This window comes from Natrix helvetica (assembly GCF_964273705.1).
Source record: "Natrix helvetica genome assembly, chromosome: 3".
Lineage (NCBI taxonomy): Eukaryota > Metazoa > Chordata > Lepidosauria > Squamata > Natricidae > Natrix > Natrix helvetica.
In genome coordinates this window covers 105,076,135-105,364,492 of record NC_138549.1, presented here as the reverse complement: position 1 = coordinate 105,364,492, position 288,358 = coordinate 105,076,135, and the positions used below count along the sequence as shown (strand labels likewise).

At 39.0% G+C, this 288,358-nt stretch overlaps 3 protein-coding genes and 1 long non-coding RNA gene across 4 annotated transcripts in view; 3 read left to right on the top strand and 1 right to left on the bottom strand.

The window, feature by feature from the left end:
- Positions 1–12,746, top strand: part of NFIA (nuclear factor I A) — a 328,546-nt gene extending 315,800 nt beyond the window's left edge. Inside the window, exon 11 of the mRNA XM_081949314.1 lies at positions 4,841–12,746. Coding sequence (XP_081805440.1) covers positions 4,841–4,858 — 18 coding nt within the window. The 3' untranslated portion in view covers positions 4,859–12,746. The remainder of the gene's footprint in view (positions 1–4,840) is intronic.
- A 58,482-nt stretch (positions 12,747–71,228) lies between these two features.
- On the bottom strand, positions 71,229–92,565 carry TM2D1 (TM2 domain containing 1). Its single transcript, XM_081948006.1, has 7 exons — positions 92,185–92,565; positions 90,722–90,795; positions 90,028–90,136; positions 86,427–86,518; positions 82,377–82,450; positions 80,997–81,115; positions 71,229–71,973 (listed from the first exon to the last, which is right to left on the bottom strand). Exons 1-6 carry the CDS (start codon positions 92,505–92,507, stop codon positions 81,005–81,007), a joined length of 783 nt encoding a protein of 260 aa, XP_081804132.1. The 5' UTR covers positions 92,508–92,565; the 3' UTR covers positions 71,229–71,973; positions 80,997–81,004.
- Positions 92,566–101,915: 9,350 nt separating this feature from the next.
- LOC309390150 lies at positions 101,916–105,409 on the top strand. Its single transcript, XR_014175076.1, has 3 exons — positions 101,916–102,253; positions 103,849–103,960; positions 105,350–105,409. It is a non-coding gene; the product is annotated as an uncharacterized lncRNA (long non-coding RNA).
- A 63-nt stretch (positions 105,410–105,472) lies between these two features.
- Positions 105,473–272,623, top strand: PATJ (PATJ crumbs cell polarity complex component; the record flags this gene model as incomplete). The annotated part of the gene is made up of 42 exons (XM_081949161.1): positions 105,473–105,673; positions 109,322–109,504; positions 110,302–110,441; positions 112,707–112,902; positions 117,709–117,837; positions 118,847–119,068; positions 121,150–121,240; positions 124,835–124,926; positions 126,368–126,497; positions 127,661–127,774; positions 132,476–132,552; positions 133,052–133,108; positions 134,731–134,865; positions 138,052–138,219; positions 141,655–141,789; positions 159,100–159,309; positions 162,958–163,074; positions 163,550–163,918; positions 164,252–164,327; positions 166,373–166,505; positions 167,315–167,386; positions 169,315–169,492; positions 171,252–171,362; positions 171,577–171,645; positions 180,637–180,754; positions 200,810–201,006; positions 215,181–215,272; positions 222,771–222,843; positions 227,864–227,932; positions 228,278–228,398; positions 229,633–229,763; positions 237,329–237,412; positions 239,716–239,909; positions 240,488–240,635; positions 244,030–244,116; positions 247,393–247,510; positions 252,720–252,760; positions 253,469–253,591; positions 256,897–257,001; positions 263,956–264,059; positions 268,013–268,136; positions 270,548–272,623. The coding sequence occupies 42 exons, from the start codon at positions 105,473–105,475 to the stop codon at positions 270,692–270,694; spliced, it is 5,481 nt and encodes a 1,826-aa protein (XP_081805287.1). The 3' UTR covers positions 270,695–272,623.
- Between the last annotated feature and the right edge of the window lie 15,735 nt (positions 272,624–288,358).

Genomic DNA, 288,358 nt, shown 5'->3' with positions numbered 1-288,358 from the left:
TTGACATGTTGCTTGCCAAGAACACAATAGCACCCTGTCTGCAAATCTCCGCTAAAAATCATCTTTCAAAAAAGAAAAAAGAAAGAGAGAGAGAGTGAAAAAGTTTGAAAGCCTTAAGGCTTTGACAAAGGCACAAAGAGCTGCAGTGCGCGGCTCAAAACTCCCGAGTCAGCAACTTCTATTGATTAAAAACTAACCTTTAAAGTAACTCTCGGAGTGTGTGGTTAGCATTTAAATTTAAACATGTCAGGAGTTGATTTGTGTTACTGAATACCAACTCTGAAGGAGCTACATTCACATCAGGGCTTCCTCCTCCTCTTCCTCCTCCCCCAATTCCCTGAAGCAGCTAAGTATTTCATGAAGTGTCAGTGGGGCAAACAAGAGGGAGAAAGGTGTTTATGGGGAGACCATTCGATTGGCATGAGCCTTCTAAGTTTTCTTTCCCATGCAAATAGTCAACTCCTCCCCCCCACCAAACCCTTTCCCCCCCTGCCAAAGGAAAGTGTGGGGAGTGCAACACAATAATTAGCCCTTTGTCTAACTTTCCCAAGTGCCAGAGAGGCCGATTAATTAAATATACAACAGCATTGGGTTTTGGAGTGGGGGTCTTGCTTTCTGGGTAGGTCATAAATTAGGCTGAATAAATACTTCAATGTGTTTGCAGTGGGCCTGCTACGTCAGAGCCCCTGGAAGGTTGGTGGGAGGAGAGCCGTGTGTTTCTTGCTAATGATAGTCACGTCTGGGTCTGTCTGGTTGCTCCTAGCAACCAGACATGATGTAACACCAGGATGAACTTGAACTTGGGGACTTGAAAAGGGAACAATAGACCAGAGCAATCAATAAAGCCTATTTCAGTGAAGGATTACAGAACTGCTCTGGGGTAACCTTGTCTGCAAGGCACACACTGAATAGTAAGATGGGCAAAGAAAGTTTTACCCTCTTTTTTTTTTAGGAGGGCAGAAGCACTGCAGAACTCTTTTTTAAAAAAGTTATGCAGTGTGTAGCAGAGGAGAAAAATGTGGCATGGAAAAGGGCACCTCCTGCTGTCCAAAATGTGGATTGTGTATCATTAAAAAAAGAGAGGCTATGTATACAGGCTGCCTTCGGCAATAGTGTAAATTAAGTTTAAGTCTTTTACCGCATGTTCCTAAGTGATCCCATATTGATGTCCAGATTCAGAATCAAATCACTATACTACTAAGTACTCAGACCAAATTTAAGTAGCCCTATCAATTATTTAAAGCTTCTAAAGTAAACATTATATCAGATCCATAAGCAAGCCGGATGGCAGGGTTTAGACTCTTGATAGGAAAGTTTGGACTATAGTTTGCCTAACAATTAGAAAGTTGTCCAACTTTTTGCATCTTGATTCTAAACTGGGGCATTGATAGAAATGCCTGTTCTGCTGCAATAAGACAGTTCTTGCAGGTGGTACAGACACATACTATGGAAACATTTATGTATTGAAACAAACCTTGGGTTTGTTTAGGAAGGACCCTTATTTGAAGATGAAGGTAATTTAAATTAAAATATATTTCGTACCAAAGTACTTAAGTGTAACATTCTACTGATGGCAACAGCATAAACCATAATTCATACAGATCATATTTATGAAACTAGGCATTTATTTATTCCTCTTTACTGATTGAATTAATTTTCTCAAAATATGTTCACACTAATCTGGCGGGTAACATCTGCGTCAAAATAATGAATACAGGTTCCTTAGTCACCCAAGGAAATTTTTGTGTAAAGAGTTCCAAAAGAAATAGATTTCTATTTAATCTCAGCCAATTTCAATCTGATTTACAAGGAATGCTGTGAAACAATAGCAGATGCAAACATATTAACTTTGTAAATGTCCAGAGAACTAGGTAGTAAAGTAAAAAAAGGACACTAAAGTATACATATTGACAGAAGTTTCTCTTTCACAGTTAAATATTTTAAATAAAACAATACTTGTTTAACATATCTTCATGACTTTCTGCCAACACTTAATTCATGTAACCTTTAAGCTAGCCATCTTTTCCCATTTTTTGTCATGTACAATTTAAATATAAGCACTTGGTTACTTGGTGGATTCAGTAACAATTGAAAATCAGCTTTCATCTCTAGAAAGTATTGTCTCCTTCATAGGAAGCATGAGTATTACATTATTAATAATACATCAGTATAAATTATTGTTGTTCTTAAAATGAACTGGTACAAGTACAGTGTGTTTTGTGTTTGCGATGTGTCATCGTTGTTCAGAAATTCAAGAAATGTAAAATGGGCATTAGGTGAAAAAAAGCCGTGTTAAGGAATAGGGAGGTCTATGTACAGTTGATGATCTTAGACTATAATTCAGTTCAGTCTTACCCACTGGAGTAGAATCTTATAAAATCCTATGTCAGCTATTTGGGACTTAATGTGGTGAAAAAGACAATTGAAAACTGTAATCATCCAGACCTCTGTTCCAGTAATAAGGCTTCCCCTTTTTCTCCCCCATTTACAACTCCAAATCTGCTTTAAAGAAAAAAGGAATCTGTTTCAGTGTGAGATGCCAGCCTAATACCATAGACCCATTTGGATGCCATCAGTGAATTCAATGAAATATATGGAAAATGATTTTTCAGAAAGCCATTTCCATATAGAGATGCTATCATTGTGTAGACTTGCAACATTAGACTGGCTAACAACTTGACACCAGCGCCAATTTTTAAATACCATGTTATTTAATAGTTTACATGTTACATCGCTATTCTCCACAAGTGAGCTGTTTTCTCAATCTTGGTCAGAAAAAAAAAAGAATATTTCTAGGAATGTTCCACTTCTAGAATGCTCTCTGAAGAAAATGTCCTTTGGTTTTTGCACATTTTTCCTGTCAATCAGTGCTGTTCTAAAGGGCCAAGACTTCAAAGAAGTTCAGTATCAGCTTTGGATTTGTCTGATGTCAGTTGATGTTTGAAACTGATTCAATTTATTTTTGATTATATGCCAGTTTATTTGAAACCAGAATAAAGCTGTTCCCCCCGCCCCCTTTTTGAATCCATGAAGTTCTGCAGAAGTTAACAGTGGTTTATTTTCCCATCGGTTAAAAAAAAAAATCATGCCTTTTAGCTCCTGGATTCAAGACAAAATCACATCCTGTTTCTATTTGGAACCATATTTACACTGTTTACAAATTTTACGGTGCCCTTCTTCACTTTGTTTACTGCAACAGCAGGCAGTTATGATTATTGCTATTGGGAAAAGCATTCATTTGCACATTTGCTGGCATGTTACCCTTGTCACTATTGTAGCCAACAAGGGACTTCCAAAAGCAACAGAGTTCTAGCTATTGGTAAGCCACCATTCATCACTTTTTTTTTCCTATTCCGAAAGATATACTTTAATTAATGTGAATGTGGACCAGAACAGGTAGTTCCAAAGCGATGGAAGTCTCAAAATTACAAAATCTTTCTAAAAACTTTCCATGGCCTTGTTATTTTGTAATTTATAATCTCATAATTCATGACGAGATCATTAGATTCTCATTCATGAATTAACATTATCAGCATCAGTGCATATCTGAAATAAACCTGCATGTCTTGTAATGAAGCTATTGAGACTACGGCCTATTCTGAACATGTTGGGAATTGTATTTTCTATTATGGCATAACTATTTTTGTTTACTGTAATGGAAAATTGATTTTATTGGACCTTCTTTATTTTTTATCATAAATTTAGTATAGATCAACAACAATTGTTTCTTAATTTAGGACTTGTCTTTCATGTTTTAATTTGAAGCTGAGTTTAAGATGTTTTATACAATTCTGCCCCTTTTGTTTCATAGACTTTCAGTGCAAAAGGTATATGTGTAAGCCAGATCACTAAAATAGAAACCTTTATTGTAAAAGAGTTTCTTTTTTCTACATCATTTCATTTATTTATATTCATTTATTAAATTTGTATGCCACTATCTCCCTACAAGGTGACTGGATGGCTATAGATTAGAATAGCCATTAGCCAAGGGAGAGTGCCTTAACATGCTTTTAACTGGATATTAGTCTTGAACTGTTTTAGCAATCAAAGTTTATTATAATTATAGGAAAACAAATGCAATGCCATATTTAAATCATATTTTTGGTCAAAATGTATCCTAAATAAATGCGAACTTTGATAACACTTACAAGAGCATATAGCAAGAAGCAGTATTCTACCGATTTGGACCAGTTCGCCCGAAATCGCGCATGACCCCGCCCACAGCTCTAGGGCATCCCATTTAGGCCCTTTTTTTACCAAAAGTGCATGTGCACGCTCACATTTGCAAACTGGTAGGGAAGGGAAGTCAGTACCACCTCTGCATACAGCTGTGTTTAGACTCTGATGAAAAATGTCAAGGAAGTATATTTAGAAAGAATTATTAGTCAATTATGTCAAGCTACAATTGCCAACTTTGTGATGATATTAACAATTTGACAAACTTCTAACAATGGGAAACCACTGCAAAAACTAGGTGTTCTTCTGCTGCTCCCTTGTCCTCTCCCCTTAAGGCCCTTTATCTCTTCTTTTAGCCTTTTTTAATGAGTTGTGGATGTGCATTTATTTTAGTACCCATTGTGCTGTCGTACTACATAAGTTCACATTGATATGTCCATTCAATATTGTTCATTTCCCAATTTTCAATGAATTACACAGATAAATAAGAGACTGAGGGTGCACAGTTTTAATCCGATTTGATCTGTCCCACACTGTAGTACCGAAACAGTGAAATTAATTATTCCCGGTTTTCTTTTTACAGAGTTTCCATCCATCTCAATGAATTTATGTTAGTATTCTCTCACAGATCAATAATTCTGCTTTCCCTTTGTCTTCTTTGCAGTCCTGGTACCTGGGATAAAACTCTCAGCTTCCCACCATCCAGCAGACAGACCACCTCTTCCCCGTCCCAACTCTGTAACATGGAAGCAGCCACAAAACAGTGTTGTTACTTCACGTCCATGGAAGGGGAGCAGAGAGAGATTGACAACAAACAACTGCTCTTACTCAGAGACGGCAAACATTATGATTGAGCATCAAAGGCCGTAATATTGTGGGGGGGAGGGAGTTTGAGGGTTGGGGTTTTGGTTTGGTTTGAGTTTTTTTTTTTTTTTTGAAAAAAAGAACACCTTAGTGACCGACGTAATTTCTCATATGGTGCTGGAAATGTTTGAGCTTCATATTTTTGAAGTGTTTCAAGTGGTAGTGTAAGAATTAGGGACATTGGGTAGCAGAGCGAGCCTGCTGGCTACTTACTGACTTGCTATTGTAACCCTTTCCATTCAGCACCTAACTGTTTTACAGTATTTTTTACTGATTAATTTCCCATACGAGTGTGAGACTTACTGACAGATCCGAAGAGCTACACATAAATAACTTTATAGTAGCTGAGTTCTTCAGTATGGAACTTACAAGACAGTCGTGGGGCATGTTTTTTTTTTTTCTGTAACATATCAGGATTTTTTTTTAAAAAAATTCGCAATCAGCAATTCAATATATGACATGAATCATAAGATGGTTATTGACAGGTTGGTTTTCCACACAAGTGGCAAAGAAATATAAACCATCAACCTACTACAGGTCAAACAAAAAAGAAAAAAAATTAAATGCTGCACTTAACATGAAACATTTTTGACAATTTTCAACAATGACATGAAATTCATATGGAAATGGGGAAGTTGGTCTGTTTTGATAGAAACTGACAGGAATCAATCAAAACAACTGAATTTTGAATTGAGAAAAGTGCAATTTCATTCGATAGCTAAATATCTTTGTAAGATAGAGATTGTTGAAAATTCTATTTTTGTTTTCCAAGTCCTTCCACCCCAGGACTCTAAATTATTGGGGTAAAAAACAGCCTTGCAAGAAAAAAAAGGGGGAGGAGCTATTTTTGCTTTTTATGTTTTTTATTGTTAAACTTGTATCCCTTTAAAACTGAAGGAAATTTAAAACGTTCACACACAAAATTTAATGGTGCTTTTACCACAATATGTTATCTTCATTAAATGCTAATTATTTTCTGTTATCAAAGCACATAATTAAAATTAAATCATAATATCTGTTCATTATATAAGCTAAAAGTCAAGTATAATAGAGTATGACAATTCTGACAAATCATACATGTTTCCGGCAATATAGGGTATATCACTTCTTAAAATATCTCGACCACAATTTAATGCAGAGCAAGGCGTGCTTAAAAAGTAGCTTTAAGCATTTTTTGTAACCTGCATTGGATTGAGGTCCTTAATATAATAAGAGAGATAGCTGTCCAGAAAGTAAAATGCCTCTTGTGTCCCTGAACTGGCTATTTCTTCTCTTTTCTTTTCTTTCTGGACTGCAAAGGCATCAGTAGAGAAGCAAAATGTGGATTTATATTTTATGCCAGTTCAAAGCGAGGGCACTTGCTTAAAAAAAAAAAGTTTGGACCCCAAATGTCCTGTATCTTATGTAAAAAAAAAATGAAAAAAAAAACGGCAAAAAACAGCAAAAAAAATGCAAGTGATTTTTTTCCCCTATCAGACAGCGGAGCACCCCTTTGCTTTCCATGCAACTTTAAGAAGGTTTCCTATATTATACATATATATACGTTCTGGTTGGCAAATCTAGCTAATCAGAGAAAGTCTCTGCATGTTCTAGTGTTAGTAACTAATTTTTATATAGTTAATGTAGGGTAAAGTAGAGTGCATTAAGACACAATATTGTAATCCCTAATCCAGGCACTTGCCTTTAAACTATGTTTGTTCGCCCCTTCAGAAGGGTTTCTACTACTGTCCTACACAATCAAGTAAACTGAACTTCTTGGGAAGACACTTTGCTCCTCATCTTTTCCCTAAAACTATTTTTTGTTTTGTTTTGTTTTCTTGATTTGCACGAAACAAAATAATAATAATAATAATTCCATATCAATGTGCCTTGCCCTGGATAGCGATTATTTGTGGAATTGTTGCACATGTTCCTCTATTGAAAGGGTTATTTCCCTCCCCCCTCTAGTCAAGCATTTGGAGACACTTTTTTGTAAATGTGACTTTTATGTCCACCATTGTCAGTTTCAGCATCTTAGAATACAGTAGAATGTTAGTTGTTTCACAGATAGGGGTAGTGTTTTCTTGTCCTGTACGGTCAGTGGCAGTGCTATTCTGATATCTGTAGATGCTAGAGTATATCAGTATTTTTGATGTGGCTGCATTTTACGTTTTCTTTGGAGTCTTCCTTTTGTTCGTTTTTATTTTAATTATTTTTTCCCCAGATATATGAAAATATGCAATACCTGCTTATATCATGTAGAAGAAAAGCTTAGCAATTCTTAATTTTTCTTTTAAGTCTTTTTTTTTTTTTAATTTGACCAAAGTCGGTGCTGCACTTGAAGCAGCGTGTTTTAGGTGTTTGTCTTTGTACTTTTTTTGTGTGTGATTTTTGAATGCACACGCAGGAAGGGCTCTTCTTAGAGAAGCAGTCAAACTGTGAAGCACTAAGCTGGACCCTGCTTCAAGCAGTTTTCGTTTTTCAATTCTTCCTTTCACAAGCAAGCCTTAAAAAAAAAAACACCTCCCATTTTCTTCAAATCCCACACCCATTTTTATTAGCAGATTGCAATCAAACCACATTCAATAAAAAGTATGAAATGCCCATTTTTATATGCACGTTTTTAAACTTCCAAGTTCTGAAAATTGTTTACTGGTTATTCTCTATTTAAAGAAAAAAATGTTTTGGATTTTCATATATGTCAAATAGGTGGTTGAGTAGTCATTTGCTCTGTTGTATTGTGTGATTGTTAGTATTATGGTATCACATCCACTAGCCAGCATCCTTTGCCTTCCCTATAGCACTTAGCAGGGCATTACCTTATTAAGACATATGTGCACTAAAAATAAAAAAATTAGCAGCTTTCAGTGCTTCACAGTGAAGGGGGAAAAAAAGCCTAGACAAACATTTTGTCAGAACCTTGCTCTAAGCCAAGGTATTACCAGTAAATTGGTTGTATATACAACAAAATTGCACCCTTTTTTAAAAAAAAGAAACAAAGCAAACTAAGCAATAGTTTGGGCAGTTAGTTGTTTTTAGTAAGCATGTAATAGTCATGGCCAGAAAGAGAGAGAATCAAAGCTGCCCACTCAGAAGCTATGTAATGTGTATGTTGTATAGTTTTATTGATTACACTGATTTATTCTACCCTATTTTATAATGCAGGACTTTTGTAATGTTGTTTAAATAAGGAAAATTTCTGTCAAATTAGCTTAGTGAAATTCTGATTGTTCGTTATAAAGGCAGCATTCATAGAATTGCTTTTTTTTTCCTTTGGGAACTGGATTTAAGTTAAAAACTTTCCTGTTTCCTTTTTTTGTATGTATTTAAATACAGGTGTTTTTTTTTCCTTCTTTCAATAGTATAGCATATTCCTATGCTTGAGAAGTATAGGCTACTGAAAAACCATTGTAAATGGACATTACAGATATGCTGTATTTTTGAAGGGGTTTTATCATATTAAGGTGGTAAAGTTAGGGAATTCTGATTGGAATCACACAAAACAAATTGTTTTTAAAGGCTTTAAACATTAGGCATGTGATCAAGGGTGTTTGCCAACAGAAGCTGTAAAGTATTAAAGACACTAAATTGACATTTGTTTCATCTTATTGTCATGCAATAACAGCAGTTTGAATCTGTTCAGGTGTGGAGAACAGACTTTTCTTCCTCAAAGCAGAGTGGAGAATATAGATCGGAAGGAAGACAATTGCATGGGGTGTGCAATTGTCCTTAATAGAAAAATAATCCTGGATCACACGCTGCAGAATCAGATTAACATACCCATCGCCCAATTCAAAACTGCTTTTTATTCTTTGCACAAACAGCTTTTCTGCCCGATGTCATTCTTTCAAGATGACCAGATGCCCAACACCAACCCTTTTTCCTCCTTTTCCCAAATAGAAACAGCAGTTCTTTCCTTGAATTGACTTGACTAACAGAAGTTTTATTCTCTTGATCCCTTTTCCAAAATAGGGCTTAGCTTATTGTCATCCTGCACACTCCCAAGATATTGCATTATTTATTCATTGTGATATATATATTTATATATATCACATTATATATATATATAATGCAATCTTTCCCAACCTGATGTTCTCCAAGAGTGTAGAACTATGGTTCCTGTTATCCCAGGATAGCATAGTCAGTGACCATGTTTGCTCATGAAGATAAGATGTAGAGACAAATGTGGCTGGAAAATCTTGATTTGAGAAGGGCACCAGCCATGGGTTTACCTTTTCTGTAAGAGGGTTTCCAGCCTTCTCTTTCAGGTTGACAAGTAAAGGAATAGAACTGTTTTTTCATCTTCGCAGAATTCAGTCAGCCCAGAGGAATATGCAAAAATCCCTCTACCTACTTTTCTTTCAATGTCTTCTCTTCGTTCCATATAGTTTTCAGTTTTGTAGTAACAGTATTAAATTTACTGTGCACACACACACACACACACAAGAGAAAAGGCAGAAAAAACACACCATCCAAACACATGGCATAAAACTGATCTCTTTTTTCCCTTGTGATTTTAAAAAAACAAAACAAATGTCAATATTATTCCTTGCATTGTGTCTCTGGAAATATCTTTTTATGGTTTTACTTTTGTAGAAGGCCTCCATAGAACAAACATTGCAAACCACAATGGGGATGAAAATGTAAGGAGAGCTTCAATGGCACCTAAAAGAAACTCATCTTTCATACAATCTCATGAAATAAACTCTGCCTATCAGGCAAGGTTTCCATTAAATTCAAGCTTACGAAGCCAATTTTGTCTTGAAGTCGATGCATGTATTACTGTTGGACAGTAAAACCCGGCTATGCCATCATCAAGTCCAAGGCTGTGCAATAGTCTAATTAGTATTGAGTACCATTTCCCTTTTATTTTTTCCAATAAAAAAAAAACAGTAGGATGAAAATTGCTTTGATATATAGCAGGTAACATTGAAGCTATTCCATAACACTTAACTGTAGTGAATACTGTGTCACCAATTCTGAAATCAATTTAATGTTTAATGCAAATCCATTACATGGTGCTATTACAGGCTGGCAAAATGATTTACAAAAATGTGACAACTTGGGCTCAATTCACTCTGCTTTCCAACAATGTAAATGCATAGCAGTGTTTATCTGCATGAGAACTATGCACTAATATAAATCTGAAAAAAAAAAAGAAATATATCAACTTTGGTATCTACTTTCCGTTAACTTCAATCCTTGCCTTTTTGGTCATTATTATAAATGCCAGCTTTAGGACAGAAAGAAATATAAGAAAACCAGCATAATACCTGATATATTAAAAATGTAGTGCCTGTGAAATCTGTATTATATTGCTCTTCTGAAGTAAGATTTTTCTACACCAGTAGCCTTCGCTGTCTGTCAGAACCTTCTGATATAGGTGATGTAAAATAACCAAACAATATTAATGCATGCTATTCCATAATGCTTAGTGAGCTGTATGAATATTACTCAAAGTTATGTTAGTCTTTTTTTCCCCTCTGATTTGGTTCTTGTCAGATAGGTTTAAAGATATTTCACTGAGAACACAATTCTGTTTTTCTTTGATTTTGGATGTTTTCAGTATTTTGGAAATACACATTTAACTTAAAATACAATTCAGTATTATTTGTGTGTGGGGGGGGTTTCTTCACTTTCGAGGGCAGGTATGGGGTTTGAAATCCATGCCTGGTGGTATCTTTTCTTTGCTTAAGCAGCCTAAGAACTCTAAACGCTTATCTTAGAAGAAGAAAAATCAAGTGTAAGTCTTCAGTCGAAGCGACAATTCTCAAACTTGGAACTGACATTGAAAGTGTTTTCCTAATGGACAGTGTTTAAACCAGGTACCCATGCTTGACCCTGTTTCACACCAGACCTCCTTATTTAACAGAAATGTATAAGAACTGTAAAACCAAACCTCATATGGCTATTTACTTTCTGTGCACTGCTGGTTCTCTCTCTCTCTTCTCTCTTCTCTCTTCTCTCTCTCTCTCTCTCCTCTTCTTCTTCTTCTTCTTCTTCTTCTTCTTCTTCTTCTTCTTCTTCTTCTTCTTCTCTCTCTCTCTCTCTCTCTTCTCTCCTCTCTCCTCTCTCTCTCCTCTTCTCTCTCTCTCTCTCTCTCTCTCTTTTTGTCAAACTTCTGTATAAACTTTGGACCCAATTCATGAGTGGTCACCAGGAATTAACATAGGATTTTGGTATTCAGGTTGGGGATCCTTTTTATCTCCCAGTCCAAATGGTATAGCTTTCTTTTTCTTTCCAAGATATTCATTCAGCATGCTGCTTTTATTTGAAAGCTGTCAGAGCATTGCAGAAAGGCAGAGCAAATCTTGGCCCATCCCTTGAAAATGTTAAAGGGGTAGGACATGGACAATGGAAAATGTGAGATTATAAGTATTTAAGCAGCATTTTGATGCAGTCTAGACTGGATTGGAGAACTGTTCCACAGAGCGAAGTAGCTTTCATAGGTGAGATTTTGCAGAGAGTTTGTTCTTTTTTTCCATAACATTGCCTAATGCAATGTCAGAGGTGTTCATTTGACCCATACTAGGCATCATCTCTCTTTGCACCCACCCTAAACTTCCTGATTTTATTTTTATTTTTTAAATTTAATCCTAGACGGAAAAAAGAATCAACATTAGGCATGCCTTGCTCCTGGCATGACATTAATTGACAAGGAAGCCTCTTTGTCCCAGACGGAACCCATAACACGTTGAGAAAACAAGGGACAGTTCTGCCCAGTTTTTCTAGTGTAGCTCTAAAAAGGATAGATCCAATCTTGGTTGTTTGCCTTTTGTTGGTTCATGAGAGTTTCATCTCTGGCTTTGCTAGTGTTGCAGCTCTTTTGTGAACACACAAAACCATTTCATGGGATATCCAGCCAGAGTGATTAGGGTATATTTTCAAGACACCAGGCATATCCTCTGACATCCACCCATCCCAAGTTAGCTACCCCTGAACTAAATTGTTGGTGTCCTCAACCTTGATTCACCCATGCTTTGGATCAATCCTTTTTTTTTCCTTTCCAAAAGAAAGGAAGAAACCAAGGAGAGTCCAGATCTAAGGAATGGGAGTAGCATAGATAGGAGACCTGGCAATAGGGTGGGAATGACCATAAGAAAGATTCTACGTTCATGTGATCTTAGAGAGAACAAATATGGAACAGAGTAATGAAGCTAAGAAGGCAATCCTTCACATTCTGCTGGAAAAAGGTTTAGCAGGTGTGTCCCCCCCCCCCCCCAAGGCTTGCAAAACATGGTAGTGGGATTATTCTGCAAATAAGAATATCTATGATATAATACCTGCCCTTGGCTTATTTGTACAGTTAGCCATTCACCAGTCCACTTACTCAGGTCTAACAATCAAACATTTGATTTTTCCGTCTTACGTAACAATGCATTCTTATGTAAAGATTTGCTGCAAATTCACTTAATCCTTGTTTTAATATCCCTGTGTTTCCACTTTTTTATGAATCGGGTCCCTTGTGCCTCTAGTATCCTTGTATTGATCCTCATAGTTACCATTTTAGGCTTACTGTGTTCTGTGAAAATTTGAAATTGGTTGAGAATCACTGTGGGCATCCATTCTTTAAATCTGCAGAATTTTTTTGAGCTGGTGTGGATTAGTTTAACTCTTGTATTCAACCATTAGTGCTACCACCCTCTCACATTACAATACAATTACTGGAAGCAAGTACTGCATTTCCTATGCAACAAAAAAGGAAAATAAAAAATTGCTAATGCTAACAGGCTTTGTTGTTCTTTAGTTTATGACATGCATGCAAGCATCTTTGTTATATATGCAAAATTATGACCATCTGAGATTTTAATACTCTAGGCAAAATGTAGTTTAGGATATTGTAATGAGACAAAGCAATTAAGAGTATTGTCAGATCATTGTCACTTCAGAGATATATCATAGTCTTTTTATCTGACTCTGGTTGAAGCAAAATGGCAGATCCAAGGATTTTACAGCAAAAATATCAGGGATGTGATACAGAGTGGGTAGAGACTGATAGAAATTGTACATCAGTCTAACCATTCAGTATATCTAATGAAGTGAACTGCAGCTCTCAAAAGCATAAGCCTTTTAATTAAATGTGTCAGTCACAAAAAGTGCAATCAGATTCCTGATTTTCCCCTATAGACTAATATGGCTCTTCTCCTACAACATCTGCCCGACAGTGTTAAGAACTCTTCCCTATCTAAACAGAATGCAGCTAAGAATGTCTCAACTGCAAAAACACACATTCACCTCCCAAATGTTTTTAGGTACAATTAATTCAAGTTCAGAGAATGGTATGCACTGTTATCTCAAGATACAATCTACAATACTGAGGCAAATTCTTGGATTCTGAAAAGTTAGCTGAATACAGGTAGATTTAGATGTAACCTTCTATTCAACTATAGTATAGAACATTGTAGTGGACAGCAGAAATATTGGGCAAGCCCTGGAAGCATTAGGTGCCTCATCTGTAAAAAATGAAAAACAATCCAAATTCACACAAAAATCAACAACACCAGAAATAAAGACCTGGTGCCTTTGCCACCTTAGATATTCTCTCCCATCGTATTTTATTGTGTGTTTGTATGCAAAGGAAGTAACGTGTAGAACAAAATGCAAGGTTAGAGTGTTACTGGGATCACTTGGAAATGTGGGAGTGAGGGTAGGTGCATGTTTCTGCACATGAACCAAAAAAAGAATAGAAACACAGAGCCAAACCTGCAGATGCACAAAAACTTACATCATGAAATGATATGTTTATATTTACCCAGAACAGATACACAAAACTGCAGTTTACAAGACCATGGATAATATGGCATCATGTTAGCACTCACATGGTAAACAGTGGTTCTCCTTTGTCAAATGATGCATTCTTGTTAGTCCTACGTGAAGATACGATTTTCTGGATTTTCAAAAAAAAAAAAAAACTTTATTTCCATTCCTGATCTATAACCCTGCTGTCATTTGCTCAAATAATGAGAAGCATTGAAATTCTGTGCTGTCTTGGCTGGTTCTTTGGCAACCAATAGGAGCAGGCTTCCTTCCACTGAAGGAAAAGCTTCCCCTGATTTTTTTTCTTCAGTCTTCAGCTTAACTAGTGCATTTTCATCTGGAATCAGGGCAGTTAAAGTATTTGCAATCAATCTCCCCTCTCTTAATTCCATACAAATTTGGTGTTTTGTTCATAACGCTTTCACTGGCCTGGCATTTATATAGACACTCTTTACAAATGATCACTCACATTTCTCTTTGCCACACATAGAAGAGCTTCTCTAATGGAAGTTTACCATTTACTACTACTTTTTTATCCTGAATCAGGAACTAGTTGCTATCATTCATGGGTGCTAAGGGTAAGTGATCTTAAAATATAAATCACCCGACTGTGTCTTTGAAATTACGTTTGTCCAAGGCAGCTTCCCAGAATTAAGATTTCTGAGCTCAGAAGGTCATTCTAACATAGGGAGGCATCAACCATGGGAATAGACACTCTTATGTCCTGTTTGGAGGGATATGGCGAGAACTCTAATTCTGTCAAATATGAGAATAATAGAATCTAAAATGAAAGTAAACTTCAGAAATATGTGCATGGTCCATCACTTGAGGTTTTAAGAAGAGATTGGCCATCCATTTGTCTGAAATGGTAGAAGGACTCCTGCTTGAGCAGGGGGTTGGACTAGAAGACGAAGGTCCTTTTCAACTCTATTAGTCTATTTCTAAAACAGCCTGCTTCCATAAAAGCGGACTTCAATTCCCAGAATTCCTCAGCTACATACTGTAGAAAATTATATAGCCATAAACTAGTGACAGACTAGAGTTAGAGGTATCTCTATCAGTAATGCGGTATTAGTGATATTAGTAGCTCTCTGCCTTGGGCAGGATGCTTAGCTGGATTATGTCCAACATCAGTTCCAAGCATCATCGTATGACTCTCCTTAATCTGGTCGTCGTAATCATTGAACTCTTCTCTTCTAGATTTTAGCATCATTTGATTGGAATAGTCTCCCTTTCATTTTAGAAATATGTTCTTCCCCCCCAAAAAAATCCCCACTCACTGCTAAGTCCAGAAGAAAGCCATTGAGATGTTAACATTTCTGTCTTAGGAAATGGGTGTGTTTTTAATAATTCTGCGTCTACTGTTGAAAGAATACCTCTTCCCTCCCCTTTGCACCCTTGCAGTTTCATTTTACTTCTATTTTCAATCAGGAACAAATCATCCCCATATTTTGGCTGCACCGTAAAGATAACCATGGCTTCAGATATTGGAACCAATTCTACTGGCCCAGCAAGATAAGATTAAAATTGGGAATTTACTCAGCTGTGTGCTCTATGATGAATGAGGCCAGCCAAGAATCAGAAGAAACTCTGTTGTCCCCTCTATCCTGTTAGATATAATGTCATTCAACACTCCATATCTGAAAACAGGAACGCAGTCACTCATTTTTCAGATTGTCTATCCACTTGATTTCCTTCCTTTTGAATTAAACAATGTAGCTATAGAATTTAATGTATAACAAGTCAGATATTTGGATTTGGGTAGCCTTGAACAGAAAACTACAGTGTTTACAAATAGAAACTGTTCATTCTTTCCTTTGGTGGAGATGTTAGATTGGATTGGATTAGATTAGATTACCCAATAAGTACACAATAGATTATATTCATTCGAAATAACTACGCATAAAAGCAGAAGGTATAGTTCCAGGTACACACTTTCCATTCTGCTGTGCCTCAGAACAAGAGTAAGAGCCAATTCTTTGCTTCTTTTTTATTTCCCCAAAAAAGAGAATAGAGGAAAACCTCCCGTCCTACTTCACCAGACCTCAAATATTAGCAACATTTCCCTTTCTTTTCTTTTCCAGGAGATGTAGAACAAAGTTCATATAAATGTCAGAGCAACAACCAGTTATTGGAAAAGGAGAGAAAGGGCATCTCTGCTTACATTAAAATCAGGACATTTCTTGGCACCAGGATAACATCTTACAATTATATACTGTGATTTTGCCTTGTACACTTCTTATCACAGTAGCATTCATCCTGTGTGCTGATCAAAATTACCACAGGTGGATATTTTATTTTTCTGGGAGCTTTGGTGCTCTCTGAACTTGGTTGTTTTCTTACAGTTGTTTCATTACCCAACTAAAAGGCATCAGTGCTACCCCTGATGGTGTTACCTAGTTTGGGCAATGAGCCATCTGCATAAAAATAAACCAAGCTCAGAGAACACCAAGGAAACTCATTTCCTTGAATTGAACAGAAGTTTTATTCTCTTGATCCCTTTCCAAAATAGGACTTAACTCATCGTCATCCTGCACACCCCCAAGATACTGCATTATCTCAAGTGACTGGCTCAAGGTCACCTAACTGGTTTCCTGCCCAAGGCAGGACTAGATCTCCCAATTTTTAGCCTGATGCCTTAGTCACTCCTGCAAACTGTCTTATAGGTAAAGGTAAAAGGTTAAGGTTTCCCTTGCACATATATGCCAGTTGTTCCCGACTCTAGGAGGTGGTGCTCATCTCCATTTCAAAGCTGAAGAGACAGCTGTTCGAAGACGTCTCCGTGGTCATGTGGCCGGCATGACTAAATGTCAAAGGCGCATGGGACGCTGTTACCTCCCCATCAAAGGTGGTCCCTATTTTTCTATTTGCATTTTTATATGCTTTCGAATTGCTTGTTTGGAAGAAGCTGGGACAAGTGACAGGAGCTCACTCCCATTTTTGTCTTTGAACTGCTGAACTGCCGACCTTCTGATCAACAAGCTGTGTCTTGGCCACTGAGCCACCATGTCCCTCTAACACTGACTTAGACACATCTTCAAATAGGTAGACAAAAAAAGTAGTAGGGCAGGTGAGAGAAAGAAAATCTTTTTTATTATTATTCTGCTGTGTTTCACACCAACAATCTCCTGAAGTAGTCTTCTAGCTAGCTACAAAGGCTAGCTACTTTGCCACTTTACTGCTGATGGTATATAACTAAACCTTTGAGAGGTGAAGGCAATGATTATTTCTGAGCTTGCTTGTTTTCTTGCAGATGTTTCATCCCCCAAATTAGGTAACCTCACCAGCACTCATGATGTCACCAATTTGGGTAATGAAATGTCTGCAAGAAAATAAATGAGTTCAGAAAGCACCAAGGACCCCCCATTTCAACCCAGAGCTACATATATTCTCCTTTATTAATAATGATTATTTAATTTAAGATTTGCTTCTTCCTCTGTGAAGTATTGAATGATCTTCTGGACTAAAACTGAGATAAAGAAACCATTTCAATCTGCATGGACAAGAGCATTTGAGGCAACAGAAGAGAAAGAAAAACAGGCTTTTTTCAGGCCACATCAGGAAAATGCACCTGATATCAAATTTGTGGTGGGCAAGAAAAGGCAAACCCACTGTCCATTTCTGCTTTCCAAAAAGTTTTGCTGGGTCAACCAGAAAAGTAGGCAGCATGGATAAGTCTTCAGCCAAACACCACTAGGTATCTACTCCCATCTTTTCTCAGTGAAGGGTTACTCTGTGGAAGAAAAGAAATGAATTAGTAGAGGATGGGAGGGGAATGCCTAGAATATGACTGCATTGCATCTTCTGTGATATTCTTTGCGGGAAAGCTTTGCACCATTTATTCTAGAGATGCCTCTCCCTCTATCAAATGGAGGGCTGGAGTGTGACAAATGGCAAAAGCTGTCTGGGGACTTCTTGCTAAGTAGGCAAAATTACAACTCTCTTTTTCTGAAAAATCAAGTAAGAGAAAATCATTTTCTTCTCTAACAAAACACCCAGTTGGGATGTCACCAGGGACAGGAGATCTGACCCAGGGAAAAACAACAAAATAGAGATAGAGCCACCATGTTGTGTCTTCAGCTCAGCAAGCAACTGGACCCATCCCTTGAGAGATTCTCATCTGTGAATAGGTCAGGAGCCAAATGATGGCAACGAAATTCAATTTTTGATATACTAAGACAGTGGAGAAAGAGGATATCTTTCAGTTCTGCACAATCTTTTTGTTCTATGTGCTACAAACATATTGACAACTAAGGATGATTCAATGTAAAGAGAGTTAGCAGAGGGAGTCTATGCTTCTATTTCTTTTCTTGGTCTGTTCTTTTGACACCGATGTATGTGGTTCAGGTTTTCAACTGACTTGCTTACTCTCCATGACAAAGGACAACACACTACAAGCTCTTCCCTACAAATTTGTGTTAGCTGTTGCTCATGAAAGCTTAAGCTTTTGAGTAACATTTGGTTGGTTGGAAAAAGTACTACCGGACTCCTGATTGTTTGGGTAGAAATGTCCTGTAAATAACTAAAGCTTTTGAACCACATTGTGATTCCCCAAAGTGGTGTTTCACAACCTCGCTAACTTCTGACCCTTCAGGATGCTACTGACCAAACCCTATACAATTAAGTTCCACTAGGTTGAGTAGAACTTCTGTCAGGTAAGTGGATATAGAGAACAAGACTGCTGTTTTGACTGGATCACCAGAAAAGGCAAAATATGCAAGGTCACTGACAGGTTTGGTAAGTTTCATAGGTGTGTGCTTGTGAAGCACCTCTTGGGCCAACCTTTGATTAAAATTCCCTGTGGTCTATGAGGTTAAACCTTCTGTTGTCACCTTTGAGTGTCTCCATGATGTAGAGAACTTGTCTACCTTCAGAGGAAGCAATGCACCTAATTTCAGTGCTTGATCTGGAAGTGTAAAACTTTGCTATTCCATGTCATGGTGCCATTTCATTCCTGTCAGCTGCACAAAGCAAAGTAAAATCCTGACCATTAGCAATTCACCCCACATGGACCCTGGATATTTTTAATCATCTTATGTTCATCCTACTATGAGTTTCTTTTCTTGGGTCTTTACAAATAATTTTAATTGTGAAAGCCAAAGAGTTTTCTTCCAGACTCTATCTGAAAAGTCTCCCTGGAATCTTCTTACCAGAGCTAAAACACTACTTCTGTCATCCAAAAGAACTTTATTACCATAATTTATCAGCTCATGTTGCTGAATGATGACCCCATCCCAGGATTGTCAAGTAAATTTGTCTGAATCATGAATAGCTTCTTTTCAACAGTCTTTAATTTACCTTTGGGCTGTTCTCATCCTCATGGACAGCTTTTGATTCCATGTTTGTGATCTGACATTCACATCAAAATGAATCTTGGGGGGGATGAATATGTTACTCCAAGTGTGGGAACCACCTGGCTAAGATTTTCAGTGTGTAATGAGAGTTGTGTGACCCCCACTTGGACTTTCTTGGTATCAGGTACCTTTTCAGCCTTCCTCTGGAATAACTTTAAAAGATTCCAATGTTGGATGCAACAACTGTGTTCCCTCTGCATGGTGACAGCTTACCGGTAAGTCTAGCAAGACATTCTGAGATGTATTTCTTGGGCCCAGTTCAAAATCCCTGTTGCAATTTCTGTACAGGTCCTCCAATTTTCAGGATATGATTCCATTCTGGCAGATGTTAACCTTGCTTTCCTGCAGGTTGACCTCATGAGTAAATTCATAGCCAAAGTAGTTGAACTTGGATGGAGAATATGAAGATAGTGTCTTGGGATAAAGGCAATTTTTCACTTTTAGCTATGCCTTCCAGATTTTATTTTATTTTCAAGCTAATGGTGCATTTAAATTGGCTGTTATGCAATTCAGTGGGAGAATCTTTGAGTAACCTAATATTTGTGTGTGTGTGTGTAAGGTTCTATTTCCAGCTTATTTAAATTGTGGTGATATTCACAAGGGATCCCTTGGATGTCATTAAAAAAAACCAGCATTTTAAATTCATGTTATGAGCTTATTGGGCTATTTAATATCTTCCTTAAAATATAAATGTTTCTGGCGATATGGGGCAAAAGGGAATGGGAAAGCAATATTAAGGGAGTAGGTTAGTCTAATGCCTTTTATCTGCCAAAGACAAGGCAGCCTGGAAGATATTTATTAGTTCAATACTTCGGCAACATGGTATTAATTGCCTCTGAGTGTTTTGATAGGTAGTTAGCACAGGGCTATTAATGAAAATAGCACCACTTCATTTTAAAATTAACTACTTGGCTATTCAGCAACATGAGCTGATAAATTATGGTAATAAATTTGAAATGGAGATTTATGTAATCATAACTCAGATTCTGTGCTGTTAGGCACATCAGATGAAGCTGTGTGATAACATATGGGCAATCTTCCTTCTCGCTTTCTAGGAAGAAAGTCATTTTTAAAAGATTCATTCACACTAGGTTTGCTCCCAAGTAGGAACTTTCCTACTTCCTTCTTCGGTTGGTTATTTCTGTGACAATGCTAGCTTCAGCATACACAGCCAATACCAATTGGAGCTACAAATTGCCCTGTCTAAAAAAAAGTTGTTTACGTTTTGCGTTTCTTACTTTTCTCTATAGAAAAATATTACACTCAGATAAGAAAAAGCCAGAGATGCAAGGCTGCCTTTTTCCCCCCACCTCAACATCAGTGACACAAGATGCCTCAAAGAACGATCTAAAGACGATGATGCAATTTCATTTTTCAATTTCTACGTATGGAAGTGGCTACCTAGAAAGTAATGAAGGAGACTATGAACTTCTGAAAGAATAGGCTAGAAAGATAGTCCTGATGTGGAATCAAAGTAGCAATTTAAGATAGTAGTTCTTAGTTTTGTTTGTGCTGAAGCACTCACGATTACAATTCCCCCATAAACAGATATATTCCTAAGAAGTTGTACGAATAAATCCAAAAGGTAAATAGTTATTTCTTCCCCACTGTAATCTCATTACACAGGAAGTGTATTTCAATCGTCTCCAATATTGTTCTTTCCAAACATCGGACACCAGTATCTGTAATTCCAGATAAAATCAACATTGGTCAGGAAAATTGAGACTTAAAGAGCAACACACCTGGATAGCATGTTTAAAAATAAGAATATATGCAGGAAGATATAATACATAAAGTTTTCATCATTCATAAGCTAAGGAAAAACCAAACCCCACATATTAGAAAATGCTCGTTCACAAGCACATTCAAATTCTAGTATGTCAGCAAACGTATTACACAGCAAGTCAATATAGGGCACCCTAAATATTTCAGCCAAAGAAATTTGTTTCTTTGCAGGATTTTGCATGAAAGTCACACTAGCGTAGACTTTCCAGCCCTTCATGCATAAATTTCCTTAATCAATCTTCTTTTGAACAACTATTCATTTCTTGAAAGCAATGAATGGCAGGTAACAGCCTTAGGAGGCTCTGAAATAGGAGAAGTAAACCTCTAAATGTAATTCATATTATAGTACTTGCCTTTATATTGTAGTTCTATGTTCTATCTGGAAGACACTTTTTCAGTCACCCTATTAAGAACAGCTTGATTGAAGAATGTAAACTCACAGGTTCTTTCAGAGTCTCTTGCTGACTCAGCTGACAACAAGCCAACACGAAACAGTAGGGGCCAAGAGCAAACTTTTAACTTAACTTTAACTTTTATTTAATTTATAAACCGTGCCCTCTCCCAGAAGGGACTCGGGGCAGTGTACAGTCATATTAAAACACAATATAAATACATACAGATATAGATAAATATAGATAAATATAGATATAGATGGAGGAGGTAACATATAAACTGTACAATAATAGTTAAAATTAAAATTGGAGATACATTAAAAACTACCCCTAAAAAACTACCCCAGAATAAAATGTTTGCCAGGAGGTTAAAAATGGGACTATAAATGGGCCAAACAATACAGATTATATAAAGTAAGAAATATAATGCATTTATTCCCAGTGGTAATTAAGAGCATGTATTCCCTGATTTTCTCCTCAAAGAATGGCATCACTAAAGTGGTTTAGAAGATATTAAAAGAAACATGTGACATAAAACAATACATAACATGAAAAATCAACACAAAAGTAGTCACAATCATAAGTAGGATCCCATAGGAGGAATGAAAAGGAAGAGTGGATCAGATGGATTGGTGGGTGTCTTATTGAATTTGCTGCATATGTTTTCAATTTTTAGCCTAATGAACTGTGGCAGACGCCTCTGATTAGCCTAGAAAGTTGATGTTATGAGTAACTTCTGAACATATTAATTATTGTAGACGTTCACCGAATTCGATAACTGAAAATGCTAATAATCAGGAAGCTTTGATAATGAAAATCAAAGAGTGCAGTGAAAAGACTGGGTAGAAGATCAAATACAAAGAAGACCAAACTAATGACAAGTATAGCAACCAGACAGTGAAGATGCTGAAGTGGTGTATAGTTTCAACCTTAAAGGATCAGCCATCAACAATAATAAATCAGCAGTCAAGAAACACATTGCAGGCTAGCATTTAGGAGGCAATGAAGGTCTTGGAGAAGAAACTACAAAGTCCTTGCACGCAGGGGGCTTCCCAGTCACAATTTATGAATGTTAATGTTGTGGAGGGAACTCCTAAAGATACCATAGATGGCAAGAAATCAAACCAATGGATCATTCAGAGTTCTCACTTGAAGCATTCAAATTATCATGCTTTCAACATATTATGTGAAGATATAGCTTTACTGAAAATCCATAATGCCAGGAAAAGTAGACTAAAAAAAAAAAAGATGACAGATCTGAAGAGACAGCTCATCCTGGAAAAAGTCAATCTATATGATTGCTAATTCTCAACATTGATATGATGGCACATAATCAATTACTTTAATGAAATGCTTATGCAGAACATTTATGTATGCATATGTATCTGTGAGTATACGCCTTCTATTTTTATTAGGTTTTTCTCTTAGTTACCTTTTGGCTTCTTTCTTTATATGTTGTTTGTTTGATTTCTTGTTTCCTTTTTGTTTAGTTTCTGTTTTCAGTGAGAAAAAACAAAAAAGGTCTAAAGAAGAAATAATGATTTATCTGATTTTGCAGCATATGTGTGTCAGTAACTTGATGGGGGATCACTATATCTTAATGGATCCTCATGGATTCCCAAATAATGCTTTGTGTTATTGCAATGTTTCTCAACCTTGGCAAGTTTAAGATGGGTGGACTTCAACTCCCAGAATTCCCCAGCCAGCATAGCTGGGGAATGACAGGTAACAACCATTTTAAGTCCATAGTTTGACTAAAACATTCCCAGGGAATTAATTCTGGGAGTTGAAGTCCACCCATCTTAAACTTGCCAAGGTTGAAAAGCACTGTATTACTGTATTATTAGAACGTTTTCCCCCCTTAACTCTTGCTTGTCCTCATAATCTTAAACCTCACGTTCATATCTTTGTTTCACTTTCCCTTGCTGCAACATAATCCATGTTTTAGTCAAAATGTGGAGCTTTAATTGTCCTATAACCATTTTGGGTATATTTATATATTCCTTCCTTTCTTAATTAAAACAATTACATTGCCATATAGCTGGGGATAGATTGCCTGCATTTTATTTCTCACCATGAGAGAAAAAAGTGAGTGTGACTATGAGAAACACAACACAGAGACTCTGTTTAAATACGGGTAGTCCTTGAGTTATAACCACAATTGAGCCCAACACCTCTGTTGCTAAGAAAGTTATTAACAGAGTTTTACTCCCTTTTACAACCTTTCTTGCCACAGTGAGTTGAATCACTGCAGTGGTTAAGTTGGCAACAAAGTTGTTAAGTGAATCTGGCTTCCCCATTGCTTGTCATAAGGTCAGAAAGTCACAAATGTTGATCACATTACCCAGGACATTGAAACCATCATAAATACAGGCCAGCTTCCAAGCATTCGAATTTGGATCACATGACTATGGGGATGTTGCAACGGTTGTAAGTGTGAAAATGCTCATAAGTCACTTTTTTCAGTGTCATTGTAACTTTGAACTTGCAAGTAGTGCCGTGGCCTAGAGGTGGGGCTCTCGCCTCACAATTGGAGGCTGTGAGTTTGATCCTAGTAGAGGCAGATATTTCTCTCTCTGGGCACATTGAGAATATATCTGCTGCGAACTCCGCATTAGCAACGGGAAGGGCATCTGGCCAGTAACCATTCAGTTGCCCTGATTCTACACCAATGCAAGGGATTACAGGGTCATTAAAAGACACACAAAAAATGTAACTTTGAACTTCTTTTAAAAAATGGTTGTAAATCAAGGGCTACCTGTAATCCAGTCATATCATGCTGCTTGACTGCTACTTTGGATTTGATGAACTTTGGCTGTCTTTTGCTTTCCGTGCTCTTGGTGTACATTAAAAGACATTGGCTGGGACTAGATTTGCATGTCAGCTACCTTAGAAGAAATAATGGGAAGTCTTTGAGTCCATGGCTTTGATTTGTGAGACCATCTCCCTGCGAAGGATAAGAATAGGATTCCTTCTCTTCAGGAAAAAAAATCACCTTCAAAAACATATTTTGTGCCTTGAATAAAATATGTTTTATGTGAAACTCAACAAAATATTGTATTTATTTATAAATGTGACAAATTTAAAAGGGTAGGATCAGTATTTAAATTATTGATTGTGAAATATTTAAGTATAGAGTAACCATCCATCAGCATACACAAGAGGGCTGGGGACAGATTTATGATGCTTGAGGTTTTTCAGCTTTAGCTGGCTCTTGGCATTTCTATTAATTATAACCCCATGCATTACTTTCTGCAGAACTTGTTACAAGTATTTATAAAAGATGTCCCTGTCATAGTATTTAAATATTGTTTGTGCAACTGGAACATGTTTTCTAGTGAGGATTAATATACTCTCCTGATTTAGGGAGCAAATTAAACTAGTCGATATAATTCACAAGGGACTTTCTTTTGTGAGGTATCAATGTTCTTCTCAATATGAATAATTGCACCTTGATGCTTATGGTCAGACCCACCCTGATGTCACCTTCAGATTCCATTGTATATTTTACATTTTGCAATAAAAAAGTCTTCCTCCAAGAAAGCAGATATCTCACTTTGCCAACCAAAAAAAGGATATTTACATATATTGGATTACAGAGCATAATGTTCCTGGGTTCACGAGGGCTAAAGAAATACAAAAGATTAAGAGGGGGTTCAGCCATACCGCCTCCTAGTTCATGTATATAATTTGTGCCTTTTGGTTGTCTTCCCAGAGCCCTTTCTGTGGGCACACATGCTGTCACCAGCTATTTTTCTGGTTTATGGCACCCATGTGCGCACCAGCCAGCTGGTCTTTGTGGGTGCTGGAGATCCAGAAAAATGACCAAAAAACAAGCCATTTGGGGGCTGTTTTTGGCCTGAAACATGGCCTGCAAACGACCCGACAACAGCCCAAAAACGGTCTGTTTTTGGAGGATTTGGGGGGCCATTTTCCAGTGCTCCAGAACCTGCGAAGACCAGCTGGCTTGCGTGCATGCATGCATCCTGGTTTGGGCATTCGGTGCCGAAAAGGTTCGCCATCACTGTCATAGGCTAAAAATTTGTGGCTGATCAGTGGCTTAAATGCTGCTACATCACTATTGATGATACATCAGTAGTAGTAGTAGTAGTAGTAGTAGTAGTATACAATTGTATCACAGGGGCCAATTGTTTCACCAGATTTGGCCTCACCCAGGGGCCTAGGACGTCGTAACGTATTTTTGTAATATACGTGCGGATCCAAGCAGTGCAGCTTTTTGCATTTGACTGATGGTGATTTTGTCAAGTTTTAACTGTTTTAAATGTAATTCCAGTGCTTTTGGAACAGCACCCAGTGTGCTGATTACCACTGGAATTACCACTACTGGTTTGTGCCATAATCGTTGAATTTCGATTTTTAAGTCCTGGTATTTCGTGATTTTTTCATGTTCCTTCTCGTCAACCCTGCTATCACCTGGTATTGCGATGTCTATGATTGTAACCTTCTTTTTCTCAACCAGTGTGATGTCTGGTGTGTTATGCGCCAGTATTTTGTCTGTGTGTATACGAAAATCCCATAGGATCTTGACCTTGAAATTATTATTATTATTATTATTATTATTATTATTATTATTATTACTACTACTACTACTACTACTTCAGAATTGAGACTGACAGGCACTTGGCCTACAACACACCTGACATAACAAAAATTGAAAAGAAAAAAGTTTGGTTCATTGACTTGCAATACCTGATGATGCGCGAATTGAAGATAAACAGCAAGAAAAAACTACAAAGTACCGGGACTTGCAAATTGAAGTTGAGCAACTGTGGAAAAAGAAATCATGTGTTGTCCCAATTGTGATTGTAGCCCTTGGAGCAATACCTAAAGGGCTCCCTCACTATTTGAAAATTCTAAATTTACCTGACTTGGATGTTCTGACTCTACAAAAAACCACCCTACTTGGAACAACTTATATCCTCCAACGTTACCTTAACAGTTCCTAGGTCCTTGGTTAGGATTCAAGCAGTTGAGCTACCAACCAGCCCCAAAGGCTGTGAATCTCACCAAAGATTACCTAATAATAATAACAACAACATCAAAAACAACAACAACTATGAATTATTATCATCACATCTTTGTGAAGGAAAGGCAATTGCTTCCTTCGATCATTCAAAGAAAGAGACCTGATTCCAGAAATGTACTATACTTAAGAAATATCTTCATGATCACTAGAAACCTTCTAGGCCAATGGTGGATGGTTTCTGTGGTGATTTGAAAACTTTCTTCCAAAGGTGTCGTGGCCAAGAACTATTGTGTGTGGATCAAGGTTTTAAGGAATAAAATGAATGCCTTAAATATCTGCAAGGCCTAAGGTGTCCAGTTTATGTCTACTTCCACCCCCACCCCTTGCTTTGGCCCAGATGACGCAGGAGACTTTAGAAGCACAAAAGTGATGCTGAGGGATGATACGTCTACACTTTTTGCCATCCTGTTTGGCTGAACACCTAATAATTGGCATGAATCCAGAGTATTTGAGGAACCATCTCATTCTGATGAGACTAGCCCACCCCCACTCATTCCAGTGGAAAGGGCCTAGTTCAGATCCAAAGAATTTCAGTTGAAGGGGCCAGGATAAAAGCCTTTTCCACTGTGGCCCTTGCCCTCTGGAATAATCTCCCACTGGAGGTGAAGTCCACTGCCTCCTGTTCCTGGCCTTCCAGAAAAGCCTGAAAACCTGACTCTGCTGTTCGTTGGGGAGGGAAGGAGGGGGGGGGGAGAAGGAAGTCCAAGTAACTTTGTTAAGCTGTGGGATATGTTTTTTTTTCCCCTTTTGTCATCTTCTTTTGTTTAAACAAATTTAAAAATATTAAAGTAACCCAGCAAATCTATAAAATCTTGTTTACTTGTACAGGATAAATAGACCACAGAAGTCAATAGTTCTGCAGCTCCACTTAGAATGAGGCAGAACAAATGGGATTTGTTTGAGGGAATAACTGTTCATGCCTACTTAGCTAAATTAAAACTGACCAACTGTAGTTAGGAAAAGACAAGTTGCTGCTGTGATAGAAAACAAAACACATCATGGAAGTTGGTATGGGGTACTTCAGTGTTTCTGAAGTGAACTCTTTTCCTAGCAATGTTCTTAGCCAGTTTGCAAAAAAGTCCACACAATTAGACTCCTGTGCTCTTGGCAGCCTCCTATTTTGGGTTGTCTTTTTGGAAATAAAATGATTCTTTGGGCAAAGGGCTGGATGGCATTAATCAAAACCCAAAACCCAAACTACATATGTATACAGGGACAGTGTGCCTGACCTCCACATTAGTTGCACAAGTCCACTTTTATATTTTAAGAAGAAAAATGTACCATTCGAAATGAAAACACGTCTGAGATTCCTGGATTCTCACTGCAGCTAAATGAGAGGAATATGGTGTGAGAGATACGTTGCGCACAAGTGAGCCATACATAGAGAAAATGGAAACAGATACAGTATTTCTTGTCTATGGTAACAATACGAGAATCATTCATTCATTCATTCAATTCAATTCCTTCTCATCTGGATGCAAATTGGGTCAGTCAAGGAAATTGATGGTGAGTTGAATGTATCCCTTACATCATGGGTAATCTGGCAATGAAAGCCCTTTCTTCAAGATACGGTCATGCCCCAAAGTCTGCATCCAGTTCAAAATGGGACGACAGATACACTACAGTTAATCCTCAACTTACAACAGTTCATTTAGTGATTGTTTAAAGATACAATGGCACTGAATAAATGTCTTTATGACCCCCGTTCGCATCTGCATGTGCTTCCATTCCTCACCATCCCTATGAGATGGCTCCGACCCCCGATGGGATCCCCAAAATTGAAGGGATATCACTGCTACTTCGGAGCCCCGAAGTTTGCATGCATACCACTGCGACGCTGGCCATGCCTCCTCTCAAATGTCTTCATGACATAGTATTCAATTTATGACCATTTTTCACAGTTACAACCTTTGCAGCATCCCCATGTGGTCATAATTCAGAAGCTGGGCATCTGGTTCATGTTTGTGATGGTTGCTGGGTCCCTTTTTGTAACCTTCTGACAAGCAAAGGCAACGGGAAAGCCAGATTCACTTAACAACCAGGTTACTAACTTAACAACTTCAGTGATTCACTTCACAACTGTGGCAGGAAAGGTGATAAAATGGGGCAAAACTCACTTAACAAATGTCTCATTTAGGAACAGAAATTTTGGGCTTGATCGTAAGTCAAGGACTACCTGTACATCAACGGTACAGGTAATCCTCAACTTGCAACCATTCGTTGAACGACTGGTTACAACAGCACTAAAAAAAGGGACTTAGAGTGCTCCTAGCCCTTCCATCTATGGTTGCATCTCCATGGTTCCATGATCCAAATTTGGGCACTTGGCAATAGGCATGTATTTACAAGACTTACAGCATCCCAGGGTCATGTGATTGCCACTTGCAACTTTTCCAGCCAGCTTACGCCAAGCAGTGAATGGGGGAAACAGGATACCCTTAAGGCTTGTGTGATTCACTTAACAGCTGTGGTAACAAGGGGTCATAAACTTGGGTATGACTCAATTAACAACCACCTTACTTAGCATTAGAAATCCTGGCCTCAATTCTGGTTGTAAGTCTAGGACTACCTAAAAATACAAACTGGGTGACCGTATCACTTTCTTACATTCTAATGCTTGTTGGCTAAATTAAGGAGTTCTCCTTAATTTAGCGAAAATAAAGATTAGGGTTGTATAATCTTATAGATCTTGTGAAAAGGGTGGTTTTTTGAGTGTATGCAGGTGCAAGCTTTATGTAACACCTTAAAAACACATCTTTTCTCAGGGTGGCTTGTTCTCTGAAATTGGGCACTAACATTGCATCCTCTACTCTCCAAACCTTTTTGTTTTGCCCTCGAATTTGGAACAACGGATAACTTTGGTGCAGAATGGGACAACATGCTGTAGCCAACTCGCACAGACAACTCCCCATGGCCAACTCACTGCAGGAAAACTCACCATGGGACAAGCAACTATTCACTTGAATTATTTAAAATAATGAAGAAATTATTTTAATTTTTGTCACTCACATTTCATTTTGTCCCTCCTTTTATGTCCTTTCTTTAACAATTCTACTCCACTATTTCTTTGATATTAACACTTGTCTCACAGTGAGTTGGCCATGGCTAGTTGACCATGGAAAGTGGGCTGTGGAATGTTGTCCTAGACCCACTTCAGTGTAGAGATACTGTATATGCCTATGTCTGTTGCTGGCCTAATGTCAGGCTTCCACCACAGGGGAGTAGATGGTCTAGACATAAATTGCTGAATCATCTCCTATGGCTCCCTCTGTGGGTTTCTTGTCTTCCTCCATCTTCCCTGAGTCTATGCCACCGGGGTTCGGGTCGATGCTGGGGCTCAGGACCCCGGATAGCACCTTGGAGTTCGGTGGAGCTGGTAGGGTTCTTTAAAGGAGATTCAGGTTAATGTCACGGTTCCAAGTAACACCCCCAATGAAAGAAGACTCCGAGGCTTGAGTTTCCTCAAAGTTCCATTTTATTAGAGATGTCATATTGGCACATCTGGGAAAACCCGAATCGCGTTTTCCTCACCCAAAAGAAAGTTCATGTCCCTGCCCAGCACCCACATATCCATCACATGATGCAATCAGGCACCATCCAAAACTGGAGATGCCTCCCAGTCACCTTATTGCAGCTGCAGGGCAAGATGGCCTTGACTTTCTGAAAAAGAATGTTATTTTGACTATATATCACTCACACTTTGTATAATCCCCCCTCCCATTTTCCCACAGTAGAAAATGTGGCAGACCTGAAGGCTCAAATGTAAAAGATGGCTTCCAGGTCTGACACCTAGAACACTCACATTTCTGAATGATTATGGCAGTGGTGAGTTCCTACCAGTCCGGCCCAGTTCGGATGAACCGTAGTGGTATGATGGACTGGGTCACAGGAACTCGCAGCAACCCAGGTCTGCCACACCCCCAAACCAGTTCCCTGGTCTTTTCTGCCATCGCTGCCATATTTCTGCATATGTGCAGAACATTTTCAGTCAACTGCGTATGTGCAGCAATGCGTGGTGAGTGCATGCAAAACGCCTTCTCAGCAAACCGGTAGTAAACTGGTTAGGAACCCACCACTGGACTATGGGTATGGAACTGCGCATACTCAGTAGCCAAGAGGCAGACACTGAAAGTCAAGGGGAAAGAAATAGAAAAATAAAGGGAAGATAAAACAGAACAGCAAGCAGGACTCACAAGTACCAGTTGCTTATTGAGTAGGGGCAATAGACAAGCGTGTAGGCTGGGCAAGGCCCCTCCCTGCCTGCTCTGTGCTTTTTTGCATCTATCTTGCTGGAAACAAGGTGTCAGACCAGATGAATATTCGCTATGACTTACCCTGGCTGTTCTGTTCTCCATTGGTTACACAGTGTTTATTTTGTATTAGAGTAATAAACAATGGTTTGGCATTCATGTATTCGGATTATCGTAGGGAAATAGAAACCCCCATGGAGGACTGTAACCTCAACTGAACTCTTATGCAATGAGCTATGGCAAAAGATGCTTTTTGCATAATTGAGATTGTACTAAAGAGAAACATTTCACAATAGTTTATTCTGTGAACAAGCCATCAACAATTACATTATGTCCGAATATAACGAAAAGTCCATGGCTGTTATCTAAAGCTGCTTTTATACATTATTCCATTTAATTTAATTTGATCTATTTATCTAAATTACAATTAACCCTTTAATGAATAGTTGTGTGTGTGTGTGTGTATAATATGTCCATTATGTTATATATAATGAAGGTTCTTGGTGTCTATTGTAGCCTTTGGAGTCTACATGGAGACCATACAGATTAGAACTTCCAGACAACTTGCTATCTGGGGAAGTTCATTTAAAACAGAATAAATTTATGCAAAGGACTGATTTACACACTAGAGAAGAATCTTTTCCTTGTTAATTTCATGGACAAAGGACCGGGCAGTTGGGAGAGAAAACAGCAAAAAAAAACCAAAAAAAAACCCCACAACAACCCACTAGCAGTGGCCCCATTCACTTTTGCCTTCCTAGCTTCCTAGAGATGACACCCATGACAATCTATCTTTGTTAAAAATTCTACACACTTGGGCTATAAAAGTAGTTACTTATTTTGGTATTCTAGGTCATTTAGTTATTTATTTATCAGCTGTGTATGCCACCTGGCTCCCAACGATTCAAGATTGTTCAGCTGGTTGGAAACCACTCATATACACAGACGTTCATGAAAAGTCAAGAGTTACAGCCTTACACACACTCAGAAATCCTGTTCACAATCACTGTTTCCTCCTCACTAGTGGTATTTGAAAATTCGTAATGTGAAAAATCACATTATCTTGCTTTTTTTCCCTTCTTTGCATATTGTTTTCTATGCTTTTTTAATTATTTTTTTCTCTTTTCTTCATCTATTTCTTTAATCTACAGTGAGTAAAAAGTCTTCATAAAATTATTTTCTTTTCATAACAAGAAAGAGAATAAGACGTCTTGGTCACTACTGCTGCTGTTCTGTAACTCCATAGAAGTGGGACTAAGGGTTGTGGTTTACTCGTTATAACTTAGAAAGTTGAAGGCTGAAATTAAAAATTCCAGTTAAACCTGGGAATGATTAGAACAGTGATGGCGAACCTTTTTGCACCAAGCGCCCAAACTGGAACATGCGTGCATGCGCATGCATGCGCGCGTGCGCCAGAGCACTGAAAACCCAAAGACCAGCTGACTGTCGTGCACATGCCTGTTTTTTGGCCAGTTTTTTTGGCCATTTCAGGCCGTTTTCTGGCATCCGCGGTGACCAGCTGGCCAGTGTGCATGTGTATGCCGGAAACCAGAGAGCAGCTGGCAACGGTGTGCATGCCCACAGAGAGTGCCATAGGTTTGCCGTCATGAGATTACAACATTAAAATTGCCTCTGGTTGCTATTGTAATATCAAATACTTTCCCCTTAAAAACTATAAAAGTAGTCCTTGACTTACGATCACAGGTCTGGCCAAAATTACTGTTTCTAAGTGAAGTTCTAAGTTGTTAAGTGAATTATGCGGTCATTAAGGGACACTGGCTTCTTTAAAAAATAGTCTTCCATGTTGCGTTATAGAGGTCTATCATGGCTTGTTCTCCACATGTAACTCAGTAGCCTTTAGCAACAAATCAGGATCTGTATCTAATCTTCACTTTGCAGCAGTTCAGACATGTCACCAGCCCGTCTCAATTGCTTTAAAGAAAAAATAAAGTGCATTTGGTGTGTTTTACTTTTTTTAAAATCAATCATGAAGTTCACCCAGAAGAGATCTATTTTAACATGTTTCTTCTTCAGCATTTACAGCAACATCTAGGTTTCTATATGGGATTTGAGAGTTGTGCAGTTATATAAGTAAACGAAACATCCATCATCAATGCCCTTATACTTACTTCCAATAAATCAGTATTATAACTTTTTTTAAATAGGCTTCAGTGGAAACTTTTTCCCATGCGATCAAACATTCTCCTGTTGAAATTAATGGGATTTAAATTCTTAAGTATATCTTAATTTTATCTTTTGCAAAAGAATCCATGGTAGGCAAATTGGTAATTTCACCTTTTGCCTGATGATTTACTGCAGGGCTTTGCTGAAATATAAGGCTATGTTTGATCTCGGACTTCCCGTCTCTCTCCCTCCTCCCCCTCCCCCCATTTCTGTTGCTGGGCCACATATTTGCCACAGCATTCAAAGCAGGTATATGCCAAAAAAGCCGTAAAGTATAATGAAAAAGTGCAGGCCTGGAAGAAGGCATAAATAACGCACATTCAGCAATAATAATTGAAATGGGGTAGAGGAGTTATAGCAGCCTTGGGACATAAGTAAGTTACATGCCCTTGACTTTTTCAGGTTGTAGTTGTGATTGTTATCCCTTGATTCACTGATCATGAATAATAACCGAGCTCTTTCGTTTCCTTTGCCCTGCTCTGCTCCCAACTTTGCAAAAGGCTGCTGCCATCCGGATTCCTCTTTCTGTTGCCTTTGATCTTCAGCAAATTTTGCATCCTGTTTTCTAATATCTTATGACATCCTCCCCCTCCTCTTTCTATAGAGAAAGAAACTTCGGAATGGAGAGCGGAGGAGATAAGGAGGCTTCCTAGATGTAAACAAGGGGGAAAAGGCTTTTGCTAATAGCTAAAGTGCTCTTCCTGGAGGAGAACATAATGTATTAATCTTCTTTTATATATAATCCTATCAAGTTCGCATGGTATATCATGCAGGTTCCCGTTAGAAAAATAGGCTCCCAGATTTCATTGCAGCTCACATTTCCTTAAAACTCCCATTATTATTATTCTTAACTTCAAACCCCAGCCACTTATCACAGACTGATAAAAATAAACTTAGTAGAAAGAAACATGTCCAAGCGTAAGCATTCTTCTGCATTAATAATGTGGTTTATTTTTAAAAAGATGTTTAAAATAAGGTCTGACCCGAAAGAAAGGTCAGCCACATTATTAATCTATGAGTTGTTGTTTTTTTAAATTGTACCATCCAAACAAAATTATGGTTTAAATTGCACTACATTGGGGGTGATGGTCGATAGCAGATTAGATTGTTCCAGACATAGAATAATTTAGAAGTGCCAATATATCTACCTAATTCTTAAGTTAAACAAATTATCCTTTTGAGAGCATCTACTGAGAGCCATTTCCTTTGTCCACTATAACTACAGACTCGACTTCCTGTTCGCTAATGGGTACAATCCAGGGGTGAAATCAATTTACGTTCGCTACCGGTTTGCAAATGTGAGTTCACATGCCACCTCTGCGTAGAGTGTCAGAAATGGGACATGATGATGTCTGGGTGAGTGGGCGGAGCCTCCTGCCGCCAGTGCTACCAGTTCACCCAAACCAGATAGAACCGGCTGAATTGCGCCACTGGTACAATCTTTCATCTGTATTCAAATTACTTGTTTTTATTTATTTGTATCCCGCCTTTATTTTTTACAAGTAACTCAAAGTGCAAAGCAAACATATCCAACATACCCTCCTCTTACTATATTCCCCACAACAGCCCTATGAAGGGAGTTGGGCTAAACGAGAATGACTGGCCCAAAGTCACCAAGCCAGCTTTCATGGTTAAGGCAAGACCAGAGATCATCACCTCCCACTTACGGTACCAGCCTGGAGACTTAATCACTGGACTAAACTGGCTCTCTTTTATAATTTTATAATACATTTTAAAAAGTATTATTCTATAATTTCTCAAATTATGCATTGATGTTGGACTTGTAGGGATATTTTTAAAATTAAAACTTGCAGGATTTGCTTAACAGGATAGATTTTTAAAGGAGTGCAATATAAAGAAACATGATTATTGTTTTTTTGGCTTGACACTGGTATTAAATAATAGTACTTTTTGTATTTCCTGTGGATAGCTATATTTCTGATTATCACTTCCTCTGCCCTTCTTCATACAGAAAGTTGAATTTCTAAATAACTGTATTATATAGCAAATCATTTGCCTCAAAATCTGAGGGCTTTTTACTATATGAAGGAAACTTCACACAAACCTTTACTCAACTGAAGAGATCTATTGTGGACTTTTTCTCATTTTTCAACCATCTTATTTTATTGACGCTTGTCTTGAATTATCTGCGCACAGGATTTTTGCTTTTCCTGTTGAAGGAACCACATAATTTTGATCTTTCTGGGAATAAATGAAGAATGGAGATAGGGATGGAATTGGCCTGCTCTCTGGAAGCCGACACATCTAAAGTATACTTTCCTCACTAACTGGCAGAGCAAAAATATACTTTGCACGCCATCTAAACCATTGCTTGGGACTAGAATACACTCTGCTACATAACACTGGTTGTTTAAAATAATCATATATGAGTTTTATTGCTTTTAATTAATTAATTAAATAATCCAACCATGTCTTAATTCATATTGTTGTACTTTCATTGTTTATTTGTATTGCTACATTGTTTTACAGATGGTCCTTGACTTACACTCACAATTGAGGCCAAGCTTTCAGTTGCTAAGCAAGACACGTTTTAGATGAGTTTTTGCTCAATTGAGGACCTTTTTTTGCCAGAGTTGTTAACTGAATCACTGCAGTTGTTAAGAGAATATGCCTTCTCCGTTGAATTTACTTGTCAGAAGGTCGCAAAGGTGGTCACATGACTCAGGGATATTGCAACAATCACAAATGCATACCAGCTGCCAAGCCTCTGAATTTTGATCATGTGATCATGGGGAAGATGGAATAATTGTAAAAGTGTGACAAATGGCCAGGAGTCACTTTTTTTCAATGCCGTTGTAACCTCAAATCTTGAATGGTTGTAAGTTGAGAACTACCTGTATTATTGTTATGTTTACATTTTTATCATTTCCCTCTCTTCTCCCCCCTTTTTATTGTTGAAAGCCTCCCGGAATAGCTTCAGGGTAAGATGGGCAGCTAAGAAATTTTTAAAAAAATAATTAAATATCAAGTTTCCATCAGAACAAGGGACTTTTTTGTAGGGTCTATGCTAATCTTTGAACTGATCCTATTCTTCTGACCTAGGCTTCACCAAATCACGAAACAGACTCCTTGTCCTGAAAAAAACTGTTTTTACTTGGCTAATGTGAATTCCTAGCATTCGCATAGAGAAAAGTCCCTGCACTAAGCCTTTCAAGGATGAATTGCAACAACAGACCTTATCAGTCCTTGGATAGTTGCCAGGCCGATAGCTTCCAGGCACAACGCTGTACAGTGAAATACTTGGCAAGGAGTCTCTGTGAGGCACGAACTCAGATATGCAAATCTTCACACTAACAAATAAACTAGTTTCCTGCAAACACCACTCCCCCTTTGTTCCTATTTATTCCCTATGGGAGGGGCCATTCAGCGTCCACTTGTACCTTTACTCCTGAGTCAACCCCTGTTCCTTAATAGTTCTCTTCTCCTGATAGCTCTGCGCATGCGCACATCGGGAACAGGCTCCAGCTGTTCTTCTGCCCCACTTATCTCCAACTCCGAAGGTAGCTGATAACTGTCAGACAGCTCTGGCCCCATCTCTGCCTCCAACACAGAGCCCTCATCAGAGCCTTCCCCAGACTCCAGGACTGGCCCATGTTCCTCCCCAACCTCCTCACTGTCCGAGTCTGCCACCAGCTCTGGTGGGCCACAACACCAATTCAGTAGAACCCAAGTTCTGAATTTATTATACAATCATGGTTTGTGAATTCAGCACTGTATTTCTTATTACCTTCTTACACATTGAACATTTCTGTTCTTCCCCAATAAGGGGATTTCATTCCTGAAAAGCAGTCTTAGCTCAAATGGTATGAATGACAAGGTCCAACGGATGGAGTCCCTTTAGGTACATAAAACCTTTCCTTTAATCTGATAAAACCACTAATGCTAGACTCACGTTAAAGACATTAGAATGTCTCCCATTGAAATATGAGCCTCGGGGGTTCAGCGGGGCTAAGCCTATGGTATAACATTACCTTAAGTGAATGATCCTTACATGTAATCAGAAATACAGCACAATATGCATGTTCTTTCATTGCAACTGACCAACTTTCCTTTCAGGTTACCCGGACTTCAAAGTTTTAAAACATTTAAAGAGAGATATTTCTCTATCAAAAGAGTGCCCTACAGAAATAGAAGGAAATTAGGATGTTTGTCACCCCTCCCACTCACTTCATCTGGGCCCCAGCACAGGCTTTGAGGGTTTGGTTCGGTTAGATTCCTGCAGACTAGATTAACTTTAAAGGCTGTGAATAACCTATTGAAGCCATTGTGGCTACTCATGTGCTTAAATTTAATCACTTACTTAAGTGCTAACCTGGATCAGTGCCAGAATAAGCTTAAAAACTAAAGATGAATGAAGCTAGCCGTATTCTTGGTGAAACACAGCAAAGTTCTGGAAATAGGAATAGCTAAGAAGAAGGAAAAAAAACCTGCTTTGGATTAAACAATTACAATATCTAGTCCATTAGAAATTCATGAACTAAATCAGAGCATTCGTCTTCTTCACCGAAAATCTGAATCATACAAATTATCCTTGTGAACAGATACTGATTAACAATATCACTTGGTAGCAGTGGTGGGTTTCGGAACCCGGTGCAACAGGGCCGGGCATCAACCATATGCACGCGAGCAGCGCACGCATGCGTACTTACCACCTGCGACACTCCAGCTGCTCGGCGGAGTGTTGCGTAGATGCCGTATGCTCTGTGCATGTGCGCGGAAGCCACAATTAGCTCAAATACAGGTAAGGAGGGTGGGCGGGCTGGTGGGCCCTCCAGAACACCATACCGGAATGGTACCTGGTGCTCCCAGCAGGCACCGGTACGCCCCACCACTGCTTGGTACTGGGTTTACTTAGTAACTGAAAAACAGTTGGTTTAACCCAGCTGTATGTTGCCTAAAGATGTCATAGTTTAATATGTGTATGTGGATTAGCTTCAAGAAATAGCTTCATCCAGGAGTTTTAAACCTTATACTCACAAACATGTTAAACACTAGCTACAGCACCAACTTAGTTTGTGACTCATTCTTCTGAAGTTGTTTCAGTGCTGCCCAGTTTCATTTGGAAACAGTTTGTGTGTGTACGTCTATCACGTATAAACAACAGGGCTGGTCTGAACATTGGCAAAAACAGAGAAGAGGAGGACTTCACTAGTCCAGGTTTACAGATACAGATCTGAGCTCTAAAAATTTGGACTAATACCATCTATGATATGACTACTGTTCTTTCAAAAGTAGCAGCCCATTTATGGTACCTGTAGCCCTGAAAGGTTGAAAGAACTAGACTGTTTTAGTTGTGTTTGATTCCTTATTTGTTTGTTTATTACACTTTTATGCAATCCATCTTCCCTATAAGGTGACATGTTGGGAGGAGGCAACCTGTAATAAGGTACAGAGCACAGGTGTTAAACCCGCGGTATCATGTTGCCATCACAACGTCAACGTTTTTTCCCTTTGCGGATCTACGATGGGTGTGGCCTGCTTGTGATGTATCTGGCCTCCAGGGCACCAGTTTGACACCCCTGATAAGAGGCATCAAAATATAAAGAAAATGTAATTAAAGAAAGAGGAAAACTAAAACAGAGGTCAACTAATAAGTATTCTAAATAAAATGGACAAATTGGTATTCAGTGGGCATGAGGAATTGTCTTCTAGACAAACGTTTGAAAGTTTACTCATTTATGGGGGTTTGGGCTGGTTCTTAGGAGAGACATGCAGTTTGGACCAATCATGAGCTTACTTCGATTTATAATGCAAAAATCACAATAGATACTTTATTTATAGAGTCACCTGACCTTCTAAATTGTTTTGAGTTTCCATAACACAAGCCAATTTAGCCAGTTGGGTTATGATTAAAAGGGGTTAGACTGGGAAAGTGTACTGGGATAAATCCATAATAATTAAGTTAAGTGTTCTCCTTACAGGTTTTGAATGTCAAGAAATTTAGATCGTGCGGTTGATCTACATCAGAGTATAACACTTTAATACACCCCACCGATTCTGCTAATGATATTTTACTGTTGCACTTTGGCCTAGTGCACTGTGCGTGTGTGAAAGTGGTTGTACTAAATTCATCACACAGCACACTTGTGAATGCATGCACATCGGTATAAAGTTACTATAGGGTGGTCCTGAAAAAATTGCCCTTGAGGAAATAAAATGCCACGTCAGATCAAAGTAACTTCAATCAGGTATGTCAGTGACTCAGGAAATCAAAATTATCTGCAGAAAAGGCAGTAAAAAAATTCTTCAAAAGCAGGGAAGTTCCATCAAACCAATAATGCACAGTCCAGAAAAATAATCTTTAAATGTAGATCTCTTGTGATAGATAGTAATTGCTCCAACAGAGCCATTATAGCTGATTAGATCATTATTCTACATTGTTAAAGTGCTTTAATTAATACACATTTAAATAAGATAACGGAAGCTATACTGGAAGAAAATGGGGCATTGAATCTAGCTTGCACTGCAATATGCAGCGTATTAGTGCAGTTAGTTCAGTTTGTTTTAATTTATTAAAGTGTATATCAGAAACTCAAGATATCAGTTATGTTACAACTATCTTCCACATTCATCACTTGGCATATTCTCATGCTTCAGGAAATAAATGGAGTTATATGTTTAAGAACTGTGTGTGAAAAAGTGATGTTCTCAAACTTCTGCCAAGGTGGCTTTCGTTGCCAAATGCTTTTTCAGCTTTTCTTTTGGGTTTTTTTAAACGATGGAGTTATATAGATATCACTCTAGATTTACATGGAATTTTGATTTAGATTCTTCTATAGGAAAAAAAAGTTTTGCTTCTTTCTCCTCTTGAATTTGTGCTTCACAAACTAAGCGTAATTCATATCTCTGGAATTAAAGCAACCATCTACATGAAGGAAGCCAAGATTCAAGTAACAGCTAGGCACGCATCAAAAACTTTCAAAGTTCCTGGAATGACAATAATGGATTACACTCCGCAAATGTTTGTTTTTCTGGCTCCTTTCAGATTTAAAGTGACGTGCCAAAGTAAAGCTTCAAAAATTAGCTTAGATGGCAAACTCTTCATAAGTACCGGAAACCATTTGAAATCAGGTTTCTCCACAATGTCAAGATTTCCTGACCCTGGATGTCAAGAATTTCTTTAGGATTTCAAAAGGAGTTGAAGGGGAAGACTTCACTGGACCACGTTTGGCTCTGAGTGATGGTGCTGGCATCACGTAAAGGCAGAAGGGAAGGATTGATTAATCAGTGGTTCAAAGCCACAGCCACTCAATTGAAGATTAACTGCACAGATCTGCGTATAAAGGCCAAGTATTTCCAAAATGCTCTTTCCTTTTCTTTCACCTGGCTCCCAAATCAATTTTAATTGGCAGACGCTCTATCTTTTCTTAGATAAAATGCATTCCAAACACCCTGAGGACTGATTGTAGCCTTTGTTCCCTCCCATATGGAAGGGTATACCTGCCTATCTTCATCAGCCAGATGTTCTTCAACTAGCATCCTGCTTTCTTGTTATTGAATCAAAATATGTAAGATGTCCTTCATATCTTTTTTAAAAAAGTCTTTTATGGATCTCTCCTCATTTTTAAATATATATATATATATATATATTTAACCAGACTGGCTAGTTAATTTATTACGGCAAGCATTTCCCCACATTCTTTTCACCCTCTTTAAACAAAACCTGCATTGGAGTTTCAATCTGTCTCATTATACGGATGTATTTTTGGGGGTCTGGCACCCAGATTTTTAGTAGGCAACACGGCTTTAGCCCAGTTGCTTCTCATGCATTATTTTATGAATATAGAAAGCAATAATAATTGTTAGCAACAGTATTATTTCAATTAACTGATAAATAAAATATCTATAAATACACAGACAGACACATAAATGTATTTATCTGGGGAAAAATGGGCTTAAGATAAGAAAGGCTACAGACAATATTCAGAATCAACTGCTGTTTCCCCGTGCAACAGAAAGACTCTGGTTATGGTCTTGAATAAAAAAAAGGTTTTTTTTTAAAAAAAAAATAATCAGTATTTTGTTGTATCTGTAATTCTATGAAGACTTTTCCTTTCCATTTTCAAATCTGCAATATTAATGTGATGGATAAAATGATTAGATTTGATGTCTAACATTGGATCAGGAAGAGAATACAGATAGTCCTCGACTTATGACCGCAACGGAGCCCAACATTTCTGTTGCTAAGTGAAATATGTGTTGAGTGAGTTTTTTCCCCATTTTACAACCCTTCTTGCCATGGTTGTTAGGTGAGTCACTGCAGTTGTTAAATTAGTAACACAGTTGTTACGTAAAACCTGGCTTCCCCATTGACTTTGCTGGTTAGAAGGTCATAAAAGAGTATCATACAACCCCCGGACACTGCAACCGTTATAAATGTGAGTCAGTTGCCAAGTGTCTGAATTTTGATCAGCTGATTAAGGGGATGCTGTAATGATCGTGTGAAAAACCATCATAACTGCCATAACTCACTTATATGAGTGCAATTGCAACTTTGAATGGTTGTAAATGTTATAAGTTGAGGACTACCTATACCTCAATTAAATAAACTTTTGCTCAAAGTTTTCCCAATATCCCAGGTAGGCTTGCATTGCCTGCATTGCTGAAATCTGGCCAAGCTTATTTAATCCTGCATCCTCCGTGTAATTCATTTGGTAGGTACTTGTTTTTTCCCCCCTTAAACTTGGCTTTTGTTATAAGAATTGACTTGACTTCCCCTCCTTCCCAGGCATTTTCTTATCTGCTTCTCTGTGTGTTTCCTTAAAAACTACAGGTAGTCCTCGACTTATAACCATTCATTTAGTGACCATTTTGACGTTATGAAGGGACTGAAAAAAAGTGACCAATGACCTTTTTTTCCACACTTATGACCTTTGCAGCATCCCCACGGTCGCATGATCCAAATTCATATAAATGGCAACTGGCTCATATTTATGACGGTTGCAGTGTCTCGGGGTCATGCAATCAGCTTTTGTGACCTTTTGCCAAGGCAAAGTCAACAGGGAAGCCAGATTCACTTAACAACCGTGTTACTAACTTAACAATTATGGCAAGAAAGGTTGTACAGTCGGGAAAAATTCAATTAACAACTGTCTTGCTTAGCAACAGAACTTTTGTGCTCACTTGTGGTCGTAAGTCGAGGATTACCTGTACTTTCATTTTAGAAGGTAAGTGTTGGGCCCCCACTAATGCACCAGTCCATGGTCATCCGATGCCTTAACAGTTTTGTTCTGAATTTTAATCATGCTTCAAGAATAGATAGGTTAGCAGGTTCTTTGCAACCTGATTGTCCAGGAGTGATGGTTGATGTAGAGCAGGGGTGTCCAAACTTGGGAACTTTAAGACTTGTGGAGTTGAAGTCCACAAGTCTTAAAGTTCCCAAGTTTGGACACCCCTGATGTAGAGAAAATAAGGGCATTTGTGTTGCATGCTGGGGCTTCACAGATGTTAAGGTGGCAGCCACCATCACACAATCGAAGTCGCCATCTTAATGTTTTAACGACACACACATACACCTTCTTCCCAGACATCCCTGTAAGAAGCTAACCATTCCAGTATCATGTTTTGACACTTAATCAGGTTCCTTAAGGCTAAAGGAGGTTACCGTTATTACTTTAAATATTTTACCACATGGGATGGCCAATAGGATTTGTACATTATCAGAGGTTACTACAGAGTTTAGAAAGCCAGAAAGCAGCCAAGCTTGGTTATATCAAACCGAGCAGAAATCAGACGTGGTGGAGGAAAAAGAGTGATGTTCAGAAACAAAGCCCACATGGCTGTTTAATCTCCCCCCCTCCCCCCCCCCCCGCATCAAGGCCATTAAATTTTAGGTCTAAAATTGCCTAGCTTCTACCACTGCAAACTTGACCTACTATTCACCATTGAGCTGATTTATATCTTTCCCTGGGCTGAAATTTAGCACACATAAAACAACTTTTGAGTGGATGTGGGACAGACGGATAAAAAAATATAAGGTACTACAGGCATAGAAATCCATGTTCCCTCGATCAATCAGTCAGTCCAAACAAACCGTATCATTGGGATGAGATTTTTTTCACTACCAGATCTGAAGAAACACCAGTAGTTACATTTGTCAGAATTACGTATGATATGCTGGACACTGGGAATAGTATTGTGGGCAGAATACAGTTTTGGGAATGGTTATTTAATCTAAAAATATGCTTCTTTACTTCCCTTTTACACTGAGTCTTAAAAAAAAATAGTCCAGCTGTTTGATTTTAAGGGAAAATGTGTTTATCTAAGACTATCTCAAGCTGTACTTTTGCTCTTAGCTTCTAACTCCGCCATCATTACAACAGGCTTATAAATCATCTGAATAAACTTTTGCAATACAAATGCACGTTCGTGTGAAAGCGATGAGTTTCTTCAGTCAGCGGCTTTAACAAATGTTTTTAAAAAATACAAAATCATATTAGACAGCAAAAAATTGAGAAAAAGTTTCAGAGGATCTTGGCAGATAAGAAACTGAACATGTGCTAAAGTTTACAAGGCAGATGCAAAGAGCAAATGCAATCATAGATTACATCAACCAAAATAGAGTGTCAAATTGAAAAAAAGTTATTGTTACTCTCTGTTCTGCGCTGATCAGAAACATCTGCAATATTATTACATCACATTTTAGGGACAACTTTTATAAACTCAAATAAAATCAAGATGATAAGGATCTTGGAATGATTGATGAACAGTTAGTGAGAGCATGGAAAAGAAAAATTAGAGGTACTTCTTGACTTGCTGTTGCAATGCGGACTGGAATTTCTATCACAAGGCATGATAATCATAAGTTGAGGCACTCATTGGACCCAATTTTATGACTTTTTGTGGTAATCATTAAGTGAACATTGCAGTCATTAACCAAAAGTTGCAGTCATTAAGCAAACGCCATGGTCCAAAATATCCAGAAAGTGACCAAAAAAAACCAACCCCTGTCATAAACCATGGTTACATGGCTGCAGAACACTGCAAGCAGTTGTAAAGATTAGTTGGTTGTCAAACATTCAAAATGCAATCGTGTGACCACTGTGTTTGTGCGACCACCACAACTCTGGAACTAGGTATGTAGCTTTTTGGGGGGGGGGGGGCGGTTCCATCGTAACTTAGTAATTGTTGCTAAGTGACTGTTCCTTAATAAAGGCTACCTGTATAGGTAGTCATGACAGATTTCTTCAATCCCTGAAGAACTGTCATTTGAAAGATGGGACACAGGCAGTTGTGAAATCCTCTGAAGTCTGCTATCGGTTCTGTGAATCTGCAACCGAGTGTGTGCCTGAGGTGCGCCTGCGCAGTGCTAATAAAGGAACATTTTGAAGCCTTCTGAGTCTGCAAAGGTAAGTAAACAGTGAGGGGGGGGTGCAATCCGCTGTGCCATGCGATTTAGATTAACTAGAAAGCAGGAAATTCGACCATTCTAGCTAATATAAATCGCACGTCACAGCTGATCATTAGAAATACCGGTTCGCCTGAGCCAGTAGCATATTTTTACTACTGGTTCAGTTGAACCGGTAGCATTTTTTACTACCAGTTTGGGCTAACCGGTCCGAACCAGTAGCATTTCACCCCTGGACTCAGGGGTCCTTGGTACTCTCTGAGCTTGGTTGTTTTCTTGTAGACACTTCATTACCCAAACTAGGCAACATCATCAGTGCTAATAAGGAGTGAGGTTTACTCTCGGTTTATATTCTAATGGCTTCCCCTGTCAGTATTAGTGGGGGGTGGACAGACTTGTTCAAAATTGTTTTAGAACAAAGGACAACAATAGCCTTAAATTCAAGAATATAGATTTTGGGTGGACATCAGTTTTTTTGGGGGGGGGGATCTTAATGTTAAGAATTGTTTTAACAATGTAAGATTTTTGTTCAGGAAATGGCCCCCACTTTACTGGAGGTGTTTAAACTGAAGATGTCAGGGACCTAGTCAGGATGTAATGCACTAGTCTACTGATGGTGAATCTTTTGGTCTCTGTGTGTTAAACATTTAGAAAACATCTAACTTGATGTGTCCTACAAGCACACAAACCAAAGAGAAACAATTCTTTACATATTCATTTGGTTAAAAAAATATACAGTTCAATCAGGTGTGTGATCTCTAGGATCTGTCATGTTCTACTTATCTCCAGGTGGCCTTTGCTTTTGTTGATTGGCCCCTGTGGCTTACTCGAGACAACTTTGGGGCCTTTGAAGCAACTTTGGAAAATGCTCTTCTGCAGCCTTATGTGCAGCCTTATGTGCACCCACATAAAAGCACACTCCGTTCTCAAGCCATTTTCAGAGGGTCTGGAGGCTATGTGAGAACACAGCCATCGCTTGTGTTTTCTGGAGGGTCCAGAGGGAAGGCAAGAACATATCTCATTCTCAAGTAGCCTCTACACAACCCAAAATTTGTTTGAGAATAGGGCATGCTTTCGAGAAAAGTTGCCATCAGATGTTGGTGAATGAAGTGGTGGGATTCAAATTGTTTTACTACCAGTTCTGTGGGAGTGGTGTGGCTTGGTGGGCATGGCAAGGGAAGGATACTGTAAAATCCCATTCCCTCCCCACCCCACTAACCTGATTTCCAGCTCTGTTCTCCTGTGTAGGGCAACAGAAGAAGACCTAGCTGATTAGCTGGGACTCCCGAGGCAGTGAGTAGATAAGGGCGGAGACAGCCAGAGGTGGCATTTGCCAGTTCTCTAAACTACTCAAAATTTCCGCTACCGATTCTCCAGTAGATTCGCCATCACTGCACCAGGCAGAGGGTTGTTGAGATGATGTTCCAGATCCATTTCAACCCTTACAGTAAATATGTCTATGATTATGAACTACATATATCTAAATGTCTTTTCTAGAACCAACTAGAAAAAGCATGAGGGCTTCTTTGCCAAATTTGTAGGTAATTGACCATTTTACTGTGAGTTAATCAAAATGTGCAAACACTAAGATAAGAGTGGGGAACTGCGTTTCTTGCACATATTATTGGACTCTATCATTTTGGGCATTGACCAAACTGGCAGAGATTGATGAAAGTTTGAGCCAGAAAAACCTGGACAATCACAAATATTCACCACTCATTAGTGGATGGAAGTCCAGTATATTTCATACTGCAGGGGTGTCCAAACTTGGGAATTTTAAGACTTGTGGACTTCAACTCCCAGAATTCTCCAGCAAGCATGGCTGGCTGGGGAATTCTGGGAGTTGAAGTCCACAAGTCTTAAAGTTCCCAAGTTTGGACACCCCTGTCATACTGTATAACATAAACATACTTCCAGTGTTTCTCAACTGTGGCAAATTGAAGATGTATGGACTTCAAGTCCCAGAATTCCACTGCCAACATGGATGGCTGGGGAATTCTGGGAGTTAAAGTCCACATCTCTTCAAGTTGCCAAGGTTGAGAAACACTGCTTTAGAATGATGATGAAGTGTACTTGCTGAAAATTTTGGAAATTGGTGAAACAGTGGCTAAGCCTTCTCTTTGAGGCAACACTGTTTCATTTTTGAAGTTTTAAAGTTTTGTGGGAGAGTGATTTGACTACACAGTTAGTAGGAGAAGCCAAAAACAGCATGAATGATTGCTGGCTGAAGGCAAAGAAACCTTAAAGTGGCCTGGACATTAATCTCCATCACATCTTAGTCCTGAGTTTTTTCTCATTATCAGATGGGTCTACACTTTAAAGCACTTTAATTATTTAGTGAATTTCCAGTCTTCTATTTATCTGAGATGTTGAGTGTGGCAGACTCTTCTTTGCTTAGGCAGATGATTAGCAGTATGGTTGGCATTAAACCATTTGCTTAAGTAGACAATAAGCATCAGGCAGACTAGTAATTAGGCAGTGTTCAAGTGCTAGGACACCAAAATGAGTGTATCAATAGCCTGTCTTATGCTTCCTAAGGATTTGGCTGCAATGGATGTGTTGAGTGGGATTCACCTCCTTGGTTCAGTAGATCTTTGCAACAGGCAGCTTAATGTCTAGGACTGGTCCAGTTTTAGAGGTTCTTTATTTTAAGTGTCAACATGCAAAAAAAAAAAGACTTCTAGAGAGGAGAGACCATCCAGCAAGTAAAATTAAGCAAATGAGATATTTTAACTAAATAGTAAACATACTCTGTTCTTGCATGACCTATATATGCCCACAGAAAGGGGCTCATTTGATCAAGAAACAACACAACGGGCATATCCATACTGCCCCTTGCCCTGGCATGAGATGTCCCACTGTTTCCCAAACACATGTCTGAATGCTTCTACATCTCAATGTCCCCCCACAGCTGAAGCAGGCAGAGGACAGCTAACGAAATTATGCCTAGAAGTGATGTTTTCCCTAAGAGTCTCCTCTAAGAGATTGCATGCAAACAAGCAAATCCACTGATGTACACCTGGGCGAAGGCCTGAGATGAAGCGTTCCATGCCAACATTTCTCTACTAGAAGCTTCTTTTGGCATTGCTGGTTTCCTGTGGCTACCTCTACAACAGGCTGATTGCTTCACCCATCTCTCAATTTTCTTTTGAGTGTAAGGGAGACCAGAATGCTACCCTTTTGCAAACACTTTTGTTTATTTTAGTCATGGACCTGTTTAACTGGTCAACTAGTCAACTAGAATGCCGCAAAGCCCTAAAATTTCCTCTCCTGTCCCTGCTTGATGCATAAAAGAGTGTCTCTGAAAGGATTCTAACTATAGTAGGCTTGGCAAAGAATTCCCTTACCAGTGGCTGCTACTCCCAAAGTAACGCTGACCCTTTTGCTTCCTGTTTTTAAATTATGTTGTTAGGATAGTTGAAAACTCCTCCACAGAACTCCATAGTTAACCCGTTTCTCAGATTCCTACTCTTCCATAGCACTTTTGCCAGAGGTGTTGGATTTTGGCAACTTTAAGACTTGTGGACTTCAACTCCCACTGGAAACTAATCAAGGAGAGAAGCAACCTGGAATAAAAGAGAACCTTACTAACAGTGAGAGCAATTAACCAGTGGAACAGCTTGCTTCTGGAGGTTTTGGTGGTCCAACACTGGAGGTTTTTAAGAAGAGACTTGTTTGAAATGGTATTGGGTCTAGCAGGGGGTTGGACTAGAAGACCGGTTCTGTGGGCGTAGCTTGGTGGGCATGGCTTGGTAGGCGTGGCAGGGGAAGGATACTGTAAAATCTCCATTCCCTCCCCACTCCAGGGGAAGGTTACTGCAAAATCCCAATTTCCTGGGATTCGGGAGTCAGAGAATAGATAGCAGGGCCATTCAGACGTGGTATTTACCGGTTCTCTGAACAACTCAAAATTTCTGCTGCCGGTTCTCCAGAACTGGTCAGAATCTGCTGAATACCACCTCTGCTTCCAGCTCTACTGAATTTGAATTGGATAAACTTTCCATTTTTAAATAATTTCAGAAACAGATCTCAAGAATATTAAATCATGGTCTTTATTTTCAAGACACCTTTGCCCTGCAAATATTTTGGGTTACGTTTTGCTATCAAACGGTATAAATCTCAGAACGTTTATGTAAATTTCTCAGTCTTGTTTTCTTTTTTTTAAAAAAAGGGGGGGGGAGTTCAATGAAATGAAATTACTTAACAGTGCATATAGTTAAATATACTGACACCACCCATTTATACTTATAATTGATGTCTCTGCCCTGCAGGAAATACAAATTCATTTTCAATACGATCACAGCATTATGCTTTTCTTCCAGGGATCCTGTGCTTTATATTTTCAGATAAGCACACCAATTGTCAACATGGCTGGGTGTGAGGGAACCACGAGTTTAAATTATTAAACTTCTAAGCATCTGTTAAGGATTCAGTCGGGTGTTATAAAGCTTACAGTACATCAATTTACCTGCTATATTAATTTTAGTCATGCACCCTGACAAGAGGATAGAAGAGTAACATCGCTCTCTTTATTCAAACTGAATATAAGCGCCCCAGAAATATACAGCCGCCTTGCCCCTATTAAGATTTATACCCAATGTACATCTAGCATCTACGTCAGAATTCAGGTGAATGGCAGGCCTGCATTGTAAATGCCTGAGGTAACTATAAAAATATAAATGGTAGAAAGGTTATTGATTTTTTTCCTCGAGGCTACAAATTAGAAATGGCATGCTAAAAAAAAAAGTCCACCAGTCTACTCACCAAATTTTAATTAAAACATAAATAAATCATGATAGCCTCAGCCCTTGAATATAAACAATGGGGAAGATGGCATACTTACAACAACGTTTCAGTGTTGTGTGACGAGCAGGCGCTGCAAAAATACAACTGAAAACCAGATTCCCAAATTAAGTCATACTGCATGCAAACTATTGTAGTAAAAAAAAACCCGGTGAAACCACACGTTGAGCTTTGGAAAATGTTAGGAAGAAGAAATTTAGAAATTCCTGCATTTTATTTTTTAAAAATTGATAAAGTTGAACGCCCTGTTCATGCAAGATTGTAGGGAAGGACTTGGGGGGGGGGCAAATTTTGTGTTATGGATTTCCCAGTGCTTTGAAAAACAATATAGTGAATTAGGAACTGAAAAATCTGTTGCTTCATCAGCATGCAAGAAGGCGGCAGGACACGGAAGAGGGGGTATTATTGGATGCTGTCTCTTAACAGCTTTTAATCAAATCTGTAGTGAACAAGACGTTTAACATGGAAAACAACCATAAGGTTGCACTGTGATATTCAACTGATTCCTTTGTTTTAGTAGCAAGAAAGGCAGAGGTGTATGGTGTTCTCTTCCATGGAATCTAGCCCTATAAGAACTCCTACGTTAATGCTGAGGGAATCTAGAAAAATGCTAAGGTGGTATCACAGAACTAAAAAAGATGGGGAGGAAAGTAACTAACTTACCTGGGCTTTAGATAGAGATTGACTAAGGGATCCAGTCCAATAGTTATACTGTTGTTATTAGTTGCAAAGTCGTGTCCAACCCACCATGGACAATGTTCCCCCAGGCCTTCCTGTTCTCTACCATCCTCTGGAGTCTATTTAAGCTCACACCTACTGCTTTGGTGACTCCATCCAGCCACCACATTCTCTGTCATCCCCTTCTTCTTTTGCCCTCAATCCTTCCCAGCATTAAGCTCTTCTTCCTTCTCATTAGGTGGCCAAAGTGTTTGAGTTTCATCTTCAGGATCTGGCCTTCTAAAGAGCAGTCAGGGTTGATCTCCTCTAGGACTGACCGGTTTGATCACCCTGCAGGCAAGGGACTCATAAGAGTCTTTTCCAGCACCATAGTTCAAAGGTCTCAATTCTTTGGTGCTCAGCCTTTCATATGGTCCAACTTTCACAGCCATATATTGCAACTGGGGAAATCATAGCCTTCACTATGCACACTTTTGTTGGCAGGGTGATGTTTCTGCTTTGTAGTATGAGAGTTGGAGACAATAAAGCACAATGTTTCACAATTTTATTCTTCTAAAATAGGAATATACTGTGGTTGACCTTATACCAGCGGCGTGATTCAGGAGACTCAGTAGAGTTACAAACCGCCTATGATGAGTAGAACAGAACTTGAAGGTTTAGCAAACAGCAAAAATCAACAAATTAACAAAAATCAAATTCTTCTAGGAGTACTGGGAAGAGAGATATAGCATATATTCCAAATGCTTTAGCCAAAGATAAAGCAGCCAGAATACAGACTGACAACTATTTTAATTGACTAAAATATATTGATTCATGCCTTCATTTCTATAAATTGTTAAAAATGCAATTGCATGCTTAACTGAACAACAGAGTTGCAAGGGACCTTAGAGGTCTTCTAGTCCAACCTCCTATTCAGGCAGGAAAACCTGTATCATTTCAGACAAATAGTTGTCCAGTCCAGTCTCTTCTTAAAAAGCTTCCACAACTTCTGGAGGCAAGTTGTTCCACTGTTTAATTGTTCTAACTGTCAGGAATGTTCTCCTTAGTTCTTCTAGTTTGCTTCTCTCCATCTTTTGCTTCTTGTCCTGCCTTCAGGTCCTTTGATGCTTGCAAATTATCCAAATCATATTAGTTGGTTACCAACCATAATTTGCTAAAGTTGAGATGTTAACAGGAGGACAAAAACCCAAAGAATCATGGATATAGAAACTCAAAAAGACATAGTCACACTTTCAGGCTGCTAGCCTGAAATGGCTGAGCCTGTAACCAATCTCAAAATTTTAACTCATGGGGTTGTTTTCTTTATCTGGTTTACCTGGTGGGGATGACAGCACCTGTTTAATTTGGTTCCCATCTATAATCCATGTCTTTTTTTTTTAGTTATCAGCACTTTAGGTAATTTATGACCAACTTTCTCTATTTATTATATTGAACCATAGATATCACAAACTTTTTGAGTGGGTATACATAAAATGACTTCTCATTTGCATAGATGAAATAGAGAGATTCTGTATCCAGAAATGTTAGGGGCATGAAGGTCTGAATTATTTAAGGAACTTGCCATCTAGCTGATGTGAAACAGGAGCCTAAACACAGCCTTGTTGAATTCCTTTTTTTTTTTTTTTTTACATGTATAGTTCTGGCAAGCAACTCATAAAGCCCATGCTTCGCTTTAAAGGAAAGTTTCAAAAACCATTTTCCAAATTAAAGAAAAATAAACACCGATCATTATTCATATTTTTTAGTTTCTCTGTAAGAAGATGGGAGATGGGAGATGAAGCAAATGTAGCCTTGAGATCAAGAAATGACACATAAAGGAAAGATGTCCGTTTATGGATGTGCTTCTGTATTAGATGATACCATGTGAAGACATGATTTAACCTGGAGCAATCTTCTTGCTCTTTTCCAATTATGCATTCAGATTTCATCCAGCTAGCAGTTTTGGTTCAAATGCATAGAATATAGTTTGCTTACTATGTTCAGAAGGTTGAGGAGTCTGTAACTAGTGGCTCTTCCTTATCTTTCTTGAATATTAGTATTATTATAATCTCAAAAACATGAAATTACAGATGCCAGTATTTAAACTGGCCTTCATTCACATCAAGTCCTTCTTAATAACTTAGGATGTCATAATTTATTGGTGTATTCTATGTCTAGATCCAGGCATCATCATTATTATTATGGTTTGTCGCACAGTCCGCCAGATGTTTAAATTGGACTTGGCAATTTTATCCACCCATCAAGTTGTTCTCAAGGGCCTGGGACAGGTACATGTTGCTTGATTATTTTAAAGGTATCATCACAAAAAGTATGCTGTTCCAAGTAAAGCTTCTTTTTGCTATTGACTAATGGTGATTTTGTCAATGCTGATGGTGTTCAAGTGGTATTTCAGGTAATTGGTTATAGCTGCTTGACGTTGTCTATTTTGTTGGCTTTTGTGTTATTGGGTAGTTTTGCCACGAGTTAACCAATCTCCAGTATCACCTCATTGCAGTATGCTATTAAACTGCTTGGGAACAAGTGGGTATAGTCCAATGGTGGTTTGCCAATTTTTTTACTACTGGTTTGGGTGCGCTTCGGTGCATGTGCCGAAGCGTCTGGGTGGGTGATCAGAGCCTCCCCCTGCTGTTACTACCAGTTCACCCGATCCGAACTGGGAGCAACCCACCTCTGGTATAGTCTAGTCAGATAGCAATAGTAATGGCACATAGACGTATATACCACTTCACAGTGCTTTACGGCTCTCTCTATTTACAGAGTCAGCATATTTCCCCCAACAATTTGGATCTTTATGTTACCAATCTTGGAATGCTGAGTCAATTTTGAGCAGGTCAAGATCGAACTGATAGCATTGTGGACGCAGAGATAGCCTGCAATACTGCATTCTAACCACTGGGACACCAAAAACCATGTCGTTCACCTTCACCTTTATCTTCCTTGCCCTTTTCTCCACCATTACTGCTGTTATTACAATTTTTTTTCATTTCAGCTTCTTTTCCTATCTTCTCTGCCTTCTTTATCCAAGCTGTATTCTCATCAAATTTCTTCGGGTTACCTCATGACTGCACCCAGAAATGCATCGTTCTTTGTCAGGTGTTGACTGGTTCTCTCCATTGATGGATTGGTAGCAACATTTCTGATTTGATTGAAATTGAAGATTCTGCCTGTAGTGTGGATTTGAGCTTCGCAGCTGCTGATCTTCTTGGCCATGGCAGCTATTTGCTGCTTTATCATTTCCAATGCTTCCTTTGTCTTCCTTGTTTCTAGGTGATATCTCTTGATCAGGTATTCTTTGGTCTTCTTCTTCAGCTTCATTTCTTTCATCTGATGTTCAATAATGATAGTTTCCAAGGACCCATCTGATTCCAAGTCTAACGGAGGGTAATCCATACAATGTCTGTTCTGAATATCCATCAAATTACGAGAAGAATCAAAGCAACTTAAGCATATTTCTTAAAAATTTGTTTCCCATCTGAGAAAAACAAAATGACTCATCTGACGGGGCAGTTGTATATCAGAGAAAAATGTCCCTTTGGATTTTATATTCACATCTTTTGTAAACTTTTCAATGATCAGGAAACCAATAATATCTGAAGGGCATTAGATTTGGAAAGATTCATGCCCTATGTCAGTGGTCACAAACGGTATTTGCTTGAAGAGGAGGGGACACTAAACTGCTTTTGGACTTTGTCATACATGTATCTTGGCAGGATTTAAGTTATGATAGAAACCCAAAAGACTTATTCCAGTTTTTTCAAATTTTAGCAGAATTGTGTTCTAGGTAGCTTCTAGCCATCAAGATACTGAAGTACCTGAAGTCAGGACAAGAAGTAACAGACAGAAAGCTATCAAGGAGAGATCCAACCAAATTTCCTGACAGGGAAAACAATTAATCAGTGGAATGACTTGTCTGCAGAAGTTGTGGGTACTCCATCACGGGGCGTTTTAAGGAGGAAATTGGACAGTCATTTTTTCTGAAATGATATAGGGCAGTGATGGTAAACCTTTTTGTTATTGGGTGCCAAAAATGCAAAGGCGCATGCACGATAGCGTGTGTATGTGCTGGCATCCATAATGTAAATTGCGCCCCACATGTGTATGTGCGCACAACCCCCCCTCCACCCCCCCCCATGTGCTCACTGCTCGCCTCCAAGCTGAGCTTGGTATTTCCTCCGGGGGGTGGGGGAGGCTGTTTTTGCCCTCGCCAGGCTCCAGGAAAGCCTCCGGAGCCTAGGGAGGGTGAAAAATGGGCCCAATGGGCCAACCGGAAGTTTGAAAATGAACTTCCTTTGACCCTGTTTTTCCCCTCTCCCCAGGCCTCAGAGCTTTCCTGGAGCCTGGAGAGGGCAAAAACGGCCTCCCCCAGCCCCCTGGAGGCCCTCCGAAAGCAAAAAACAGATAGTTTCCAAACTTCTGGTTGGCCCGTTAGGCCTGTTTTTTGCCCTCCCCCGGCCCTCTGAAAGGCCAAAAATCAGCTGGCCAGCATGCGCATGCGTGCTTGAACTGACGGCTTGCGTGCTGTCAGATATGGCTCCATATGCCACCTGTGGCACACGTGCCATTGGTTCGCCATCATAGATGTAGGGTGTCATGCTTGAGCAGACTTCCAAGGTCCCTTCCCACTTTGTTATTATGTTTAAGTTGGATTCCTTTTTAATTGCAGAGCCCAAATGTCTAAGCCAGGAATCCCCAAACTGTCCAGCTCATCAACCCCTTGGATTGGTGGTGATGTATATTGAGCATGTGGGAGAACCCTGGTCTAAGCTCTTATTCAAATACCACTAAGGTAACCGTAAATGTGGGAAATACCTTTACCCCAGTTTGTAAAGGTAAAGGCAGCATAACACTTTTTTTAAAAAAATTAAAAAGTACTTTATCGAGCTCTAAAGACTCAAGATGTTTCCGAATGTTTCAAAACCGAATAAGGCACATGTGTAGCAACTGAAAGTACAGATGGTAGCTTTAAAAAAATGCTTGTTAATCTAACAAGATAGTACTTTAAGTGGGCTTTTGGCCTCATGTAAACTGTCAGAATAGAATTCTACTGTTGAAAAGGAAATGATAAAGATTGCCTCGCAACATGCCTGTCAACAGCCTTGTTTAGTTGTCTTTATGTACCTCTATTGTCTAGGATGCATTTTATGTAAAGGGCAAAGGTGAGGAGCTACTTTTTTTTTACTTATCTACATTGTTTTGGCAGAATAGAAGTTTCCTCCATACCCCTTTTAAAAGTTTCCATAAAGTAATATCTGACATCTGGATCTGCTGCCATCTAGTGGTCCAACAAAAATTCTACAACCCAGCCAAACTTCTCTAGATTTGTAAAGACAAATGGCAAGATGGCAAGATGGAGGGAGGGAGGGGGGGAGGCAGGGAGGGAGGGAGGGATGATAGGGGAGAGAGGGGGAGAGATCGAAGAGATAGCTAGAGATAGCTAGAGAGATCGTTAAAGATAGCTAGCTAGATATTGCTATAGATAGCTACATAGCTAAACAGTGATGATAGCAGTGACATGCGGTGAGGTTTATGACTGGTGAGGCTGGTGACGTCATCAGGAAGGCGGGGAATGGGACCACGTGTGCTGGAGGCTGAGGCTGCCTCAGCCTCCAGCATACGTGATCCCATTCCCCGCCTTCCTGAGCGTGCTCCGCCAGCTCACGCTCCGCAGTCCTCGAAAGCGACTGGGGAACGACGAGAACCTTCCTGCCTCTGCTGGACTTTGCGCGCTCCTCACGACTGCATATTGCAGTTGCGAGAGCGTGCGAAATCCAGCAGAGGCAGGAAGGTTCTCGTCGTTCCCCAGTCGCTTTCGTGGCTTCGTCATCCGGGAGCGCCGACAACATTTCTGCCTCCGCAGCTCCCGGGCGCGGGCGGACGGATGTATATAATATTATAATATTATTATATACTATTATTTCATGAAGAGAGGTGAGGCTCTGCCTCCCCTGCCTCCCCTGACCGCACGTCCCTGGATGATAGATAGATGGATGGATGGATGGATGGATGATAGGGGAGAGAGGGGGGAGAGATTGAAGAGTTAGCTAGATATAGCTAGAGATAGTTAGAGAGATATCACTAGAGACAGCTACATAGCTATACAGATAGGCATAGGTAGATAGGTAGGTAGGTAGGTAGGTAGGTAGGTAGATGGGAGGGAGGGAGGGGGAGAGAGAGGGGGGTTATAGATCTGCAATATACTTTGATCTCATCTGTACACCTTGGCAAAGAAGTGGCATCTTCAAAGGTAACATTTTTAAAGGAAATGGAAGCATTTGCCACATTTCAAAAAGACATGTCTATTTTTAATAAAGAGGGCAAAATGACCCTTTCAATGTATGTTTCTTTAAAAGAAGGAGAAGACCAACTGGGATATAGTTCCAATTTTGTCATTCAGCAGGATGAACCAACCTCCTTCACCTAATACCTTGCAGAGAGTGATGGTCTCTCAATTATGCAGCTTTAAGTTTCTTTAAGCATTCATTGTAGCAACAAAATCTCCTTAGACTTTGCTTTAGGCAGAGTGCTTTGCAACTTGGTTAATAATGCCCAAATAGCTATTAATCCAAATACTTGGCAGGGAGACGTAGAGTCCATTTGCTACACTTACTTGTGATTTTTCACTGAAACTTGGGAAAAAGAAGTATTGTGGAATAATGATTCAGAACACAGGAAGCAAATTCTAGGTCAAAAAAATCAGGACAGAATTGTTTAAAAAGAAATTTTTGCCAAATCTCTCAAAACTTGGCTGGTTTGGTTTTTTTAAAAAAAGAAAATGGGGGTAAATTGTTCCATCAGAGTGCCTCCGTGGTTTTGGGGTGGGATATCATCTGTATGCTGATGATACTCAGCTATACATTTCCACCCCGAACCACCCCAATGAGGCTGTCGAAATGATGTCCCGGTGTTTGGAGGCCGTACGGGTCTGGATGGATGACAACCGACTAAAACTCAACCCTTCCAAGACGGAGTGGCTGTGGCTTCCGGCCTCCCGGTTCAACCAGTTGCTTCCATCTCTGGCCATTGGGGGCGTGCAACTGGCCCCCATGGAACAGGTGCGCAATTTGGGCGTCCTCCTAGATGCCCGGCTGTCCATGGATGACCATGTAACAGCCGTGGCAAGGGGGGCGTTCCATCAGGTTCGCCTGATGCGCCAATTGCGTCCCTTATTGGACCGGGATGCCCTACGCACAGTCACCCATGCGCTAGTGACGTCTCGCCTGGACTACTGCAATGCTCTCTACATGGGGCTTCCCCTGAGATGCACTCGGAGACTGCAGTTGGTCCAGAACGCGGCCGAGCGGGTGATTATGGGGAGGACTAGATACTCCCCTGTAACACCTCTCCTGCGCAAGCTGCACTGGCTTCCTGTAGTCTTCCGAGTGCGTTTCAAGGTTTTGATTATGATCTTTAAAGCGCTTCATGGCACAGGACCTAGTTACATGCAGGATCGCATCCTGCCCCATACATCCCTACGACCAATCCGCCCACACAGAGAGGGACTTCTTCGGGTGCCGTCCGCCAAACAGTGTCGGGGGGCGACACCCAGGAGCAGAGCCTTCTCTGTGATGGGCCCAGCCCTATGGAATGACCTCCCCCGTGACATCAGGACTACTTCCGATCTCCGCTCCTTCCGTGTACAGTTGAAGACCCACCTCTTTCAATTATCTGGCCTGGCTCAACCGTAAATTTTTCTTACTCCTCCTGACAGTTCTTTTAAATTTTTAAATTTAAATTGTGTTTTTACAATTGGGGTATTTTAATGGTGACTTTTAATTGTCCAACGTGATGTAATTTGTTACCTCCTCCGTGCATGTATGTCCTGTATATATGTATGTTTATGTGTTTGTATACATGTTTTATGTTTTATACACTCCATTGTACGCCGCCCCGAGTCCTGTCTGGAAAGGGAGCGGCTAATAAATTTAAATTTTATTATTATTATTATTATTATTATTATTATTATTATTATTATTATTATTATTATTATTATTATAAAACAGCTTCTTCAAGTGTGCTGAAAACAAGTTTAATTGGCTTTCTCCCTTGTCCATCACTAGAAGCAACCAATCAAGGAAGAGGGGAAATAGTATCCTTCCACAACTGGAAATCTCCCTATGAATTCTTTGCATTCAGGGATAATTGATCATGATGAGCTCTATTAGTTAACGACAAAAGCTGCAAATTGGCTTTTCTTTTTCCCCTCTTTGCTTCTCACTGCTTTCTCCTTTTGTGCTTTGTAAGGATGCTAGTATGTTCAGCAGAAAATATCATCAAGGCGGGTATTTAACATCACTTTTGTTTGCTATCCAAATGTAATTTTATTATTTTAGTATATTCATTTTTAATGCCTAGTTGGGCTTGGCCAACAGATTTGCTGTCCCAAGACTTGAAGCTTCCCCTCCCCCCAATAAAAATCTTCATACCACCAACTGCTTTTTAAATAAGTGTTATTTATCTAACTTCACCTAACGCCATTCAGCATATTTGCACAATAAATTCCAGCCCTCTGTAAATGGCATGCTCAGTTATCTGAATGCTCATTACCCAACATTTTCATTGAGCTCCAGGATCTTAGACCAGGATTTGCCATTTCTGTTGTGCATTAGTCAAGGACTGGAGCTTAATTCTATCGCAATGCAGGAAGGAATAGCTATTGGGATGGAAGTGAATTAGGTAAATTAGTTTCTCTGGCAGCTTTTTCTCCTCCCAACAATCAGTGTCAAGTTATTACTTTTTAGCTTCCTGAATTAAGGAATCTGTTGTTTTGTGTATGGAGCAAAAAAATGTATAACTACACAATAGGCTAGAAACAGCTTTTGTTGCATCTGTTCATACCCGGTGCCAGGCTGGTAGCAAACTACTCCAAAAAAATCACCACCGCCACCATCATCATTTCCATTTCTTAATAAATAAACTAGAGAACATATTAAAACAACTGTATTATTTAGAAAACTAGAGTAATTTAAATTGGAATCAAGCCATTGTGTATACAGGTAGTCCTTGTTTAATGATGGTGATTGGGCCTGACAATTCCATCAGTAGGTGATGTGGTTGTAAGCATGATGTCACATGACTGCAATGGCTTATGACCGCAGTTCTAGCGGTCCAAATTGCTGGTGTTAGGTGACTCTTGCAATCGCAGCATCCTACAATAATGTTTTCCATTTGAGATCTCCTGCAGGCTTCCCCATTGACTTTCATTGTCAGAAGCCGGCAGGGAAAGTCGCAAATGACAATCACCTGATCATGGGATGCTGCAACCATTATAATTGAAAGCCAGTTGCCAAGCAACCAAATCACAGTCACATGACCGCAGGGATGCTGGGTTGCCCACAACTATGAGGAGCAGCCATAAGTTTAAACAGTCACTGAACAAGTTGTTGGTGAATAAAGGCTACATGTACCATCAGTGACAGATCTCTCACTCAATTGTACTGGGTAACCATACTGTTTTATATAAGTATCGGTCTTGTTGCCAAAGCTGCCTGGATATATATACTACATATTGCCAAACCTGCCTGGAAGACCAACAATCCTCATCCTGGCTACAGTTCCTAGAGTTCAATAAGACTTTCAGTTAATTTATCATAAAATAGCAGCATAAACATTAATTTCCATCCCAGATGAATTAGTAACATTGAATTAGGAAAAGCAATTAGGAAAAGCAAATCACTGTTTCCTATGTTGTTAACAAAGTTAACAGAGTGGCACGAAAATTACATCAATCTGTTTATTTAAAAAGCTGAAGAAAGAAAAGGAAGCTAAACTGTGACTAAGTTGGCCTTTCATTAACTAGACTACCACATTTTCCCCAACATATTATTATTGTAGTTCATCACACAGTCAGCCAGATGTTTAGGCTGGATTTGCATTTTTATCTACCCATCGAGTCCTTCCCAAGGACATCATGACGTCTCGCCTGGATTACTGCAATGCTCTCTACATGGGGCTTCCCTTGAGATGCACTCGGAGACTACAGTTGGTCCAGAACGCGGCCGCGCGGGTGATTATGGGGAGGACTAGATACTCCCCTGTAACACCTCTCCTGCGCGAGCTGCACTGGCTGCCTGTGGTCTACCGAGTGCGTTTCAAGGTTTTGATTATGATCTTTAAAGCGCTCCATGGCACAGGGCCTAGTTATATGCAGGATCGCATCCTGCCCCACACATCCCTACGACCAATTCGCGCACACAGAGAGGGACTTCTCCGGGTGCCGTCCGCCAAACAGTGTCGGGGGGCGACACCCAGGAGCAGAGCCTTCTCTGTGATGGGCCCAGCCCTGTGGAATGACCTCCCCCGCGACATCAGGATTACTTCCGACCTCCGCTCCTTCCGTGTACAGCTGAAGACCCACCTCTTTCAATTATCCGGCCTGGCTCAATCGCAATCGTAATCTTCCCATTCCTCCAAACTGTTTTTAAACTGTCCGTAAATATTAATTTTTTGGGTTTTTACAATTGGGGTATTTTAAAGCTGATTTTTAACTGTCTATTGATGTAATTTGTTTCCTCCTCCGTGTATGTATGTGTGTTGTATATGTATGTACGTTTGGTGTTGTTGTTTATGCTCCATTGTACGCCGCCCCGAGTCCTACTTGGAAAGGGAGCGGCTAATAAATCCAAATTTATTATTATTATTATTATTATCAGATAAGCAAATGTTTTTGTTTGATGGTGTTCAAGGTATCTGTGCAGGATATAAACTATTCCAAGGAAAAGTGAATTTTGTGATGGCTTGACAGTGATTTTGTTAATGCTGTTGGTGATCTCCAGTTGATTTGGGATTGCATTCAAGGCACCTTTTACTATTGGGTATTATTTCTTTGTTTTCAATCTTTGTATATTTCTGACAGATATTGTAAGCAACATTTCTTCCAGAGGTTCTTCAGCTGCTGGCCCTGGTTGCTCAGCCAATGACCCTGAGTCCTGTAGCCCATTTGTCACCAATTGTTCAGGAACTCCAACACTTAGCTCACCTCTTGTTGACCTGGGTAATTACCAATCCAGTATGGGTTTCTATAAATTGCACCCTACCCAGTGGTGGGGTGCTGCCAGTTTGGACCGGTTCGGGCAAACTGGAGTTCTGACGATCAGATGGCCCTGCCCACCCAGCCCCGCCCTATCCTGTCCTATATTTCCTTCTTTCTGGCTCAGCTGATTCATGTGGCACAGCTGATTTCCGCGCCTCCACTGTTCTACTTATCAGAGCTGCCTTAGAGCTTCTGAGCAGCTGAGCTTCAAATTGCTGTATTTTCAATGTTGCGTGCAAGCGTCTTAGGCACGCGCATGCACAAAGTGCCTGGTCTCCGAACTGGTTGTTAAACCAGTTGCAGCTGGCACTACTGCTGGTTTGCTCATGTGCGCGCTGTGCGTGCATGCCCAGTGCAATAGAAATTGTTCTGCGCAAGCACAGAACTGAAAAACAAGATGGTGGCGGTGAGACAGCTACCAGAGAACTGGTTTGGGGGCGTGGTAGGTGTAGGTCGCTGCCAGTTCCAGTGACCCAGGCCGCCAAACCACTACCGGTTCAGCCAAACCAGTCCGAACCAGCAGGAAACCACCAGTGCTGACCCTACCATATAGTTTATCACTGGTTCAAGGTTGACTCAGCCTTCCAAGGTTGGTAAAATGAGCACCCAGATTGTTGGGTGCAATATTATGACTCTATAAACCTCATAGAGAGGGCTGTAAAGCACTGGGAAGCAGTATATAAGTCTGGATGCTATTTAGGAGAGACATACTTCATTTAGTTCCTCTAATGAGACTGTCTAGTATGGTTGAATCTCTGGCATGGCTCTCATCGTTCTCTGAGCATGTGAGCCCCACAACTACATCAAGGTATTGGCTCACAGGGGATGGTGGGGGTGGTGGGGGTTGTTGTTATTAACCTAAGCATTTTTTTTTCATATGACCAGTGAGCACTTTCTTCCCTCTAAAATGAATAATGGTTAGGAGGTGGGGAGAAGTATGCTGTGAGTCAGATCAAAACTTTAAAAGCCCAGCTGTGATTAATAACATCCATAAAGTTAATATGTAATTTGACCTGAGTTTCCATAGAGTGAACTACATCGTTTCTAAGAAGAAGAACATTATCATAATTTGCTTGAGTTTAAGCATGCAGGTGTGTATGTGTGGCCCTCACGCAAATCCACCATCACTTATGTGTCGCCTCCCGTTTGGGTTATTGAAATGTTCTTTAACACCACTTGGAAGCTGTAGCTGGTCCAAAATGTGGCAGCATGAGTAGTTGTGGGTACCCTTTGGTACTTTCATGTGAGTCCTCTATTCCATGAATTGAAGTTGGTGTTGATTGACTTTTCGGGGGCAATCCAAGGTGATGATTGTCATCTATAAAGCTCCTCATAGTTTACAGGTATGGATGTCTGCCAGAATACCCATATCCTAATATTTCTTTTCCTATTCAGTAAGGTCTGAATTGGATATTTTCAATAAAACATTATTTTATGGGACTCAGGAGTCCTGATTGACATATGGAATAGCATTCCTTCTAAGAGCCATCTATCCATCCATCTATCCATCCATCTATCCATCCATCTATCCATCCATCTATCCATCCATCTATCCATCCATCTATCCATCCATCTATCCATCTATCCATCCACCAGTGTTTTTATTTGGATGGCAAAAGTTCCTTTTTAAAAAAATAAATAAATATTATTTTAAAAATTGCAAGTTTCCCAGAATCTTTTTTGAGTCAAATAGCGTTGAAATCAGTGTATAATTAAAAATAGCCTCAACCCTATTATCCTATTTTAAAAATGACTTTGTGAGGAGTTACATGATTTCATTAGGAGTGACAGGAACAGTGGTGAGTTCCCACCGGTTTGGCCCGGTTTGACTGAACCGGTAGTGGTTTGGCACTCGCTGGAACCAGCCGTGACCCAGGACTGCCACGCCATTGAAGCGGTTCTCCAGGTGGTGCCATGGGCGCCATCTTGTTTTTCAGTTCTGCGAATGCGTGCATGGTGCACACATGAGCGAACCGGCAGTAGTGCCTCCCAGAACCAACCCCTGGAAAGGAACTGTAGTTTTGGACCTATCCACGTAATTCCAAATGTGACCGCTTATCATGTTTCACAATGAAGACAAATTAGAGGGAAAATAAGCAAGCATTGTTCATCAAACAAAGCTGAGTTCTGACTCAAAGTACATATCTGACTCAGGCTCAAATTATTCCACTGTCAGGCCTGGAAGCCATCTTTTACATTTGGGCCTTCAGGCTGCCACGTTTTCTACTGTGGGGAAATTGAGAGGGGGATTATATAGAGTGTGGGTGATATATAGTCAAAATAACATTCTTTCTCAGAAAGTCAAGGCCATCTTGCCCTGCAGCTGCAATAAGGTGACTGGGAGGCATTTCCAGTTTTGGGCAGTGCCTGATTGGATCATGTGATGGACATGTGGGTGCTGGGCAGGGACTTGAACTTTCTTTTGGGTGGGGAACACCTGGAAGTTTTCAGATTCAGGTTTTCCCGGATGTGCCAATATGACATCTCTAATAAAATGGAACTTTGAGGAAACTCAAGCCTCGGAGTCTTCTTTCATTGGGGGTGTTACTTGGAACCCTGGCATTAACCTGAATCTCCTTTAAAGAACCCTACCAGCTCCACCGAACTCCAAGGTGCTATCCGGGGTCCTGAGCCCCAGCATCGACCTGAACCCAGGCGGTGTAGACTCAAGGAAGATGGAGGAAGACAAGAAACCCACAGAGGGAGCCATGGGAGATGATTCAGCAATTTATGTCAAGACCATGTATTCCCCTGTGGTGGAAGCCTGACTGAAAATGTTCTGCACATATGCAGAAATATGGCAGCGATGGCAGAAAAGACCAGAGAACTGGTTTGGGGGTGTGGCAGGTCTGGGTTGCTGCGAGTTCCTGTGACCCAGCCCGTCATACCACTACAGTTCATCCGAACTGGGCCAAACTGGTAGGAACTCACCACTGCCATAATCATTCAGAAATGTGAGTGTTCTAGATGTCAGACCTGGAAGCCATCTTTTACATTTGAGCCTTCAGTTCTGCCACATTTTCTACTGTGGGAAAATGGGAGGGGGGATTATACAAAGTGTGAGTGATATATAGTCAAAATAACATTCTTTTTCAGAAAGTCAAGGCCATCTTGCCCTGCAGCTGCAATAAGGTGACTGGGAGGCATCTCCAGTTTTGGATGGTGCCTGATTGCATCATGTGATGGATATGTGGGTGCTGGGCAGGGACATGAACTTTCTTTTGCGTGAGGAAAACGTGATTCGGGTTTTCCCAGATGTGCCAATATGACATCTCTAATAAAATGGAACTTTGAGGAAACTCAAGCCTTGGAATCTTCTTTCATTGGGGGTGTTACTTGGAACCGTGATATTAACCTGAATCTCCTTTAAAGAACCATACCAGTTCCACCAAACTCCAAGGTGCTATCCGGGGTCCTGAGCCCCAACATCGACCCAAACCCCGGTGGCGTAGACTCAGGGAAGATGAAGGAAGACAAGAAACCCACAGAGGGAGCCATAGGAGATGATTCAGCAATTTATGTCGAGACCATCTACTCCCCTGTGGTGGAAGCCTGACATTAGGCCAGCAACAGACATAGGCATATACAGTATCTCTACACTGAAGTGGGTCTAGGACAACATTCCACAGCCCACTTTCCAAATATGTGCCAATATGACATCTCTAATAAAAGGGAACTTTGAGGAAACTCAAGCCTCGGAGTCTTCTTTCATTGGGGGTGTTACTTGGAACCATGACATCTACTTTGGAATATCATATGAAGAGCAACCTGATTAGAGAGGACTCTAATGCTGTGGAAAGTGAAAAGAAAGAGGAAAAGAGAATGACCAGCAACTTAGTTATAGAAACAATGGGTACACTATTTAAAGACCCAAAAGATTAGATTAGGGTTAGGTCACGTGGAGAAAAGTCTATTTAAGGCAGGGCTGTCAAACTCATGGCCAATGGGTTGGATGCATGCTGGCCATGCCCATGCCTGGTTTAGCGAAGGGGGAGGGGGAAGTTACAATACATCACACGATGCTGCGGTGACAATGCAAGTTTGACACCCCTGATCTAAGCCATCACTAAGAACTAACACTGACTTGATCAATACCTAATCAATTTGCATATCAAAAACTCTGAATAAAAAAGGAAGCTAATGTGACCAAGATAGTCTTTCATTATTAAATGGATTTCACTGTCCGTCCATCCCCCGGCGCACACACAAAACAGGATAATATTATATGCTACAGACCAATATAACTACATGGGTACCATTTTGATCCCTAGATAAGGGGACCAGGTGAGATCATGTCTGTTCACAGAGATGAGCTAATACATGTCCAATAGTTCATTTGAATGTATAGCCCTATTTGTAGCTACCATTTCAGTTTAAGGTGTTTCTTTTCCCACCCTCTGTGCTGCACCATTTGTCTTTACAACTTAAAATGATACCTGGATTAAGAACTGAGAAAGTGTCAGTTTTCTCAGACTGGCAAATAGTGATGTAGAAGTTTTAATAATCCATTAGAAAGAAAAAGCTGTGGTTTTTACACTGAATGGAAAGAGAAATCCAGCAACTTTAATTTCATATTGGCTCTAAATCAGGAGTACGCAACTTTGGCGACTTTCAGGCTTTGGACTTCAGTTCCTAGAATTCCCCAGCCAGCCAGCCATGCTCACTAGGCTCACTTCCCACCAGCAATGCTGGCTGGGGAATTCTGGGATTTGAAGTCCCCAAGTTTTAAAGTTGTCTAGGTTGGACACCCTTGCACTAAATGATAGTTCCAACTAATCCAGCAAATCTCTAACAGCATCGAGTAGTGCTAAGGGGGGGAGGGGATTACTTAAAGTCCCAAAGGTGAAGATTAAGATCCTGATATTATGGATATTAATAAAGACCTTGAAGCTTGCAGAATTTGACATTTAAGGTGTAAGATGCAAAATAAAAGTTACGTAGATGAAAAATAGGTGGCAAGACACACCTGTACAAGTTCAGCATACAAAGTGCCATTCACTCACCTTCATTTTAACAGCCCAATTTTATTATTGTTATCGCCATTAAGAACTGAAAGGGAGAAATCCCGGATGCCCCTACCAAGAGATCACTTAGAAGGTTCTGGATTTACCTTCAATGATCTATCACTGCCTAAGGTCTGCATTTTTGTCTCAAAAATGTTAATATCAGACTTAGACACACAAACCTCCGAACTTAGACTGGCTTGCACTAGCTCCGCTTCACACTCATTCATGGAAAATGACTCTCCTCATCTGCTTCTAAAGCTCCAATCAGTCTCTCCTCTGGCAAGAGGTGCAGCAACAGCAAAGGAAACAATCCATCTGTACTGCATTTCTGCTTGGATGTCTCTTTTGCTGTCTAACCTATAGGAGAGCTGTAGCAGTTGGAATGAATCGTTTCGGTTTGATAGTACGTAGAGAAAACGCAGTGAACCTGTTTGAAACTTATCTGGGTAAGGAAATATCATGCATAAAGTTCACACCTTTTTTTAAAAAAATCCCATGTATATTATATTTGGTTTGTTGGTGAGGCGGGAAGTGTGCCTAACAGTAGACTCATTACTCTAACAGCACCTATTGTGGCTGAGGGTCAGCATTCTTCTTTCAGAACTATCTTTATTGAAGAAATAAGGCCAAACGCTACCACCTCACTTTTAATTGGATGAGTGTTTCTTTTGCCCTTGAAATAACAAAAAGGTGCATCTGGTAACTCTAGGAAAAAAAGCTCTCAGATTAACACAATTTAAAATTTAAGGCTCATTTCTGCAGGTATAATTGGCCCATCCGTGTCCCTGTGCTGTGAAGAGACCTAAACCACTTTCCCTGTGGCCACTTCAGTTTCATAAATTCTGCTTACCCTTTGCCAATCCATATAGAACCCTAAACCAGGGGTCATAACCTTTCGGACCTCAGGGACCACTAAATTCATAATTTTAAATCCCGCGGACCACTGATATGATCTGCCTAATGGCCGGGTGGGCATGGCTAGGTGGTCATGTAACTGTGTGGGTGTGGCTAACTTGATGTCATTCACATTGAGGGGTGCCTCATTGGCCTCTATTTGCCCCTTCCCTGCCCGCCTTAGGGCCCCAACAGAAAGCAGTTGTTGGAGCTAAGCAGCCACCAGGAGAAAGAGTTGGCAAAATAGCTGGCTCATTTCAAATTGGATCTTACCGAGGAGGAGGCTCAGCAGAAGCACCTCACTGAGGACTACGAGTATAGGCTTTCCAAGCAGAGGGAACACCTGTATGAGTGCAAGGCCAGGTACCAGCACCTGGAGACTCAGTGGACTGAGTTGGTCAGCCAGTTCCAGGCCATGATGCAGTCCCACTGGAGCAAGGCCCTCCGACTCTTCACCACCACCAGCACTTCCCTCCAGCCTTCACCCAAAGCCCCACACCAGGAGGCTGAAGCACACCCCAATTCAGAATTTCTGCTCCCCTCTGACCTGCATAAAAAGTCTCTGCAGCAACACAAGCATTCATTGCACGTCCGGACCAGGGGCCGTAGTTTGAGGACCCCTGATTTAGTGCAATATAAAAAATGCAAATAATTTTTCTGCGCACCATCAAAATTTTCTCAAGGACCACCAGTTGGTGACGACTGCCTTAAACTATCATGTGGTGCAATTATTGGGCCTAATGTGTGAACTCATTCATTATGTCTTATTAACAATCAAACCATTAAAACAGTCCTGATTTGATCTTGTATGAGCCCAGTCTCTTCCAAGGCTAGCTGCTTTTGGGGTGAATAATGGCCCAAGACGCTCTTTGAAAACAATTCTGAGTTACTTTGTGAGCACAGCACCTGTACTCACAAAGCAGCCATACTTTCCCTCCCCCAAACTTCTGCACAAGACTGAGTAAAGGAAGTGTTCTGTTTTAAGAACTGCATTAGCCTAATTATCGAAGAGTTATTTCATAATACATCTTAAGTCATGATCTTGTAGAATGCCTGGTTCACTTTGCCCTTTTGCTCTTGCATTTATAAATGCAACTTCTAAGCCTATTTTTGTATTGATGTGCTGAAGGTGACCTTGCTCTACCTCAGATTCTGTATATAAAGTTTGCTAACCTATCCTCAGCCCAACCAGTTCTAATAATTACCATTGTGCGGGTAACGGTATGGTTGGAACGGGGCCAGTGGTCTTCATGGATGCGCGCAGCGCACGCGCAAATGCATGCATGCATCTCAGCGCCTCCGCGATGCTCCAGCTGCTCCGCAGAGCATTGCACCGGTGTTGTACACGCCATGCGCCTGCACGGAAGTCTTTAAACACTGGTAAGGAGCTCCGGCGGGCAGGCGGGCCCTCCGGAGCACCATACCAGAAAGAGCTGTGGTGGCACTGAGGTTAGAACGCAGTATTTCAGGCAACTTGGCCCACAGCCAGGATTCGATCCTGATCAGCTCAAGATTGACTCAGCCTTCCATCCTTCTGGGGTCGGTAAAATGGGGACTCAGATTGTTGGGGGCAATATGCTGAGTCAGTAAACCACTCAGAGAGTGCTGTAAAGTACTATGCAGCTATATATCACTCTAAGTGCTATTGCTATTATATTTTCATGCTAATCTGAGCCCATGGCAAGTACAAAGTGAAGGAAAGGTTTTGCCCACCTTAGTTGTCAGCACATGATTCATTACTCACATTCAGCTGCCAAAATGCTCTGGAAATGGTCAGAGCCAGAATATAGCACTAGATCAGGGGTGTCCAAACTTGGGAACTTTAAGACTTGTGGACTTCAACTCCCATGGCTGGCTGGGGAATTCTGGGAGTTGAAGTCCACAAGTCTTAAAGTTCCCAAGTTTGGACACCCCTGCACTAGATAAACATATCAAAGCTAATAATCCATTAACCTTAATCCCAGCATAAAGTATGAAGAATATTTAGCAAATTACCACAATCTGTTTTAAATCATGTAATTTATTAAGGAATACATATTTCCAAAAGTATAATGCTCTCATGTAGACTGCCCAAGGAGCATACATCCCCCAAAAGATGAAACTTTAGGAATAATTCAGTAAAGATCCATTCTGGCTTCATAAAAAACAGATAACATTCATAAACAGAATAAATAATAAAATAAATATTTATGAAATTTAGTTTAGGGAATTGAACCAGGCCCTCGGCAATTTTTTTTTCGACAAAGAGAGGGAAATGGCATTTTGATTATTCATTCCATTAGGGAGAGAGTATGAAATCTCATCTGGAAAGTTAGGCAACTGACCTTTAGCATATCTCAATGCAACCTGCAATACCAAAGCCTTTGCCTTCATGCAAACACAGCATGAAGAATCCCACAAAAAGAAAATAAAAAACCTGAATGCAGATGTATCTTCAAGAACAGTCTGTAGAAAATCTGGCTAAAGCCAGATGAGGTTCAGGTTACTTTCTTCTAATAATCTCCCAGGTGGAAGCTGTGTCCCAAAAACCGTTCTCAGAAACCTAGACGCTCCAACATTTCTTCTTTTTGCAGAAGCTAAACCATTTCAAAAGAGTTATAGATATTTTAAGAAACATCTTGGAATCACTTCTATGATGACATCTACTGTAAATGTTTCACGGTGCAGTATTCCATTAGTAAAAGAAACCCCTTGCTGAATTACCCTGAATTACTCCTTCCCTGGGCATCTACATTTCCCAGATACAGCCCTCAGAATAGGTCTTAGCGCCATCCTCATCTCAAAAACTTGCAAGCTGGAAGCTTACGTTTACTCGTATAAACATCATGGCCCTATTGTTCCCACGAGGTCCAGTTATTTACTGTATCTTTTCAACTAAAACACGGTTGGGGGAAAATATTTTCATGTGGAAGGCCTAACCTTGGAGGAAATATTGTTTGTATTATAATTTATATGAGGCTCAGTTGGCCTTAAGATTGAAGGTATTGATTCTTTATAATAAAATGTATATAGGATCTTAACCTAAGCATATGACAACACTCGATTTGTACACTTTATACATAGGTTTCAAAACATTTCTAGGTTATAATGATTCAATTAATTAATAATTTGAAGATCAAATACTAGATTAACTTGTTCCAAGCTTGTCGCTCTTTGGACATGAGGGATTAACATCTTTATCTTTAAATTGGAAGATTATGTATGTAACCTATTTAGATATTTAAGAAGCCTTACATTGTATTCAATGGGCATATTTTCCTATCACCAGTAATTTTCCATTGCATTGTTCCACTGCATTTCAAGAGTAACTACGCTCCAGTAGTTGCACTTTATTTAAAGAGATTTCTTTATCATTTAACTTTATTACAGCAGGCCCAGCCTGGATGCTGTTCGAGTGACAAGGACTATTTCCTTAATTACTGTACATTGATAATAGCATTTACTCTGGCAACCCCAATGCTATTCAATCTAGTGAGATTCAATACAAAAAAAAAGCTGATTTGCCAGAAGGAGGTTTAGCATAAATGCCTGCCATCATATTCTATTTTTAAAGGTGAAGTTACTTCTTGCGGAATTGTTATTTAAAAATGTAATACAATATTCTTCCGAGTTTTGTTCTAACCCCCCCCCCCCGCATCATCTGCCTATTTTCCATTATGTATCTTTCCCTATCAACCATTCTAAAATACGTGATCCCGTTCTACTTTGAAAAACAATGGGAGTGCGTGTTTCTTATCTTACCCGGATGTAGATTTTATGTTTATTGTATCAAGTTTTCCTCCCTTTAATTTTATATTGCTGCACTTAGTCATCGCTTGATTAAGTGATGACTAAGGGGAATGGTTTATAAAATTGAAATTTTGCAGCAAATGTAGTACATGCTGAAAATGCCGACTTCAGCGTTACACACATCTTTTGGCAGAAGGTTAAAGAGGACATTTAAATATAAAGGCAAACTATGATGGGATCAAAGCTCATAAAACAAATGAAACCCAGATAACAGTGTATTAAATTACTATAAGAAAAAAGAAATGACCTATTCAGATAACTAATTTGAGCTCCACAAGACAAATTACTAAAGGGAAGGACAAGGCTTATTTTTCTCTCGTTTCTTAACTAAAGAAGCAGAAAAACAATATACGTTTTACCTTTTTCTCCAAGTGAAATGGCACCTGTGCCCATGAAGCACCACAATGTAGACACGTATAGTAGCTTGAGACTTCTCTAGTTCTACCTTTGTTTGCTTACCAGAGGATAATTGGACATATTATTTCCTTAACAGAAATCTGTTAAATATATATATATATATATATCCATGTTTGGAACTCTCTTAGTAGCGGCAAATCTAAGCTAGGAGTTGTAGAGCGTTCGACATCAATTTTTAAAGAGCTTGTAAAGTGGATTTGACTTTAAACAACAGTTAAGATCTTCCAAGCTGACAAAAGTGACATTACCAATAACCAGTTGTGTACAGGGATACAAGATATTTTATGATTGGAGAAGTGACATGTATTTATGTTTAGATTCCTCAAGAACAGCAAGATAAAAATGCTACAAATATTTAACTCCAACCTGGGAAAAGAGACAATGATGTAAATGTTCCTAGGGAACAATATTCTTATTCTATTGAAGGAGGTGAGCCAAGACACTTAAGCTCTGGAGAACCTTTAACATAGGAAGCTATTTATCATAACAAGCTTGGTTGAGACTGCTCCCCATACTGAACCAATTAGAGAAGCTTATTTCGTCATACTCCATAACTCGCCATGATAGGTTTCCAAACCTGGCGCAGTGCAGTAATTGAATTTTGATCAAACACACATGGCCCATAACCCACTATGTGAAACTTTCAGAACAGTTCGCAGCTTCTAAATATCCCATCAACTTATTGCCAAAAGGACAGAATGTACTTGATGTCAGGGAGCGAGGGAGGGAGTGAATGAGCTGGAACCTGGTACATCTGCACAACAACACATTTTTGTGTGTGATTTCTCCTTTTCTCATTTTTAAATAGCAGTAGGAAACGGGATGTTGAGTGCTGAGGTAATTGCTTCTTGTTTTTCCCTTTACATCCACACACCTTTTTCGGTTTTGGTACAACTTGTATAAAGTTTTTTGTGCAGTACTTCATGATGCATTCATCATTAAAAGTCCATCGGTTGCTTTATTTACCAAACGATTTAAAAGATAAGTCACTGTCTTGTTTTCAATAAGGTTACAGTTGGGGCCAAGGCTCTAGCTCCTTTTGTCAGCAGAGTGTCTAATAACACAGCATACTATTTTTCCTTTGTGCACAAACAGCTGATGACAAAAGAGTTGATGAAATTTCTCAGTCCTCCATAGACGGCGCTCTTCCATCATTTCATACACAGGCATCTTCTCACACTCAAATAAAGTAAGTGAACTCCTGGAAAGAAAATGATCAGCCATAAAATGGGTGTATAGCTAAAGTATAAGAGAATACATTTAAAGCTTTTTTCCTCCTTGGCAAGTACAAAGAGCACAGCCCAAAAATTTAAGATTGTACAGCTTTAGTCCTCCTTGCAATAATAAAATTAAGCATTGTTATACAGCACTTGAAGAGCAGTTATACTAGTGACGGTGAACCTTTTAGGCCATAGTGTGTCCAAATTGGTAAGTGTAGGGGTGAGCGCCAGAATACCAGAAACCTGGCAACCAGCTGGCCAGCACACATCTGCATGTCGAAAACCCGACGACCAGCTGGCCGGCACGCATGGACACATCAGAACCCCGACGACCAACTGGCTGAGCTGGGGCGCATGTCCAGAGAGAGGGCTCTGTGTGCCACCTGTGGCATGCATGCCATAGGTTCACCATCACGGAGTTATATCATATTATCAAGAAGGAAGCTTATTTTGTCTTCAATTTTGTTTTATCCATTATTTTACTGTATAAGATTCTATATTCAGATAAGTTACTATGCAATGGACACCCAATGGAATTTTCTTCCAACACCGTCACCCCATACTTCCAACACATTTCCAGCACTGCTTGCAAAATCATAGTTTGATAGTTATGTTGCATAAGCATATTTGTTTTTCTTCCTTGCTTATATCGCTATCTGTAATCTAAGGCAGTGGTTCTCAAACAGTTTGGTCCCATGACCCTTTTAGGTTCTTAAAAGGCTCGATGGTCTCAAAGAACTTTGATTTGTTGACTGATATGTGTGCGTCTTTGAGTCTATCTTGACTCTTGGAGACTTCAGAACACGTCCCTGCAATATTCCTAGCAAAATTTCAGAAAGAGTTTGCCTTTGCCTCTTTCCTAGGGCTGAGAGAGTGACTAGCCCAAGGACTCTGAGGCAGCTTTGGGCCTAAGACAGAACTAAAACTCACACTCTCCTAGGTTCTAGCCTCATGCCTTAACCACTACACCGAACTGGCTTTCTGATATTTACTATATTAGAATTTAAAATGAACAGTTAAAAAGATACTTACTTTACTTTGTGCATCCCATGAAAGGGTATTGGGACTCCCAAACTTTAAGAATTGTTGATCTAAGGTATATCTACAGTGTGGAATCTTAGTGCTCTCTGAGATTGGCTGTTTTCCTGCAGACAATTCATTGCCACACTAGGTAACATAGTCAGTACAGCCAAAAACAGCCAAGCACAAAGAGCACCAAGGACCCCACAGTTCAACCCAGAGCTACTAATATTCTCTTCTACGGGTGTATCTACAGTGTTCAAAACTACTGCCTATATTTAATATACTAGATGTGAAGTGGGACATTAGATACCTGAGGCTACCTTCTTTGAAAGAAACAAAGGAAATTCAGTAGTTACAGAATCTCACTTTATATTCTGGAACAGGATACTTCTGAATGATGTACTTTTGTTCAGCTTTCAGTTGTTCACACACTAATGAAATGTTATTTATTTTATCCCAATTACAAACCAGAACTTAGAAGGCCGTGTGTCTGCACACCTGCCACACGCAAAGAAGTCACCTTTAACAGAGCAACATATATGAAGAAACCTCATGACATGATACCAACCTAGCTAATGAGTTTACTAAGTTCTATAGAGATAATATAAATACATATTAAACTTTTTCCCGTTTAACCTATGCCTGAAAGATAGAGCTATCAGGACTGGCAGAGAGAGTCCTGTTTGTACTTAATATAGAGATTATTTTTGGTTGCCACGGCATAAAAAGATGTTGAGACATTAGAAAGAGTGCAGAGAAGAGCAACAAAGATTATTAGGGGACTGAAGGCTAAAACATGGGAAGAACTGTTGCAGGAATTGGGTATGTGTAATTTAATGAAAAGAAGGACTAGGGGGTGATACAATAGCAATTCCACTATCTAAGGGTCTGCCACAAAAAAGCGGGAGTCTATCTATTCTCCAAAATATCTGAAGGCAGGACAGGAAGCAAAGGATGGAAACAAATCAAAGAGAATAGCAAGCTAGAACTAAGGAGAAATTTCCTGACTGTTAGAATAATTAACCAGTAGAACAATTTGCCTCCAGAAGTTGTGAATGTTCCAACACTGGATATTTTTAAGAAGAGATTGGACAATCATTGGTCTGAAATGGTATAGGGTTTCCTGCCTGAGCAGGGGATTGGAATATAAGACATCCAAGGTCCCGTCAACTCTGTTATTCTGTTAAGCAAGACAGTGTGGGTTAGCGATATTGACATTTTCAGGTTAAAGGTTTGAAGGCAGAAATGAGAAAAGCTGTCTAGGTGAAACTTTTAAATGGAGCAAGTTTTCCTTGAAAACTGGTGTCAGAGGAGATAACATTACAAAAATAATCCAAAACCTGAGACAGTATTATTCACATATTTTTGGATGTGCTTCTGCAGGTAGAAAATACAGAATTGTGCATAGGAAAAACGTAATTTTTCTGGTTCTTAGACATGAACATATACTGTGGTTAAAAGCAGACTTTGCTAGAATAATTACCATACTAAAAGTCAATCAACTGAAAGCCAAAACTTTTCCCTGTTAATCATAAAAAATAAAAGTATTTTTTTATCCTTGTCTGTGGGAGAGGCTGAAAATGAACATAACTCCATTGCTATAAACAATGTAGTTCTACTCTGTATAAATGTACTGTTGTACAGCCATATAAACATCCCGTTCTGAAGAGGGATAAAGCAAATTTCTTCAGAAGAGGATTTACACAGCAATTTCATTAATAGATCATGATGTCTAGAATTGTCAAACACAATTTAGGAACGTTACGCTTCATATGCAGTTGCTGAAACTAATACATATATATGTATTATATATACATACATACATACATACATACATACATACATACATACATACATACATACATACATATATATATATATATATATATATATATATATATATATATATATATTTGTGTTACAACCCCTGGTATGCCCAAATATGGGAGGGAGCTCACTACTCCCCCTTTCTGTCCTTCGGTTCACTACAGAAGACCATCCAGGCAGAAAACCATATTTTTATTTTTTATGTTGCCTTTGCTATGTTTATGTTGTATTTGTGCTAATAAATATAGACAAACATAGCAAAGGCAACATTAAAAATAAAAATATGGTTTTCTGCCTGGATGGTCTTCTGTACTGAACCGAAGGACAGAAAGGGGGAGTAGTGAGCTCCCTCCCATATTTGGGCATACCAGGGGTTGTAACACAAATACATACCTATTTCCCTGGCTCAGCTGATAAGGAGGAGAGCCTGTGGCTTAGTGGCTAATACGTAATACAGCCCAGGTTCGAATCCCAGTAAGGGTATGGCTAGCTGATGCGAGCTAAATAGCTTGAAATAGATCTATACTAGTCTCCCTTTATTTATTTATCAGCACCAATACAACACACACACACAAACGTTTTCTGAAGGATTCTGAAAGCAGGCACATTCTTTTTTAATATATGCAATGGACTGTTAAACATACCACTTAAGCCTACATAACCTCCCATAAAAAATAAGAAATCCAGAGATATGTCACAATTAAAAAAATAAAATAAAATAGATGGATTGTATGTAATGTTATCACTGAAGCAAAACCTAGCAGTAAGACATTCAGAATGCACAACTGGGTTTTAAAAGTTCAGTATTTGCTTTCTACTATTAAAGCCTCAGCCTTGAATGAGAATTTGGTTTAAGCAGACGCTCTCTTGGTCTTGAGCAAAGGATAAAAGAGACATTGATGGTGAGTGGAACAATGCAAATACTAATAGGTGATAGTTAGGCATGCCTCTAGAAAATAGGAATCTCCTAAGGGTGAGGGAATCAAACCAAACTGTTTTGCTAAAAGCTGTATAAACACTTACGAATTCAGATATAGTTTCACTAAGAGAACATAATTAATATCAGGCATATCCACCATATAGAAAAACATTGTTTCTTACTGTCTTCCAAACTACCACTCAAATAACTACAATATCGATGTGGCTAGTAGTGGTGAGCAAATTAATCTACATTATTTGGAATATTCTACTATAGTTATGCCTTTATCCAGTTACAGAATACATAGATATGTAGGCATTCATCATCAAAAATGTAAATGGTATAAATGGTTGCATTATTCAGTAAGTATAGCAAGGTATTCTCTTCCCAGTCCACTTTTCCAGAGCTGACTCAAGAAGTAAACTTTACTGCAGAAAATTGGGAAACCGTAGAGATATTTTTCATCTAGTACCACAGAGAGATTGTTTCTTTTATATATGTTTGAAACATGGATCTCTACTCTCACTTTTTCATGCCAACATTTGCGTGGCTATTCATTTACTGACCTTGATGTTCTCTGCATGAGAATCAGAGTCTCCACAGCTTCAACCCTTACCAAAAATACCTGTGGAACAGTGCAATTAATTTTCCCAAGGGAATTACATGGCAAACAGGGACTGCTGTGGAAGGCCCTGCCCACCTATCCCCAGCGCTACTGCTGCTGCCCACCTCCAATACTGCACTGATGTCCTACTCCCGATGTCCATACCATGATCCCAATGCCCTGTTCCCCAAGCCCCAGACTGGAATCGCCTATGGGCCGGATGTGGCCCATGGGCTGTAAAATGATCAGGTCTGCCTTAGAAGGTGTGTCATTGTGTTTTATTTTTACAGATTTTACATAGTATAATCTACGTCTTAATTGCAGAATTTAGGATAGACTGTAACATTCAGTGGCCATTCAAAAACCCACACTGAACGTCTATCCCAAATTCTGAAATTAAATTTTAGATTACACTGTGCTGGCTAATTCAATCCAGATTAACAGTGTGAAAAATATCACTTAAGATGTAGCTGCCATAGACAAATAACAAATACCTCAGCCCACTGTAACAAAAAGCTTACGTACACACTTAATGGGTTGAAGAGCTTTACTGAAATAAAGATAACTATAATTAATATCTCATGAGTTTCACCACTTAAGTGCAGGTTCTGTTCCTCCGTGAAGATATTTATCACATTTAAAATGCATTTAAAGCCTTTAATACACACCAGCAGTTATAATATATTTACTACAATTGCCTTATCAAAGTAGGGTACGTGGTAGCTTTATTTTGAAAATATGACTTCACGTTGAACTTAAACTCTGTCATTATTGCAGGTGATAAAAGACTGAGAAGGACCATAAAAAAAATCTGTCAATATAGATAGAAGAGGACTTTATTTACAATTGCCATGCAGTTGGAGACTCTATTCTACAATTGGAACATTAGATCAGATCTTTAGCTATCTCATACAAATGCCTTATTTGGTCTGAAAGCTGACAGCATGACTTTAACACTATTTGCTATGTATTAAAGATACATATATTTGTTAGAGATATGCTGGGAACTAATGTTCCAATCTCAGTATTTAATGGGGGCAGAATGAACTCAAAATAGTACTGGTGCCCTACAGATAATAATAATAATAATAATAATAATAATAATAATAATAATAATAATAATAATAATAATAATAATAATAATAATTGTCCTTGAATCAGTAGTGGCTTAGCACTGAGAACCAACCTAGGCACCTACCATCACTAATGATGAGAAGAAACCAACAAAATTCCACTTTGGATCAGTCATCGCCCGGGTCAACAAGGACCACATCAGATGCTATGGCTCTTGGACATCTGTCGCAAAAGGGGCTACAGGGCTCAGTTGTTACTGCCAGGGCGTGCAACTGCAAAGGGACTGGAACCAAAGCGCAAAACTTGGACAACTGGAGACAATCGACCAATCCTCAAATATTACTATCAGGCAGAACCAACAGCCAGGGGATTTAAAAAAAGAATGATAAATTGCAGTTTCCTGCAATAACACCAGCTGAACTGCAAAAAACTGCACTACTCGGCACATCTTATATTTTAAGAAGGTACTTGGTTGATACCTAGGACGCTGGCAGCAAACCGTATCAACCATTAGCACCAGTCACTGGTATTTGTAATGCATTTTTGAATGTTCAATTGGCTGAGTTTCATGTTTAATGAATAAAGTATATAATAATAATGTAAAGTGGTAGCCCATGCTGAGTGCTGCTTCTCATCTAGACCCAGAAAAATTAACCCAGGTAGTGATTTTTAAAAGATTATACTTTTAAAAAATTCCATACTAAACAATAGAAGCAACAGTTAAGAATTCATTTTGTTACCAGACAGCAAAATAATAGCGTAATAGCGATAATTTGAAAAATACTTCCCCAAAATACAAAAATGTACATGCGCAGGGCACATTTTTTTTCTTTTGGATTAAACAGGCTGACAATAAATTTAAACAAATGTAGAATAATTGTTGCATTTGGAAATTCAACTGTTCAAAAGCCCATCTATATATTTTTGAACCTGCAGTTTTTCTGAAAAGAAAGCGCAGCTTGCAAAGAAAAGGGATGATAACATTCCAATCAACCATGAATGATGACTTCTCATGAAGTATTTAAAAGCAGTACTAAGGTTTTTGGGCAGTCAGTCAGCTTTTTGTTATTTCCAAAATGGCTCTTGATTTCTGAACATGTGATTAATTGGCCTTTCCCTTGTCTATCTACCTTTTCAACTTCAGGCCAATGACAACAGGCGTGGCAATATTACTAAAGTTTACTACCTATCACAATATATACATTTTCAGGGCATGGATAAGTTAAAAATATACTACCAAACACAAAATAAAACTAATGAATATATGACCTTTTATCCCATGATTAAAAGAGGGAAATATTGCATGTTCTTGACGTTTTGTGCACACTTTGCCTATGTTTCACTATTTTGACACTATAAATAAAAAATAAGGAGACTGTGCATGGAGGAAGAGTAAAAATAATGATTGTACAACATTAGCAGCTGTACCCTAATAGCATGTAATTGTCAATATTTAAAATATTTTTTTTTGTTTTTGAGTGACAAATGAAAAACAACAACTGGATTGCATTTTCTTGAATTGCTGTATTTGGAAAACAATTTCTGGCATTTTTGTGTTTTTAACTTTATATCCAACACAGCAACTGAATACATGGAACAATAGACACCAGGAGGTGTCTACACATCAGGAGAGCATGGGTTTTAATCCCGCCTTAGGCATGAAAGCGGGTTAGGTGACCTTGGGCCAATCTTTGTCTCAGGGCCTAATTTACCTTACAGAGTTGTTGCTATGGGCAAAATAGGAGGAGGGAAGGGTATTGGATATTTTTTATGCTTTGTGTTGTTTATAAAATAAATAAATAAATAAATAAATAAATAAATAAATAAATAAATAAATAAATACATACATACATACATACATACATACATACACATACATACATACATACATACATACATATATATATATGTTGTATTTGTACTGATAAATAAATAAAGGGAGACTAGTATAGATCTATTTCGAGCTAATTAGCTCTCATCAGCTAGCCATACCCTTACTGGGATTTGAACCTGTGCTGTTATATATCTCAGGCAGGAGCCTTAGCCACTAAGCCACAGGATCGCCTCCTTAGTGGCTTAGTGGCTAAGGCTCCTGTCTGAGATATATAACAGCACAGGTTCAAATCCCAGTAAGGGTATGGCTAGCTGATGAGAGCTAATTAGCTCGAAATAGATCTATACTAGTCTCCCTTTATTTATTCATCAGTACAAATACAACACAAATATAAAAGGCAACATTAAAAATAAGAATATGGTTTTCTGCCTGCATGGTCTTCTGAGATGAAGCCGAAGGACAGAAAGAGGGAGTAGTGACCTTATATACACACACACACACACACACACACACACACACATATGTGTGTGTGTGTGTGTGTGTGTGTGTGTGTGTGTTACAACCCCTGGTATGCCCAAATATGGGAGGGAGCTCACTCCTCCCTCTTTCTGTCCTTTCGGCTCATCACAGAAAACCATCCAGGCAGAAACCCATATTTTTATTTTTAACGTTGCCTTTTTATATTTGTGTTGTATTTGTGCTGATAAAATAAATACCAGGGGTTGTAACACAAACACATACTTATTTCCCTGGCTCAGCTGATAAAGGAGGAGAAGCCTGTGGCATAGTGGCTAAGACTCTTGCCTGGTGTATAATACAGCCCAGGTTCGAATCCCAGTAAGGGTATGGCTAGCTGATGAGAGCTAAATAGCTCGAAATGGATCTATACTAGTTTCCCTTTATTTTATCAGCACAAATACAACACACACACACACACACACACACACACACACATATATATATATATATATATATATATGATATAAATTAAATACTGTAAATTGCCACCATTACACATTACATTCAAAATCTGATTTTTAAAACATTTCTTCATAAATATGAACAATTTCATCTTGTTTATAGATTCTGCATTCGTGTAAGGATAAAACATGTTTTTCAGAATTATTAAAAAGATGGTTCAAAATCAAGGTTATCAGATAGATACATATCTTTGCAGAAAGGATTTTCTTTTTTTTTTAGGCCTTTTTAATGTTATTTCCCATTATATTATAAATTCATCTCCGCTGAAAAAGTAATCTATTAGTATAGGATGGGTATGTATATAAGTGGAGCTGGCAAGAACCACACTGAAAAGGCACGCAGCAATATCTTGTGTATTCCCTTAGTTCATTCCAATTAAGTTATTTTTATAGATTTTTAGAAATCATAACTGAAAGGAATGAAAGGAAATAGCTTTATTATTTTATCCCTTTGTATAAATCAGGGTTGGGTAACTATGATAACTTTACTACCTGTGGACTTCAACTCCCAGAATTCCCGAGCCAGCCATGCTGATTCGGGAATTCTGGGAGTTGAAGTCCGCAGGTAATAAAGCTGCCATACTGTAATTACCCACCTCTGATATAAAGTAATTCTGTTTGACAAAAATAGCTTAATTGGTCAAAGACCCGAGTCCCGCCCCGAGTTCCTTTTGGGAGAGGGGGCGGTCTAGAAGCATGAATAATAAATAAAGACAACATTATTTTCAGATTAAGAAACTTACTGGCAAGATTAAGGGTACATTTGAGGTTTTCTATATGTATCATTCGTAATACTCAGCCTGGTAAGCCTTGCACCATAATAATCTATTATGTAGTTAGAACCGTCAGAAGGACCCACGATCTGGAAAAGGAGGTATTACATTGTTAAAAAGTTTATTTTAAAATACACATTACACACACATCTTCTGCTATATCTATGATATTGCATTTATAATGGCTACAAAGCAACTATAAAACTCATAACATGTCTGAAATTCTCCTCGATGTAAGCAGATAAATAGCCGGTACTTGTCTGAGGTAAAATGCATTTCCCCAAGAAGTTACAAGCTTGGAAAGACAAAGTGGGAGAGAGATAATTTTGGAAGAATATTGGCTTTGCTGTGTAAGCCCACAGGGAGCAGCTTTCACAAAATAGGAGAACCTGCAAAATATATTAACAATTGAAAACAACAAGCATCTTTAATTCTTACCTAATCTAATTCTAATGAAATTATTAGTTTATTAAAGGAGAAGCTGCACTAATTTGCTTATGATTTTATGGAGTCACAGCGCCACAGAGTTTGGGGAGCTCTGAATTATGATATTAAGAAGGAATTGTAATTAACAAGTTGATTCTAGGACCAGAAATCCAGGTTCAGATTCATCATCAGTTCAAGCTCTCTGTTTTTTTCCATTTGGCTATATTAAAAATTACATGGAAATTAACTTCTGATGGTATACATGTAGTTTCAAGTACATTTTTCATACTAAATGTGGGGAAATTTAATTCAAAAGACATGTGTGTAGGAAAAAATAAAAATGTATATCACAATATTCTATCAGGAAAAAAACAAGAACTGATGCTCTTCAACTTGTGAAACTACTAGGAATACAATCAAAACTACTGGAGTTTAATTAACTTTTAAAAATCTTTTAACAGCTTTGACTAAGCGGAACTTAATGTATTAGATTCTGACCTGTATGCAACGATAGATACTAAAATAAGCAGAAGCTTTGTACTAGCAAATGTTTCTGCTACATTTATATAATGAAGGTTTTCATATCCATGGACTTATTAAACATCCATTTAATAAAATATTCAAATATAAATGTATTTTTATTTTTTCCAATTCTTAAACATTCTTCTGAACACTACCTTTAATATACAAGCTTCTCTGATAAATTTTCAATATAGGAAAGCCATATAATGATATACGGGCAAATTGATGCTTAGATGTCTAATTGCACAGAATTTGTGTAGGATTTTTCTTATCTAAAAACAAATCTATAAACAACTATTCAGATTTTTTTAAAAAGCAATGTGCTAGAAATCTGTTGCTAGATGTCTAAGTGCATCTCAGACCTAAAAAAAAGGACTTTTCTGCTGGATGTTTTGAACTTACCTGCATTGAAATCAAAATGAAGTCAATCAAACTACCGATTCCACAAAATCCCACTGTACAAAACTTTAACAAACCTGTGAAAAAAGTTGTAATTATGCCAATCAGTGGGTGTATTTTAGAAAAATTATTAATTATCATAGGTATAGGGAAACCCCGGGTTTTTAAAAAAAAACTATTTCTGAATTAGTAGCTTCCTCTTAATCCATATACATAGGCAATCCTAAACAAAACTTTAAATCACTGAAGTTTCAAAAACCAAAAAGGACTGCTGAAAAACAAGCTATCCAAAGCAACTTTTTAACAAGTTTGGAAAAAAAAGCGATTCTTTAAATCTAATAGACATGCCAGCCCAATTTGTGGGACAGGGAGAAGGAAAACATTGTTTGGTGACCCACCAACACAGCAAATTGTACATAATAATGTCGTTTATACTTTTAGACAATCAACATAAAATAACTTTGGTAAAAGACAAGAAGTCTTTAGTACTTCTCTCCAAGATGACAGATCATTTCTTACTTGTAGCAATTAGGGTTTATTTTAGGTTGGATTACTAGAGCTTGTGGTCATATGATACTATTATACTATAATCTGCAATTACCCAATTAATTATAATATCAATCCACCTTGGCCTCTTCAGAACCAAGTATTAACAATCTGATTTATTCAACTTCCACAAAACTATTATTTGCAATTATCAGGCATATGTTTCCTACTGTGAGAAATAACTACACAATCTATATTATGTACTTTTGTCTCTGAGAAAAAAGGGCAGTATCAGACATGTGAACATTTCTGCAACTAGGAATTGCATAGATGGTTTTTAAAATTAGATGTATAGCAGCTATGTGGGAATCTAAATAGTCTGGGATTCAAAAAGAGAGTAGTTTAGCAGAGGAAAACAGATTTGAATTAAAGTACTTCATTGTACAAACATCAAAACAAACAAAAAAAGGTAAGAGCCCATAATTAGATGAAAATTTTATAAGCTTAGTGTAAACACAGCTGACTTTGCTTCCAACTTCAAAATCTTTTAAAAGTTCTCAACAAGTAAGACATCAGCAGCAAACCATACTAAAAGTACAAAGCAGTTCGAAACACGAAACATGACTCAAGTTACTTGAGTATCACATCATAAGGCTGGCTTTCTGCTTATTTTTCCATCATTATGTTTAGTTTTAAGTCTAAAATAATGGAGCAGTGGCATCCATGAAGTTGTTCAGAAAAAAAAGTCTTCACATTTCTAACAGTGCTGCTTATTCTCCTAAGCAAAATCTGTACACAAAACTACATCATGGAAAAGGATAACCTGGTCAGAATTATGTCTTAGCAATTTTTATTATGTGTGGGTCCATCTTGGCTAAGCCTTTAGAAACTTCAACTCGTTCAAATCCTGTCATCCATTTATAGTGTGATCTTATTATTCTAACGGAACTTCATAAGATGTTAATTTGTTTCTGGACACAATTCAATAAACTCTTTTGACTTCTAAATCCCTTAGTTTGAGATGCAAGTATTTTAATGGAATATCTGAACCATATAAATCTGAAGAAATACTTAAATATTCTCCTCCAGGTACAAAATATGAAGTTAAACAGATGGCCTTTTCTATGAACTCAACCACCTATAAAAACTTTCTGCCAAGAAATGGCAGCCTCATACCGTTTTTTATTCTGTTGATAGGTAAGACAAATCCTGTCTTACTATTTATTATTTCCATGTATAAATTATCATTTATTGTCTTTTCAAATTGCTGTTATTTGTATGGAATCATCAAGATACTAAAATACAATGTTGTAAGGACACTTTTCAGTAAATAAAGCTGGAAGGCAATAAAAAATTAGGTTAATTTTCACCTTAGAACTTGTGCTATGTATTATTATGCATAAATATGACAAACAGTTCTCTTTATAGTAATTACTGACATCCAAATTATAAAATGCAGATACCAGCAAAAACACTAGTTTTTAAGAGTTACACTTTTGGATGAAAAAGTATTCATCCCATTTTGGATTTTCTAAGTACTTGCTGATCTTGGCCACTGTCAAGTAACATAACTTTTATAAGCCCCACTGATATTTAAAAAAAAAGTCTGAGTGAACAACAACAACAACAACTTTTGGGGCTTGTTTCATTTGACTTATAAACTAAGCCACTGAATAGTCCATGTCCCAGGGAGAAAAAAATAACTGTCACTTTAGCCTCACAGAAAGTGGTTGCATCCCTTTCTGCAACAAAACTAACGAGTCCTGCAAAAAGATTATTATTCTCTCTGTTTGTTGCAGAGGAATTCTGATCCATCCCTCCAAAGAAAACAGTTTCAACTTAATGCATTTGGGGATTTTCTAGCATGTGCTCACCTTTCGATCATACTATATTTCTATGAGGTTTGGGTAAAGGTATTTTAGGTTCAAAAATTGAGTTTCTTCTTCTACATCCATTGTCATGTAAACTTCTTTGTAAGTTTGTGATCAGTCTTCTTGTCTGACTCACGTGTTGGGAACCCCCCAGCCAGGAAGGGAGGAGGGCTCAAGCGGGGATCTAACCTTGAGTCCTTGTGCAGATGCAAGAGACTTAGGCCTGATCCCTCCTACGTTTCATAGAATCTTATTTGTTTATTCCCAAGGGAAGACAAATCAGCATGAGCCTTTTAAAAGGTTCTGCTAAAAACCAGAATTCATCTTCATTCAACAATGGCAGACTTTTCAGCTCCTCAGGCAGCAAAGCACCTCCCAAACATAATACTACCACCTACCACTGCCATTATTGACAGCTGGTAGACAATTCCTATTAAGGAGTGCAGTGTTTCACTTGTGACATCCATGTAACCACTTTTGGATAATCTGTTGGTAGAGTACACTTCCAGAAGTCTGGAGCATCTTCCAGGTTTCATTTGTTTGTCAGCAGACTAAGGCAAGTAACAATATTTTAGTGATTCAAAGCTTCTAATCTCTGACAAATCCCACTTCAACTTGGTATTTTTCTGATGATAAAATTATAATTATCCGTTTTAGCAATGCTCTGTTTATATACCACTAGGATCCACATGATGTTCTGATAATGTTCAGTTGTAAAAATATGGTAACTGAAAATCCAAAAGTGGTGGATATTTTTTCACACAAGAGTACTGCCAAGAATTCTATTTAATAATGTGTCATTTCCTGCACTTCCACCCTACAAAATCTGTTTTTAACAGGGGGGGGGGGATGCAATGGGTTAGAAGCCAATTGAGACATTCCAACACAACAATCTATAATCTAAAAGAATTCCAGGGAGTCATAGTATCTCAAACTGCTGATAGAACAGTTAAAATCCTTGTTCCTTCCATCTCTAATCTACAACACATTATAAAGGGTGCCCCCCCCTTTATAAAAATCATTTGTGATTTTTTTGCACAAATAGATAGCTTTGTAATAAGCAAACACTGCTAAAGCTTACTGGGCAACGTATTAATTTTTCAGGTGGAACTCAGAAGGAAATCTAGTATAAATGATCCTACCCACTCTTTTTATTGTGTGATGAAATACAAAAATATAATATTCTTGGAGGTTCTCTATTTCATATAGGAGTCCTCAATTTACAGTCCATTTAGTGACCGTTCAAAGTTATAATGGCACTGAAAAAAGTGATGATTAGTTTTCACACTTATGACCATTGCAACATCCCCATGGTCACGTGATCAAAACTTGGATGCTTGGCAACTGGCATGTATTTATGATGGTTGCAGTGTCCTGAGGCCATGTGATCACCTTTTGTGACATTTTGACAAGCAAATCAATGGGGACTTCAGATTCACTTAACAGCCATATTGCTAACTTAATAACTATGGTGATTCATTGAACAACTGTGGTAAGAAAGGTCATAAAATGGGGCTAAATTCACTTAACAACTGTCTTGATTAGCAATAGACATTTTGGGCTCAATTGCAATCATAAGCCAGGACTACCTGTATTTGCCAAATATGTAAACCTCAATTCCAGCTTGACATCTATATAAGCCACTGTCACTTAAGAATACAAATGGAATATAAATAAATAAAAAGGAGGAACTTACCTAATGCAGGATATCCTAGATAAAACCGGTCTGCTCCCAACCAGCCAAGAAACAAAGACAAAGCTACTGCTACTTTATAGGAGTAACCATTTCTAGAAATAAAAATAGGAGAGAAAATCGCTGAATCAGTTTTTGAATTCATTTTCTTCACTCCATTAATTATTTAACACTAGAACTTTCAAACTGTCAAACCTGAAGCAAATGGAAACCCAGATATACTTAACACCAAACAATAATATAAAAAGGAGTGAAGGATTTCTCCATTATTAGACCATTAATATTTCATGCGAGAAAGAAAGAGACATTGCAGGGGTTGAATACAATTTCGGACTGGGCTACTCTTGTACAAACACAAACCCAGTAAAGCCAGTGTTACTTACTATAGGCATTTTTATAGAATAAAGTAAAAACAAACTAGTGTTTTTATTGATTTTCATACCTCAATATTTCCTCATGCAACAACAACAAGAACTGTATATATCCTTGTTTGAATTACTCGGAAAATGTATTTCAAACTGCATTGTGCCATTGTTCAGACAGATACATTTTAATTTTTCCAGATATAGAGAAAAATCAAAGGTAATAAACTGTCATTTTAAATGAGGAATTTTGCACTTATCATTCTAGCATTACATGGTAGTCCAAAAATAAGAGCATAAAAATGCTAGCACCTTTGACTATTCTACAAGCCAAATCTTTGATTAGCAGTTCAGTCATCTCCACTATTCATACCATATCATAGGTGCCAGTTGCAAAGATAGAATTCAAGCTAATTAAGACTTGGAAGATTCGTTTCTCTTGTCATGTATATGTATACATCCAAAGTAGACTGTGTTGTTTCCCTGTGTTATATAATACATGTGGGTATATGGATAATTTTGTATTTATTTATTTATTTTGTCATGTTTATTGTAGCGTATGTTGGATGTGGAGACCCTTTGAGAGCTGTATGTAATGAAATTTCATTTTAATGTATGCTGATTAGTGTGCATTCAAAGTGACAATAAAGTTATTCTAAGTTCTAAGGGAGGTAAAACCTTGTCAATGAGATTCACTTCCCAAATGATAACAAGATTGTAATTCAACATGTTTTATTCCATGTTTTTTCCTATAAAATAGGGGGAAATCCTTGTCTAATTTCTATCAATTCAGTTCCTGAACACTTTACATAAAAACTCTTTACACATAACAACTGATTGATATGATTGACACCACCAGATGGATTCGTAACTGGCTGACCAACCACACTCAACGGGTAGTCCTCAATGGAACTGCATCTACATGGAGGGAAGTATGCAGTGGAGTACCCCAAGGCTCTGTTTTAGGCCTAGTACTCTTCAACATCTTCATCAATGATTTGGATGAGGGAATAAATGGGGAACTCATCAAATTTGCAGATGACACCAAGCTGGCAGGAATAGCCAACACTCCAGAACATAGGCTTAAGATACAGAAGGATCTTGACAAACTTGAACATTGGGCACTATCTAATAAAATGAAATTCAATGGTGAAAAGAGTAAGGTTCTACATTTAGGCAACAAAAATGGAATGCACAGGTACAGTATAGGTGGTACCTTGCTCAGTAGTAGTAACTGTGAAAGGGATCTTGGAGTCCTAGTGGACAACCATTTAAATATGAGCCAGCAGTGTGCAGCAGCTGCCAAAAAAGCCAACGCAGTCCTAGGCTGCATCAACAGAGGGATAGAATCAAGATCACGTGAAGTGTTGATGCCGCTTTATAATGCCTTGGTGAGGCCACACTTGGAATACAGCATTCAGTTCTGGTCGCCACGATGTAAAAAAGATGTGGAGACTCTAGAAAGAGTGCAGAGAAGAGCAACAAAGATGATTAGGGGAGTGGAGACTAAAACATATGAGGAACGGTTGCGGGAACTGGGTATGTCTAGTTTAATAGAAAGAAGGACTAGGGGAGACATGATAGCAGTGTTCCAATATCTCAGGGGTTGCCACAAAGAAGAGGGAGTCAAACTATTTTCCAAGGCACCTGAGGGTAGAACAAGAAGCAATGGGTGGAAACTAATCAAGGAAAGAAGCAACTTAGAACTGAGGAGAAATTTCCTGACAGTTAGAACAATTAATCAGTGGAACAGCTTGCCTCCAGAAGTTGTGAATGCTTCAACACTGGAAGTCTTTAAGAAGATGTTGGAGAGCCATTTGTCTGAAATGGTATAGGGTTTCCTGCCTAGGCAGGGGGTTGGACTAGAAGACCTCGAAGGTCCCTTCCAACTCTGCCATTGTATTTGTATTACTTGTATTGATTAAAACAATTAACTTACTTCAATTTATAAGTAGTAGCTACATGAACTATATGTGCACTAAGACTCGATTAATTCTGAACTACAGCATCTACTCATCTGTTTAGTCTAATGTGCTATGTGTTTGTAACAGACTTTCTGATTTTCAAATTAACATGCTTCAGGACTGAAGAAGTGCATTAGCACCAAGTCAAATAAAACATTATACATACAATCTTATATATCTTTTTCACTAATTCTCACTAATTCTTTGATCTCACATTTATTATGCAAATGTTTAGTTATGCTGAACATGCACATATATAATTGTAGCAATACATCAAGAGTTAAAATCAAATTATTGACATCTTGAACTAGTCAAGAAACAAATTGGTAGGCAATAAAGTAGGAATAACATCAGTTATTTATAGTTAGCACAAATCACGTTAGCAATATATGACTTTACCTTCAAAGATTAAACAAAAACCTATGCTTAAATCAATCTCTATAAAGATAAAGCAAATTTTTGAGCATATTATACATGAAAATAGTTCAGCTTGGATATTCCTACCCCATGAAAAACAGTAGTCATGCCAGTTTACAGCGCACACCTGACCTACCTGTGATTGTAAAAATATGCTACCAGTTTGCAATCAGAATTAATTTAACTCAGGTCTGTCAAAAACCACCCTGGAAAAAGTGATGGCCTGGCCCAAGGTGCCTCTTCCAGCAAAAACGGAGCTCGGGCGGGTTGCACGCGAGTCCTCCCAAGCTCCGTTTTCGCTGACAGAGGGTTGCAAGAGGCTGTTGCAGGTGAAAACAGAGCTCGGGAGCCCATTTTCTCTGGCAGAGCACTTGGGCCATCACAGGCGTCCCTGACACAAGTGATGTCGAGATGGCCATGCCCACCCTGGCCACACTCTCTCCGGTCCCCACCAAGGTCAAACACAACCCTGATTAAATTGAGTTTGACACCCCTGATTTAATATACCCAGAATTTTGAGTTCCAAACTGCTCTCCTCTCCTCTTCTCCAACCAACAGTTACTTAGTGGATTATGTTTCAATCTGTCCATTGACAGGCACAATCCAATGCATTAATAATCTTCCCTCTCCTAGGAGTTTCTGATCCCAAGTATGATAGCTATATGATCAAGTAAAGCAGGTATTAATTAAAGCAGGTCTAGTATTTCTACTCCATTTCTACCAGAACTGAAAGGAAAGTACTGCAGCACATTTCAAAACAATCAAGGTACGCATACAAATATGTAATTAAGTTATATAATGAATACATCAAATGTTCACTACCAATTGAATTCTTACATATTAAACAGAGCTACTACTTACACGCTTCGACACTCAATAGGTTTGTAAAATCCAGTTTCATTTCCAGTAAACTGAGTTTCATTTCCACTGAAATCTTTACAAGTAATATTTGGGGCTGGAAGACAGGCAACTAAGGACATAAAAATAGCAGCAGCATTATATATAGGACAGAAAACATTTCAAATGTAGAACACATAAAGCAAGTATCTTCTTAGCAAGACAACTAACATATAGCAGATGTTAAATTTAATCTTAACTTTAGTATTTTAAAGAGGAATAGATTAACTTTAAAAACTAAATATACAGTAAAAAAATTATTTGCACCTGTAATATTAATTCATGTCTAAAATATATGTGCAGCCAAAAAACATTTACTGGCAATAGCCATTATAACAATATGAAAGTTTTTAATATGCTTTTCTTTCTTTTTTTCTTTTTTTTTTAAGTTGTATTATTTTTGTTGCTTTTATTTTATTAATGATTGTTGATCAGCCACCCTGAGTCATATATACGAGGTGGACAGCAGGATAAATTGCAATAAACACATCACAAATCTTGTTACTTCATCTGAAGTATTTTTGCAGGGAAAGGCCCCATATCTACTTTAAATAAAACAAATTATATGATATTTAAGAGGAGGAAACATATACAGTTCATTCACTGGAAGCATTTGATTAAGGAATATGCAACATTAAACATGTTATGTAACTCTTACCATAGGCAGTGTGGTTAGTACACTTCATGGGTTCTTGGGTTGCATTGTCTATTTTAGGATGTTCGCATATATACGTTTGTACAATTAAGGAAAACAAACATAACCCAAGTTTCTGCAGTAGATTAAAACTAGTGATAGTATTGATTTTAATGAACCAAAAACTGTATGGGCTGAAATGGGCATATTTCCTTCTTTTACCCCAAAAAAATAAGTGATACAGCAATATTTCAGTTGGGAAGCTATTTTAATCAACAATATAGCCACCTCTGGCCTAAAATTTTCCAATACTCTGGGACCAGAACTACCAGAATTTCCTGTCATAGCAGCACATCGGGACGGCATTACATTAGGGAAGATTAAACAATAGGTTTAACAATGCAATAAATAGTGGGTTCACATAAATACGCTATAATTATTTCCTTGGCTTTACAATGTTATACAAACTTATCCACTGAGCTTTCTAAATCATGGCTTATGGTTTGCAGTTATATGAAAAACTAACCAATTTTGGCTGTTGCAATTAAACATGCTTGGCCGAACTATACAATAAAGGTAGTCCTCGACTTACAACAGTCCGTTTAGTGACTGTTTGAAGTTACAATGGCATTGAAAAGTGACTTATTTTTCACACACATGACTGTTGCAGCATCTCCATGGTCACTTGATTTAAATTTGGATGCTTGACAACTGGTTCATATTTATGACAGTTGCAGTGTTGGAAAGTTGCAGGAAGCAAAGTCCATGGGGAAGCCCGATTCACTTAATGGTGTTACTAGTTTAACAACTGCAGTGAGTCACTTAACAAATGTAGCAAGAAATTAGCAACATGAATTCTGGACTCGTAGGTCAAGGACTACTGTAGTACCTATTCACTGCAAGGATCAGGAAAAAAGTAAATTAGATTTTGTTCTGGGCCCATTGCCCACAGGGATATAGCTAAGTGCAAATACTTAGCTCCTCAAATGTTACAAAGCCTGACTTATTATGCATGAACCCAGCCACAAATTTCTGCCCCAGATCTCTTTCCACATAAGGGGTTTAAGTGGGTTATAATCATTCCATCCTAGGCCCATTGGCGGCTGCTATTAAGCCTTTGGTCCAGCAATCCTGGATTGTAATCAATAACCAGTATCCCACTCTCAACTACTATCTGCCATTTAGAAGTACAGGGGTGTAATTCAACAGGTACAGCTTCTTCAAGCACCCGGCTCATTATGCCTCGCACAACCGTTTTAGACCAGGGGTTTCCAACCTTGGCCACGTTTAGACTTGTGGACTTCAACTCCCAGAATTCCTCAGCCTGGCTGAGGAATTCTGGGAGTTGAAGTCCACAAGTCTTCCAATGGTCAAGGTTGGAGACCCCTGATAGAGAGCCGTCCCCGCCCCCTTCCTGCTCTCCCTCCCCGCAAAACCCATCACCACGGTGACCGGGTCCCCTTGGCATCCTCCCGCCTTCAGGATATTGGCCGATTCGCAGATCTTCGCACTTCAATGGAGCATCGTCGCTCGCCACACCCCGAGCCGCGAAATAAGCCAGCCACAAAGTCCACAACGGCCAGAGAGGTACCATGCCGCCTATCTTCGCCTGGCAGCGGCTTCTCCTGCCAGGCCGGCCCTGTTGAAAAAAAAGAAACCTCCTCCACCTCAGACGTTGCCGTAGCAGTCCTTTCGCGGAGCGCTCGACGCCATCGCGGAGCGCGCGAAGAAGGGCAGAGCAGACGCGACGTCTCCTGTCGGAAATGGGAAATCGGCCTTGCCCGTCACAAAGATGGCTACCTTTCCCCATTGTTTTCTTTAGGGACGAAGGCGAAACCCGCCGGCTTCTTCCCGGGCAACGGCTGCAAGAGGCATGAAAATGGGAAGCCGAGCGCCCTTACTAAAAATGGCTATTCGGGTTCAAAGCAACGGAAAGAAGTAACCCGGAATTGACCTTTAGCTGGAGGGGGGGGGGTTCAGCCGGCTGTTACCTTTGCTGCACGACGTTTCAGGTTCCCAGTTTCAATTGGTTAAGCGAGTCCTGATGGGAGGCAGGAAGAAACAAATACGGAGCAAAGCAGCGTTTATTTATTTTATTTTGTTTGGCTTGTCAAGCATGTATGAGAAAACAAGTATAAGTATGAATGTAACATATAAACTAAGTATAAGCAGGTATGTATATACATAAGAAATGAGACTGGTGGACTTCAACTCCCAGAATTCTCCAACCAGTATAGCTGGCTGGAGAATTCTGGGAATTGAAGTCCACCAATCTTAAAGTTGCCAAGTTTGAAGACCTCTGCTCTGGAGGAACCACCCATATTTGATTCAGTGTATCCAGCTTTTTCCCAATGCCCACCTATCCACCCTGCCAGTTGCGATGCTGATGAGCCAGTTTCAGCCAGCTGGATACTGATTTACCTTCGTGAACTTTGTGGTGCCTATAAAAGAATATATTTTCTATTATCCCCAACAGCACGACTACCAGCAATTGGGGGACCAATGTATTTGCAAGCAACTAATACTATGTATTGTTTTACTAACATTGCGTAGTCATCAAGTTGCCTACTATCCCTGTCCTACTGTCCCCACTTATTCGTATCCATTTCCTGTATTCATAATCATGTTTATACTTATATGTATTATCTTATTCATGCTTGACAAAATAAATACATCTAGCCTTTTTGTTGACAGTGTCAATTCAGTGTCCACAGTTAGCTTCTTGATGTAGTTTTAGATAACTCTTGTAGTTATGGGATCCATTTTAATTGTTTCGTTTTTAAAGGTATTGAGTAGAAAAACTTCATAGGCTATCATGAAATGTGGGGCTTAAGGATTAGCACTCAGTTTCTTAAGTTTATTAAACATCTGCGCTCTTTTTTTTTTTTTTTGGTGCGTTCAGTCCACTCAAGTTTGTTGAAATAATTGTTATTTCCTGGTCCATCTTTAGATGGGGTGTTTTTTGTTGCTTCTGGTTTGTATCTGACTTTTCCCTCTCGTGCCCTCCTTTTCTGCTCTCTCTCTTTCTTGCCTCTGTTCTTCTTTCCTGTTTCTTTCCTTGTCTTCTAATGTTTCTTCCTCTTGACTTCTACTTTCTAGGTCCTCTTTACTTCCTTTTTCTTCCTCCTCTATGCAGTATTTCTCATAGAATTCCTGCGCTTCTTCTATATTCTCTATCTTATACCTTTTTCCTTGCCAAGACACCAGTACACCTTCTGGTACCAACCATCTGTACATTATTCTGTTTTTATTTAACTGATTTGTTAAAAATTGGTATTGTCTACGTCGTTCACGAATTCTCCATGGAATCTGTTTAAGCGTGATCAACTCTTTTCCCTGGTATGTAATCGTCCCTTCTCTGGTTTTTTTGTATACTTCATCTCTAGTTGTTTTTTTTTTGGCAAATCTTACATGCACTTCTCTCGGGAGCCTATGTCTTCTGGCATAATTAGTATGCACACAGTAAGCTTCATCGATATCCCCTCTCAACTCTTGTTCTTTTCTCTGTAGAATTTCAGTGAAGATTCCATTCATTTTTCCTTTCAGGTCTTCCTCCTTCTCTTCCGGTATGTTTTGGAATCTTAAATAGAATGCAGCTCTTTCATTTTCAAGTCGGATTATTGATAACTCTAATTCTTTATTAACTTGTCTATATTCCAGCTCCATTTTTTCCATCTTCTGGTCTGTTTGTTCTATTTTTGTTTCGATGTTCTGGATTTTCTGTTCGTTGATTGCTAAGGCATTCTGTATCCTTTCAATTTTGTCATCCACGGTTTTAATATTTTTTAATAGCAGCCAAGTATAAAAAACATGGTTTTAATAGCACACACAGAGAATTTTTAAAAACCCCTAATGACGTGATATTTCTTCTCCAGCAATTCTTTTATGATCTTTTCCCGGAACAGTGATTCTTGGCTATTGTTTAAAAACTTATTTTCAATTAGAACTGATCTCTATTTTCTTTTTCTTTATTGTATCCAATAATTAACTCAAAACAGTTCTCAGACCTCAGAGATAGAGTACTCTATCCTTCCCTTCTTAACATAGGAAATGTTTTGTTGTTATCAGCCACTTCATCGGCTACAAAAAGGACAAGAATGACCACCCTTTGGGGGAAAAAACAGCCCTTAAGTAATAATGGCAGTTCAGAATGGTGACATATGTGTTTGAACTTTCCTGGAATAAATGCAAGGTAGTCCTAAATTGGCATACGAAAAAAAGAGGGTTCCCAAATTTATGTTACTTTCTGCAAATCAATTTAATTGTTTCTGCGGCTGTATTATTTTAAATGTTAAATTAATATTAGAAGAGATGCCTGGAAGAAAAGCCAAACCAGGGACTAGATGATAACTCTGAGGATTGGAATGATAGGCTCCCTGCTGCAAGGAATAGGACAGCTGTGAAATAATAAACTAGGGATGCCAAAAAAATTGTGGGATAAGAAGAGCAGATTTTAAGAAGAATACAAACTTGATGATGACAGAAGATGTGGAATGTACATATATAACAATTTTCTCATCTTTGTAAATTTCACATGTCCTGGATTATAATTCCCAGATGGTATGTCATGCTGACTGAGGATTATGAGACCTGTAGTTCAATGCACCTGAGTATAGTAGGGTGCCTTGCTAGAGGACTAAGTCACCTCAATTGGAAAGTATGCTTGGTTCCATAATAAGTTGAGAGAAGCAACCCAACTTTTATCACTTTTAAATGAAGCAGTCACAATACAGTACAAAGTAATATAAATGCAGAGGTTATACTATTTGAGTAAAGACGTTCCTAGGTATTAAAAAAAAAGAATGAAGCCTGCCTGCATGAAGTTTAGTTTACAGTATATTGGGGTCTTGGTAAAATTTGTTTAAATTGTTTTTACTGTATTTTTTTTGGTTTGCCATCCAGTTTTCTTTTGGTAGATGGGCTGCTATATAAATGTGTTTAATAAATTAAATAGATGAGTTATATTGACATCCACATAATCTTATACAATATGTACCTACACAGCAGTTCCCTTGAAGGTAACGAAGCTTATTTTCAGGTTAGTGAACACTGATCACTTCATTCTAACTCACTGTCAACAAATGTCCCCAGTCCCTACATCTGGTGGAGGCTGCTTCGGATAGTATATTAAGCAAACATTGTGTCCATGGGTTGAGTTTGGTACTTTTCCATTCATATGCTTCAAAATAGCAGCCAACAGTATTTTCCTTCTCCAATACCATACATTGATTTAAAAATTCTTGTATTTCTTGCGATAGTAAAGGACAGATATTTGCATGATTTTTGCCATGTGGTTAATTTTGAGTGCTTATTTTACCTGTTTTTTAAAAAAACCTATTATATTTGCTTTCATGTCAGGCAGCAAAAGTTCTTAGGTCAGGGTCTATTATTTTAAATATTGCATGCCTACTTTTGAAAGATTATGTTAATGCATATTTTCAACAGCAGTCTAATTCCTACAACTTTTAAATCTCCTTTCAAGTAATGCACATTCATTTAAAAGAATGAACTTTATTGGTTCCTTATTTATTGTCAGAGACCAAATTTAAAAAAAAACCCTGATATGGTCATGAGGCAATGACATATTAGCAAACTACCATTTAAACCTCCTAAACAGCAACGTACCATTCCAAAGTAGAATAAGTTTAGGCCTTTTGGCTTTTACTGGCAACTCCAAAGGGGCAAACTTCTGTGACATTCTTAAGAGGCTGCAGTAAAGATGCCATCTAATGGAAATTGTAGAGCATCCAATTTGGTTCATGCTTAACGATTGGATATAACTGCAGATCACCAGTCAAGGCAGACTGGACAACACAACAGGATCTGTGTCAGTGGTGGGTTCTGGCATACACTACCAGGGGTGCGCAGTACAACTATAATTGCGCATGTGCAGAAGCAAAAAACAAGATGGTGCCACCAGGAGAACCAGTTTGGGGGGCATAGTAGGCCTGGGTTGCTGCTGGTTCCAGTGACCCAGGCAACCAAGCTACTAACGGTTCGGCTGAACCAGTCCGAACCGATAGGAACCCACCACTGATCTGCGTTATAATTTTTGGGATATATCTGAGCATCTGTAATAACAATCTGGGCAGGAACTCTTAAAGTCAAGCTTCCATCAGCTTTTTGTATTTTGCAATAGCAAAGAGATTATTCCCTGAGGCAGAACTTGGAGCCTTAGATCTTCCAGGGTGTAGATCAAGATTGGGAACACCTTATTTAATTCAAGAAATAGTTTTCTTCATTTGTAGCCTTTGAGTTGGGAGGCTAAAGAGAGAACAATCATGAGCAGTGATTGTCTTAAATTTATAAGAATGAATTAAGCACTGAATCACTCTTCAAGTGTAGCTTCAGCTAATATGTTAGGTAACATATTTTTATGCAAGCCACTATAAAAATAGATCCTAGTTCAAATCTTATTATAAACATGAATAAATCGAGGGACATGGAAAATAATTCTTACACATTTAGCTAGCTTTAATCTAAAGCTTTTAAGTCTTTGTAAGGGATAGAGTTGTATACCATAAAGCAGAACTGACATCTTAGTTCTGAACAATTTAACTGCTACTGAGACAAAATTGTTACCTTTATGGCTTACATAGCTAATTATAGTATTTGTGCATTGGATGAAACTTTGTCAATTTATTATTATTATTATTATTTAGAGGATGAATATTTAAAACACTTAATTTGTTTTGATGCCATTGATGTGGCATTTATATTGGCAACTGCAGCATGTTTTGGTAAATAGCTTTGCTTTTATAGAATTAATTGCAAGCTTTTCTTGGTGGCAGAAACTGGCTAACACTTAGGTAAGTTTTCTCAAGGTCTGCCTGAGACTCAGAAAGAACAGCAGCCTTTGTTTTGTAACAGTACAAGGTAAGTCTCTGTGTTACTACTTGGCAAGAAAGCTTGCTGGTTGATAAAGCCCGCACAGAACTGTTCAAATGAAAACTGGATAATGGAGGAACAAGAATACAAACTTGTTTAACATACATTTAATTTACTATAATTTCAGAGATTTGGTCACCCCTGCACCTTGTCCTTTTTTTAAATTGGGCTCTGAGTTTGGAGATATTTTTAATGGCTACTGGAAGTTATTCCAGCAAGTGAATAAGTAAGACCAGTCTTTGATTGATTTTATTCAATTTGTAAATCTGCCCAACTCACCAGAGCAATCCTGAGCACCAGAAAACGAAAAACATCAGTATAATAACAATGGATAGAAATATAAACATTACATGTTCTATTCATGACAAAAATCTACTTTATTACTACCTGATAATGATTCACTCAGTCTTTGGTAAGATCAAACTTCCCATGTCACACATGCATTTGGGAGAATTGGTGATGATTTTTGTTACTGTCCTTTCATCTTTTTCAGGAGAGTTTTTATAGCATTATGGGGGAACATAAAGATCATTTCCATACTGTTCCATCTATTATATTACAACATTTTACTGCAAAGATACATAATCCATACAATATTAAACCAAAATGTGATTTGAACACTTTACATAAAAATAGGTAACAGTTGCAAAGATAGAATTCAAACTAATTAAGACTTGGAAGATTCGTTTCTCTTGTCAGGTATATGGATAATTTTGTATTTATTTATTTATTTTGTCATGTTTATTGTAGCGTATGTGGCTGCGGAGACCCTTTGAGAGCTGTATGTAATGAAATTTCATTTTAATGTATGCTGATTAGTGTACATTCAAAGTGACAATAAAGTTATTCTAAGGGAGGTAAAACCTTGTCAATGAGATTCACTTCCCAAATGATAACAAGATTGTAATTCAACATGTTTTATTCCATGTTTTTCCCTATAAAATAGGGGGAAATCCTTGTCTAATTTCTATCAATTCAGTTCCTGAACACTTTACATAAAAACTCTTTACACATAACAACTGATTAAAACAATTAACTTACTTCAATTTATAAGTAGTAGCTACATGAACTATATGTGCACTAAGTCTCGATTAATTCTGAACTACAGCATCTACTCATCTGTTTAGTCTAATGTGCTATGTGTTTGTAACAGACTTTCTGATTTTCAAATTAACATGCTTCAGGACTGAAGAAGTGCATTAACACCAAGTCAAATAAAACATTATACATACAATCTTATAGATCTTTTTCACTAATTCTTCAATCTCACATTTATTATGCAAATGTTTAGTTATGCTGATCATGCACAAATATAATTGTAGCAATACATCAAGAGTTAAAATCAAATTATTGACATCTTGAACTAGTCAAGAAACAAATTGGTAGGCAATAAAGTAGGAATAACATCAGTTATTTATAGTTAGCACAAATCACGTTAGTAATATATGACTTTACCTTCAAAGATTAAACAAAAACCTATGCTTAAATCAATCTCTATAAAGATAAAACAAATTTTTGAGCATATTATACATGAAAATAGTTCAGCTTGGATATTCCTACCCCATGAAAAACAGTAGTCATGCCAGTTTACAGCGCACACCTGACCTACCTGTGATTGTAAAAATATACCACCAGTTTGCAATCAGAATTAATTTAACTCAGGGCTGTCAAAAACCACCCTGGAAAAAGTGAAGGCCTGGCCCAAGGTGCCTCTTTCAGCAAAAACGGAGCTAGGGCGGGTTGCACGTGAGTCCTCCCAAGCTCCGTTTTCGCTGACAGAGGGTTGCAAGAGGCTGTTGCAGGCGAAAACAGAGCTCGGGAGCCCATTTTCTCTGGCAGAGCACTTGGGCCATCACAGAGCACTTGGGCCCTGACACAAGTGATGTCGAGATGGTCATGCCCACCCTGGCCACACTCTCTCCGGTCCAGAATCAAAAAACAAGATGGTGCCGCCAGGAGATTATTCCCTGAGGCAGAACTTGGATCCTTAGATCTAAGATGATGCTAACCTGCTTGTTTTTACATACAGCTCTGCTATACTGGTATTGAAGGTCCAATTTACAAAACACAGTTATTGAAATGATATAGAATCAATCAATGTCTGGAACTAAATATTACATATTACATACATGAAGATAAAATTAAAACAACCTTATGTCATATTACTAATTTTTTTTCTTTTCCTATTGAGAATTGATGCTCTTTTGGAATATATGTCAATTTGTTACTGAAAAACCAGAATATTCCTGCATATTCAAAATTAAATTGGAGGTCAAGAATAGATCTTCAGCTTTGGTCAGCAACTTCTGTCTCGATTAAAACAAAACAAAAAATCCTCTAGCATTAAAAGGGGATAATTTACAGCCTGATGTTTAAGTAGAATATATGCAATTTGTCTGGTGTGGAGATGAATTCTGATGGAATGTGAACATGATAGCTTTACAACAATTAACAATATGAAAGTAGCCACACAAATACAGGTAGTCTTTGACTTATAACAGTTCATTTAATGGCCGCTGAAAGTTACAACAGCTCTGAAAAAAGGATCAAAATTCAGACACTTGGCAACTGACTCATATTTATGACGGTTGCAATGTCTCAGGGTCATGTTTACAACCTTCTGACAAGCAAGATCAATGGGGAAGCCACATTCACAACTGTGTTACTAACTTAACAACTGCAGTGATTCATTTAACTGTGGCAAGAAAAGTCATAAAAAATGGGGCAAAACCCAGTTAACAAATGCCTCACTCAGCAACAAAAAAGTTGGGCTCAATTGTGATCGAAGTCAAGGACTACCGTAATAACATTTCTGAAAGCTAAGAATAACATTAAAAGACTACAGTACCAGGTGAAGTCAACCACACACACAATGAAATGATATATGTATGATTCTATCAATAAAACAAATGTTTTATTTAGCACCAAGAAATCCTTTAAACTAACTTCTTTGCTATGATCATTTGCAAACTGAGATGCTAATACTATCCTAAAACTGACATGCTGGATCTCATTTGGAGGAGCACCTAGGGAAGAACCTCTGCAGTTGATCTTTAGTTCTTGGCAAGTATCCTAGCACTGAAGGGATCCAGAAATTAAATGAATCCAGAAACTCTTGTATGCCAAAGAAATGTGTTGACGTAACGCTCAGTCCCAAATCAAATTAATTTAAGCATAAAAGGGGTTCTTAAGAGTTGATCTTTGACCAGTAACATAGGCATGTCCCTTGTTGCTTTCATGTTTCTTAACACAAAAAAACCCACGATCTACTATAGCAGTGATGGCTAACCTTTTTGTTGTTGGGTGCCAAAAATACGAGGGCTCGCCTGCGATAGTGTGCATGCCGGCATCCATAATGCAAAGCGCCCCCCCATGCGCATGCACGCACACTCCCCACCCCACCCCCCACCCCTGCGTGCCTCACTCACCTCCAAGGTATTTCCTCTGAGGGGGGACCATCATTTTCGCCCTCCCCAGGCTCCAGGAACGCCTCCGGAGCTTGGGAAGGGTGAAAAATGGGCCCAATGGGCCAACTGGAAAAACTTCAATTGGGCCCGTTTTTTGCCTTCCTCAAGCTCCAGAGGCTTTCCTGAAGCCTGGGGAGGGCAAAAATGGTCTCTATAGGCCCTCCGGAAGGGCAAAAATCAGCTGGCCAGCACGCGTATGCCCGCTGGAGCTGACAGCTCGTGTGCATATGCATGCCACCTGTGGCAGGCGTGCCAGAGGTTCCCCATCACGGTTCTATAACATCTAGCTTTTCACAAACGTTGTGTAGCAATTTCATGAGTAGGATTCACACATAAGTGATTGCTATTAAGTCCTATATATAGCGGGTACAATATAAGTACATACAGAGAAAAAATTAATAGGGAAAGAAAAAAAATCCCAATTGTCATTTCATGGAGCTAACAATTTACCTATTATCTATACAGCTTTCCTTTCAAAAATATTTTTTGTTTCGTTGATGTTCTTTTTGGGAAGGAAAAAAAGCTATTTCCCCACAGCTAGTTAAGGTCATCCAAAGGCCGTTCCTTCTCTTAAAAAGACGCACCCCTTCCTGTTTCTATGTAATTCTATTAAATATAGATTTTAAAAAAGCAAGCATAGGCCACAGAACAGCTGCTGTCTTGTGATGCCAGAATATTGGGGTTTAGCTTGGCTCGCGGCTGGTTTCACAAGCAAGTGAAACCCACAAAGGTTTGCTTATCAGCCTCTTCCCCAGTTACACCTAAGGAAAATCTACAGCGTCGCAGCCTCCCTCCTTCGATTGTCCCCGACGGACACGTTCCCACGACCCAACCCCGTTGTTCACCCAGCCATTCCTGCAAGGGCGGCCAATAATACAAGACTCCCCTTCCCATTCCTTATTTCCCAGCGTTCTGCCCCGAAACTAAACCCATCGGCATGCCGGAGGGGGGATGACGGGGGGCTCCTCCACTCCGCGAGCTCAGCGACCCGCCGCTTCTCGCCCCGCGGCAGCTGATCTCTCGTCCACCCCGAATCCCGTCGGGAGCCCGGCTTGATTTCCTTCAGCGCCCAGCGGCTCCCCCTCGCTGCCGGCTTCCTGTGTTGCAAGGAGAGGTGCGGGTAAAAACGAAACTCCCGCTTCCGCCCAGGTAAGAACAAGCCAGGATCGCCCAGCGACAGGTCTCGACCCCAGCCGAGCAGGTAAGCTTTTCTGCCCATCCGGGCGCTTTCCCGCCTCCGGGAAGCCCCCCCGCCTCTCCCGTTGACCCTCTTGCGGGGAGGAGAACCGGCGGGCAGGCGCTGGAAGATGCAGTCAGTCGAGCTTTTGCGTTGTGCCCGCCGCCCACTTCCTGAAGGCTGGAAGCGTAATGGGGAAAAAAAAGACTTGGGGAGAACTTGTTGCGCTACGGGTGGGCGGGTTTGCCGAGCTTTTATGGTGGAGCGTCCCTCCCTCCTCAAGGTAGGCTTTTTCTTTGGCGTCCACAGCTACTACCTGACTAGATCCGATCCCGATTGCCCCTATAGATGCTGGGAAATCCTACTGGATTTCCTCGGGTGACTTTGCCCCCCGTCTCCTAATCGTGGCAAGGGGCCGCTTATTTTGAAACTCGCCCGAGTTGGAAGCCTGAGAAAACAGCCTAAAGCCGCTCAAGCTAAGTGCAAAGTACAGGCGTGACGGGATATTTTCAGCTTGGCCGGTAAACGTTACACAGCAGCGGCAGTGTTGTGGTTGTGCCGCCTTAGCTGCCCGCGATCCAACAGTTCTGACCTTTGATTTAAAGGCTGGGCTTGGATCTCTTGCTGGCTTGGGTGCTCTTTCCTTGCTGGTAACTGGATTCGGGGAATAAACCCAAAAGTGAACGTAAGAAGAGGGAGCTCCTTCCTTGGGGATCTCTGTATTGATCCCCCATCGGCTGTTTCTGGGCTAAACAACCCACCATCATTGATGGAGAACCTCAAGGTTTGGTATTTCTATGTGTTGGGGAACCCCGGACTTGTGCCATTCAATTCCCAGAATTCTCTCTCTCTCTCTGTCTCAAAAAAGGTTACTTTTATAAGAGTAACCCTAGTTCATTAAGTGAAGATATTTATGCACTGAATAGCAAAGAACATATGGAAAAATAGAGGAATGGAAAATATGCTTTTTAGGATAGCTTTTTGCACTTTGGAAATTAAGTACAGTACTATTCATTATGAAATCAATATTTAAATAGATTTGATTCGGAGTGCATTTTAACTCCCAGTCTAAAGCTCACAAATAAAGCAAAGTTTCAGTGGTTGTTTTTTAAAAATAAAAGAGGGGATTCTTTCAATCTTCTACTTAAATCTGGACACACTGGGACAAGTACAATATTATTATCCAGGAGGGTTTATTGATTGTAGAATCTGTTGTGTAAGGATGCTTCAAATTGGAAGAGGGAATAGATGATGATCGATATAATATCTTAGAATTTTTAGTTTCTTTTGTTGGTGAATTTGCATCTAAGAATTTACCTAATCCCCAAAGCAGGACTGGAGAGAAGGCTTTTGCAATTCCAGGGTCACTGTGCATAAGAAATCCCAGTGAGTTTCCAAGTGCAGTAAGGTTTTAAAAGGCCTGTCATGCATATGTATCTATTAATACACAGAAGGCCAAATAAAGAAACTGGAGACTATGATGTAATAAAGCACATACCTATCCAGGGAGTAAACTCAGTACAGTTTCTGGATAGGCATACTAATAATCATCTGCAAATACCATTAAATAAACACAGTGTGACTTATTTAACTTATATGTGACTTATTTTATTCCTTAGTTCTCAATGATGTCAGCCAATGTTACATGCCTATCCGAAAGTAATCCTATTTGAAGTTTGTAGGATTTTATTCTTAATTGGTACGCGGTTGCAGCCTAAGGATTTCCTTTTGGTGAGACTCTTTTAAAAACTGATCTTTCATATGCTCTAAAAGTAAGGAGGGTTGAGCCTGGGTTAGTACTGGAACTGTAAACTAGACTGACAAGTTGAGAGAACATCTGGCAGAAGATACATGGATGTATTCATGAGATAACTGAGATTTAAGGTTGACTTACAAAAAGCTTTATATTTAAGCACGTATGAGATCGGTATGTTTTCATTATGCAACAGAGCAAGAACTTCCTAATTGGAAAATGATAACGATTTTAAATTACAATTCTAAACAATTCTATTCCATTGTCGGTTCACATATGAGGTTTTATTTTTAGCTGATGGAAAATATGGAATGCAAACCCCTATTTTGTTCTTATTCTCATCATGCTATGCAAACATAATATGGTGGCTGAAGATTATATATAAATATAAACAGAAAATGTTCCTGAATACTGTGCGATGTAAATTGTCCAGTATTACCCTAAACTGATTTATCTATCTGTAGAAGAGAGAGACTTTTGTATTCAACATGGGAAGCCAAGGATAAAACGCAAATTTTGTTATCATGACTTCTGTTTATCTTGATATGTATGATTATATTGGTATGATCCCATTTATGATTCTTGAGTCTATTGGCAGCATTGCCCAGTTTATACATATTACAAGATAGTATGTATATGAAAGTCATATTAATTTAAGTAATAGCTGGCAACATGATGGAAACCTTTTTGTGTTGGTCTAGATTCCATCTGTGTGTAACAAGACCGTACAGGTATGACTTATGAACACAATTGAGGCCAAAATTTTGGTTGCTAAGCAAGGCAGTTTTAAGTGGGTTTTGCTCTATTTTACCACTTTTCTTGCCACAGTTGTTAAGTGAATCACTATAGTTGTTAAGTTAGTAACAAAGGTGTTAAGTGAATCTGGCTTCTCGTTGATTTTGCTTGTCAGAAAGTCGCAAAAGGTGAGCACATGACCCCAGGACACTGCAACCATCATAAATACATGCCAGTTGCCAAGTGTCCAGGATCATGGGGATGTTGCAATGGCTGTAAGTGTGAAAAACGGTCATAAGTCACTGTTTTCTTCAATGCTGCTGTAACTTTGGTCATTAAATGCAAATTGAGGACTAGATATATTTAAATAATCTTATTGCTTGTTTAAGATTGAAATGCTCTCTGAATCCACAGTAATACTTTTGCACACATCTATATCAGTTTAGAGTTATCATTCCACATTAAAAGGGTACAGAAAGAAATATAATATGCACTTCTTTCTGTACCCTTTAATACGGCAATAAGTGTAAAACGGCATATGTATATGTAAATGTGTGCTTGCCATTTATGTTCTTCAGAGTAAGATATGTTGACAAACAAAGCTTAATCTGCATCTTCATTCTAAAATTTAGGCCATATTGAATCTACAGTGCAGATAAGCCAGGATGCCGGAAAATCCAATTGCAGGCAAGTATTTTTGAAATAAGCTTATCACTTGGTGGAAACATTTCAATTATCTTAAGTATGTTTTTTTAATGAATTGTTATGATGTTTTGGGGGATCCAACAGATAAGCAGCAGATCCTGAGGATTCTGGAGCGTCTACTAACGAAACTTCATGAGAAAGGAGACACTTCACACAGTGATAATCTAGCTTTTCTATACAATACTCTTAAGAACCCTTTATTCAACCACGTGCTGACTCTTCAGCAGTCAATAAAGCAGCTGAAAGAACAAGTGAGTAATAAAAGAGAAAGATTTGATGGATGCTGATTGATTATGTTTGCAAGATAGTTTTGAAATAGTAGTAGTGTTTGTGGGAAGTATCAGGATCACACTACGATGTCTTATCACTTTGCTGTTTGTATGCACACTCAAGCTTTGCACTAGGGGCAAATTCCTTGTGTGTCCAATCTCACTTCGCAAATTAAGAATTCTGTTTCATTCCATTCCGTTTCGCTCTGCTCCTATTCCCATTCCTTTTTCTATTCCTATTCTGTATCTTTTCTCCTTCTTTTAATTCATTCATTAGTAGTTTGATTGAATTAGCTGAAGTTACATAAATAGTGGACAGGATTCTGAGTTTCCAAAAGCTTTTCATCAGATGTGATTGTTTTATGGAGGAAGGGGAAAAAAGAGAGAGATAACTAATATAATTGAAGTTCAGCAACATTCTGCTTTATCTACCTCCCACTTCAACGAGACTTTCTCAATCTTGGCAACTTTGAAAGGTATAGGCTTTAACTCCCCCAAACTACCAAGCAATCATTTGTGGGTACTTCGTCACTGGAGGTTTTTAAAAAAGAGATTAGACAGTCATTTGGCTGGAATGGTATACTCCTGCTTGAGCAGGGAATTGGACTAGAAAACCTCCAAGGTCCCTTCCAACCTTGTTATTCTGGTTTGTTAAAACTCCACATCCAGCATAATTATGACCTGTTTGAAGAAATATAACGGGCGTGACAAATTTGACATGGCAAATCAGGGAAGAGTGATATTTGTACAAATAGTCCTTAACTTATGACCAGTTAGTTCAGAGTTAAGACAGCCTTGGGAAGTTTTTTAGCCCATAATGCACTTTCAGCTCTCCCCCTCAGTTGTGTGATTATGATCTGGGTGCTTGGCAGCCTGTTCCCACTTACAAATAGTTGCCAAGTGCCTCATGATCATAGGATCACATTTGCAATCTTTCGTGCCAAAGTCAATTGGGAAGCTAGCAAGGAAGGTTGCAACTGCTCCTGTCTGCTGTAAGGACTTCCTCTCATCTCTGGGACTTGGCTGATGGTGGCCTACCAAAAGGAGCTACCAAGAGGAGCAGAAATGGAACTTAGATCCAGAATATCCAAACTCCTTTGAGACGGTCCACTAGAGCGGTTCCCTTCCATGCATGTTCCACTTAACAGTCTGGGAGATTGCTTAATGACCACAACTGGGATTGCAGTCATTGAGCGAAGCAGTCACACTATCTCACTTAACAACTGCTTTCCTTAGTGTCTGAGATTTTGGTCCCAATTGTAGTCATAAGTCAAGGATTACCTATACATTACTTTTGTGTGAAAATACATGGCATAACTGAACACCTTTGACAGTTTAAAAATAATCAAGAACACTTTATTAAAAAATATAGCACTAAGAATTGGATCAGGGTTTATCTATTATATTTTTATCCTGATTTTCTGATAAGGCTCTCATAGCATTTACATGATTTGTCTCCACAATCACATTGGTATAAACATTGTTGTGGAATAGGCTTGGTTTAAGACAAGAAACAGCGCAAATCATTTTTAAAAAAAAAGTATAAATGATCCAAGATCAAAAATAATGAAAAATTTGCATGTAATAAAATAATGTATAAAATAAAAATTTTAAATTGCAAGAAAATTCTAAAGCAATTAGCAGGTAACAGTGAATAGTATAAAGGAGGAACCAGGTATCTTTTAACAATTGCAGTTATGGATAAGAATTTTGCAACCTTCTCAGAGGTTTATGAAAGGTAATCAGCCAGGAGAAGAGTAACAGCCTGCTGACCACATTGGCAATTAGTGTTATTAATGATTGGAAATGTGAAACCTGATCACCTTTGGGTGTGCAATATACTTTTTAATAGCGGTTGTGAGGTAGATTCTACCTCTAAGTTTGAATAAAAACAAGTTCAACTTTTATATGAGAATCTTATATTTCTGTTATTGCCCTAATATTTGTAGCACCCCAATCTGGGCCAAAGTAAATAGTCTTCTATTGTATATAAGATATTATAGCACTATCTATAGCAGCTGCCAGTGTAATTTTAAAGATATATTTATCTGGATCATCTCCAGTGTTCACCTGATATTCCCTATAGCATTACATCACTTCAGTTAATAGCTGTCATAAAGGCTGCATTCATGTCTCAACAGTGCACAACAGAGACTGTTTTTGTGACTTCTGTGGTAACTCCTATGCCAAAATGTGTTTAAACTGTATTTTATTTGATTCAGAATTACAGGATGCTTTTTATTTATACGGGTTTATATTCCAACCAAGTAAGAGAGCTTTAGAGAGTAGCATGTTATTAAAACATATATGGTTACAGTTTAGTCCCTCATGAATCGCTGATGCACACCATTTCTTTAAAAAGCTATAAATCATTATAGTGCCATTTTTTTCTTGTCAGTTTTCAAAAGCAAAGTGCCTAAACCTCGGAGCCAGAAATGTCTCTGATAGAAAAGAAATGCTATCCAGTTTCAGATATTCTGTTCACTCTAACTTTTTTTAAAAAATCTTTGAGTTAGTCTTAATTCTTGGCAACCATATAAATGAGTCCATGCAGTTTTGTTGATCAATTTTCAGAAGGGGTTTGTTCTTGTCCTCTTCCTATGGCTGACAGAAAGTCCCCCAAAGACCATCTAAGTGGTTTCTGTGCTTAAGGCAGGATTAGAATGTTTAGCCTCCCATCTTCTAATCCAAAATCCTCTGGTTTTAAAATGTGTGGTGTGAGGACGGGAGCAGAATGAAGAGGCACTGATGATTTGTCCTTGAACATTAAATGAGGTTTTGTGGATTATTGTGATTTTTTTTTTGTCTTTGAAAACAAAGATGCAGATCACTCTGATCAATTATGTCCTTCTGAGAAAATATATACAGATCGATCTCATTAAAAGTAGTCCTTGGCTTACAACGGTTCCTTTAGTGACTGTTCAAAGTTATAATGTCACTGAAAAAAGTGACCTGACTGTTTCTTACACTTATGACACTTACAGCATCCCCATGGTCATGTGATCAAAATTAAGATACTTGGCAACTGACTCATATTTATGATGGTTGCAGTGTGCCGGGATAATATGAACACTTTTTTACGACTTGCTGTTAAATGGGGCAAAACTCATTTAACAAATGTCTTGCTTAGCAACAAAAATTTTAGGCTCAATTGTGGTCATAACTCAAGAACTACCTGTATTATCTGTTACGTTCTCACAATGGGATTGGCTGGATTATATAATTCCAAAAAAACGTCCCCAAACCCAACAATCCTGAGAAGTTTATTCTTTCTGGAGTTTAAAAATTATTTTATGTAAGAAAACAAGGAACGTGAAATAATAATAAGAAAAATGAATCAATCCTAAACTATAAAGATCACTTTATATTAACAATTCAGGATAATTATTTTTCTACCTTGCTTTTAGTTAGAAAATAATTCCCTTTTGAGGGTTTCATACACTTGAAGTAAGCAATAAGGTGAATAATGACATGTTCACTTACACATTGATTCAGTAATATTCCAGAAAGGAAAGTTGTTTTTCAAACTGAGCTTCCATCTTATTTAAGCAGTACTATATGGCCACTAAAGCTATTGTTTTGTATTAAGTATTTAGAATTTGTGGTAACGTCTTGCCTTGTCCCTCACAGCTTAGGTATATGCCTCCAGATCGTTCAGTGGATTTTGATTTTACTAGGCGAGGGTTGCTGGTATTTGATGCTGACCCACATCCTGTTGTTAATGGGAACAACCAGAATGATAAGCAAATGGCTCCGCTAATTTCCAGATTTGAAGTGGATGAATTTAATTTGATAATCCAAAAGATGGCAAAGGTAAAATTGCAGTGGTGCAATATATTAAACTTTCCTTTTTATTCCAAACCGTACGGTTACTAAAGTCAGTTTTTGAATCATGAATTATTATTTTTTAAACCAAGTCTCATTGCCTCCTTAGCATACTTACACAGCTTAAGACCTCTCACAGGTGTAAAGTTCCACCAAGCTTGGTGCTGCTTACCAAAAATATTATCTTGATATTGATTAAGGTTACTTATACTGTATGGCTATTGTAACTCCAATTTGAGACAAGGTGGATGCAATTCGGATTTTGTGACCCACGATCCTTGTTTAACAATGGCAATAGAGATTGATGGAATTGCCATTGCTAAGTGATGCAGTCACATAATGTTACACTTTACGGCTGCATTGCTTAGCAATAGAAATTCCTGTCCCAATTACCGTCACTAAGCAAGGGACTAGCTGCATTTTTAGGAGAAATGATGTGTGTGTGTGTATCAGTGGTGAAATTCAAAAATCTTTACCACCAGTTCTGTGGGTGTGGCTTGGTGGAATATATGTTGTTTTATTTAACAGTTATATTACATTGAACACACCCCAGAATATCTCTTTGATATTGGGTTTAGGAATATGAAGAGTACATAAATATAAATAAGCGATTGATGCTTTGACCATGAAGAAAGTGGGCTATACTTTTTAGGTTCTGCAGGTTTTGGAGATTTTTTCCCCCACTCGTGTTGTAATGCAAATCTTAATCGTCTTTTATTAATAGAAAATGATGTTTTGCAATTGTAGAAATATTGTATTTATAACATTACTTTTCTCCTTCCTAGGGCAGGCAAATTGAGTATATAGATATAGAGAAACCATGTAATAGGGGCCTTGGATTTAGTGTGATTGCTCTCAAAAATCAAAGCTTTGAGGAAGTTGGTATCTTTGTGAAAGAAGTACAGCCAGGAAGCATAGCAGCCAGGTAAGAAATTTAGCAAGACTTCTTGATATACTCTGAAATGTCCTATTGAAATGTTATAGATTTTATAATTTTCCTGGCCAGATGATCACTGGATCAGATTAGAAGAATGCACCTCATGTCAGTTTTGTAATGATAAATAGGATAATGGTGGTATAGATAGTAAAGAATTTTAATGCAGGAAGTCCTCGACTTAATGACCACAATTAAACCCAAACTTTCCAGTGCTGAGCAAGAGAATGGTTAAGTGCCCAACTTTACGACCTTTCTTGACACAGTTGTTAAGTAGATCAGTGCAGTTGTTAAGTTGATAACATGGTTGTTAAGTGAATCTGGCTTCCCCCATTGACCTTGTCTGTCAGAAGGTCGCAAAAGGTGACCACGTGATCGCAGGACACTACAACCATCCTAAAGATGAATCAGTTGCCTAGCATGTGAATTTTGGTCACATGACCATGGGGAGGTTGCAGTGGTCCTGAGTGTGAAAAATGGTCATAAGTCACTTTTTTCAGTGCTGTTACTTTGGTCACTAAACAAATGGTTTAAGTCAAGGACAACCTGTAGTTCTGTTGTCATGAGTACACAGTATTGTTCTCTGTTAAGAATACATTGAAGAGGTTGATGCAACTTACTTATTTCTTGACATCTTCTGGGAGTTATTTTGTCATGTTTCTGAAGTTCTGATTTCCTGCTGGAAGAGTGAGACATGTCTTCTTTTGCCCTCTCTTGTTCAATAGTCCCAGTTATGCTTCTTGGTTTTTAATGAAACATGGTATGATAAAGAAGCAAAACAAATCAGGGTGGAAAAATTAGAATGAATCTAATTGATGGACAAGAGGCCACTTGAAAGCATAATCATTGCTGGTGATATAGAGATTATAGTCTTCTTAAATAGAACTAGGTTATTTAGTTAATGAGTGCTTTATTAACACAGAATTTAATTTCTGAAAGAAAAACATATCATTGTTAATAGTAGTTCATGACCTGATACGTCTTAGATAAACGTGGTCGTAAATGCAGATATCTGAATGTTATAGTTGATACACATCCAACTGGTGCAGCACAATTCACAGTTGTCTATTTGACATACCTATGCAACCATTGGCAGAGAGTGGACTAAACCAACCAACTCACAACATTGTTTAGTGTGGTGATGAAGCCTTTGTTTGGATTTGGGAATTTGGTGGCAATTTACATTGATCATACCCAACACTGTAACTCACTTCATATACAGATATAATACTGTAGAATAGTTCTGTTTGGCTGGTTGGTTGAATGGCTTTGAATTAGTATGTTATGTGAACCCAACCATTGTACTCTACACGTTATAATAAATAATAATAAATAATAAATTTAATTTGTTAGCCACTCCCTCTCCACAAGGGACTCGGGGCGGCGTACAATAAGAGCACATACATATATACATATAAACATACACATACACGCATACACATACATGGAGGAGGTAACAGTCATTAAATACATACAATAATAGTAATAAAATTAGCAATTAAAATACCCCAAATTAAAAATTACAAATTTAAAAAAGACTGTCAGGAGGAATAGGATGAAACTACGGTTGAGCCAGGCCAGATAATTGAAAAAGGTGGGTCTTGAGCTTTACACGGAAGGAGCGGAGATCGGAAGTAATCCTGATGTCAAGGGGGAGGTCATTCCAAAGGGCTGGGCCCATCACAGAGAAGGCCCTGCTCCTGGGTGTCGCCCCCCGACACTGTTTAGTGGACGGCACCCGGAGAAGTCCCTCTCTGTGCGAGCGGATTGGTCGTAGGGATGTATGGGGCAGGATGCGATCCCGCAGGTAACTAGGTCCTGTGCCATGGAGCGCTTTGAAGATCGTAATCAAAACCTTGAAACGCACCCGATAGACCACAGGAAGCCAGTGCAGCTCGCGCAGGAGAGGTGTTACATGGGAGTACCTAGTACTCCCCATAATCACCCGCGCGGCCGCATTCTGGACCAACTGTAGTCTCCGAGTGCATCTCAAGGGAAGCCCCATGTAGAGAGCATTGCAGTAGTCTAGGCGAGACGTCACCAGCGCATGCTTTACAAAATCTGTCAATTGTATGTATTCAAAAAATAAGTTCATAAATGGTGACCTAATATGCAATATCACATTTTTCACCTGCACCCAAGAATCTGCTTGCTAATGTTTAATATACACGTGAGTTTTGTTAGTTGAATTATCCTGTAACCCTTTTATGAAAGATTTCTTGAACACTTTTAACTATGACTTGTGTTTTTTCCAAGGGATCAAAGGTTAAAGGAACATGATCAGATATTGGCTGTAAATCATACACCATTGGACCTGAACATTTCTCATCAACAGGCAATCCTATTACTCCAACAGTCCACAGGCTCTTTACATTTGGTTGTAGCCAGGGGCCCCACCCAGAGCAGCAGTAGGAACTCCTCTGCTGTGAGTGATGCTAATGTACCTGAAATGGTAAGATAATTTTTTATAAGAATCAAAACATGATTTTACAAGAATATTAATCACAGCTTTGCACGTTAGACAAATTGGATTGTATAATTTTACTCCATGCAGTTTGTTAGGTCAGATTTGTATACTTTTTTTTTTTTTGAATTCCCTTATTGTTCCCATCATAGGTAACATAATCAGCACTGATGATATTACCTAATTTAGTAATGAAACATTGCAAGAAAATCACCAAGCTCAGAGAGCGTCAAGGACCCCACAGTTTAACCCTGAGCTACAAATAATTGAAAAATTATCTATTTTCAGTCCTGTAATATAAGATAGCAGGGTATCACATTTTAGCTCTTAAATTACTTACTGTATATAAGCATTTTTGTAAATATACAAGTGGCTGCCAATCTACTGAATTGAAATACAGTTTCTGCTATTCCTCTATCATATATTTGTTTCATTTTCAACATTTTTAAGATTTACTTTTGTTCATAATTGTACTAATTGCAACTTTCCATCTAAAAAAAATGGATGGTAGATAGTGTGAGAATGATCCAAAACAACAGGTTTGTGGAACTGGATGTGTGTAGATTTTCACATTTGCTAAGCATGGCGTGCCCGTTATTTAAAGAAAGACTTAGTCTTGCCAATTATGAGTGAGCTTTCTATATATAATATATATAGGAGATTATATATAAAGGAGATTATAAATTTATAATCTCCTCTTCCTCCTCACTCTCCTCATCGTTGTCATTTTCATTAGCATTCATTTAAAATTATTGGTCACCTAATTCCAGGCATTTCCAGATGAATGAATAGCAGGTAATCAAACATCAACTATATAAATAATAGGAGGATTTTATTTTACAGTACTTGGACCCACAAAGTAGTTATGGCTTAGTTAAAAAAAGTAAATCTTAATTCTGATAGAAGACAGGGTTGAACTATAGGGTCCTTGACTCTCTCTGAGCTTGGTGATCTTCTTGCAACATTTCATTACCAAACTAGGTAATATCATCAGAGTGCCATAAATACGAGCAATTGATTATAGTAATGAAACAAAATTGTGGTTTTAGTCCTTTACAGTACATTGTTATATATTACTACTGTTCATTACTCACCAGTCTTCAGGCTCAGGTGGCTTGATTGATAGATTATTAAATCTGTAATTGTTGAATTGATTTTTCGGTACAAGCATAGGTATGAAGGAACTATCTTAGCTGATCTTATTTCTTTTTATAATTATGTTAAATTGCTTAAACTTACTGTTTCATCATAGTGGTTATTTCAATGAAGTTAAAAGCATGAAATGTAAGCACTTTGTTTCCATAAAGTATCTGTATAGAACAAGCTAACAAAATAAAGTATTACCATCTTTTTTCTTTCTTTCCACACTATTGTGACTTAAACTTTTCACTTATTATTAAATCATCCTCGTAGCCTGATTTTTTTTTTAACTTAAGTCACAGGAAGTTTGAACCTATGTCCATAGTTTGCTTTTATTTGACCGCACAAATATTTTTGCTGATAATGCTACATATACAATACGAAACAACAGCAGAGTTGGAAGGGACCTTGGAGGTCTTGTAGTCCAACCCCCTGCCTAGGCAGGAAACCCTATACCGTACCAGGCAAATGGCTATCCAACATCTTCTTAAAGACTTCCAGTATTGGGGCATTCACAACTTCTGGAGGCAAGCTGTTCCACTGATTAATTGTTCTACCTGTCAGGAAATTTCTCCTCAGTTCTAAGTTGCTTCTCTCCTTGATTAGTTTCCACCCATTGCTTCTTGTTCTATCATCAGGTGCCTTGGAGAATAGTTTGACTCCCTCTTCTTTGTGGCAACCCCTGAGATATTGGAACACTGCTATCATGCCTCCCCTAGTCCTTCTTTTCACTAAACTAGACATACCCAGTTCCTGCAACCGTTCTTCATATGTTTTAGTCTCTAGTTCCCTAATCATCTTTGTTGCTCTTCTCTGCACTCTTTCTAGAGTCTCCACATCTTTTCTACATTGTGGCGACCAAAACTGAATGCAGTATTCCAAGTGTGGCCTTACCAAGGCATTATAAAGTGGTATTAACACTTCACGTGATCTTGATTCTATCCCTCTGTTGATGCAGCCTAGGACTGTGTTGGCTTTTTTGGCAGCTGCTGCACACTGCTGGCTCCTATTTAAATGGTTGTCCACTAGGACTTCAAGATCCCTCTCACAGTTACTACTGTTGAGCAAGGTACCACCTATACTATACCTGTGCATTTCGTTTTTCTTGCCTAAATGTAGAGCCTTACTCTTTTCATCATTGAATTTCATTTTATTAGATAGTGCCCAATGTTCAAGTTTGTCAAGATCCTATCAAAAACAATGCTTGTTTGGATCAACTCATTGCTAGGTTAAAAAAAATCTTTAAAAAAATGAATGTCCTTATATAAAACTGATGCCTCAGGGGGTGGAACAGAACAGCATTTTCCAAAGATAGCAGTACGAGATGGAGCTGCAACAGTGAAGCAGCAGGTTAGCAGTATGGTAAGACCAAGAGGAAGGAAAGGAGAAGAGGGCATGCAGACTGGCAGTAGCATCCTATTATTATTATTATTATTATTATTATTATTATTATTATTATTATTATTATTATTATTATTATTATTATTATTATTAAAAAATGCAGGGGGTAGAGCCAGGGTGGTTGATGCTGCAGATGTTGGACTTGGAACAAAGAGTTCCAGGTACTAGTTTATCAGCAGTCATGTAAGCTCACTTGGTGATCTTCGGCTAGTTACTCTCACTTAAGGTAAAGGTTCCCTTGCACATATGTGCTAGCCGTTCATGACTCTAGGGGGTGGTGCTCATCTCTTTTTCAAAGCCAAAGAGCCAGTGCTGTCTAAAGACATCTCCGTGGTCATGTAGCCGGCATGGCTAAAAGCTGAAGGCACACGGAACGCTGTTAACTTCCCACCAAAGATGCTTACTATTTTTCTACTTGTATTTTTTACGTGCTTTTGAACTGCTAGGTTGGCAGAAGCTGGGACAAGTACCGGGAGCTCACTCTGTTACATGGTACTAGGGATTCGAACCGCCGAACTGCTGACCTTTCTGATCGACAAGCTCAGTGTCTTAGCCACTGAGCCACCGCGTCCCTAACTCTCTCTTAGCCCAACCTAATTCACAGGGTGGTTGTTGTGGGGAAAAGTGGAGTGAAGGATAAATTCCCTGATGAATATTGTTGCATGGTAAAATATAGTCCGGTATGCATCAGGAGACCTTAAAAAGAAAATTGAACAAATGGTTCCTGAAACTCAGTCCTAGAGAGTGATTTCCCCTTAGGCTAAGCATAAGCCTTGCTATCCTACACCAGGGGTCCCCCCAACCCCCAATCTATGGATCGGCACCAGTCCACAGCATGCCAGAAACTGGGCCCCATAAACAAGGGAAGGCTCATCTGCGAAATGCAGACACCACATGAAACATGGCCCACTCTGATCCATAGAAAAACTTCTCCCCATGGAACAGGTCTCTGGTGCCAAAAAGGTCGGGGGTCCCTGCCCTACACCAGTGCAATTTTATGAGCAGGAAAAGGGGGGAAAAAGGAATGAGAAATTCTTCCTCCCACTTTCCTACAAAGCGATACTGGCTGCATTCAATTCCAGCAGCTCAGTCAATCCTGTCAGTTTGAGTTTTCCTTTGACATTTGACAAGCAAGGACATAAGTGGGTTTTGTCATGCCTGCCAGAATATTTCACAGAAGAATCTGGCTAGCCGTTAGTTGAAATACGGATGCAGAATAGAGAAAAGTATCTTAGTAACGATTATATAGCTCATCCTGCTTAGAACCCATTCCAAAATCACCTGCAGTTTTCTCACTATATTAATCACAATTTTTCCTACCTGACCTGTTGTTCCCCCACTAATAAATATAAGTTATGGGTTTTTTTAAAACCCCCATTCAATTTTAACTCAGCCCAGTAAGTTAATGTTTTCTATATTCAATATATCAAGCAGCTGACCAATGTTTAGTTATCTATCTAGTAGATAGCACCGAACCAAATAAGCTTTCTTGATTTGAGATCTAGAATCCTCAAATCCACATAACTCAATGTAAAGTTCTTTTCACATGCATAAACACAGATAGGGGAAAATCCCTAATTAGTTTTTTCCCAGCCTACAGAAAACAAAAAGCCACAAATCTCCAGTGCATCAGGAGGCATTGTTTTATTATGGGATTGTTATGAAATTTCCCCAGCCACCATGAATGTGTAGGCTGTTGCGTGCATTCCAGGAAGAAAATGTAAACTATATATGAATGTTGTTTGCTTCATTTCAGTGTGTTGTTCTGATTAGGTCCAGGTAATCATTGTATTTCAATGTAGTTTTCATACTCATTTGTGAACAGGCATAGCAATGCATTATTCCATGTTTCAGAGACACTAAAAAAACGGTGTGAAGATATTGTCTCCTCTTGTGTCCTTTATGGTGTTTCAGATAGAATTTGTGTGTTCAGTATAACTAGTCTAATGTTTTAATTAGAAATGTTTCAGTGGAAATTTATGGTATGATGTAATAAAACATGCTATGGGATCTTCCTGCATAGTTACCATGTTCTCCATCAATCCACCTCGCTATAATTGCATGAGCCACTGGATCTCATGTATACTCCAGATGTTGTAACCACAAAGAAGAAGAGACTTTTACAATAGCTGAGTTGCTGGGGAAAATACCAAGTACTTATTTTATTGTATGGATTGGAAGTGCTACGGTAAATGTTTTTAGCATTTTAATGTTTTGAAAGATCACTGTAAAATTACTTTTCTATTTTTATAGGTCAATTGGGGCCACACTGAAGAAGTTGAACTGATTAATGATGGCTCAGGATTAGGTTTTGGAATTGTAGGAAGAAAAACAAGTGGTGTGGTGGTACGGACTATTGTTCCTGGTGGACTAGCAGACAGGGTAAATTTGTTTACAATTCTCTGTCTCTCTGTCTCTGTCTCCCTCCCTCCCTCCCTTCCCCCCTCTCTTTCCCTCTCTCCCTCTCTCTGTATTTGTACATAGTTAATACTTAGATCTGTAGTCTCTTTGAGAGAAAGAGAGTCTTTTCACACATACTACAGTAGGAAAAGATGTTGATCTGGCCTTACTCTGTCTTATTAGACTGTGGAAACAGCAGTGGAAAAGCATTTCAAACCCTTGGAGAAGAATGGGAAATGAGTTGTGCACACCTCTTTATCACTAATTGTTACTATGTTAATGTCTAAACAGTCCCAACAATGCTATCCATTTCGTTGTGGCAAAGAACGGTGATAATCAAATTGTCCCAACTTCTCAGTGTCTCTGTTGTTATCTCTTATGTTGCTGAGATGAAGCATTGTAGTATAAGGAGCAGGAATAAAGTCTCCCACTCCTGTTTGATAACTAATCATTGTTTCTATTATACCTGGTATTTTACACAGTATGCAAATGCAAGAGCCCCAAATTGCTTAAAATAATGAAAATAAATTTTAATCATTCAAACCTAATTGACGGAATGTATAAATGTAGATTAAAAGTAGGTTAAAAATAACCAATTAAATGTCAGCGCTATCTACATTCTAATTGACTTCTTACATATGCCTTGGCTCTTAAGTAGAAAGAGGAAGATTAAAAATGTGTAGAATTGCAGTTTGATAATGCTGTTACAATTAGACTTATAGTGGAAAAAGGACACATACAGTGAAAGCCATAAGTGAGTGATATATACAATATATGAAAAATACCAAATTTGTCTATAACCTAAAACTTATGCTAAACCTGCTAGTAGGTATTTTTAGTAACTTTTAATGACATTTTTAATATTTGACATAATTCTTTCAGTGTAACATCCACTGCAGCGTTGCTTTAACATGATTGCATTTTATATTGAAGTCTTGTTTTATAAAAAGTATTCCATTCCAGTTCATAAAATGTTCCTTGTTTCTTGAAGGATGGCAGACTTAGAACTGATGATCACATCTTGGAAATTGGGGGCATTAATGTACAAGGGATGAGTAGTGAGCAGGTTGCTCAAGTCTTGAGAAACTGCGGAAACCATGTTAAGATGGTAGTTGCACGATCCCCTTTGTCTGAAATATCTACAACCCCACCAACTCCTGTGGCTGATCCTGTGGGTGAATTAACTGCTCTTCAGGACAGAGAATCCGACAGAGTAAGTATCTTAATGCTTGCATCAGATTACACCGCTGGAAATTTCATGTGGTCTGGAAAAAAATCTTCCTAAATTGACGTTAATACTTAATCGGTCTAATTATTGTTATTATCATTGAGATTAACAATTAATCAATCGCAGTCACAGACCAGAAAACTGACTAACACACTTTGGTATTGTAGGGCAAACAATACTACTACAATACTACAATACTAGTTTTGCTACATCGCCAAAATCAACGACTTACACTTTCAATGCCAAAGGTGCTTTTCGAAAGTCAATAGGACTCCATAGACACTTTCACTTTCAATATCTTCTTGACTATCTGCTTCATATTTAGCTGAAGCATTCCAAGTCTTTCTCTGAAAATGTCACATAGTATCAGTAATTTATATAATATCGAATTTTAGCTCAGATTTACAGACTTGACGGCTATGTTTTCTAGCTCATTGTACTTGTCAGTTGATATATTTGCAAATAAGTTCTCCTGAAGTACATATTGCTAAAGGACTGTGTAAAGAAAAAAAAGTCAAATAACATTTTCTGCTGGTAGGAGTGATTAAAACATTTTCATCTGATCAGTTTATAGTAAATGCACTTAGAGTTATATACTGCTTCACAGAGCTTTATAGCTCTCTCTATCGGTTTACAGAATCAGCATATTGCCCCCAATAATCTGGGTCCTCATTTTACCGACCTTGGAAGGATGGAAGGCTGAGTCAACCTTGAGCCGGTGGGACTCAAACTCCTAGTCAGAGCAGTGAATTAGCCTGCAGTACTGCATTCTAACCCAGTGATGGTGAACCTATGGCACGCGTAGCCATTTGTCAGGGCACGCGAGGCGCTGCCCTGTCAGCTGGCCAGCGCGCATGCGCGCGGTGGCCAGCTGAGTTCACCTTTTTAAAAGCCATTTTTTGCCCTCCCCAGGCTCCAGAGGCTTTATAGGAGCCTGGGGAGGGCGAAAAGAGTCCCCCCGCCCCCCCTGGAGGCCCTCCAGAGGCTTCAGGGACCGTCCGGAGGCTTCCCTGAGGCCTTCGGAACGCTTAAAACCACCCTCCGAGCAAACCGGAAGTCACTTCCGGTTTGCTCGGAGGGTGGTTTTAAGCGTTCCGAAGGCTTCAGGGACCGTCCGGAGGCTTCCCTGATGCCTTCGGAGCGTTTAAAACGACCCTCCGAGCAAACCGGAAGTCACTTCCGGTTTGCTCGGAGGGTGGTTTTAAGCGTTCCGAAGGCTTCAGGGACCGTCCGGAGGCTTCCCTGATGCCTTCGGAGCATTTAAAACGACCCTCCGAGCAAACCGGAAGTGACTTCCGGTTTGCTCGGAGGGTGGTTTTAAGCGTTCCGAAGGCTTCAGGGAAGCCTCCGGACGGTCCCTGAAGCCTTCGGAGGGCCTCCGGGGGGGCGGGGGAGGCTCTTTTCGCCCTCCCCAGGCTCATATAAAGCCTCTGGAGCCTGGGGAGGGCGAAAAAAGCATGTAAAAATGGGGGGGTCATGCGTTGTGCGCGCATGCGCACTGGGGAGGTCGCGCGTTGCATTATGGGTGCGGCACGCCCACACACGACCCCCCTGCGCTCCCCCCACTTGTGGCACGCGAGCCAAAAAAGGTTTGCCATCGCTGTTCTAACCAGTGCACCACTACGGCATTTATATTGTAATTGCTATCTAATATTTCATTCTATTTATCTTTTTTGATATATTTTAATTTTTAATCTGTTTTACCATTTGGAAATATCACAACAATGATAAAATGAGATAGAAAAATAAATCCAGACAGTGAAAATGAAATTAATTAATATTAAAATTTAGCATTTTTTTAAAAAAAATAGATTCTTCTTTTTGTGTGTGTTTTAAAAGTCCAGTGATGATAACCCAATAATATTCAGATGTTCATAAAGTAATGTGTGAAGACACAATACTTTCGAACACCAGAAATGCTGACATTGTGAAAACAACAAAAACCCTGTTGTTTTTGGATCTTTGAACTGAAAAAGTTTTTAATTAGGTAAGAAATAAAAAACCTCTCAGCACAAGATTAAATGATTAATATAATCTGAAAAAAACAGTATGGTTTTGTTTCCCAGGAAAATGAAATTCATGAAGTTAAGTTGACTAAAAAAGATGGACAGAGCCTGGGTATAACAATTGTTGGATATTCTGGAGTGTCAGATTCAGGTGAGCTTTATTGATTGATCAAGGAGGAGGCTAAATCAGATAATATGTTGAACATATGTTTAAGATAGAGAATAACATTGTCAGAGAATGGGAGAAGAGAAATGCTTCTTTGCTTTTTCTCATTTAAGTATTTATTTAGCCCTAGATATTTTAAGTAATGCAGAAAGATTAGTTAACAATTTAGTTAACAGTAACAGAGTTGGAAGGACCTTGGAGGTCATTTAGTCCAATGCTCACGCAGGAGACCTACCGTGTTTCCCCGAAAATACGACATGTCCTGAAACTAAGACAATGCCATATTTTTTGGGTGGGCAAAAATATAAGCCTCCCCTGAAAATAAGCCCCCTGGACAATCCCCCCCCTCCGGCCAGGCAGAGCACCACTTGATGACCTAGTGGTATCCCGAAGGTGCCAAGTCGTGAGAATGAGGTGGGGGGCAAAGGCGCTCGCATTGCTTGGTGCCTTCGGGATACCGCTAGGTCGGTCAGTGGCACTGTGCCCAGCTGGAGAGAGCAGTTGCCGAGTCTTCCAGCAGTTGCCGCTCTATGGTTGTACGCTCTGGGAGTTCGCTCCGCCGGCAGCCAGCCCACAACCATGGAGTGTACTCCCAGAGCAGCAACTGCCAGAAGACTTGGCATCCTACCTCCATGCTTTGGAAGCCACAGAAAAAGCCATGTGGTGGGCGGCGGCAGCAGCGGAAATGCCCTGGCTCTGCAGGGAGAATTAGGCAAGGGCATTGTGAGCCTGGGAGTCGCGCAAGCAGGGAGCGGAACCTAGGGGCATTCCGAAGGCACTGAGCTGTGGGAGCCGGAGAGTGGCAAACAGGCGCTCCCGCTGCTTGGCGATACCCCTAGGTCAGTGAATGGCGCTGTGCCCGGCTGGAAACAGGGGTTGCTGGGCAGCTACTCATGAGCGTGGTTACCTCATGGCTGCTGTGTTGCTGCTGCGACAGCGCAACACAGCCGTTCGACCCTGAGGCTGTGCCTGGCTCTTCGGGAGCCCGCTCGCAAGAGAGTAGCCTCCCAGCAACCCAAAACAATAAGCCCTCCCCTGATAATAAGGCCCAAGCTATATTTTGTGGGTCAAAAGAAAATAAGACCCTGTCTTATTTTCAGGGAAACACGGTATACTAGGTAAAGGTTTCCCCTGCCCGGTTGTGTCCAATTCGCGGGGTAGGCTCTCATTCTCTGTTTCTTAGCTAAGGGAGCAGCGTTGTCCAAAGGCACTTCCGTGGTCATCTCGCCAGCATGACTGTGTCTCCATCAAAATGGTAGTATAACTTTTCAGTTTTGTTAAATTATTTTTACCAGTCATCAAATGTTTGCCTAAATGAAAAAATGGACATTTACGAAAAAGTTGAAATTAACTATGAACATGCTAATGTGCATCAAGAAACATGGAAGTTTTTCAAACATTGATTAAAATAACAACAACAACCGCCACCACCACCAAGAAATCTTCCAAAAATAGAAACAGTTAGGGGGGAAATATGTGTAAAACATCAGGATAAACATATGATTTATATATTCATAGATGTATTCATTATATATATATATTCTATATATTCATAGATTTTCACGGGTGTAGGTATGCTGGTCTTGTTGTATTCGGGTCTTTTCCCATGTAAGATTGAGATTCTCTTGCCAACATTTCAGCGAGGTCCCACTCGCCATCTTCAGGCTGGTGTTTTCGGCTTTGTGCTTGTGCGAGTAAGGCGTGGTCAGAGCTGTCGTCTTTCTATAAATCTTGATGGGAGTGTGTGGAGTGCTGGCTTTGTTGCTGTAAGTGGGTTGATTGGCTGTGTGGTTGCATCCTGATTGGTAGATGGAGTTGATATTTGTGGGCTGTTTTGTATCATCCTGTGTGGCTGAGGTGCTGGCTGTGTGCCCGTTGTTCTTTTGTGTTGTAATGATCTGGGTGGTGAGTGGGGTTTGTTTGTTGACTAGGGCTGGTTTCCAGATGTCTGGTAGGCAGGAGGTATTGTCACATTTATTCATGTTGTGGAGGTGTTTCTCTATTTCGATGGCTTCCATAATTATTCTCTTGTTGAAGAGTTCTGTTTTGGAGATTAATTTGGTTCCTTCAAAATCAATTTCATGTCCTGTTGCTTTAAGGTCCTGGAAAAGGGAGGAAGTTTTTTTTTCTGACTGCGTTCTTGCGTTCTGCGATGCGTGCATTTATTCTCCTATTAGTTGTCCAATGGATGTGGCAGGGCAGATTTTGCATGGTATTTCGTAGACTCCTTGGTTTTCTAGTTGGATCTTGTATTTGGGGTTTCTTAAGATGTTAGCTATTTTTTGGTCAGTGTTGAAGGCTGTCTTGATAGTCTGCTTGTGGAGAATTTTGCTGATTTTATCTGTGGTGCCTTTGATGTAAGGGAGGAGGGCGATGCCGTTGTCCTGTTCTGTGTCTCGGTTCTTGGGGAGTGTCTCCCTTTCGATTAGGTTGGTAATTGTTTTTCTTTGGAATCCATTGAAGATGAATACATTTGTGAGAGAGTGTAATTCAGTTTTCAGGTGGTCTTTGTCAGCTAGGCGTTTGGTTCTGGAGATGAGGGTCTTAGCTACAGAGTTGATCTGTGCAGGGTGGTGATGGGATTGTGTGTTTAAGTAGCGGTTGGTGTGTGTTTTTTTCTGGTAGATGGTGTGTCCTAGGGAGCCATTGGGATTTTTGTAGATTAGGACGTCCAGAAAGGGAAGTTGGTTGTTTGCTTCTATTTCCATAGTGAATTGTATTTTGGGGTGTAGGCTGTTGAGATGTGTGAGGAAGTTGTCCAGTTTTTATTTCCCATGTGGCCAAATCACGAAAGTGTCATCAACATATCTAAGCCAGAGTTTGTGTTTGTGTTCAGATTTATCTAAGGCATTAGTTTCAAAATGTTCCATGTATAAGTTTGCGATGACGGGTAAGAGGGGTGACCCATGGGTGCTCCTTCTATCTGTTTGTATCTTTGTCCATTGTGGATGAAGTATGTGTTGGTTAGGCAGTGGTTGGTCAGGTCCAGGATGTGTTTAGGGGGGTTGTGTTTTTTCTGGATAGCTGTCAAGGCTTCTTTTATAGGCACTTGGGTGAAGAGGGATATGACATCGAAGCTCACAAGTAGGTCACTGGGTTGTAGGTTTTGTTTCTTTATTGTTTCTATGAAGAGGAGTGAGTTTTGTATGTGTGAGGTGATGGATTCTGTGTAGGGTTGAAGTTGTTTGGCGAGGAATTTGGCAAGATTCTGTAGAGGTGAGCCTCTACAGAATATGTATATATGTATGTATGTATACATACATACATACATACATACATACATACATACATACACACACACACACACACACACACACACGCACACGATATAAAAACTCTTAAGTATAGCAGAGAAATGGAACCCAATACAGAATCTTACAACACCGTATCAGATTTAGAAAATGAAACCAATGGAGAAACATTAAGAGCATTCTGGGAGTCGAAGTCCACAGATTGTAAAGGAACCATAGTTGCCTCTATCTCTGCTCTAGAATGTGTGTGAAATGATAATCAGTGTATGCTAACTCTGTCTTCATTTTCTCCCTCCCTCTTCCCTCCATCTCATTCTCCTCCTCCAAGGGGAAGCTTCAGGGATTTTCATAAAAAACGTAATCCCTGACAGTGCTGCAGATCACAATGGTCAGATAAAAGTCAACGACAAAATAATTGCAGTAAGTTGAAATTTGCATTCGTTGGAAGGGGATTCTCCTGTTTTCCTCGCTGTATTCTCTTTTGGGGGAGGGGAGGGGAAAATCAATCAGAATAAATACTTTAACCTGGGATAACGGAACAGTCTGTTAGAGCAATCTGTGCTGTACCAAGTCCTACGCTCATCTAAACCAGCTTTCTGGGTTCTCAGCTGGATATTTTGGGAATGTGACAAGTCTGGAATGAGAGGCTACAGTTTCCTTCCACTATTGCAATTACTATATTTCAGAGGTGCTATCTATAATTCAGGATGTGCTAAACACTCATCACTATTAATGGCCATTGATTGTCTGAACCTCCATGATTACTGGTATGCCTGGCCATCTTTTAAAATGATCCAAATAACCTGCTATTAACATTATTGCTGGCAGCAAGTTGCATAACTTAATCAATGGCCCAGGGCCCTGTTATTTAAAGAACTGCCTCTCATCCATAGCGCCTGCCTGGCCGATCTAATCTGGCAGAGTTGGTCTGCTTCAAGTTCCTTCAATTCAGCAATGACATCTCTCAGGACTCCGGAAGCATGTCTTCTCTATAGGTCTTCCCTTGGGGATGAGGTTCCCCCAATATTTGAAGCTTCCTTGCCCTGCTGGTGTTTCAAATGGGCTTGAGGACCTGGCTGTTCGCCCAGGCCTTTGGCAAGGACAACCTCCTTTTAACTTGATTTGTTCTCCTTTGTTTTCATCTGATTTTGTCCTGCTGCCATCTTTACCCTGGTTTTTGTTGTTTCTTGATTTTAGTGTTTAAAATGATCTGTCCACCTCCTAGAGTCCCTGGGAGTCGAGAAGCATATAAATTTCATACATTATTACTGATACTTATATATACATAAGTATATAAGGATGAAGTATGTATGTATGTATGTATGTATGTATGAATGAGTACATATCTCTATATGTTCACACCACATTGAGTTTCAGTGGATCATCTTATGAGAGAAGGAAAAAAGTTTTTTCTCTCTCTACATTATCTATTTTATTTTATTTATTAAATGTGTATTCCATCCATTTCCCCTCTAAGGTGACCCTGGGTGGTTTTGCAAGTTAATGGCGGCTTTATATAAAGCGCAAGAGTTGAGAAACATTGTTACCGTTCCCCCCTCCTCCCCGGTCCTTTGTGGGTAGGGAGAGAATCATATCTTAGATTGCAAGATTTGGTCTCGTTTTGTATTTTCGTTTTAAACACATTAAACACATCTGCTTGCCACCTTCCCTATCCTTAAAAGTGTCCAGTTCTTGGTTTCACTTAAGGACTGAATAGATGAGTTAGCATGTGTGAATCTGTTTGGCTTCATGTTTTGCCTTTGTTCAATAATTAGCCAGTCAAAGTGATTATCTCATTGAAGCAAACTGTTTTTGTGCTATGGATTATCATTTTCAAAAGAATTCTGTATGTATACTTCAGGTTAACAGAATTAATATTCAGAATTATACCAACCAAGAAGTTGTGGAAGCTTTACGCAAGACAGGACCAGTTGTTCATCTGACATTGCTTCGAAAGAATCCACATTATGTGGAAAGAGCGTTGGATAGAGGTAAAGTTCTTCCCTCTGTCTACATTCTCTTTTTAGTTAAGCTAAAATGCTCAGGATTGTTTTTAATGAACACTTTGATTTTTGGAACTGATTTCTACTGTACCACTGAATTACAAGGCTGGTTAAGCCAGCAGAACGGGTTAGTCCTGACCTTTTCTGAAACAAACATGTCATGTAGGGAGACTGCACAGCTTTCACAGATTGTGAGCAAAATGATACAACCAGTTGAATTATAAGGATCAGTTAACCTGGTTCCTTTGGATACATGTTTGTTCCAAAAGGCTGAACAATTAACATAGCTTAACTAGTTAAACAATTTTTAAATCCTTAAAGGCTTACTGGCCAAGGAAAGAAAGGTGCTAGGAAGGAAGATCAAATTTTCACTCTTACCTCATTTTATTTTTACAGGTGTTGCTATGCACATGTCCCCAAATAGGTGGCAATAATTGCAGCCAAAAGGATAATATTTGCTATATTTTAGGTGCAAAATGTGAAACTAAAAAATAGATGACTGAATTTTATTCTAGAACTCTAAAGGATTTGCCCTCTATTGGCTTGTAAAGCAAACCATAGTACATATATTTTGTTGTGTTGTTTCTGTTCCACTTTCAGTTATACCTTCTAACCAAAGGTACTTGGTTTGTTTTTTAAGACCTTGTTTGTTTTGTAAAATTCCATTGTGCTTAATTTGTTTTTATATTATTATTATAAGCTGAGAATGGCAGATTAAATGATTATGGAACATTTTTAGTAACCTGAGAACAGAGATATTCTCCTTTAGATCTGACACTCTGAATAAAATCCATACAGCACTGACCAGAATTCTGTTCTTTCAGTGACTGTTCTCAGACCTTCAATCCTTCCACAAAAGATTAAGCCCATGGCAGGTGGAAGGGAAGTCATTTAGAAAGCTAGAAGTATTCAGCCATTGTTCCTTTTTTTAATATTGAAGAAGTTTTTGGGGTAGTGGAAATGGAGAAGCATGTAACTTTACTAGTTTCAATATCAGCTGAGAGGTTGAGATTTGATAATAGTAAGTTTGGAATAATGTAGAAAATTGAATGTCCTGTCAATTCAGACTTATTTTAGAATTTTTTAAAAAAGGAACAGTTCAAAGATTTTGCTTAGGAAAAAGTGATGAGAAGCTTTGCGAACTTTTCCAGGGCATTCACGCATGCTCAACTTGACTGCTGTGGAAACCGATAGTGAAAATGAGGAACCTCAAGAGCAAAAAGATAACATTGAAAATGAAAGCAAGCAGAAGCAACACACAATTGGTAAGACAAACATTCTATTGGAAAATAAGCTTTTTGGTATGTTATTGCTTCAAAATTATTATTGCATAAATAACAACTAAGGATTATCCAACTAAAGATTGGAGTATATCAGAGGTGGGTTGCTTCCGGTCCGGCCCGGATGAGGTGAACCGGTAGTGGTGGTGGCAGGAGGCTCTGCCCACCCACCCAGATGTTTCTGCGCATACGCAGAAGCATCACACATGAGCAAACCGGTAGTAAAAAAAAATTGGACACCCACTACTGGAGTATATGAAATAAAATCCTGTACAGTCTACAGGTGAAGGTCTTGGATTAGGACCAGGGAGATCTGAATGTCTTCAGACACAGAAGCTCATTTGGTCAGTTTTGGCCTGAGGTAGTTCATTAGGTAGCAGTGAGAGAAAATTACAGGAGGAAATGTTGCCTTGAGCATTTGAAAGAAATGTAGGTTAGAACGCTAACAAATATATAAAATGCAATAATATAAATAAAGTCCACTTACTCTTGAATAAATAAAGCAAACAGCTTACAACCTGGTACCAAAGTTCTCACAACCAATATCTCCTGTGGTTATGTTGACTGCGTTTTGGGTGCTTGGCAATCAGCCTGCACTCATCATCATTTGCTGTGTGCCCTGGTCATGTGACTACGAATTATGACATTTTCCCCAAATCTGTATTTTCGGTTTCTGGCAAAAAAAAAATGGCCACAGAAAACAATGAATTGATTTAATGACACCTGTCATTACTTACCTCCTAATTGCCAAGTCAAGTACTATCTATATGTATGGTTTGCCTTTAGATGCAGAGTGGCAGTGATCTATAGCCCTGCAGAATAATTCCCTAATAATAATACAGGCTAAAGTATCCAAAGCTTTGTGTAAAGGAAGTAACAAGAAAATCATTTGTTCTACATTTTTCAAAAACGAAAAGTCAGATACTGACATCAGCCATAGTGAAATACATAGTTCTTTAGATGGGCAGGAAGAAGGAAGCTGAACTAGATGGATATATATATAAACAAAGCCTTTCTGCTTAGTTAGTTTAATGCCAAGTAAATGTTTCATTGAAGCACATTATGTTATAATTTTAGAAATTCGTTTCTTCTTATTTGATGCTGTAAGTTGTAATGACTTGGAATAATATCAAATGTTATTGTATTTGGGCATTTATACTCAAAATAGAATGGGACAAGAGCAAATTAAGTCGCTTGTGGCATACAATTCTATAGCAGAAAGAACAATTTTGTTTTTTCTTACAAAAAAGTAAACTAGTTAGGATAAAGGAATTATAAAATGTATTTTCAGTGATAAATACATTGATCTAGCTTTGCTGTTTAGAAACTAATAATAGTCATTTTGTAAAGGCACAGATGATTCTAAAATACTGTTTGTGAAAGTTCATCCTGGAGCAGAATTTAATAACCAGATTACATTTCAAAAATAGACAGTGACATTGGAAATGTTGACAGACTTTTAAGTATAATACCAGTAAGGAAAACACTGCTAATTTAATGCCCATTAAACCTAAAGTACAAATCGTGTTTTACAAAATGTCTTATTACTGCACTTGCTGTATTAAACTTTAATATTTCTATTTTATCATGCTAATATTGTGAGCTAAAAACAACAAATATGTCTAAAGTGGGGAATAATTCATAAGATATATTTAATCATGATCTTAATGATATGTATCTTTGTAAGAACAGCCAAAGTGTGTGACGGTTTTTAATATGGAAGATCCATTCAACATATTAACACACATTTTCAGGCACAAACGGTACTGTTTCAGGAAGACTCCTTTTGTTTATATTTGCCAATATAAAGACAAATAACAATATTCTAAAAATTACTCAAAAATAACCAAAGGCATGCAAAACATACAAAGATGAGAAATTTCCAACCTAATAAGGCAGTGTTATAAAAAAAAGGTATTCCTGTGTTCAAAAGAATTGGTTTTAATAAAAAAAATGAATCCTGTGTAAGTTTTCAGATATACATGCCAGTAGAATTAATAATTTCCTTGGTCCTAGTATGTTCTTATGGTGCCATAAACATTCAATTCAATATTTGTAGTTATTTGGAATGACACAGCAACAAAATCTACCCAGCACTTTGGGACAAACAACTAGCCCTCTGGAGAGCCGAAACAGAAACCTCCCACAAGACAGGCACACACACACCAACAAACTCCACAGACTAAAAAAACACCAGAAGCCCAACCCCTTCAGCCCTACACAGAATCCATCACCGCACACGTACAAAACTCAATCCACTTCATAGAAACAATAAAGAAACGAAATCTGTAACCCACCGACCGACTTGTGAGCTTCGATGTCATATCCCTCTTCACCCAAGTGCCTATTAAAGAAGCCTTGACAGCTATCCAAAACAAATATACCCCCCAAGCACATCCTAGATCTGACCAACCACTGCCTAACCAACACATACTTCATCCACAATGGACAAAGATACAAACAGATAGAAGGAGCGCCTATGGGATCACCCGTCTCACCCGTCATCGCAAACCTATATATGGAACACTTTGTAACTAACGCATTAGATAAATCTGAACACAAACACAAACTCTGCCTTAGATATGTAGATGACACTTTCTAATTTGGCTACATGGTAAAGAAAAACTGGACAACTTCCTCACACATCTCAACAGCCTACACCCCAAAATACAATTTACTATGGAAATAGAACCTAACAACCAACTTCCCTTTCTGGAAGTCCTAATCTACAAAAAACCCAATGGCTTCCTAGGACACACCATCTACCAGAAAAAAATGCACACCAACTGCTACTTAAACGCACAATCCCATCACCCCCTTGCACAGACCAACTCCGTAGCCAAGACCCTCATCTCCAGACACCTAGCTGACAAGGACCATCTGAAAACTGAATTACACACCCTCACAAACGTATTAATTTCCAATGGATTCCAAAAAAAACACAATTGCCAACCTAATCCAAAGGGAGGCACCTCCCAAGAACTGAGACACAGGACAGGACAACGGCATCACCCTCCTCCCTTACATCAAAGGCACCACAGATAAAATCAGCAAAATTCTCCACAAACACAATACCAAGACAGCCTTCAGCAGTGACCAAAAAATAGCCAACATCTTAAGAAACCCCAAAGACAAGATCCAGCTAGAAAACCAAGAAGTCTATGAAACACCATGCAAAATCTGCCCAGCCACATACATTGGACAAAATAATAGGAGAATAAATGCATGCATCGCAGAACACAGTCAGAAAAGAAGAAAAAGCTTCCTCCCTTTTCCAGGACCTTAAAGCAACAGGACATGAAATTGATTTTGAAAGAACCAAATTACTCTCCAAAACTGAACACTTCAACAAGAGAATAATTATGGAAGCTATCGAAATAGAGAAACACCCCCACAACATGAATAAGCGTGATGATACCTCACACCTACTAGACATCTGGAAACTAGCCCTAGTCAATAAACGATTCCCAGCCACAAAAACTGACACAGGACCCAGAACAACACAGGACACCATCACCAATCACCCTCACCAAACATCAATTCCATCCATCAATCAAGATGCGACAACAGAGCCAACCAATCCATTTAAAACAACAAAGCCAACATTCCACACCCACCCACCTATATTTATAGAAAAACAGCAGCTCTGATCACGCTTTGCTCGCACAAGCACAAAGCCAAAGGCACCAGCCTGAAGATGATGAGTGTGACCTCATCGAAATGTCACCAAGATATTGTCAATCTTACATGGGAAAAGACCCGAATATGCCAAGACCTGCATACCTATACCCATGAAAATCTACGAAAACACATATGTGTGTGTGTGTGTGTGTGTGTGTATGTATGTATTTGTGTTACAACCTCTGGTATGCCCAAATATGGGAGGGAGCTCACTACTCCCCCTTTCTGTCCTTCGGCTCATTACAGAAGACCATCCAGGCAGAAAACCATATTTTTATTTTTAATGTTGCCTTTGCTACATACCTATTTCCCTGTCTCAGCTGATAAGGAGGAGAGCCTGTGGCTTAGTGGCTAAGACATCGGCCTAATATGTAATACAGCCCAGGTTCAAATCCCAGTAAGGGTATGGCTAGCTGATGAGAGCTAAATAGCTTGAAATAGATCTATACTAGTCTCCCTTTATTTATTTATCAGCACAAATACAACACACACACACACACATACATACATACATACACACATACATTTTCTATAAGAAAAATGTAAAGATTCCCCTTGCAGATATGTGCTAGTCATTCCCGACTCAAGGGGGCAGTGCTTATCTTCATTTCAAAGCTGAAGAGCCAGCACTGTCTGAAGACCTCTCCATGGTCATGTGACCAGGTAGACTAAATGCCGAAGGCGCACGGAACACTGTTTACCTTCCCACCAAAGGTGGTTCCTGTTTTTCTACTTGCATTTTTATGTGATTTCGAACTGCTAGATTGGCAGAAGCTGAGACAAGTAACAGGAGCTGGCTCTGTTATGAGGTGCTAGGGATTCGAACCACCAAACTGCTAAACCTTTCTGATCAACAAGCTCAGCATCTTAGCCACTTAGCCACCACGTCCTTTTAATATATTTCTATAGTAGGGCTATTAGTTTAGAATGCTTTATGTTTTGCCAAAATGTAAGTAAACAATGTGCAGCCCTAACAACTGCCTTACAATAATACTTGTCATTTAGGGAACACCTTGGACTTATCAGAAAATAAGCCAACATCCAAATGGGAAACACTGCTGGGACCTGATTATGAAGTTATGGTATGTTATCCATATATCCTCATTAAATTACCGGGAATGTATTATTTACATTGTTTTCAAGAAATGAGACCTTAAATGAGAATGTTTACTTTTTGAGCAGAGGGTTAAACTTTTAAGAGTAGTTAAAACCTCAACAACTTTAAGAGGAATTCAGCTCCCAGAATCCCCTAGCCAGCAACACTGGTTTAGTACATAGGAAATACTTTAAATGAACTGAATTATAAAAGTGTGACCATTAATCCACATTGAGTCTACTCAATAATTAAACCTGTTTCTGCAGAGTCAATTAGGGTTTACTTCTCTTAGGCTAACCTTTAGATGATTTAAAGCTATGTCTTTTGCCTAACTATATTTCTAATGCTTCAATCACTCATTCGTTCCAATAATGTATCTGCAATATATTTTAGTCAATTTCTTTTTGACCATCTATGAGTGTTTGAGTTTTCAAGTAGCTCTTTGTTATACAAATGAAGCCTTTCTGTTTTTATTTGATTTTTAGATTGTCACAATAGATACACCAATTGCAGATGATGCTGAACTACAAAAATATTCAAAGGTATTGAATCTTTTTTTCCCTCTTAACATTCTGTGACATGCTAGTAATGGAAATAGGAATGGATGTGAATCATGTGGTATAAACATTTTTGACACTTTACTGTTTTTGTGCTGCTGTTTTGTAGGCATGTGTTTATTCAAGAAACTACTTAATTTTTACAACTACAGTATATTTTACAGCTTGGCTTGTTGAAATGCTTTGTAGACCTTCCCTGGGATATCCATCGTTTAGGATTAGCACTGAAAAGAAATGTTAATATATCTAAGAAGAAACATTTTAAGAGATCTTCTGTAAATCAAACCTTGATTAGAAACAACATTAACTTGCAGGGCTGCTGTATGCAGTAATAATTCTAAATTTCAGAAAAATTCCAGTCTTTACAGTATCTGCAGGCTAATGTATGTATTCAGCTCAACTTGGATCTTTCGACCAGCAGAAATATATTGTTGAAATTGAAATTCTGTTTTTTTAATACCTAACACGTTGGACTCAGAAACCAAGCTTCATTACTAATTTATCCCTTTGTTTACATATTAATTGATGTACTTATTCTATTAATTCAAGCCTTATTTAAACAATATTCTGTACTTTTCTCCCTGATTTGTTTAAGTATGTCAGACAGAAGATGGTAGGAAGTAATTATCAAATCTAAAAGTTTTATTCTTCTGAGAATTGTTTTTTGTCTGTATGATATTTGTCCATTTCTCTGTTGGTTAAATATCTCTCATAAAACATTCATAATCCCATTTTCATTGGTTTGTTATAAAACAGCTTATATTTTCCCAGTCAGATCCTAGTGATCACGACACAGCCAAGCCATCCATACATCCCCTTTAGAGGGGGCATGTATGGTTGGGCATGGGCATGGTGGGTGTGGCCTTGTTAGCCTCCTGCACCACAGTGGGGGCCGTTTTTCACCCTCCCCAGGCTCCGGAGGCTTTCTTCAGGCCTCCCGGAGGATGAAAACTGCTTCCCAGGGTCTGGAGGCCTTCCAGAGACTAGAAACAGGCCCATTTCCAGACTTCCAGAACCTCCAGTAGGCCCGTTTCCCCCCCCCCGAGCCCCCCGCAGGCCCGCCACCACCTGGCATGATGAATGGGCTGTGTGGAGACTCCTGATAGGATCAGGGTGGGGTGGGCGTGGCCAGGCAGGGGTGACATTTGGGGTTTTGCCGAACTGGACAGAATCCTAGCTAGAGGATCACCTGAACCCGTGTGAACCCCCAGCAGCCCACCCCAGCTCCCCCTCTATTATTTTTTATAAATGTAACAATCTGGATATCTAAGTGCTGTTGTCTAGACTGGTAATCAAAAGGAAACCAAGAACAAAAGAAAAACAGGAATAATTTTTTTTAAAGTAACGGCAAAGGCAAAAATAAAGACAATGGCACTTCTGTGACTCTTTACAGAAAATTGCATTGGTGCATTAGTAGGAATTGAGATGGACTTGAGGGCACCATCATCCCTTTATCAAGGAGTATTAAAATTAAAATAAATCAAATTCAACTCATTACTAATTTAAAATAATATTCAGTTGATTCGAATGTCACAGAGCTACAGAATCTAATTCACATTCTTTGTAAATGTTCTTCTGCAACTATTTTTGTGATTTATTTTTAATAGCTGCTGCCTATTCACACATTAAGGCTCGGAGTTGAACTGGATACTTTTGAAGGACATCATTACATCTCTTCCATTGCTACCGATGGCCCAATTGCTAATCTTGGCGTACTGCAACTAGAGGATGAACTTTTAGAGGTACAGTTTTAAAACAGTATGTTGCATGAAAAATACTGTGTAATCTTTATAATCAACGCTGTATCATGGATTGTATGTTTGAAGTGCATTAAAATACCTTGAGGATATTATGATTTGCTAGAGAAATTACATCTTCCCAAGTCCTTAGCATCTGCAAGTACAGCATGTCTTTCCATTGGAAGTCTCCACCTCTGTATAAGGAGGTATTTTTATGAGTATACAAAATATTGGATGAGATATTTGTTCCTGTTACTCATTCCAAATCTTCAATTACATCCAGAGCTTGTGATTTCAATTTCATTCCCCAATTGTTTTGCTTAATGTAACACAGAGTTTTTGGCTTAAAACATTTCCAGTGTTAGCTTATAGCAATTATTTGAAACAGAAACCCTAATAAGGGGTCTAGCTGACTGTCTGGCTCTCTTTTTCTGTGTGCAAATGGTGTGTGTGTGTGTGCATTTAATTCAGAGATGGTATTTTGCCGGTTCGCCCCGGTTCAGGTGAACTGGTAGTGGTGGCGGCAGGAAGTTCCACCCACCCACCTAGACGTCATCACGGACGCTCTGCGCATGCGCAGAAGTGCTGCACGCTCCTGGTTCTGAACCAGTAGTGAAGATAAGAGAATTTCATGCCTGATTTAATTCTAATTTAGTATCATTTGGCATTAGCTGGACTGCCATTCTATGTCCCTAGAAGAAAATTATCAAGGTATCATAAAACAGCTGAGATCTCTTCCTTTTGCATATGCTGAAATAGATTCAAACTTAGATGTCCCTTCTCAAATGGCCTGGAGTTTTGTGTGGTTATTGCCCTACTTACAGTCTGATCTCTACAGAATATATAGATTGGGAGAACAATTTGATCTGCAACATGAAAAGAATTTCCATTCCCAAATAGAATATACCTTGAAATCTACAGAAATATAATTTTCCTCTCATTGAAATCAATGGGGGATAAATATTTTTAAAATATTAAATTCCTCCCTCTAGTTCACAATGGAGATATAGCATAACTTTGTTATTATAACATAGCATAGGATTTTTTATTCATTTCCATCCCCAACATACATCCTTCGACATACCTGCTGTGGAAGTCCTGAAAGGTGTCTATCGTAACTATTTACTTAATTATGATAGTAATCAATCTAGCATTCTATTTGTCCAAATCACCGACTGACTTACATTACACAGCCCTTCTCTTGATATCATAATGTTAATGTGAGCAACAATAAGATTAGTAAAAAATTAGATTAGAATTCTAGGTAGATTACTTTTACTTTACCAAAAGGATAAAAGGTTCTTATATTTTAGCTCCTGTGACTAGGACCTAAATAAAACCATATCATAGAAGAATATTCAGGATACACCTCATATGTCCAAAGAGAGAAATGTACTGCTTTGTAACGAAACTTTACTGAACTGAGTCCGTATTGATGATCCACTTGTTTTTCAACTCACTCATGATTTCAATGGATGAACAAAAAGAAATTGTTAGATTAGTCTGGAAGCCTGGTGCCAAATTCTCACAACCCATTCTACGTCTCAAAATACTTATGCAAAACAAATGTTGTTCTGAAAAATATAGTTGTCTCAATGCTTTCTGCAATATACCATGTTATATGGAATAGTTCCAAAATGTGACAGAATTTACAAGCATGTTGTACAAGTTTCTGAAAACTGAAGCTATTAACTACTGATGATTAGTGCTTACAAGATGCAGCCTTTTTCCCCCTTCTATTCAACTTTGTATAAATTCATGGAGACTGACCAGACAAATCCCTGTAGTTTTCTCGGCAAAGTTTTTCAGAAACAGTTTGCTATTGCCTCCTTTCTAGGGCTGAGAGAAAGTGATTGGCCCCAGATAACCAGCTGGCTTTGTCCTTAAAGCAGGACTAGAACTCACACTGTCCCAGTTTCTAGCTTGAAATGGATTAATCCATTTAAATCTTGAGTTAATCATGACTACTCAATGCATCCGTATGCAGACAAAATTTGCTATTTCTTTTGTGAGAAAAACTCTATAAAATGGCAAACATATTCTAGAAGGAATGCACAATATACAATCCAACAAGAAATCAAGACATTTAACTGTAGTATTTTAAGAATATAGAGTTGAATTATTCTATATATAAAATGGCTAACCATTCGAAATAAAATATAGATGGACTCATTTACTGATAGGCTAATACCACAAACACTGCTAGTAGTTAATAACAGAAACACGGTTACTAGAATCAGCTAATTTGAGGTTACTAGAACATGGTTACTAGAACCAGCTAATTTGAGGTTAGCAGGTAACTCTCTCTTTTCTGTTGGTTGTCCTATATATCATCAGTCTACATTTTTACAAGTCATTGTAGATTGTATAAACCACAAAAGTATGGGACTGGAAGCAGCAGAACTAACAAGACCTACCCTGACATCAAGACATTCAGTTTGTGGGAAGAACTAAAAAAGAAATAATAAGGGGAGTATCTGTAGAACAAAACCTTAACAGTTAACCAATGTTTCTTCATGTGCTGCTGAACTACAATTCAGTCTTTAATGTTCTCAATGCTGGCTTGGAACTGAAGGGTATCCTAGTGCAAGAATATCTGAAGAGTTACAGTAAAACAGGAGATGAGAGTAGAAAGGCCATGGAGATCAAGTAAAACTAAATAAATACTATTGATTGCTTTAGTGGTTTAAGGAAGTCATTAGTTTCCTGAAAATGGTGTGTAGTGTGTGTGTATGAGAGAGAGAGAGAGAGAGAGAGAGACAGAGACAGAGACAGAGACAGAGACACACAGAGAGACAGAGACACACAGAGAGACAGAGAGAGAAAGAGGGACACAGAGAAAAAGGGACAAAGACAGAGAGACAGAGACAGGAGAGACAGAGAGAGACAGAGAGACAAAGATGGACACAGAGAGAGAGACAGAGAGAGGAGGGACAGAGAAAGAGGGACAAAGACACACACGCACACACACACATACACAGAGAGACAAACAGGGACGCACACAGAGAGAAAACGTTTTTCTCCTTAATTGGAATTCTAAATGAAATCCACCTGTCTATCTATTGGGGAGGGGGGATTGCACTTGCCTGTCATTGAAACACTATAAAATAAGCAGTGAAATATTTCTGATAAATCCTAAGAGTTTTAAAGTATTGGTCAATTTAGGAATGGTGTCCTTTCTATTTTTAGGTAAATGGTGTCCAGCTTTATGGGAAATCCCGCCGTGAAGCTGTTTCTTTTCTGAAAGAGGTTCCTCCTCCATTTACCCTTATTTGTTGTCGCCGTTTGTTTGATGATGATACGGAATCTTTTGTGGATGAGCCTACAGCCACAATTGCTCGTTCTCTAGAGCCAAAGGTATTTGAAAAAAAAAAAAAACCAATCCTATGGCATGTTTCCAAGGATTTCCCAAAGATTATTAATTGATTCTGCTACTGCTTTCGGTATTGGTTACTTTGCATTTAATTTTCATTATGAATAATGAATGTGAATGATTCATAAGCCATTTTCATACTGCTCAGAATGGCATGTTTTTTTAAAAAAGTAAAATTCTTAGCCACATTACGATGGAAAATTTTCTGCTTCATCTGCCTTTCAATTTTTTTTTTATTATGGGCATGTGCATTAGCATATTGCTTTCTTTGCTTTAAATGGTTCATGAAAAGTTTTTATCTCTGAAACTACTAGGGGTGTAGCAGTGGAAGCTTTGCTGCTACATTGTAAATGATTAAATTCTATCTTTTATTATCATATTTAGTGAAATATTGCAACACAGTACTTTAATAAACAGTATTGGAGTGGGAAATATTGAGCAGCATTATATTACAGCAGACAATGCTCAAAATTTATGATGCTTCATCCATGAAAGATAACATTGGATCTTGGATATCAGGTTGTTGAATAACACTCCACAATCTAGAGCCATAGATCCAAATTTTTAGTCCTTCTGACTTGTGATTTATCTGTGCAGTTTACACATCATCTGTTCTGTTATTTAAAGAAGCTGAAGGAAAAGCCAAAGTACAGATAGTCACTTCACTTACAACTGTTCGTTTAGTGACTATTCAAAGTTAAAACGCCCCTCAACAAAGTGACTTATGACAATTTTTCATACTTAGGACCGTTGCAGCATCCCCATGAAAAATTCATCAAAATTCAGATGCTTGGCAACTGGTTCATATTTATGACAGTTGCTGTGTCCCATGGTCACATATTCCCCTTTTGCGGCTTTCTGACAAGCAAAGTCCAATGGAGAAGCCGGATTCACTTAACAACTGTGTTACTTAGTTAACAACTGCAGTGATTCACTTAACAAATATGGCAAGAAAAGTCATAAAATGGAGCAAAACTCACTTAACAAATTTCTCACTTAGCAACATAAATCCTGGGCTCAATTGTGATCGTAGGTCGAGGACTATCTGTAGTTACAATCTGATTTCCATATTAATTCTTGTAAAACAATCTCATTAAAGGAAAAGCAGAATTAGTTTTGAAGATGTCTGCTATATCTAGTGTATGCTATATTTGAATAATAATTTCCAGATGTTTAAGAGACTACTTCTAGAAGGAATAATCAACCATCTTCTATTCTAGCTGTGGGCATTGTGCTCATGTATTCCATCAAAAACTAATAAAATTTAAAATATTTTTGTGTGTAGGACAATAGTGATTAACTTCTCTTTTTCAGTGTTCCCAAATGGGAGCTTTTAAAAATGGAACATTTTTGAACTGTGAGTTCCAAAAATTGATGGTGCTAAGTATGTTCTTCTGAATTCTGAACTTGTCCTTGTAGTTTAGAAAGTGTATCTTCATGCAGAAATATTTCATTCTCCTGACTTTACTACTTTTAATGTAATTGGAAATTCCTGGTGGCTTATCTAGGCAGGTAGCTAGAAACATCATTGTACTAATGATACCAAGTATGTAAATCAATAAAAGGACATGCTGACAGTGTACATCCCATTCATCTTTCTACAATATAATAAAGGAGCAAAAGTTTTGAATTATACCTAATCTCTGGAATTCTCCATTAGCTGATTGCTTCCATCTTGTGAACAAAGAAATTGATGCTACCTGGAAGATTATAGTTTTAGCTATTAAACTTTCTAGACATCCCAGAAATTGATTTTACTATTTCCATGGTAAAATAAATGTGTGCTTTGGGTGTTCCTTAGGTTTCCCAATTTAGGTAGCATATCAGTTTTTTTAAAAAAACATTTTAACTAATGAAAAGATACTTCATAAATGTCCATTTCTGTTGTTAATCATTTTAAAACTATCAACTGAGGATGCATTCAACACATTCTTTCATCTTTGCATAAAAACACCTGATGTTATAGCCGAATATCGGTTGCAAATAGTTTTCCCTTTCAAACTAGATAGATCTAGTTCTTATTTTTTCCTTCCTGCCCCCAAAAGACTTTTGGGTAAATTACAATCAAATTAAGATATAGTCATTGATAAAATATTTTGTACAAAATATGAACTGAAGTAGAAGCTTTAGAAAGTCGTTTTGTGAGGTGGATAACCATATAAACTGAATAATTTTTTTTAAATTTTGATCCTAATTTATATGTGCTTGATATTTATTCCTTACCCCATAAGATTTTCTACTTATACATGTAAGTATAAGTGTTATACTTACAAAACTTATACAAATAAAATGGCCAATATTTAATTTTATGAAATCACTGGGCAAACCTGTTTCATTGGGGCATGTTTCTTTACCTAAACAGAAACACAATGACCAAGGGCAGGCAAAAAGAAAAGAAAAGAAAAGAAAACAGGGGACATAGAGGCAACAATATAAAAAACGCTTGGAACAAGAGAAATTAGGTGAACTCTATGTCTCCTTGGCAGACCCCCCCCCCCAAAAAAAGTGAATAGCCGTATATATCAAGAAAGAGTTAAAAGCTAGTCAAATGTGTGCAGATGATAATGGAAGAATCTTAATGATGGAGGTTAAAATTCAACAAATGCTAGTTCTACTGGTATTGATGTATGCGCCGAATGAAAATCAGAAAAACGTTATAAAAAGCTACATTAAAAAATAATAGAAATGGGATTAGAGAATATTTGTCTATTGGGAGATTTTAATGCAGTGGTAGACACAATAAAGGACTCTAAAAGTAGCACCTCAAAAAAGGAAAACCTTACCAAATCATTTTTTGACATGAATTTAAATTTAAGAGAGAGAAATAAATCCAAATGAAAAGGGATATATATACCTTCTACTCAAATCCACACAAATCATGGTCTAGAATCGACTTGGCTGGGAAGAACAGTGAGACAGAAAATAAGTTGGAAGCAAGAGAGATCGTATCTAACACATGGGCAGTTCATAACCCAATAAAAATAATTTGGAAGAGCCCAAAGAGGAAAAATAGACGTTGGATGCTAAATACACAGATACTAAAAGAAAAAGAGTGCACCCAGCAGATTAAGAAAGAAATGGAATTCTTCCTCAAAGAAAACAACAATCAAGATACATTACAAAACCTATGGGACACCGCCAAAGCATATCTACGTGGGATAACAATAGCGTATGTAGCCTGAAGAAATAAAGAAAAATGGAAACTTCTCCAAATTTCATTCCCTCATGAGTCCCAAATATTGGACACATTCTGTGTCAAAAGGTACCTTGGTTCAAAAATGGTTATCCTGCATTGTACCATTTCACCCAGTTAAAAACCTATGACAACCAGAGTTTTAATAGTATATAGATTGAAATTCCAATCTAAATGACCTTTTTGCTTTCATATACAAGACACATCTTACTAGTATTTTTCTTAGGTGAAGCTTGAAAATCCAGAGGAACAAGAGGAAGAGGAAGATGTGGAACTAGCACTATGGTCTTCTGAAGTCCAAGACATTGTCCTTGTTAAAGATGCAAAAATAGGTTTAGGATTCAGCATTTTAGACTACCAGGTATGCTTACATCCTTAATAAGCAAATGTATCTCAACTAAATGTACAAGATAGAAATTAATGGCTTTCTTACGTTAGATTTGGTGCAGGTATTCTTTTGCTCTCCTGCATGTTCTGTCCCATCCTGTTTCTAAAACTGTTTCAACTCTCCAATTTGACTTTAGTGACTATGGTAGAATAAATAGAAAAGAAGGAACTCTCTTTATGGAAGTGGATTTTTTATTTATGTGATACTGTTCTGTGTTCATTATGTTTTGGCAGAATTCCTTAATTTTTATTTATTTGTTGGATCCATAAACAAATCTTTATGATACACATGACTTTCAATGGTTGCATGTTGTTGACATCATCTTTGTATATTATCAAGCAAGACTAGGTTAAAATCTTTTCAGGCTTTGTTCTTAATTTTAAAATGTTGGTTTCATATGTATACACTATATACGTTGAACCATTTTATACTTAAAACAGTATTTGTTTAATAATAGTAGTTCCGTAGTACAGTGTAATGTTGTTGAAAAATCAGAAAGAATATTAGCTAACTTCATATCTTTCATTTTGTAAACATTCATGCCAATGTTGTGACATATAGATAAGGTTAGCTTGAGATTCTTAGATAGAAAATAAATGATTTGTAATTTTAACGTTGTAAAAGTATAGACCAGAGATGGCAAACCTTTTTGGCACCGAGTGCCGAAAAGGGACCAATTTGCACGTGCTTGTCTGGGCCGTGACCAGGAAGAGGAGATGCCCAGGGGAAAATGTACTTCTGGTTTCATTTACTTGTTTCTAGTACGGGCATGCGCGCTGGCCAGCAAGTCTTCCAGTTACTGTCGCGCGTGCTCACGCACCAATCAGCTGGCCAGTGTTCATCCTCATGGCGGAAAATGGAAGACCAGTTCTTCCAGTTTCTGGCACTGCCACATGCACAAAGGCCAACTGATCATCACATGTGCATGCTTGCCAGAAACCAGGAAGAGGAACGGGTGAGGCCATGCGTGCCAGGCGACATGGTGCCACGTGCTACTTCAGGCACGCGTGCCACAAGTTCGCTATCACGGGTATAGATAGATAGCTGGGAAGTATAGCCCTGATGTCGTGAAAACAAAAGCTACAAATAAGCAGTAGTTAAAAGAATTATACTAAGGAAAACCAAAAAGGCTTCTTTTAAACATGTTAAAAACAAAAGTCAAGAAACGGTATCAATTTAGCTGGTGGTAAAATACTAACAGAAGAGAAAGAGGTATTTGACTTTTATTTTGATTTAGACTCCTGGAATAAAAAAAAATAGTATTCAAGCAAGAAGTCGTGAAAAAGTAGGATGGGCAGAATTGAAGCTTGACAATTATGGTCTGACAAAATGGTCAGAAAATTCACCATTTTTTTTAATTAGTTCAACTCTCCAGGACCAGATGAATTGAACCCCTGGATCTTATCAAATAGTTCGCAATTAAATGTTGAAAACGTCTAGGGAGGAAAACCACTAGAAGAGAGCAAATACTGTCCCTATCTTCAAAAGGTGTAGGAGGAGAACCCAGCAAACTATAGACCAGTTAATCTGAGAAATACTGGAGACATTTAGAGCAGAGCATATAAAGAATTACGTAAGAAACTGGAAAAACAACATAGTAAATTACTGGAATGTGTCAAATATAAATCTTGCCAAACTAACCTAATCTCATTTTTTGACTGAGTAGCTATTTTAATAGATTGAGGGAATGTTAAATACACAATATATGTTGATTTAGCAAAGTGTTTGACAACATATGTCATAATATCAATTACATACATGTGATGTATTCTCTTTTTTGGGATGTGGTTAGAGGGTCATCTGTTTTGAATGCTTTAATTTGGATTCCTGTACTAAGCAGGAGAGTGGACTTAATGATCTAAATGGATTTTGGGGGGTTATGGCTTTCAGATTTTATATCACAATTCTGAAATTTCAAATACTTTTTTTCATGAAATTTACAGCATCCGTTGTAAACGGAATTGAATTCCAGAAGAAATACTATTTTTTGCCAAATTTCATGCTGAAATTGTGGGAGGAAAAACCACAGTGTTAATATAGCAAATCATTATGTGCTTTCTTTTTTAATAATAGAAGGATTTGCCTCAAATCTTCTATTACTGATGTACTTTACATAGGTTTATCATCTATAAAATATGTATTTACTTGCTAAAATGAGAGTAGTACAGTACCTTTCTATGTGTATAGGGAAGTGTTAGAAAAATGTAGAACAATCATAAACTTTTTCCTTTTTGGCAATCTCCTTTACAGTATCATACAAATCGTATTCTGTTCTATTCTATTCCATTCCATTCTACTCCACTCTTAATATTTTTTCAATCCTTTTTAACCAATGCCATTTATTCTGTCTATTTGGGTTTCTCAAGATTTGAAGCTGATTAGAAGCCAAAAGACCTTACATCAGAGGTGGGTTGCTACCGGTTCGGCCTGGACTGGCCGAAGATGTAGTAGTGGCAGCAGGAGGCACCGCCCACCCACCCGGACGCTTCGGCGCGTGCACACAGGAGTACACCCAAACTGGTAGTAAAAAAATTAGCAACCCACCTCTGCCTTACATGCCAGTTTTATATTCTGCATTAGAACTCCTCAAATTAATTTGAATTCTTTAGAAACCTATTCTGTTTTGAAAGTCAATTTACATCACATTTGAATGCATAACTTCAGCACCTTATGTGACCAAGAAACAGCAACCAGAATAATCTAGGAAGATAAATGCAAGACGAAATAACAAATGTTGCTGTCCCTCTAATGTTCTCTCCAAATTCACACCTTAATTTTCAGCTCTATAAACAAACAGCTGTTTACTTTCACAGAAAAAAAATGTAAAGCAGCTTTATAAGGGGAAACATACCTTTCAATCTGATATGCTCCATCTGGAATTTTTGTAGAATAACATCCCTTTTCTTCCTCTCTCTCCTGCTGTTTCATTTTTGTCTAGCTGAAACATATGGGTAGTTTCAGACTGTTTCTAGTATATTATGTATTCAACACTGTGATGGTTCAGTGAACAAACAGTAAAAATAATCATGGTTATACAAAGTGTTGGAAAGTTTATTTTTGCTGTTGCATAGATGACCTGATTTATGACAAAAAAAAAGCTTCCTTGGGTGGCTTGAAGGGGCCTAGGGCCGGGTGGAAGAAGGATGGAAGCACTTGTGGAACAAAAGAACAACAGAAATCCTTGGAGCTAAAAGGTGGTGTGGACTGAGGTTTTACAGAGACATGAAATGGAAGCTTGACATAATCTTCTGAAAACAGAATCAGAATAACGGAGTTGGAAGGATCTATGGAGAACTTCTAGTCTAATCCCTGCTCAGGCAGAATACCCTATACCCATGATGGTGAACCTATGACACGTGTGCCCAAAGTGGAACGCAAAACCATGTCTCCCCGGCACGTGTGGCCTTGCTTATTTGTCTTCCGGGTTTCTGGCACGCTTACATGTGAGACGATCAGCTGTCCTTCGCGCGTGCAGCAGTACGAAAAACCGATGTGCGTATGCATGCCGGCCAGCTGACTGTTGGGTGCGCATGCATGCCAGAACCCGGAAGTTCGGCTTTCCTGGAGCGTGGCCCCAACAAGTGTGCTAAAAAGATTCACCATCACTGCCCTGTACCATTTCAGACAAATGGTTGTCACATTTCTTCTTAAAATCTTCCAGTGTTGAAGCATCCATAAACTCTAGAGGCAAGTTGTTTCACTGATTAATTGTTCTAACTGTCAGGCAGTTTCTCCTTAGTTCTAGATTGCTTCTCTGCTTGATTGGTTTCCATCCATTGTTTCTTGTCCTGTATTCAGATGCTTTGGACAATAGGTGGAAATCCCCCCTCTTCTTTGTGGCAACCCTTCAAATATTGGAACACTGCTATCATGTCCCCTCTTGTCTTTCTTTTCATTAAACCAGACATGCCCAATTCCAACAACCTGCCTTTGGTCTTGTTTGAATAAGAATGTGAAATTAGTATTAAAACAGATAATCCTCAATTTACAATCATTTGTTTACTTTCTGTTCAAAGTTACAATGGCACTGGAAAAAATGACTTACGACCAGTTTTCACACTTACGGCTATTACATCCCCTGGATTAGATGTTTACAATTCAGGCACTTGACATCTAGCATGTACAGGTAGTTCTCAACTTACAACAGTTCATTTACTGACCACTCAAAGTTACAAAGGCAGTGAAAAAAGTGACCGATGACCGTTTTTCACACTTACGACCCTTGCAGTATCTTCGTGGTCACATGATCAAAATTCAGATGCTTAGCAACTGATTCGGATTTATGACGGTTGCAGTGTCCTGGGATCATGCGATCAGCTATTGCAACCTTCGAACAAGCAAAGTCAATGGGGAAGCCAGATTCACTTAATAGCCATGTTAGTAACTTGACAAATGTAATGATTCACTTAACAACCGTGGCAAGAAAAGTCATCAAATGGAGCAAAACTCACTTAGCAAGTGTTTCACCTAGCAACATAAATGTTGGGCTCAATTGTAGTTGCAACCCAAGGACCACCTATATTTACAATGGTTGCGCTGTCCTGGAATCATGTGATCTCCATTTGCAAACTTCCAAGCTTGCTTCTGACAAGCAAAGTCAATGGGGAAAGCTAGATTCAGTGATTTGTGTAACAATTGTGGCCAAAAGGTTCTAAAATGATCTACAACTCACTTAAACAACTGCCTTGCTTAACAACTGCCTTCCTTAACAACATAAATTTTGAGCTCAATCGAGGCCTACCTGTATTCTGAGGTGTTCTTTCTTGCTGCCCTTATGGCTTTTGCCATTGGGATAATTCAAGAAAATATGCTGTGAGGGGCCATTTCGTTAAGTCCTAATAAAATAGGGATACCAACATTTAAAAGACAACCTCCCTCCCCCAACTGCTTTAGAGTATCTTTCCTAAGATTTTATAAGAGTAGACCTTCTCTTACATCATCTTTTTTTTAAGTGTAAGTTGTTTTCCCTCTGAATAGTAGAATTTGAGGTTTTGGATCAGCCAAATCAACATGCATGTTTTAGGATTCCCTATGAAATGTAATAGAGAATCACATAATTGATAGAAGAGAATATTTGTAGCTCAGGTTTGAACTGGGGCCCTTTGTGTTCTCTGAGCTTTGTTGTTTTCTTGCAGACATTTCATTACATAACTGTAACTAATCAGTGCATCAGCACTGATGATGTTATCTAGTGTGGTGATGAAATGTCTGCTAGAAAAGAACCAAGCTCAGAGAGCACCAAGGACCTTACAATCATACATCTTGTTTGCAACTGAAGCTACGTGGGGTTGATTTTGGCTAGTTTTTGGAATGTTGGACATTGGAAAAGCATCATGGAATGAATATATATATACATACATACATACATACATACATACATACATACATACATACATACATACACAAATACATACCTATTTCCCTGGCTCAGCTGATAAAGGAGGAGAGCCTGTGGCTTAGTGGCTAAGACTCCTGCCTAATATGTAATACAGCCCAGGTTCAAATCCCAGTAAGGGTATGGCTAGCTGATGAGAGCTAAAGAGCTTGAAATGGATCTATACTAGTTTCCCTTTATTTATTTATCAGCACAAATACAACACAAATATATATAAAAAAGGCAACATTAAAAATAAAAATATGGTTTTCTGCCTGGATGGTTTTCTGTAATGAGCCGAAGGTCAGAAAGAGGGAGTAGTGAGCTTCCTCCCATATTTGGGCATACCAAGGGTTGTAACACAAATACATACATACATATACATATACATATACATATACATACACATACACACACACACACACACACACACACACACACACACACACACACTGTATATATGGTGGTCTTGTTGAATTCAGGTCTTTTCCTGTGTAAGATTGAGATTGTCTTGGCAATGTTTCGGTGAGGTCCCACTCGCCATTTTCAGGCTGGTGTTTTCGGCTTCGTGCTTGTGCGAGTAAGGGGGCCCAAGGATCCTGCAGTCTGCCTTGTTCAAGTTACTAAAAATGGTTTCTTCGAAGTCTGATATTACAAAGACAGCCTCAACCTGCAGTGATGAAAACGTGGGATGATTCTGAATCACTGGAGGTTGAGGCTGTCTTTGTCATATCAGACTTCGAAGAAACCATTTTTAGTAACTCGGAACAAGGCAGACCGCGGGATCCTTTGCCCCCCTTACTCTCACAAGCACGAAGCAAGCTTTACAAAAACATACTGTTGCTGTATACATATGTCAGAATATGTAAAAATCAACTGTATTTTTACAATGCAAGATCTAAATTGGAGACAGGTTACAAAAGAAATAGTTGAAGTGTATCTGCATGACTCAGGTTGACTTTTTAAAACATTATTTTATTTTGAGGAGCTCATATTTTACAATCTTTTAGCTTTTGCAGGGAGCAATAATTGTTTTTATTTTATGTTTAGAATTAATGGCAACGTTAATAATATTTTGATTGAGACATAGCTAAACATGAAGTATTGGTCATTAGTTGTGAATCTTAGGGTTAGATTTCCCAGCATTTTAAGAATTGGTTTATACCGCAATATGGGTGACCTCGGGCCAGCCACTTTCTCTCAACCCTAAGAAGGAGGCAATGGCAAACCACTTCTGAAAAACCAAGAAAACTGCCAGGATTCATGCAAGTTGTCTCTGAGAACTGGATACAACTGAACAAATGATTTAAAATGTGTAATTACAATTTTTTTTAAACTACCTAGATGAAATATATTTAGTGAGAAGAACTATCTTGGCAGGCCATTTAAAATTAAACAAATAAAAAGAGTAAACAGAGTTGTTATTGCTAAAATAGTCTGAATTTACTTAATAGAAGACTTAGCGGTTACTGCAATTCATAGGTGGCATACAGAAGTAAAGACCATAGTAGAGCATAATTGTTTCTGAAGGATATTAGAGGGTAGAATTTCTTTAGAGACAGGACTCTGAGAAACGTAATTATCTCAGTTATGTAGGACAATTGGAACATTTTCTTGGGGTAAATAATCTATAAATAAACATTAAATTATTACAGTTTCTCTAAGTCTCTGGCAGTACAATGTTTAGAATTTTAAAAAATTGATGTCTAAGGCAACTAGAGGGCAACAAACAGTCTGTTCAGTTTGAATTGACTTGTTATCATGAATGCATTGCTAGAAAAAGCCAAGGTAAAGGTGAAATAAGAGGAACAAGTAAAACCTGTTGGAAAAAAAAATATTTATGTGATTGGGGTGATTCTGCCTTTCCTTCTGGATCCATGTCCTTATTATTGGCAATCCTTCCCAGCATCACCTTCTGATTAGATTAATGCAGTGACTATCATTGAGGCATAAGAAAATAACTTATATTAGCTGCTGGGAAGATATAAATCTGACGTTAAAAGAGCTCAGCTGGTTTCCAGTCAGTTTCCGGGTTCTTTTCAAAATGCTGTGAGAAACCATTTAAAGTTTTGCGTATCCTGTGCTTGGAGCCATTCCAACAAACCCTCAGATGAGTAACCATTCAGTGTTAGACCATCTAATGAGACTTGATTCCTTCTCTGCCTCCAGGAAGGAGAAAAACAAGTGCAGATGGCCAGATGGAACCAATCTCTTCTTACCTTCTTTTGTTTCCCCGATTCTCTGTGAAGTCTTTAGCTTGTCTATCTAGGATTGCTAAAATATTGCTGGAAGCTGTTAGTTAGACCTACCTTGGACAATGGTAAGGGAAGCTGGGACCTGAAGTTTGGTGACACCAAGATAACCACAGATTCATTTTCTCTGTTCTCATGCAAATTTTGGGGTGCCGTTTAAGATGCTTGTCTTCGCTCATGATTTTCAAGCATGAAGGATTATGCAGTGTTACTCTTGGTCAGGGTTGTGAAACTCACATCATCACGGGGGCCGCACATGATGTATTGCAACTTTTTCTCCTTCGCTAAACCAGGCATGGGCATGGCCAACATGTGACGCATTCGGCCTACAGGCTGCAAATTTGACAGCCCTGTTCTTAGTTATTCTTGGTTATTTTTGAGAGGTTTGCATTTTTAATGGATTGATGGTTATGCCTGTACAATTTTTTTTTCATATTAGGAACATCACTGCTGCCTTTGGGGGTTTTCTAGAAAGTTGAATTGTGAGATACAAATGGAACCAAACTTCACTTGATTTTGATAATCCCAAAACAGCACGGTGTAACTGAGTAAGCCATCTACAATAGCCCCAAAGCAAGATAGGCGACAAATAAATTTAGCAAATAATAATATTGGGAATAAGAAGTTACGTGTTGGTGTTTGGCAGGTGCAGATAGAGAGAAAATCCAAATGCAAAGGGTATGGACCACATGTTTTGCTTCTAAAGCTTCCTGGAAAACTACCCTCTCTTTCCAGCAGTATTTGCAATGTATCATTATATGTTAAAGGGAGTAATTGTGACATTTGTATGGCTGATAACTTAATTTAAACGTGTTATATGCTGAGATAATTAATGAGCTCTAATATCTCTTGCTGTAATTACATAATAAATCACCCAAAGTAAAACTCACTTTTGCAAAGCAGGACAGAGGTTTATTGCTAAGAGAACAAAGGCCATGTTTGAGGCTTTCTGTACTGTATTTCTGGAATCTTTAGCCATTGCTCACTTGTCTTTGTCTATTCCAGGATGTACACTGTTGCTCACCATGAGCAATGCCAGATGCATTTGGAAGGTGAAGGGGATCCCCCAATGGGTGGATTGGGAATAATTTTCTGGCAGGCTTCAGTTTATGGGATTGTCAAAAAGAATCTGTAACTGTATGCATTTTACACTAATTTTGGATATGTTCTCTTAAAGGAGGGATGGCGTTTTATTTTCTGAATAATTTGGCTGGGCTGTGACAGTTGCAAAATCCTAACTACTTATCTTCCACATTTCACACGGATTAAAAATAAATGCCATTTTAAAAGGGGGACGATATACAGCACAAACTATTGTAATATAGCCCCATTAAGCACTACACTATGATTTCAATTTCTAATACATATGCTTTCTTAAAGGAACCTTCTTTTGGCTGCATTCATGTTCTGCGTACCCTGTTTCCCTGAAAATTAAACCTCTCTGGATGATAAGCCCAATCGGGCTTTTGAGCGCATGTGCTAAAATAAGCCGTCCCCCGAAAATATTGCAACCCAGCAGCAGCCACGAGGTGACCACGCTCGCTGCCTCCTACATCTCAAAAATAATAAGGCCTCCTCGAAAATAAGGCCAAGTGCTTATTTCAGGGGTCCAAAGAAAATAAGACCCTGTCTTATTTTGGGGGAAACACGGTAGATGTATTAATTTAATGCAGTGTTATCTCAGCACTCATCATGCATTGATTCTGGAAGGTGTGTTGAGAACCCAAAATGATGAATACCAAACAGATTTTTCCCATAAGGAATAATGTAGTGGGTCACAAAGCAGCCAATGGCAAACAAGTTCTAGCTCATGCGTTGAGTACCAGAAAATGATTAATCCCAGGACAAAATCTCTGCATCAAAATTCATTGAGTATCAAATTTGATGAGTTTCAAAGCAATTGAGTATCAAGTTACCACTACAGTCCACAACCTGATGGCCAAAGAACTAACAGCTATGAAACTGTCTTTTCATAAGTTCAAAATGTCTCTCACAGGCTATATCTTTTCTCATGCAAACTGTGCAGATATAGGTTGTTGCCTGCAGTTGCCTCTTCTCAGCATTAGAGGCTTTAATTTTAATTTTTAGAGACCCTCGGAAGAGCGGCCACCAATCAACAATGCTTGGAAAATTGCTGCCTCAATTAACAGCTATCTTGCTTAGCAACGGAAATTTTGGACTCAATTGTGGGCATACATTCAGACCTACCTGTGCTTGCTTTAATGTTGGCAAACATTTATGTTTTTAAAATATGCAAGTCTTTCAGAGGGACTAATGCTAGATTTAATTTGCAAGCATTTGTAGTTTGCAGCCACTGTTCAATAGCAAACCAGCACAAATTTTTACTGGATTATAGTGGCATCTGAATATCTGAGATAGCAACATTCATATTTCTGTTGCTTTTTCAAAAATTAAACATGATTTCTGAGAGCCCCTGTGGTTGAACAATCCCGTCAAAATTTACTTTCATACTCCTGAAAAATTACTGTACAGTTTATCTCCTACGATGGCTTCATTTCTTTAGTACAAAGATCATATCTAGTTTAAGTTGTTGGGTTGAAACCGAACAATAAAAACAAAAGTGAGCTTTATTTCAATTCTATAAGTGAAACTGGATTTTTCAGGCCAGCATTTAAACAGAGAGCGACGTTAAGCACCAATTCTTTTGCCAATTCTGCCTGTAGTTATTTTTCTTTTTTTGTCTTATATTTTTTTCTCTAAATCTTTACTGACGTTTTCTGCAACAGAAGTCTTGATTAATGCCAGATGTATAGCAGAGCTTTATGAAATACATTGCTATGTTCTTCATTGCAGATCGATAAATACTCATCTTTTATTTTTCAAAGTTTGTCTTTCACTCTTCCAAAAACGCCCTCCAGCTGGAATGAATTTACACAATTTAAGACTCAGGCAAACTCATAGTGATAACTCAACAATTTTACATTTTTATTTTTAAATATTGTATTCTCTTCACTGGGAAGAGGGTAGTTATTCTAAATGTATGCTAAGGCACACATACATCCTGTTTCTTTTACATATCCAAGAGCTAGATATATAGGGTTGGTTATAATTAGCTCTTATACTTTTTTATTTTCTGGATGGTGTAAAATTGCCAAGTACAGTTCGTCCAATCTTTATTTTCATGTACTAATGTTTTAATACTAGAATACTAATTCTAGGTTACCACCAATCTGAGAGACCCTCTACAGCAGGGATGTCAAAATCGTTATGGGTGTTACATGTGTTACATGCTGGCCACACCCGTCCCGGTTTAGTGAAGAGGGAAAAAATCATGATACACCACGTCGTGAGTTTGATACCCATGCTCTACAGTCAAACCTTTCCACCTAAGCTGTGTGCTTACTTATGTAATTTATATCTTACCTTATTTTAATGAACAACTCAAGGCAGCAAATGTATCCCTTCCTATTTTTTCCACATCTCTGTGAATTGAATTGGGCCGAGAGAGAGTGTCTGGTTTCTAGCTTAATGCCTTAACTACTAGATTTCTACAGGTACAGATTTTAGTTATCTGACACACTCACAGACAAACAAATTATACTGTCTCCAACATGATGGTGTTCTGTGTGTGTCCATGTTTAGAAAGAAATACTTTGTTCTGAGAAGACCTTCCTATTTTTTTTTCACTTTGAGAGTATCAGATGCACGATTAGGATTGACGTATTGCAGAAAGTGCTGTTTGCAATGTTTGTCCTAGTTTAGATTTAAGAACACTAGTCTTACCAAGGCAATCTTTTCTGAAAGCAACTAGCAAACTCGAGTTCACCCTTGGCATTCTCTTGTTGTGTTAAGTAAATACAAATGTTTTCAGGAACACTTGAAGTTTCAGAATGAATGGTTTGGACTTGTATTCTGCTGAGGCTTGCAGAAGGATTGAAGCTTTGTAAGAATCTATACTGATGACGCGCCTTCTAAAAGAATGCATGAGCTTGTTGCTTGAACATGAGAAGGGTTTGCATGCAATATAATCAAAATACATACCTGTCAGATATTAGCCTGCATTAGGTTGGTTTACTGTTCTGGAATGTAACTTTGCTAGAAGTCTTGAACCTTTGGAAGTAGACTTGTTGCTCTCACTTTCTAAACTTTCTCAGTTTCTTCTCTCTAGTATGTTTTCCACCTTTCAGTCCCTTCTACCCTTTTCCTATAGAAGCTCTACTGCTTGTCCCATTCCTCACCTTGGATTCTTCCTTTCCTTCATTAACTTGTATTTCAGCCTGGCAAATCGTGTTTTGTCTTATTGCATGTTGGTGCCACTCATCTGTAGTCCAGATCTTTTGGCAATTTAAGAATAAAACCTCTTTTAATGGTTGAACATAATTAAATGTTATGCATAGCAAAATTGGTTCACTTGGTCTTTTAGTGCCCTCTGTAGGCTAACATAGATGACGACTATTTTGTATCTACAAAAAGCCATTATGATTCCGTGTCATCTGAGAAAATTGAGGAAGAATGAACTTTTGGCAATACACCTTCTGTAATTGTAGTGAGTGTAATAGTTGGCTTTGAAGGACAGTGGAAGAGCCATTAGCAACAATCAGATAAACAAGGAAATTATTTACAAAGTGCCTCAGAATGCACCCATACAAACACACACACATACAGACATCTCAATTCACATGGAGGAAGAAGAAGGAAGAAGCGAAGCACATTCAGACCAGCAAGATTCTATTATTATAACTTTTCTCACAGAGGTAACTTTAGGTGTGCAATGTCTGTTCCTTTGTCTGGTCTATCTTACAGAGCTAACGGTAATATAATTTTTTTTTACCATTTGGTAATGTACCCTTACCTGCTCTGTAATCTTTTGTTGTTTTATCTAGAGAGATTTGGTAGTAGTAAAATTAGATCTAGGCATGAAGGCACAAAGGAGCAAAAAAAAAAAAACAATCCTACAATTTCTTGTTCATTGAAATGCTGCAAAGCTAGGAAATCAGAAGCTAACCAAGTATTCCCTGGGATTTGAAAAGAAAGTAGAAGTAGCATCTGTATAATCTGTATATTGAGGATTTTTTCTTTCAATCTCAGTAACAAAGGGGGTTTACAAATGATAATTTGTCTAAAATATGAATTGCAGATCATCACAAATGTAGATATCCTATTGGACCAAGTAAAAAATATAGTGGTAATGTTTTTATTATGAATATGCCATAGTTGTAACCTTAGTTTGTGGCTTTTGAAACACAAAGATGTCTTAATTAGGGCTGCCCACAATGTGTAAGGGGGGGGACGTGGCTAATGGTGGAGCAGCTGTACTTGATTTGAAGCCAACTTGACTTGGGTTCAATTCAAGTAGACCATCATATTGTATGTAGTTATATATGGCATAGACCAGGGGTGAAATTTGACCGGTTCTATCGGCAGCAGCAGAAGCTCCACCCACCTATCCAGACGTTATCACATCCTGCTTTTGACACTCTGCACATACGCGTGCACTCACATTTGCAAACTGTAGTGAAGGTAAGTTGATTTCACCCCTGGCATAGGCCAAAATTAAATAAAAGACCATTTACTCCCGTGAATAAGTGCACCTTTTGCTGATCCTGCTATAGAAGCATCAAGATGCTTCTGCTTCTACCTCTACGTTGTTTGTGATCGGACCTATGTTACAGGACAGCCTGGATTGAAACTGGACTCACATTTTAAAAACTTAGAAAAGGGCTTCAAGCATCTCTATTACCTAAGCGTTTTAAGTTAGAGGATATTTGTAACGCGGTTAGTTTTGAATATTTTTAATCGGTGTATTGAATTTTAAATGGAATTGTCGATGATGTGAATCACTTGGCATCCCAAAATGGAACAGGAGTCATGATTTTTTTAAACAAATTTTATAAACAGATAAGGCCCATTTTGTAGCCTACACAGTTTATGAAGAAAGGACTAAGAATTCCCAAAGTCTTTGAACACAAATGTGGTTTCTGGTCCCTTTTTTGTTGTTGTTCAATTATCATTTAGTTTTTGGAGTGTCACTTTCCCTTCAGCGCAGTTGCCATTCAGCTGTTTTGGTGACAACCAGTTCTTCTCTGCAGCATTAAAGGCTATTTCTGCATTAATTTTCTCTTCTGCAGCTTCTCTTCCTGTACGAGAGCTCCCTCTACTTGAAGATAATTGATTTTGTCAAAGCTTGCTAGTTGAACATTTGAAATCCTTTGACTATCTTGTATTAATAATTTTTAGTAGCTTGTACAAAAAGGTTTGCTGGTCAATGACTGAAATAAAATGACTGACATGTAAAAAGAGCATCTTATTAATATTATGCTTATAGAAGTACCAGAGCACTTTTATGGTCACTGTGAAAGCAGTTTGTAGCTAACAAAAGAACCTAGTCCTTCAACTATGGATTATTATTTGTTTTTGCACCCATGCTAGATATAGTGACATAAGGAAATTTTCCATTTTCAATAGACTAAATAAATAATATTATTATGGTAACTGACTAGTATTGCAAACAGTAACACGTAGAACTCTACAAAGCATTCAAAGGGGTGCTTTCTGTTGATGTACATAAAATCCATCTAATCATCCAGAAAAAGAGTGATGAGAGTCCTTATTAAGCTGTTGTGCGAGTCTCTAGAGAAAACAGTATAATAAGACATGGGCCAGTGGTTTGACTGTTCCATCATTACAGCCGCATAACCTTTTGGCATAAGAACGCTTCTTAAATCTGCCCTCGAAAATTGCTGACGGTAAAATATTAACACACAGCAGCATAAAAGCTCTGCACTATTTAGGTACAGTTAATCAAAAGCACCTAACTGGGTTGGACATTATTCAATTGGCTTCCTAACTCAGCATATTCCTTATTCTCTACGTGCAATCTGGAATTCCATATTCAGGATCCTTGGTTTGAATACGGCATTTCCTATTCTTCTCCAATCACAAGGAATTTCCTGTCTTTGCTTCTGAAAATAAATGGTCGGATCTGAACCATCACCAGTACTCTGATAGCACCATAATGACCTCAGTAAAATAGTAACGAGGTCAGTAAAAATATGGATTAAAGAAAAAATATTGCAAGGTGGAAATTAAATATTATCTCCATGAGAGATCTTCTGTGAGATCTTTGCAGAGGCCACTCCATAGATCATATCTGGGGATTTTATGGGTCGCAGACTACATCTAGCCAGTAGGCGGTTCTAGTCTGATCTGCGGCATTGGTGGGAGATAGGGCATCATCATTGGCAGGGGGTGAGGCATTGGTGGCAGGGGTGGGGCATCATGTGGGAGGAGGAGTGTTGGCAATGTGGTGACAGTGGGGACATAGCATTAGCGGCCTTCTACAACAGTCCCAGTTTATCATGTGGAACTTTGAGAAAATTAATTGTCCACCCATGCTATAGACGAAGAGCAACATACCTCAGTGAAAGGGCATGTGATTTGCAGAGAGGAAGTTAGACTACGAATTAGGAAGTGACTATACCAACCCTACCTGGAGTGAATAAATCAGACTTTTCTATATGTCTTTGCTGACCTCTAGTGATGATCTGGATGTTTGCAACCCTGACACTGTAGGCTTACAGTTCTGCATTTCTCTGGGAATGGGGGAAAATGTCTAGTCCTAGGTCAGTGTTAATGATCTGTAGCTAAATTAGCCCATAATCTGATTTCACTGCTTATAATAGTAGTGGAATCTATGCCCATCTTCAATCTTCACCTCCTTGGGTGGCTTTGGTAAAACTGTTTTCAACTCAGGCTGACTTACAGCATTATTTTACTGGAGAAAATTGGAGGGGGAAAAACATGATTTTCTGAAGGACAGGTGACATACACATATAATAAAGTAATTGCTTTTGCATATTCCAACTCTCAAAATGGTTCAGATTTTGATCTTAAATAAAAAATATCAAGGGAAACATCAGGACTAATAAGACAAACTCATTATCAGAGAATGAAATCAGATTCATAGATAGATAGATAGATAGATAGATAGATAGATAGATAGATAGATAGATAGATAGATAGATAGATGATAGATAGGTAGATGATAGATAGATAGATAGATAGATAGATAGATAGATAGATGATAGATAGATAGATAAATAGATAGAGATAGAGGTATTGAAAGAATAAGATATTATCAGGATGCCAAAATGGGATCATAATAGGGGCCAATTAAGACTCTTGGACATTCATTTACATTTGTTGCTGCTTCATATTCACTGGAAGGATGGCAATATGCACACTAAACCAACACATTTCTCTAGTGCCCTGATGGTAGATTTATAAGAATGGGTACAAACTCAATTGGGTTGGGAGATCTCATGTAAGACAAGAGAAGAGGAACAAGCTGCTCCTGAACAACAGCAATCACCAAAATGCTAAAACGAAATTGAACAACAGTGACCAGAATTCAAAGCAACACCCTCCAAAACGGTGTGTAGCCAATTTTTCTGATGTTAGCAAGCTGAAGAAGGATGACTGGTTTACTTTCTTTCCCTACCACTTGACAATAATTGTCACTAATGAAAATCATTGGGCTATGAAAATCAACAGGCAGCATATAAGAAGAAAAAGAACATAGGCTCTTTATATCCATCCAAATTGCCAGGCCTAGCATCTGTTTTGTTCTTTGTGGTAGAAGGGTCACTTTGAATAGTTAAGGCCTCAGCTGCTTCTGTTCACTTTAAATAACTGAAATGGGAATAAAGCTGGTTCTTTTATTATTTGAACAAAAGCTTTTAAAGTCTCTTGACCTAAAATCCCTTGTTCTGATGTAAGAGAGCAGTTCCGTGAAATAAGAATAAAATATGAATTTACAGTGCATTCAGATTGCATGTTTCTATATCATGTAATTGCTACTTTGCTTACTTTATCTTTCAGCTAGAAAGTGCTAGAAAATTCTCAGCATTTATGTGTCAGTGTCAGAATGAAGATATATAAAATTGGAAGACTGTAATACTCAATAAGTCTGAGTTAGATAACTATTATGAGTAATCCTCTAAATCAGGGGTGTCAAACTCGATTTCAGGGTCATGTTTGACCTCTGTGGGATGGAGTGGGCATGGCGAGGATGGGCGTGGTCAGCTCGATGTCACTCGTGTCAGGGGTGCCTCTGGTGGTCCGAACATTCTGCCAGCAAAAACAGGCTCCCAAGCTCCATTTTTGGTGTGATGGCTTCCTGCAACCATCTGCCAGTGAAATCGGAACTTGGGAGGATTGCATACGGCCATCCAAAGCTCCATTTTCGCTGGCAGAGGCACCGCAGACCAGTCCTTCACTATTTCCAGGACAGCTCTGTGGGCCAGATCTAAGCACCCCACGGGCCGAATCCAGCCCCCGGGCCTTGAATTTGACACCCCTGCTCTAAATACTTGAACTGTTATACTGCGGCCTAATCATCATCATCATATTCTACTACTACTTTATTAAGCTGTTGTATTATATTCAGTTCAGTTTGGTGTAACCACATTTACCAATTCAAGCACATTTTGGCAGTCTTAGGTCAGCCTTTTCCTCCTTCCTTAACATCTATTTTTAAAAATTTGGCTTGGTGCACTTTTTATGTTTTTATAACTTTATAGCCCAATCAAGACAATGTAGTAGCAGCAAATTTTGCAGATGACTGAACATATATAGCTAGGAAGTTGAAATGACATTTCTACAAAAGTATTTTTCATCTTCTGGCTTGTTTTTCAGGATCCCTTAGATCCAACAAAGACTGCATTTGTGATCAGTTCCCTTGTGCCATGTGGAGTGGCTGAGTGTAGTGCTGCACTCTTCCCTAGTGACCGCTTAGTCTCTGTAAATGGTGTGTATTTGCATAATATTGGTCTAGAAGAAGCTGTAGAAGTTCTAAAATCTGCACCACCTGGTGAAGTTCATCTTGGAATCTGCAAACCTTTGGTGGTAAGTGACATTAAATGTATGTTTTATAACATGCATTTTCCAGTTCAGTAATGGTTAACACTTGAGAGAAAGTCACCAGGATTTTAATGGAAGCAAAATACACTTGCCATAAATTCTTTGAATGATTTATCTTCTTTCTGAGTTTTGCCATGATTGGAGGTCCAGATGTTGTATGCTACAGAAACAGGAACATTTTGTCTTGGAGTAATGACAGTCTCCTTTTTTATCTCCTTTTTAGTTCAAATTTATACCCCAGTGTTTTACCTTAATGGGTTCTTGAAATAGTTTTGTATCACTTAAATCAAAGATGTACATTTACAGTGGGATTAAAATTGTATTTCATAGAACAAAACCAGTAGCAGCCATTTAATAAAACATTGGAGATCACACTAGAGGCAATTAACATTCTGGAATGAAAGAGAAAAGAAAAGAGTGAATGCAACTGTTGCGAGGTTTCTGTTTGCCGCAATCTATCCTACTGTGGAGAGAGTGATGGCTCAGCGGCTGACAACAAGGGTTTGAGACTTTAGTGCCGTGCAATGGGATGAGCCTCTATTACTTGCCCCATCTCCTGCCCACATAGCAGTTTGAAGAGTATGAAAATGCAAGTAGATAAATAGGTAGCACTTCAGTGGGAAGGTAACAGTGTTCCGTGCACATGATCAAGGAAAAGGGTCTTTAGGAAATGTTGACTCCCTTGGCTAAGAAACAGAGATGAGTTCTGCCACCTAAACTCGGATAAAACTGATATGGGAAACTATTACTTTTACCTTACGCTACTGTGATTTAAATAAAATTAAAATTCTGCCTTTTTGGAAAACTGCATTGATAATCCTTGTCCTTCGTTGATAATCTATTCTTGTTGCATACATCATGCCTGATGTTTCATACGCTCTCTGTTCATATATGTGTACAATATTAAGGATATTCATTGCAAATATATGTGTACAAGATTAAGAATATTCATTGCACATATAAGTGTATAAGATGTGTAATAGTTTTACAAGCACCATCCAATGTTGCAAAAAATGTGCAAGTTCTTCAGAACTTTTCATGAGCCTAGATGTATCAAAATCATTTGTCTATTGTCTAGGATTTTAAAATAGTTTCAAGGAGGAATGTACAGGCTGAATATACTGGCCATTAGAGGCAATATACCTTTCAGAATGCTTTATTATTCAGAATAAAGCATTCTGAATAAATAATGCTTTATTATGTAGCATTCTAATTAATAAAAGGTATGATTTTATCTAGCATTCTAAGACAAAGAGCAAACTCTATAGTTGACCATACCGTAAGACCATAGGGTCTGGAAAAAACAATAATAAAAAGAAATATGTTGGTCTTTATATTGGCAAAACAAGATATTAAGTCAACTGCTTTTGGCTACCTAAATCAAATCAAGTTTTTACTAGAAGCTTATAGCCAGAAAAATTACTTAAAACCTATAGAGCAGGGGCATTTTTATTATCTTAAAAGTATTAGGCAATTAATTATTTTTTGATATAGTTTTAAAAGAAAATACACATTTATTTATAACATGTACAAACTGTATAATAATCAGAGTATGATAGGCTATAGAATGGTTTGTACTTTGAAGAGTCCAAATGATCCAGCGGCCCCAGAATTAAAAAGAGTCATCTACAGTGTACAAAATAAAGACTGCAACAGGCACCACATAGGAGAAACAGGCAGAAGGCTGGCAGAATGCATCCATGAACATCATCTACCATAACGGTCAGAAAACACAATGAAAACTCTTTAATTTCACAACATATAGACAGATCTAACCCAGTGGTGGGATTTAAAATGTTTTACTACCATTTCTGTGGGCGTGTAAGAGGAAGGATACTGCAAAATCCCCATTCCTCCCCACTCCTGGGAAAAGGTTACTGCAAAATTCCCATTCCCTCCCCACCCCACTAACCTGCTTGAGGCAGCAGGGGGTGGGGCCAGCCTATTTGCCGGTTCTCCGAACTACTCAAAATTTCCACTACCAGTTCTCCAGAACCTGTCAGAACTGACTGAATACCACCTCTGACTTGACCAAAGTTTCAACTCGGAAACAGTGACTATCCTAACCCAAAAACGCTAGAGAATTCCTAGCAGGCTAGCACTGTAACTAATTGACCATCAACAGACACACAAATGTAAACAACATCTGCATACTGTGCAAAAGACACAAAAACAACAACACTTAGAAGTGGTAGATTAACACCAAGATTAACTTCAGATCAACAATCAAGAAGTAAACAATGCCCCAATCAAGGAACTGCCAAACAAGCTAACAATAAGCCTCCTAACCAAAGAATCAGCAAAACCGCCCTTCCACCAATGTTGACTGTGCAAACCATTAGCATATAAAATGAGAGCTGACATACTCCTTACTAGCATTGATGATGTTACCTAGTTTGGTTAATAAAACATCTGCAAGAAAACAATAAACTCAGAGAGCACCAAGGACCAAACCTGAACTACAAATATTCTCCTTTATCGGATTGTACTTTATTTAATTATTAAATTTATTTGCCGATCATTTATTTGCAATGTTTGTAAGGCATACATTTCCACAATTTATCATAATCTTAAATGAGTAAGATTATGTATCATTTGATACATAATTGCAAATTGCAAATATTATGCAAGTTTTAAAGTATAAAGCTGTTTAGACTATGTTGTACTTTCATGGATCCATAGTGGTTTTTATTTAATTATCACAATTTAGCTGTGGAGTTCTTATAGCCTTAGATATTCCTAGGTAATTCACTAGTCCCAAAACTTTAACACATGTAATTAAAAAGTTAAAACACTACTAAAATATGCTGCTTAAGCCAGCGGAAAGTGCAGATAATGATGAGCTAGGAAACTCCCCTGCTGTTTTCGTTAACTTTATTAACATAGGAATTTGTGGGCAGAAGTAATTTAAAGTAGACAAAATAAATTAGTGTACCATAATGGTTTGGATAACATTTTATACTGCCCAAATATTGGGTTATTGAATCTAACAGTTCCTTTTCACATTTCTCTGTATTTCCTGTGTTATATATTTCTTCTTAGGACTGCCTATAGGTAGTCCTTGACTTAGGACCACAATTGAGCCCAAAATTTCTGTTGTTAAGTGAACTGTTGCCCCATTTTACAACTTTTCTTATCTCAATTGTTAAGTGAATCACTGCAGTTGATAAATTAATAATCTGGTTGGTAAATAAATCTGGCTTCCCCATTGACTTCAATTTGTCAGAAAGTCACAAAAGGTGATCGTATGATCTTGGTCCAGTAACGGTCATAAATATGAACCAGTTTTAAAGCATTTGATTTCTGATCATAGGATCGTCGGGATGCTGCAAAAGTTGTAACTGTGACAATGGTCATAAGTCAGTTTTCTAAGTGCCATTGTAACTTTGAATGGTCACTAAATGAACTGTTGTTAAGTTGAGGACTACCTGTATTAACTTTCCATTTTACTTTCTGCACTTCTTTGGAGTAGCCTCAGGCCCAGGAATTCTGGGTGTTGAAGTCATAAAGGGGTCATAGTTGCCCATCCCTGCCCTACAAGCTACTTTGTCCACAAGCTCTTTCTTGCTTTGTCTTCTCTTTTTAAAAAGTTGGGGTTTGATATTTTCCTGAGCAATGACTTTCTTTTTTAAGGGAGAAAATAAACATAATGGGACGTATTCTGCGGAACCCGAGAGACTTAACAGAAGTTCAGTATCTCAAGAATCAATCGATAGTATTCAGTCATCAATCCTCCTTGCAGCTCCAAAGGTTTTCTATTGATTTATATTTCTGTTACAATAACATTAGTCCTATGTGAAGGGCTTTTTCAGAATGAATGTTGAATTGAGATATACTAAATATTTGTTCGAATTAGTTGTGGTCTTTCCTAAGATGTGCCACTCTGTAAATCTAGATGGGAAGAATGTTCCTACAGGTAGACTTCCAGGGGTGGACAAGTTTGTTCATATTGGCAAAAGTTGGCAACTTGAAAGTTCATTAGTAGACTAGTGCCACTATGATGATTGTATAAGATTATTCCAGTAGGTAGCCTCATTTCTTTAGTGTGAAATTATGTTTATAAATTAATGGTTTTTTAAAAAAAACTAAGAAAATGTTTTGTCAGATCTGTCTGTCTGTCTGCCTGCCTGCCTGCCTGCCTGCCTACCTTATCTGTCCATCCATCCATCCATCCATCCATCCATCTATCTGCTACTAATTGGCTCTGGTTTGATGTTTTGTGTAGGACTTCAGAGATGAATCTAAAGAAGAACTTGTTGATGAGCCCATCTTGCAAGAGCTCGTTGATGAGCCAACCTTGGATTTGAGGAGACAGTTTCAACTTATGCAGAGTGAAACAGACGTTGATCAGGAATCCTGGGAAATGCATGAGATTTTGAAGCCCATGGAAGAACAGCTTGGTGAAGAACGAGAGATGTTAGTGGATGAAGTGGATGATATGGATCAAGATGATGAAAGAGGTCTGTCAGTAAACATGAGGGAAATACCTTCATCTCCTGTGGTGGACTTTGAAACTGAAGGACATTGGGTTGAAGAATTAGACTGTACTAAAATGGTAGAACTGAATCCTGCAAACGATCTTAATACTGAAGAGGTATTTACTGATATATATTTATGTAAAGTAAAGAATAAATGAATGTTATTGGAATGTCATATATTCAGTGCAATTATTACTATTCTCTTAATTATAGTGCTTTAAAAGCCAGTACCTAAATAGTCTAAAGATTATTAAGGATATTCAGGTGCTTTCTCTAGATACCATTAGCATAATACTTAAAGAATTCATAACAGATTTTGGAAAGCAGGGTTTAATTAATGATATGTCAGTTCTTAAAACCAGCTTCTGCTAAACTCATCTTTGTTTCTGATAGCATACAGCTAAGCTAATGACTTTCAATTCTGAATTGCCTTTATTTTTCTACTGAAGAATGAAGAAAAGAGTACTAATTCACTATTCCATGGTGTTTCAGTGGAGTACAGCCAAGAGAATCCTATGTTGGATGGTAAGTATTCAGAATAAATAAATATATTACTGAGCCAAAATTATCTGTGAAACATCAAGACTTAGTGGGAGTTTAATAGTTGAAAAGGGCTAAATGTGGGCTTCAAAAGATACCTAAAACAGGTTTCTTAAAAAAAGGTAAATGTGTGTCTCAAAATATACCTTAAACATTTCAGAATTTGGGTGTAATAGATGTATAAGGATATGTCATTGGGGAGAAAACCTGAATCTGCATGTCCCAATTGACAGTCTATTACAGAGACAGTTTACCCCCAAATTGTAGTTACTTGTAAGACAGGGGACAAGATGGCTCAGTGGCTAAAACGCTGAGCTTGTTGATCAGAAAGGTTGGCAGTTTGGCAGTTTGAATACCTAGTGCCTCATAATGGAGTGAGCTCCCGCTACTTGTGCCAGCTTCTGCCAACCTAGCAGTTCGGAAGCATGTAAAAATGCAAGTAGAAAAATAGGAACCACCTTTGGTGGGAAGGTAACCGTGTTCTGTGCACCTTCGCCGTTTAGTCATGCTGGTCACATGACCACCAAGATGTCTTCGGACAGCGCTGGCTCTTTGGCTTTGAAACGGAGATGAACACTGCCCCCTAGAGTCAGGAACATTTACCTTATAAGACAAATGTGATTGAAATTGTTCTATGAAGTTTTAAAGGTCTTATATGTCTAATACCAACACCTTCAAACTGTGGAGAGCAGACTGTCTTCCAGTGATGTCTGCAATGCTTGTAGCATCTAGAACAGTCCCAAGAACAGATTGACAAGTAGTAAATAGTACATCTTGAGGCTATCAGTGTATGAAAACATATTCAGATGTGTGTGTGTGTGTGTGTGTGTGTGTGTTGCATTTGTGCTGATAAATAAATAAAGGAGACTAGTATAGATCTATTTCAAGCTATTTAGCTCTCATCAGCTAGCCATACCTTTACTGGGAATTGAACCTGGGCTGTATTACATATTAGGCAGTTGTAATAGCCACTAAGCCACAGGCTCTCCTCCTTTATCAGCTAAGCCAGGGAAATAGGTATGTATTGTGTCACAACCCCTGGTATGCCCAAATATGAGAGGGAGCATACTGCTTCCCTTTTCTGTCTATCAGCTCACCCTAGGAGCCATCCAGGCAGAAAGCCATTTTTTTTAATGTTGCCTTATTACATTTGTGTTGCATTTGTGCTGATAAATAAATAAAGGGAGACTAGTATAGATCTATTTCAAGCTATTTAGCTTTCATCAGCTAGCCATACCCTTACTGGGAATTGAACCTGGGCTGCATTACATATTAGGCAGTTGTAATAGCCACTAACCACTAATAAAAAAATGGCTTTCTGCCTGGATGGCTCCTAGGGTGAGCCGATAGACAGAAAAGGGAAGCAGTATGCTCCCTCCCATATTTGGGCATACCTATTTCCCTGGCTTAGCTGATAAAGGAGGAGAGCCTGTGGCTTAGTGGCTACTACCCCATCCAGTTCCCTTCCTTTTAGAACAAGAAAATATTCAACCACAATGGTTCTGTTTATTAATATTTAGCTTCTGCTTACCCCATTTAAACCTTTATTTATGATGCCAATTGTTTAGCATACATTTCTGAAGTTACATTGTGTGTGCAGTTCTCATTCTGTACACATCCTCAATTCAATTATTTTAAGAATTCTTGGTATAATGCAATAAGTACTAGAATTTGAAGGTTTTCTGCCTGTCTCTTTGTGCTTTCTCTTGGAAAGTCTATAGGGGAGATGTACCTTGAATTTAATTGAAGACAAGTGCTGTTCTTATCACAATGGATGGCCTGATTTTCTATGACTGGATGACAAAGGAGAGCAGTTCAAGTGAACACTGTTCCCTTTCAAACCACTTCATTGGATGTGCAAAGGCAGGCTGTATGTCTAGTCTCACTCTCTTCTCATTTCAATCCCCCTTAAATGCCCCAAAAGAGCTTATTACTGAATAGTCCTTTTAGAAAAGGTTGTCTATGATTACTCTTAGTCTTAAATAAGTGCATCTGAGAGCAGAAAATAATAACAAATCTCCTCTTCTAAGGTATTGCAAACCAAGGTGACCTTAAAGAAGATCTATGCACTGATGTTGATCATGAGAAATATAAAACAAAAAATGAAGATATTGATCCTTCCAGCTCCCAAGATTCTGCCCTATGTAGGGTAGTGCTGTCCAGGTATGAAGTGATGCTTGTCTAAAAATATGTTGGTAACTTTGACTTACTTGAAAAGAAATAAGAGAAAGAACTATTTTTCTCTTGCTTATTATGAGAAATTGGCAATGAGTTGTCAATAATTAGAGTTTTAATACATCATCCAATTCACTAAGTAGCTATTGGAGGCAAAGGTAGGTATATTAATCTATTAGGGTCAAAGGTGTTACAAGATAGAGTTCTTTGAAGTTAAGCCCAAATCCATGTTGCTGTCTTGACCAAAATATGAAAGTGGTTTGTCATTATTTTTACCAGGATATATTTTTTAAACTTGTAAGTCTAAAGCCTTGGGATGTTCCACTGGTTTCTCATCTAAATACCAATAGGTATCACTATATAACTTTTGAAACATCATGCAACATGGACTCGATCAGTGTTTCTCTACCTTAGCAACTTTAGGACACCAGGGCTTCAACTCCCAGAATTCCCCAGCCTGCATGAGAAGCCTTCAACTAATGTCTATTTTTCTTCTACTTCTTATAGCTAACGATGGTAGTGATGATCATGATGATAGAATCTTGTCTTGCTACAACACTGAAACATATCAACTGCGCTTAATTGCCTTCTTTCTGTAGAAATAGATTGTATACTTAATTAAGAAGACAATTGCAGAGTATTTGTCTTTAATAAAGAGTTGGAAATGGTCCATTTTCATTAACATTTATGGAAAGGCAGAGGAGCTTGAGGATTCTGGGGAATGTGTAATTTTGTTAATTACAAAGAATGGGGCGCTTGTGTATATAAGTGTTGCATATTGTATCCATTTTCTTTAGTGAATTGCCTGAAAGAGAAGAAGGAGAAGGAGAAGAAACTCCAATTTTCAGTCACTGGGGACCCCCCCAAATGTATGTTGATAAATATTTCAGTATTCCTTTTGCCTTAATAATAATTTGAGTGTTGATCATTAAGTATTAGGAGAAGAGAAGCAACATGCCTCTCTTGCTGGAGGCACTTTGCTTACTCACTGGGTATTTTATACCATCTGGGAAGAATAGGGTGACAATAATTCCTTGTAGTATCCTAAAGGCAGAATTAATATTTATCAGGTGTTCTGCCGAATGATCTTATATGACTTCCATTGACATTTACATAATTTCTTGTAAGGTTGTGTGCAAAATGGAAAGTGCTTTTATTTCAACTTTGAAAACACTCAAAAAGTGTTTAGGATTGGAAAATTTGGAATATTTTAGTTGTTTCCGGTCTCAGCGAAAACAAAATCTGGAGGGTTCTTACAGGGTGAATAAGACAAGGTTGATTCAGTTAACCCATCTTTTCTTTCCTTTATATCAGTGGTTCTCAACCTTTCCAATGCCGCGACCCTTTTAATACAGTTCCTCATGTTGTGGTGATCCCCAGCCATAAAATTGGTGTTCCTAAGACCATCGAAAATATGTGTTTTCCGATGGGCTTAGGCGACCCCTGTGAAAGGGTCGTTCGACCCCCAAAGGGGTCCTGACCCACAGGTTGAGAACCACTGCTTTATATATGATCTGGATACTGCTGCACCTCCTGATTTTCCCAGTAGCTAACTTTCTTTACTTCTTCTTAGTCCTTATTTGAAGTCAAGCAAATTGGTAGCAGCTAAAGGGAGGGTAGGAAGACCGAGGTGCTAATGGAGAATGGTTGGATATGTGATGCTTGAACCCAAAAACAATGGAAGGGACAGCTGTGCAACCAGGCAGTCCATCCCTGATTTTTCCAGGATCTTTCTTTCTCTACCGTGATTTTATGTTCAGCATATCTACCAGACCACCAATCTTCCTTGAGCTACCCAGTCTCCATAGCTTTTTTCTATTCTTCTCCAAACACATCTGCCTGAATCATGGGCATGCCAGAACTTTTATGTTTCTTTGTGGCCATATTTAGATTGCCCCAAACTAGCTATTCTAGCATGAAAACTTTTACTCTTGCATGACTTTAATGCAATGAATTATACAGTTTATATTGTAGTGTGTGTGTGTGTGCTTGTATTCGTGCATATATATTCTATTAGCTGACTTGCATGATATGCATTGGTTCTTATTAGCAGCTCTTTCAATGAAGAAAATGATATGCCTTAAAATAAGAAATGCTTAACTTTGAGTACTTTCTACTAAAGTCCAAGAGCTATAACCCTTGCTGCAAAAATATTAGTAGAGTTGAAGTTATTTCTTCATAAACAGCTTGTAGAATGCTTATGTCCTTTTATTATCACATTAAATCTTATAAACAAATTAATATAATATGATTTGAAACCGAAAAGGAATAATTAAGGAAGCTAACTGCATTTATCCAGCCATTCTAATGTGATTTTCCTGACTGGACATAGAATTGATACATTCATATACCACAGATAATAAGCATTACTCTTTTTCACAACAGTACAGTTCTTAAAATTGACGTATGAAAATGGCATGTTTCATTTTAAAAGGGATGGATTTCATGGGGCTGAGTGACATTTGGTGTTCAGTGACTATATTTATTAATGTATCGAGGGGCATGGACTAGACTAGAGTGAAGAAAATTAACATTAAAAGCAGGCATCGAGATCAGATATTATGACTTATTTTTATTTTCCTGAAACTTGAAAGGGATTGGATTTTAAAATGGAATTAATTCAGGGAAGACTGAAATGAAGGACCCAGGTACGTATCATGCAATCTGAAGCTGTGGTCCACTCACTTTGTGATCTACCTTACAAGCCAGAAGCTTTGGATTTCTATGAAGTCACAGATTTTAGCAAAAATCATGAAGCTCCAACTTCTTGTATTCAGAGCATTCTTTCTCCATACAGAATTGAAATTTTTCGGGAGCCCCATGTTCCTCTTGGCATCAGTATTGTTGGTGGACATACAGTTATAAAACGCCTGAAGAATGGAGAAGAGCTTAAAGGAATATTTATCAAGCAGGTTTTGGAAGAGAGCCCAGCAGGAAAAACAAAGACTCTCAAAACAGGAGACAAAATACTTGAAGTAAGTTCAGAGTTCTTTAAAAGTCTGTAGCTGTCTGCATCTGCCTGCTTGAACAGGCTCAATTTTTGGAGAGATTCTATTGACTACAAATTACAGATTTAGTAAATAGTAAATATTTGCAGCTTAATGTTAGCTGCTTATCTTAGGTGTGAATACAAAATAATGATCATGTAAGATGTAATTGTGGCATTTCAGTTTACTGTTTTTTTTTTTAGTGGACTGGCCCCAGTGGGGGGGGTTTCAAATTTTTTTAGAACCTCTTCTGTGGGTGTGCCCTGCTTTGTGGGAGTGGCTTGCTGACCATGTGACTGGGTGGGAATGGCTTGCTGGCCATGTGACTGGGTGGGCATGGCCAACTAAAATGTGATGAAACTCACTTAACAACGCTCTTGCTTAGCAACCATAATGTTGGCTCAGAAACTCTGGCATTTGAAGCACGCAAGTCTTAAAGCTGTCAAGTTACAAGACCCTTGCACCCCTAACCCTTTAGAAAAAAAACCCAGGGGTGTTCAAACTTGACAGCTTTAAGACTTGTGGACTTCAACTCCCAGAATTCCTCCTCTCGCTCTTCATCTTGATGATGTGTGGACAGGCAGGGGGAGGGAGCTGGAACCAGTTCTAAACGGCACTGTAGATTTGTGGAACCTCTTCTATAGAAGAGGTTAGAACTGGCAGGAACCCACCCCTGGCTGGCCCTTATACTCTACAGAGAACTGCAGATGCCACTTATCTACATGAGAAAAGATTAAGTCCTACTAGAAACATGTGCATAAATAAAGAATTTTTATTTTTGACTTATTGATGGCAAGGAGACTAGAAATTGAGTTCATTATTCATGGGGAATTTCTCTTTGGGGACCTTGTGATGGAAGGGTTCCTAAAAAGGAGTTTATTTCCCATCAGTTATCAGGATTTCTCTGTGGAGTGGTGCAGTCAAGAGGAGAGCATCTTAAAGCCAAAACAGTCAAAGAATAGCAGGAAATGCTAACTGCTGTCAAAATGCATGCAATATTAGGAAACCAAATATGCATGAACATAAAGCAAAATGATCAGCTTGAAATAGTCATTTATTAAGCTCACTAAGGAAAAGGGACACAGTGGCTCAGTGGCTAAAATGCTGAGCTTGCCAATCAGAAAAGGTCGGCAGTTCAGCGGTTTGAATCCCTAGTGCCACATAACAGAGTGAGCGCACGTTACTTGTCCCAGCTTCTGCCAACCCAGCAGTTCAAAAGCATGTAAAAATGCAAGTAGAAAAATAGGGACCACTTTGGTGGGAAGGTAACAGCGTTCTGTGCACCTTCGGCATTTAATCGTGCCAGCCACATGACCACAGAGATGTCTTTGGACAGCACTGGCTCTTTGGCTTTGAAATGGAGATGAGCACCACCCCTTAGAATCAGGAACAACTAGCACATATGTGCGAGGGAAACCTTTACCTTTACCTAAAGAAAATAAATTCAGCATAATGTCTAATATGGCCTTGAATTGAATGAATAAACCCAGTTATTTTAAAAAGTCAAAGAATTCAATCTTTTTTAAAAAAACATACTTTTTTATTAATCTAATAGAAGTATTTCTAAATGTCTTTGCTATTGATTAGATGTTATGTTGATACTGTGAGTAACATTTTAATCATGGGACTATATCTGTTATATTAGCAAAGCTCTTTGGGGTTGTTATTCAGTTTTTCAGCTGACAGAGATCTTTTTCTAGAATTTGGAACAGAAGAAGTAAATCTAAATGAGCTCATTTCTCTGCAGGTATCTGGAATAGACCTTCAAAATGCTACTCATGAAGAAGCTGTGGAAGCTATCAAACATGCAGGCAACCCCATTATTTTTGTGGTGCAAAGCCTGTCAACTCTTCCAAGGGTAAGTTTTATTTACTTTTTCACGTTTTTCCAATGTGGAAGAGGGGAAAAAAAGATGTGCATCAGTCTGCATCTAGATAACTCTATTTCTTAAAATAGTTTTTGTTTGCTTTCTTTTCATTTTTCTCTTTCTCTTCATTGTGATTCATTCACACACTTTTTTTTTCTGTTGGGATACCTTCATCCATTCATTCATTCACATTTGTATTTTGTAGATAGTTTCAGTAATAAACCCCAAGAAAAAGAAAGACGACCAGGATCAGGACACAGAAGAAACTGAAAAGGTAGGTGCAGTCTCTCACATACAATTCAAGTTTTCTTTAAATGGAAGAAGTCAAATGATATTCTTACTTATATAGTAGTATAATGCGGCCGCGCGGGTGATTATGGGGAGCACCAGGTACTCCCACGTGACACCACACCTGCGCGAGCTGCACTGGCTTCCTGTGGTCTATCGAGTGCGTTTCAAGGTTTTGATTACGATCTTTAAAGCGCTCCATGGCTCAGGACCTAGTTACCTCCGGGACCGTATTCTGCCCCATACATCCCTACGACCTATTCGCTCGCACAGAGAGGGACTTCTCCAGGTGCCGTCCACTAGACAATGTCATGGGGCGGCGCCTAGGAGCAGAGCCTTCTCTGTGGCGGGCCCAGCCCTGTGGAATGACCTCCCCCCGGATATTAGGACCACTACAGACCTCCGCTCCTTCCGTGTTAAGCTCAAGACCCACCTTTTTCAAATATCTGGCCTGGCCCAACCATAACTTCGTTACGCTCCTGAGGGGTTTTTAATTCAGCAATTTTATTTAGGGGATTTTAAACTGTGTTTTAACTGTGTTTTTAGCTGTGTTTATTGTCTTTCACTTGCAGGTCTACTCTCCTCCATGCACAAATGTAATTGTCCTTGTTTTTTCGTATGTATGTGTGTCCTATGTGTATTTTATCTTTTTGACTGTACGCCGCCCCGAGTCCTTCGGGAGAGGGTTGCGGCTAATCAAATAAAATTTGATTTGATTTGATAGTAGACTTTCTGACATGTTTTGAAAAGATAAATAAAACTTACTTCTGATCTTTATTACTGTTTATGCTATTATATGTAAGCGTCGAATAACATTAGAAGTAATAGCAACGGTAGCAAAGAGGAAATAGGTCACCTGTGAGTGAACTAAAAATAATAAAGAATTACAGGTATCTGTTTAGAAGTAAGTGGCAATTAGTTCATTGGCAGATTGTTCCCTTGTTAAGTGGGTTAGAATGAAGGATTTTCTAGAAATAGTTCATGCCTAAAATAGATATAATCTAAATGTTCTAGAGTGGTCTAATCTGGAAATGGGTCCATTCTAAACTTCCCTAATCGTTCACATTAGGAAAGTAAAACCATATTGGTTGCATTTTTGTAATAAAGTTTTTATTAAGAATTTTAATTACAATACTCGAAACTAATACAAACTATACTTAGTGAAAGCTGAATGAAAAGAAAGAATAAATAGTATATGAGGAAAAAAGAAAAAGAAAATATAATAAAAACAGAAAAGAAAGAAAGACAGATGTGTGTGTGTGTGTTATAAAATAAAATATATAATGCCCATATATGAAAAACCAGATCTACACATGAAGATTTAATTAAACTTATTTATTGCTAATAAAACCTTATGCATAGGAATTTTCTCAACTAATTGTTGGCAAGTGCTTAGAGGGTCAATGGCACTCAAGGAGAGTGGGTCATAAGGGTCAATGGCACTCAAGGAGAGCGGGACTTAGTTATCTTATGGCTACTTAGAGATTCTAAGGGATTTATTCTGCCAGCCCTTCCATGAAGTCCATGAAAAGTTGTCAGAATGTTGCTAAATAAATAAATACCATTTTAATTCTGATCAAATAAATCAATTATATATTTTTCCTTTTATTTCTAAAAATCTTAATCTTTGATTCAATCAAATATTGTCACAAGATTTTATTTCTCTTCAACTCTATTTTATCCCATTGCACAGATTTCTTTAAGGCTTTAACAAGCTTCTTTTGTAGACTGAAAAAGAAAAAAAATTGCAGGTCATTCTCTTTCCTTTTCTATGTCCAGTATAGCGTCCTTTTCCAAATCATTCTCTTGGCCGGTATTTGTAGTTGTAGATTCTGTACTTTATATTATCAGATAAAATTTGTCATCCATATGTCAATCCTTTATTAACATCTTTTAGACACAACCTATCCATAGAAAAAGACAGCCTTAGTGGTAGTGCTGATATTGAAGTTACTAACTTCGAGCTCCATTCTTCAAAAATCTCTTAATATTTATGATAGTATAACATATTTTGTCATTTTGAAAGTCCCAATGTTAACCAAATCATATATGCTTTTTTTCCTATTGCAACAAGAAGGATGGCAAGAAATCCTTCAAGAAGTTATTTTTATAGTTTGTTCCAAAATCTTAGCCTAAAAGTCAATATTCCAAATTTATCTTGATCTTTAATCCATTTGTAACTTTCTTATATCAAAATATGTTTTAGCTTTTACTGCTTATTTCATATTCCTTAAATTCTTAAGCTTATAATTAATATTTTGTTCAGAGTTGAAGATAAACTCACCCAATGAAGACTTTTCAAATTTGTCATTCTGAAGAACTCTAATAGAAGTCCTAATAGAACTTTGAATAGAAGTTCTAATAAGAACTCTAATAGAACTTTAAAGTAGTTTCTGAAAGTGATAAAAAAAGTTTGCAAACTTAATGTCCTTTAAAAGGCTCTACTGAGGTTTTGAGCAAAATGACGGATTTCATCATCTCCCAACAGTCAAACACATGGAAAACTGATATCCTATGTCTCCTTGCAAGGAGCAGCCATCCAGATCATATGTGGATAACCTCCTGCCTTCTCTTTATCCAGAGAAGTTGCCAGGAACCAGTCTACTCACAAGTTCCTTGATTTTTGCTGCAGTCATTGGCTCTGCTTTTGCAGAGCATTGCATCTTCAATTCCCCCAAAAGTAAAAACAAATTGTGAGGTAACATGACTCATGATATAATTGATTGATTGTTGATAGATAATCACTTTTCTTCCACAAGGCTATTTACATGAGGAACTCTCTTGACTCTCCATAAGAAAATTAATGTAGGCTAGGATGAACCTTTAGAGCTCTTGGTTTCCCTTAAAAAAATATGGAAATTATTACTTTCATGGTGTATGAAATGAAAAGTTCAGAAGAATGTGTCTAGCTTTGTATGACTAATTGGGAGCAGGGATGATTTAAACAGCCACATTTCATTTTTCCGCCCTCTCTTTTTCTGTATTTTTAATCATCTTGCCTGATATGGTGTTCTTGGGGATTTGGGAGCTTGCATACTAGTTTATAAATCTTGAGCTGTACTAATAAATGTACTGCTGCAATATAGATTGGATGAGCTCTCCTTTCCCAAGCTTTTTTAAAAATAGTTTGAATAGTCCAAACTTGGTCGAAATGATTGGAAAACCATTTCTGAATTTTGAACCAGTGTGCAATGATGGATGAAAATAAATAACATGTTTGACATTGCTAGTATAACTACTGGTAGTCTTTGACTTACAATTACATCTGAGCCCACAATTTCTGTTGCTAAGACAGTTGTTTTTTGCCTCACTTGACAATCTTTCTGGCCGCTGTTGTTGAATCACTGCAATTGTTAAGTTAGTAACGTGGTTGTTAAATGAATTTGGCTTCCCCATTGACTTTGCTTGTCAGAAGGTCTCAAAAGATGGTCACATGACCCTGGGACAATGCAACCACCATAAATATTGCCAAGCATCTGAATTTAGGTCCCATGGAGATGCTGCAATGGTCGTAAGTGTGGAAATGATCATACGTCCCTTTTTTCAGTGCCATTGTAACTTTAGACACTAAACAAATGGATGTAAGTCGAGGACTATCTGCATTTAAAGGAGCTACTCTTGAGCAGAGAGCATTTTATCTTTCTCATTTCTGGCTGTTCTGACCTAGGCTTCCTTAAAAAGCAAGAAGCAGAGTCTTGGTCCTGGCAAAACTCTTCCATTTACATGACTGTGAATTCCTTTCATTCACAGTCAGCAAGGCTTAGCAAACAGTCTTTCAGAGGAATGTTTATCAACACAAACCTTATCTTGTTTGGAAAGTTGCCAAATAACTAGTTTCCAAATGCAGGGCAAGGCAAAGCTTGGACAGAGTCTCTTATAGTCACAAACAGAACTTTCCACTTGAAACGACCGAATGAACAAATTGTTTCCTGCAAAAGCCCATTCCCCATATGCCCCTCTTTTGTTTCCTGTGGGAGGTGCCAATCACCTCCAAGGTGTGGCTTTACTCCTAAGTTGACCCTGTTTTCTTAGTTGTTCTTGTCTTCTGGCAGCTCTGCGCATGCGCACACTGGAAACAGGCTCCAGTGCTGTTCCTCTTCTTCACTGCTGTCTAACTCTCTCTCTGCCTCCGACAGAGAGCTCTCATCTGAGCTTTCCTCAGTCCCCAGGACTGGCCCATGTTCCTCCCCACCTCCTCACTGTCTGATTCTGCTGCCAGCTCTGCTGGCCGCTGGTGGGCCACAACGTTGACAGTAGGATCAACAGCAGTATTTTTCCACTCTACTTTTCTGTGAGGTCAACCATAGACTTTCATCACGTTGATGACTCCAAACTCTAGTTTGCTGCAAGCAAAATGGGCAATACAATACACTTTATGAGGAACAGGCCATTAGTAGCCTAATGCAGACAGACCATTAGTAGCGTATTGCAGCTTTTTTTTGTATCTAAATGTTTATGCCTAGAGAAACAGAGTACCATTCTTCCAAGACTTTTGAGTCCTTTGGAGGAGCTATTTTTTGAGAATATGAAAATCTTGGTCTCTGTACCTCCTACAGAAAGAAAGCTGGGAGGAGCTAGGAGTCTGACAACACCTGCTACTTACCCAGAACACTGCAGGTTGGAAAGTTGAGGCAAAGGTGCTAGGCAATAAGGAAACAATCCTTACCTGGATATCCTTCATTCAACAACCTGACAAATATAAATCTGGGCATTGGCTTCTTTTCTAATTGTTTTCTAGTGTTTGTGTTACTCCACTTGAACTATCTTGAATTGCCTTCTGATCGTGATGTTTGCAAATAATTCAGCCACTCTAATAGCAAGACAGCTTTGGTTATGCAAAATCTGCTGACAATAGCTTAATCCCTTGCATGATTTTCATTTGGGTGACTCCAACTGACTTCTAAGGACCTTCCTCCTTCTCTAATACATTCTTCTCAAGATGCTCATCCAGATGTCCTAGAGGAGCCAAGGAAATATATTCTTAACAATTCTCCTATTTTTCTTCCTCTTTACAATTGTAGCTTTTTGTCTTCCAGACATATTTGTGAGTTGATTGCAGGCTGTCTTTAACTTATAACAACAATTGAACTCAAAATTCCGGTTGCTACGTGAGATAGTTGTTTGGTGAGTTTTGCCCCATTTGATGACCTTTCTTGCCAGAGTTGTTAAGTGAATCAGGGCACTTGTTAAGGTACTGACATGGTTGTAAAGGGAATCTGGCTTCCCCATTGACTTGTCAGAAGGTCATAAAAGATGATCACATGACTCTAGGACACTGTAACCCTAATAAATACGAGCCAGTTGCCAAGTGTCTGAGTTTTGATCACCTGACTATGGGGATACTGTAATGGTCCTAAGCATGAAAAATGGTCATAAATTACATTTTTCAGTGGTGGTGTACTTCGGAGCGGTCACTAAACAAAAGGTTGTAACTGTACTTCTAATCTTAAATGCTAGAAGTTGGAGCTCAACCATTACTGCCTGTGGAAAGGTTTATCTCAAGACTTTGTTTGATGCCTATTGTAGAGAAGTTCCCTTTTTTGGAATGACTCAGCGGTTAAAGATGCTGAACTTGTCAGTTGGAAAGCTGATGGCCCAGTTTTGAGACCCAGGCCCTGCACAACGGAATGGCATCCCTTTCCTGCTCTAGCTCCTGCCTATCTAGCAATTCAAAAGCATGCAAATGCGAGTAGATTAACAGGTACCACTTCAGTGGGAAGGTAACAGCATTCCATGTGCCTTTGACATATATCCATGCTGATCACATGATCATGGAAAATGTCTTTGGACAACACTGACTCCTTCATCCAAGAAATGGAGACCAACACTGAGCCCTAGAGTTGGACACAGAAAATTTTACCTTAAATGTTTATGTAGATTTTCTCAAGCTCAAGGTATACGTTTTAAGTTATAGGATGTCCCTTTTCTTCTCCTTTAATACTAATATTGTGGTGTCATCACAATAAGCTTTTTCTGACATCAGGAAGAGTGCTTAATCACCCTGGAGGTAATTGATTACACATTTTTGCAGGGAGGTTCTTTCCAAGGCATGCATGCATATTCAGCCATTAATGGCATAAACATACCTGTGTAGACTGACTCCTGGAGCTGTGCTCTTGAGACTGTCTGTATGGGGGCCACCATATAGAAATTATTTATTTGTGTGTTTGTTGAAGAAATACCACTTGTCATTGAACTGGCTATATATCATGTCTCTGAAATAATGCAGATCACCGGTTAGTTTTAACAGCCATTTCATTGTGAAGGTAGTACTCAACAGATTTTCCCCCTGTAAATAAAACTCAAATACTGCCCTGCATGAGTCCCTGGGCAGAGATTGTAGTGCTAAATTATGCAGTATTTCGGCCTTTGTAACACAGAAAAGTAGTTGTATGGGTAATAGTTTCTTTTCTACATGAAGGATTCTGTCCCTAAAGTACTAATCATGTAAATTGGTGTTGTTCAAAAGCTAATGGAATACATGACTTCTGGAAATAATGATATCGAATATAAATAGGATGTAATTTCCCCCACCGTATTCCAGATAATGTTGGATTTGGTCAGCTGGAGAATGACAAATAGGGGAAATGTCATTAAAATGATGGTTCAATAGATTATTGTGTAGATATTGACCATAGAATTATGTTCTGGGCTGGTTATTTCCATAGAGTAGGGTAAAACCTTGATTATGGCTGAGTTGAAAGCATAGATGACATTTCCTAGAGAGGAAGCTGAGTCAGGAAAAGAATTATTTTTTTCTTCTGAACTCTGAAGACTGGATTTAGTGGATTCAGTGGATTTAAACAACACAGCATACTCCAAGAAGGGCAACATAATATAATCATCTTCATAGCGCATATGAAAATAGTATTCAGATAAAGGTTAAAGTGAAAACAAAACAGAGCTGCATCCAAACTGAGCGGATTGACTCATTGGAGATTAATTTGTATTGTCCTCAGTAACAGCTGTTGCCACAGCAAGCAGCAACACAAGGTTGAAGTCAATCAGGGTTAGATCTGCTGAGCATTTGATGGGGAACAAGAAGGAAATTGCAGCTGGACATTAGGCTGGGAAGTAAAATAACAGCCAAGAGGAAATTGGTTGTATATGGTTTGTTCATCTCAGGGGTGGGTTCTGAAAGGCACTGCGGCCGGTTCACTCGTGCGCATGGTGCGCGTGCATGTGCAATGTAATTATTTATTATTTATTATTTATTTATTTCTTAGCGCTTATAGACCGCCCCCTCTCCCGAAAGGGACTCGGGGCGGTGTACAGTCCATATCAAAATACGTCATAATAAACAATTAAAATATTAAGTGGATAAATACATTAAAATTAAAAAAACTGAAAAACCAAGATGGTGGAGCCTATGGCACTGCCTGGGGAACCAGTTCGGGGACGTGGCAGGCCTGAGTCGCTGCCGGTTCCAGCGATCCAGGCCACCAAACCACTAGCAGTTCAGCCGAACCAGTAGGAACCAACCATTATAGTTCATATACTATAATCAACAGAAAGCTGACTGACTGACTTCGGGGCCAATCCCTTTCTTTCAGGCAACCCACCTCACAGGGTTGTTGTTGTGGGGAAAACAGGAGAAGGAAGGATTATCTATGTTGCTGTCTTGAATTATTTATAAAGTAATACTAATGGGATAGATAAAAATAAATAATTACATTAGAATTCAATATGATAGAGCAGGGGTGTCCAAACCTGGGAACTTTAAGACTTGTGGACTTCAACTCCCAGCATGGCTGGCTGGGGAATTCTGGGAGTTGAAGTCCACAAGTCTTAAAGTTCCCAAGTTTGGACACCCCTGTGATAGAGGTTTTCACTTTTGTCTTTAGAATTCCTGAACCCATTTAATTAATTGCTTTTCAACTCCTAAACTTACCGGTAAGAAGGATAGTTTGGATTAGAGTGCTGATTGGTTTCCTCCCCTACCTAAATTGTGGGAGCTTGTTTTTATTCTCTTTATTTTGATGCTATTTTTGTCTTAACAAGATGAAACTTATTTTATCCTGATTTGCAATCGCTTTCCGTTTCAACTGCCCTTTTTATTGCCTATTGCAATTTTTCATTTTATTTCCATCCCACATTCAAAAGGCAGGCTTTTACAATAAATGTCGATTGTTTGCATAAGATTGCAACTCTGTATTTGCAAATGTCTTTTTTTTTACTGCTATACTCTTACTATAGTAATATAGTATTGTAGAAAAAATAATAACCTTTCTAAAAATGACATGCAAAACCATGGCTCATGACTATAAAGCAGCATTTTTCAAGCCATTTGTGTTGGTCTCGTGACATTTGGCACTCACTGTTTGTTTACTAAAATGCATTTGCCTTTAGCAATGTGATCGTAGTTGAGCTAATTCAGCCCTACAGGACAGCTCACAAACGACTCAAGCCTGAGAAACAGATGCTTTGCTGTGGCTACTGGAGTACTCCAGTTCTCCTTCTTTAGGGTGATATGTACCACTATATGCATCATTATCGAAAATGCCTTTATTTATGTGAGGTAATGAGATTTTATTGTGAGTTTTATGATATATCACTTGTTAACCAGAGGTAATATTGAAAATAGCGTAGTCTGTAATGTTTGATGGAGCTTTATAAGCTTTTTTTTTTCCCCGTAATGCCTTGAAAGCTGTAGATTTATTTTATGAAGCATTCTGGTCCTTGGTGAAAATTGTATTTTTCCATTTATGTTGTCAGTTAAGTGCTTATATTATCATCGTTGCTTTGGTATGAGGAGACATTAGCATCTTAGTATTCCTTGCTTCTAACAAGCTAATATAAAATCAATCTTTTTTTTTATGTGGACAAAAATGTGAGGTTTATTCAAAAGAAGCCCAGAGTCTATGAAACTAGATTGAAAACAGCATTTATAAACTACACATATATAATGGATTCCTTATCAGAACTATCTGAAATTTATAGGCATAATATGAAAGGCTATTTTTTTTCTTTTTAGAAGAAAAGTGGAATTCCACCACCCATGAAATTGCCACCACCTTACAAAGGAGCAAGAAAGTCCAGCTCGGATGAGACTGAAGAGGAAGAGGATGAAGAGGAAGGAAATGCTTTTACAGAGGGTAAATTATGAAGTATTATTAGATCTGTTGAATTGCTACATTCAGAATTCTTCTTTGGGGCTCTTACCTAGGGAAAAGCTGCTTGTGATCACCATATTTATAGAATTGAATTTTTTTGCCGGAATATAAGAATCTTGAATTCCGATGGGAAAGAATGCGGGAAAACACTTCAGAAATAAGAGGAAGAAACCTCTTCCTACATAGTCCCTTGTTAAACTACCAAAAGATCTAGATAATTATTAGAAGTGAATGGGGAAAAGTTCCTTAATGCCATAATATTTTAGATCCTTTTTTCAGGAAGTGTGGACAAAATGTAGTTAAGACAGAGATTGTGAATATGCCACTTCTCAGTAAACTGTTTAACTATGCATAAGGGTAAGTAGTTCTGGAAATACCAAGGATCTCTGACCATAATCATTTTTTTACATGTGATTCATTTTGAAATGTCATGATTGTATTTTATATATTATATAAATATGTTACATATAATATTTATATACTCCATACAAATATGTAAATAAAACATTTCTATAATGTATTTATGAGGGTAATAGTTTCTCCAGCTCGTGTGATCACTATTTTAACCCTCCCAGTTAGCTTATGACAAGCAAAGTCAATGGGAAAAACCAAATTCTCTTAACAAACATGTTACTAACTTAGCAACAACTGTGGCAAGAAAGGTTGTGAAATGGGACAAAACTCACTTTACAACTGTCTTGCGTAGCAGCATAAATTTTTGGACTTAGTTGTGGCTGTAAGTTAAGGACTATGTGTACATAACAGAATAACAGAGTTGGAAGGAACCTTGGAGATCTTCTAGTCCAACTCCCTGCTCCAGCAGAAGCCTCTACATCACTTCAGACAAATGGTTGTCAAATCTCTTCTTAACAACCTCCAGTGATACAATACCCACAACTTCTGGAAGCAAGCTGTTCCACTGATTAATTCTTCTAATTGTCAGGAAATTTCTAAATTTTAGATTGATTCTCTCCTTGAATAGTTTGCATCTTTTTACACAATCCTTTATTAAGCTAGCAAAGATCTGGAGAAGGTTACCAATCTGGATAGCTTTAAAAGGAATTAAATAAGCTTAAAGGGCAACCTTTCTCAACCCATTTCCCTGGGGAAATTTTTGAAATAATTATCAGATCTCAGGGAACCCCTGCCTAAAAATCTCCCCAAAAATATGAACATTTCACAATACAATTTCTATGTGACCTACGCAATCAAAATTGTATAACGTTTGCAACAATGGCAAAGTAGTTGCTTGGAACTGAATTGCAGCACATAATAATGCCTATTGATGCAAAAATAAACATTGCTTTTTAAACTTTGGGCACTTGGTGCACAAAGTTTAAAAAGCAGTGTTTTTCTCTTTGTCTGTTTATTGGCCACAATTTCTCATGGAACCCCTAGCAATCTCTTGCAGAGCCCTTGTGTAATTGAGAAGGCTGGCTATTGAGGTTTAAACTGCAGTAGCTGTTAGTAATAGTTGTTTAATATTTCCAGTATCAAAAACAGCATGTCTCTAATAGAAGAGAATATTTGTAAGGGTAAACTGTAGAGTTCTTGGTGTTTGAAGTTGGTTGTTTTCTTGCAGATCTTTCATTACCCAACTAGGTAACATCATCAGTGCCCAGATATGTACTGATCATATTACTATCTGGATAGTGAAACATCTGCAAGAAAACAGTGTTCAGAGAGCATCAAAGACCCCCATAGCATGTCTCTGAATATCACTTGCTTGTGTGTACTAGAGAGGAGTGACTCTGTCTGCTTTAAGTAAAGTTATTTAAGGCACATGTTTACGCTTCATAGTTTATGAATCAGTTTGCAAAATAGACAAAGACACAAAATAGTGAATCTGTTTCTGTTTGCCCTTTTTCTCTAATTTTCTGCCCAATTTTAATCGAAAGTTCCTATTACACAATTAAAACAATAGATTCCTTTCAGGAAAAATGCAGGCCAAATTAATTTGCCAATACCAGCAAAAAAGGTGGCGTGGTTTCTTGTTGATCACAATGGGAATGTGATATTGGCTTTTAGTCTGATCCAGCATAGCTCTAAAGTTAAAATGCTGCCTTTCCAATAGATGTCACTGCAGTCATTAACAATGGTGTTAGATTTTCTTACTGTATCAGAAAGCATTTCAATCCATCAAGCAAAACGACAATCAAAGAGCTTTTAATTGGGATGGTATAACACATCCTTTAATGTTTTTAAACCTTGTTCTGAATTTAGCTTTCCTACATGATAATTTCTTAAAAGATAATGGACTGTTACTATACATCATCATGCGTATCTGTGCGTAGATTTTCTCTTTTGTACAGATTTCAAACCTATTGGTTCAGTACTCAAATACTGAAAATGCATTTGAGTGTAAGAAATATAAGTATAATAAGGTCTGAGAATTACTGTAACCAGTAATTTTTCTTTGGCTCTGCCAATGCATTGAACAGATGTTGCAGATGTGACTCTCTGCAGGCATGTTACAAAAGATGTGTTTTCTAAATGGAAAGAATGTTAAGTCTAATGAGTAAACATTGATTACATTGATACATACCAACTTCCTACTCAGCAGTCTTGTGATTTTATTTAATTGCTATATAAAATAAATACTTTTAAATATATTCTCACTGTTTACTGAAGGGACATTAAATGGACTCCAGTCTGTTTGGCAATGATCAGGATTCAGAGCAGACAGTTTTCATGAAGATATAAACATAATCCCACACTGCAGCTCTGATCAAGGGAAAGCTAAAATATAATACTTAGCCAGCTCTGCTTGGCTGGCAAGCACTCACAGATTATTAGAATCAGAAACAAGCATTTATAAGTGTGTGTGTGTGTGTGTGTGTGTGTGTGTGTGTGTGTGTGTGTGTCTGACTGGATGTTACAAACCATTTATCTGCAATTAAGAGTGGGTCATTAAGAATCAAATCAGCTAGGCTCGCAATCAAGAAAAAGGGCAGCATGGTTTCAAAATGATTTCTGTTTCAGAGGAGGGATGCTAGTTGAATCGTAGTGATTTCCAGCAATGCAACAACAATACAGCAGCAGTTGCAACAGCACTAGAGCCTCGGTGGGTCAGAGAGATGGAAGACCAGGAATTTCTCTAGTTGTGCTTGCAGGCTTGCCGAAGGATGTAACTCTTTGCTTGTGGGCAAGATTGAAATTAATTGCACTCAGTCACATATCATAGTGGAAAGAAAACTGACAGATTGCCCTTAAGGCGAGGGAAATCTCTCAAGCAGGCCCAAGGTCGTCAGAAGAAAGACGGAGCTCCGATTCTCTCTGTGTGTTGTGTGGTGAAGACTGGAGCTGCTCACAGCATTTGAATGTTTGTGCGGAATGCAGATACCTAGAATTGTGTTCTAATGCAGCAATGGTGCTAGGGGGTTTCCCAGGTATGTATTAAAGCATCCACGAATTCATTCTACTTTTTTTCTTTCTTTCATCGCCTGCTTTCAGCATTTAATGATGAGTGAAAATGAAACATGAACTGGATGTGGCATTCTTTCTCCTGTTTGAGTTATTTGCATGTCGGAAGAGTTGCCGGTTAGATGAATTCTGCTTTTAAGAAGGCACCAGCTAAGTTTAAGTTGGAAACCGTTAATGGAATGCACTGAACGGCTGTGACAGCATCAGTTAATTGTTGCGTTTGCTTAAAATAATAGAAGAACTTAATTATTCTTAACGTTATTGGCAGGCAGAAACAGATGTGGTTGCCTTACACTAAGTCTCAAAGGGCAATAGGGAAATGTTTAGCATGTGATAAGAAGCTGCTGTTGAAATTTTGTTCAGCGTTTTTATTCTGTAGGGGCAGCAGAATGTAAGCGTCAAAGGAAAACATGCTCTGCTTCGCAAAGAGTGATAATAATGTTACTGTATTGCTTGCTTGCTGTGAACCGTGATAGAAAATCTGAATGTAAATCAAGTGATGGGGGGGAAATTGTGTTTGTGTGTATACATACATAGAACACTCAATCTACCAGATCTGAACTGCAACAGCCCAGATGACCAACAGTTGACAACAAAGAATTACAGTTTTCAATATTTCTTTGCTGGCATCAGGGTTGTGTTTTTTTTTGTTGCTTTTTAATACCCTAATCCAAATGCACTCATACGTACATATATCAGCAATATGAATCTGGTGAAAATCTTGCACTATTGATGATAGTGAGTGTTTACTTGGCACCTTTATATTTTACATTCTGAGTTAAAAATGTAAAACTTTATAAGGCTCTAGACAAGTACGGAATTAGGGCGAAGAATTTTTCAATGAGCCTACCACTTTTTAATGGAAGAAAATGTCATGTCATGTCAGAAACTCATAGTACCATATAACAGATTGTGAGATAGGGTGTGTGAGCATATATCATATTTAGGAAGGGGTTTATATTATAGTGCAATATTGTTATAACTTAAAACTGACTTCCATTACTACACACCATAGGTTGTTTTCAAATGGATGTTTAACACCCAGATAATGCCTTTAGAAATAATATTATCAAACTGCAAATAGAATACAGTAATATCAGGTTCTGGCCAACAGCTGTATTCTAATAAGAATGCTATATGCTTAAATCCTATGACTAAAATTCACTGTCATCTTTCCTCTGTTGAAGAATATGATAACTGTAGAAATCAGTAATCTGCTGTTTTTAAATCTCAAAGCATTGATAATACCTTCAAAAATTAGCATCACCCAATGCCACCACCACTGCAAAAGAAGGAAGTATACTGTCCCTTTCCAATATTATTTTAGATTCAAATGTAAATATATATTTGAAATGCAATGGGGAAAGCAGCTTAAAACTAGTGGGAAAGTGTCAGTTGCAGAAAGGGTTAAATATTTCAACATTGTCATCAATGATTTGGATGAGGGGATAAATGGGGAACTCATCAAATTTGATGACACCAAGCTGGAAGGAATAGCCAACACTCCAGAAGATGGGCTTAAGATACAGAAGGATCTTGACAAACTTGAACATTGGGCACTATCTAATAAAATGAAATTCAATGGTGAAAAGAGTAAGGTTCTACATTTAGGCAAGAAAAACAAAATGCACAGGTACAGTATAGGTGATACCTTGCTCAATAGTAGTAACTGTGAGAGGGATCTTGGAATCCTAGTGGACAACCATTTAAATATGAGCCAGCAGTGTGCTGCAGCTGCCAAAAAACCAACACAGTTCTAGGCTGCATAAACAGAGGGATAGAATCAAGATAAAGTGAAGTGTTAATACTACTTTATAATGCCTTGGTAAGGCCACACTTGGAATACTGCATTCAGTTTTGGTCACCACGATGTGAAAAAGATGTGGAGACTATAGAAAGAGTGCAGAGAAGAGCAACAAAGATGATTAGGGGACTGGAGGTTAAAACATATGAAGAACGGTTGCAGGAACTGGGTATGTCTAGTTTAATGAAAAGAAGTACTAGAGGTGACATGATAACAGTGTTCCAATATCTCAGGCATTGCAACAAAGAAGAGAGAGTCAAACTAGTCTCCAAGGCACCTGAGGGTGGAAACTAATCAAGGAGAAAAGCAACCTAGAACTAAGGAGAAATTTCCTGACTGTGAGAACAATTAATCATTGGAACAACTTGCTTCCAGAAGTTGTGAATGCTCCAACATTAGAAGTTTTTAAGAAGATGTTGGATAACCATTTGTCTGAATGGTATAGGGTTTCCTGCCTAGGCAGGGAGTTGGACTACAAGACCTCCAAGGTCCCTTCCAATTCTGTTATTCTATTCTATTTTATTCGTTTAAAGTTGCGGATAACTATAGCACCTTTATTTGAATGGTACCAAAATTGGGAAGGTGTTGCTACCCAGAGGGAGGGGCTTAGAATGAAGTAGTTGCAACCTTATCCCATAGAAATTTATTCAGGGATATTTTTCTGGAACACTTTTTTTTCTACAGCCCTGAAGCCATCTTTTTTTTTTGCCAGCTTCTCCATCCACAACAAATTGGTTCCAATTCAAGTACAGCTTGGTTGTTTGGTTCAAGCTTTTGAGAATTACATGATTGTTAAATAGATGGAAGCTGTCCTAACTGCCTTTATATAATTTCTTTCCAACGTTGGACTGCCTTATTACGTTTTGCATACCTTGTTGGGGGAGGAGGGGGAAAATAAGGAAGAGAGTATAACTGAATGTGCCTTTATTCTAGAGGGGAACATTTTGGGATGCAACAAGAGACAGATCAAGAGCCTAATCAGCAGATGTTTAATGAGCTAGTGAGACATCGAAACAGTTTGCCTGAAGAATCTTGTGTCTGGATGTGTAATAAAGCGTGTATAACATTTTGATAACTGCATCATTGAGATTCAGTGTAATTCACAGACTTAGTACAGTTGAGGCAGGTCCTGGAGAAGAAGTAGAGCTGGTCCCCCTTGGATCCTTTCATTTTCTTCCTCCTCCCACTGCATATTTTTTGCCACAGAAAAACTCCCCAGTGAACTCCAAGTGAACATTCTTAGCCTGCCCTTTTCTTCATTTGAGTCCTACACAAAAAATGTCATAAAATTCCATCGGCTTTCCCAGATGTGGAAGCACTATTACAGGTCTATCTTGAGTTGAATGATAATAAATGGCCCAAGGGAAAGGACATTTTCACAGTTGTAGAAGTGTAAGATTGAATAGGGGAGTCCAAAGATATAAAACTGCTTTCTGAACTAAAAACTATCTGCGTCAAAAATAGCAGATTTCGTGCTTCTTATTTGATGGTACCATCAATGACTTTGCTTTCCAAAAATCATGAAATAAATTGTTCTACGTTCTATATGAAACGTAAAACAAAGTGCAGATTGTATGGTTTCTTCCAATTTATTGATGATGAACTGTGTAACTCTTCTTGTTTTATATATACCACATCTATGAATTTCTTAAATTGGAATTTCTAATATGGTTTCAATTAAATAATTCATTTTTTTAAAAATAACTGTTTTTGCAATCAGTACTGGCAGTATATACGCCACTTACTTTAAAGCCCTAAAGTTGTTTATGATAAAGCTATAATACTTGTACAACAATCTACCAAAAAGAAAGTTAGATTAAACAATTAAGGATAGCCAACATAAAAATTACTGTATGGTATGATATAACATATTCAAGAAGTAAATATCTTTATAAAAACATGAGCTTAGAGGGTTTTTAAAAAAAACAAAATAAAGTTCCTCATTAGAATTTTTATCAATCTAAGAATTTTGGCTCTGAAAATGCTCAGCTACTTTGCCTCTGTCTTACACATTTCATAAACTTATTACGGGTTGCCTATTGTGTTAGCTGATGGATGCAAAAAACCTTGAGTGCATGTGTTGTTCTGGGTTATTCTAAGATAACATTGTAAGAAAGTTTAATAGCATTCCTGCTTATTTCAACGGAACAAAATTTTTGAACCACAAATGGTTAAATTGCAGGGTTTTAGTATGTTCCACTTAGATCTTATAAGCTATAATCCTTAAATTAAACATTCTAACTTCACAGTCCATGATTAGCTTTCTAAAAACTGAGCATTCATTTCAAACAAATAAAAATTTTTTAAAAAAAACCTGTTAGATATACAAGAACTAGCTGGATACCCATGCTTCGCTACGAAACTATGTGCTCGGGCTTGATACTTAAAGCTTGAAAATTAATGCAGGATGTGTAACTCCTTAGGATCAAAGCGTGTTAATATAAGGCAATTGGCAGTTGGAACAGAGTTCTCTTCAGGTAGGGAGGGGGAGTAAAATGTCTAAACTCCCAGTCTGTAGGCTGGATGAATCACATGCTGGCCATGCCCATAACCAGTGTAGCGAAGGGGTAGCATCAGAGCATGTTAATATAAGGCAACTGGCAGTTGGAACAGAGTTCCTTTCAGGTGGGAGGGGAAGTAGAACATCTAACTCCTTAGCATCAACACGTGTTAATATAATACTGTATCAGAAATACTGATGATCTGATGGTCATTTCAAAAAATCTTTTCTTAGCGAGCACCTAGAAGCCAAGAGGAACATACAAGCCAAATTTCAAATTTATAGGCTTTATATTTCTGGAGATTTCGTGATGGGTGAGTGGTATTTGGCCTATATATATAAAAATATATATATGTCCTGTAATTATCAGTGTAAATCAGATTCTGAGGTGAGTAAATGCTGAATTATGAATATGTACTGTCAAGATCAAATAGATTCTATGTATGTTTCCTTTTATTTCTGCAGATTTGTAAATGATTATCAGGGAAAACTTTTTAACTATTTACTCCCATTAATTAAGACATTTAATAATGTTTGATAAATTGGTGCATACAGTATAGTACTGGAAAGCATACTCAAAAACTAAATGTTCTTAGCAATATCTCCCTTGACATCTCCCCAAACTGATGTTAACATTTTTATGTTGCTTGAATTTGAGAGAATGTCCTTTTACCTTAGATTTCAAAATGTGGTGGAGACAGATGATGAAGATATAAGGGACATTATGACAAGTATTTTGGCTGAATACATTCAGAAAGAGAAACAACAGATGGGGTGGGAGCTAGATTTGGTTTATAGAGTGAACTCAGCTTATGCTAGAACACACAACGTACCCAGGGAGGTACACATTAAATTTCTCAGAAAAATCACAAGAGATGAAATTCTGAGTGCACAAAGGGAGCAAGCTTTGAAATACCAAGATAGGGAAATAACCATCCTGAAACAGATCCCTAAGAAAGTGAGGGAGAAAAGAAAAAGCTATTCGCAATTAGCGAAGAAACTATACCAGAAGGGGGTCTGGCTCAGATGGTTGATGCCTGAAGGTATGCTAATATTCTGGGAGGACACAATAGTTAGAATTAATACACCCTTAGAGGCGCAGGCCTTTATGGAAAAAAATAAAGTATTCCTAGATAAATCAGATGATCCTACAACAGACATGCAAGACACGGGAGGGGCCGGAGCTCTGCTGGCGGGGGAAGAAGGGGCAATACCAAGAAAACTCAGATCACAAAAATGAGTAAGAAAATCCACTTGATATAAATTGATCGAAATTATTAACTGAATTTACATGCTGACTATATATTGTTATTTAGTATTGAATTTTTTGTAATTGTATTCTATGAGTATGGAGGGAGGGGACTCCTGCCGCACATTGCAACTGCCAAAATTTGTAACCTTTCCTTTACCCCTTTCCTATATTATTTCTTAAAAAACCAATAAAACTTTGTTTTTTAAAAAAACATTTTTATGTTGCTTGATAATAAATATGGAAGCTATAACGTCTATGTGTGTGTCTCATATAGACACCTGAATGTGTTCATCAAGAATAAAATGATGTGTGTAGGTAGCCAACAGTTGTCTATGGAGATTCTCACTCCTCCAGGTCATGGTTGTCCCAAAGGTGCTTTTTCAAGAGGCACCTGGGCTTTCTTGTTTTTCTTTGAAGACGTTTAGCTTCTCATCCAAGAAGCTTCAGTGAATTGAAGAAGCTTCTTGGATGAAAAGCAAAACCTCTTGAAAAAACCCAAGAAAGTCTAGTTGCCTCTCGAAAAAACACCTTTGGGTAGCCAATAGTTTTTGTTGCTTACTTGTGGTCATCCATCACTGCCACAATTTATAAGAATGTAGGTAAAGAGCTGCTTAGGGTCCTGGAGGTAATAGTGGAAAGCACATTGCCTGCCAGTATATTATTACTTTGTTATATTTATATGCTGCCCATCTCACTGATGAGGTGAAATGGAAGTGTTTTGTGACTGGCCTCAATGAAACCATTTTGTAACTAAGCACCACCAAAGTAACTATTTGTGATAAAACCCATGATGTATTCCCAAAATTCCAAATAATAATAGCCCCAATAGGTGGTTTTTAAAAAGATTCTAATCCATGAAGTAAAATCTACGGAAAGAGACATTTTAGTACCTCTTATAGGAAAAGAGCACGATAAGGAATGTGTCAGTGAGTTAGGCCTTTAAGCATATTGCTGATTTAAAACTTAATTGCTGATCTGGAACAAAAACTTTTCAAGCTTTTGAAGATGTTCGACAGATTTTTTTCTTTGGTTTTTGTTCTTAGACTTAGGTATTTTACTATTCTAAATGTAAAGTACTGTAAGTGGTAGAACATGGATATTTTAAGGTTCAATAAATATTCAATAACTATCTATTTTATATCCTACTTTTTTAGACATGACATTATAGTACTTGGATCAACATCATATTAAGCCTGTCCTTTGGAAATTACTATTGTCAATTCAGTAGCTTTTTATAAAGATTTGAATGTTCTACCAATCTCACAGTTAGCTTAAAATCTGAATCATAGCCTACAGAATTTCCTGTTTCTTTTTCTTTTTTCTATAAGCTTTTCTAAGGCTCATTATATCTGACTCAGTGATCGGATTCACTTACCTTTGCTACCAGTTCGCAAATGTGAGCGTGGTCGTTGCGCATTATGTCGGGGTGGGTGGGCGGAGCCTCTAGCAGCCACCGCTACTGGTTCACCTGAACCGGTAAGAACCAGCTGAATACCACCTCTGATCTGGCTGTTCAGAGGAAGACACATCTTTGTCTTTTTGAGGGAACATTTGGCCAAGTATAAGAACAGTACAGAATTTTGTTTTCCTGGTCTCTTCAGAAAAATAATGTTTTGCTAATGAATTGGTGAAATATTATGCATGAAAGAAGCACAGTAATTTTGTATAGATCTCTTTATGGGTGTGATCCAACAACAGAACTGAACTTCCCCATTCTCTCCTACATCTACATTTCTCGGAAGTGCTGTAGTACATAGTGAATTATAAAGATAATGTAAAATGTAAATGTTTTCAAAATGTGGTCCTTACACTCCTGATAAAATAGGTTTTGCAACATTTGTCTTCTAAATATTAAATAACTCCACTACTTCATAGAGGCAAAATTTAGAAGTCTTTGTGTAGAAAAATGAAAGCGCTGTTATTGCCTTGTGTAAATGATATGGTCATAAAAGTAGATAATGGAATTCTTTGTGAAAACAAAGGCTAACTCTTTCCCATTATTTAAGTGGCATTTGAAAAATTACCCTTACTGCAGGGTATGGTGGAGAATAGCAAAAATAAGAAGGAAGGATGAACGAAAATGTCTGAAATGCATTTGTTCTGATGCTCAGTAAATACGACAGTTATCTTCTAAGATGCATGTTAAAGGCCGAGAATCAGTAAAATACTGAAAAGTTGGTAAGTTCAGCACACAGAAAAAATATTTGACAAATATACAACCAGTTCAAGATTTATACTAGTGATCTGGGAATTTAAAGGAAATATTGGTCTGCAAATGTGTGCATTTATGAGCACTGCTAAGAAATGGGGGTTGTTGAAGTCAAGAGTTCTTTTAACCCCAGAGTGTGTAATTCTAGTGGAACAAGCATTAATTTTAAGGGAAGAATTATGTAGTGTAGCTCTATGCAAACACCCTTTCCTTCAATAAATTGTAGGACATGTGTCTTTTAAAGGAAGCAATACTGAAATACAGAATTGAGGGAACCTTTGTCACTGAATGCATACATATATTCAGTCATCTATTATTTTACTTTAATGTCATTGCGGAGGAGGGAATTGCTGGCTTCTTAAAGTGGGCTTCAAGAAATAATGAATTGTAGAAAATTCAAAAAAAGATTAACAAATTAAAAATTAATAGAAACAGAGCACTAAAAGATGTAGTCTTTGATAGCACAGTCATACTCCATTCAGTATCAAGGATGCAGCTGTAGAGGTGGTCAACAGTATTAAGTATCTAGGGATGCAGATAACTAACAATCTGAACTGGTCTCTCCACATGTCATCCTTTGTGAAGTGTGCAAACCAGTGTCTGCATTTCCAACGTTGGATGAGGAGAGCACACTTTTCTGCTTCTGTCATGGCCACTTTTTACAGAGGCACAATTGTTTTAACAAAAGTGCATTACTGTTTGGTTTGGTGGCAGCAGTGTCTCAGATAGAAAGTCCATACAGAGAATAGTAAGGACAGTCGAGAAGATTATAGGAAACTCGTTTACTGTTATTCAGGATACTGCTTATAAGCACTATGTGCTTAGAGCTCAAAGCATTGTTAGGGACCCCACACACCTACTTGATGGTCTGTTTCTGTTGCTCCCCTCTGGGAGGAGATTTTGGAGTATTTCTAGCAGGACTACCAGATTTTGTAACCGTTTTATTCCCTACGCCATCCGTCTGGTAAACTCATAAGATTCGTTTTTCTCGCCATGTACAGTATATGTATACATCCGAACTAGATTGTGTTGTTTCTCTGTGTCATATAATATATGTGGCTATATGCATAATTTTGTATTTATTTATTTATTTTGTCATGTTTGCATAGTGTATAATGGAGGTGGTGACCGTTTGAGAGCTGTATGCAATGAAATTTCATTTTAATGTATGTCAATTCGTGTACGTTCAAAGTGACAATAAGGTTATTCTAAATTCTAAGTCTATGTAGCAAATAACAAGATGGTGTGAAATGTTTTTTTTTCCATATGCCTTCCTTAGTAGTGTAAATGTTGAAATGAAATAGTTTATCAACCTAAGAACAGAATACCGGTAGTCCTCAGCTTACAACCATAATTGAGCCTGATATTTCCATTGCTAAGTGAAACATTTGTTAAGTGAATTTGTTAACCATTTCATGATTTTTCTTGCCACGGTTGTTAAGTGAATCACTGCTTTGTTCAGTTAATAACACAGTTGTTAAGTGAATCTGGTTTCCTCTTTGCATATAAGAAGGTGATCAGGTGAGCCCGGGACACTGCAAACGCCATAAATATGAGGCAGTTGCCAAGCATTCAAATTTTGATCATGGGGATGCTACAAAGATCATAAATGTGAAAAACGGTCATAAGTCACTTTTTTCTGTGCCATTGTAATTTTGAACGGTTGCTGGATGAACTGTTGAAAGTCGAAGACCATCTGTACAAAGATGTTGCTTGCTTATTTTTGGTTTGATCCAAGCTTAGCCATCTGTAGAGGCGGCATGCTAACATCAGTAGGAGTTAAGGAGATTCCAACTATATCTGTCTCCAATCTTATTCTATCATTTCAATTACATTTCCAATAAGGTGTTCAAAACATTTGTAACTTCCACCTGCTTTATACAATCTTCAGATAGGTGCTGATCAATTAACTGTGACAGCTTTGCATGTTTCTGTGCACACTTGTTTATACAAGATAAGGGAAAGTAAAGGAAAATTATTTACAACAGTAAATTGAGTGAAGAAGGGATCTGAAACTGACATTTTTCATTCAACCTGTTTGGGTCCATCCACCACGTCTCCTGAATTTATACTTGCTCATTATGTATGTATATAGCCATTCTTATGACACAAATACATTCTGCATACGACTCTCCTATGCAATTGAAAAAATAGGAACCACTGTACCACTTATTAAATAATAAGATAACAAAACACCTAAAATAAAGTCTAGAATTGGTCTGTATAAAAGAAGAAATAAGAGTGTTTTTATTTTCATCTGTGCTATTGAAAACTATGTTGTTTTTAGTACTAAAAAAAACTAACCAAATTTTCCTATCTGTGCTTTGTTTATTCCTTATAGAGAGAAATTAATGGCATCTGTTTCTTTCTTTTGCTCTTTTATTCTTCTGATGAGGCTTCTGCTATGCCATTGCTAGATATGTTGTGCGTTCAAACTAGACTATTGAATTTAATGGCTGATAAGTCAAAATGCTTTATTACAAATAACTTCCTGGCAGAGTTCAGGAGCTCAGGTTGTACTTCAGGAAAGAACAAAGTGTATTCACTCAACCCAAGAATAATTTCATCACAGTGTAATTTAGAGTTAGATTTCTTTACGCAAAGGAGGTCCGTTGTAGAAAGCAAGTCGTTGTAATTCATTCTTCATCCCAAAGATGTAGAAAGTATAGTGAAATGGCATAATTTGAGAGGAGGTAAGATTCCCAGCTGAGTAGTCCATAAGTCATGTCAACTACTGTCTAACTGAAAAATGAAGAGTACAGATTTCCATGTACATATTCAGTAAATTATACTTTACCCTATGAATGGAAGAGTTTCAGCTGTGAAGCACAAATTAAATACAAACTTTTCAGTATGGCTTTGCATTCATTAAATATATAAAGTCTATGTCAAAGCCAATGTAGAAGGCACCAAAGGAGACATGGTGGCCAAGCAATTAAGACACTGGACTTGTTGATTGGAAGGCTGGCAGTTGAGACCTAAGTACCCAAACCTACAATATGGTGGGATACTTAGGTCTTGATCTGCCAATTTGATGGGGTGAGCTCCCATTTTTGCCCCAGCTCCTACCAACCTAGCAGTTTGAATGCATGCAAGTACAAGTAAATAAATAAGTACCACTTCGGTGGGAAGGTAACATCATTTTGTGTATGTTGGCATATAGTCATGCCAGCCACATAACCATGGAAGTTTCTTCAGGCAATGCTGGCTCCCTTGGTTAGAGATGAGCACTGTCCCCATAGAATTAGACAGGACTGGACAGAGGAAACCTTTAACTTTTTACCTTTATCATACATACACATGCATGCTCACACACCTCACTCAAGCCATAATGATGCTTTACAACCATTCATCCACACTTTTGAGTTGGACCAAAGGTTTCCATATAAGATTTAGAATTTGGACACACTGTATATATCAGTTTCAGAAATATGCCATAATTTAGTTCTAAGGTTTCTTTGCTTTATATCTTGTTATTATTGAGTTTTGCATTAGTGCACTTAGTCTTTTCACTTAGGAGAAAGGCAGGACATAAATTTTAGCAAGGGAAAACAAACATTTTTCTACAGTGATATTAAGTGAAACTTTGGCTTGGTTCCCACATTGTGCTAAACCATACTGAGGTTGTTTATTTTCAGTTCACCTATTAGGGCTTAGTGCTGCATATTCATCAACATGATATTCAACAAAATATGGTTAAAATTCCTATATAGGAATATATATATATATATATACACACACACATTTCTTCTTATAAATGCTTTTTTATAAATTGAAAGGATTTAACATAGTTATTTAGAAAAGTAATAAGTACTAATCTATGCTTAGCAATTTTCAATAAGATTTTGCTTGGAAGTTGAGTGATGGCAACTGGATTTATTTTCATTTTTTATCCAAGTAGCTTGAACAGTTCAGTAGGAAAATAGCATAGTTAAGTATTTGTAGATTTATTCATACTTGATTTTGAACTATATTGTGGATTTAAAATATAGCAAGTTATATCCTTGAACATTCACTTAAATGTTTACATATTTCATTTTTTCTTCCCATCCAAAAGCTTTTATTTTACATAAATGAAGTATTACATAGATGCATAGATTAACTGTTCATACCATCATCATTTAGTAGGGAAATGGCAGCATAGAAAGTCTTCTGCTTTGTTCAGTACAAATCAATTTGAAATATTATTATCAGGATGACCAAACAGAATATACAAAAATATTTTCCATAATTATAAATGAAAATTATTATTATGATTTCAAATTGATATGGTAAACATGTTTATATTTGTATTTTCCATAAAATAGCACTTATCTTTTGGGCTCAAACTTAAAAGAGAAAGTATTTGAAATTACTAATTTATACCATGCAAATAGTTGAATATGTAACTTGATATCTCAATTAGATATAGCATGGACAATGTCATAAATAAAGTTTAGGAGAATAGTAAAATAGTCACGAAATGGCAAAGACATTCATAAAAACAATACATTATTTCCCACAATGTCCAGGTCTCCTACAGATAGGACTTGATTATGTTTCCGGATAGAATAAAAGTAACAGCTAGTTAACAACTTGCATTTTCAGTTTTAAAATATACTCATGATAGAATCTGATTTGAAAGGACATCTTGATTCCACTGTCTCAATAGGATACTTGAACTCTAAAGTGAAATGGGCATCCTGCATTGTGGATTTATTGGCTAATTGTTTTAATGGAAATGCATTAAAAATGAGTGGAAGGTATTCTGCTAAGGAGTGACACAACACCACAGTATTGTTCACTGCAGTCTTTCAATGCATCTTTAAAATGGCCCTCAAACATGCTGTAATCAGTGTTGACTATCTTAAGGCTAAGAAATTGTTGCTGTTGCTGTTGCTGGGAACTCAGATGATATCAGCTAAAATTAATTAGATTCTTTAACTGGATTCTGTTTATTAGTTTGAATAATCTCCCTTGCCCTTATTTTTTGAGTGGTACTGCTTGGAGCCATCTTGAGAATGGCTGCTTGATTCCCAAGGACCATCATTCATAACTATGCTATAGCTCCTGCATGCACTCTACATGGGGCTCCCCTTGAGATGCACCCAAAGACTACAGCTAGTTCAGAATGCGGCCGTGCGGGCCATTATGGGGAGGACAAGATACTCCCATATAACACCACTCCTGCGCGAGCTGCACTGGCTGCCTGTGGTTTTTCGGGTGCGTTTCAAGGTGTTGGTTACTATCTTCAAAGCGCTCCATGGCACGGGACCTAGTTACCTGCGGGATCGCATCTCACCTCATACATCCCTGCGACCAATCCGCTCTCACAGGGAGGGACTCCTCTGGGTGCCGTCCACTAAGCAGTGTCAACGGGCGGCGCCCAGGAGTAGAGCCTTCTCTGTGATGGGCCCAACCCTCTGGAATGACCTCCCCCCCGATATTAGAACTACTACCGACCTCCGCTCCTTCCGACAGAAGCTTAAGACCCACCTGTTCCAATTAGCTGGCTTAACTGATTTATAGTCCCATTTTCCTCCTGGCAAACATCTTATTGGGTAGTTTTTAAGGGTAATTTTAATGTTTATTTGTATTTTAATTTAATATTGTACAGTCCATATCCTACCTCCTCCGTTTACTTATTTGTATATTTAATTATATCCATATTTTATATTTATACTGTTTTAATACTGTTTTAACATGACTATACACCGCCCCGAGTCCTGTTTAGGAAAGGGTGCGGTTTATAAATTAAAGTTTGATTGATTGATTGATTTGATTGATGCACTAATAAAAGTCTCCTGTATTTAAATGGATATAATGCATTGCTGCTGCTGTTTCTTTCTTGACTTTCTTGACTTTGTGTTATGTCCAATTGTTTAGCCATATATGAGGCTGGTACGATAATAGAGATAAAATAATAATAATAATAATAATAATAATAATAATAATAATAATAATAATAATAATAATAATAATAATAATAATAATATAAGGACGCAGTGGCTAAGATGCTGATTTTGTCAATCAGAAAGATCGGCAGTTCGGCGGTTTGACTCTCTATCGCTGCATAATGGAGTGAGCTCCCATTACTTGTCCCAGATTCTGCCAACCTAACAGTTTGAAAGCACATAAAAATGCAAGTAGGAACCACCTTTGGTGGGAAGGTAACAGTGTTCTGTGCGCCTTCAGCATTTAGTCATGCTGGCCACATTACCATGGAGATGTCTTCGGACAGCGCTGCCTCTTTGGCTTTTAAACAGAAATGAGCACCGCACCCTAGAATTGGGAACGACTAGCACATATGTGCGAGGGGTATCTTTACCTTATATGAGGCTGAGTGAGGAAAAATTACCTGAAGATTATATTCTGGGTTTCTACAAATAGGAAAATGGGTTGCCCATAAGCTGCATAGGAACATATAGCCAAAGTCTCTCTCAAATTGAGCTTAGCTCTTGAGAATTTCATGTCTATTTGATGTTTTTGATAGACATGTGATGGGCCCAAAACATTTACTAGGAATTTTTGTCTGCTTGTAACTCCCTAGTAGACAGAATAGCCCTTGAATTTCTTATTGGCCTCATTTCCAAGTACCAAATAGGTTCAATTTTGTTTAGATCTGCTGACCTCAGTTAGCCGTAAGATGGTAGCTTTTTTTTTTTTTTAAAGATTCATTTTACTGCTATTTCCAATACACTGCAGGAGAGCTAGAGACAAATTACCTCCGCTGTTGAACACAAGCCTCATATAGAAATCACAGAAGCCCAGACCTGCTTTAAGATAGACACAGAATCCTTGTATAGAAGTGCCTTTAGTTTTGTATTTTGAGTGTATTTTGCTACTGTAGCGTTATTTGTAATTTTATTTAATACTTTCTCCTCTGTCATATTGTACTCTACTGTTTCTATAGAAACATTTATTTTTATTTTAATGTTATTTGCAGATAACATTATTATCTTTTAGATGGAATGGGAGATTAACCACCACCACCACCACCACCACCACACAGATGATTGCTCATCTTAAAAGACAATTCTTGGGGGCTCTCAGCAATAAAACCCAGAACTATAAAAACCTGATCCTAGATCACCATTCAAGTACAAAATGAATCAGGATCTTAGCTACTTAGCTTACTTAGCTTCAGTATCAAATCTGATACTGAATCTGGCAACTTTGCTGAACATTGTCAATTTACTGCTATGTATTCAAAATGGCTCTGTGTGTGTGTGTGTGTGTGTGTGTGTGTGTGTGTGTGCTGTACACATGAGTAGAGTAGAGTAGAGTAGAGTAGAGTAGAGTAGAGTAGAGTAGAGTAGAGTAGATAAATTAGAATAGAACAGAACAGAACAGGAATTCTTTATTGGCCAAGTATGAATGGACGGACAAGAAATTTTTCTCTGGTGCATAAGCTCAGTGTACATATAAACAGCAAGTAATAGGTCATAAGTCATAAATCATAGCTACAAGCATTAATCATAAGATACAAACAATTGATAAAAAATTAATCATAAGAAATCAATAGGGGAAGATAATAGGAAACATGAGAAAAGGTGAGAAATGAGACAGTGCTGTGGGAATTAAGTGTCCAGCCAAGTGATAGCACAGGGGGGGAAATATCTTAATGTCCGTTTGTTTTGTCTCTATAGCAGTGTCCTGAGGGGAGCAGTTGAAATAGATTATGTCCAGGATGTGAGAGGCCTGTAGATATTTTCTCAGCCCTCTTTCTGATTCGTGCAGTGTACAAATCCTCAGTGGAAGGCAGGATGGTTGCAATTGTGTTTTTTCCCCCCTGCAATCCTAACTATCCATTGAAGTATCTACCTGTCCTGTTTGGTTGCTGTGCCAAACCAGACAGTTATTGAGACACAAATGACAGACTCAATAATTCCTCTGTAGAACTGTATCAGCAGCTCCTTGGGCAATCAGAACTTTCTGACTTGATTCAGTGAGAACACACTTTATTGTGCCTTTTTAATAATGGATTAAATATATATAATTTCTTCTTTGGAGAGCGGGCATTGGAATTTCATTTTAATGCGGGTCATTGTGCAAACAGAAAAGTGACAATAAAGGTTATCTTATCTATCTTATCTTATCTTACATAGACTCATGAGATAGAGGGCCTGATTTAATGGGACTGATTCTGGTCCAGATGTTCTGTTAAGACCTGGCTTGTGGCTTGGTCAATTTACTGGAGCTGTTTCCTTCCTCCGAGGAGCCATTTCTCCAATGAAGTCATGACAGACACTGATAAAATCATCAGCATGATTTTGTGGTCTTGTGTCATTCTTTAAATTAATACTGTATATTGCTTATTCTGAACATTCAATGGGGCTCCATCCAAGCAAAACCTAGCAGAAATTCAGGTTGCTTAAAAGTAGTTAGATGCCATGGTATGAAAGTCCCTGTTCAGGTTGCAGCCAAGCAATCTTGTCATCTTTTAAACTGTTTCTCACCTTCTGTCTTAGAGTTTAGCTTTCTATGGTTGCTAAGTTGGGTTGCCTTCTCTTTGATATCTTCTTGCTTTCCACACTTTCCTTGCTTTTAAATTTGTTTCCCTAAAATTGTTTTGGCATTTCTTCTACCCCCTGGTATTTTTCTTTCTTCAATAACAATAGTGCCTATTTAACTACGGTTGAACTGATACTTAGAGAATGACAATTTTTATTCATTTTATTTTATTTTTTGTATCTTTTCAATTGAGTTATCACCCAAAACAGTGAGATAACCTTCTAAAAGAGATTGATTAAATTAGGCAGGATTCTGCATAGGATATCCTTCTTTGAGTAAATATGACAAGCTGGTTATGTCGCATAGATTATGCTTTCCTATTCATACTATATATTTCTCTCTCTCTCTCTCTTTAGAGAAAATCAGACAAAGATATGCAGAACTTCCTGGAGAATTGCACATTATTGAACTTGAAAAAGATAAGAATGGACTTGGACTCAGCCTTGCAGGCAACAAAGATAGGTCCCTCATGAGCATTTTTGTTGTGGGGATTAGTCCAGATGGCCCTGCAGGAAAAGATGGAAGAATGCATATTGGAGATGAACTTTTAGAGGTAATTTTTGATTCTATGAGGCTAATCAAATGGTTTTACAGATCATGGTGAAAAACAGTTGTTTAAGAGAACTGTCAGCAAAAATAATGGTGGGAGTTGCTATATGATAGGGAATGTATAAACAGCTCACCTTCTACTTGTTTCCTTTGTCCAAAAAACAGATCAATTTTTATGTCTCAACCTAGACTTCAGAGTAATTAAAGTGTTCCTGATGCTTTCAGGCAAGCTTGTTATTATCTGAATATGTTGCCCAGTTTTGTGGACTTAGAAACATCTCCATGGAAGTATCCTCTGTCCCATAAAACAACGTAATTTATATGTGTGGAGTGTAGCAATTCTATTTGGTGAATATCTTTTATTAGGGATATTTGTTCTATATACATTTTTTCTTCTATTGGGCTAGTATTAAAAGCTGCAGATGCATTCTGTGCTCAGTTATTTTGGAGTGATCCATATTAGAACTTATTATTTATTAAATTTATATGTCTCTCATCTCACTATCAAACAACTCTGGATGGTTTACAGTAACAATATAGATAACTGAAAAGTTAGAAATATTAAAACATTAAGCATTAAATTCAATCATTAACATCAAAATAGATAAAAAGAACAGTCTGTAAAGAGGATGAAAGTAGGATCTTATCTAATCTACTAGCCACCTTCAGAATGGGAAGCCCCCATCAGGCCCCAAGACAGTTGACTGAGTCAGGGTTTCCGAAGCGAGGTGTGGGAGGAGTCACACCTAGTATTAACATGGCCCATTTGCCCGGAGACTGAGGTAATTTTGAGTCCATTCCCTCTACTTCCTCCTCCTGACTCCAGATTAACCTCAGTCTTCAGCCCAGAAGGAGTACTTTTCTGACTCTCCATTTGGCTTCAGAGGTTTTGTTGCTTTAAATTTTGTCCTTTAGTTTTTTTCCACTTGTGATTCCTCCCACCTCTCTCCCTTGCGTCTCTGTGCTGTTTACATTTTTTCCCTTCAAGCCGGGCTTGCTGCACTACAGGAGAGCCCCCAAGCTGCTGGGCAGTTAAAGGGGAGGCTCCAGGCTGCGTGCCGGAGAGCGCTGTACTGCTCGACCTCTGGACCACCAGAGGGGATCGCGGATCACTCCGGAGGCTCCTGAAGGAGTGGCTCAGTCAGAGCCAACTCGGCATCAGGCTGCATGGTCGGCGTTCACCATTTTGGATGCTGGCCATCTTGGGACACACGTGGTGGAGCGCGGAGGTTGGCGCACTTGATTTCAGCTGCCACAAGTGCCCAGAACCACTTCCAGGATTAGAAAAGGATTTCTTCAGGCTTGTGCTCCGCCGGTGATCCGGGAGGCCCTTCAGTTTGGCGGTAGGCCGGCTTCCTTGTGCCATGGATCGGCGGCGTGGCTATGGATAGCGCCCGTCCAAAGGAGCTCCGGACCGCACACAGAAGCCCAGGCTGGTTGGCAGAGTGAGAGGAAGTGGGAAGGCAGCGACTGTAAGTAGAAACAATGGTGGAGGCTACAAGGAGCGGGGGGGGGGGCACTTCCCCATGATCTCCAGGAGATTCAGATCTGGGCGAGGGGACCTCCCATGGAGCTACCCCTGTAATGAGGGGGAGGTCTACCTCAAAGAAGGCCACCTCTAAATGGACTAGGAAGAGAGTGCCTAGCAAGGAGCCCCGCATTACTAGAGCAGCAGGAAGGAGGATTAGGGAGGAAATCAGCCCTTCCCCATCCAGATCACGCTGTCCTCTCAGGGCTTTATCTTTGCCAGAGGTCCAACTGGGTTCTCCAGGTTCCCCCCGTGGCTCTGCGAGGGAGGCTAGCCCCCCAACCCCTCCTTTGTCTCCTGCCCAGTCTTCAGGACACAAGGAAGACCCCTTTGGCCACATGGCAGCTGATTCCACCAGGCCATGCTTGGCTCCTCAATCTGCAGATTCTAGACTCGAATCACAGCCTCCTAGCCTCACTCCAGCTTATCCAGAATTTTCTGAAGGCTTTCAAAATGTGTTTGTGCCATCAGGCATGCAGCATCAATTTCAGGCCTCTAGATGAAAGTCTTCTCTTGAGGTCATCCAGACCAACCCCAATCTTTTGCAGCTAGAGAGCGCAGATCGGATTCCCCTTTGACGGCTAGTGAGGGGTCTGGCTTGGAGGAAGAAGGGAAGAAGGATGTTGGTTTTACTGAGGACAAAGATTCCCAGGTTCCGGAGGCCCCTGCCATCACTGGCCTGTTCCCTCCCGCCTTGTTTGGTTCCCTACTACGTAAGGCCAAGGCCACTGCAGATCCTGACAGCACTCCAGCTCCTTCCCAAGCTGCTGCTGCCTCCACCTACAGTGGGGGGACCAAGAAGGGGCCTTTTCATAAGCCACAGTTTGAGAAGGAAGAGATTCCGATTCCAGAATTATTTATGGAAGTGCTAAAATCCCAGTGGGCCAAACCGGGCACGTTTCCTACCCCAGACAGCAACAATCGCAGCTTTTACAATCTTAACGCAACCTTTGCTCAAGCTCTGTAAATCCCATCTGTTGATGTTCCGGTGGCTGGCCTGGCCTGGCCTCTTCTTCCGCAGTGATGACTGGCGATATCAGATGTGAATCTATTCGGATGGGGAGCACACCTGCAATCCCAGATAGCTCAGGGCAGGTGGACGCCCATGGATTTACCGAAGAACATCAACTGGCTGGAGCTCAGGGTGATTCACTTGGCACTTCGACATTTCAAGGAGGTGGTGGTTGGTCAACATATCCTGGTCCTGACAGACAACATGGCGGCCAAAGCTCATGTGAACATGCAAGGGGGCACACACTTCATGATGCTACACGATGAAGCAGTTCGGCTGGGCAACTGGGCGGAACGGAATCTCTTGTCGATTCAGGCAGAACACATCTCCGGGGTGGACAACCGACAGGAGGACTGGCTCAGCAGGAAGACGGTAAACCACGGGGAGTGGCAGTTGCATCCCAGCATCTTCGAGCGGATTTGTCAGAGGTTCAGTCGGCCGACAGTGGATCTCTTCACCACCCCATCAAACGCCCAGGTTCTGAGGTTCATCTCGTGGTTCCCAGCTCAAGGAGCGGTGGACGTCAACGCCCTTTGCTGCAGATGGCCATCAGGCCTCCTTTACGCCTTCACTCCCCTTCCTCTCCTTCCACGGGTTCTGAGGAAGCTAGTGCTAGAGAGGGCAGAAGTGATCCTGATAGGGCCCCACTGGCCTCGGCGTCCCTGGTTTGTGGACCTAGTGGTCTGTCAGTCCTGCCTCAATGGAGGATTCCCAAGGAAGAGGTAGCTCTGTGCCAGGGGAGCCTGGATCATCCGGATCCAGAGTGGCTCCAACTAACCACCTGGCGCTTGAGCAGGAGCAGCTGAGGGAGGCCCAGTTCTCAGCCAGGGTGATCAAGACCATTGAGGCCTCCAGAAGGAGGTCCACCACACACATCTATGATGCAACCTGGAGTTCCTTTGTAACCTGGTGTAGGTTGGCCCATGTAGATCCAACCTCGGCATCAGCACCGGCTCCCGGACTTCTGTCTGGCACCTTCCAGAGAAAGGGAAAGGTCCTGGCATCGCCTGGACGTATGTAGGGCACTGTATATTTACCTCAAATGCACAGCTGCCTTCAGGAGATCGGAGGCGCTTTCGTCTCCTTCCAGTCTTTTGCCAGAAGGGCAAAGATCTCTTCTGCCACCATCAGTAGGTGGATTAGACTAGCTATCACTAAGGCCTATGAGGCACATGGAATTCCGATTCCAGACGGCATCACCGCGCACTCCACCATAAGTGTGGCAACCTCTGCGGTCTGGGCTACCCAGGCACCCATTGAGGATATCTGCAGGGCGGCTACTCGGGCCTCACCCTCTCCCTTCATTAGGCATTATCGGCTGGATGCCTATGCCTCTGCGGAGGCATTTTTTGGTAGGACGGTTCTCCAAGGAGTGCTAGACACTCAGGGGGCTCAGGCCCATTGATTCCCTCCCACATGTATGTTCCACATGTGACTCCTCCCATGCTTCGCTTCGGAGACTGTCAGTTGGTCTTACCTGAACTGCATGTCTCGAAGCTGGCATGGAAGGAGTCACTTTCTGCCCGTTTTGTGCGGTATTTAAAGGTAATAGGAAACACCTTACTGAAACTTATTTCTGAGTAGTCTTATAAAAACAGTAAATAATTAGCTAAGTTAGTGTTTGCACAGCTAGCTCACGATGTAGACATTGCAGTCTCATGAAGAAAGTGTTGCCCCAAGATTTATTTTAAATTCAGACTCAATGATCAGAGACAGAAACATCTAGCCCTATTGTTTTAGTGGGGCTTCAAAAGGCATGTCGACAATAAGAATTGTAGGAAAATGTACTCTAACTAATCCAAAAAGTACATGGATAAGAACATACAAAACTGCCTTATAGCTTGTCAGATTATTCATGGGCATAGTCTGTATTCTCAGTAGGCCTCCATTCTCTTACAGCTTTGCTATTTAACTTTCTATCAAACATATTCCTGTATGTGTCTACTGAGCTTTGACCCTTCCATACATTTCAGCAACCTGTTCATTTTTGTACAGATAGGCAATCTTTTATTCTCTCTCATTTTCAATTGCTCATCTGTTATGTGGGGACAATGCTGGTCTGGCAAGCATTAATAAGATAAAAAGGAAGGTTCTTTGAAAGCACTGGATGAAAAAAACTGCAGGGTGTTTTTTTTAAGAGCACTCTTTCTCCCAACAGAAAAAGAATTCAGACTCAGAAAAATACTCAACGTTTTCAGAAATTTCACACTTGCAAATAACTGCCTTTCAGTATAATTTCAACTATGTGATCTGTGGAGCAATCACATAGAACTGTCTTATTTACGTGTATTGTAATCTCCCTGTGGAGCCTTTGCATATGTTGATCATGTCTCCTAAAATTAATGAGAGCTGATGGATAACGGGAGCTGAAGTAGATCTAATACATCTTGACAACTATCAGACAGCAGCAAAAAATATATTAAAAATTGGATTTCTGCTGGATAGATCTGGTAGGCCAATGCTGAAATGCAAAAAATCTGAAGGTTAACAGATTAGACAAGACTGATATAGATAGGTATGTCAAGACACATTACATTTTAAAAAATATATCTTTATTAAATTTCCAAAATGAATAAAATACAAAATAATGGGGGAGAAAAGCAAGAGAGAGAAAATTAAAGGTGTAACAAGAAAAGAAATATAAAGAAGATATAGAAAAAGAGTAAGTTCCAACTTTCTTCAGTGCAGGTACAGATATATAACTTTGCCTCTTAAATTAAGTTTAAACAAAAATTAAAGGCGTAACATGCAGAACATGCAGAACAAACTAAAGCAATAACATTATAGGATATTTCTATAATCAAAACAGATCTAGTTGTCAAATTTGCAAATCAGAGTTTCTATCCTTTATGAGCAAGGAATCCAAAAGTTGTTTCCAAATGGAAACAAAACTACCACATTTTTGCTATCTTTGTTGCCATTCTGTCGCTTGCTCCCTCCCTGAATGTGAGTATAGGAGGGATGCCGCAGAAAGAGGCAGAGTTGGTGGGTGTGTCAAACCAGAGGCCTTTAGGAGAAGCGCACTGTTCACGAGCGGAAAAGAGATGCGGCCAGGCACTGCTCTCGCGTTTCTTCTTCTTTCACTTTGTTGGAGCTGGAGGTGCTCGCAGCCTTGAGTCATCCTCCTGCTTTATCCAGTGACAGAGATGACTGTCATAGAGAGAGAGGGAGGAGCTCCTCTTGTCATCTCTTTTCCTCCCCTCGCCGGGTATGGCAGGGCTTCCTGCCCATCACTTCAGCCAGTTCGCCACACTCCACAAAAATTTAGCTACCAGTTCTAGCGAACCAGTGCGAATCAGCTGAATCTCACCACTACCTTAATTTATACATTTCTTGGGAAATTTTGATTTTGCAGCTCAGTTACTCTTTAATAAATATCTTAAACTTCCTGTTTAGAACTTGACATATAAACTCCTGCTTATATTTCTGCATTATCAGAAGTTAAGCTTGTGGGTTACAACAATAGCCAGCCATACTGATTCATTGCAAACTATTCTTATTTCAAAGAAAAAGTATTTTAAAAAGAGAGCCGTAACAATAATAGTAATGTAATGATTTTTTTTTATTAATACTTCACCTCCAAATTATTTGTCTATACTCTTGTTTATGACTACTGTAATTAAGTAATTAAATCAACCTGTTTTAAAAACCAGTTAATTATACGTAGTTCATTTACAAAGCTTTTAAAGGTACATTTCAGAGGGCAGAATATAAATTCTTTTTTTTCACTTTTAAATTTTTTCGTTTTTTGAATAGACACAAACAAACAAGACACAACAAACACCATAAAAATATATTCCATTACAAATTATAAAAAGTGTGTCAATTGTTTACAAAGAACTTTCGTGCATCCCTTCCACAGTCATCACCTATAATCCATATCAAATTATATATTTTACATCAAATATATTTATATATATTACTATCATCATACCTCATCCTTCCTATGACTATAGTTGTTTTAACATCCCTTTATAACAAATATTCCAAAATTCAAAACAAAACCACATAATGGCATTCCATTGTCTATTTTCAATATCATCCAACAACATTCTATCTTTGTGAAACATTCTAAATAAAAATTAATTATATTTGATAACAAAGTTTCTAAACCTCCTTTCTTAATCACTGTTTACAATTTATATCCAATTTCAATATTATAGGCTTTCATACATAACTAAGTTTCAAAACTTCCTTTCATGGTCACCATTTAAAATTTATACCAAATTTCCTCTTGTCGAACCAATATATGTGTATACATTATATCATTATCAATTATTTATCTAACTATATCCATGATCAATACAATTTCAATATTATAGGCTTTCATACATAACAAAATTTCTAAACTTCCTTTCATGGTCACCATTTAAAAATTTATACCAAATTTTCTCTTGTCAAACCAATACATATGTATACATTATATCATTATCAATTATCTATCTAGCTATATTCATTATCACTTCATTTTTAACATAATGCTCTAATTTTAACTATTTAGCTAGTATTTTGTTAATCTCAACCTGTGTCTTTCCAGTAGTAGTACAATCTTATTTCTTTTGCCTTATGTGGGATTAATCTTCTGGTTATTTCCTTAATCAACTTTGTGTGGACTTCTCTTCGCACCTTGTTGCTTGTTGCATGTCTTATAAATTCTCGAAACCCTCCATCAGCTTTTTTAATCAGCTTATCTTTGGTTATCAGTAGTGCTTTTGTCAAAGTCCTCTCCTTAAATCCATCAACTCTTCTCTTTTTTCTCCTTCTATACCTTGAAATCTGGGGTAGAGCTCCTTTCCATCTCTCTTCCCTTTCCATGTTCCATTCTTTCCATTTCCAACCACACACAGATCACTGTCAATATCCACAGTTATCTTGCCTCTTTGTTCATTTTTCCCTTGAGTTTTTGAGACTCTAATCACCACTTTTTCCATTAGCTGGCTATCTTCAATTTCATCAAATTTTGCTATATTACCATCTATCTTTTCCAATTTCTTCTCAATTCTCTCTGATGTTTCTAATAATTTTTGAATTTCAAACATAATCTGTTATAATGTTATGGTTTCTTCTTGGTATTGTGTCATTGTCCAATTTATAAACATTGCCACTCTAGTTGGAAAACAAAGCTTTGTTTTTCACTTCTCTCTCGCTGCCAAAGAGACATCCAAAGGGCAACTGCATAAACAACCCATCTTATCTCTTTGCAAGCTAAAACCTTTCAAGTGCAAGGTCAAAATGATCAAAGAAAAGAGAGAGAGAAATATTTCCAGAACTTAGCTTCCAACCTCCAAGTGGCAGTGTAACTTCTTTTCTGAGGGAGTTCACTGTCCCTCAGATACCCGGGTGTGAGTCCCTTGGTGTGAACTGGGGCCCAGGGAGGCAGTGGGGCTTGCTGATTGTATACTTGGCTCCTCGCTATGCATCAGCAGCCCTGCCCGAGCTCCTCGAGCTAATCTCAGCGACGGCAGTTGAGACTCCCAGACTTTTGGTCATGGGGGACTTCAACTTGCCGTCAACGGGAGCGGCTTCCGAGGTGGCTCGGGAGTTCATGGCTTCCATGACGGCCATGGACCTGACCCAATTAGTGCAGGGCCCCACTCACGAAGGGGGCCACACACTGGACCTCATTTTTGTATCTGAACAGTGGACGAGTGACCTGGGAATAGGGGATTTAGTCATCACGCCCCTGTCATGGTCAGACCACTCATCCCTCCGGCTGGACTTCCCTGGCGCTATCCCCCACCGCGAGGAGGCGGAACCAGACTCTATAAACTGGTACCGCCCCAGGCACCTGATGGAATCTGACAGATTCCAGACGGAGCTTGGGCCAATTCCTGTAGCCTTGTCCCGCTCCCGCTCCGAGGACCTAGTGACTGCCTGGAACAGGGCGACGACTGGGGCCTTGGACCGGGTTGCGCCTTTGCGACCTCTCCTGCGGCATCGACCCACCCGGGCTCCTTGGTTTACTGAGGAGCTTAGGGTGATGAAGCGCCACAGGAGACGTCTAGAGAGCAGGTGGAAGTCCTCACGCTCCGAATCTGACCGAACACAGGTAAGAGCCTATTTGCGGACTTACCTTGTGGCAATAAGAGCGGCCAAACGTAGACACTGTGCTGCTCTTATTGCGTCCGCGGATAACCGCCCTGCCGCCCTGTTTAGGGTGACTCGCTCCCTTTTATCGCAGGGGGCGCGGGAGACACCCTTACAGGGTAGAGCAGAGGAGTTTGGGGAATATCTTCAGGACAAAATCGATCAGATCCGGAGCGGGTGGACCTCCGTCAGTGGACCAGACGAGCCGCCAACAGCGAGTCTTGAGAGACCATTCTGGGAGGAGTTTGACTCTGTTGCCCCCGAGGATTTGGACAGGTTGCGTGGACGGCTGCGACCCACCACTTGTTTAACGGACCCGTGCCCCTCCTGGCTGGTACTGGCAGCCTGGGAGGTGACACGAGGCTGGCTCCTGGGCCTGGTGAGCGCCTCACTGGGTGAGGGATACTTACCAACCGCCTTGAAAGAGGCGGTGGTGAGACCCTTGCTCAAGAGGCCTTCGCTCGACCCAATGGAGCTAGCTAACTATCGTCCAGTCTCCAACCTCCCCTTCTTGGCGAAGGTTGTTGAGAATGTGGTGGCGCAGCAATTTCCACGACACCTAGACGAATCCGATTATCTAGACCCACGCCAGTCCGGCTTCCGACCCGGGCACAGCACTGAGACAGCCTTGGTCGCGTTGGTGGATGATCTCTGGAGGGCCAGAGATAGGGGTTGTTCCTCTATCCTGGTCCTATTAGACCTCTCGGCGGCTTTTGATACCATCGACCATGGTATCCTATTGCGCCGGTTGGAGGGGATGGGAGTCGGAGGCACCGTTTTGCGGTGGTTCGGCTCCTACCTCTCCGACCGGAAGCAATGTGTGTTGACAGGGGGGCAGAGGTCGTCCCTGAGGCCACTCACTTGTGGGGTGCCACAGGGGTCGGTCCTCTCGCCTCTTCTGTTCAACGCATATGTGAAGCCGCTGGGTGAGATCATCCGTGGTTTTGGGGTTGAGTACCATCTTTACGCTGATGATACTCAGCTGTATATTTCAACCCCAAACCACCCCAACGAGGCTGTCGAAGTGATGTCCCGGTGTTTGGAAGCCGTCGGGGTCTGGATGGGGGACAACAGACTCAAACTCAACCCCTCCAAGACCGAGTGGCTGTGGTTACCGGCACCTCGGTTCAGCCAGCTGACTCCATCGCTGGCCATAGGGGGCGAACAACTGTCCCCTGTGGAGCGGGCGCGCAATTTGGGCGTCCTCCTTGATGCCCAGCTGTCAATGGAGGACCATGTGGCAGCCGTGGCGAGGGGGGCGTTCCACCAGGTTCGCCTGGTGCGCCAATTGCGCCCCCTACTGGACCGGAGTGCCCTGCGCACGGTCACTCATGCGCTGGTGACGTCTCACCTGGACTACTGCAATGCCCTCTACATGGGGCTTCCCTTGGGACGCATCCGGAGACTGCAGCTAGTTCAGAACGCAGCCGCGCGGGTTATTATGGGACGTACACGTTACTCCCACGTAACACCTCTCCTGCGCGAGCTGCACTGGCTACCTGTGGCCTTTCGGGTGCGTTTCAAGGTATTGATCACCATCTTTAAAGCGCTCCATGGCAGAGGACCTAGTTATCTGCAGGATCGCATCCTACCACATACGTCCCTGCGACCTATCCGCTCACACAGGGAGGGGCTCCTCCTGGTGCCGTCTGCTAGGCAATGCCAGCGGGCGACACCTAGGAGTAGATCCTTCTCTGTGATGGGCCCAACCCTCTGGAATGACCTTCCCCCAGACATTCGAACTACCACCGACCTCCGTTCCTTCCGGCAAAAGTTAAAGACTCACCTATTTCAATCAGCTGGCCTGGCACTTTCTTAGTTTTACCTCCCAGGGATTTATTTTATTTTAGGGTTTGGGGTTTTAATTGTGATGTTTTTAGGTATTTATTTCTTAGTACAGCCTATCTCCCCCTCCAAATGTATTTTAAATGTAGCTTAAATGTATTTAATTATTATGACTGGTTTTATTGTATTGACTGTACACCGCCCCGAGTCCCTTTTTGGGAGAGGGGCGGTCTAAAAATCTAAGAAATAATAATAATAATCCCTCTGATGTTACTGCTCTCTTTATATTCCTTTTATATCCTCTTTATATTCCAAGCTTAAAAGAAACAAGGCTCTTAAATAGAACAAAATAAAAAGAAAAAAAAACCCATCCAAGCCAGTATTGTGGGGAAAAAAGATTTAATCCATAGGTAAAAAAAAAAAAAAGTAGAAGAAAAGCCAATACTTTCACTTTAAAAGTAGGAAGTGTTTACAAAACTTCCATCCATAAAAGACAATTTTTAAAAAAGGATAAAACACTGTCCAAAATAGCTTAAATTCGTCACTTCTTTTCTTTTCTTTTCTTTTCTTTACAAGTTTGATTTGGTTTTAATCTTTTTTGGGCAGTCTCTTTTGTAAAAATAAAATTTCCTCACCAGATGGACATACTTTCTCTTTCCGCTTTCCTCTGGTTGCAGAGCTGTCCTGACTTGAGCAGCTTGGGGCTGCGCTTCTATCTAGAAGAGATTCACTTGGATCAATCAGGGACTTTGCGATGTCCCTGAGATCAGCAAGACGTACTCCTCCCTGTCACCATCTCTTCGGGACGGTTTAGGTCCAGATGGACCACCCAGCGGTAAAAGTATTGGCTGCGATCTTGGAGCTACGAGATCGCACGTCCGTATCTTCGCGACATCAGCTCCTGTATCAGGGCAGAATATTAATTCTTGCTTAAATTTTCTCCAGGGGATGAAAGTAATATTAATGAAATGTAAACATCATTGAAAAACATAAGACCAAAAATAATCAGAAATCAAGAGTTAACCTTGAGTACCCTGTTTAAGCTAAGTAGTTTTAGAAAAGGAAAGCAAACTGTTTAGTAAGAAATAATTTCTCAGATTAATGGAGCACCCTTCAGGAAACAGCCATAACATCCTCTTCGTTAAATTTCACCTATTAGTTTTCATTATCTTACATGCCACATCCCCCTTTAGGGAAATATTTATGATGCCATCTGCTCTATAATTGTTGCTTACAATTGGAACTGTCTAGGTTAAATAATGTTTTTAATTTTTGTTCATAATTTAGCCACTCTGTTTCATTCATTTATCTTATTTCCTGTTGAACATTGCTATTTCTTTTTCCTATTTACCTGCATTTCACTTGCCTCTAAATCAGTAGATTTAGTATTAGAGTAAACAATAGTTCATTCTTCCATGAAGCCTGCAAGAAATGTCAAAGTGCTTGAGCGTTTATTTTTTCAGAAGAAACCACAACATGCTGTGTGTGTGTGTGTGTGTTTATGTTTTAGGGACTCATATTCACAATTTATAAAATTAGTAATAAAGTAGCTTTGCATCCTGTCAATAATCATCAAACTTTCTGACTTCATTGGAAGCATTACAGGTAGTCCTCGACAAGCAGCAGTTCATTTAGTGGCCGTTCAATGTTACAACGGCACTGAGAAAAGGGGCTTATGACCATTGCTCACACTTACGACCACTGCAGCAATCTTCTGGGAATCATGTGATCTCCTTTTACAATCTTCTGACAAGTCAATGGGGAATCCAGATTCAATTAACAACTGTGTTACTAACTTAACAAATGTAGTGATTCACTTAATAAAGCTGGCAAGAAAAGTAATAAAATGGGGCAAAACTCACTTAATAAATTTCTCACCTGGCAACATACATTTTGGGCTTAGCTCTGGTCATAAATTGAGGACTACCTGTATTTGATTAAATCTACACCTGAGAGTTTGCAGCTGCTTAATGTGCCAATCTCTGACATAAGGTTTGGCTGTTGAAAATGAACAGCATGTTTGGCTTATACCAGGGGTGTCAAATTCGCGGCTCATGGGATGGATGCATCATACACTGGCCAGGCCCACCCCAGTTTAGCAAAGGGCGGAAAGTCACAATACGTCATGTGACAACAATATGAAGCTGCGGGGTTGACACCCCTGGCTTATACCCTTGGCTTAGGTACATGGGAGAATTTCAGTGAAAGGATTTTTGCTTACATTTAAAAAGGTACAATTCCGAGCTTAGAAAGAAGTCTTGAAAACAATCACCTTTACAAAAATGTTTGCAAACTATCCAGCAATTAATCTTATGGAATTCCCCACTTTCATCAATAGCACTTTTAGCAGTAATGGTTTTCTCTTACGTATGCTTTGGTTCGGAACCGGGAGCGCTCATTGTGCAGAAACATCTGCGCATGCGCAGAGCGTTCATGATGACATCTGGGTGGATGGGTGGAGCCTCCTACTGCTGCTGCTACCGGTTTGCCTGAACCTGGGCGAACTGGCAGAATACCACCTCTGGCTTCTGTTTCCCCGAAAATAAAACCTTCCCAGATAATAAGCCCAACTGGGCTTTTGAGCGCATGCACTAAAATAAGCCCTCCCTTGAAAATAAGCCCTCCCTGAAAATATTGCAACACAGCAGCAGTCATCAAGGGACCACGCTCGCCGCTTCCTGCACCTCAAAAATAATAAGTCCTCCCCGAAAATAAGGCCAAGCGCTTATTTCAGGGGCCAAAAGAAAATAAGACCCTGTCTTATTTTCGGGAAAACACGGTAGCTTTAGAAAATAACAGTACTATTTGATTTTCGAGCTCTTTCTGACTTTGGTGTATAGAAAATGATATTTTCCAACTTATAGAGTATTTTTTAAATTTTGCTATAAGAAAAAAACTTTAATTTCTTTAAAGTTCCATTCCTAGATTTGTTAATTGACAGTGTCATAAGATGCATAATATGCACATACAAATACACATCTTGCATGCGAATAGGTCCATTAAATCAATCATTTTGTGCATGCTCTTGCTCTCCCCCTCTCTCTCTCTCAGAAACGTAATTGTACAAAAATAGATTTTTTTAAAGCTGCTAGCATACCTGTGAGTGTTTGCAAAGACATACCTAAAAGTTAAAACTTGCTTTGCATGGAATTTTGCTGTGATTTCAAATGTCTAAGCAGATGCCTTGAAAAAGATTCGTCTTAACTGTTTTTTGTCCTTTGTGTATTTGTACGCATTGTCTTACTAAAGCTGCTGGTATACTTACATCTCTTTTGTAATGCTGATCTGCGACTTTAAAAAGGAAAATGGTAAACTCAGGTAAAGCTCCAATATGGCTTGACTTAATATAATAGGTTCCTGGATTTGAGATTTAAATCTTTTTTATTCTGCAGCATTTCTAATACATTCAGTGATATTGTTTGAAGCGGCATGTTCCCCAAATTATGTTGATGCAATCAATCTTACTCCCCAAATTGCTATTAATGACATAATTATTTCCTGTTGATTATCAGCATTATTCACGTGATTGGCTAATGCAATGCTTTAAAAAACAAAAAACCCCAGAAACATCCTGTTATTCAAGGAAGAAATTACAGTCTCTTCATCCACCTTGCCCTTTTGCTTTTCTTTATTTTTGGCTGTAACTCAAAATAAGATTTAGAGAAAGGAAGGGAGAGCTTATACAATGTAATAAAATTACAAAGTAATAGAGGACCTTTTGTTTCTTTTTAATTGGTAACTGTTCTAAACGTTCTTTACAACACAGATAAATAACCAGATATTATATGGGAGAAGTCACCAGAATGCTTCTGCAATAATTAAGACGGCACCATCAAAGGTCAAACTGGTATTTATACGGTAAGAATGATAATCATTAACAGTTGGGCTGATGAGGTCAAGAATTAATGGTCTCAACTGGGAAATGAGAAATAAAAGATTCAGTATTGCCATAAAGCTGAAAGCTGCTAACATGTTTAGTCAAGGGCAAGATATTTAAATGTTTTGTAACTATTTTGTACCAAAAGTGAAGGCTATCATATTAGCTCTGCAGAGAAAAAAGTCAGAAATTCATTTAAGGCAGTAACTTCATTAGGCTAATTGAGTATTGCATAGTCAAGCTTTTGAATTTGAAGAATTCTTCATCATGCAACTGTACTTTAGAAAAGAAGGAAAAGTGAAGGAAGAATAACTGTGGTTAATAATGTGTTTAGGCCAATTGTAGTAAAGAAATATAAACATGTCAATACATCCCAAAGGTGCTTTTTCAGGAGGCAACTGAACGTACATGTTTTTCTTTGAAGACATTTTGTTCTCATTAAGAAACTTCTTCTGCTCTGAGTGAATGGGGAATGGAAGGGTTTATTGCAGACAGCTGGTCAATTGCATCCTTTTAGCACAGGGGTGTCAAATCGGCGGCCCATTGGCCGAATGTGTCACGCGCAGCTCCGTGAAGGGAAAAAAGTTGTGAAATGTCATGTGGCGGCAATTTGATACCGCGAGTTTGACACCCATTTTTAGCGAGCCATTGAGGCCACCTGGAGGTTTAGCTGTGTCGTCAGGGTCACCTGAGTATTGCAAATGGGTGTGGAGACTTCTTGGAACTGTTGAAAGGACTGTGTTCTGGACTGGAAATAGACGATGTTGTCTCCCCCCCCCCTTCTGTTGAGAGGCGACTGTTTAATTTTGACATAGATGGCCTGTTAGACCCCTTTTTCAAACCAGGGGTCTTCTCTGCCCAAAATGTGGACTTTGCGGCCTTCAAAATAGGATTCTCAAAAAAAGCTTCTGGGATGGAGAAATAAGTAAACAGCTGGATTTACCTTCTCTATTTTTGAAACCATTAAGGAAGTGTTAAGTTGTTTGTGGGCGTGCGCATTCAAGCCATTCAAGGCTTAGTTGTGTATATGCAGAGCCAGGATTTTCTTGGCCCATTAGATCTTGTAGGCAGCAGGTGCTGGTGATCCCATACTTCTTTGAAGTGAAGGAGCCCATGGTGGTGAGAATAACAGAATAACAGAGTTGGAAGGGACCTTGGAGGTCTTCTAGTTCAACCCCCTGCTCAAGCAGGCGACTCTGTATCATTTTCGACAAATGGTTGTCCAGTCCCTTCTTAAAAGCCTCCAGTGTTGGAGGAATGGTGGAAGCACGTTCTGGAATAACCTCCTCTTGGAGATCAGACTAGTCATATGTCTGGTGGATTGGTATTCAAACCCACTTTATTTTTAGGGGATTTTCTTGACTTAATAGATTGTGTCATTTTATAATTTTATTTACTTATTTAAGGAAACAATCACCTTCTATTTTTAGTGTCGTTTACATTATTCTCTCATATGTGTTTTACCTGTTACATGTTGTAACAGCTCTGAATGGCTTGCAGTTGAAGAAAAACACCAAAAGACCCTGGGGAAAAGTGTGTTTGTTGGTTTTGTATTGTGTATGTTGCTTTTAGCCAGAAAAAACAATCTTTTTAAGGTAAAGGTCAAAACAGCCATTCTTCTCTCAGTTGATACTTTCAGATTTGTTGGACCTACCAACCAGTTGTTGAAGGCTAGTCTACACATGTTATAAAGGAGAATATTGGTAGCTCAGGATTGAAATGAGGGGTTCCTGGTACTCTCTGAGCTTATTTGTTTTCTTGCAGACATTTCATTAGCCAAATAAGGTAACATCATCAGTGCTAGTTTTATTTCTTGTTTGGAAGAAAAATAATGGAAGAATAGCTGTGTCTGAGTCTCTTTCCAGTGCTCAGATTTTAATACTGAACAAAGAATAATACCGAGTAAATACTGTTGCTGAGTTAATCTTTACATCATAGGTTCGTTTTGAAATATATCTTAATATATAGTTAAATCTTATACCAGGAGTGAAATGCTACCGATTCAGACTGGTTCGTCCAAACTGGTAGTAAAAAAATGCTACCGGTTCACCCGAATCAGTAGTAAAAAAAATGCTACCGTTTGGGAAAACTGGTAGTTCTGACGATCAGCTGTGCCGTGTGAAATCGCATGGCACAGCTGATTGTCTCACAGCTGATCGTCAGAACCACCAGTTTGCCCGAACGGGTAGCATTTTTTTACTACGGGTTCAGGCAAACGGCGCGTATGTGCGTGCAAAGCAAACCAGTAGCAGACTTTAGAGCAGTTCGCCCCTGTCTTAAACTCTACTATGGACAGGTCATGACTTCAAAGGAAAAAACAGTACTATTAAAATGAACCCTCTCTGCTTTTTATTCCAAGACTTTTCCAGACTGGGTGATTAATGATCTTGCTTTCAGCCTCCTTTTTCTTGTACACAGTTATTGAAAATTAAATGTCATGTACAAAAGTTTACTCCCTGCTGCTTAATTGGGAAATCGGTTGGGAGAAAGCGTGGCAAAAAAGATATACAGAATTGGATGTGTTCATTGCGACTGGTTATAATGCAAGAAATCAAACAACCAAAAGAAATTTGGTCCTGTTATAATTCTAAATATGTTTGCTTTTCTTACGTATTTAAATTAGAATATAACTGCAAAAGAAGAATTTATCTCTTAGAGGCACAATGTAGATTTATCTAATCATTCTAATGTCTGTAAAATTTATAATCTGTGAGAAGTTTTCAATCTCCCTGTCACCACAGGGGCAAATATGCTCGGCCACAGGGATTTTACTATATCTGCCTTGAAGAAATGCAGAGGACAATCTAGGCTGCATTCTGTCCATTTCCTCAAAGGAGAAAAGTTCACAGGCCAAAAGGAGTCCCATGTAGGATGTCAAGATGGAAACCTAATTACTATCACCCTATGCATGAGAATTCCATCTTATCACTAACATTGTTGTTTGGCAAATTTAGGAATTGGAAGGAGATAGTGGAAATGATGGGCAATGAGACAGAGCATGTTCATTCATTATCAATGAGATTTGATATTCTCTTTGCAATAAAGAGATCTGGGCATACTCGAAATAACCTTAGGAACTTGATGTCTGCCTAAACAAAACGTTTGAATTAAAGATGACATTAAAGGGCTCCTAAGTCCTTTCCTTTTTACTTTAACATTTTAACTTTAAAGGAAATCAAAGATAGCTCATGAATAACTTCTCTTTTCCCTCATAATTCAGTCATTAATTTTATATGGCTTAATAGTTTCAGAATGGGGAAACAAAAGGCAAATGCTTTATTTTTTATATATAAAAGATAACTTATTTTACTGTTTAAAATATATCTGTAATGGAACAGTTTTGTTTGAAGCAGAGCTAAAATACCAACAAGCACAACCAACCAGATAATGAGAAGCAGCCTCTTTTGACCTAAATTTTTGTTTTCTTTCTATGATGAATTTGGCTTTGTGTGATTAAAAAATATTGCCTGTTTAAAATCACGCACAATGCAGTTTTAGTGGAGATGGGAAATGGCAGATGCCAAGATTACATTAAACATTAGTCACCCCAGACATGCAGCTGCTGCTCAAAATGGCAGCCCAATAGAGAGTTGTTCATCTTGCCATGGATAAATGTTGTGCTTTTTGTTCTCAAGGCATATCACTGACTTTCAAGTGAAACGTATTTCTGTCTGATTTTTCCAGTAGATAGAACTTTTTTGCATATATGAAAGCTACATTCCTTCCTTCCTTCCCCTCTTTGAATCGGCAACGAATAGTCTTAGTATTCTAAGGAGTGCACATAACAGTCCACACCCCTCCATTCTGTGTCAGTTGAAGCTTCCAGATATTTTTCAAGGGCATCTCTATGTAGAGTGCAATTGTAGTACTCCAATCTGGCATGAGTGATTCTTAGCGGGGCAACAGACAGACTGACACACAAGGCAAAACTATGAAAATTCCCTTCTAGTCATTATTGCTAGCTGCTCATTAAGCAGGAGTCATGAATCAAAGCAAACGATTGGGTTGCATCCTGGGTCTGTCTAATATTTCCTTAATTTCCTTCTTAGAACCTCATGTCCAAATTTAGTTTATAGCCATTGGATAAAGTCATATGTTTCTAGTGAATATGCATAGTTTTTCTAATGACATTCCTTGATTCCATTCATTTGTTTTATTCATTATATTTTTTTTACTTCTCTCAGTCTTGCTTTTTCTACTCCATTTTCCACTTTTCATCCTCCATTTGCATCAAATGCTTGAAATATTTGAATTTCTAGCTGTTGATCATTTTCTCAAAGGAACACTTAGCCCACCCATTTTGTTTTTGTCCAGAATCAATCTATTAGTTCTTCTTAAGGTCTAGGATAAACCTTATATCCTCTAAATCTGGCTGAAAATCTCCCATTTGATTCAATTTCTTCCAATTCTGCCATGTTTACCTTGGCTGTAGTATAAACAGATTTGGAGATTAATGGTTTCCTGTCTGATTTCCCTTATTTCCTTTTTTATTATTATTATTCTGACTCATTCTACAACATTTTTCCAAATTCAGCTCTTACAATAGTTTTCTCATTCAAGATATTTCTGAATGAAATCTTGAATCCACATCCATAATCTTAATATATTCCATCTTCTGGCATGATCTATATGATCAAAGGCCTTGCTGCATCAATAAAGCAAAGGTTAATTTCGTCCTTAAACACTCTTGCTCTCTCCTTTATCCAACTAAAGCTAGCCAATTGATCTCATGGCCATCTGCCCACTCATTTATCTTATCTCTCATCAATCATGGATGTTTTCAGATCTTATTCAAAACATTGTATGCTGAGAAGTATTGCAATGGTTCAGTTAGATTCTTTCTTCCCGTGCAACTCCCTTCTTTAGCATAGCTATATATAATGATCTTCTCCAGTCTCTAGCCCGTGTGGTAGTCCTCACATTTATCATGTTAGAGCTGTTGACACTTTAGCTAATACCTCTGCAGCTTTAAGCAGCTCAGTCATTTTTGGTTTTTGGCTGCAGCGCTATTTTATGTTGTTTCTGCTGTTTTTCAGTTTTGGTTCTTTATTTATACAATAATTGCCTTCTGTTTTCCCGAGCTACCAAGACTCATGCAAATGAGATGCGTGACCATATAAATGTATTAAATACGTTTAAATCTATTAAATTTAAACATAGCAAAATTTCATCTCAACCTGCTCCTTTTCTTTGTGGCAGCTATTCTGTTGCCCATTGTGCCATTGTGTTTTCTGGCAGAAACAAGTTCCTGAATACTGAATACCGTATTCTCTAAAAAAAAAAAAAAGTTCTAAAAAGCCGTTCTGTAAGAATACTTTTGCCTGTCTACAGTTCAATTTACAAAAAAGGTTTCATCTCCCATTTCTAAAAGTCTTTCCTTAACTTAACTTAATTTGCTTGTATTAAATCACTTCCATTATTATTCTTGAGTGCCCCAGTGTTTGTAAATTCTTTTTTAAATACCATCGTCTTCTTTTCCTTCCTTTTTCTAAGACCCTTGGTGGCTCAGTGGTTAGAGTGCAGTGCTGCAGGTTACTTCTGCTGTCGGCTGCCTGCAATTTTGCAGCTCAAATCCCCCCAGGCTCAAGGTTGACTCAGCCTTCTATCCATCTGAGAATAAAAAAGGAATATAGCCGTTCTGAGAAAAAAGTAGTATTTGACTTGACCATTTATTTAGTAACTGTTTTAAACTACAATGATGCTGAGCAAAAGGGATCTTTACACTAAATTATGGCCATTGCAATACCCTTGGGGGTCATGTGATTTCAGATGTTTGACACTCTACCCATAACTTGAAGGATGCTCCTCCCATTTGCCTATTCCCCCCACCCACCTGGCCCACCAGTTCATATAAAGATGTCATGGCCTAGGAGAGCTTGCTTTTTGAACCACCAGGTCGGTAAAACGAGGACCCAGATTGTTTGGAACAAGATGCTGACTCAGTAAACCACTTAGAGAGGGCTGCAAAGCAATGTAAAGCAGTATATAAGTCTAATTGCTATTGCTACAGAATAAAATTTCAGAGTCAACTTTTTTACTTTACCAAGTTAACAAATATTGGCCATTTCTATAATAACAAATCAGCATAATCCAACATCAACGGTTCATTTTTTTCTATCTCAAGCTCAATGTCCAGAAACAGTTTCCAAGAAGAAACAAAGCTGGATATCTTATTTTTCTCTGATCAAAGCAGTCAATTTTGCTATTTCCTCTAGCTCCATCACTTTTCCCATTCATTTTTCTGTGGTGTAGACTGGAATATCTTTCCATTTCTGGGTATATAAAATTCTCATTGCAGAATTCAAAATCTTTTTTCCAACTCCTTATCTAATAATCCATAGAGGAAGACCTCTTGAAATAGGATTATTCTGCACATCGACATCATGCTTTGGGAAATATCCCCTGTTTTGTCATAAGGGTCTTGTGTTAATTGTCTGCAACTGAACATATGGAAATGAGCTACTTTTCTCCAAAATAATGGTACCTACCTTGCTCTAAAGCAGCATGAAGGGCAGCAATAGATTCTTAATTTTGCTTTTTAAATGCTTTTATTGTTATTTTGGAGGCAAGTATTAATAATAATAATAATAATAATAATAATAATAATAATAATAATAATAATAATAATAATAATAATAATAATAATAATAATAATAATAATTTGAATTTATTAGCCGCTCCCTTTCCAGACAGGACTCGGGGCGGCGTACAATGGAGCATATAGAACATAAAACATGAGTACAAACACATAAACATACATATATACAAAGACACACATGCACGGAGGAGGTAACAAATTACAACATTTAGACAGTTAAAAATCACCATTAAAATACCCCAATTGTAAGAAACCCAATGTACAATTAAAATTTAAAATTTAAAAAGACAGTCAGGAGGAGTAAGAAAAATTACGGTTGAGCCAGGCCAGATAATTGAAAGAGGTGGGTCTTCATCTGTACACGGAAGGAGCGGAGATCGGAAGTAATCCTGATGTCACGGGGGAGGTCATTCCACAGGGCTGGGCCCATCACAGAGAAGGCTCTGCTCCTGGGTGTCGCCCCCCGACACTGTTTGGCGGACGGTACCCGGAGAAGTCCCTCTCTGTGAGCGAATTGGTCGTAGGGATGTGTGGGGCAGGATGCGATCCTGCATGTAACTAGGTCCTGGGCCATGAAGCGCTTTAAAGATCATAATCAAAACCTTGAAACGCACTCGGTAGACCACAGGAAGCCAGTGCAGTTCGCGCAGGAGAGGTGTTACAGGAGAGTATCTAGTCATTAAACGCAGATGATGTAGCAATCTCAATTTGATTAGTATTTTGAAATGAAGGACCTAAAACCCTTTTGTGAGTCACAGCGGAAAGGAAGTTGTAAATATGATAAACAACTATAACTCACCCGAGAAAGGGCAGAGAGGGAGATTGAATTTGAGTTGTCCTTTTAGTTTGACTAATCAATTATTTTTTCTCTTGACTGTTAGCAATGAAGATGCATTTAACCAGATGGCTGTAGCTCCTTTTCCATTACCCTCTTGCACTCAGTCTTCCAATGAGGTAAGATGTTTTCCAATGTGTTATTAATGAGAACAATTAATCATAATTAGCTTTATATAATCCCAAACATGTATATAATTAAATCTTCCGCTCCCCCTAACAGTGAGCATTAGAAATATCTTTTGGCTACAGGAAGAACAGTTACTAGGTGGTGTAATAATACAATACAATACAAAAGAAAAGTTGGAAGGGACCTTGGAGGTCTTCTAGTCCAACCCCCTGCCTAGGCAGGAAACCCTATACTGTTTCAGGCAAATGGCTATCCAACATCTTCTTAAAGACTTCCAGTGTTGGGGCATTCACAACTTCTGGAGGCAAGCTGTTTCACTGATTAATTGTTCTAACTGTCAGGAAATTTCTCTTCAGTTCTAAGTTGCTTCTCTCCTTGATTAGTTTCCACCCATTGCTTCTTGTTCTATCCTCAGGAGACTAAAACATGAAGAATGGTTGCAGGAACTGGGTATGTCTAGTTTAATGAAAAGAAGGACTAGGGGTGACATGATAGCAGTGTTCCAATATCTCAGGGGATGCCACAAAAAAGCGGGAATCAATGAACGCACATTTCCATAATGTAAGTTAAGAGCCATTAAAGGCAGAGATGAATTGGGCAGAAAACTTGCATTTAAGATATTATATTGATCAAGAAAAGTAAGTCAAAATCATTTCATTTGATAGTAGCAATACCTTAAAACTGATATTTAGGCAAACTTTCTTGTGGAGTTAAAATGTATTTTTCCTCAGTCCTACGAAGGAGGTAGACAAACAGTCAATAAGCTACCCAGAGTCTTCGGGTGTGGATAATAAATGTTAATAATGATAAATAATAATAGCATGCAATGTAAGTTTTCAAACATGGTATGACTATGTTATGTACATTCATAAAAATAATTTCATTGTCAAATATATCCAGCTTAATTTATGTAGATTTTTATGAAGCTATTCCATATTGTATAATTTGTGAGAACTGGATATCGTTTAAATTCAGGTAGTCTTTTCGTTATGACCACAAGTGGAACCAGAAAATCTGTCACTAAGTGATACGACTGTAAAGCAGAAACCATGTAATCATATCATTTAGTGATGGCAGTCCCAATTTGCATTGTAGCTGCAGAACTGTTTAAGTCATTCAGGAAGAAGCAGGAGTCTTAGGTAAGCAGACTTGCAGTTGAGAGCTGTGAGCAGATAGTTGCCATGGATGACAGGAAAGGGCTCTGAGCAGGCTGTTCAGAGTAGGGTAGATGAAAAAGGAGCAGTAGGAGAAGCAACCTGTGACTCCTTCTGGCTTCCCCATTAACTTGGCTTGTAGGAAGCCAGCAGAAAACATCAGAAATCATGAGCATGTGGCAACAACTTGTTCTGATTTTGTAATCAAGAGCTTGGCACTGAGCATCCAGATTGTAATCACATGACTACAGGGTTGCTGCAATGGCCATAACTCCAAGAACCAGTCATAAATCCCGCTTGTTTAGCATCATCAAACTTTGAGTGGTCGCAACTCAACGACTACGGATGCGGTAGCTCAGTAGCTAAGATGCTGAGCTTGTCAATCAGAAAGGTTGGCACTTCAGTGGTTCGAATCCCTAGCGCCGCGTAATTGAGTGAGCTCCTGTTACTTGTCCCAACTTAGCAAGTTCAAAAGCATGTAAAAATGCAAGTAGAAAAATAGGAACCATCTTTGATGGGAAAATAACAGCTTCCGTGTGCCGTCGGCATTTAGTCATGCTGGTCACATGACCACGGAGACGTTTTCGGACAGCGCTGGCTTTGAAACGGAGATGAGCACCGTCCCCTAAATTTGGGAACAACTAGCACATATGTGTGAGGGGAACCTTTATCTTTACCTTTTAACTCAACGACTACCTGCATGAAACTCAGACAAATTTCCAAATAATTGCTGCTGTCTTATCCAGAATGAACTGAGTATTGGTCTTCTTAAAGTCAGTTTCTACACCAAGCACAATTTTCTGACACCAAGCACAATTTTCTGACATGCATTACAGAAGACTACAGTTTTCTGTTGGATCAGATGTTTGTTTCCTATTTAACCAGAAATCACAGTTTGAAGAAGCAAAGATATAGTATGTACAAAACTGCGGCTTTTCTGTTGGCAGCTGGAGAAAGCTACTGGCTGGATCTGACAGTGCATTCTTTAGTGCCAGCAGGCAGAGAGGATTTAAAAAAAAAAAAGCACAGCGGCAGTGCGAACAGTGAAGAAGGAGCCAAGTAAAAAAGCAACTGTGTGAGGTGGTTGTGGGAGGAAGATGACAAAAGACAGAGCAGTGGCAGCAAAATGGATGATGGCGGCTGAAAATGATAACAGCACTTTCCAGAATCTGCCTGGAACTACCTCTGAGCATATCATCGAAGGTTTCCTCATACCTGGAATCATACATAGAAGTATAAAACACCCAAACACAAACTGAGCTAGTGGTATATGCAATAGAATGCAGTGAAACATGTACAGATCTGTACATTGGAGAAACAGCCACTTCACAAACTCATGACACAACATAGGAGAACAAACCCATCAGGACAAGATTCATCAGTCCATCTGCATTTGAAAGACAAAGACCACTCTTTGGAAGATAGCAAAGTCCACATTCTAGACAAGGGAGGACCACTGGTTTGAAAGAGCAATCAAAGAGGCCATCTATATTAAGATTGAACAGCTCTCTCTGAGCAGAATGGGAGTGATACGACAACACCTATCTACTGTTTACTACTTAGACCATACAGAGAAAGCAGATAAACATCTAAGTGACTTCAATGACTCTCAGAATGAGTGCTAATGACCAGATGACTGAAGTCCAGTTGTCTTTTGAAAAAGCATATTTGGGATAACCATGATCTAGATGACTGTAAATCTCCATAGACACATGCTTAGAATCCTGTTTAGGAAAAAGTCATTTGTCCATCAAGTTCAACAAGCTGCTTGGTGCACTCATGTAAATTAAAGGACTCCAGGTAGTTTATTTGAGTTTGTCAGTTCTCAGAGCAATTTGCTGTCCCATCGAACTGGTCTACTATTAGGAAATGTTGTAACGTTGTGTCATAATCTGCCTTCCTATAACTTTAATTCATTATTGTGTATCTCATGCTCTAGAATGATGGAAGCAGGTTTTGAAAAAAATGTTATAATTTTCCTGTTCAGTCATCAGAACATACCTTCATAGGACTTAATTTCTATTTTCATAATAATTTGTGTTACCCTTCTCTGAACTGGTTAGTCCTCTAAATATTTATGGATGCCATAGAAGCTCCAAAAGTGGACAAAGTACTATAAGAATGGTCTTATCAAGTCAAAATACAATGACTTTAAAAAAAAATTTAGAAGCTATACTTCTATTTCCTGGATTCTCTTTTCTCCTCTTTGGGAAGAGAAGGATAACTTTTTCCAGTTGCCTAGTATTTCACCAATTCACTAGGCTTTCTCTAAGGTAATAAGATTCAGCCAAATTACCAGGTACTTCAGTAGCCCTAGAGTACAATTCATCAGGTGCTGAAAATGTAAAGTCAATTTGGGTAATTGAATTCTCCTTCACAAAGCCAGATAAGTGGACTTGGGCCACTCACTTTCTCTCCAGTCAAGGGAAAAGGCAATGGTACAATTGGTAATTCTGAAATCTTGCCAAGAAGACTTCAACACTGATTTGAAGGCACACATGCACAAATGTGCACACACAAACATGCTCTAATAGGGAAAGTACAAATAGCAGGGTGAAAAAGCAGGACTAAACTTTGAGGCTGATGGAAACTAAATCTCTCTCAACACTATATACGTATATGTATGTATATATATGTATATATGTATGTATATATATATATATATATATATATATATATATATATATATATATGTGTGTGTGTGTGTGTGTGTGTGTGTGTGTGTGTGTGTGTGTGTGTGTGTGTGCCTGTGTGTGTGTGTCTGTGTGTGTGTCTGTGTGTGTGTATATGTATATGTTTGTATGTCAGTAGCCTTCTTTGAAAAATGAACAGAATTGCCACTGACATCTCTAGGATCTTCAATTTTCTCTGAAGATTTCCATAATCCTTGGTGATAAGGGGTTGAAGCTGTTCTTTGCATTATTATTTGTCTCTACAAGTATGGCCAGGAATAGATAATAATCAGTGAGCCTGATATGATTTGAAAATTCTTTTAATTTATCACTGAATCTTTCTCCTACTGTTTGAATGTACAATCTCTTTGCACTAATTAAAACAATGTCTTCCTGGATTTGTGCGGCACCTAAACATGCTGGGAATAGCTCAACAGAGACATATGCATACAAAGAAAAGATTATCAATCAACATGATTGCAGAGAAGGGAATTATTTTATACTGTATTTATCAAAGTATATATTGCTTATAAAAGAAATGTTTCAATAATTGAAGACAAAAGAATGATTGATTGCCTGCCAGCCTGCTTGTGTATATCTCTAAAGTATGTCTGTAGTGGTCATATCAGACTCTGCTTTTAAAATGTGATTAACAACTACACAGATTTCTAAAAATATAGTGCCATCAGATGTGGGAAGTGAAATTTTTAAATGAGAACTATAACCTGTAGGGTGTGAAACTTTAAGGAAAATCTTTGTTCACATTAATACCCCTATTAAGATTGTACATGTGGTGATATTCGGTACTTCAAAAGAGAAAAATGATTGATTGATGGATGGATGGATTGATTGATGGATTGATATATATTCAGTCTACAAGTTACATTCAAACAAACAAGTCAAGGTAAAATGGGTTAGATTCACACTTCAGTCCAAGGCAAATAAGTGATAGTTTAATCAAATTTTACATTTTATATTTATCTTAGAGAATGTTATAGTAAAGTTTGATATATTCTTAGTCACAGGACAATGACAATGAATGATTACTTCTGGACTGAAAACCAAATACCAGCTTGTTGCCTCAACAGAAGCAGCAGCATAGCAGTTGCTGATGTTCATAAAATTAATTGAACACAGTGTATCACAAACTAATATTTTACCATTTATGTATCCATATTGATTAGGATATCAGCAGCAAAGCTGAAAAACAGGTGATTGAAGACCAAGTTAAGGCAGACCAGCAACCAGAAAATGTGAGTATTTTAATTCGATTATTTTTTAAAGTCTTTTACTGATTAGCCATTGTTTCAATTTTATTTAAATTATTGACAATTAAAGGAGACCCATAAAATAGCCCAAAACATGAATGTTTCTTACAGCTTTTCATTAGTTTATCTTTACATATTTCCTTCATACATTCATGTAAAGATATATGAACCTGATCTTCCAAAAGTAGACAGATAATTTATTCCTAGAACTATTCACGGTCCATTCTTCATTCATGTAAATATTACCTGCCCAGTGATTTAAACTTTTTATTTAGTGTATGTAGTTAAAAATTCAAATATTTATTTTATTTTTCTTTTTGCCTCTCCCAGCTTCGAAACCAGTTAACGCAAACAAAGTTTTCCACAGTGAACCCTATCCCCATCAATTTACATGAGATTTCTTTGGCCCCCGAATCATCTTATCCTCCAGAGACAGAATTCAGCAACCAAAGTAAGAACCTGTTATTTCCCTCTGAAGAAGTACTTTGCGTTAATCCTCAGAATTTAGGGTGGTAATATTGCTTTTTAATTTTTTAAAAAAACTAACTAAGGTAAATGTCTTAAGCAGGGGCGAAATCAACTTACCTTTGCTACCGGTTTGCAAATGTGAGCATACGCACCTCCGAGCACGCTCAGAGCATCAAAAATAGGACATGATGATACCCAGGTGGGTGGGCGGAGCCTCCTACCGCCACCATTACCAGTTCACCTGAACCGGATAAAACCGGCTGAATAGCACTACTGGTCTTAAGACATTTAAGTTGTTTAACGTTTCACTTCAATTACCGCAACAGTAACTATGGCATGTCAAATTTTTCGACTTTCAATTTCCAAACATTAAGAGTGCTCAACAGTTGTGAGCACATACCTTGGGGATTGTAAATATATTTTGGTTACTTTAATATAATTTAGATGTGCTTGGTAAGTAACTACAAAAATATCATACTTTTAAACATTTATTTGTTTCATTTAACACATCTTTTTTATTTTCATAGAAATGAAAGATTTTTTTTTAAAATGAAGTTTCTTTAATGTCATATTTTTCTGCACTGGCTCTTCTGTGCATTTAATTAAAATATTTGTCACCTTGACATAGGGTGTGTGTGTGCGTGTTTTAATGCTTTTGGATTCTATCTAAAAGCATTAAACGTATACTACATATAAACATACACAAGAACATTAAGAACTTTAAAAAGCAGTTCTTCATCTATGGCTTATGTAAACAAATTAATATGGAGAGGGGAGAAAAATCCCTGTTAGCAACAAAACATAAAATTCCAACTGGATTTTAAATAACAAATTCTTATTCTGCATTTAGTAGCATAGTAATAGCAGAACTTATTGTCTATCTAGACTGAAGATAAACCAAGAAAATGTATTGCAAGGGAGCCATGTCTGCTCAGTTGAAACTATTTTCCTTCATTTCAATGGATTCTATTTTTAGCAACAACCATCTCAACGCAATATTATATATATATATATAAATTGTCCCTGTTGTACTTCAACTGCTTTTCTTTTCTTTCCCTTCCTTTCCCTTCCTTTCTATTATCCATAAACAAATCTGAATTTTTCCAAGAACCACGTTTCTTTAATCAGATCCATTATGACATCTAACATATTCCTCTGCAATATGTTTACTTAACACTTACAACTGTATGGACTAATAATTTTTATTTTTGATGTAGACAACTTTCCACCTCCTCCGGTAGACTCAGCAATGTGCCCAATCGTTCCTGGCCAAGAAATGACTATTGAAATATCCAAAGGACGATCAGGTCTGGGACTCAGTATTGTAGGAGGAAAGGATACACCACTTGTAAGTCATTTGTTCTGAATGGAGTGTGAGTGTGTGTGTGTGTGTGTGTGTGTGTGTGTGTGTAATTGACAGTTTTTACAAATGGCAAATCCTCTCAGTTCTGGGATAATAAAATAAAGAAAATAGAAATGTGATCTCAGGACATTAAGGTAGACAAACTGTAATGGGCATGGGAAGGATAATTTTTCATTATCCAAACTAGGTAATATCATCAGTGTTAAACAAGCAAGTTCAGAGAGCACCACGGCTCCCTCAAGTCAATCCACAACTACAAATATTTTCCTTTATTAGAAAAACAATGTGCTTATTCTTCTCCAACCTCAGGAAGTATGGAATGGGGACTAGATAGTGAGAGGAACATTGTTAAATACAATGCAAATAGAATTTTTAAAAAGATAGTATGCTAACAACATTATATTTTCTCATTCTGCAGCAATTGCCTAAAACAGTTTTGATTAACTTGCTGCAGTTAGTCAAAAATTACCCTTCCTGGAATAGAGAGATTGTAGAGTTAAAATGTGATTTTTTGCTAAGAGTGTAGATAAGTGTCAGCTCTTCAAGGTTATCCATATCAAGAAACGGACTCCACAAGACAACTAAATGTCAGTTTTATTTATATTGACAGTATTTTGGAAATCTGAGTGTATTTTCCCCTTCTTATACTAGACTGAGTCAGGGAGGACCCAGCCAGATCTCTTTCTAACATTGCCTCTTTTCCCAAGGCTTAAGGAATGTTTCTGCCATTTTTTTTCTAATGGCTTCTGTGTCAGGGTTCCAAATAGCATCCAAAATTAAATCAGAGTCTGAGGCAAAGGATTCCCCAAAGTTCCAATTTAAGAGCCATGTTGGCACATCTGGGAAAACCCGAATCTGAAAGCTTCCAGGTTTTCCCTACCCAGTTGAAAGTTCAAGATCCTGCCCCATCACCCACAAGTTCATCACATGGTCCAATCTTCCACTGCCACGAAGACAGATTCCTCCCACCCAGTTCCGGCTAGGTGCAGAGACAAAGATGACCTTGAGTTTCTAAGAAGAATGTTATTATGGCTACATATCTCCCAACTCCGTATATTCTCCTCCCCCATTTTCCCACAATAGAAAGTAGACATTAGAAAGTATGGCAGGCCTGAAGTCCAAAGGAAAAGATGGCTTGTAGGGATGACATTCTGAATATTTCCCTCAAAGCAATCTCCATGATGCTCTACAATGCTTAATATCTAACTTTCTTAGGCTAATAGAATAATCTTTTTGAAATTAAGGGAATTCTTCTCTACAGGTTAGTCCTTGAATATCCCCATGAATTAAACTGGAAAAATGTTACCGTTTTATCTTGTGGAAGACCTGGGGTTGACATATCACTTGCCCTGTTGAGCTTTAATCAACACAACATTGTTATCTCTTTGACATAGTCTTCATGGTAATGAAGACTAGCCTCTTTCTGTTCTAACTAAGTATCGTTATACTTCTCATGAAGGCAACCACTGGCAATATTTTGTCTACTTCTCAAATAGGTTCTTAACCCATTCCCACTCTCTAACTTAATTAGGAACCTAGATTTTATGGAGAAATTCTAAAACCCAAATTGTCTTTCATTCAATTACCTTGCCTCAAAGAAGACTTAGTTTCATCTCCTAAGGGAGATACCCCATGAAATAGAGCACTGAACAGGTAAGAGGTTGGCCAGTTATGAAGACTAAAGTGACTATGTTTGGGATGATGGGAAAAGAATGCAGAGACCAAAGGAAACTATAACTTTGCTTCATCTGTGCATCATCTTGCCAATTATGGCTGTGATAGCAAATAATTATATCACTTTATATTTTCTTAATTGTTTTAATTTGGATCTGCAGGTTTTTAGTATTTTAATTGTTCATTTTTAATTATTCATTCTAGTATACTGCTTTGAAAATCATCCAGGGTAATTCCAGATGACGTACAAATATCTTGGCATAAATAGTGAGCTTAACCTTTGTACGTTGTAGCCACCCAAGATTCTCTGTGAATTTGATTTAATTTATGAAGTTAATAACTGTTCAGATAATTGATGTAAATACATAGAATTATTGAAAATGTCCCTTAATTCTGTGGCCAATTTGTTCATCTACTGTAATTTTTAATTTGTCAGAAACTGTGACCCACGTACCTAAAGTATGATCAGAAATTGTGATTTAACTTCACCTGTAATTCCAAGAGAATAGATTTTGAAATATCAACATTCTTAATACATTAAAAAAAGTTCTGTGACCTTTAGAGGACATGCAAACTCTTTCAGCCACTTACAGTATAATGGTTGTGAAAATTGAAGGGCAAACAATCAATCCCCTTCCTGTTTTGACACAATCCCAATTTAGTATTTATTTTTTTCCTACTTGCAATCTAACACGTGGGTCTTGTTTCTGTTCTCTTTACTCTAAAAATAATGATTTGTGACAGGTTATTTAAAGAAGACTTGCTTTTTTAAACTTTGTCTTATACTCTTCTACTCTGCGTTTTCTCCCAGGAACCATCAATACAGCATTAACGTTACCAGAGTTGCTTTATTAGTAAAATGGGTGGCATAGAAATGAAAAATAAATAGATGATAGATAGATAGATAGATAGATAGATAGATAGATAGATAGATAGATAGATAGATAGATAGATAGATAGATAGATAGATAGATAGATAGATGATAGATAGATGATAGATAGATAGATAGATAGATAGATAGATAGATAGATAGATGATAGATAGATAGATAGATAGATAGATAGATAGATAGATAGATAGATGATAGATAGATAGATAGATAGATAGATAGATAGATAGATGATAGATAGATAGATAGATAGATGATAGATAGATAGATAGATAGATAGATGATAGATAGATAGATAGATAGATAGATAGATGATAGATAGATAGATAGATAGATGATAGATAGATAGATAGATAGATAGATAGATAGATAGATGATAGATAGATAGATAGATAGATAGATGATAGATAGATAGATAGATAGATAGATAGATAGATAGATGATAGATAGATAGATAGATAGATAGATAGATAGATAGATAGATAGATGATAGATAGATAGATAGATAGATGATAGATAGATAGATAGATAGATAGATAGATAGATAGATAGATAAATAAATAGATGATAGATAGATAGATAGATAGATAGATAGATAGATAGATAGATAGATAGATGATAGATAGATAGATAGATGATAGATAGATGATAGATAGATAGATAGATAGATAGATAGATAGATGATAGATAGATGATAGATAGATAGATAGATAGATAGATAGATAGATGATAGATAGATAGATAGATAGATAGATAGATAGATAGATAGATAGATAGATAGATAGATAGATAGATAGATGATAGATAGAAGACAGATTTTTTTTTAAATTGCAAGATAGCAATAGGCCTAAGAAGTAGGCTAGCCTGAATTTTGCAACTTAAGCATAATTTTCTTTATTTGGTTCATCTTTTTGACAATTTACTTTCTCTTCTGTTTTATTAAAAACACATCTCTATCATTTGCACTAGCATATGACTGCCAGAAATATTAAAAAAAAAAACAATTAAATCATTAAAATTTAAATTACTTTTGTTATATCACAATAAAACCTGGAAATTTTTTTATAAGAGTACATTGAAAGAATGCAAATGAATATTGCTATTAAAGTGGTACGTTTTAAATCTGAAAAGAGCATGATTGTAAAGACAACCTGCAACAGTGGGACCTAGCTATAAGGTTCGGCTAAGAATAAGTCTAATATTAATGGTTTCCTTGAAACCATTTGATAGTTTGGAATGAAAAACTACATTCAAATACATATAGATATGCTTTCTTCAAATTAAAAAAAATGAATGTGAAATGTCTCCCTTGACTTCACCACACAGCTTTCTTTGGCAGCAATATTATTTACCATTGTCATACGTGTGTATATATATCTGGGTTGACCAGAGTTATTAATACTATCTTTTTTAATCCATACCCTGAAAATATCCTTGATTAGGTACAAGTAGCCATAGCCAGTATATATATTCCAAGTTAGCCTGAAGCCATAGCTTCATCACCATAGGATCATGCCCAATCCTATTAACATTTTAAGATCAGATCCTGCCACCTGCTGTGCATTTTTTAAAATGCATACAGGCCAAAGAATGCCATCTGACATACAGTCAGACTTAATTTGGGATCCATTTTATCACTTTTCTTGTCCAAAACACATAGCTACATTACACTGCCTATTTTATTGCAGTGGTATTTGGCTTTGCATTTGAGTTGTTAATGCTGTTTGAACCTAATGACAACCACACATGGATCTGGGCTTGTTCCCCATCCAAACTTCTGTATCCATATGTAAATTTTGCCTACCTTTTGATTGTTATTGAAACTGAAGTGCATGGGGTAATCATTTTTCTGGAGCAGACTTACCAAACTGTAAGCAGGTCCTAGATTTGGCTTATTAGCTTTTCAGAAAACCCATGATACCACATCTTGGCCTTCCTATTGTCTGTTCTAGATAGGCTCTGCATATAAATATCTCATTGCAGCATGGGGTTTCTCTATGACCATGAGCAGAATTTATGATGGCTTAACCAATTAGGTACACTTTCTACAATCTTGTTCAGAGTTAACCAGAGTTATTAGTACTATCTTAACTTCTTTTTTTTAATCCATACCCTGAAAATATCCTTGATCAGGTACAAATAGCCATAGCCAGTAAACCAAATTTCACTATGGCCATGGATCTTAAGAAAAAAACATGGTTGTAAAAAAAATTAAACAGAAGAATGTATATGAAAGTACAAGTAGCCCTTGACTTATGGCCACAACTGAGCCCATAATTTATGTTGCTAAGTGAGAAATTTGAGTTTGCCCCATTTTATGATTTTTCTGGCCACATTTGTTAAGTGAATCACCACAATTGTTAAATTAGTAACATGATTGTTAAGTGAACCTGGCTTCCCCATTGACTTTGCTTTTTAAAAGATTGCAAAAGATGATCACAAAACCTGGGACACTGAGACCATCATAAATATGAAGCATCCAAATATAAATCATGTGCCCATGGGGGTGGTGCAAAAGTCATAAGTGTCAAAAATGGTCATAAGTCACTTTTTTTCAGCGCCATTGTAACTTTGAATGGACACTAAACAAATTGTTGTAAGTCGAGGACTACCTGTACTACATTAGAAAGTTATAGTTTGTGCAACATTAAATCTGCATATCTTACCTTAGACTACACTGTAATTCTTGTCTTTGATGCAGATCTTTGATACCGGAGTCTGTTTATTTGGGAGGCAATCTGAAAAACTGACTGCTCTACTAATAAAAAAAAAACTATTCTCTAATTTTCTGCCCATGCTAGTTGCATTTTTATCCCCCCCCCCCAAAAAAAAACGATATTGCTCTGTGAGCATACGTAAACCATATGTTCATATCTGTAATTATAATTTAATTGTACAGCTTCCTGTAAACAGATTGATTCCTGAATCGGCAGTAGTTTGCGGTTTTGTGGTATTCTGTAAATAAATGGCCACTAATGTCCCTCAAAACCCAAACACAATAATTAGAAATGTGATACGGCAGCGTAACATTTTCCGATAGCATTATAGTTATAAATACTCATAGTCCTGAGGCTTAAAAGAAAAAGGGAAGCTTCAAAACAATCCTTTGATCAAAAGAATTGCTTTAGGGCAAAGATGTTGTTACTTTTCTCCTTGTCTTTTTCGTTTAGTGTCACTTTGCTCTGAGTGATGTAGTGTTGTTTCAGGAAAGATATTTTTTAAATTGAACACATTCTTCTGAACCCCCCCTAACTTACACTGTCTACTATCAGCGGCTTTATATCAAGAATAAATTCTAAATGTTAAGTTGAAAGACAGGATGGGTAAGATTCTCTCATTGACATTGAGAGTAACTTTATAGAAGCATCTTTGAGGCCTATGTCTGGTTCCATTTTCTGTGGTCAGCACCTGCATGTTGGGCAGGAATTTGCAGTGATGATTTCAAAGAACTTTAGATATTTATGGTAATTTTATTATAGCTGTAAGTTTGCGGAAAAAGCTACGTATCAATTGCAGAAGTGAAAAAAAATGAAGAGAAAAAGGTGGAGAGTTTTGCTACTAGACATACACTTATAGTTCACTTATGCTCAAAGGAAACAACGAACAGTTTTGTAAATGTTTGCTCTTAGTGTTCCTTTTATGTACCAAAGTGAAGATTTAAATTTTCAATTCCCTTTTTAATAAATATTTGTACTTTTCTCTTATCTCTCTGAAGGAGAGATGGGTGGCTTAGATATAGGAAATATAAATGAAAGAAAGAAAGAAGAGGGGGAGAAGGAAGGAAGAGGAAGGAAGGGAGGGAGGAAGGAAGGAAGACTTGGCAGACGGTCCTTCCCTCTCTCTCCCTCCCTCCCTCCCTCTTTCCTTCCTTCCTTCCTTCAGCACAAGACAACAGTCTGTAAGTCATTGAGTTTATTTAGGAAATATGATTAAAATTATGTTTGATGTATTTATTTTCGAGGCTTGTTAGATGTAATTTTAATCATATTTCCTAAAGAAACTCAATGGATTTACAGACTGTTGTCTTGTGCTAATGTTCTAGCCTTTCCAAAGATTGTTTCCAATAAAATTAAGATTTTTTTTTGAGAGAGAGATAAAATGATACTGTAATGATGGGGAAATGGAGGCAAATTACTGCTTTCTGAAGACAAGATTCTGATGTCCTTGGAAGGGCAAAAGGACATCTGTTTGTATGCATGAGAATAATTACTAATTTTGTCAGGACTATATGCCTGATAGTAAAATATTTCTGAAAGAGATTGTCCAATTTTATTTTGAATTGTCTGAACCAGAGTGTAAAATGAAGAACAACTCGCTTAACAACTACCTTGTTTAATTTTGGGCTCATCTGTGGTCGTAAGTCAGGGACTACCTGTATACCTGTCCCAGATCTGTGAATGCCTTCTCAGGGTGCCAAAAAAAGGTGGATCATGGCTACAGGAAGGCCCTTGTGAGAGGTAGAGGCTGCCTCTGCTGCCCCACCCAGCACCTATTGAATCAGGCAAAGGTGTCCCCACTCTCCCAAACTTTTTGGTAGTTTCATGTTAATTGGATTTTACAATGCCCTTTCAGAACCAAAAGAGGGTTTCTTTTAAAGAGAGAGGGACAGAGTGAGTGTGTCCTTTTATGAATCGGTTTCAGTTTGTCTAAATTCTTAAATTATGATACAGATATTCAAGGTTGAATCTGACCAATGGGTCATATAATGAATCTACTAATCTACTGTGATTTGGACACTATATTCTATTGATGCACCTAAACCTGCATACAGTATTAAAGAAGAACTTAAACATTTACACAATACCTATTAATATTTAATATATTTACACTATCTGTAATAGGAAATTTGACATGTAATTACCTCCTTCCTTTCCTCCCTCCCTCCCTCCCTCCCTCCCTCCCTATCTGCCTATCAATCATTCTGTATTCTGAACTACCGGTTTTCAAACTGTTAAATATTGATATAAAGTTTATATATTTCTCTAGGATGCCATAGTCATACATGAAGTTTATGAAGAAGGAGCAGCTGCTAGAGATGGTCGACTTTGGGCTGGTGATCAAATTCTGGAAGTGAGTTTCAAGTTTACTTCCTTGAATATTTCTCTTGTCTTCAGGATAATTGTATGGATGTGTTAAAATGCCTTAAGATTGATAATTTGATCCAGCTGGGAAGTACAGGAATTCAAAATTCAGTATCAATTGTTTGGGTCCCACAAATATATCTTATCCTAAATTACCGTACACAATTTATAAATATTGTCTTAGGGGTGTGTGAGGTGACTTCAAATCAGTCTTCACTCTTACCAACTACATGGAAAGTCCATTAAGTTTTCTGGGCACTATTTTTGAGAAATTATTTGCCATTGCTTCTTCCCCAGAGTTGAGAGAAAGTGACAGGCATCCAGCCAGCTTTGTGTCCAAGAAAGGGCCACAACTAATTGTCTCCTTGTTTTCAGCTCGCTTTCATTAATTACTGCACTAAAATAGCTCTCACCTATGTACTACTGCTTCGATTTTGAAGGCAATGTTTTGCAAGTCACTTACATTAATCTAGTAATGTAATGTAGACATTGAGGGAAGGCTTAAAAAGTAGGTCCTTGCATATGAAAATTGCTTTGTCAGAGATGAATATAGTATGATACCAGATCTGTTCCAGAAATTACACCAGGGTACGTGTTTCAAGTTGCAGTAGTTGTAGTTAAAACCGAAATAAATTTTTATTTGGCCGTGATCATAATGAAAACAGTATTTTGGCTCCCTTTGCAATTTAATATTAATATTTGTTTTAAGGCCAATTTAAAGCTTTGCTGTGGTGTGGTGTGCCATCTATTGGAATATATAAAAATGTTATTTTGCTTTCCAAGGATAGAATTGTGAAATTAAAAAAAAAGAAGAACAGGTAGATCTTTATTATGCATACAAAACAGCAGGGGTAAGAAAGCAATGCTATTTCTATTTACCCATGAATAAATCTTACTGAAATTAGGAGACTTTACAATAGACATGTAGAATTTCAGTGTTACTCCTTCAGAAAACATACAGTGCTTTTTCATCATGATACTTTGCTCTAAGGATTTTGGGAAAACTATATTTTCAAATACAATAATACAATACAATAGCAGAGTTGGAAGGGACCTTGGAGGTCTTCTAGTCCAACCCCCTGCCCAGGCAGGAAACCCTATACCGTTTCAGATAAATGGCTCTCCAACATGTTCTTAAAGACTTCCAGTGTTGGGGCATTCACAACTTCTGGAGGCAAGCTGTTCCACTGATTAATTGTTCTAACTGTCAGAAAATTTCTCCTCACTTCTAAGTTGCTTCTCTCCTTGATTAGTTCCCACCCATTGCTTCTTGTTCTACCCTCAGGTGCCTTGGAGAATAGTTTGACTTCCTCTTCTTTGTGGCAACCCCTGAGATATTGGAACACTGCTATCATGTCTCCCCTAGCCCTTCTTTCTCTTAAGCTAAACATACCCAGTTCCTGCAACCGTTCCTCATATGTTTTAGTCTCCAGTCCCCTCATCATCTTTGTTGCTCTTCTCTGCACTCTTTCTAGACTATCCACATCTTTTTTACATCGTGGCGACCAGAACTGAATGCAGTATTCCAAGTGTGGCCTCACCAAGGCATTATAAAGTGGTATTAACCCTTCACGTGATCTTGATTCTATCCCTCAAATAATGTTATCAGAAATTAAGAAATTAAGAATGGATATATTCTTACTCAATTATTTAAGAAGCATAAGTAATAAGAGATTTTATATATTGTAATATAAGCAGAGGGAAGCTATGATTTATTTTAGTAAATTATACAAAACAATATTTATGAATAAGTGCTGGTTCAACTAGAATACTCAACCAAACAAACTGGAACCTTCCAGTTTCTGTACAATGGTTAACTATAATCTGTATATTAGTTTAGTCATTCTGAACTCTAATTGTCACTGTAGCTAATCAAAATAAGGAAAAATCATCTTTTCACTCCTAACTTTTTATCACTAAGATCAATCGGATTTTGGAGTTCAGAGTGAATAAACTTTCTAGATCAAATGGGTTGAGTTGAAAACTGCCTTCTTGAAATATTTAGCCATGATTTTATCTTTAAGGTGAATTGGCAGAATTTCTGGTGTTTTGCACTGAGTCTGTATGAACCTTAACTCTAACCTGGGCTAGAGATGCTGGAATGACAGAAGCAATTTTCCAAAAATGTAATTTTGGGGGGAAGTCCTAGGAAAATTTATTTATTTATGTGCTTGTTCATTTATTTGTTAATTTTATTTGCCAGTAATCTTGTCACAAGGCAACTCTGGGCAACTTTAATTAGAATCCAGTAAGTAAATTGTACATCCAAAAGAATGCTTTATTTTATTTTAGGTTAATGGCATGGACTTGAGGAATGCCAGCCATGAAGATGCTATCACTGCCTTGAGGCAAACACCTCCGAAAGTGCAGCTTGTTGTCTATAGAGATGAAGCTCATTATAAAGATGAAGAAAATTTGGAGGTTTTCCTTGTAGACTTACAGCGGAAAATGGGCAGAGGATTGGGACTTAGCATTGTAGGGAAAAGGTAAGGAATATATAGTTGATCATAATTCACTTTAGATGTTTCTTGCAGTAGAAACAGAGAGGGCATACCAATGTCATAGTGGCACTTACTTCCACGTTATATTTATAAAATTTACATAATGTGCTGAAATTATTATAAGTGCTATCCTAGCAATTATATTAGCATTTTACCAGTTCAGGAGCAGTAGATTTAAAATGAACTGCTCAGTAGAAGATACAATGTTTTCCATCATATTGTTTTGTATAGTGTTTTGTATAGTGGCATTGGGATTCTGTGTGCAAAAGTAAATTGATAGAGATTGTTTCTTATCTGAAAATGTATTGATGATAATTTAGCCATATAGCAAAACAATTTGCTATACCACAATACATTGGCTATGTGCCAGAATGTGACCTTTCTGATTAAAGAGGCCTTCAATGAAAATTGCCTTTAGCTACATTATTGCCTTTAGAAAAGCAAGAACAGCAGTCCTGGTTTGGGGCTGGAAATAATTAACAATGTGTAATTGCAGATAAATAACACGTATACTATAGTTTAGTTGTTTAATAATACAGTACATATGTTTTCTATATTGTTAGAAATGGAAGTGGCGTGTTTATCTCTGACATTGTCAAAGGAGGAGCTGCTGACCTTGATGGGCGACTAATTCAAGGAGATCAGATATTATCTGTCAATGGTGAGGATGTCAGACATGCTTCTCAAGAGGTAGTAGCCACCATTCTTAAGGTGAGTATGCAGCTGAGTCCAGTGACGTGCGGTGAGGTTTATGGCTGGTGAGGCTGGTGACATCATCAGGAAGGCAGGGAATGGGACCACGTGTGCTGGAGGCTGAGGCTGCCTCAGCCTCAGCACACGTGATCCCATTTCCTGCCTTCCTGAGCATGCTCCGCCGGCTCGCACTCCGTGGTCCCCAACAGCAGCTGCTTTTCTGTGCGTCTGGCGTTTAGGACATCCGGCTATCTACCTAAACGCCAGACGCACAGAAAAGCACTGAAAAGCACTTCGCCTCCAAACCACTTTGTCTTGATGACGTCGCCGCAGCTGCTGGGTGCGGCCGGACGGAGGTAGCCAAAGCAACGCCGAGGCGGTGCGGGCGGATGAAAGAGCGAGCAAGTGAGCGATGGAGGATCAGGCAGCCTGATCCTTGGTCACTCGCCCGCCGGACTGCCTCGGCACCACTCTGGCTACCTCCGTCCCTCCGTGCCCGGCAGCTGCGGCGACATCATCAAGATGAAGTCCAGCAGAGGCAGAAATGTTGTCGGCGCTCCCGGACTTCGTCATGATGACGAAGCCACGAAAGCGACTGGGGAATGACGAGAACCTTCCTGCCTCTGCTGGACTTTGTGCACTCCTCACGACTGCAATATACATCCAGAAGCGGCTTTTGTGGCTAATGGGGTTTGGGCTTCCAGCCCAACAGCCCCTGCCACTTCTGGACGTCTATTGCAGTCGCGAGGAGCGCGCAAAGTACAGCGGAGGCAGGAATGTTATTGGTGCTTCCGAGAACCCTCCTGCCTCCACCGGTTGCCCAGCTGGCACCGCCCCGCGCGTGCACCTCCTCCTCCTCCTCCTCTTCCTCTTCACTCCCCAAAGGCTCATCAGCAATGAGCCAAAGGACAGAAAGGGGGAGTAGTGAACTCCCTCCCATATTTGGGCATACCAGGGGTTGTAACACAAATACATACCTATTTCCCTGGCTCAGCTGATAAGGAGGAGAGCCTGTGGCTTAGTGGCTAAGACTCCTGCCTAATATGTAATACAGCCCAGGTTCAAATCCCAGTAAAGGTATGGCTAGCTGATGAGAGCTAAATAGCTTGAAATAGATCTATACTAGTCTCCCTTTATTTATTTATCAGCACAAATACAACACAAATATAAAAAGGCAACATTAAAAATAAAAATATGGTTTTCTGCCTGGATGGTTTTCTGTAATGAGCCGAAGGACAGAAAGGGGGAGTAGTGAGCTCCCTCCCATATTTGGGCATACCAGGGGTTGTAACACAAATATATATATATATATATATATATATATATATATATATATATATATATATATATATATATATATATATATATATATATATATACATACATACATACATACATACATACATACATACATACATACATACATACATACATATATATATATATATATATATATTGTGGAACAATATCTGCGCTGCTTCGTGAACCAGCAGCAGAACAATTGGGTTGAGTACCTTGCCGTGGCGGAGTTTGCGTTCAACAACTTGCAGCACTCCTCCACACGGACGACGCCTTTCATGGCGAACGTCAGGTACCACCCTCGTTTTTTCCCTCTCACCCCAGTGGACTCTCCGGTCCCAGCAGCACAGGATTTCCTCTCTGAGCTTCAGGCAGTTCACCAGATGGTGCGCCGCTATTTGAATCAGGCGAAGGAGGATTACAAGCGAGTAGCGGACAGGTCTCGCCGTGCGGTGCCGGAATTGGCCATGGGTGATCGCGTGTGGTTGTCCACGCGGCATCTTCCGTCCCACCAGCCTACGAAGAAGTTGGACCACCGGTATCTTGGGCCATTCCCTGTGGAGGCCGTTATCAATCCCGTGGCTTATCGCCTGACCCTCCCGCGCTCGATGCGAGTACACAAGGTGTTCCATCGCTCGCTCCTGATCCCTGAACGGTCGGCTTGTCCTCTCCGACGTCCCTCTTCGCCCCTGCCGTCGTCGCGTGAGGTGCACACATACCCATCGCACAGAGTGACCCGGATCCGTGACTCGAGATGGCTCAAGGGTCGGTTCCAGTATTTGGTCGACTGGGCGGACAAGGACTCGGACAAGGGAACCTGGACTGATGCGACGGCTGTGCATGCTCCAGCTTTGGTGCAGGCCTATCATGTACAATTTCCCTCACGACCGCATCCCGAACGTCATGCCCGGGGGAAGGGCCCTGCAGTGAGGGATAGTGTTGGGGCCCAGCCGTTGCCGTTGCCACCAGACTCCGAGAGTGAGGGTCCCTACGAGTCAGCTCCAGAGGAGATGGGGGACCCTGGACTGGATTCGGATGCTGATCAGGGATCCGAGAGTCTGGTCGGCCACCAGGAGGTGCCTGAGGCATGGAGCAGCGGTGAGAGCCAGAGGAGGGGGGCTCCCAATGCCATGCCTTGGAGCAGCGGGGAAGAGTCACGTGACAGTGACTCAGGATTCAGCAGGGAGTTTCTGGACGCTCGTTACCGCCGCGCCCATAAACGCAAGGAGCGTGGGCGTAATTATAGGTGGTAAAGAGCTCTCAGCTGCTGTTTGGGAGGCGCCCTTTCCAGGTTATAAAAGGGTTGACTTTGCATACGCCCTTTGCAGCAGTCAACAGAAGACTTATGCCAGAAGCTCTAGTCTGGAATCCTGGCAAGCTGGATAGCTGCTTTTGTGTTCTGTTCAGCTAGCCATACCCTTACTGGGATTTGAACCTGGGATGTGTTACATATTAGGCAGATTTGTTAGCCACTACACCACAGGCTCTCCTCCTTTTATCAGCTAAGCCAGGGAAATAGGTATGTGTTTGTGTTACAACCCCTGGTATGCCCAAATATGGGAGGGACACAAACAAACACACACACACACACACACACACACACACACATCACATTTTATATAATTCTACTAATGCATTTTGTGCAATCCTACTAAGTGGTAATACTACTTCAGCGTATAAGGGCTGCCTTCTTTAAAAACTTGATTTTTTGGTTATTCCTCATAAAAAAAGATTTAAAAAAGACAAGATCACTTGGAGATCCCACTAAGTCATAATACAGCTTGTTTACAGAATTGGTCCAATATGGATGATTCACTAATTAAACAAACCACAATCTAGCTGAATGTATGCAGTTAAAATAACTTTCAATTGTATAGTCCTTAGTATACTCCATTGATTGCAATATTATATATATTTGTACAGCTAAAATATGGTCTTTTAATAGAGTTTATAATGGCTAACCTGGAGAAAAAAGAGCAAGTTGGGAAATAGATGTTGCAGGTCTTCTGAGGACTAGGGCATTTTAAATGGTCATAGTTTATTTAAAGGTATAATTTTTGGAGTGACAGCAATAAAAATGACTACCTGTTATCTTGTATTTTGTATATCAAAGTGTGCCCAAGGACTTGTTCAACTGGAGATTGGACGGCTGAGGGCAGGATCTTCGTTATCCTCAAGAAAAACATCTCAAAACAGTCAGGTTAGTAGCAGCTGATGATGCATTAAAAAGAATGATAATGTAGTGGATCACAAAAGATATTTATAAATAGTTTGTCTTGGCTGGTTTTATAATTGGAATAAAATTATTAGAATCTAAATATAACCTTAATTTTTTAAAAACTGTTTATATCCGTCATTTTTATTATCTAAAGGCATCCTTAATAGTTGGGACAATTCCCATGTTTTAACTGACAGAAAAATCCTGTTTTAGAAATACATTTTTAATAATTTCTGTACAGTTATGCATGTATTTGATTTTTCATGAAACCATTAATTACAGAAAGGCCATGGGAGCAGTATCATTTTACCAGCCAATTTCAGCCACAATAGTCATCTCATGCCATCCATTTTACATGCAGTGAAGGACATAAGATACATTAAAATGAAAAAAAAAAGTTAAAGCATTTTGGATAAAAATATGGTGGATTATTCAAAATATTCTTAAAAAGAGGATAAAGTTCACTCCCCAGCTGTTCTTGTTAGGGATAATTACAGACTGTACAGTTATAGAGACTAATTTGATTCTGAATTTAACAACGGCAGCAAGATTGCTGGTGGCGCAGTACTGGAAGAAGGAAGAGTTGCCTACTATTCAAGAATGGACGTTAAAAGTAGTAAATTTAGCAGAGATGGCCAAAATCTCAGCATATTTGAAGGACCATTCGGATGAGAAATATAAGTTGGAATGGAGAAGATGGATTGAATATATTCAAAATAAATATCGGACTAAGAAATTCCAATTAGCTTATGAGTGAAAGAACAAGGATTGGTATAATTTAGCTAAAGTTAGCTTAACAAAAGAAGAGTTAAAGTACAAGAGGAGGAAGATGTTAACGTTAGTTAGCTTATGTTAGCGTATGATTGTTAAATGTTTATACCCTGTATTTTGCTCAGGGAGGTTGGGGGGAGGGAGGGGTGGGGAGGGGAAGGGGATATATTTGTAAAATTTATTAAAACTCTTTAATAAAAAAGATACATTAAAATGAACCTTCCTATAATGATAATAATGAATCACAGGATATTATGTTCTCATTTTAGAAAAGTATACAACAAACTACTATGCATTCTTCCAGGAAGGCATAGATATATTTATCAATATCATTTCTCATATGTTCTTAATTCAGTTTAGGATCATTCATCCCTCAATCTGTGCCCAGTTTCCAAACTTTGGATGCACCACTTATTTTTGCCTTACATAAACTAAACTAAACAAGTCCAATCCTGGTATTACTACCTCACTTTGCTACTCTTTCTCCAGGATACAAAATGCTACTGCTAATGAATTCCCTCAGCATACAGAGGAACATTGATCCAGACATTTGATTAGTGTTCTGCAGCTTGAAAATCTATTTCATTAAGAGAGTGGTAGAGTTTTGTTCCTGCATCTTAGCAGCTGGGCTCCAGATATGATGGAATAAAAAGTCTAAAGAAAGTTAGAGGTGTAATAAATAAATTCCAACCTTGTTAGCCTCAATTGCCAGATTCTCTAACTCTTCATCATGTTGGCACAATATGTCTTCCCTCAACTAAAAAGCCAAATTAGAATTTTGTCCATGCATGTTTCTATTTTTTTTTTGAAAAATCCATTTTAAATTCTGAGGTGTGAATATGTTAGTAGTGAATATGTTAGTACCCTGTTTCCCCGAAAATAAGACCTCTCCAGATAATAAGCCCAATTGGGATTTTTAGTGCATGCACTAAAATAAGCCCTTCCTCCAAAATAAGCCCTCCCCTAAAATATTTAAATGCATGCACAGTTGGTACCTGCCATATAAAACAATAATACAATAGCAGAGTTGGAACGAACCTTGGAGGTCTTCTAGTCCAACCCCCTGCCCAGGCAGGAAACCCTATACTGTTTCAGACAAATGGCTATCCAACATCTTCTTAAAGACTTCCAGTGTTGGGGCATTCGCAACTTCTAGAGGCAAGCGGTTCCACTGATTAATTGTTCTAACTGGCAGGAAATTTCTCCTCAGTTCTAAGTTGCTTCTCTCCTTGATTAGTTTCCACCCATTGCTTCTTGTTCTACACTCAGGTGCCTTGGAGAATAATTTGACTCCCTCTTCTTTGTGGCAACCCCTGAGATATTGGAACATTGCTATCATGTCTCCCCTAGTCCTTCTTTCTATTAAACTAGACATACCCAGTTCCTGCAACCGTTCTTCATATGTTTTAGTCTCCAGTCCCCTAATCATCTTTGTTGCTCTTCTCTGCACTCTTTCTAGAGTCTCCACATCTTTTCTACATCATGGCGACCAAAACTGAATGCAGTATTCCAAGTGTGGCCTTACCAAGGCATTATAAAGTGGTATTAATACTTCATGTGATCTTGATTCTATGTCTCTGTTGATGCAGCCTAGAACTGTGTTGGCTTTTTTGGCAGCTGCTGCACATTGCTGGCTCATATTTAAATGGTTGTTCACTAGGATTCCAAGATCCCGCTCACAGTTACTACTATTGAGCAAAGTACCACCTATACTGTACCTGTGCATTTTGTTTTTCTTGCCTAAATGTAGAAACTTACTCTTTTCACCATTGAATTTCATTTTATTAGATAGTGCTCAATGTTCAAGTTTGTCAAGATCCTTCTGTATCTTAAGCCTATCTTCTGGAGTGTTGGTTATTCCTACCAGCTTGGTGTCCTCTGCAAGTTTGATGAGTTCCCCATTTATTCCCTCATCCAAATCAATGATGAAGGTTGAAGAGTCCTGGGCCTAAAACAGAGCCTGGGGGAAGGGGGGAACATGCCCTACGAACTTCACATGCACCTGCCATCCATGCGGAATGGTCTCACGGAGGCCGCTCCTGCAAACCCTAGCTACCACGGTCCTTTTCTTAGTGGCGGCCACAAAAACAGCTGCAGGCCCAACGACGCTAGGGCTGACAAGACTGTGACAGAAACAGAGACAGACATTCCAGCTGTCTCTGGATCAGCTGATCCATGGGTCAAGATTAAGGGGTCCTTTGCACCTCAAAAATAATAAGACCTCCCTGAAAATAAGGCTAAGTGCTTATTTCAGGGGTCAAAAGAAATAAGACCCTGAGTTTTTTAGGGGGGGGGGAAACACAGTTGTGATTTAGAAATTCTTAATAGCATCTTGAATAACATAATCATCATCCATGGTTTAATGAACAGATTGAATGATAGATGTTATAACCAATGAGAGAAACTATAAACAGATGGTGTGGATTATATGTGGAACAACCTTGTAAATTCTAGCTTGAGCCTTATTTGTTCTTCTTGGTTTTTCAGACGAGCCAACATAATGTCCCTAGCCACTTTCATCCTACATTTGCTCCAGTTATCTCCACTTTGCAGAATTTAGTCAGCGCTAAGAGATCATCTGCTGATCCTTCTCAGAGAAATTCAGGTATGGGAGAGAACAAACAATTAACATCTCTGTGAATTATAATGGATATTCTGCTCTTGAGTTTGCTCCAAAAAACGACTGTGCTTATCGAGATTGGTAATAATAACAGAATATTTCAAATTCTCTCCCTCTTATAGGTCAGTTAATCAATTACTTTGTTTCTCAGAACTTAAAAAACGTTTAGCCCCCTTTGCTGTCTGTCTACACCCAGCCTTTATTATTTTTACAAATAACTCAAAGCAGCAAACACATCCTTCCTTCTCCTATTTTCCCTACAACAACCCTGTGAGGTGGATCTAAAAAAAGAGTGACTGGCCGTAGGTCACCCATGTGGTTTTCATGTCTAAGGTGAGACTTAAACTCTGGCTTTCTATAATAATAATAATAATAATAATAATAATAAATTTAGATTTATTAGCCGCTCCCTTTCCAAGTAGGACTCGGGGCGGCGTACAATGGAGCATATAACATGAAACATATATAACAACACCAAACGTACATACACACACAACACACATACATACACGGAGGAGGAAGCAAATTACATCAATAGACAGTTAAAAATCTGCTTTAAAATACCCCAATTGTAAAAACCCAATAAAATTAATATTTAAGAACAATTTAAAAAACAGTTTGGAGGAATGGGAAAATTACGATTGCGATTGAGCCAGGCCGGATAATTGAAAGAGGTGGGTCTTCAGCTGTACACGGAAGGAGCGGAGATCGGAAATCATCCTGATGTCACGGGGGAGGTCATTACATAGGGCTGGGCCCATCACAGAGAAGGCTCTGCTCCTGGGTGTCGCCCCCCGGCACTGTTTGGCGGACGGCACCCGGAGAAGTCCCTCTCTGTGTGAGCGAATTGGTCGTAGGGATGTGTGGGGCAGGATGCGATCCTGCATATAACTAGGCCCTGTGCCATGGAGCGCTTTAAAGATCATAATCAAAACCTTGAAACGCACTCGGTAGACCACAGGCAGCCAGTGCAGCTCGCGCAGGAGAGGTGTTACAGGGGAGTATCTAGTCCTCCCCATAATCACCCGCGCGGCCGCGTTCTGGACCAACTGTAGTCTCCGAGTGCATCTCAAGGGAAGCCCCATGTAGAGAGCATTGCAGTAATCCAGGCGAGACGTCACTAGCGCATGGGTGACTGTGCGTAGGGCATCCCGGTCCAATAAGGGGCGCAATTGGCGCATCAGGCGAACCTGATGGAACGCCCCCCTTGCCACGGCTGTTACATGGTTATCCATGGACAGCCGGGTATCCAGGAGGACGCCCAAATTGCGCACCTGTTCCATGGGGGCTAGTTGGACGCCCCCGATGGCCAGAGATGGAAGCACCTGGTTGAACCGGGAGGCCGGAAGCCACAGCCACTCCGTCTTGGAAGGGTTGAGTTTTAGTCGGTTGCCATCCATCCAGACCCGTACGGCCTCCAGACACCGGGACATCATTTCGACGGCCTCATTGGGGTGGTTCGGAGTGGAAATGTATAGCTGAGTATCATCAGCATACAGATGATATCCCACTCCAAAACCACGGATGATCTCGCCCAGCGGTTTCATATATGTGTTGAACAGGAGAGGCGAGAGCACCGATCCCTGTGGCACTCCACATGTGAGTGGCCTCCGGGTCGAACTCTGCTCCCCTGTCAACACACGTTGCGTCCGACCAGAGAGGTAGGAGCCAAACCACCGTAAAACGGTGCCTCTGACTCCCAGCCCCTCTAGCCGGTGCAACAGGATACCATGGTCGATGGTATCGAACGCCGCCGAGAGATCTAATAGGACCAGGATAGAGGAACAACCCCTATCTCTGGCCCTCCAGAGATCATCAACCAATGCGACCAAGGCCGTCTCCGTGCTGTGCCCGGGTCGGAAGCCGGACTGGCGCGGGTCTAGATAATCATTTTCCTCCAGGTGACGTGGGAACTGCTGTGCTACCACACTCTCTACAACCTTCGCTAAAAAAGGAAGGTTGGAGACTGGACGATAATTGACTAGGTCCGTTGGGTCCAGGGAAGGCTTCTTGAGCAGGGGCCTCACCACCGCCTCTTTCAAGGCGGCCGGTAGAGACCCCTCACCCAGCGAGGCGTTCACCAGGCCCATGAGCCAGTCACGCGTGACCTCCCAGGATGCCAGTACAAGCCAGGAGGGACACGGGTCCAATAAACATGTGGTGGGTCGCAGACGTCCACGCAACCTGTCCAAATCCTTGATGGCAACCGAGTCAAACTCCTCCCAAAGCGGTCCCTCAAGACTCGCAGCGGGCGTCTCTACTGAACCACTGAAAGGGGTCCATCCCATCCGGATTTGAGCGACTTTGTCCTGTAGATAATTCCCAAACTCCTCTGCTCTACCCTGTAAAGGGGCTTCCCGTGGTCTCTCAAACAAGAGGGAACGGGTCACCCGAAACAGGGCGGCAGGGCGGTTATCTGCAGACGCAATAAGAGCAGCGCAATGTTGACGTTTGGCCGCTCTTAGTGCCACAAGGTACGTCTTCAAATATGCTCGTGCCTGTGCTCGGTCAAATTCGGAACGGGAGGATCTCCAACGACTCTCTAGGCGTCTCTTGTGGCGTTTCATCACCCTTAGCTCCTCGGTAAACCAAGGTGCCAGGGTGGTTCTTCGCCGCAGGAGAGGCCGCAAAGGCGCCACCCGGTCTAGGGCCCCGGTAGCCGCACTATTCCATGCGACTACCAGGTCCTCTACTCGGGGGCGGGTCAGGTCCACAGGAGGTGGCCCAAGTTCCGTCTGGAACCTATCCGGTTCCATCAGGCGCTTGGGGCGGAACCATCTAATACCTTCCAGTTCCGCCTCCTCGCGGCGGGGGGTAGCACCAGGGAAGTCCAGCCGGAGAAGTGAGTGATCCGACCATGACAGGGGAATAGTGTCTAGATCCCCTATTCCCAGATCACTCGTCCACTGGCTAGAGACAAAAACAAGGTCCAGGGTGTGGCCTCCCTCGTGAGTAGGGCCCTGAATTAACTGGGTCAGGTCCATGGCTGTCATGGAAGCCATGAACTCCCGAACCCCCTCAGACGCTTCTCCCATCGACGGCAGATTAAAATCCCCCATCACTAAAAGTTTGGGGGTCTCAACCGCCACCGATGAGATCAGCTCAAGGAGTTCGGGCAGGGCCGCTGAAGTATAGCGAGGAGCCAGGTATACTATCAGCAGGCCCAACTGCCTCCCTGGGCCCCATCTCACGACGAGGGACTCACACCCGGATGTCTGCGGCACAGTGAACTCTCTCGGCTCTAAGTCTTCCCGGATAATCACTGCTACCCCACCGCCCCTTCCCTGGGCCCGAGGCTGGTGAAATGCTCGATAACCTGGAGGGCACATTTCCACAAGGGGTAGACCTCCCTCGTGGCCCAACCAGGTCTCGGTTATTCCGGCGAGGTCCGGGTCCCCCTCCAAAATTAGATCGTGGATGAGGGGGGCCTTATTAGCAACGGACCTCGCATTGCATAACAGCAGTCTCAGGCCTTGGGTCTGTAGATCCTGACCACCTAGTATGCAGGGATTGGTACAAACGACCGGGAATGACCAAAAACCCCGGTCTCCCAACCGACTACGTGCTCTTAAACTGTCCTCGCACCTGCCCCTCCCTACGACCGTTGGTATTAAGGTGCCCTGCATAGGAATGCTATCTTCCCTCTCCTCCCCCACTCCGCCCCCTCCTCTTTCGACCACACCTAAGTGCCTGGCTCTTCCATCCCTCCTAACCAGTTCCCCCCCCCCCATCCCTACAACCCCTCCCCCCCCCCATCCTTATAACCCCTTACAACTTTTAAAAAACATTTAATTAAAAAACCCCTTAACGTGCGCTTCCTCCACCTCTCTGGGTTAATGAACCCGTCCTCAAGGTGGGCCCTCGAGAGGGCTGGAGGCCAGACCTGCGAGAGAGGGGACTCCCGCAGCTGCAGTAAATCCGACTTCGTGTACATAAAGATCATATAGAAAAAATCATAGGGGCAAAGTTAGTTAGTTACAGATGCTGAAGATGTATCCTGGTTTGTCGTAGATATTGTCCTAACCCTAGGTGGAAAGGGTAAGTTAGTGGGCTAGTCGATGGTAAAATAGATTAATGAGGTTTGAAGCTGTGGCAAGAGAATCAGTACTCGATAAAGGCAGGAAGGAAAAAGTCACACCTTCAGCAACTGTCCACCTATCCCCCTGGTGTCTCTCCTCCATGACCAGGCCCAGGAAAAGATGGACACTTGCCTTCTTGGGACCCCTGCTGCTCATCTTCGCAGGGGCTATTGTTAGATGTTAGACATGTTAGATGTTAAACATGTTAAATTCCACAACCTTAGATTTCAAGCTTTCCATTCCAGTTGTCTTTGCTCTGATGTGGTTCACTCAGCTCCCCCTCCACCAGCCGCTTCGTTTAGCTCTCCTCTCTTCTCCTCTCCTCAACTCCATCCACACAACGAAGCGGTCTTCCGGCTTTCCGACCAGCGCCCCGGCCAGCACGCCAACACACCAACACGCCAGACACCATCATCGTGACTCCGCACGTCTCTCCACCTCTCCACGCCTCTCGCCTTTCGCCATTTGTCTCTCCGCTTTCGCCTTTCGCCATTTGTCTCTCCGCTCAGCGCCTAGCGCTCTGCTCAGCGTCTGGCGCTCCCACCAGCCAGACGAACACCCCACTACACACCTCTGCTCGCCTCTCGCTTCTCCGTTCCGCTCTCCGCCGAGCGCTCAGCGAAAGGCAAACGGCGTTCGGCGCTCTCATATTCATTCTGAGCTCGGCGTCCTCAGCGTTCCCGGTTTCCTGCCGGCCAGCCGACCACCCAAGTGCCCTGCCCGACCCATCATAGCCAGGCAGAGCCGGGGGGTGGTCACCGACAAAGCCCGACCCTCAGAATGATATTGAGGGTCGGCAGCACCTCTCCCAGCTGGGAGGCCCCTCCGCAATTCTGCGGAGCTTACACGACAGCCGCCATTCGCCCCGGAAGCTCCTCCTCCTAAAAGCTCCTCCTCCTTCTAGCCTGGTACCTCAATCACTAGACCAAACTGCCTCCCAAACTATTGGCCATATTAACTATGAAATCAGGAAGTTATAAACCAAATACAGTACATCTTGAAACCTTCAGTTTGGGGGAAAGAGCACAATATTTGTGTTCATTTTGAAGTAATAAATAGAGAATATTGTGGTAGCTTTAGCCTTTAATTATTCTATATATTTATTTTTTTGTCAGTTGGAGCAGACATAAGCCCAAGAACTGTGGAAATAACAAGGGTGAGTCATTTCTTCTTACTTAATATATTTAGCAAGAAAGAGCAAAACTTTTTTTTTGGTCCAGTGTATAAACAATGAATGGATTTATAGTGGTGAAATTTATTTGCAATTCTAAGCAAATAAATAAAAGAAATTATGGAATTAGCTTGACCATGGTATCTCAGCTTTCCACTAGAGCAGGGGTTCTCAACCTGTGGGTCGGGGCCCCTTTGGGGGTCGAATGACCCTTTCACGGGGGTTGCCTGAGACCATTGGAAAACACATATTTTCGATGGTCTTAGGAACCAAGACACCAATTTTATGGTTAGGGTCACCACAACATGAGGGACTGTATTAAAGGGCCGCGGCATTGGAAAGGTTGAGAACCACTGCACTAGAGAATATATTATCTTGACCACAGTACCTCAGCTTTCCACTAGATAATATAGGAGTCTCATGTATAGATTTTAAAGATTTTTGTATTATGTCATTGAAATCTCACGGTTTTGCTTTCAATGAATGCAAAAAATAATAATAACGCTTCCTTTGTATGTGCTTAATAATGTCACTAAAACAATTTGAACATGGCATTTGTGAACAAGGCATGGAAAATCAGATATCACATTGTGTCCTGCTTAATTGCATTCCATGTGACACCAGATCCACAGGTTATATATTTGAAACTTGGGCAAAATAAGTAATTCTTATAACTCTGCTTTCTCTGTTAAGGGCCTGAACGATGCTCTTGGCATCAGTATTGCAGGTGGCAAGGGAAGTCCCTTGGCAGATATTCCGATCTTCATTGCTATGATACAAGCCAACGGAGTAGCAGCACGCACACATAAACTACGTGTAAGTGAAAGAATGACTTTTTTTCAATTTCAGAAGATACTGGATGACCTGCAGGGAAAAGAATAGCAGTTATGACTAAAATCTTCACTTCACCAAGTAACCCTAGGGGGAAAAAAGTGTTTCACATACTACTACCGTGTTTCCCCGAAAATAAGCCACGCCCTGCTAATAAACCCAATCGGGTTTTTCAGAGCATGCGCCAAAATAAGCCCCTCCCCCCAAAATAAGCCCCCCAAACCGGAGTGGGAAGAGGGGGGGCATGCCCCACGCACCCCACAGCCCTTGCCGTACCTACGGGTACAGTTTGCCGGGCAAAAAGAGGGCCCACCGCAAAAAGAGCGGTAGGCTAGCAATACGCTTCAAAAAAAACCTGTTCTGTCCCGATCCCGCGGCAGCAATGCACTTCAAAAAAAACCTGTTCCCTCCCTTGCAAAGAGCCCAGCGCAAAAGGAACAGCAGGCGAAGCAAAGTGCTTCGCGCCCCATTCCGTCCCATGAAAAAAAGAGTCCGCTGCAAAAAGAGTCCAGCAATGCGATCCCCCCCTCCCCCACCTGATCCCTCTCGCACCCCATTCCCTCCCGAGCAAAAAGAACAACTCCCACCAAGCCCCAATGATAACGGCTGCCTGGCTGCTTCCTTTCCCCAACCTCCCTTTAGGGAGGGGATAGCAGTGGGGGGGGGGAAGCGACGCGTATCTTAGTGCTACCAGAGATTGACAGCTCCGCTGCGTTCCTTGCCGTTTCGTCCAGGGAAGCCCCATGTAAAAAAAAAAACCCCCATGAATTCAACTAGCGAGGTTTTTTTTAACAAGGGGCTTCAATGGGCGAAAGAACGCAGCGGAGCTGTCAATCTCCGGTAGCTCTAGGACACGCGCCTGGCGGCTCCCCCTCCCCTCTACATTGGTAAATGTTGCTACAAATGAGACTCCAAACAAATGATAGAATGGGGGGGAGACGAAGGCAGAGGACAGAGAATGAAACAGAAAAGGAAGAGAAGGGGGGAGGGAGGGAAGGGAAAGGAAGGCAAAGGACAGAGAAAGAAACAGGAAAGGAAGTGAATGGTGGGAGGGAAAGGAAGGCAAAGGACAGAGAATGAAACAGGAAAGGGAGAGAAGGGGGGGGGAAGAAAGGGGAAGGAAGGGAAAGGACAGAGAAAGAAACATTCTCCCCCCTTCTCTTCCTTTCCTGTTTCTTTCTCTACCCTTTGCCTTCCTTCCCCCCATTCACTTCCTTTGCTCTTTCTTTCTCTGTCCTTTCCCTTCCTTCCCCTTTCTTCCCCCCCCCCATTCTCTCCCTTTCCTGTTTCATTCTCTGTCCTTTGCCTTCCTTTCCCTCCCACCATTCACTTCCTTTCCTGTTTCTTTCTCTGTCCTTTGCCTTCCTTTCCCTTCCCTCCCTCCCCGCTTCTCTTCCTTTTCTGTTTCATTCTCTGTCCTCTGCCTTCGTCGCCCCCCCCCCCATTCTATCATTTGTTTGGAGTCTCATTTGTAGCAACGTTTACCAATGTAGAGGGGGGGGAGCCGTCAGGCGCGTGTCCTAGAGCTACCGGAGATTGACAGCTCCGCTGTGTTCTTTCGCCCATTGAAGCCCCTTGTTAAAAAAAACCTCGCTAGTTGAATTCATGGGGTTTTTTTTTTACATGGGGCTTCCCTGGACGAAACGGCAAGGAACGCAGCGGAGCTGTCAATCTCTGGTAGCACTAAGATACGCGTCGCTTCCCCCCCCCACTGCTACCCCCTCCCTAAAGGGAGGTTGGGGAAGGGAAGCAGCCAGGCAGCCGTTATCATTGGGGCTTGGTGGGAGTTGTTCTTTTTGCTCGGGAGGGAATGGGGTGCGAGGCGCGTTGCTGTCCTTCTAGCTCCCACCCCACCAATGGTAACGGCTGCCTGGCTTCTTCCCTTCATCAATGTCCCTTTAGCGAGGGGGCGGGGGGGGGAGAATACAGACGCATATCCTAGAGATACCAGAGACTGACACCTCCTTCGGGTTCCTCGCCCTTTCGCCCATTGAAGCCCCTTGTAATAAAAAAAAACTTCCGTAGTTGAACTCATGAGGTTTTTTTTTTACAAGGGACTTCACTGGATGAATGGGCGAGGAACGCAGCGAGGTAAGAGGCGCGCTTCACTTCTCCGCCCCCACCCCCACCCTAAAGGGGCGGCAGGGAAGGGAACCAGGCAGGCTGCCTTTACCATTGGGGCAAGGTGGGCGGTGTTAGGCCACGAGGCGCGCCTCTTACCTTTCCAGGTCCGTCGCAGTCCTCGCCATTGTGTCCAGGGAAGCCCTGGTTAAAAAAAAAAAAACCTCTTGCGAGTTCAAGAAGTTTGATTGAACTCGGGAGAAGGTTTTTTTTTTAACCAGCCGCTACCCTGAGCACAATGGCGAGGAACGCGACGGAGCTGGAAAGGTAAAAGGCGCGCTTCACTTCTCGCCTGCCCCAGAAAATAATAAGCCCTCCCCTATAATAAACCCAAGGCCATATTTCGTGGGGCAAAAGAAAATAAGCCCCTGTCTTATTTTCGGGGAAACACGGTAGTAATCTCTTCTTCCATTTACAATGATTTTTCTTTGCACCTAGATTGTGAAATTGGAGCAAGAGTTCTTCACACACACACACCATTATTATTTTATTTATACAAAAACGTCAGCACCGCATTTTCTTTTGAATTAGAAAATAGTTGCTGAAAACAGCTCACAAATTACAGAAGCAGATCAATGAATTTTTAAAAGCGCTATTAATAAAATAGGGTTAACAAATCCAGAGTAACAATCAATCATGAATAATAGTTTTACAGTATCTTAAAAATAAATCTCTTCAATATCCAGTTGTTTATTTATTTATTAAATTTATATTTCAACCATTTGGAGCAAGACGTCTCACATATGGACTACCAGCACTAAAACTTCCTTGCCTTAGAACAGTGGCTCCTAACATTTTGGGCACCAAGGACCGCTTCTGTGGAGAGACGTTTTTCCGCTGACTGGAGGGGGGCGTGGTTTTGTGTGCTGCCTGTATCCTGCTGATGGGGCTTTGCTTGTTTGCTTGGTCCAGTTTCTGGCATGCCACAGCCTGGTGCCAGTCCATGGACTAAGGATTGGGGGGCCCTACCTTAGAAGATACATTAATCTTAGGGACAAATTCGTGTGGCTGAAATACTTCTATTGGGCTTTATAAATTGGACTATTGTGTTTTTATAAATAAGAATCATGACTGTGCAGCACCACACTTGCAAAACAGGTCGATCATTCCAGTATCCCTGATGCTACCCATATTTCTATTTATGTTCTATTTTTTCCTCTCCCTTTTAGGTTGGTGATAGGATTGTCAGTATTAATGGGCAGCCTTTGGAAGGTCTGTCTCATGCTGAGGTAGTAAATCTTCTGAAGAATGCCTATGGGACCATCATCCTTCAGGTATAATGATAAATTGAACAGACAACTATGCAATGGCGTCAGTGATTTCAGGGGTAATTTTAAATAATGGCCTGAGTATTCCTAGCACTAGACATCATAGGGTATTTACTGATGTCAATTATGCAGGGTGAAAGAAAAATCTATTATGTTCAAGCACATTTTATTCTTGCACATATAACTATGGGCATGGTGGTTTGAAATCTAAAGAAAATGGAAAAAGGGAAATGATTAAAAAAAATAATTGCTGCTTTTTAGCTGCCGTCACTTTTAAAACAAAAAACAAACAAACAGATTCCTCTCGGATTCCCACAATGGACCAATGAATTACTGCAAAAGTTGATAGATTTAGCAGAAATGGCTAAATTGACTGCTTTTATTAAAGAAAAGAACACAATTGATTTTGTTTCTACTTGGCAACTGCTTTTGGACTTTGCTTGAGGTGGGAAAAAATGAAATGGGTTTGATTTTGGGTTTTGCTGATTAAGTAGGTTTGTTGTTAGAGAATTGACTAGTATATGTTGTCATATAAAAGTAAAAAGTTGAAGTTTTATGTTTCTACTTTTAACTTTAACTTTTATTTAATTTATAAACCGCGCCCTCTCCCAGAAGGGACTCCGGGCGGTGTACAGTCATATTAAAACACAATATAAATACATACAGATATGGATAAATATAGATAAATATAGATGGAGGAGGTAACATATAAACTGTACAATAATAATTAAAATTCAAATTAGAGATACATTAAAAACTACCCCTAAAAAGCTACCCCAGAATAAAATGTTTGCCAGGAGGTAAAAATGGGACTATAGATGGGCTAGGCCAGCTAATTGGAACAGGTGGGTCTTGAGTTTCTGTCGGAAGGAGCGGAGGTCGGTGGTGGTTCTGATATCGGGGGGGAGGTCATTCCAGAGGGTTGGGCCCATCACAGAGAAGGCTCTACTCCTGGGCGCCGCCCGTTGGCATTGCTTGGTGGACGGCACCTGGAGGAGTCCCTCCCTGTGGGAGCGAATTGGTCGCAGGGATGTATGAGGTAAGATGCGATCCCGCAGGTAACCTTATTCTACCTCTACCTTATTCTACTGCACCAAAAGAGTTGGAAGTCAATGTTTTTTTCTTTTTCTTCTCTCCTTTACCCTACACTTTTCTCTCTTCCCCTTTTCCTTCTTTATTTTCCTATCATTTTCCTTTTTCTTTGTGCTTCTGTACTTTATATTGATTAATTAATTAAATCCTGTTGCAGACGCACACAAAAATTACCTGACTAAAAACAGATTTTTCTCTTTTTACTATGGAGCTTTTATGGAGCTTTCCGTCCAGTTAACATCTTCTTTAAAGGAAAAAGAGCAAAACAAAAGACTTTGTTAACAGTGGTGTGGATTTTATAATGCAACTCAGGTGCAATACTTGAACTGGACAATTCATCTCTCATTTTAATTTAATTTGAGAAGGCAAAAATGAAAATGTGCTCTCTTCCTGTTTATAAACTGCAAGGTGGTTATTTTATTCGTTGACCTATACAAATTGCTTAAAAACAAGATACGTTATCATCAATCCCAATATATCTTATTGTGCTGTAATGATCATATACCTTGCCCTGAGTCTCATGCATTTTATATCCATTAATTTCTGCAGGATTTTGGAAGATAGGTGCTTAACTTTTTTTATCAGTACAGATCAGTGGGCTTTTACAACTATTACCTCTTATACCAATACAATTTACAATTATTCATATTGAATATATTCAAAGCAAAAGTTGGCTGAGTCAAAAAGAGTTCATCTTGTATTGTATTGTATTGTATTATTGTATTGTATTGTATTGTATTGTATTGTATCTGTAGAAATCTGTTGGGAAGCTACAGCTAAAATGCAGAATCTGTATCTGGCAAGTGATACATCCTGAATGTAAATTGAAGATTTGATTTCTGCTTTGTCTAAGATTAGGTAGTAAAATATTGGCAGAGTTGGCTATGTCATCTCTGTAGTTCTGGATTTTTCATTCATTTTTGCTTAAATTTTTACTACAACTGCAATCACATCCAATCCTGGTGATCAGTACAGGTAGTACTTGATCATTTATTTAGTGACCATTCCAAGTTACAACGGCAGTGACTTATGACCAATTTTCACACTAATGACATTTGCAGCATCCCCATGGTCATGTGATCAAAAATTGGGCACTTGGCAACTGGCATGTATTTATGACAGTTGCAGAGTCCTGGTGTCATGTGATCACCCTTTGTGATCTTCCCAGCCAGCTTCTGACTAGGAAAGACAATGGAGGAAGCCAAATTTGCTTAATGATCATATGATCCACTTAAAAACTGCAGTGATTTGCTTATCAACTGTGGCAAAAAAAAGGTCATAAAATGGGACAAAATTCACTTAACACTTGCCTTGCTTAGCAATGGAAATTTTGGGCTCAATTGTGGTTGTAAGTCGAGGTCTACCTGTGTAGCTGAATCTGAAAGTTATATAAAAAGAAACTAAAAGAAAAAAAAAACCTTATTCAGCTTTCAATTCTATTCGCTGAAATATATCTGTCTAAACAATTGTGTGAACCGGTTCTTTGGAAAAACATTTTTTCCTCTCTCTCTCTCTCCCATTTTTAATTGTAATAAATTCTCTTGAAAGTTTATCTTGGAGAATTTCTCTAGTGTTACAGCCCAATCCTGGGGCAAATACATCATTTCATTTTTACCCTGCGATTTAATCTGTATACAGATGTGGTTATACTGAGTGGTAACCCATTTGCCTTTAGCAATGGCAGTTGCTCTAATCGTGTATGGGCTGATTGTAATATATTCTCTGGGTCTTGGATATGTGATTGTACAGACTGTATTTTGTGTGGTGTTTATTTTGCTTTTTTTTATCCCCACATAGAGGGGAAAATTGAATGTTGCTTAGAATCAGTTTTGATTAGACCACATTTTAGAAGCATTGTAAAAATAAATGAAACTGAAAATACACAGATAAAGAGAAAAATGCATGAACTGAAAATGGCAATGAATTTGAATACCTAACAATGTGGAGAAAGTCCCTATATGAGAAAGCCTAAAATACAGCATGTCTAAAGCATTAATGTTCCTGCACGGGGGGGAAATAATTTCAATACACTAAATTCAGGATGATAAAATACTTACATTCAACTTTTTGAATGTAACTTGAATGTTTTTAATATTAATAAACATCACTGATAGATCCGCATCAATCTCAAAGTGCAATAACCTGCAAAGAGGTTGACTGAAATAGGAAAATATATTTGAAGCCTGAAATCATTTCTTCCTTCAGCAAACTCGGGCGGCAAGAATTGCTGAATCACAGAAAAGTAAGAGGGAAATCGTGTGCGTGGAAAAACACAGCATCTGCAGAAATACAAAACATATTTTTAAAAATAAATAAAAAGAGCATGCTCTTCTAAAAACAAAATAAGTAATTTTACTTGAGCAACCAATCAGTCAATCAGAGTAGAACTTGAACGTCTTCTAGTCCAACCCCCTGCTTAAGCAGGAGACCCTATACCTTTTCAGACAAGTCATTGTCCAGTCTCTTCTTTAAAACCTCCAGTGATGAAGCTCCCACAACTTTTGACAGGAAGCTGTTCCACGGGTTAATTGTTCTCTTTATTAGGAAGTTTTTCCTTAATTTCAGGTAGCTTCTCTCCTTGATTAGTTTCCATCCATTGTTTCTTGTCCTGCCCTCTGGTACTTTGGAAAATAAGCTGATCCCCTTCTCTTTATAGTAGCCACTCAAATATGGGAATACTGCTATCATGTCTTCCCTAGTCCTTCTTTTCTCTGGACTAGCCAAACCCCAATCCTACAGCCATTCTTCATATTCTTTAATTTCCAAGCCTTTAATCATCTTAGTTGTTCTTCTCTGCACTTGCTTAAAAGTCTCTTTTCAACATCTTTTTTATAATGTGGTGACCAAAACTGGACACAGTATACCAGGTGTGGCCTTACTAAGGCTTTATAATAAATGGTTTATAATAAACCAGCCTTGAGAGACCACTTTGATAGAATTAAATATCTCAACCGAAACTTCTTTATTTTTTTTTTTTTTGAAAAGGAGAGCACACTGAAATATTTTCTGACTTATTCCTTATTCTATTTCAAAAGATCAATTTTGATAGAAATGGGAGAAATGTTGCAAATTGATTCAGAGGCTGCAGCAATTTATAACACAGTGTTTTTCAATTTTAGCAATTTCAACTCCCAGAATTCCAAGCCACAGTTGAAGCTCATAAGTTGCTGAAGTTTGGGCAATGAGATTGAGGTCAATAGATATTGTGTTTCTGCCAGTGACGTGCGGTGAGGGTTATGGCTGGGGAGGCTGGTGACGTCATCAGGAAGGCGGGGAATGGGACCACGTGTGCAGACCACGTGTGCAGACCACGTGGTCTCGTTCTCCGCCTTCCTGAGTGAACATTAAGGGGACCGCGGCGTAGCATTACTTCCTCCACCGGCAACAGTCCCTTTCACCCCGCTCAAGCCTTGCCGCCTGCAGCCACCGCCCGCCCTCGCTGCTCCTTTCGTTGCTTGCCCGCCCGCCTCTAAGGCACGCCAAAGCCTCCTTCGTCCCCCCCCAGCGCGCGCCCTTTTTATTTCCTGTGACACCCCCCCCCCATTTCGGGAAAGCTTTCCCCATTGCCTGGGGGGTGAGGGGGGCGGCTCCTCTCCCCCCACTCCCTCCGTCCCTGCCTCTCTCCTCAGCCCCAAAGCTCCGTCCGCGCGACTCACTTCCAAGGCGGTGGCTGCTCCATCCCGCTCCGGCTCTGGAAGCGACCGAAGATCAGGCTGCGTCGCTCGCTCACTCGCTCGCCGGACTGCTTCGGCGCCATTCTGGCTACCTTCGTCCATCCGCGCCCGGGAGATGCGGAAGCAGTCCGGTGGACGAGTGACCGAAGATCTCGCTGCCTCGCTTGCTGCCTTGCTCGCTTACTCGCCGGACTGCTTCGGCGCCATTCTGGCTACCTTTGTCCATCCGCGCCCAGGAGATGCGGAGGGAGAAATGTTGTCGGCGCCTCCAGATGACGAACCAGTCGCTTGCTTTCGTCATCGGGAGGCCGATAACATTTCTGCCTCCACGTCTCCCGGGCGCGGATGGACGAAGGTAGCCAGAATGGCGCCGAAGCAGTCCGGCGAGCGAGCGAGCGAGGCAGCGAGATCTTCGGTCACTCGTCCACCGGACTGCTTCCGCATCTCCCGGGCGCGGATGGACGAAGGTAGCCAGAATGGCGCCGAAGCAGTCCGGCGAGCGAGCGAGCGAGGCAGCGAGATCTTCGGTCACTCATCCACCAGACTGCTTCCGCATCATCAACCACACGTCACTGGTTTCTGCCCATGATATGTTCAGTACATGGAACAGTGGTGAGCAACTTTACTATCTGTAGATTTTAACTCCCAGAATTCCTGAACCGGCATGGCTGACTCAGGAATTCTGGGAATTGAGCCCTACAGATGGTAAAGTTGCCCAGCCTTGGCATGGAAGGTGGTGCCTGATTTATATTTATGGACCATATCAAGAAAGAATCACCTCCAGTGAAAATCCAAAGCGAAAAAAATTGAATGATTTTGGGGAGGAGATAAACTTTTGCTTTGGAACAGATGACACAGGAATGTGCAGTTAAGTCAAATGATATAGTTAGCTGCTTTAAAATAACGTGAAAATAACATTGACAGCCAAGGATGGAGCTATATTCGACTATTAGGCACATATTAATACAAATTGCTAATATTTATTTTTTTAAGTAGTACACAGGCAGTAATATTTTAGCAATGCAGAAAACTCAGCTTATTGGCTTATGAGGTAAAAAATATACCGTCAGTTACATTAGCACTACCAGAGAAGCAGATTGTCAGATGTTCAAGTTTTAAAATAATGCCTAGCTCTTGCAATATGTTTCTTACTTAAAAAATAATTAAGTAGGAGAAATAAAATATGGATTTTGCTATCACACATTTTAAATTAACTAGATTAAAGCCTTACTCTATTACATGTATGTCTATTTTTTTAAAAAAGTATTAGTCGTTTTCACAGCTTGCCATATTCTCACCGTCTGTATCAATATCCAGATATGTCCATAAAATTATGAATAGTATGTTGTGTTTAAATAACTTGTGCTCTTCGTTTGCCTGAAGTTGAATTCATACCACAGAAGTGAATTCATTCTTTAAAATCTGATATTCATCACTGACACATCATTAAATAATTCTATTATCAGCAAAATGACCTCATGATAAAATGGGTAGGAAAGGTCAGATGACTGGAGATAGGGCTGTGGAAATGCAAATTGGCAGGATGTCTTGGGCAGGACCACAAAGGAATGTTTTAATGCTCTTGCAAAGGAGAGATTGGGATCTCTGGGGAATATTTGATCCATCCTGACTGTTTGGATGCTCCTAGATAATTGAATCAGCTGTTTGCAGTCCTGGTAACGAGATAAAGAAAAACTTTTTGTGAGTTCTTGAACTTTAGTGTGCTTCCTCTGCCAATGACACACACATACACAGACAAATTATTGCCATTAAAAGCAAACAAGCAAACAAACAACCAGGAACTATGAACAGTTTTGTAATGATTTCATTCTAACTGGAAAGTTGAGTTAAATTGATATATTGTCTGTATTTGAAGATAAAACTTTCGAAGAAGTGAATGAACACTTAAGAATTAACTTTGAGGCTTAAAAGAGTCACACATGGGCTGAACATTTGTTCCCCCAGGTCCAATTTGGGTGGCTGAATCAGTTCTTTAAAGGAGTAACTGAATAAACATGTTTTTGGTTCACTTCTACCAGTTTTCATTTGAGCCTTAAGCAGGATACATTGTCAGTGCTTCAACTTTTCGTTGGTCCATTCATATGTCCTTCAAATATATCCCATTGCTAGTATTATACACATTGTAGTAAGTCACACATTGTTGATACTTGTTTCTTCTTCTATTGCACTGTAGGTAGTGGCTGATACCAACATCAGTGCCATTGCCAGCCAGATAGAGAGTATGACTTCCAGCACTAACTTTACTCCACCCACCGAGCATCATTCTGAATACGCAGAGTAAGTACACACATTTGTTGATAATCTGAGAGATGAAAGAACAGATTCATGCTCAAAATAAGGCTTGTGCCATACTGAAAGTATGAGAAATAATGAAAATGTTGTTACGATGATAGACTGGTAGATGTATAATTGCTTTTTGTTTGTTTGTTTGTTTTTGCATGCATGCAAGCCTTTGAATTGTGTGTATTACATTAGATTAAAGGTAAAGGTTCCCCTCACACATATGTGCTACTCTAGGGGACAGTGCTCCTCTCTGTTTGAAAGCTGAAGAGCCAGCATTGTCTGAAGACATCTCCATGGTCATGTGGCCAGCATGACTAAATGCCAAAGTTGCACGGAACACTGTTACCTTCCCACCAAAGTGGTCCCTATTTTTTTACTTGCATTTTTTACATGCTTTCGAACTGCTAGATTGGCAGAAGATTGGAAGAGTAACGGGAGCTCACTGCGTTATGTAGTGCTAGGGATTCGAACCTCTGAACTGCTGACCTTCTGATCGACAAGTTCAGTGTCTAAACCATTGAGCCACCACGTCCCTTCTATATTAGATTAGAGCTGAGCAATTAATTTTCCCAAAAGGCCACATAAGAAACTGGGACTATTGTGGAGGGCTCCTGCCCCATCCTGCCAATATCACTTGGCTACCTACCAATGTTGACCTGCCAATGCTGCCCTGCCCCCCCCCTGACGCTGCCCCCTCCAACATTGCCACGGGCTGGACAAGAACAGCCTGAGGGTTAGATGTTGTCCATAGTCCGTAAAATGTGCAGGTCAGCATTAGCATTTTCTACACTGTCAAATTATTTCTGCTGTTTCTCAACTTTGAGGATGCCTTTTTCCCTGTGTATGGCAGGATATAATTCCTATATAAACTCTACCCAGAGCCAAGTCCTTTATAAACTCTACCCAGTGCGGAATTATATGGAACATGAATTGTGTAATTGTGTAATTCTGCTTTCCTTAAGTTTGACAAATATTTGGACATAGAAGCAGCCCTCCATCCTTCTCCCCGTGCATCTGAATTTATGGTGGTCCAAATACGAGTCATGGCTATTAGCTCATAAATCGGAATTGGGCACGCTTTCAATATTTCTAATTTCTCTTCCCCATATCCATTTTGTAGCATTTGTAGAAACCTTTTACGATTCTCTCTTCTGATAGTTAATGTAAATATTGCTGCTTTCAAGCAGATAAAGTTTCAGATAATGTTTCCAATAGCGCAAAATATACGACAATGGATTTTTCAGACTGCTGGGAAATTTTTGTTTTCATTCTTTTGACTGATCAAAAGAACAAGCAGATCTTCTGAGGTTGGGTGGGTTTTCCCCCACTGACATGTTGTCATGTTTATTATCCTTCTGCCTGGCTGTGTTTTCGCTTGAGATGATTTATGACAACTGCAATTCCAGATGATCTTCTGCTAGAGAAATTAAATGTGGATTTTTTTTCCAAAATTGTCTTGATAAATGTTCTACGAACTTGTTCTTTTTAAAAATTAAGTTGAATGCTTTCTCACTTGGATTCATGAATCACAGCACACAGACATATATTGTCATAATATATTGAATTAATTCTTTTATATATACATTTAAAATACACCTTTCTCCAAGAGTCTTGGCAATCTTTGGCGAGGCACTTTCTTGTTTAATTGTTTTGTCTAAGATAGGGGTTTCCAACCTTGGCAATTTAAAGACCGGTGAACTTCAACTCCCAGAATTCCCCAGCCAGCAATGATGGCTCAGGAATTCTGGGAGTTGAAGTCCATAGGTCTTAAAGTTGCCAAGGTTGGAAACTCTGGTGTAGAAGAAGATCATTGTTCTAATTCTTAGTTTCCTGCTAATCAGATGCATGTCAAAGCTTTAGGAAACACAGTTTGCTGAATTCTTGTTTCTTATTGTTGCTTTATTTAGTCACAAGGCCAATGGAGATTGCCTTGTTACCATCTTTATAGTTAAATAAACATAAATACTATCTCTACAGCTATGTTACGGGAATATATTACTGGAAATATGGTCATGTCACTCAAGTTGTTTAGTCTAGTGGCAGTAATTCCCAAATAGCATGCACCATTATTAAGTCGGGTAAGAAGGCTGAAGCCACTCCATTCAAGGCAGAGCACTAGCTTGTTGTTGCATCCTGAGTGGAATGATTCTGTCTGTGAAGCAGAAATATTTATGCCCATGACAGACAGAGGAAGACAACAATGAAGGGAATACTGAGGACACAGCTGTCTCCCCACTGTGTACAGAACATGTTTCTCCATACAGCTTGCCAACTGTCAAGCTCCAAAAAACCCCAAAATACATGATGTGATTCTCCCATTTTTTTCACTGTTATTCACCCATACATAGAATCTTGTCAAACTAAAGCAAAGTCCACCCCCCCACCCCCAAAGCATATACTCTGGCAATTATTAAGGAGTAGCCATTTCACTCTTCTTCTCTCACACAAACTATCTGAACTGAATTGTCTTGTGCATCTCTGAAATGCACACCCTCCCTCCTGGGAATCCAGACTACATTCCATCCCATCATCCTTTCGATGGAATTAACCCTGACCTATGATGCCACCAGGCCTGCTTAGATCTAATTCCACATCTCTCATAGCTGGTTCTCCGCCTCAACTAACTCTGTCTTCTCCAGACTTCCTTGTACTCCCAATAGATCTGAAGGGCATCTGGCCAGGAAAAAAAGAAGTAGGTGAATTATGCTAAAGGTTCCTGCCAAAAACACTTGTCTTACCAAACAAATGTTTCAGTCAAATTACTAATATATAATAGGATATATTATAATTACAATGTATACACAAATGTTAGAAGTTGAAAGATTATGAGTATGTATATCTAAATAGTATTATTATCATTAGTGCTATGTATAAAGTATATTGAACCACATAATACACTGTTCAAGTACTTATGGATGTTATTTTAAAAAAACTATAAATAAAAATATTTTTAAAATGTTTCAATCAAATTAGAAAATGTGTGTATTCCTGATCTGTTGTGTTTTAGTGCTATGCATTCTTTGTTTCATGAATTCTTACAGTATTAATAACTGCAGTGATCAGTAGCCTGTAGCGCTTTCAGTTATGGAAAATGTTATATTTTCTTATTTCAGCTGCTGAAAATAAAGACAGGGGAGTATTGGGGAGTGGAAGGGAGTTGACAGCATTATTGCAAGGACATAGCTAATTCCTGGAAGGATCAATTATGGAATGCATACTTTGTATTCCAAACTTTAATATTGCCAATCAAGAGCTCCCAGAGCTAAAAAAAAAAAAACTTAAGCTGAGAGCAGTTAATAAAATAGACAAAACCAGTGCAAGACAGCCATTGCTCTGATGGAATGAGCCAGCTATAGTACAATACAATAGCAGAGTTGGAAGGGACCTTGGAGGTCTTCTAGTCCAACCCCCTGCCTAGGCAGGAAACCCTATACCGTTTCAGACAAATGGCTATCCAACATCTTCTTAAAGACTTCCAGTGTTGGGGCATTCACAACCTCTGGAGGCATTTCTCCTCAGTTCTAAGTTGCTTCTCTCCTTGATTAGTTTCCACCCATTGCTTCTTGTTCTACCCTCAGAGGCCTTGGAGAATAGTTTGACTCCCTCTTCTTTGTGATAACCCCTGAGATATTGGAACACTGCTATCATGTCTCCCCTAGTCCTTCTTTTCACTAAACTAGACATACCCAGTTCCTGCAACAGTTCTTCCTATGTTTTAGTCTCCAGTTCCCTAATCATCTTTGTTGCTCTTCTCCGCACTCTTTCTAGAGTCTCCACATCTTTTCTACATCGTGGCGACCAAAACTGAATGCAATACTCCAAGTGTGGCCTTACCAAGGCATTATAAAGTGGTATTAACACTTCACATGATCTTGATTCTCAAGTGATGCTGTTTTTCCTCATATTAAGTAAGCAATGTATTAATGGATGTTTGCTGTCTTTTTCAGAGCACCTCAACCTAAAATCATTGTGTTGGAGAAAGGGTCGGATGGATTGGGCTTTAGCATTGTAGGAGGCTTTGGAAGCCCACAAGGAGACCTGCCTATATATGTCAAGACCATTTTTTCCAAGGTATTCCAAAATGTTGCTTTGTAATGGCCCTTTGCATTGATATTCAGTTTGACTCACCCTTTTGATAAGGAACATGGGAGAAAAGTTAGATTTTTTTTAAAAAATATTACAATGATATATGGAAAACTGGAACAACTTCCATAGGCTTCCTTGAATGTTTTGTTTCAATAGTTTAATTGAAGTGAATATTATCCTTACATTAATAATCAGCTTTTGGGACAAAGTACTGGCCCCTCTGGGTCTGTTTATGTTTTAAATATTGGGCACATTCCTCTACACTATTAAGAGTTTTACTTAAAGGGCCATGCTACTTATAGAGGTATTGTGTACATTTTAAGAAACAGTTGCAGAAGGAATTAGTTCAGACTGGAGCAGGAACATGCGGTGATACCACTGTTAATCTTTACCACTGAAATATCTTAACCCTCCATAGGTTATTTATTCAGTCAGGAAATACCCTATATTATTTTACTACAAACCACACATATAAATTATATATCATATTCCTAATCAGTTTACTTTTGATGATTTACTTAATTGGACTCAAATGGCTTGCCTGTCCAATAGGACTCTGAAAAATTAACATTCCTATTTTCCTCTCTTAATAAGAAGAGTAAAATAATAAAACAGTATAGCTAAATAACATACTGTAACTCATTAAAATATACAAGTTACATAGATTAACAGGCATCACGAAGAAAACAAATGTCACTAAAAAAACTGTTAAACATTCAAATAAAACCTAGGATAAGGACTACTATCAGACAGTGGCCTAGTCTGATCTTACAAGAAAACTACAGATAATCTCAATTTACAACCACAATTAATTTCTGTTGTTCAACAATCAGTTTCCGTGGTTATTGAGTCACATCTAATTTTACAAAAGTTTCTGTCACAGTTGTTAAGCGAATCACTGCAGTTGTTAAGTGAAGCACACAGTCCTTAAGCACAACCACCTCCCCCCCCACCAATGATTTTGTTTGTTGGAAACCATCTAGAAAGGTTGCGAATGGCGATCACATAACCCTGGGACATTGCAATCATTGTAAATGCATGCTGGCTGCCAAGTATCCAAATTTTGATCAGGTGATCATGGGCATGCTGAAACAGTCGTAAGTGCAAGGACCAGTTGTCATTCCCTTTTTTTCAATGCCATTATAATTCTATTCCAAAGAGGTTGCAACTGATTATATTGCCTTATCCCCCTCAAACACTGTGCTCAGAATGAATTTATGCAATGAGCACTGAGCATTAATGGGGCAAATCATGTTAATTTAATACAGTTCATTTAAAATATCTGAAATTCCAAATGAACCAAAGTAAACAAGGTAACATGATGCAAAGATCAGAATGAAAAGCCTTTTAATATCTCCTTGCTTCTTCCTTCTGGTGGACATGTTTTTACTAAAAAAATATTTTATTGCAAGTATATTTAAGTAGATAATGTACAGTATTATGCATTTATTAATATGTTTACCTTTGCTATGGTATGCAATGTACATTATAAATCGAAATAGGGTTTTTTCCTATACAGATGTGTCTTGACAGAAATTATGAGATGTGGCATAAGAGAAATGATTGTCCTATCCATAACAAAAAAAAAATCTTGGAAAAGAAAAAGGAGGATAACCGTAGAATCTGGGCAGTCCAAAAATGTTCATCTGTTATGTCAAGTGTTTATTTAATCCCATACAATTAAAAATAAGTATGGTTGATGAAGATTCTCAGTCATCCAGTTTGAGTTGTCTGGAAGTTGTGTCATGGCAACTGAACTTTGGGGGTGGGGGGTGTTGGTTTGAAACATTCTTCAAGAAAAGAAGTCCAATGGCCATGAGTCAACTTCCAGAAAAATAAGTATTGATTTCCATATAGAAGATTTCTTTGGAAGGATGCGCATGTGAAAGCCTAACCATCAGCATTTTGAGTTCACACAGTTGATGCTTTTGGTTACTTTTTAAAGAAAAGAATTGTGGGATAGTTTACACCATCTGTTCCCAGTTTCAGTACACAATGTATACATGAGCTTGGTGATTAGATCCATGCGTGTCAATGTATCACTTTCTGTGAGGGAGATAATCATGTCAAAATTGCTAAGTTAGCTGTACAATGTAAATTTGACTATAGCAAAGAAAAGTTTTGTCTATAACAAGGAAAAACTTTCCCAACCAAGAGCCCTCCAGTTTAGCCTTTCCGATTCAGTCTCACATGATCTAGCACTAAATTAATCCCATTGAGTAGGCATTTTGTTGGAACTGTAATTCCAATATATCCCCAATGGTTGAAGAAAGTCATCCTAAAGCCGCTCTGCCATCTCCATGTTCACTATAATTTGTTATCTACAATTTTAGTCCCAAAACATTGCTTGGCTGATGATGTGGATTGTGTCTGTTTTTTTCTTTCTTTCTTTCCAGGGAGCAGCTGCAGATGATGGTAGGCTGAAGCGTGGCGATCAGATTTTAGCTGTTAATGGACAGTCTCTGGAAGGTGTGACTCATGAGCAAGCCGTAACTATTCTGAAGCACCAAAAGGGGGAAGTGACATTAACAGTGTTGCCATGAGCTTTGCGACAAAGGCAGTTTGGGCTGGATGCAATTATTTCTGAGCATTGCTAGAGCTGCTATAAAATGATCTACAATCCTTGTCAGATGGCAACCCAACTCCAGCTAAAATTAGCACATATTATTAAGAATGTTGCTATGCAGCTATGACCATTGTAGTGGTCCATTATGTCTTGTCATTGAAGCTATTTGTGAAAGCCTTAATCCTACATCTCATCCCTACCGGGTTCTCTTGAATGGGCTTTTGATTCCTTCCTTTGTCCATAATCATTATCTCTTAGTAGGAAATACAATTAGGAAACTAACATTAGCATTTATACAAGAAAGAATGTGTCCGTTTGTTGGTTCCCTTCTAATGAACAGATAGAAATACTGATTGACTTTTTATCTTGTTCATGGTTTATTGTCAATTTTTTTAGCCGTGCCAGAAAACATTAAAACATAATTCAATTACAGCTTTTTTGAATAATGACATATCAAATTCTCCAGTGGGAAATTAATTGTGTATGGATTTCTAATGATGAAGTGCCAGTCCTCCTGTCTAATCTCTCTGGATAAATATATGTAAGTTAGTTATAACCATGACAAATAAATTTTAATCTTCTCCTTATTCATTTTTTGATTTTAGAAAATCCTTGATAGATTGGCGAGAATCTTTAGAAGTTCCCCAGGGGTGGGGAACGATGCTCCCTTTATGGTTTGTGGACTTCAAGTCCCAGAATTCCTAAGCCATGCTGGCTCAGTAATTCTGGGATTTGAAGTTCACACGTCATCAAGGGACCATGGTTCCCAACCTCTGATGTAAAGCGTAACTCCAGTGAAATGAATGAAAGTGAATTAAGGCTACTTATTATTTATAATGATAATATTATAACGAATTGTAAACATGATCTACCAATCTCATGATCAAATTCTGACATTTATGTCTCACCATTAAATAAAATAGCAATTTTCTATTTAAAATTCTGCAGCTTCTGTAAAATATGTCTATTGTTATGATGTAATTAGAATGCAATAAGATCATCTTGCTTAAAATAAAGTATGTCTCTTAACTATGCCAAGGTGAATAAGTAGTGGTGAAAAAAGAAGTGGCATGTCTTGTTAAGAATAATGTTTGTGTTTTCATGTTCTGTTTTTGGATCTAGAGAATCACAAAGTGCATTAAGCTATTGGAATATAGCAATAGCTATGCATATTCCATGAATAGTGCCTGAAAGCTGATTAAAATGATTTTAAAGGGTTTCTACTCAATGTCCAAATTAATGATATTTATATGAAATGCAAGTGAAAAGGGCCACGATGAACACTCACTAATTCTTTTTAAGACTTGAGGGCATTTGATATTGTCAGGTTATGCTTAGATTTACACTGGATATTCATGCATGATTTACACGTGGATATTCTTGAAGGTATGAAAGGTGTTAATTTGTTTAAGAATTGTGATCCAAATCCAATGATTGGTCAAGAATGTATATTTTAAATGGATGTAATCATTCTTTTAACTGTGATGCCAACAGTGGAGCTTCTTTTCACAGATTTCTGATGAAGGGAATGTTGGGCTTATGTGCTAAAATAATGTGCATGTTTTCTAGCTCAGATGGGAGATCACCTCATTGTTGCTTATACACTTTTTAGGTGTTTCATATAGCGCTGTCAGAAAAACCCAACATACCAAAAAAAAACCAACAACTCCAAACAAACCGCATTGCAACCTGCAGATAAATTGTTGATGAAGTGGGGAAGTCAGTGCTATATGTAAACATTCAAAAGCACAATCTGATTGGAGATTTTCCATCTGTCACGTCCTTCAGAGATAAATGGGAATTACTTAAGTGTGTATAGCAGGGGTGTCCAAACTTGGGAACTTTAAGACTTGTGGACTTCAACTCCCAGAATTCCCCAGCTAGCCATGCTGGCTGGGGAATTCTGGGAGTTGAAGTCCACAAGTCTTAAAGTTCCCAGGTTTGGACACCCCTGGTGTATAGTAAACTGCCCAGTTGATTGTGCCTCAATTGTTTAAGCAGAAATCTTTGTCTTTCGGAGAGTTTATGGGTTTTAGATTTTGATAATGCTGCTAATTTCTACGAGGGGCGGTGATACCTACTGTATGTTTGTGTATAAAATAAAATGTTTTATGAATTCCAAAGATTCTTAATAAAGTTCACTTGCATAAATAACGGTGGCACGGTGGGAAGGAATTAACACTGCACCCATTCACAGAAACATACCTATGATATTACAGATTATTTCGGTCTTTGCCAACAAATAAACTTTTAATATGACTATGGAGAAAGGCTTAAAAATCCAAGCATGGCACAACTTTTGTATCGCTCAGACTTAAGCAAAAAAAAAAAGTATGGGAAACTTGCTGATTCTACCCAATTATTAATGCAAAGACTACTAAGCCATTTAGTGATATTGTACAGACACGTTTTAGAAGAGAAGAATGTACATCCTGGAAAATGGTCTATCCCATTATATTTGACCCTAAAATATAATGCAGGACTAAAAGTTAAAAATGACAGCCAATTGCAAAAATCGGGAAAACAAGTCAATATTGTGAGTGATTAAAATTTTGCGGAGGATAATCATAAATATTACTTATGAGGAATAGTGGGCAGTGCTAATATATTAATATATAGGCAATATTTTCCTGAGGTCCAGCTTAAAGAACTGAGAGGGATTTCTACTTCTTTTTATGTTGGGAACATAAAGTTTGAATCAACTTATAAAGTTGTATTTGACTATTTGTGTGTAGGTGTTATATCACACTAAAGTTGGCATCAGTTCAGTGCACCTCTCCTTATTGCTTTTTTTTTTCAGAGTAATACATTTAAAATAGGTAAGAATGAAAGACTTAGATCTAGCTCTGAATCATTTTTCCCTTAAATTCAAAATGGTTCTAAACCACAAGGCTGGACCTCATGCCTGCTGTATCATTGGCTAACGTGATTGTCAAATCTTGGCTATACAAATTCTTTTTTTAAGCGTATCATTATTCATAGGCTTGGCTGAAGCAAAATCATAGCTGTTTCTTTTTAATTATGTTCAGTTATGCAGCTGTTTCAAGTACCCTTTTACCAAAACCTAAAAAAAAATCTTAGAAAACATGTTCCTTCATTTTGTGCACCCTCTTAGTATGTGGACGATTACATGATAATTAAATCTATCACTGCTGCGAGCTGCTATGCAAAAGGCAGACTATAAATCCAACAAAATAAATGTGAAATAAAATAAAATGTTTGTGAGAGTCATTTCTAAAAAAAAAAAACAAGTTGAAGAAGGAGGAGGGAATAAAAATTTTAACTGACACTGGGGCAGCATTTCAAATGCTGAGGGGAAAGGTATCTGTTTCTTGAATGTATACATAGAAAAAGACATTGAAATTAATAGAAAAGAACAGGCTTTTTTCTCCTATATGCTTAATTTGAGTGTTAGGCAAACTCTAGCCCATTTGTTCAAGTAACTTAATAAGCCAACGTTTATATTCTACCAGCCATGTATCAAACACAATCCTTTTGCAAGTAATCAGCAATTCAGATTTCTGTCTTTCACAGAGACATACAATCAGCATATATAGCCCTCTCAAATCTCTGTTAACAGCAAGCTGCTAGTTCACTTTTCCTTCACTGTCTATAAAAGTGGACCGATGTATCATTGTTCAGTTGGGAACATCTATTTAAAAAGGATAATTGGGCAAATAAGAAACAAGCATCTAAAACAATTTTAGTATAAATCATATATAACAATGCATTAAAACAAGGCGGGGCAACCTTTACAACTTTAAGACTTGTGGACTTCAACTCCCAGAATTCCCTAGCTAGCATAGGAATTCTGGCAGTTGAAGTCTTAACTCTGCCAGGATGAGATGTCCCTGCATTAAACTCTTTGATCCTGGCAGAAACCAGAGTCCAGGACCTAGATATCCTATTACTCTGGCTCTAGTTTGACAAATGTTAAACAATGGAAGAGTCGGCAAGCTCACTGCTGAGATCTTACAATAAAATCAATGGAGCAAAATTCCTTCCAAATTTCAGTTTCTAAGTAGTTTTATTATTATTCAAAGATGCTTTGAAAGCATTTTTAATGCATCCATTTGTTTTAATTTGGAGGTGTTGGAAGAAATGTCCTTCTGGGTTCGCCCTCAAGTGGGGAAAAATACACTGGAGGCATGGAGGCTGCTTACAAAGATGGTTTAATGTTTTAATGGAGGACAGGACCACATGGCTGGAGGTCCTGGGGAAAAAGGTGATCACATGCTTCCAGGTGTTGGGTGATGAAGAAGAAAAGGGAAGAAGGGTCGAAGAAGGGCTTGCAAGGCTTTTTATAATCTATTCAGTCCCACCTATTTGTTTCCTGTTCCTGTGTAAGAAATGTATTCTGATTGGTTTCAGACTCATGGGCCCATGCAAGGGCAATCCTCTAGGCTGAGTTTTGAATCCAGGTTTCGTTCAGATGCCATGTGGTCAGTTGAGTAAAGGCTTATATTACCATGCCTTCATTCCCATCACTCTGGCGCTGAAGAGGAGAACTCTTTATTATGTAAAGTGGACTAGCTTGAGCTTTAATGGCTCATGGACAAAAGGTGGGGGCAGGAAGCTGCAGGGAGAGTTACCTTGTCTTTTTGAAACATGCTTCTTTTCACATCCAGAGAAATATTCTGCCTTTTCAATATTTCCTAGGATATTTCATTTTTCTGGGAGAGGGCTGGGTGATAACTTCCAACAGAGGGAAAATTTAATGTGTATATTCAATATACAGTGTATCTTAAATCATATAATCATTTAGCAATTTATTTTATGTTGTTAAATTTAATTAAATTTAATTAAATGAATAATAATACCACTGTCTCAAATTTCAACTGCAATGCAGCTGAATTCCATACCATTAATCAAATCAAATTTGTTATTATGGAAGTGCAATTTAGAAAGACCCGTGAAGTAGCGTCATAGTGCAATCCTCACAACATATGACTGACTCTGGTTAATACTTTATTTATTTGATTTTTTTAAAAAAAGAAATCCTGCCTTTATTACTTTATACATAACTCTAGGTGGTAAACATACAAAATACTTCTTCCTAGTTTCCCCACACAAACAACCCTGAGAGGTAAGTTGGACAAGGACACGTGACTGGCTCCAAGGTCACCCAGCCAGCTGTCATATCTAAAGCAGGAGTAGAACTCATGCAGAATGACTATCTTCAGAGAATTCAATGTACTTATGACCTTCATTACCAAAATTGCTGGTATCTTAAAGTTAATCTGAATAATATTACATCAGGTCCTAAGTAGGACAGCTTGTCAAACCCCCATCACAAGCACAGGCAAAAAAGCAAGAACTGCATTGGTTTCTATAAGGAAAGAGTCTCCAAACTTGTGGACTTCAACTCCCAGAATTCTCCAGCTGGCACGCAATCATTTATTTCTTAGTTGATTATGATGAAATAGACTTTAAATTCGTGAGTCTCTTTTTCACTGAACATTGTGCATCCTGGACTACAAACTCCTGCCTTACGTCTTGGTTGTTGTTTACATCCAACATTGGGTTATTTTCCTCTGCACAGTCTCTCATATCATGTCTCTGCTTCCTTTTAAGCAAACTTTTTGAGCTTCAGGGTACTGTAGCTTTACTGGGAAATTCCAAGCAGAACAGATGTTTTGGATTATTTTCCCATCATCCCCAGGGCTTTTCTAAGGTTGCAATTTGACTTCTATCTAGTTCATTTGCATTTTTCCTCCAGCAACTTTGGCACTTTTTTCCCCCATCAAGAAATGGAGGCAGCTTGTATAGTTTTGAACTAAAGTACCTTTGAGGCAGGTTTTGAAACAATGGGATTAATTAAATATAAAGATTCCCATTAACTTTGGGTTTAGTTTCCCTGGAGCTGTTGTTAAAAATACCATTTAAAAATCCGTATTTTTATACAATCCTGATTGATGAGCTATTAGCCTACGAGCTTATCTTTTTCAATTTGACTTGCCCAGCTGCCTTTCAAAGGACCGTGATCAAGTTTCAGTAGACAATCTATTTCCTAGGAAATTCTTTTGGAAAGGCAAGCAGAGAGTAACTTGCTTCCATTATCTGTGGAGGCATCTGCCCATGTTAGCCCATTCAAGGTGTTGGAAGAAATGTCCTTTTGGGTTCAGTTCCAAGTGGGGAAAAAAACACTGGATTCATGGAAGTTGCTTGGAAAGAAGATTTATTGATAATGGACAGGACCGCATGGTTTCAGGTCCTGGGGAGAAAGGGAAGAGATGCCGAGAATACCTGGCTTTTATGCCCTCTTTGGGCTTCTGAATTTGAGCTTGGATTCTGATTGGTTGTCAGACTCACATGGGGCCATGTATGCTGTCCTGAACCCCAAGCTTGGTTGAGTCTTGCTGGGCAATGATGTAATGAAAGGGCTTTGGGCAATTCCTACTATGGCTCCGCCTGAAGGAGGTAGATCTTTGTTATGTAGAATAGACTGGCTCAGGCCTTAATGCCCATTGACAAAGGTGGGGGTGCTGAGTTTCTGCCTCCCTTTTAGGGGAAATATTCTGCCCTTTTAATACTTTCTAAAATATCTCATTTTCCTAGGAGAGGGGTGGGTGCTAACTTCCTATAAAGGGAAGGGTATCTGGCCTATTATATACCAAATATTTATGGGGAAGAGTGGATGAAGATTGTAGGGGACCAGGTTTGCCCATGGGAGCAGATTATGTAAAGTCCTGGCTTGCACATTCCCTGTGATCAAGATTTTTTAAGGAGGAGTGGAGGTTAGGGGGTTTTAAAGAGAGGGTAGCAGGATCAAGCCTACTTGGTATTTGGATGTAGTGAAACAGTTGAAGTTGGGGTGGGGGAACATATCTGAAATGGCCAATGGAATTGTTGCTAAGGATGCTCTTTAAAACCCAATTCCTGAGTGGGTAAGATGTGAGGAAGCTGAGCAACAGGAAGTGGAATTTGTGGGACCCACATGCTCCAACATTGCTTCTCACAACCAGACTGGTGAGGGTCATACCTCCTTCCCCTCAGCTATTCTGGGGGGGGTGGGATTGTGCCTTGCACTTAATCCCTAGCACTTGGACTGGCATTGCCGGATGCCATCTAAGGGTACTGCCTGCCAGGAACCCTCAAAGGCTAAGTGAAGAGACAAGGAGCCTTACTCTGAGCCAGTGTTTGCTTGTTGGTGTAAGAGAAGAGAGTGAGCTAGAAGGTAGAGTTAAACATGTCATCAGTTTAGAGTCCTTGTGTTGCCACACAAAACCCAAGCACAAGTGCCCCTGAATTCAGTTGACCCTTATCTAGCATCAATTTAGTTTTGGCCATTAGTTTATTAGATTGTTAAATTAGAGGTTACAATAATAAACACTTTTGTGCTTTGAACTCAATGAATGCTTGTGGTTATTTTTGCCTGAAATACACCCTTTGTGGTCCTCCATTTTAAAAAATTGAACTGATTTTGCTGAAGTGGCTGGGTAATATTCTTGAGTGTTACCATGAAAATATGGTGGGCATGCCCATAAGTCATCGGATATTGGGCTTGAGGGTAAATGAATTGCTTTTTTTTAAAAAAAATTAAAGTTATTTTAGCCTATGCTATTTTTTTGAGTTTTCTGAGTCTGGCAAGACCACAGAAGCTACTACATTTTCTCCAGGAGTCAGTTGCCTGCCTTGCATTAAAAGGACTAAATAATCTGTGATGTGAAAAATGTAAAGATGTTCCATCATTCAAAGGGAGGAAGATGATAAAACTAAGCCTCCTAGGGCTTTAGGTGATCACTGGAAGTGGGGCTGGTTTAATGCCATCTTCCTTCTTTTTTCTGTTCCTCTGTTGCTGCCATCTCATAGGACACAGAGAAACAGGAATAAGAAATAAATAAGAAAGCAGGCTGGAAGCACAGAAATGTTACTTGCAAAGGTAGAAATGTATTCTTGTTTGATGACATTTTCAGAGGGTATCTTTGTTGTCAGAATACAGCCTTGATACTCTTCCTATTCACTTCCCACTTCTGAAACAACTCAGAGCTTCCTGACTAACTGTGATATCATATTTTAAAGCTATTTCTCTTCTGCGAAATGGACTTGTAGCCTCACTTTTAACCAAGACAATTTTATCTGTCTTAGCAGTCTGCCAGAAATGTGTGACTCTTGTGTTACAAACCATGAATGCTTTCTAGGATCTCTATCATTTATTCTTTTGAGGAGCTTGTAAAAATGAATGTAGGCTTTGAAAAAGATACAGAATACAGAATAACTTAGATACTGGAACACTGCTATCAAGTCACTCATAGGCCTTTTCCTCATTAGATTAAGCATTAATATACATATACATTTCTTAATTGGAAAAGAAACATACAAATTACACCACCCTTTCAATCCTTCCAGGGAAGCCAGCAGCTGCTGAAAGTTTTTAAGTTCTTTGTGAGTATATAGAGGCTTTTTATTGATTGTGATAGTCATATGCTACTTTTTTATTTAGAAGGAATAGACCACGTGGCTTGCAATTACCTGCCTGAGACATACAAATAAAATTAGGAAATACAACTAAAGAACAGATTCTCAGAGCACTCTTCCTATTCCCTTTCAAGGGATTTTGTTCAGAGTTGTCCAAAATGTACTGACAGACAAAAGTGATAAATTTAAAAATGGAGGAAAAAAATAAAACAGCTGGACTAAGAATTATGGAATAAATTTTAAATAATTCTTACATTAAGGTACAGGTGATCCTCATATAGCAACCACAAGTGGGACTGGTCATTAAGTGAAGCAGTTGCTAAGTGAAACTGTGATGATGCTTTATAACCTTGCTCCAGTTTTCCTTTGCCTCATAGCCATGCAAAGGTTGTAAATTCAAGGACTGGTTGCAAAGTCACTTATTTATCATTGTTGTAACTTCGAACAGATGTTAAACAGGGCCTACATGCACTTATTCAGTAGGTTATGTAACAACCTGGTATGTCTAATCATTAATTTCTTGAAGATACAGTATATGCAATGTTTCAGCTTCTGCATTTATCAATATAATTTAAAGTTCCATTCTTACATATCATTTCTAATGGGTGGAGGTTTGCTCTTCATTTTTTCTATGTATTTTGTGTATGTGTGTGCATTGTGTTTTTTCTTCCTTTTTATGCACAATTTATAGAAGTATTTGCCATTTTAATATTTATAATGTAGTAATAATATTTTAAATTATACATGTAAATTGTAGATGTAAAAGTAAGAATGCATCCTATTTTTCACAATAGCAACAGGCATTTTGGTTTTCTGAAGGTGAATATGAGGTTTTCTTTTCCATGCCTGTTAGCTAAATGTAGATGCTGAAAAAGAGAACACTTGCACACATTTAAAATTATTTTATCATAAACACACTTGCTTCTGTTATCAAACACACATCAATTCAATTCATTTGTGATTATATCAAATATGATATTTGTTTCATTTTATCATGGTTCCTCATTAGTTTCCAACAGCGAGGTCCACTGAGGGGAGAGTTTAAAAAAATTAAAATGAGGTTCATGGTTACCAGTTTAAAACTGCATCTCTTTTTATATGTTTTTAGATATTTTATTCTTGACCTTTTTGACTCCTTGGATATCCCTAGTTTTTAACACAGTAGATGCAAATACAGAAAATGCATAATGATGCATATGTTTGTTTGAGTGTGTTTGTCAATAGGTGGAGCAGTTGACAATATTTTGTATTCCATTCATGTTAAGAACAGACATTTTATAAGAATCGTCTGTTGAATATGAATAGTATACACATGCTTTCTTTTTGCTTTTGCTTTTTTAAAAATTTCTTTTCCAGAAATTTGCTTGTTTGCAAGTCATCCAGTTATTCACCTAAGATGGGTGGCTAGATAAATTGCCTAAATAAATAAAATACAATGTCGAATATATATATTCTCTCTCTCTCTCTCTCTCTCTCTCTCTCTCTCTCTCTCTCTCTCTCTCTCTCTCTCTCTCTCTCTCTATATATATATATATATATATATATATATATATATACAACACAAATATAAAAAGGCAACATTAAAAATAAAAATATGGGTTTCTGCCTGGATGGTTTTCTGTGATGAGCCGAAAGGACAGAAAGAGGGAGGAGTGAGCTCCCTCCCATATTAGGTCATACCAGGGGTTGTAACACACACACACACACACACATATATATATATATATATATATATATATATATATATATATATATATATATATATATATATATGTGTGTGTGTGTGTGTGTGTGTGTGTGTGTGTGTGTGTGTGTGTGTGTGTGTGTGATATTTGTACTGATAAATAAATAAAGGGAGACTAGTATAGATCTATTTCGAGCTAATTAGCTCTCATCAGCTAGCCATACCCTTACTGGGATTTGAACCCGGGCTGTATATATCTTAGGCAGGAGTTTTAGCCACTAAGCCACGGGCTCACTTCCTTATCAGTTGAGCCAGGGAAATAGGTATGTGTTTATGTTACAACCCCTGGTATGCCTAAATATGGGAGGAGGGTCACTACTCCCTCTTTCTGATCTTCGGCTCATCACAGAAAACCATGCAGGCAGAAAACCATATTTTTATTTTTAATGTTGCCTTTTTATATTTGTGTTATATTTGTACTGATAAATAAATAAAGGGAGACTAGTATAGATCTATTTCGAGCTAATTAGCTCTCATCAGCTAGCCATACCCTTACTGGGATTTGAACCCGGGCTGTATATATCTTAGAGAGGAGTTTTAGCCACTAAGCCACGGGCTCACTTCCTTATCAGACATATATATATACATATACATATACATATACATATACATATACATATACATATACATATACATATACATATACATATACATATATATATATATATATATATATATATGCTGGTTTTGTTGTATTCGGGTCTTTTCCCGTGTAAGGTTGAGATTGTCTTTGCAACGTTTCGGCAGGATCACACCTGCCATCTTCAAGCTGTGGGCTTAAAATGGGAACGGAGCTGCCGTCTTTCTGTAAGTCTTGGTGGGAGGGGATGGGGTGGTGGCTTTGTTTCAGTAAGTGGAATGATATATATATATATATATATGTCAAAATGGATTGGAATATTAGTTTACTTCTCTGACTCTGGAAGAATGGGAAGCTGTATTTTAATTCCATTTCAATGCTAAATAATAGCAAGGCCTATGCAATTAAGGTTCCCTTTCAATATTTACCTCCATATTCTTCAGTCAAACACAATGGTGTTCTCAAGTGGAAATGGCCAAATGGGAATAAAGGGAAAGTAGAAGAGCAATTCCTTATTAAAGATGTGGAATATATCTCTGAATGAAAAAAGGGAGACATTTATGCAATGGTGGGATTCAAAATTTTTTACTAACAGTTCTGTGGGAGTGGCTTGGTGGGCGTGGCAAACTGCAAAATCCCCATTCCCTCCCGATCAGCTGGACTCGGGAGACAGAGAATAGATGGGGGCGGGGCCAGTCAGAGGTGGTATTTACCAGTTCTCCGAACTACTCAAAATTTCCGCTACTGGTTCTCCAGAACTGGTCAGAACCTGCTGAATACCACCTCTGCTGATTTACGGTGGTCCATGTTAATCTGGGAAGTCAGTGGGCATCCGCGGTGGTTGTGGGGAATGACAACATGATGCCATAATTCAGATGGCACATGTCACATACTTCCCTCTGATATTAGCACAGATAGCTCCTCAACATCTTAAAAAAGAAGGGAAGGGGATAGACTCTTTCCTGAAGGAACTGGCAAGTAAGATTTATGAGACTAAGAAAACAAATTTGGAAACCTTTTATCTAAGTATTTTTGACTGTCAGAAATATGCATCATCAGAACCACATTATTCAACATTCCTCTATTCACCTCAACAGTATTCTGTGTTATAGGTAGTCCCTGATTTACCTTGTTTAATGACCATTCGAAGTTACAATGGTATTGAAAAAGGGGACTTATGACTGTTTTTCACACTTAGGACCATTGCAGCATTCCCACAGTCACATTTGAGCTTTTAGCAACTGGCATGTCTTTATGACAGTTGCATTGTTCCGGGATCATGTGATCACCATTTATAATCTTCCCAGCTGGCTTCCAATAAGTAAATCAATGCAGGGAAGCCAAATTCACGTAACAACTGCAGGAATTCGCTTAACTATTGAAGTAAAAAAAGTCATAAAATGCAGCACAACTCACTTAATAAGTGCCTTGCTTAGCAATGATAATTTTGGGCTCAATTGTGCAAGGACTACCTGCATTCTGAACAACAGTACATTGTCTGCTTGCTCCAGTGACGTGCGGTGAGGTTTATGGCTGGTGAGGCTGGTGACGTCATCAGGAAGGCGGGGAATGGGACGTGTGCTGGAGGCTCAGGCTGCCTCAGCCTCCAGCACACGTGATCCCATTCCCCGCCTTCCTGAGCGTGCTCCGCCGGCTCGCGCTCCGCAGTCCTCAAAAGTGACTGGGGAACGACGAGAACCTTCCTGCCTCTGCTGGACTTTGCGCGCTCCTCGCGACTGCATATTGCTCTGCCTCCCCTGCCTCCCCTGACCGCACGTCCCTGGCTTGCTCAGTGAATGCTGAGCACTAATCCAGAAGTCCTCTCTGGGTTGATCCAAGAGTCTCCTCTCTTTATTCCATGTAGAAGGCTTCAGTTTAACATTTGAAGGCTGAAGGCCATTACAGAGATATGAATGACTCTTACCTTGTTGGCTCTCAAACAACTTGCCACTATAGGTTCCTCATTCTGGTGTTTGGTTGGATGTGTGTAATGTCTGTCCATCAGAGGTGGTATTCAGCCGGTTCTGTTCTGTTCTGGTGAACTGGTAGCGGAAATTTTGAGTAGTTCGGAGAACTGGCAAATACCACCTCTGACTGGCCTGCCCCCAATCTATTCACTGCCTCCTAGCCTCCGAGTCCCCGCTGATGGTCAGTCTATTGCCTCCCCGTATCCCAACTGATTGCCGGGTCTACTTCTGTTGCCCTGCACAGGAGAACGGAGCTGAAAAGCAGGTTAGTGGGGTGGGGAGGGAATGGGGATTTTGCAGTACCCTTCCCCCACGAGCGGGGAGAGAATGGGATTTTGTAGTATCCTTCCCCTGCCATGCCCACCAAGTCACACCCAACAAGCCAAGCCACACCCAACAAGCCATGCCCACAGAACCTGTAGTAAAAATTTTGAATCCCACCACTGCTGTGCATGCATATGAAGAGTTGAAGTCCACACATCTTCAAGCAGTCAAGGTTGAGAAACACTGCTTCACACCATTCTGTTAGAATGAACTCTGACCAAGAAAAAAAAATTGCCTGAATATAGCAGCTGCTGAAGACATGTAGAAAATTGCCCAATGTCTCCTGTCATTTTGCTGTTGTATCTTGAGAGGAAAGAATGCTGCCTTCTGTTTTAAAATATACAAGGAAGAGTGAGGCCAGCTACTTTATTTATTTTTAAGTTAGAGGGCCTCTCATTTCTTTTTCTTTTTTTCCCTTGGAGGTTTTGAGTCAAAGAGACCGCACATTAAGCCATGGATTGGATGGTTGCATTCTTCACATATCTTAGAGCTTATATCATGACAACTTGCTGGAGGAATCTGCCCTTAACAATTTTAAATAGGTTGTCTGTGCTTTTACTGTACTTCTTTTAGGTACACGAACGATGCAGGTTTTTCTGAAAACTTGCTTGTTTTAAAACTAGTCTTTTAACCACCAGGCTGGTTCTAATAAAAGCTTCAATACTCAGGTACAGCTTTTGAACTAAAAATGAATATATTTTGCATCACATGTGAAATGTACAATTGTAAACTATAGCTTTATACCTGACAACACAACTTATAAACAATAGAAAAAGAGGAAAAAAGTTGCCTTCAAATCCCAAAGTTGCTTTTTCAGGAGACAACTGAACTTTCTTGTTTTTTCTTTTCAACATGTTTCGCTTCTCATCCAAGAAGCTTCTTCAGCACTGACAGGATAGTGGGGAATGAAAGGAACTGAAGAAGCTTCTTGGATGAGAAGTGAAACATCTTCAAAAGAAAAAGAAAAGAAAATCCAGTTTCCTCCTGAAAAAGTACCTTTGGGACAACCATGACTTGAATACTGAGAATCTCTACAGACTTTTTGCCTTCAAATATTATCTTGTAAACAGACTTATAATCGATGCTCACATTTGCTTCGTTTCCTAAAAACATTTTATATGTATGTGTAAATAATTACATGTATATATTTAATCATACACATAGCAGTTTAATTTGCAATTCTTCAGTGTCATTTACCGTTTAAAATAAAAATAATATAATTGTTAGATATTAGCATATATCGCTGTAAGTCTTCACTCAGGTCCGCCGCTAGGGCGGGAACTAGGGATCACTCTGATTGGTCGAGAGGCGTACCCGATCCCTATAAAAGGGGAACCCTCAGACCACACACCAAGCTGGATCACTACTACTATTAATAAAGAGCTGTTAAGTCACTATTGTCCGGAGTCTGTTCTCTCGTTGCCCGAATCTAACACTGGCGACGAGGGTGGGATCGAGAGACAGATAGGACGAAGAAGTCACCTCCAGAATCCAAGGATTCGATCCAGCCCAGGAATTCAGCGGGAATTCCGGCAGCCATCTCAGCGCGGCAAATTCAAATGCAGACAAGATGGCGATGCACACTCCTCCAGCTCCATTCGACCCAATCGCCGATCATTGGGAGTCCTACATGTTCAGGTTCGAGTGTTTTCTCGAGGCAAACGAGTACACAGGAATACCGGACTCTCGAAAGAAGAACATATTCCTGAGCTACTGCGGCCGAGAGGTTTTCGAGACGGCCAGGGACCTCTCAGAGCCAACCCCCATTCAGGCGGTAACATGGACGGCGCTGCAACAGACGCTGCAAACACATTACGCGCCAAAACCTTCCCGCCACGTTTGCCGCCAAGGATTCAACACGAGGAACCAGAAGGCGGGGGAATCTATCAACAGTACGTTGCAGCTCTACGGAAAGCAGCCACGCATTGTGGATTCAGGGATCTGGACGAGCAAATCCTGGGCCACCTCATATGCGGGTTGAGAGACATTTCCCTACAGAAACGGTTGTTGGTCAAGCCCAATTTAAGCTTACAGATTGCACTCGATGAGGCGAGAGTGGCCGAATCAGCGGACAGATCATCCGAGACCATACAACGCGGATACAGCGCGACCCAGACCGGATCCAGACACGCCAGAGTACACTATGAGGACACCGATCAAGAGGTCGAGGACAATGAGTTCGAAGACAGTCACCGTATGCAGAGCAGTCACATGAGACCGGTGGGTAAACCCGAACTCCGTTTGCCACCATGCGCAAGCTGCGGAGGGAACTACCCCCGGTCTACCTGTCGGTTCAGAAACGTTGTTTGCTCGCATTGCGACAAACTGGGGCACATCACAAGAGTGTGCCGAAGCGAAGCCCCTGCCTCACAACGGCAGCCTCCGATGTACCGCCAACAGAAGCCCAACCCAGGGGCTTGGCGAAAAAACAAAGGGCGCCCAGAGAGAAATCCAAGGGAGTTTGCCGAGAGAGAATACACACAGAGAGCTGAAAGAGCGTATTACCAGAAAGCTGAGAGAGAGTATTCCCAGGATACCGATGATGAGAGAGAGTTGACCCAGAGAGAACCATTGCGAACCTATCTCACAACGATAGGTCAGGTCCGCACCAAGCGGCCTAAAAAGCTGAAAATCACTGTCCTCCTGGAGGACTCCCCTTGCGAGCTGGAAGTTGACACGGGATCGTCCCTGATGATCATCTCATGGTCCGCCATGAAAAAGGCAATCCCTAGCCTTAAAAAGCGCAAACTGCGTACACCAGACATCCTGCTACGTGACTACCAGGGAAACCGAGTTCCCATCGTGGGTCAAGGCACGTTTCGGGTGCAGTTCAAGGACATCGTAGCCCAGCTGCCTGTGAACGTCGCCAGCGCGCCCTTACAGAGCCTCCTGGGACTGGATTGGTTTGAAGCCCTGGGGCTAGAAGTCACCGGAATCAACGCCGTGGAGAACAGCAGCGCTGAACAGATTTTTAAGGAGTTCGAGGATGTGTTCAGCCCTGGTCTTGGTAAGTATGTGGGTAAACCTATATCATTCAATCTAGACCCCAACGTGGCGCCAATCCGACTCAAACCTAGAAGAGTGCCTTTCGCACTCCGTCCCAAAATTGGCAAGGAGATAGATAAACTAGTAGAACAGGGGATCCTCGAACCGGTGGATCACGCGCATTGGGAAACGCCCATCGTGACCCCAGTAAAACCAGATGGGTCAGTCCACATCTGCGCAGACTATAAATGCACAATTAATGTCGCCCTACAACAAAGTGCGTATCCGGTGTCAGTAGTCCAACACCTATTGCACTCGTTGGGGCCAGGAAAAATATTTGCTAAATTAGACATGGCACAAGCGTACCAGCAACTGCCAGTGGATAGCGCCACAGCGGAGGCCCAGACTATAGTGACGCACAGGGGAGCATTCAAATGTAACCGGTTGCAATTCGGTGTAAGCATCGCTCCTGGGTTGTTCCAGAGCGTCATGGAATGACTTTTGCAGGGAATACCAGGAGTCGTCCCATATTTCGACAACATCTTGGTGTCAGCTGCAAACGAGGAACAACTAGTAAAAAGAGTTAGAACTGTTTTGGCCAGAATTAGAGAAAAGGGTCTCTTCCTTAAGAAGGAAAAATGCCAAATTAACGTGCCTAGCGTAGAATTCCTGGGATATAGAATCGATGGTTTGGGCATACATCCAACATCGAAGAAAATTAAGGCGATCCAGGACGCCCCCACACCACGAAACCAGACCGAGTTGCAGGCATTCCTCGGACTACTTAACTTCTACAGCGTTTTTCTGAGACAGAAAGCGACCGTTGCTGAGCCGCTACACCGACTCCTCGCCAAGAACGCAAAATGGACATGGGGACGTTCCGAGGCAGCAGCTTTCGCAGCAGTCAAGCGCCTCCTCACCACCGACTCGCTACTTGTTCAATACAGCCAGACGCTACCACTGGTATTGACCTGCGATGCATCACCTTTCGGCGTCGGTGCAGTTCTCAGCCACAGAATGCCAAACGGGAATGAAGCGCCCATAGCATTCTACTCAAGGACTCTTTCATCAGCCGAAAGAAACTACAGCCAGATGGACAGGGAAGCGTTAGCCGCTGTGGCAGGAGTCAAACGTTTCCACGAGTACCTCTACGGCCGCGATTTCGAGCTCATCACAGACCACAAACCACTGCTTGGTCTTTTGGCAGGAAACCGCCCCACACCAGTCTCACTCTCCCCGCGCATGACCAGGTGGACTGTTTTCCTGGCTGCGTACTCCTACAAATTGATACATCGACCAGGCTCCACACTAGGGCACGCAGACGCACTCAGCCGTTGCCCGCTTCCAGAACTATTAACAGACCCCACTCCTGAGGTACCGGTGTTATTAATCGATTGTTTGGACTCAGGACCTGTTTCTTCTTTGGACGTTGCTAGGTTTTCGGCTAAGGACAATGTAATTAGACAAGTGCAAACTTGGGTATGGAGGGGGTGGCCAAAGGGAAATGTGGGACCCGAATTCAAACTGTTTTGGTCAAAATGTGATGAATTGTCGGTTTTACAAGGTTGTTTATTATGGGGGGATCGAGTTGTTGTTCCGTACGCATTGCGGAGAAATGTATTA

What these genes read in the sequence shown, in the direction of transcription:
- TM2D1 (XM_081948006.1), bottom strand. Translation starts at nt 92,507, where the DNA reads ATGGGGAAAGGTAGCCATCTTTGTGACGGGCAAGGCCGATTTCCCATT. An exon ending in TCTAGGATATCCTGCATTAG is followed by an intron (nt 82,451 to 86,426) that starts GTAAGTTCCTCC and finishes CTTTTTTCACAG; the next exon opens with GTTTGTTAAAGTTTTGTACA. An exon ending in TCATTTTGATTTCAATGCAG is followed by an intron (nt 81,116 to 82,376) that starts GTAAGTTCAAAA and finishes CTCCTTTTCCAG; the next exon opens with ATCGTGGGTCCTTCTGACGG.